This window comes from Pongo abelii, chromosome 5, assembly GCF_028885655.2.
Source record: "Pongo abelii isolate AG06213 chromosome 5, NHGRI_mPonAbe1-v2.0_pri, whole genome shotgun sequence".
NCBI classification, from domain to species: Eukaryota; Metazoa; Chordata; class Mammalia; order Primates; family Hominidae; genus Pongo; species Pongo abelii.
In genome coordinates, this window is record NC_071990.2 from 10,780,182 (window position 1) to 11,068,539 (window position 288,358).

At 41.2% G+C, this 288,358-nt stretch overlaps 5 protein-coding genes, 1 long non-coding RNA gene and 1 other non-coding gene across 9 annotated transcripts; 4 read left to right on the plus strand and 3 right to left on the minus strand.

Moving 5' to 3' along the window:
- Nucleotides 1–29,209: 29,209 nt before the first annotated feature.
- On the minus strand, nucleotides 29,210–37,994 carry GCM2 (glial cells missing transcription factor 2). The gene is made up of 5 exons (XM_002816420.4): nucleotides 37,655–37,994; nucleotides 33,118–33,370; nucleotides 32,421–32,533; nucleotides 31,867–31,992; nucleotides 29,210–30,908 (listed from the first exon to the last, which is right to left on the minus strand). Exons 1-5 carry the CDS (start codon nucleotides 37,991–37,993, stop codon nucleotides 29,970–29,972), a joined length of 1,770 nt encoding a protein of 589 aa, XP_002816466.4. The 5' UTR covers nucleotide 37,994; the 3' UTR covers nucleotides 29,210–29,969.
- Nucleotides 37,995–42,711: 4,717 nt separating this feature from the next.
- SYCP2L (synaptonemal complex protein 2 like) lies at nucleotides 42,712–124,279 on the plus strand. The gene is made up of 30 exons (XM_024248059.3): nucleotides 42,712–42,994; nucleotides 47,706–47,774; nucleotides 50,047–50,184; nucleotides 50,265–50,388; nucleotides 54,173–54,273; nucleotides 54,983–55,007; nucleotides 58,838–58,923; nucleotides 59,036–59,124; nucleotides 62,121–62,155; nucleotides 63,660–63,802; nucleotides 66,299–66,351; nucleotides 66,975–67,020; nucleotides 68,833–68,925; nucleotides 69,027–69,087; nucleotides 73,981–74,126; nucleotides 75,831–75,924; nucleotides 76,744–76,871; nucleotides 77,862–77,909; nucleotides 79,834–79,984; nucleotides 80,904–80,953; nucleotides 84,532–84,661; nucleotides 91,971–92,041; nucleotides 92,189–92,258; nucleotides 104,590–104,691; nucleotides 105,614–105,720; nucleotides 108,272–108,363; nucleotides 110,737–110,836; nucleotides 110,932–110,990; nucleotides 113,191–113,252; nucleotides 123,302–124,279. Exons 1-29 carry the CDS (start codon nucleotides 42,986–42,988, stop codon nucleotides 113,213–113,215), a joined length of 2,445 nt encoding a protein of 814 aa, XP_024103827.3. The 5' UTR covers nucleotides 42,712–42,985; the 3' UTR covers nucleotides 113,216–113,252; nucleotides 123,302–124,279.
- Nucleotides 124,280–130,076: 5,797 nt separating this feature from the next.
- ELOVL2 (ELOVL fatty acid elongase 2) lies at nucleotides 130,077–189,354 on the minus strand. 2 transcript variants are annotated; one of them, XM_002816422.5, is made up of 8 exons: nucleotides 189,155–189,354; nucleotides 156,725–156,788; nucleotides 151,240–151,427; nucleotides 145,919–145,996; nucleotides 140,854–141,025; nucleotides 136,456–136,580; nucleotides 135,833–135,967; nucleotides 130,077–133,231 (listed from the first exon to the last, which is right to left on the minus strand). In XM_002816422.5, the coding sequence occupies exons 1-8, from the start codon at nucleotides 189,155–189,157 to the stop codon at nucleotides 133,106–133,108; spliced, it is 891 nt and encodes a 296-aa protein (XP_002816468.3). In that variant the 5' UTR covers nucleotides 189,158–189,354; the 3' UTR covers nucleotides 130,077–133,105. The 2 variants fall into 2 exon arrangements, with proteins under 2 accessions (XP_002816468.3, XP_054413168.2); XM_054557193.2 differs by lacking the exon at nucleotides 156,725–156,788 and having other exon boundaries at nucleotides 189,155–189,295.
- LOC103890813 (uncharacterized) lies at nucleotides 188,414–224,104 on the plus strand. 2 transcript variants are annotated; one of them, XR_008525988.2, is made up of 4 exons: nucleotides 188,414–188,766; nucleotides 192,823–192,913; nucleotides 194,029–194,139; nucleotides 222,646–224,104. It is a non-coding gene; the product is annotated as an uncharacterized LOC103890813 (long non-coding RNA). The 2 variants fall into 2 exon arrangements; XR_008525987.2 differs by lacking the exon at nucleotides 188,414–188,766 and adding an exon at nucleotides 189,364–189,683.
- On the plus strand, nucleotides 223,967–224,065 carry LOC112134081 (small nucleolar RNA U13). The gene has a single exon (XR_002915664.1). It is a non-coding gene; the product is annotated as a small nucleolar RNA U13 (small nucleolar RNA).
- A 15,320-nt stretch (nucleotides 224,105–239,424) lies between the features above and the next one.
- On the plus strand, nucleotides 239,425–283,585 carry SMIM13 (small integral membrane protein 13). Its single transcript, XM_003776746.5, has 2 exons — nucleotides 239,425–239,554; nucleotides 279,291–283,585. The coding sequence occupies exons 1-2, from the start codon at nucleotides 239,479–239,481 to the stop codon at nucleotides 279,488–279,490; spliced, it is 276 nt and encodes a 91-aa protein (XP_003776794.2). The 5' UTR covers nucleotides 239,425–239,478; the 3' UTR covers nucleotides 279,491–283,585.
- ERVFRD-1 (endogenous retrovirus group FRD member 1, envelope) lies at nucleotides 247,678–257,017 on the minus strand. The gene is given in 2 exon segments (NM_001305074.2): nucleotides 247,678–250,826; nucleotides 256,855–257,017. A coding segment is annotated over 1 exon segment (1,617 nt). The 5' UTR covers nucleotides 250,507–250,826; nucleotides 256,855–257,017; the 3' UTR covers nucleotides 247,678–248,889.
- Nucleotides 283,586–288,358: the final 4,773 nt, after the last annotated feature.

Consider the following 288,358-nt stretch of genomic DNA (forward strand, 5'->3'; position numbering starts at 1 on the left):
TGATCCGTCCTCCTCGGCCTCCCAAAGTGCTGGGATTTAGAGGCATGAGCCACTGCACCTGGCTTTGTTTTTATTTTTAAAAAATCTCTATTTGTCCTTGCTCTTGCAACTTGGTTTTCTTAGGTACAATTCTAGTAGTTTGAGGGTTATAACTTCTCAGTACCATGAGGGGAAATTTTCGTTTGAACAGAAATGTTCATTTCATCTTCCAGTATCCATTTTTACTGTTGAGAAGTCTGCTGTCGGTTTAATTGCCACTCCTTTGTAGGTCATCTCTCTTTTCTCTCTGGTACTTTTAAGTTTGTTTTGTTTTGGCACTCTACAGTTTTACTACTTTGTGTCTAGATGTGAATATCTTCTTACTTGTCCTGCTTGGTATTATCTGTGCTTCTTAGAACTGTGGATTTATGTCTTTAACCAGTTGTAGAAAATAGCCATGATTTTGCAAAAATTGTCTCTCCTTTATTCTTTCTACTGCTTAGAATTTATTTAGACCTATGTTAGGCTTTCTCATTTTATCCCAAATTCAAGATTTCTTTTCAGTTTAATTTGTCCTTAGATTATATGCCACTGAGGGTGTACTGTCAGAATATTGTTTTCAGGCCAGGCGCGGTGGCTCATGACTGTAATCCCAGCACTTTGGGAGGCCGAGATGGGTGGATCACCTGAAGTCAGGAGTTTGAGACCAGCCTGGCCAACATGGTGAAACCCTGTCTCTACTAAAAACACAAAAATTAGCTGGGCATGGTGGTGGGTGCCTATAATCCCAGCTACTTGGGAGGCTGAGGCAGGAGAATCTCTTGAACCTGGGAGGCAGAGATTGCAGTGAGCCGAGATCGTACCATTGTACTCCAGCTTAGGGGACAAGAGCAAAACTCCATCTCTGGGAAAAAAAAAAAAAAAAAAAAAATATTGTTTTCTAACGCTACTTCAAATTTTGCACTTGGAAAAATACAAACTATTTGACAAATGACATAATGAGTAACCATATGAAAAAAATTAAAATTTGACCTTTTTTCCTTTCTAAGTTTAAAGATGTATCTACTAGCTCAATTTGAAATAATCTGAATGTGAAAAAGAATAATGATGGTAATAAACTATACTACATTTAAATTTTTTAAATTTTTTTTCAAAAAATGAAAAATAGAAAAAATAAAATATAAAAAGTAAAAAAACAAAAAATTATTTTTTAAAATTGATAAGTAAAAATTGTATATATTTGTGTTATACCATATAATATTTTGATACATGTATACATTGTGTAATGCTTAATCAAGTTATTTAACATAAGCATTACCTCACATACTTACCACCTTTGTGTATATGCTGAGAACACAAAATCTACTGTTTCAGTACTTTTCAGGTATACAGTATACTGTTAGCAATTTTAGTCACCATGATGAACAATAAATCTCTTCAATTTATTCTCTTATCTAACTGAAATTTTGTATCCTTTGACCAACATCTCCCCAGTCATCGCATCCCCCAGCCTCTGGTAACCACCATTTTACTATCTATTTCTATGAGTTTAACTTTTTCACACTCCACATATAAATGAGATAATGTGGTGATTGTCTTTTTTTTTTTTTGAGATGGAACCTCACTTTGTTGCTCAGGCTGGAGTGCAGTGGCGCGATCTTGGCTCACTGCAAACTCCAACTCCACCTCCCAGGTTCAAGTGATTCTCAAACCTCAGCCTTCTGAGTAGCTGGGATTACAGGTGCTCATCACCACACTCTGATGATTTTTGTATTTTTAGTAGAGATGGGGTTTCACCATATTGGCTAGGTTGGTCTTGAACTCCTGACCTCAAGTGATCCGCCTCCCTGGGCCTCTCAAAGTGCTGGAATTACAGGTCTGAGCCACTACGCCTGGCCTGATATTTGTCTTTCTATATCTGGTTTATTATCACTTAACATAATGCCCTCCAGGTTCATCCATGTTGCGAATGACAAGATATATATAATACATAATGGAAGACTATTCAGCCTTAAATGATACCACATTGAACAAAAAATTGTAGCACTCAACATATAGCTCAATTCTTCACTTCCTTTTGGTCTTTATTCAAAACATCACTTTCTCAGTGAAGTCTTCTCTAGCCATCCTCTACTACTCCACTGCTGACACTTCATGCATACCCCTTGGCTTAATTTTCTTCTTAATATATACTATATTTTACCAATTTATATTTATTTTCTGCTTCCCCCACTGGAATGTAAGCTCCCTGAAGGCAGAGATTTATGTCTGTCTTGGTTGCCTATATATCTATCCCTGAAACAGTGCCCGGCATATACCAGGTGCACAATAAATATTTATTGAATGAATAAATGACTGTTTCCTCTGCCTGCTCCCTGGAGAATGAATTGTAGAGAGGCAAGTGGGAGGCAGGCAGTGAGACAAGTTAGGGGGCATGTTCAGTGGCACAGTTAAGCTGTGATGGTGAATTGGAGAAGTGGACAGCAGTGGAGACAGAGGGAAGCATTGTGGTGTCCAACCACAAATCAATCCTTAGATTCCATCGGCAGTTTGAATTCTTAGGAACTTTATAAGTGCAAGTATTTGCTTGGAACCTCTTGTGACAGAACTCACTACCTCCTCCAATCCCAGCTTGAGATGGGTCTGATTGTTTAAATTGCCCTCCTTCTATTGAATGGTAATATGTCACTTTGCAGTTCCTGAGTTTTACCCATTGTGATCTGTAGTGGACCTCTTATTTTTGCCCTTCCAGCATCTACCTGCCCTGTCAGGTATCCCCCAGTTTTTTATTTGTTTGTTTTTGAGATGGAGTCTCACTCTGTCACTCAAGCTGGAGTGCAGTGGCACGATATCGGCCCACTGCAGCCACCGTCTCCCTGGTTCAAATGATTCTTCTGCCTCAGCCTCCCAAGCAGCTGGGATCACAGGCACACACAACTATGCCCGGCTAATTTTTGTGTTTTTAGTAGAGATGGGGTCTCACCATATTGGCCAGACTGGTCTCAAACTCCTGATCTCAAATGATCTGCCTGCCTCTCGGCCTCCCATAGTGCTGGGATTACAAGCATGAGCCACCGTGCCTGGCCCTTCCCCCAGTTTTCTTTGGGCAGACACCCCTGACCCACTTGGCTATGTGGCTCAGTTTCAGAGATGGGCGTGTGAGCCACTCAGAGTCTCAGCCTGGCTTACACAAATGGCAACATGATTCCAAGCTACTGGGAAAGACAAACTCCCCTTCTGCTAGGGACACTTAGCAGTACCATGAAGGCCCAGAGTGGCTGGGGGCCAGCTTTGCTGCACAAGGACAGCCTTCCTGAGAAGGAACAAGGAAGAACACAGAGCTGGGAGGGACTGACATCGTTTCCAGATGTCAGCATTGGAGCATCTGGACAGAACCACGCAGGTATCTATTCCCAGTCTCTTCAATGACAAGGGTCAGAAAATTCCTCTTTTTGCTTAGTCCTTTGATTTTCATTTCCACTTGCAATTGAAAGGGATTCTGGTCAGGCGTGGTGGCTCATGCCTGTAATCCTAGCACTTTGGGAGGCTGAGGCGGGCAGATCACCTGAGGTCAGGAGTTCGAGACCAGCCCTGGCCAACATGGTGAAACCCCGTCTCCACTAAAAATACAATAATTAGCTGGGTGTAGTGGCGCATGCCTATAATCCCAGCTACTCAGGAGGCTGAGGCAGGAGAATTGCTTGAGCCCGGGAGATGGAGATTGCAGTGAGCCTAGATTGTGCCACTGTACTCCAGCCTGGCTGACAGAGTGAGACTCTGTCTCAAAAAAAAAAAAATAAATAAAAGTGTTTCTGACTTGTATAGGGCCATAGAGAAGATTTACTTTTTCCTCCCACATGTTAACCCTTCCAGTATTTGAAGTTAGCTGTCCCATCTCTCCACTTAAGGACTGATTTGTGATTGGACACCATCCCAGAATTTCAGGGTAAAGGGTCTTTCCTTAGTCAGTCCAGCCTTCCATCTCATGCTTGAATTCCTCCCCGAGCCTCAATGCCAAGTGTGTGGACCTGACACTCAGTCGGTGACTGAAGGACCAGAACATTCACGGTTCAATTCATTTTTTAGTATGCTGTACTCTCTTGCTTTTTCCTCAGCTCCCAACTCTGATCCAACTACCATCAGATGACGTGTTTGTGGGTTAAATTATTTTCTAAAGAAACGTATCAACTATTATATAAGCTCATGTTCAAACTTTACTCCTAAATTCAAAACACGTTTCATATGGTTATAATTCTAAGAATAAACCTCCACGTACTCATATAACAGTTTACCTTGGTGAGAATTCTCATCGCCTTTGCAGTCAGTTCTGTAGAGTAGCCAGTTACTGGTGTTTTTTATTTTTTTAAATTGATGTTGGTTCAGGCTAAATATATTTGTCACAATTATTACTTAGAAGATATCTGTATAAGAAAAATCTTTTAGAAAAAGTAAAAAAAAAAAAAAAAAAGAATCTGAGCATGATTTATCTGCTATACCATGAATCATCACAAGGTAGCAGTGTTCTATGATACTGCAATTCTGAAAACAATTTACAATAGCCTGTCTTATTAAGAAAATCAGTGTTTTGACAATTTATGGTTTCCGTGATTAGGAAATTAGGAATTTGAATTCCACTTGACCGTTTTTTTTTGTTTTGTTTTGTTTTGTTGTTGTTGTTGTTGTTTTTGAGCCAGAGTCTCACTTTTTTGCCCAAGCTGGAGTGCAGTGGCAGGATCTCGGCTCACTGCAACCTCTACCTCCTAGGTTCAAGCAATTCTCCTGCCTCAGCCTCCTGAGTAGCTGGGATCACAGGAAACCACCACCACGCCCGACTAATTTTTGTATTTTTAGTAGAAACGAAGTTTCACCACATTAGCCAGGCTGGTCTTGAACTCCTGACCTCAGGTGATCAGCCCGCCTCGGCCTCCCAAAGTGCTAGGATTACAGGCGTGAGACACTGCGCCTGGTCTTTATTATTTTTTTTCTTGAGGCAGAGTCTCGCTCTGTCGCCCAGGCTGGAGTGCAGTGGCACCATCTCGGCTCATTGCAACCTCCACCTCCCAGGTTCAAGCAATTCTCCTGCCTCAGCCTCCTGAGTAGCTGGGATTACAGGCACCTGCCACCACGCCTGGCTAATTTTTAGTTGTAATTTTAGTTGTGACGAGGTTTCACCATGTTGACCAGGCTGGTCTCGAACTCCTGACCTCAAGTGATCCACCCACCACCTAGATTACAGGCATCAGTGATCACACCCAGCCATTGAGCTCTTATTAATACCTAATGACTTGTGAGCAATTTTAACAATGAACAGCTAAGTAAATACTAAAGAAAATATTAAAGCATATCAGGTAATTTTTTCTTTACTGATCTACTTTATTATTTCACTTTATAAGTAATACATAACAACATAATATTAGAAGACATAATAAAAATCACATATCTCACCACTGCTAACATTTTGGTGTATGCCATTTAAAAGTTTGAAATAAACTTGTTAATTTTAGAATAGTTTTAGATTTACAGAAAAATTCCAAAGATAGTACAGAGAATTGCCCTATATCCTGCAGCCAGTTTCCCCTTTGTCAAGCATCTTACATTCCTATGCTACATTTGTCACAACAAATGAAGCAATATCAATACATTATCATTAACTAAAGTCCATACTTTATTCAGATTTCCTTAGTATTTGCCTAATGTCCAATTTCTGTTCCAGTAGCTCACCTAGAATATTACCTTATGTTTAGTTGTCTTTATGGAGGTTTCTCAAAAAAAAATTACACTGGGCACGGTGGCTCACACCTGTAATCCCAGCACTTTGGGAAGCCGAGGCAGGTGGATCACCTGAGGTCAGGAGTTCAAAACCAGCCTGGCCAACATGGTGAAACCTTGTCACAACTAAAAATACAACTAAAAATTAGCCAGGCGTGGTGGCAGTTGCCTGTAATCCCAGCTACTCAGGAGGCTGAAGCAGGAGAATCGCTTGAACCCAGAAGGCGGAGCTTGCAGTGAGCCGAGATCGTGCCATTGCACTCCAGCCTGGGCCACAGAGTGAGACTCCATCTCAAAAAAAAAAATTAAAAACAGAACTACTATATGATCTAGCAATCCCACTTCTGGGCACGTATCCAAAATAATTGAAATCAGGATGTTGAAGCGATACCTGCACTCCCATGCTCACTGCATCCTTATTCACAATAGCCAAGATATAGAAACAACCTAAATGTCCATCAATGGATACATGAAGAAAATGTGGTATATACGTAAATGGAATCAGTCATAAAAAGAAGGAAATCCTGCCATGTACCACATAGGGATGAACCTGGAGTACATTACGCTGACTGAAATAAGCCAGTCACAGTAGGACAAATACTGCATGATTCCATTTAGATGAGGTAACTACAATACGGGCTGGCTGAGGGTGGCTCACATCTGTTATCCCAGCACTTTGAGAGGCCAATGGGGGAGGATCACTTGAGCCCAGGAGTTCAAGACCAGCCTAGGCAACATAGTGAGACCCCCATCTCTACAAAAAATAAAAAAATTAGCCTGGTGTGGTTGTGCATGCCTACAGTCCCAGTCACTCAGGAGGCTGAGGCTGGAGGATCACTTGAGCCCAGGAGATTGAGGCTGCAGTGAACCTCGATTGTGCCACTGCACTCCAGCCTAGGTGACAAGAGTGAGACCTTGTCTCTAAAAAGAAAAAATAGTCGAACTCATCGAAGCAGAGAGTAGAATGGTGGTTGTCAGGGATTTTGGGGGAGGATAAGTGGGGAGTTGTTACTCAGTGGGTATAAAGTTTCAAAAACAATATGCAGAGCTTTTCCAAACAGCCCACTCTAAACAAAAGAAACTGCTTCCTATCACCCTGCCAATAGCTTTTCAACTAAAGCAAGAATACGTGTGGATATGTTGGTTTTCACCTGTGTTTACAGCTTGTTGCTTTTTTTTTTTTTTTTTGAGACAGAGTTTGGCTCTTGTTGCCCAGGCTGGAGTGCAATGGCATGATCTCAGCTCACAGCAACCTCCAGCTCCCGGGTTCAAGTGATTCTCCTGCCTCAGCCTCCCAAGTAGCTGGGATTACAGGCATGTGCCTCCACGCCCAGATAATTTTCTATTTTTAGTAGAGACGGGGTTTCTCCATGTTGGTCAGGCTAGTCTTGAACTCCCAACCTCAGGTGATCTGCCCACCTCGGCCTCCCAAAGTGCTGGGATTATAGGCATGAGCCACCACGCCAGACCAGTTTGTTGCTTTTTACAAGAATGAGGAGGTTGATGCCATTCAATGATACAACAGCATCTTGGCTAAGTGGCATTGCAGTACTGGGACCTTCTGCATCTAACCCATTGAGGTCCCAGAGGTATAGGCAGACGTTAGGGAGGGCCTGTATCTAGGGGATCAAAAGACAGTGAACCCAAAACACTGCATTGGAACTTCAAGCACAAACATCCTTATGGATGACTGTAACAGTTTTGGAGGGCCACGGGGCAGGGCTGGGAACCTGAGACCCGGGTTGTCTGTCAGTAAGCAGTTTCTTCACCGTGTCGTGCTTAAACAGGCTGCCTAGCTCACTTCGTTCCTTTCACCAACACGTCGTCAAGTTGTCCTGCTTAGGAGGAAGTAATAAATTATATCCCCTCAAGTATGTTTGCTTCTGTCAAAATGACTTTGTGGAACTGATCTTTATCAATATGTTTCTACTAGCTCCAGCAACTTTGTTTATGTGTTTTATTCACTGACTTGGAAGATTTTATGGTAACATGATATCTTATCAAGTTCCTGCCCAAAATAAAGTTCAAGAACTCTGAAACAAAATTTTAAAAATATTAGAGGGTCAAAATGAAGACAATGAAATTCCGATTTTTATTCCAATTTTTAAAAATACATTATAATGCATAATTTTTCATTTTGGTCACAGTGGGACATCTGGGGGAGGTTGTGTTAAAAAACTCAGGAAATCCATGCATTTATTTTCAGCACAGAAAGTAAATATAAGCTTCACATTTTTAAAATGCTACACAAGCCTTTGGTAAATGTAGATTTTAAACAGTTTCATACTGAGATTTGGAGGTATTTATTATTATATCTATTTTTATTTAAATGTCAAGATTTATAATTTTTCTAATACAGGAAAATTTGCTCTGTTAAGATTACCAGTTATACATATTAAAAATTAGACTCAGTTCAATCCACTACATTTTTTTGTTTTGTTTTTTTTAGACAGAGTCTCGCTCTGTCGCCAGGCTGGACAGGCTGGAGTGCAGTGGTGTGATCTTGGTTCACTATAACCTCTGCTTCCCGGGTTCAAGTGATTCTCCTGTCTCAGCCTCGCAAGTAGCTGGGATTACAGGTGCACGTCACCACGCCCAGCTAATTTTTGTATTTTTAGTAGAGACGGGGTTTCACCATGTCGGCGAGGATGGTCTTGATCTCTTGACCTCATGATCAGCCCGCCGCAGCCTTCCAGAGTGCTGGGATTACAGGCATGAGCCACCGCGCCCAGCCCAGATTGGATAATTTCTGAAAAATTGTTTGTAAGTGCATGGACACTTTCTTCTATCATCTCCAATCTGCTGGTAAGCCTATCCCATGGTGTTTTATTTTATTTTAAAGACTTCGATTTTCAGTTCTAGACTTTTAAACTTGGATCATTTAAATAGTTTCCATATTCTGTTGAAATTCTCTATATCTTTATTTATGATGACAATACTTTCCTTAGGTCTTTGAATATTTATAATAGCTGTTTTAAAGTTCTTGTCAGCGATTTCCAACATCTGAGCCATCTCACATCTTTTTCTATTGATTGCTTCTCCTCTTAACCTCATGTTACTAGTCTTATTTACTTAAATAGCTACTATTTTGTTTGTATATTGTACATTATGAATAATATGTTGAAGAGCTTTTGGATTTTATCTTTCTTAACTGCGTGTTGCTTTCTGTTTTAAGTAATCAATTGCTTTTTCAACGAATCACCTTAAATTTGTGGATGCTTAGTATTACACTTTCTAAAGATGTGTTTATTTTGGCTTTGGCACTAGTTTTAGGGTGAATTCCTTAGATGTAGAACATACAATTTACTCTTAGGGCATGGCCTTAGTGATACTCAAACTCCAAATTCCATCTCCCTTGCAGTGCACAGCCAATGAGATGGTTGCTCTGTTTTTGACACTTTCCAGCTGTTGCTTTACGTTGACTCTTTAGAGACTCGTCTCGTTAAGCCCTGTTCAGGTGTCAGCCAAGAATTTAAAGTGAGTTTAAACACAAATTTTGGAGTTTCCTCTTTGTGGCTCCCTCTTTTCCAAGGTCCCTCCCCTCGATTTCCAGGTCCTTTGGCAGCCCCAGACTCCATCCTCTGACAAGTCAAAAGCACTGCGATTTCTGCTCAGTCCTAGCCATTCCACGCCTTGTGCACTGGGGAGTGCCCACAGGGAGCAGCTGTATAAACATGAATCTCATTCAGTGTGGGTGATTTTCTTATTTCAAGTGTCAAATGCCCTCCACTTTCTTTTTTTTTGAAACGAACTCTTGCTCTGCTGCCTAGGCTGGAGTGCAGTGGCCTCTGGGTTCATGCAGTTCTCCTTCCTCAGCCTCCCGAGTAGCTGGGATTATAGGTATGTGCCAGTACACCCAGCTAATTTTTTGTATTTTTAGTAGAGACAGGGTTTCACCATGTTGGCCAGGCTGGTCTCGAACTCCTGACCTCAGGTGATCTGCCCGCCTCAGCCTCCCAAAGCATTGGGATTATAGGTGTGAGCCACTGTGCCCAGCCTCCCCTCCACTTTCTACCAAACTTTGGTGATTTTTTTTTCCAGGGCCTTCAAATAATTAAATTTTATATTTGTCTAGAGTTTTATAATAATTACCTGAAGATGAGTTTGTCCAATACAAACCACTCCACCATTTCCAGAACCAGAAATTCAAGAATTTATTTTTAAGTACTGATACCCCAATATTTCCAAAGATTGCATTTTATGACCCCAAATATTTCTATTTGTGTATTTATGACTTGACATGTAGATATGGAACAGCAAAACAGATATTCTGATCTTTGCCGTAACTTCAAGATTTTCAGTAGCTTTATATTAATTGTTGCAGGAAGTCAGGGAACCCAAATGGAGGGACTGGCTGGAGCCGTGGCAGAGGAACATTAATTGTGAAGATTTCATGGACATTTCCCAAATAACACTTTTTTAATTTCTTATGCCTGTCTTTAATCTCTTAATCCTGTTATCTTCATAAGCTGAGGATGTACGTCACGTCAGGACCACTGTGATAATTGTGTTAACTGTACAAATGGATTGTAAAACGTGTGTTTGAACAGTATGAAATCAGTGCACCTTGAAAAAGAACAGAATAACAGCGACTTTTAGGGAGCAAGGGAGGACAACCATAAGGTCTGACTGCCTGCGGGATTGGGCAAAAAGAGCCATATTTTTCTTTTTGCAGAGAGCCTATAAACGGATGTGCAAGTAGGGAAGATATCACTGAATTCTTTTCCCAGCAAGGAATATTAATATTAATACCCTGGGGAAGGAATGCATTCCTGGGGGAGGTCTATAAACGGCCACTCTGGGAGTGTCTGTCTTATGCGGTTGAGATAAGGACTGAGATACACCCTGGTCTCCTGCAGTACCCTCAGGCTTACTAGGGTGGGGAAAAAACGCCCTGGTAAATTTGTGGTCAGACCAGTTCTCTGCTCTTGAACCCTGTTTTCTGTTGTTTAAGATGTTTACCAAGACAATACGTGCACCGCTGAACATAGACCCTTATCGGTAGTTCTGCTTTTACCCTTTCTCTTGTGATCTTTGTTGGACCCTTATCAGTAGTTCTGCTTTTGCCTTTTGTCCTGTTCCCTCAGAAGCATGTGATCTTTGTTCTGCTTTTTTCCCTTTCAAGCATGTGATCTTTGTACCTACTCTCTGTTCTTACACCCCTCACCTTTTGAAACCCTTAATAAAAAACTTGCTGGTTTGAAGTTCAGGTGGGCATCACAGTCCTACCGATATGTGATGTCACCCCTGGCAGGTCAGCTGTAAAATTCCTCTCTTTGTACTCTTTCTCTTTATTTCTCAGCTGGCCAACACTTATGGAAAATAGAACCTACGTTGATATATTGGGGGTGGGTTCCCCCAATAGTTAATCTTGGGATTTCCTCCCTATGCCTTCATCTTTTGTTTTTCATTAATTGTTTCATCCTCAGATAATCAGTTTTTCAGCAGTTCAATCTTACTGGCGATTTCTTCCAACTCTCCTTCCAAGGTGGAGTGTTTGTGTGTATATTTTAAGACTACCAGCATGTTTCTTGTCAAAGATTGGCAGAATATCCTTTGATAAATGATTATTATCAGTACAGGGCTGACCTAGCAGCTGCATGCTTCTTTAAGACAGTGCATTTCACATTTGAGCTTTTCAATTTCTGGGAAGATAAGCATTCTCAGAGAATATATAATTACATGGCCTTCCTAGAATTTCCAATTGATAGTATTTCATAAGCCTATAATAAATTAATAATTTCAGAACTTTGTTATATTTAAAATCAGCAATAAAATAGTTTAAGAAGTACAACAGGAAAAACGTAAGACTTGCATATGCCACGCTTTTCTGAAAAACAAAAAAAGTGTTCTCCTAAAAGTATCTTTCAAAAAGGATCTTTAGTGTTCTAATCAGAGAATTTAAGTGGGCCAATGTTTGCTGTTGTGTTATATTCATGAGCAACTGCTAGGTGATGAAGCTTTGTATTTGAACAGCATTTGACAATCTACAAATGCCAAGTGTTATTATGTGTTAATGAGTCTCGACTTTGCATCTCCAAGTCTGTGCCTCTGTCTTGAACTCTAAACTTACATATCCAACTGCCTACTCAACACTTCATGTAGAAATCTTATAGTTTGAACTTATCCTGTTCAAAACCGAGCTCCCAATATTTTTTCTTCTTCCTTCATTTCCCCAAGCTGCTCCTTTCTCAGCCTTCCCCATCTTAGTTAATGGCAACTTCTGAGTTGCGGTAGGAGCTGCCGGATGCTGCAGCTGCCCGAACCACAGCTGCAGACACAGGCCTCCTGCTCTAGGGAGCAGGAAGGAGCCCCAACCTCCTGGGCTGGCCTACGGCCTCCCAAACTGCAGTTGTGGATCACAGCCTCCCTATGCTCTTGGGGGAGGGCTGGGAGCAGGCAGTATCTGCCTTCCCAGTGCAGCTAAAGCTGCCCTCCTAGGCATAGGACCCAGGAGTATCTGCAGCCTGCACCCTCAGGGGCCCAGGAAAGATTTCCCCCACCACCCAACCCTACCCTCAACCTCCCTCCCACCCCCCACCCCACCCTCAACCTCCCTCCCACCCTCATCCCCACCCTGAACCTCCCTCCCATTCCCTCACACTCAACCTCCCTCCCACACCCCCACCTCCGCTACCCAGGAAAGACTCCCCCACCCACTCCCCCACCCCACTGTAGAGCAGTGGGACACCATGGAAATGTCTCCGAATCCAGAATCATAAATCTTGCACTTGATTATTGTCTTTGAAATTGACTATGTGTGGCCGGGCGTGGTGGCTCACACCTGTAATCCCGGCACTGTGAGAGGTTGAGGTGAGCGGATCACATGAGGTTAGGAGTTCGAGATCAGCCTGGCCAACATGGCAAAACCCTGTCTCTACTAAAAATACAAAAATTGGCCCAGCACAGTGGCTCACACCTGTAATCGCAGCACTTTGGGAGGCTGAGGCAGGTGGATCACGAGGTCAGGAGTTCAAGACCAACCTGGCCAAGATGGTGAAACCCCGTCTCTACTAAAAATACAAAAGTTAGCCAGGTGTGGTAGTGAGTGCCTGTAATCCCAGCTACTAGGGAGACTGAGGCAGAGAATTGCTTGAACCTGGGAGGCGGAGGTTGCAGTGAGCTGAGATCACATTACAGCACTCCAGCCTGGGTGACAGAGTGAGACTCAGTCTCAAAAAAAAAAAAAATTAGCTGGGCATGGTGGTGGGTGCCTGTAATCCCAGCTACTTGGGAGGCTGAGGCAGGAGGATTGCTTGAACCTGGGAGGCAGAGGTTGCCATGAGCCGAGATCATGCCACTGCACTCCAGCCTGACTAGTGAGACCTTGTCTCAACAAACAAACAAAAATAAAAAACTAATAGAATTTTATTGTTCAGGCCTTGGAAGTGGTAGGCTGGCTTCTTGCATTGGTGACAACACACCCCAGATTTTGTGTTTCCCTCTGGCAGGCTCACTTTGAGAGAGAGATTTTTCAACTGGTTACAAACAAGGTAGGGTAGATCTTGGAAACCATAATATACAGGAATTGAAGGCGCTTGGCTATGAGAAGAAAGGAGTCATTGCAGGCAAGAGTACTGCGTTCCAATGTTTAGGGATATATAGAATGAAGAACAGAATTATCTCGTGTGGTCCAGAAGACAAATCTAGGACAAATAGTTGGCTTTTCGTATAGGGATGATTTCAGCTTAGCATAAGGTAAAACACTGTCTTCAATTTCTCATCATTTGAGCTAGTTAGCAATAGAATGAGGCACCTGCCTCATTGGGCTTATGAATTAATTCTGCAAATATGTATTGAATGCCTACTATATGTGAAGCCCTGTTCTGGACATGAGCAAGTGATCAATGAGATAGTCATGGATTTGCCATAATAGAATTTACATTCTAGTGGGGCAGATAACCAACAAGCAAAAAAAAAATTAATTTCCATGAAGAAAATGAAATTGTCATGAAGAAAACAAAGCAGGGCACATGATAGAGAGAACGGGGTGGGAAGGGAGCTGAGCAAGAGATGGCATGGTCAGGGAAAGCCCTGTGAAGACAGCGTTTGAGCCCAGACATAAGTATTTAACCGAAAGAATCAGCTCTGCAAATATCTCAGGGAAAGGCAATCCAGGCAGGAGGTACATGAGTAGGGGGCTGTCAGCCGATGACCCTGTGATGGCTAAAATTATATGTCCACTTGGCTAGGCTATGGCACCCACTTGTTTGGTCAGACACTAATCTATATGCTGCTGTGAAGGGGTTTTATAGATATGATTAACATTTACAATCAGTTGACTTAAGTATGTTACCCTCCATAATGCAGGTGGGCCACATCCAATCAGTGGAAGGTCTTAAGAGCAAAAACTGAGGTTCCTCAGAAAAGAAGGAAATGTTTTAAGACTTCAGCATCAAATCCTGCCAGAGTTTCTAGCCTGCTGGCCTGCTCTACAAATTTCAAGCTTGCTAGCCCTCACAATCACATGAATAAATTCCTTAAAATAAATCTCGTGTGTGTGTACGTGTGTGTATGTATGTATGTGTATATTGCTAACTAGCTCAAATGATGAGAAATTGAAGACAATGGTTTTCCTTATGCTAAGCTGAAATCATCCCTATATGAAAAGCCAACTATCTGTACACACACACACATACACACACACACATATATCCTATTGGTTCTATGTCTCTGAAGAATCCTGACTATTTTGGACCCCTCCCTGAGGGGCTTTCACACTCCCTGGCATGCAATGTCTATGATTCCACAGCTAACTAAGTGGGTGTGGAGAATAGATTTTAACGGGTTAGGATGCTAGAATTATTTAGATAAAAATGCTGAGAATGAGGTTTTCAGAAGGCATTTCTACTTCACAAATATTTCTGCTGATTACTGATTCCTAGAGTGTAGCGGGGTTTCCTAACCAGTGTGACTGTCCAATCCAAAATGGAAAATGCAGCCGGGCGCCGTGGCTCACGCCTGTGATCCCAGCAATTTGGGAGGCCGAGATGGGCAGATCATGAGGTCAGGAGATCAAGACCATTCTGGCCAACATGGTGAAACCCCATCTCCACTAAAAATACAAAAATTAGCTGGGCTTGGCGGCACGTGCCTGTAATTCCAGCTACTCAGGAGGCTGAGGCAGGAGAATCGCTTGAACCTGGGAGGCAGAGGTTGCAGTGAGCCAAGATCGTGCCACTGCACTCCAGCCTGGTGAAAGAGCTAGACTCCATCTCAAAAAAAAAAAAAAAGAAAAAGAAAAAGAAAAAGAAAAATGGAAAATTCGGCTGGGCGCGGTGGCTCACGCCTGTAAATCCCAGCACTTTGGGCAGCTGAGGCGGGCAGATCACCTGAGGTCGGGAGTTCCAGACCAGCCTGACCAACACGGAGAAACCCCATCTCTACTAAAAATACAAAATTAGCTGGGCGTCGTGGCGCATGCCTGTAATCCCTACTCGGGAGGCTGAGCCAGGAGAATCGCTTGAATCTGGGAGGTGGAGGTTGTGGTGAGCCGAGATCATGCCATTGCACTACAGCCTGTGCGACAATAACGAAACTCCTTCTCAAAAATAAAAAATAAATAAAAAATGGGGAAAATTCATCCTTGACTCCATTTCTACATTTTAGAATGGGTTTCTTACTAAATTTAGAATTTCTCTTGGATAACATTTAAAAAGTAAGAAGTAACTGTGGGAATTCAAAATTTTTTTTGTCCAGTCTTTGCTGGATTATTTAAAATAGACATATTTATATTTTTGAGAAAAACTTTTAACTTATATTTATAATCCAAGGAATATTCTAGATATTCAAGTTGGAGTGAAAGGTGTTATCAGTGAGCAACCATTTTTGATTTATGATCTATTACAAATACCTGAGAAATCACCTTGAAATGATTTTCCTGGCATTTGCACAACTGATACAGGTCAGTGATAATATTTATTATTCTGTCACTGCTTACTGCTCTCTTCAAGTTCAGCAAATGCCTGGTATAACATTTCACAGACTCAGGGCAAGTTGACCTCATCAGAGAATTGAATCTCCAGGGTCTTAGGGCCACAGCTGACAATCATGGGCATTTTCCATCAGTGGTACAGAGTGTAGAAAAATGTTGTCAGCCACTGAATAACTGGTGATAGAATAAGAGTTACAGATTACTCTGGTCAATTTATCCTATTGAGGAGTAGATATAAAGTCTTACATATATTGGCCTTGGGTACTATTAGTCTTCTTTCTTCTCCATATAGAATGTGTTTAGCTTTTTATATACATAAACTTGTCTAATCTTAAATTATGCTATTTAAATTGTGTTGATTCTCAGTAAAGCAAATATCCTCCATAACTTGGATGGGGATTGTCCCACCCACTCAGTTGAAGACTGTAAGTATCAAGACTGAGGTTTCCCAGAGAAGGAGGAATTCTCAGTCAGCAACATAGATACCTTGCCCGTGTTTCCAGCCTACTGCCCTCCAAAATTTGGACCCAAGACTGAAACCATGACTGGCTGGAATTTCCAGCTTGCTGGCCTGCGCTGCATATTTCTGACTTGCCAGTTCCAAGAACTGTGTAAACCAATTCCTTAAACTAAATATCTCTCTAGATCTACATCTACGTTGCTATCAAATACTAGATCTATTCATTCCATATCACTATATTTTTGTACCCATTATCCATCCCCACTTCACCCCTGCCTATTTGCTTTGATTTCCAACCTCTGGTAACCATCATTCTATCCTCTATCTCCATGAGTCCGATTGTTTTAATTTTTAGCTCCCACACATAAGTGAGAGTACAAGAAATGTGTCTTTCTGTGTCTGGCTTATTTTGCTTCATATAAAGTCCTTCTCTTCCACCTATGTTGTCGCAAATGACAGAATTTCCTTCTTTTTTTTTATCACTAAATAGTATTATTTAAATGTTTTGTTCATTTATTTGTTTATGAGCTGCAGTTTCGCTCTTGTTGACCAGGCTGGAGTTCAGCGGCACGGTCTTGGCTCACTGCAACCTCCACCTTCCAGGTTCAAGCGATTCTCCTGTCTCAGCCTCCCGAGTAGCTGGGATTACAGGTGCCTACCACCACGCCCAGCTAATTTTTTGTATTTTTAGTAGAGACGGGGTTTAACCATGTTGGCCAAGCTGGTCGCAAACTCCTGACCTCAGGAGATCCATCCCCCTCAGCCTCCCAAAGTGCTGGGATTATAAGCATGAGCCACTGTGCCCGACCTAAATGTTATTTTTTAGAACAGTTTTAGATTTACAAAAAATTAGGATGACAATACAGAGTTCACAAAAGCCTAGCACCCAGTTTCCTTTATTATTAACTGTATTAGGCCATTCTTGCATTGTTATTTACACCTGAGGCTGGGTAATTTATGAAGAAAACAGGTTTAATTGGCTCACAGTTCTGCAGGTTTTACAAAGAAGCTTGGTGCTGGCATCTGCTCAGCTTCTGGGGGAGGCCTGAGGAAGGTTACAGTGATGGTGGAAGGTGAAGTGGAAGCAGGAGTCTCATATGGCCAGAGCGGGAACAAGAGAGAGAGTTGGGGGGAGGTGCCACACACTTTTAAACCACCAGATCTCATGAGAACTCACTCACTATCATGAGGACGGCACCAAGGCATGAGGGATCTGTCCCCATGACCAAATCGCCTCTCAGCAGGCCCCATCTCCAACACTGGGGATTACATTTCACCATGAGATGTGGTGGGCACACAGATCCGAACCATATCATTAACATATTACCTTAGCATGGTACATTTGTTACAGCTAATATACCAATATTGATGCCTCGTTATTAACCAAAGTCCCTACTTTATTCAGATGTCCTTAGTTTTTACCTAATTTCCTTTTCTTCTCCAGAATCCCATCCAGGATGTATAACATTTAATCATCATGTCTCTTTAGATTCCCCTAGACTGTGAGTTTCTCAGACTTTCCTTGTTTTGACAACTCTGACAATTTTGAGGTGTACTGCTCAGGCATTTTGTACAATGCCCCTCAATTATGATTCGTCTGATGTTTTTCTCATGATTAGACTGGGATTCTGAATTTTTTGGGAGGACGATCACAGAGGTGAAGTGCCATTTTCATCACATCATATCAAGGGCACATGCTAGCAGCATGACATCACTGTTGATGTTGACCTTGGTCACCTGGTCATCTGGTAGTGTTTATCTAGTTTCCCCACTGGGAAGTTCCTCCCTCCACTCCCCACTTTCCACACTGTGCTCTTTAGAAGGAAGTCACCATACATAGGCCATACTTAAGAAGTGAGGAGTTACGCTTCTTGAGGGTAGAGTAGCAACATAGATTAGTTAGAATTATTCTGCACAGGAGATTTTTCTATACTCCCCCATGATTGATATTTATTCAATTATGTACTTATATTGGGATGGACTCTTGCGTTTTTTAAATACTTTGGGTTGTAATTGAATACTGGGTTATTATTTTTTAAAATACTTCCAGCTTTGGCCATAGGAGCTCTTTCCGTTAGATCGCATGTCCTTTTGCCGTGACTCTGAGGTAGGAGGCCGGACTCAATTCCAGAGGCAGGGCTTGGACACCGGACCGAATTGAGGACTAGCTAAAACAGAGATGGGGCAGAAGCACCTTTCTATAAGACACACGCGCCAGTGTTCCATGGCAACATAAGGAAGTTACTACGCCTTTCTATGGCAACAACTTGACAACCTGGAAGTTACCACCCTTTTTAAAGAATGGTCTGCATAATCTGCCCCTTAATTTGCATATAATTAAAAGTAGGCATAGATATGACAGCAGAGCTGCCTCTGAGCTGCTACTCCGGGCACACTCGCTATGGGGTAGCCCTGCTCCACAAAGAGCAGTACCTTTGCTGCTGCTTATACACTTCTGCGTCAATAAAAGTTGCTGTCTAGGCTAGGCGCGGTGGCTCACACCTGTAATCCCAACACATTGGGAGGCCAAAGTGGGCGGATCATTTGAGGTCAGGAGTTCGAGACCAGCTTGGCCAACGTAGTGAAACTCCATCTCTGCTAAATACAAAAATTAGTCAGGCATGGTGGTGATGCCTGCAATCCCAGCTACTCGGGAGGCTGAGGCAGGAGAATCACTTGAACCCAGGAGGTGGAAGTTGCAGTGAGCCAAGATCGCACCATTGCTCTCCAGCCTAAGTGACAGAGCAACACACCCTCTAAAAAAAAAAAAAGTTGCTGTCTAACACCACTGGTTTCCCCTTGAATTCTTTCCTGAGCAGAGCCAAGAACTCTCCCAGGCTAATTCTCAATTTTGAGGCTCACCTGCCCTGCATCAGCTCCACTACTGTTTTTGTTGTTGTTGCTTGAAGCCCTTACTTTCTTCCACAAGGCGCTCCAGTCTCTCCTTGTTCACCTGGAAGTGGTAATAGAGGAGAGCCACTTACTAAAACTGTGTAAGACATTGGCGCACAAGCGGCCCTGCTGAGATCCCTCCCAGGCGAGTGTAACACAAGCTGGTAGAGGGCCCTCCTCTACTTCCACATTTGGCCCTGGCAGTCTTTAGTGTTCTGTCACTCTTTACTCCCCTTCTCTTTTTTTGCACCATAAAGTCTCAAATATCTCAGCTGACTTGTGGTACCCACTGGATGTCAGTGCCTGAGAGCAGAATTGTGGAGAACAAATTTTTTATGAAGGATATTCATTGGAAGCCATTTCCCAAGCCAGGTCTCCAGATTTTTTTATAAAAACAATTTATAAAGTTTACAGCAATTGCTATTAGCTGGGATGGGATGATGGGTATGGGTTTTTTTTTCTTTTTTTTTTAAGTTTTGAGGATTTCTGCAAAACTTTTATAGGCCAGTTTTCATTTTATATTCATAATAGCATCTCAAGGAATATTTGATTAACCTCCGCCTTGAATTTCTGCTACTGTGATACAGTCAGTTGGGCAGAAAGAAGAATTTTGCAGGGGGAAAGACGGGGAATATTGAGTGGCAGAGACAGAAGGCATGTGAGTACATTCTTCACTAATTCTCTTAGTTATAGGAATATACACAACACTTTTCCCTTTATTGAAAACATATTCTGGGCCAGGCGCCATGGCTCACACCTGTAATCCCAGCACTTTGGGAGGCCAAGGCAGGCGAATCACCTGAGGTCAGGAGTTCAAGACCAGCCTGGCCAACATGGCGAAACCCTGTATCTACTAAAAATACAAAAATTAGCCAGGTGTGGTAGAGGGCGCCTGTAATCCCAGCTACTCAGGAGGCTGAGGCATGAGAAGAATCACTTGAACCTGGGAGGTGGAGGTTGCAGTGAGCTGAGATCGCGCCACTGCACTCCAGCCTAGGGGACAGAGCGAGACTCTGTCTCAAAAAAAAAAAAAAAAAACAAACTGTATTCCTCACAAAGAATGTAAGCCCCGTGAGGGCAAGAACCATGCCTACATTGTCCATCCCTTTATTGTCAGGTTTTAGAACATCGTAGGTGTTCAGAAAATTTGCTTGAATGTGGGATCATCAATATGTTTATTATGTGCATGAAAATATTCAACACCTATTGCTTCAAAAATAGATTCTTTACAAATAGAAACAGTGCTCTATTCATTCAAGTATATTATTGTTACAAATGTATTAAAATATTCATAATCAAGAAGAATATATTCATAAAGATAGTTGTTGAATATTCATAAGGATGTTTCATAAAGAATATTTTATGAACAAATGTCATGAAGATTTTATGAACAAATTACAAAGTAATTTGAGGAATGTGTACATGAAAAGTTTTTGAAGAATATCTGGAGAAGAAAATACTAATAAGGAAAATATTTTAATAAGAAAAGCTTCAAGATGAAGAAAATATTCACGAAGAGTGTTCCTCACCTTCCCCTCTGCCTCTGCAGCTGGGCTGTTTTGCCTTCCCCGTTTCATTCTTTCCTTGGAGAAGTTTCCTCTGCCCAGCTCTTCCAGCTGCAGAGACAAGTTCAGCCTTCACAATTTTAATGTTTCCAACAACCATAAAATTAGTAAGTAAAAATTCTTGAAATATCATTATATTTTCCTGTGTATAAAAATATAATGCATGCAATCATGTACTGCCTTGCCCTGCTATTTAACCTGTTATTTGGCATGTCTTATTTCTCTTGTTTACCACCAATTTCTTTTGAACTATTTTTTAGAGGCTGGGTACCGCTATGTCTCCCAGGCTGGAGGGCAGTGACTATTCACAGGCACGATCACAGTGCATACTCACGACCACACTGCGGCCTCAAGCCATCTTCCTGCCTCAGCCTCCTGAGTAGCTAGGACTATGGATGTGCATCACTGTCCCCAGCCTATTTGTTTTATCCTACTACAAATTTCTTGAAAGCAGAGACCTCATTTTATGCTTCTCTGTAATTCTCATAGTGAGCATTTAGCATCTAACAGGTGAATGCATATATTCTGTTGATAATGTCATTAGTTTTTTTCAAATCATCTTTGCAGATATATTTTTTGAGGTCAACTTAATTTTTTAAAAAAAATCACAAAACCAGATCATAAAGTTGTACCTTTATACTGAAAGCTCTTTTTAGCATTCCATGAGGACAGTGGCATCCTTGCAGAGGACAGTAGCACCCACAGCAGAAATGGATGGGCATCTGTTTGGAAGTCCACAGGACACTCAGTCCTGATAACAGAAGACTGGGATAGATAACATCCATTCTGGTGTCACAATTCTGGGCACGTTTGAATTAAAGGGTTTTATCGCTACATCTTGGCAATAGCCGGAAAGGATCTTTGAAAGCATAGTGCTTAAAGTGGTTAAGAGAAGGAATTCAGGTGGTTTATGGAAACCCAGATCAGTACTGCAGCCTAATACATAGGCCCTCTTGAAGCAGAAGGCTTTTTCAACTGGGGTATTTAAAACCTCGCGCTTAAGAAGCATTGGAAAAGAGAATGTTTATTTTCCGCAGGCGGAGGCCTCCAAAGGCAGGTGGCTGGCATTTTTACCCAGTAGTGCCCTTCCGCTGCATCTGTCTGAGGAGCCACAGGTGGCTGCAGTTAGAGAGGGCTTCTCCTTCTTCCTCTTCTCCCCCACGCCCACAACCCTGACATGCCTCATGCTTGTCATTCAAATTTATCATTCAAACCGTAACACAATCCTATGTGGGTAGCTCAGCTGTCTGAGAGAGGATCAGAAAACCCAACTCTAATGGGCTGATGAGTGGAAAATACATTACTGATGTAACATTCAAAGGACACTCTTGCTTTATTTCACCCAAGTGGAATGGAAATAGGAGTAAATAGGTTGACGATCAGCTGATAGTGTCGTTTGTAAATGAAAACGTCAAAGGGTGATTTTTTGCTTTTTAAAATCTTGTGCTGTTTATCTTTGATGTGTATACTTTAAATGATAATAAAATATTTTTTCTCCCACTGGAGTACACAGTTAAAATAAATATTATTTTTTCATAAGTGTTCAGTACCTGAATTGTTTTTATATAAATGCACTTTTAGTTTTTTGGTTTATTCAAATGTCATTTAGTACATTTTGGACAAGAATGAAATTAAATTATAATATTCACATTAAGTAGAGTACCAGATAAAATACAGGACACCTAACTTTGAATTTAAGAAAAATGATGAATAATTTTTGTTATGTCCATGCACTATTTGGGATATAAACTCAGGCACTACATAATGACATTTCAGTCAACTATGAACTGTGTATATGATGGCAGTCCCATAAGATTATAATAGAGCTGAAAAATTCCTATTGCCTAGTGACATCATAGCCGTCATAATGTCATAGCGAAATGCATTCCTTATGTGTTTATGATGATGCTGGTGTAAATCAACCTACTGCATTGCAGTCGTATAAAAGTCTAGCATATACAGTTATGTACAATATATAATACTTGATAATGATAATAAACAACTGTGTTACTGGTTTATGTATTTACTATACTTTTTATTATGATTTTACAGTGTGCTCCTTCTATTTATAAATAAAAGTTGGCTGTAAAATAGCCTCAGGTGGGTCCTCTGGGAGGGATTCCAGAAGAAGGCATTGGTACCACAGGAGATTACAGTTCTGTGCGTGTTATTGCTCCTGCAGACCTTCCAGAGAGACAAGATGTGGAGGTGGAAGACGGTGATATTGATGATTCCGACCCCATGTAGGCCTAGGCTACTGTGCGTGTTTGTGTCTTAGTTCTTAACAACAAAAAAGTTTAAAAAGCAAAAAATAAAATAAAAAATTCAGAATAGAAGAAAACTTATAGAAGGAAAGAAATATAAATAAGAAAAGAAAATATTTTTGTACAACTGTACAATGTGTGTTTTAAGCTGTTATTGCAAGAGTCAAAAAAGTTTTTAAAAATTCATTCTACTATAAAGACACTACACACGTTTATTGCGGCACTATCCACAATATTAAAGACTTGGAACCAACCCAAATGCCCATCAATGATGGACTGGATAAAGAAAATGTGGCACATATACACCATGGAATACTATGCAGCCATAAAAAAGAATGAGATCGTGTCCTTTGCGGGAACATGGATGAAGCTGGAAGCCATCATTCTCAGCAAACTAACGTGGGGACAGAAAACCAAACACTGCAAGTGGGAGTTGAACAATGAGAACACATGGACACAGGGAGGAGGGAGGGGAACAACACACTGGGGGCTGTCCAGAGGTGGGGGGCAAGGGGAGGGAGGGCATTAGGACAAATACCTAATGCATGTGAGGCTTAAAACCTAGATGAATGGTTGATAGGTGCAGCAAACCACCATGGCACATGTATACCTATATAACAAACCTGTACATTCTGTGTATGTATCCCTGAACTTAAAGTAAAATTTATATATATATATAAAATATTTTTTAAATTAAAAAGTTTTATAAAGTAAAAATGTTATAGTAAGCTAAGGTTAATTTATTATTAAAGAAAGAAATTTTTAATAAATTTAGTGTATCCTAAGTATGCAGTGTTTATGAAGTCTGTACTAGTATACAGTAAGGTCCTAGGCCTTCACATTCACTCAGGACTCACTCACTGACTCAACCAGAGCAACTTCCAGTCCTGCAAGCTCTGTTCATGGTAAGTGTCCCACACAGCTGTACCATTTTTTATCTTGTGTTTTTTTTTGTTTTTTTTTTTTTGAGTCGGAGTTTCACTCTTGTTGCCCAGGCTGGAGTGCAACGGCACGATCTCGGCTCACCGCAACCTCTGCCTCCCAGGTTCAAGCTATTCTCCTGTCTTAGCCTTCTGAGTAACTGGGATTACAGGTGCATGCCACCATGCCTGGCTAACTTTTGTACTTTTAGAAGAGACAGGGTTTCATCATATTGGTCAGGCTGGTCTCAAACTCCTGACCTCAGGTGATCCACCCACCTCGACCTCCCAAAGTGCTGGGATTACAGGCATGAGCCACAGCACCTGGCCCATTTTTTATCTTTTATACTATATTCTCACTGTACCTTTTCTATGTTTAGATACACAAATACTTATTAAGTTATAATTGCCTACAATATTCAGTACAGTACTATGATGTCCAGGTTTGTGGCCTAGGAGCCATAGGTTCTACCGTATTAGCCTAAGTGTATAGTGGGCTCTATCATCTAGGTTTGTGCAAATACAATCTGGTTTCTCCACAAGGACAAAGTCGCCTAAGGACACATTTCTTAGAATATATTCCCATTGCTAAGTGATGAATGATTGGGCTTATATTCAAAAATTACTCACTGTTTATCCAAAATTCAAATTTAACTGGGTGGCCTGTATTTTCGTTTGCTAACTGTGGCAACCCTATCACCAAGGCAAATGTCACTGGAAGAAATTTGAAGCTCTCAATACAGTTTTTAATCAAGCACATAGACTTTTATTCACACTTGAAAATCAACCTTACATCATCCAGAGAGTACATATGCTGTCTCCAGCTCCTTGTTTCCCATTGGCCCTCAGCCCATTCCAATCTACCTCACAGAGCCCCATCACCCCATGGAAACAGGGGTCTTCATGGTCACCAGCACGTTCCTTGTTGCCACACCCAATGGACGCTCATGTTAACATCTCAGCCACATTCTGCAATGTTGACCTCCTTCTCTCTTTTGAAAGAGTTCGGCTCTGGCTTCTGTGACCCCCTTCTCTGTCCTGGTTTTCTACTTATCTGGCCACTAATTCTCATCTCCTCTATCAGATCCTTCTCCTCTTAACTCCAAATTGGGAACTCCTCATGGCTTCATGCAAGGTTCCCCCTTCCTCCTCTATACCAACACTGTCCAATAGAACTCCCTGTGATGATGGACATATCCTCTTTCTGCACCATCCAATGTAGTAGCCACTAGCTATATATGGTGGCTAGGCACTTGAAATGTGGCTAGTGTGACTGAGGGATGGAATTTTAAATTTTATTTATTTAATTTTTTTATTGAGAGTTTTGCTCTGCCACCCAGGCTGGAGTGCAGTGACACAGTCTTGGCTCACTGCAACCTCTGCCTCCTTCAAGTGATCCTCCTGCCTCAGCCTTCGGAGTAGCTGGGATTATAAGTGTGCACCATCATGCCTGGCTAATTTTTGTATTTTTTATAGAGACGGGGTTTCACCATGTTGGCCAGGCAGGTCTTGAACTCCTGACCTCAAGTGGTCTGCCCATCTTGGCTTCCCAAAGTGCCAGGATTACAGACATGAGCCACTGTGCCCGGCTAACTTTTATTTAATTTTGATTAATTTATATTACCACATATGGCCAGTAGCTACCATATTGGACAGTACAGCTCTAGATTATCTTACTAGGTGAGCTACTATTGGCTTTAAAAAGCAGCTTTATGCTTATGATTTCCTGATATTTATCCATATCTCTGACCCTCCACAGAGGCCCAGGGTTATATCCATCTGATAGCTTCGATGACTCACAAGCATTAAGGGACCATAACTGTTCTTTTCTCAGCTGTCAATACTTCAGGAATGGTACCACCATTTACTCAGTTTGTTGAAGCCAGAAACTGAGAGTAGTTCTTTATTTTTCCTTATTCCTTACTATCCACACTTAAATCATAATTTCGTTCCACTGATGCTACCTCCAACTTACTTTTTTTTTTTAATGGGCACCCTATTTACTTTTATTACCTGGCAGGATTTGTGGGATAATTGCCCAGAACTGGCATATTGATCCAGATTCTTACATTACCCATCCCTTTTTGTTTCTTCCAAGCTGCAGGAGATCACTACTTGATTCAGGGGAATAAGCAGGGTTAGTCACAGGTTAGGAAATCTGCATGAGGACTGTGTAGACGAGGTAGGAGGCCAGTCACCCCCAAGGGGCTTTTATTGGCTCTGCAAGTCAAGCTCCATTCCTTAAAGGGAAGCACAGTTCCAGTCAAAGCTTTGGTAAAACAATCAGTTTCTCCAATTGTGTCTTCAGACTTCTATTGGTGTAGTGCATGCAGTTATTCCTGTTTGGCATTCATGAACATTTCAGCTCTTCATGAGTCCTGCACGTTTTTCCTCTATTCCAATGTTGCGATCTTCAAAGCTATTAGAAACCTTTCAAAGGTATTAGAAACGATCCCAGATGGGGCCCTAAAATGAAGCAGCGTCGTTCGCTGGCGTAAATATCTGAGGTTCATCGTCTCACACCAAGGAAATTGAAGACGTGGACACACAAAAAGTGAGTTTAAGAGCGCAGGTTTATAGGCGAAAGAAAGAGAAAGGAGAATTGTTCTCTCTCCTGCAGAGAGAGAGGGGCTCCCGAGTGGGTCTTCCCCAAAGTACATTTTGAATCCGTCTACTTCCTTCCATCTCCACCGATACCATCTAGTCCAAGCCACCATCATTTCTTGCCTGGACTACTTGCAGTCATCTTCCTGCTTCCTAAACCCAGCTTTAATCCAGTATCCACACAGCATCGGGATGATTCCTCTCAAAATATAAATTGGATCATGCCACTTTGTTCCTTAAAATTCTTCAGTGGTGGCCGGGCGCGGTGGCTCATGCCTGTAATCCCAGCACTTTGGGAGGCCGAGGCGGGTGGATCACAAGGTCAGGAGTTTGAGACCAGACTGGCGAAGTCAGTGAAACCCAATCTACTAAAAATATAAAACTTAGCCGGGCGTGGTGGCATGTGCCTGTAATCCTAGCTACTCAGGAGGCTGAGGTAGGAGAACCACTTGAACCTAGGAGGCGGAGGTTGCAGTGAGCCGAGATTGTGCCATTGCACTCCAGCCTGGACCACAAGAGCGAAACTCCATCTTAAAAAAAAAAAAAAATTCTTCAGCGGTTTGCCATGGCTCTTGGAATAAAATCTAGATGCCCTGTATTGGACTTCAAGGCTCTGAGCCCTGCTTTCCATTTCAACCCAATTCATGCCATACTTCTCCTATTTACACTGTGTTTACACAGTGATAAGTTGATCCCTTGTTAACTTGGCACCCATATGCATCCCTTAAACCATACTTAATCTCCAAATAAAGACATGGTAGCTCTGCCTAACATGATGCAACTAACATAATGTAACTATCCTGCATACAACTGAACATGCACTAACCGCTTTTCCAGAATTCAGCTTCCAGGATCTCAACATTTGGGATTTTAATCTTTTGGGATTGTGATTTTTGAGATTTTAGACATTAGGGATTTTGGTCTTTCTGGATTTCAACATTTGGGATTATGGCATTCAGGATTGTGTCTTTTGGGATTATGATGGGCACCACCTAAAATCATAGGTTTGATGTGTTATTTATATCTTTTTCTATTATACATTAAAATAAGTCAGTAACTATTAAAATATTTGTGGACTGTCTAGACTCACTCTGTACCCCATGGGATCCTTGTACCATACGTTGGGAAATGATTGTCTCAGGGCCTCCAGCATGTCTGCTCATTCCCATCCCTGGCCCTTCCTCCCCAGCCTGCCAGGATTCCTCAAGTCCCACACTGGAACACCAACACTTAGAGGTAACAAAGCTCACTCTGTGCCACGAGCAACGCGAAAGTATAAATGCAATTTTATTGATAAAAGAGTACAATCAAAGCCAATATAATGTATTGGCTAAGAACAGGGAGATGACCTGGATTCAAATCTTGGTCTCCCACTTGCTCTATAAGTCATTTCACCTCCTCAGGTAGCTCAGGGGACAGCTGTGAGGATTAAATCAATTAATGTATGTTCAAGGCTTGCAATGTCTGACACACGGTAAATACTGATATATATATATATATTTAATTTTTTCTTTTTTCTTTTTTTTTAAAAAAAAGTTCTTTATTTTTTGAGACAGGGTCTAGCTCTGTTGCCCAGGCTGGAGTGCAGTGGTGCTATCTCAGCTCACTGCAACCTCTACCTCCTTGGCTCAAGCCACCCTCCCACCTCAATCTTCTAAGTAGCTGGGACTACAGGTGTGTGCAATCACACCCGGCTAATTTTTGTATTTTTTTTTTTTTTTTGGTAGAGATGGGGTTTTGCCATGTTGCCCAAGCTGGTCTCTAATTCCTGGGCTCAAGCGATCCACCTGCCTCAGCCTCCCAAAGTGCTAGGATTACAGGTGTGAGCCACCGTGTTTGGCCAGTAAGTGCTATATAAATGTTAGATATTATTATAGCTTGTGAGTTTTGGCAATGGAAGTTCAAAGGAAAAAGTAACCAACAAGTGTACTAAGCATCTTTCCCTTTGAAAAAAATTGGTTGGTTAGAAACTCATAGGAGTGTATTCATACCTACTTAATCTTTTGTTAAGTACTGCATGCATTTATGATGTTGGAGTATTAGGCTTTTATGAATTAGTTGGATGATATAGAATGCTCAATGATTTAAAATGGCATCTGACTGACTACAATTTAGCTATACAAATTGATTGTTATAAGCAAATTTGAGGGTGATACTTCTAGGCACCCCCCCAAAATATATTGCTCGTGTAGTTTATCTTTATTTGAAAACAGAATATTTTCACTAAAGTGTGTGTGTGAGCACTCCAAATGTTTTGAAAAGGCTTTCTGTTATGACAGAGTACAACAACAGGTATTTTGCAAATAAACTACAAAACAGTCAAACTATTTAATACTTGTTTTTGTTTTTGTTTTTGTTTTTTGAGACAGGGTCTTGCTCTGTTGCCCAAGCTGGAGTGCAGTAGCACAAAGATGGCTGACTGCAGCCTTGACCTCGCGGGTTCAAATGATCCTCCCACCTCAGCTTCCCAAGTAGCTAGGACTACAGGCACACTGCCATGCCCCGGGGTCTCTCTCTGTTGCCCAGAGATGAGGCCTCTCTCTGTTGCCCAGGCTGGCCTCAAACTCCTGGGCTCAAGCAATCCTCCTGCCTTGGTCTCCCAAAGTGTTGGGATTACAGACGTGAGCCACCTCGCTCAGCCTATTTAATAAGTGTTAATGTTTCATAACAACTGTTTCCCAGGTCATAATATGAACAATTTTTTTCCTATTTCTGTTTTGAAGTAAGGCAAGAATTAGCTTCATTACTTTAAAATGTCCTTATTACATTTAATTGAACATTATCAGTTACCTTTATGAAGAATAACAGAGGAACCGTAAAGCTGTATTTCAGCAAAACATTTTAATTCTAATTCTGAAACCTAATCAGAAAAAAAATGTATTTAGTACAATGATAATCCATTAAATACAACTCATCATTGTTAGGCTGTCTCTGTTATGGAAACTATCATGTTATGAAAAGGCTATGAAACTATCATGTTATGAAAAGCTTTATTGAATCTTTTAAAAACAAATGAACTTTACCATTGCTGGAGATTTTTTGAAAAGCTGTAGATACATACGTTGGAGATAAAACAATCAAAATTACTTCCTGAAGCTAGTTTAACAGGTTCTAAATACTAAACAAAAATTTTATGAAATGACTCAGGCGTTAAGATTGTAAAAATTTCTTTCTGAAGCTATTTTGGCAGCCTCTAGGGATGTGAAATTCCCTACGGTGCTCTAATGGGAAAAGCCCTAGAATAAAACCAGAATCCTTGGCTTCTACTCCTGCTAACAAACTAAGTAAACTTAGGTCAGTATTTAACCTCCTCCAGTTTGCTTATTTGTTCATTTGAGACTCACACTTTCCTCATTACTTCTATGTATTGTAGCCAGTTTCAAAATGCTGTGTGAAATTTCCCATATTATCTAAACATTTCCAGCTGATTATTTTCTCAGCTACTCAGCATTTTTACTACTATCTGTATTTCTTTGCATACAAGGTGAATCTCCCAACTCAATAAGAGATCATTGCCATTTCACATTTCCCTGCCTCCTGCTTGCATGCACACTGCTATTATGTTGCCCCCTGGATTGTCCTTCAAAAATCCTCACTGTTATAGGTAAAGAAGGGACCCACTCTATCTGAGTAACTGATTGCAGAGCCCAGCCCAGACAGATACACATCCCAAGTCTCTGCTTCATCTGTCCTAGAGGAAACTGGCTCATGGGGAATAGCCACAGTGGGTCTGATGGCCCGGCAATCTCCCGCAATTTTCATAGGAAGTGGCCCTGAAGGAGAGGCTGCCCTGGTGACTGTCACTGGAGGACCCCAGGCTTCTGGATAGACAGACATCCCAGTATCTTCAGGAGCATAGTTACAGCTCGAAAGGCTCTTCAACTCTCGCACACTGTCACTATATTTCATAGCAGGGGGCTGGTAGGCCTGGTAGGACACTTTAGTGGTGGTGGTGATCACTGTTTGCAGGGCAGGGGCACCTGGTGGCGGAGTCGTGAGGTACCTGCAGGGAAGCTCTGGGTTATAATAAGGGCGAGTGGCCATGGCCTGAAACTGCCCACGGTTAGTCCTCTCCACAAGGCTGGGTTTTCCAAGAGCTGGTTTCCAGCCATGCTGTTTGTTGGTGAAATCAAAGCTTCTCTCATAGCTGCTGTATGAATTAACATTATATTGTAGTGTGTTCAGATGAACCCAGTCTGTGTCATTAGGGATACTGGTGGAATCCTTATAAAGGGTGGGATATGGGCTTGAATTTGTATAACCAGGGTTTGCCAATTCATAGCTGCAAGGTGGCCTAGGCAAATAGATTCTTTGGCTTGAGTATTTCTGAAAGGGTTGCATTTTGTCTCCTTGAAAGGTGGCTAGGTCACAGGTAGCTTTGTAAGCATCAGAGTTTGGGAAGGAAGGGCAAGGCTGCCCTGGAATAGGGAAGCTGGTTTCAGTAACTATATCAAAGTCTTCTGGATTTTCCAAGGGAGGTATGTTGCTGAAATGACCACTGCTGTCTTGATTTTCTTCTGCCTAGAAAAATGATACAAACATAGACACATGCTATGTAAATCGTGTGGACACCTTCACCTGTAACAATAGCCAAGAAGTAAGTAAAAACAGACATCCATGTGCTGGGCTCTGTGTTGTGAACATGGCACTGCTCAGGTACGTGATTTAAGCACGTGGTCCAGGGGTTGCTAAGCTTGGGCTCGCTCAGACATAAATACCAACAACTGAATGACAAAAGTCCATGGTAGCCAGGTAGGATGCTTCTGAGTGGCAGATGGTCCTGTTCTCACCTATACTGTGTTCCTAATAGTGGAGACTTAGGAGCCACACCTGCCTGGGTTCAATTCCTGACTCTGCCCCCTCACGAATTGTACAAGCCACCTAACTTCTCTGAGTCTCAGATTCTTCATCTTAAAAATGGAACTTAATAATAGTAACCTCATTATAGGGTTTCTGCAACCATTAAATGTGTGAAACTCTTAGAGCGGTGCCTGGCACATAGGAAGTGCTGGAAAATGTCAGTTTCTGTTATCCTTACACTAACACTCTGCCTGCTTGGCATGCTTTGGTTGAAAAGCCAAACTGAATTAAATTGCTCAGAGAAATTTTATCCATTCTTGTGGATGAAATAATGGAAAGGACCCTCTCAAGGGTGCACTGTTAACTTCCTGTTGGTAGGCACATATTTCTATCTTTATTACTGTTACATAATTGCCCTTATATTAGGATGTCAGCTCAGCACACTGACATATCAGGACTGTATCATTGCCTGTAGAGATTGTTGCTTTTTGTTTTAAGGAGAAGGATTTAGAAACCCTATCCAAAGGTTGATTTAATGATATTTTGTTACAGACATATAATTTTCACATGAAATCAAAACTTTGTAATTAATGTATGACCTTCATATTTTGCATAACGATCAGCATATCTTGGGATGAAAATGAGCTGAGACCACTGTGCACTATTAGCTCTCTGTTACCTCGGATTCTTGAATTCTCTTTTTCTGGGGTTGGTAAAAAGAGGCCATTTGTCTCTTGATGGCGCTTCTTCTAGCTTCCGTCTCTGATTTGCTCTCTGGTCTTGGATGATCATGAACTCCCTTGGCCTGCGATAAGGAGAAAATGAATCATACATTTGTGCCTCTAAAGGAAGCTGACAATGTTGCCCAAAAATTGATCATGCCTTTCCCAACATCTCAACTGTTTAGTTTTGTTTCTTTCAAAATGACAGAAAGAAAAATTCTTGAACAAATAAAACAGGCTCAAGAATTGACATCTGCAAATATCACCTGCAATCCCTTCACTCTATTAAAAGAACTATAACTTGGTTTACCATCTGTGGACCTTAAAGAGCACAAAGTAGTGAGCGAATTTCTAGGCTCCTGCTAGGTCCCTGGGGAGCTTCAGCACCTATTTCTGGCCACTGGGGCTGTATTTTGTTTGGCTCAGGATTCCCAAGGCACACGACAGGTGGTTTGGCCTTTGTGGTCTGATGAAAAGTATCCATCACAAATTGTGTTCTCACCTGACCTACCTGAAAAAAGATCGCGTTGCCATCAAGCCGCCAAAAGTTGGTTACCGGGTATCCGCTGTGCCCTCGACAAGGAATCAACTCCAAAGCAGAATGACAGTTAGGGCATGCCTTCTCTGCAAAGCCCAGAAGGGAGAAATATTAACCCTGACCCCAGACCCTTCTGAAGGAAGAAGGGGAAAATTAGTTGGGAACAAAAAACTCATGCTCGGGCACGGTGGCTCACGCCTGTAATTCCAGCACTTTGGGAGGCCGAGGCGGGTGGATCACTTGAGGTCAGGAGTTCAAGACCAGCCTGACCAACATGGAGAAACCCTGTCTCTACTAAAAATACAAAATTAGCCGGGTGCGGTGGCTCACGCCTCTAATCCCAGCACTTTGGGAGGCCGAGACAGGCAGATCACCTGATGTTGGGAGTTCAAGACCAGCCTGACCAACATGGAGAAACCCTGTCTCTACTAAAAATGCAAAATTAGCCGGGCGTGGTGGCACATGCCTGTAATCCCAGCTACTTGGGAGGCTGAGGCAGGAGGATTGCTTGAACCCAGGAGGCGGGGGTTGCAGTGAGCTGAGATCACACCATTGCAATTGCAGTCCAGCCTGAGTGACAGAGTGAGACTCCATCTCAAACAAACAAAAACAACAACAACAAAAAACTCATGACTCCAAGGTCACCCTCTCCCTGGCCCCATGTCCTCACTCTGCTGTTTCAGCCGTGCCTTGTCACAGATGGCCGGCCTCAGCTGCAGGCGGGAACCGTCGGGCAGGGTGCAGGCCTGTGCACACACCACCACACCCAGGCACGACTTCTTGAGGATGTGGCCATTGTGGTTGTTGGTGTTGCGCATGGCCCAGCCGCTCAGGTGACGCTGTGCCTTCTTCTCATCGCTGCTGTAGATGAAGCGCACGTAGCCGTCAGGCCACTCTCGGAATTGGTCGAAGAGGACCAGCTCCTGGAAGAGTGCAGAAGGAAGGGAGGTCAGTTTATCCAGTCCAAACTGCACACATCGTGCTCTAAAATTTCTCCAAGCACATTAGGATATAAACAGGTTCTTTTTAAATCCAGTAATGTCAAATTCCAAAATGCCACTCTTTCTGTATAAGATTTCCTGACAACCAGGTAATAATTAGTGTTTATATAGTGCTTATCTGTTAAATGCTATACATGTATTAATTCATCTAGACTTCAAATTATAGGTAAACAATTATTTCCAATTTGCCGACGAGGACATGGAGGTCAGAGAGGTTAATCGACTTGCCCAAGGTCACATCACACAGCTAGCAAGATCTGGCTCTAGGATTTGCACCCTGGCAGTCCCATTCCAGAGATTGTACTTCTTACCACTATGTTATATCACTTCTTGGCATGTTTAAATGTTGAAAACATTTTTAAGTTAAGTATGAAAGTACCAGGGGAAAAAGTGATTGGAATGTTCTATCACTGAAATGCAATTTAACTGGTAAATATCTTTAAGTCAGTGCATTTTCTTCAAAAGCACTTGGCTCTCTATGCCAAACCCATCAGTGACATTAGCAGTGGCACCGAGAGTAATTTCAGAGAGGAAAGAACAGCTTCCCTCCCTACTCTCAGCTTGGCTCTCCAAGTTTAAAAGGGTACCGCAATGAAGGATTTAAGCCATGAGCTTTAGGGTGTGGGTGAGCTTGCCTGGTACTGGACTGCTCCCCAGAGCAATATGGGACTGTCATTCTCCTCAACAAAGAGCCACATGGCTGAAATAATAAGTTATATCTAAAATACTGAGCATTGCCTTAGTATTCATATTTGGTAGTCTTTGTCAATTTAATGCATTATTTACACTGCAATAAATGTCACTTTTGCATATAAGTTTCGTTGAAAAATCACCCTTTACTGAGCACTTTCTTTTTTCTTTTTTTTTTGAGATGGAATCTCACTCTGTCACCCAGGCTAGAGTGTAGTAGCATGATCTCAGCCCACTGCAACCTCCGCCTCCCAGGTTCAAGTGATTCTCCTGCCTCAGCCTCCTGAATACCTGGGACTACAGGTGCATGCCACCATGCCTGGCTATTGTTTGTATTTTTAGCAGAGATGGGGTTTCACCATGTTGGCCAGGATGGTCTTGATCTTTCTGACCTCATGATCCACCCACCTTGGCCTCCCAAAGTGCTGGGATTACAGGCATAAGCCACCATGCCCGGCCACTGAGCACTTTCTTTTATGTAATGTTTAGGGCTGCTTTCACACTACAGTGCAGAATTGAATATTTGGAACAGAAACAGTATGACCTGCAAAGTCATATTATGCAATATATATAATTCTCACAACATCTTTGCAAGATGGACATCTTTACTCTTGTTTACTAAATAAGGAAGTGGAGGTTCAATAGTTAACCTTTCACAGTGGCATAGCTGGAATATAAACAGAAGATAGGCAGCAGCCAGACCCAGTAGCTTTGCTGGTGTAATAAAGGCTCAGAAGAGTGTATCATAGTAGTAAGCCATTTGCATCTCCTCCCCACTCTTGCCACTCAGGAAAATTAGATCAAACATTTGCAAAGCTGAAGTATTCACAGTTGGAAAATTCAGACTTGTATACATCATTAATACTGCACATTCTAACAGTAATAAGGTAAATGGGTGATTTTGTTTCCAAAATTACAAAGATATTGTTGAAATCATTATTACTACCATAGGTATTATTTATCTTTTCTCTGAAATATTACAACTGACATAAATTAATACATCAATGTAAGGTAAGTCACAAATGAAATATATATGATGTACTATCAACTCCAAGCTTATATTAAATGCTAATATCTTTGTTTTAAAAGTGAATATTTTAACTTAAGGATCTTAGTAACGAATTGACAATTTTCCAGAAAACAGCATTTCTTTAGCTCTCCCTTAAGGATGTAGACTAGGCCCCCATGCCTCACACGAGCTACTGAGGTAGTGACCCTGGCAATGAAGCCACAGAGACTGTGTTTTTAAAATCAGTATAAGAATAGAGGATGTCAAGGATTGGGTTACATTTGTTCTAAAGTGTTGGCATTTGTGTGTGTGTGTACACACACACACATAGACACTGAACCTGATCGTAGACCTGGAGGAGAGTTTGAGATGGTTATCTCACTCTACCACTTGACGACAAGTGAGTAAGTAGCCCGAGACAAAGGCAAATTCGAGGACCCTCTCAAGGTCATACAGGTAGTTTAACTCGCTCACTCGGTTAGCCAGAGCAGGGCGATGCTAAGTTTCTTCACTTCTCCATGTCCCAGTGTGCCTGGCCCTTTTGAGATATTACACACATGCTTCCTGCTTAACAACCAGTCTCCTAAAAAAAAGTTCATATTTACATGGGAAGTCTAGCAAATGCTTGAGAGATGAACCATAATTACATGATTTGGATGTGACTTTTCTAAAATGCAAGATATGATTGTTTCCTGTGAAGATGTACATGGACAGAAACAGAATGAGATGCACTTGCTGTACTGTGGTCCACTTTCATGAAAATGGTACCATGTGACTCTAAAGTAGGCAGACTTTAAAACAAAGGAGTGGGCCAGGCACGGTGGCTCACGCCTGTAATCCCAGCACTTTGGGAGGCTGAGGCGGGTGGATCAGCTGAGGTCAGGAGTTCAAGACCAGCCTGAGCAACATGGAGAAACCCAATCTCTACTAAAAATACAAAATTAGCCGGGCGTGGTGGCGCATGCCTGTAGTCCCAGCTACTCGGGAAGCTGAGGCAAGAGAATCACTTGAACCTGGGGGATGGAGGTTGCAGTGAGCCGAGATCGTGCGATTGCACCCCAGCCTAGGCAACAAGAGCTAAACTCCGCCTCAAAAACCAAACAAACAACAACAGAAAACCCCAACAAACAAACAAACAAAAACAAAGGAGTAAAACACACCTAACCTACTACAAACATATGGATCCAAAAAAGTGCTGACATCTTTGAGAGGCGACACAATGTTGCAATGAATTGCTATTCATCTGAACACCTATCAGACACATTTTAGTTGCTGACAAAATGACACATCTCTTTTATCCCTGTGCCACAACATTGCTGGAAGCCCACATTTGCAAATGGTTGGGAAGCAACTCTCATTCTACACCCCCCATCCCCTACAGCCAGGACTTCAACGTCACTCAATTTTGGCCCAAACCAGTGTGACCAATCATAATTGGTCATTCTCTGGAACTGGCTTCAAATCTCCCACTTCATTCACCACTTCATCCATCCCAGTCATTCTTTGGACTTGGCTCCAAACCATTTTTGCTTTATTGAAATAAAGCAAAATACAACAAATTCACCCTAAAAGAATGATGATTTGCTTGTCATTAGAGAAGAAGTAAGTTTTGGGTACAGATGGCCTCTTTGGCACGGCTATGGGGCCTCCTTCCTCCCAGCAGTTAGGAAGTTCTGAACAAATTGCTCAAGTCGGGCTATTTGTTTTAAATTTAGGTCATTAGATTCACTTTGCAGTTGTACCTCAGTTTTGCTGCATGAGAAGCAGTGGTATTTACATCTGTTTAGATTTTCTCCGTAGCTTCCTCATGGATTGAAAGTAAATGAATAAGGAAGAGGCACCTGATTTCTACCTTGGTTAAAGGGAAGTGAAAGGACAGGCGTCCCGCTCTCCCCAAGACTGGGAATGTGGAGCCTGATCAACATTTCCTGCTGCTTTCCGTGTGATTTCAGGCAAGCACAAGGAAATTGCTGGGAGAAGACACATTTCTTCTTCTTCTTTTTTTTTGAGACGGAGTTTTGCTCTTGTTGCCCAGGCTGGAGTTCAATGGCGCGATCTTGGCTCACCGCAACCTCCACCTCCCGGATTCAAGCGATTCTCCTGCCTCAGCCTCCCGAGTAGCTGGGACTATAGGCATGCGCCATCACGCTCGGCTGATTTTGTATTTTTGGTAGAGACGGGGTTTCTCCATGTTGGTCAGGCTGGTCTTGAACTCCCGACCTCAGGTGATCCGCCCACCTCAGCCTCCTAAAGTGCTGGGATTACAGGCGTGAGCCACCGCACCCGGCCAAGAAGACACATTTCTAAACCCAACTCAGCCTTTTGTAGAGTCCAGTTCTCTTTCTACACTTGAGGGGGCCTTAGAAACCCAGAAATTTTGCGTGTGTGTGTGTGTGCGTGTGTGTGTGTGTATGGTCCGTCCGCAGGCTCTTCAAGAACTCGAATGCCATTCTCCCTCCTTCGGATGGACAGCGCCCCGCGTGCCCGCACACACCCGGTTCACTTACCTGAGGCATCTGCGGATCGTTGATGTCCCAGCTGAGCTGCATCCCATAGGAGCACACGTCGACCGCTTCCTGCACCGCGGCCGCCAGCATCTGCCCAACTCGCTCGCGCTTTCCGCCCAGGGTTATGAAAAATAGAAGAAAAAAGGACAGGTGCGCCAGGTGGATTTTTTTCCTTCTCTTTAAAGAAGAAAGTGGGGCGTGTGAAGGCGAGGGGCAGAGAGAGAGAGAAAGAGAGAGAGGTTGTTTAGAAATCTGGAAGCTGGGGACAATGGTTAGGGACCCGGGCGGGGACCTGTCCTCGACCGTGGTGCTGAACGGTCTCCACCCGAACGGCAGCATCGACCTCTGGCAGCTGCCTCCTCCTTTATAAAGATATACCTCCGGGGGGCTCCGCCCTGTCTCGCCTACCTCGCTAGCGCCCACGCTCCAGGGGCCGGTCGCCCCCTCCACCACTGTCCCAGGAACGGAGGTGGAGGTTAAATTCAGCCCTGGAAGCAAAGGGCAACTGCAGCCAGAGGGTGGGGGTGGGGAGGGTAAGTAGGAATGTATCCTTTAAGTTTAAAACCTTATTATTTTCTTCTTTTCTTTTCTTCTTTTTTGTCTCACTCTGTTGCCCAGGCTAGAGTGCAGTGGTGCCATCTCAGCTCACTGCAACCTCTGCCTCCCAGGTTCAAGCGATTCTCCTGCCTCAACCTCCCGAGAAGATGGGAGTACAGGTCCGTGCCACCACCCCTGGCTAATTTTTGTATTTTTAGTAGAGACAGGTTTTAGCCATGCGAAACCGTGACCAAGCTGGTCTTGAACTCTTGACCTCAGGTGATCCGCCCGCCTGAGCCTCCCAAAGTGCTGGGATTATAGGCGTGAGCAACCGCGACCGGCCTATTATTATTATTTTTTTTTCTAAACGCCTCCAGCTTCCCTGATTTCGGAAAGAGGCTTAGATGGAGGCTTTGGAAGCAGAGGCTTTCCAGCAAAGTCCCCTGAGAGCCAACACTCAATTCCAGGAGAGCGTGGGAACCGTGCGTGGGCCCCTCTGCCGTCAGCGCGCGCCCTAGCCTGAATAACCGCGCCCACGCCTCCTAGTTAGGGGTCAGTCCATTTTGGGCCTTCACTGCCGGCTCTTCCCCTAACTATTGTGAGTGTCTCGGAGTCTTCGCTCTGCCCTTTGGGATGTGCGAGGGTGCGCCAAGCCTCCGCGTATGCTCGCGAGCCCAGGCGCCTTCACGCTCCCGGGGACTTCGGAGGGACCTGGCCCTGCAGGAACGGAGTCCTACAAAGTGAACCCGGACGAGGTGCGGGGGGTGGGGGAAATGAGCCCGGGGTAGGTGGGAGCCTGGGGAAGGAGGGAAAGGGGAGAGGGGAAAAGTCCCAAAGAAGTGGCTTTCTCCACTGCTTTGGCTCCCTCTGGGTCTCAGCTTCCTTATCTGTTTATCTGTTAAATAAGAGGTTGTGGTTCGGCGAGCTCTCAGTTGCCACCTACCCGAACACAATTTTTTTTTTCTTTTTTTTTGAGACGGAGTCTCACTCTGTTGCCCCGGCTGGAGTGCAGTGGTGCAATCTCGGCTCACTGCAACCTCCGCCTCCCAGGTTCAAACGATTCTCCTGCCTCAGCCTCCCGAGTAGCTGGGACTGCAGGCGCGCGCCATCGCGACCAGCTAATTTTGTATTTTTAGTAGAGACAGGGTTTCACCAAGTTGGCCAGGATGGTCTCGATCTTTTGACTTCGTGATCCGCCTGTCTCGGCCTCTCAAAGTGCTGGGATTAAAGGGTGAGCCACCGCGCCCGGCCCACAACTCTTAAAAAAAAAACTTTACTGATATAGTCTTGGCAATATCACAACGAAATTGAATTTACTCCATTACAGTCTTGGGAGGCTTTGGGGGACTAGAGAATCGCGGTGGTGCGGGGTTGCGCAGGACAATGTGGGTTCTCCGGGGCTGGGAGGAAACCTTCTTCATCTGAGCAGCCGACTCGCCCAGGGCTACTCCGGCACATGGAGACCCTCAGTATAAACAAACAAACAAACAAAAACCGATTGAAGTGACTAAAGTCACTCTTTGACTACCCCAAGGCCGGATTCTTGGCGGCCAGGGAAAAGGGCTTCTGGAATTTATTCCCCGCGCCCTTGTTTTGCAGCTGCACGCTTCCATTCCCAGCCCTAGCCAGAGAAGAGGAGCCAACTCCTCACGGCGGATCCCTTGATAGAGGAGGATGAACCGAATCCATGACCCTCCAGACCCGGGAAGCGACGCGCCCTAGACCTTGGCACCGCAAAGCCCGTGCTGAGCACACGGATGGGTGCTGCGCGGGACTCGGCCGGGAGGCGCCCATGCCAACGCCTCTTGCAGGATTAGTGCCTTCAGTTGGCAAAAGGCGGATAAAGGAAGGGCGAAACCACCTCAGGAAGCTAAGGGTGGTCCACGCTCCTTGTCCTTTTACTTCCCCAGCCAAAGGCACAGTGAGGCTTGCTTAGAAAAGTCCATCCCGCGATTGGGCGCAGTGGCTCATGCCTGTAATCCCAGCACTTTGGGAGGCCAAGACGCGAGGATCGCTTGAGCCCAGGAGTGCAAGACCAGCCTGGGCAACATGGCGAAACCCTGTCTCTTCGGAAAAAAAAAAAAAAAAAAAAAAAAAAAAAAAAGCCGGGCATGGTGGCGTGTGCCTGTAGTCCCATCTACTTGGGAGGCTGAGGCGGGAGGATCGCTTGAATCCAGGAGGCAGTGGTTGTAGTAACCTGAGATAGCGCTGATGCACTCCAGCCTGGGCGACAGAACGAGACCCTGTCTCAAAAAAAAAAAAAAAAAAAAAAAAAAAGAAAAAAAAAAGAAGGAAAGAAAGAAAGAGAGAGAGAGGCAGCGGACAAGCGAACTCTGTTGGGGAGAAAGGCCAACTTTGAGCAGTTCCTCGCAATTTTTTCTTCCTTTATCTTCTAGCTGAGGTCCTCCTCCCAATCAAAGCCGAAGGGTCCTAGCAGAAGAAAGTGATTTGTTCATTCCCAGCCTCCTTTCTCCCGAAGTTCTCCCCTCCTAAAAGGTCCTGTCAGTCAGGGTTTCTGATTAAAATCACTCTCAAATGGTCGCCACTAAGGTCTAGTTGGGAACGAAGAGATGTGTCTACTCTTCACCCACGAGTTTCATTCACAGATTTTTCATCTTATTAACTGACTGCCGAAGGTCCCTGAGACTCCTGTTGATTCAGTTGCTTTTCGTGTTGTTTTGTCTTCCGAAATTGAATGAAAATTTATTGATTATCCATTTTAATTATAGTATTTCATTAAATGTTGTAGTTTAAGATAACTTATCCTTTCAAATGTTCTAAAAATAACTTTAAAATGGTGATTTAAAGTTACCTCTGAAAATGCATAGAAATTAATTTTTGGTCTTATTGCAGTGCTAGAATAGTTCTTGTCTCTGTGCTTTTGGAATGTTCCTAGAGAGACCTGACCCGTCAAAAACATAAATAAATAAAACTTTTTTATGTTAAGGGCAAATCAATTAATTTCTAAAGGGATTCTGGTATCCAAAGAAATGTCATAGAGCTTCTACTATATTTAGTTTGAGAAGAATTATAATATGCATTTCAAGTTGCCATAAATTATATTTGGACAAAACATGTTAGTAAAAGAAGCTAATCAAAGTAAAAAAATAGATAAAAGGTATTTTGCCTATTCTTTTTTAATTTCTCTTAAAGATTTGAATGCATTGCACCATAGACTTTGGAAGGATATGTTTTTCCCCAAAAGCCTGAAAATAATAGATGATTAAGTTTTCTATCTAGTATTATGAAAACTCTAATTTTTTAATATTCTCTTAAAATTCATTTAAACTGTAGTATTTTGTTTATTGCTTATTATTCTTTCTTTCTTGCCCTGGTATTATGTATTGACTCACAATAGCTTATACTCACAGCTGTTCCTGTCTTGATTACTAGTTTAATATTACAAAAATCCATTCATTGAAAAGGAAAAAAACCTGCGTTTGAATTTCCTTGGTTTAGATTAAAATAGGTAAATTAATGTAAGAATGTTTACATTATATTTGCCAGAAAATGGATATGACAGGCTTTGACATAAACATTGTTTTGAACGGACTAGAAGTGTGTGCAAGTCCTGGGCTAACAGGAGTTCTGGTTATGTCTTGCTTTGGTGTAGACAAATATCTTCTGTACATATTATGACATGAAATACAGGTCTAGTTATAATACAAGTTGATTTTTACACAAAGAATGTTTGGATTGGAGGGGTCTTTGTTTTTTTGTGGAAAACTCCAGTCCAATTTAATTTTGCCACCGTGTTCACACAACTGGCCACCTACCCGAATCAGCCTAGCCATTGGTACGCATACTTGTCAGGTTAAAGGAAATAGGCAAACAAACAAAGAAAACAAAGAAAAACAAAGAAAAAAACAAAAACAAAAATAAAAAAAACTATTTGCTTTGATTAAAACAAAAAATTCCCCTTCTTCCCCACCACGGTACTTAAAAAACAACACCAAACACACTTTTTGTGTGTGTGAAATCAGGAATGTATTAATGATATCGGGTACAAGTCTGGTTACCGTACGAAAGGGTTCGGCTTTTGTCTACACACAATGGACCCAAAACTGCTCCTCTGGCTTTTTTTTGAGACGGAGTCTCGCTCTGGCCCCCAGGCTGGAGTGCAGTGGCGCGATCTCGGCTCACTGCAACCTCCGCCTCCCCGCAACCTCCGCCTCCCGGGTTCAAGTGATTCTCCTGCCTCAGCCTCCCCAGCAGCTAGGATTACAGGCACATGCCACCGCGCCCGGCTAATTTTTTGTATTTTTAGTAGAGACAAGGTTTCACCATGTTGACCAGACTGGTCTTGAACTCCTGACCTCAAGTGATCCACCCGCCTCGGCCACCCAAAGTGCTGGGATTACAGGCGTGGGCCACCGCGCCCGGCCGCTCCTCTGGCTTTTTAAGGCGGGGCGAAAACTTGGAACAGCTACCGCAAAGCGAACGCCTATCTGTTTGCAATTTCGCAAATAAGGAACGTTTAAACGACATAGTTCACATCCTGTGAGTGCTGGCTTTCTCTTAAAGGGTGTGTGCGTGCGCCCAGGTGGTTTGGCCTGTGTGCGCTAGTTACTTGCACGCGCTTCTTGAGTCTCAAAACACAGAGTTCTGGTAAACTTCAGGGGCGGATTCGTCAATTACAGTTGCGGAAGGAGACTCGACTCGAAGAGCGGGCCGCCACGAGGGCTCTTGCCGCAGCGCCCCCAGCGGGCGGGGGTCTTGGGCGGGGAAGCGGCAGAGGGCCGACAGAGCGCAGCAAAGTTGAGCGGCGAGCCGCTTCGGGAACGAAGCCTCGTTATGCAAGCGGTGAGTGACCCCCGGAGGGCCCGGACCTTCTGTCCACAGTCCGAGGGCGCGCGAGGGCGCGGGGTCCCTGGGGCTCAGGCTCTGCCGCCCTGAGGTGTTCGCTCAGAGACCTGGCGCTGGGCACATTCCCCCGCCACCTTCTTGGGTTTGCTCGGAGTGTATTGGCAGCTTGCAGCGAGATGAGGCAGAATAGAAACCTCGGATCCCTAGCTAAATAGTGCTCAGGGAAAGGGGAACCGGAGAATTCGTGTTCGGAAAGCAATGAGATAGTTCTTTTCTAGTTGCTTTGCGTATTTTCCTAGCCGGTTTTCCAGCCCTCTTTCCACCTTGCTGCGTAGAAATTGCAGTAGCGTTAAGCAACCCCAAGTGCTGGGACTTCATTTAACCGAACGACAAAGGATAGCCCCTAAGATAAAGCTACAATTATTGCTTATCGATAAATAATAAAAAATAAAAACATGAAGTTTGAGCCCACCCAGGGACGCCAAAAACAAACAAACAAAAACTTGGGGCGTGTTTCTAACATTCTTCTGCCTGGGCTCCTGGTGGTAGAAATTCTGATTTAATTGGTCTACGGTGGGCCGGTAGTTTGTTAGTTTGTTAATGAGGACCCCAGGTGATTCTGATAGCCAGGGGTAACTGCTTGCCTAGATCCAGGAACTCACTCTTGTTCTCCATAAAATCCATCTGTCATCTGGCGCCATCTTCCCAGCCATGGGGAAACAGATTTGGGACACAAACCTTTCTAACATGAAGCTACGCTTAAATTCAGAGCACTTAAGCATAACCTCCTCACCATCCCTCTTACATTGAAAGCTGCCATTCACTGAGCTATTTTTATGTGCCAGGCACTATGCTAAGAACATTACAAACATTCTCTCAGTCAGTCCTCACTCCAATCCTTCCATATAGGTGTTATCATCTTGTTTTTTTTTGTTTGTTTGTTTTTTGAGACGGAGTCTCATTCCGTCGCCCAGGCTGGAGTGCAGTGGCGTGATCTTGGCTCACTGCAACCTCCGCCTCCCGGGTTCAAACGATTCTCCTACCTCAGCCTCCCGAGTAGCTGAGACTACAGGCGCGCGCCACCACGCCGGGGTAATTTTTGTATTTTTAGTAGAGATGGGGTTTCACCATGTTGGCCAGGATGGTCTCTGTCTCTTGACCTCATGATCTGCCCGCTTCGGCCTCCCAAAGTGCTGGGATTACAGGTGTCAGCCACAGCGCCCGGCTATCATCATGTTTTTTTTTTTTTTTTTTTCTTTTTTTTTCTTTTATTGTAATTATTATTATTATTATTATTATTATACTTTAGGTTTTATGGTACATGTGCCCAATGTGCAGGTAAGTTACATATGTATACATGTGCCATGCTGGTGCACTGCACCCACCAACTCGTCATCTAGCATTAGGTATATCTCCCAATGTTATCCCTCCCCCCTCCCCCCAACCCACAACAGTCCCTGAAGTGTGATGTTCCCCTTCCTGTGTCCATGTGTTCTCATTGTTCAATTCCCACCTATGAGTGAGAATATGCGGTGTTTGGTTTTTTGTTCTTGCGATAGTTTACTGAGAATGATGATTTCCAATTTCATCCATGTCCCTACAAAGGACATGAAATCATCATGTTTTTTAAATGAGGAGACTGAAGCTCAGAGAATCTAACGATCTTTTCTGCCTAAACCATCCCACTTTCTGATTTTCCTGTCAAGTTCCTACCCACAAAAGCTGCCACATGATCTTCGCAGAAGGGGGATACCTTTCTGTGCACTAGAATGGCTCCAGAAATTCCAGAAACAGGAAGCATTTCTTTGGAATTTGCAGAGTACTGACCACCAAGGCCAGAGAAGGTTGAAAGGAGGTAGAAATAAAAATACACAGAGCATCTCTGCATACGAATTGAACTGAAGGAGAGAGAGGGCCGTGTCTATAGAGAAAAGAGGTAAAGAAGCTTAACATAAAGGCTCCTGGGAATATTTTCTTTGGGATGGGAAGTATTTCCCACTAATTCAGAATTTGTTGACAAAACTTAGAAATTATAGATACGTAGCATAGTGTTTATTTGATGTCAGTTTGTGCTATGAATTAACACCTTTTTTTTTTTTGATATGGAGTCTCACTCTGTCACCCAGGCTGGAGCACGGTGGCTCGATCTCAGCTCACTGCAACCTCCACCTCCCGGGTTCAAGTGGTTCTCCTTCCTCAGCCTTACGAGTAGCTGGGACTACAGTCACGTGCCACCGTGCCCAGCTAATTTTTGTATTTTTTAGTAGAGACGGGTTTCACCATATTGGACAGGCTGGTCTCGAACTCTTGACCTCGTGATACGCCCACCTCGGCCTCCCAAAGTGCTGGGATTACAGGCGGGAGCCACTGCGCCTGGCCTAACACCCAATTTTAATTGTAGCTTTAGCTGTTCCTCCTATCTCACTTTTGCCTCTACTCAATTATCTACTAACACAATGGTTCTTTTTCTTTGCCTTTATCATTTATTTTTAATTGACACGTATTGACACATGCACGTGTTAATAGGGTGTAGTGTGATATTTCCATATGTGTATACAATGTGTAATGATCAAATCAGGGTAATTATGCATATCAATCACCTCAAATATTTATTTCTTTGTGTTGGGAATGTTCAAAATCTACTCGTCTAGCTATTTGAAAATATACAATAAGTTGCTCATTATAGTCACCCTGCAGTACTGTCTTACTCTAGAGCTTACTCCTTCCAGCTAGCTGTAATTTTGTGTCCATTAACTAACCTCTGCCTATCTCACTTCCCCTTTTCTAGTGACCACTATTCTCTCTACTTCTATGAGATCAGCATTTTTTTTTTTTTTTGAGATGGAGTTTCGCTCTTGCTTCCCCAGCTGGAGTACAGTGGTGCGACCTTAGCTCATTGCAACCTCCGCCTCCTGGGTTCAAGCAATTCTCTTGCCTCAGCCTCCCCAGTAGCTGGGATTACAGGCATGCACCACCATGCCCGGATAATTTTGTATTTTTAGTAGAGACAGGGTTCTGTCATGTTGGCCAGGCTGGTCTCCAACTCCTGACCTCAGGTGATCTACCCACCTCGGCCACCCAAAGTGCTGGGATTACAGGCATGAGCCACCGCACCCGGCCGAGATCAGCTTTTTTAGCCTCTACATGTGATCAAGAACATGCAGTGTGTCTGTCTGTGCCCCACTTATTTCACTTAGCATAATGTCCTCCAGGCTCGTGCATGTTACCATGAATGACAGGATTTTGTTCTTTTTTCTGGCTGAAAAGTATTCCACTGGGTGAATATACCACATTTTCTTTATCCATTCATCCACTGATGGACACTTAAGTTGATTCCATATCTTGGCTATTGTGAATAGCGCTGCAGTAAACATGGGAGTGCAGATATGCCTTTGACACACTGATTTCTTTTCTTTTGGATATATCTCCAGGAGTGGGATTGCTGGATTTATGACAGTTTTTTGAGGAACCTCCATACTGTTTTCCATATTGTCTATACTAATTTACATTCCTACCAACAGTGTACAAGAGTTCCTCTTTTTCCATATCCTTGCCAGCATTTGTTGTTTTTTGTCTTGATAATGGCTAGTCTAACTGGGGTAAGATAATATCTCATTTTGGTTTTGATTTGCATTTTCCAATGATTAGTGATGTTGAGTATTTTTTCATATACCTGTTAGTCATTCGTATGTCTTCTTTGGAGAGATGTCTATTTAGCTTATTTACCCATTTTTAATTGGATTGGTTATGTTGCTGTTGAGGTGTTTTGAGTTCCCTGTATATTCTGGATATTAATGGCTTGTTGGATGCATAGTTTGCAGATATATTCTCCCATTCTGCTGGTTGTCTCTTCAGTCTATTATTTCCCTTTCTGTAAGAAGCTTTTTGGTCTGTATAATTTCATTTGTCTATTTTTGCTTTCATTGCCTGAGATTTTGAGGTCTTCTCCATAAAATCTTTGCCCAGACCGATGTCCTAAAGTGTTTCTCCTATATTTTCTTCTAGTAGTTTGGGATCTTAAGTGTAAGTTTTTAGTTTATTTTGAGTTGTTTTTTTATATGGTGAGACATGGGATCTGGTTTCATTCTTCCACATATAAATATCCAGTTTTCCCAGCACCAGTTATTGAAGAGATTGTCTTTTCCCCATGAATGTTCTTGACAACTTTGTCAAAAATCAGTTGGCTATAAAGAAGTAGATTTATTTTGGGTTTATCTATTCTGTTCCATTGGTCTATGTATGTGTCTGTTTTTATGCCAGTACCATGCTGTTTTGTTCCTATAACTTTGTAGTATATTTTGAAGTCAGGTACTATGATGCCTTAAAGACACTTTTATTTAACTTTATTTTACAAGCTCTCATTCTGAAAATGGTTTATTAGTTCAAAGCCTTTTACTTCTACTTTATAATCATCATTATAGAGTTTGTTTATTTTGTACAATTATTTATTCAAGTGATGTTTGCTTTGCTTCTTCTGATAGTTTGTATTGTATTTATCTTAGACCATGCTAAAGAAGGTTGGATAAAGTTTTTTTTTTTTTTTTTCTAAGTACTATTTTACTTAGACCTATAATATGAGCAAACAAAAATTTCTGTTCAGGAAAACAATACAAACCTTTAAATTTTTTTTTTTGCTTTATATTTAAAACTTGAAATGCATTTCTTTGAGATAAAAATTGTTTTAAAAACATATTTTTATTCCACGCAGAAAAACAAAGATCCTTTGCAGCCTATTAAGGAAGATAGGACTGGGAAGGCCCAGGATGATGCTTTCTGGGTAAAGATCAAGTTTCTTTTATAATCTGTGTGTGTGTGTGTGTATGTGTGTATGAGTGTATGTATTCTTTCTAGTTCTGTGTTCCCTGGGTCATTAGCAAACTTGTTCCTCCAGTTGCTCAAATCGGAAGCAGAGAAATCTTTATTTCTTCTCCTTCCCTAATCTCTCATGTCCAATTTATTACTATATCTAGTCAATTTACCATTAGCTATCTTACCAATATTCTAGTCTAAACTATCTTGTGCCCTGTGCTATTCTAAATGTAGATAGATAATGTTGAAGAAACTAGAAACAACTTCTACCTTTATGGAGCTTATAGACTGGCAGAGAGCCAAAGAAAGCGGGAAGAAAAAGAACAGGGTAATGAGATGGGGAATAATTGGGAGTGTTGAGGAGGCACCTGGTCTACTTAAGATGAGGTGGTCCTGGAAGATCTACCTGAAAAAGTGATGCTTAAGCTGTGATCTGAGTGGAGCCAGCCATGTGGAAAGTGGTGGGGTGAGGTAGCCCAGGCCTAGAACAGCCAGTTCAAAGGCTCCGAGGCAAGGAAGAGCTTGACTTATCCTAGGACTCATTAGCAGGGACGTCAGACTGTCAGAGATCAGATCATGACGCGTTCTGTGGACTAAAGCAAAGGACTAGGATTTTTTCTCAATGCAGAGGAAGCCATGGCAAAGTTTTGTTTTGTTTTGTTTCAACGGGATCTCACTCTGTCACCCCAGCTGGAGTGCAGTGGTACAATCATGGCTCACTGCAGCCTTGATCTCCTGGGCTCAAGTGATCCTCCTGCCTCAGCCTTCTGAGTAGCTGTGACTACAGGCATGAACCACCACACCTGGCTAGTTTTTCATTTTTTGTAGAGACTGGGTCTGAAAATATTGCCCAGGCTGATGTCAAACTTCTGGGCTTAAGTGATCCTCTTGCCTTGGCCTGCTAAAGTGCTGGGATTACAGGCATGAGCCCTGCGCCTGGCAGCGGCAGAGTTTTAAGCAGGTAAAAGGGAGTGAATTTCAGCTGAGCGATCTCACATAAGTTTGTAACCTTTCCTATCCTTGCTACTTCTATCCTGAGATAAAGAACCTAATCTCTCAGGACCGTGGTGAGGATTAAATAATAACATCTGCAGAACACTTAACACACTTGGCACAAAAAAGCTCACTGTGTGTTAACTTAAAAAAGAAAACATTCTGTTTAAATGGAATAATTTTAAATGCCATTTTCCCTTTTAATTCAGTACTAAGAATAAGTGGAATTTTGGGCTGTATATAATCAGTTGCTTCCTTATGAAAATAGTATTGTATATTATAATTTAACCTGTAGGATTTTTTTAAAGATAAAAAAATCTTATCTTTTATGGTTTAAATGTTTAAGGAAATGTCTGTTATTCAAGTATATGTATATATATATATATATATATTTTTTTTTTTTTGAGACGGAGTTTTGCTCTTGTTGCACAGGCTGGAGTGCAATAACGCAATCGCGACTCACCGCAACCTCTGTCCCAGGTTCAAGCGATTCGCCTGCCTCAGCCTCCCAAGTAGCTGGGATTACAGGCATGCACCACCACGTCTGGCTAATTTTGTATTTTTAGTAGAGATGGGGTTGCTCCATGTTGGTCAGGCTGGTCTCGAACTCCTGACCTCAGGTGATTCGCCTGCCTTGGCCTCCCAAAGTGCTGGGATTACAGACATGGGCCACTGCGCCCGGCCCTTCAAGTATATGTACGTAGAAGCATGTCTTAGCTAATGTGCAGGCAGAAAAGATGAATTTCATTCATTATGGTCAATGTGCATACTTATCTATAATTATTAGTATTATTTTTCTTCCTTCTATTATGATCATTTATGTCACTTAGTGAGTGATCATAGGTTTGAAATTTTCAGTGTTTTAGAATTCCCAACATTGCTGAGGATCTTCACCTAATGATATCTGAAACTGAAGTGTTGTTTTCCTTGGGTCAGTGGTTCCCAGACTTCAGCATGCACGAGAATCACGTGAAAGGCTCTGCCCTGAGTCTGAGTGCTAAGAAGTCCCCGGGTGATGCCAACGCTGCTGGTGGTCTAGGAACCACATTTTGGGAACTCTTGTCTTAAGCCAACGGAAACATCAATCATTTGTGAAATGATTGTTTACTATTCAAGATAGAGATCTCCATTCTATATTTACCCTATATTATTTCACACTGAATTCTTATTGATAATGAGATCAGTTAGAAATATTACTATAAAATGTTCTTGGGGAAAAAGTAATTTGCAAACTATCATCTTTCCAGCTTCAATCACTTATTACAGATGCATTCCATGATAAAGGATTTCAGAAAATAAAAGAATACTTTCAACAGAAAGAGAGCCACTTTCCTCAAAAATATAATCGTCTTCTATTATACCGTCTTGACAGATCAATAAATAAGGCAAGTTGGTTTGCTTTGTGACCAAAATATGAATGTATAATTATTTATAAGTGTTTTAACTTAGTGTGGTTTATACCTAGGAACTAGATAAAAATGAATTTCAGTCTGTGTCACTGTTGCTGAAATGTATTCAGCGATTCTTCATAGATGGCCTGAAAGAAGATGAACCTTTGCTAATTCGGCAGGGACTGATCCCAAAGATAAGTGTCCTATTTTAATTTTATATGGCTTTGGGTAACTTAGAGAACTTAGGTGGATTTAGTTGTCTAGTTAAGGTTGGTATTTTCTGTTCCTTTGAAATCCAATTTGAAAAGAAATTGATATCCATTCTTATTGCTTATATCTAACCAAAAATTAAATTCAACATACATTTCCTGGTGTACCTGCTATGCAAGGCGCTTTGGGAGTGCACAGGATCGAGTCAGACACAACCACTCCCCTTGATGAGCCTATGCAGTAATTATTATTTTAAATTATTTTAGTGAATTTGGGGGAAAATGAGTAGGAGTAGGCTCTAGAACTATTTTAATAGACTTTATTAACAAGATTAGACCTAGAAAAATGATCATCAAAAACTTTTCTTTGCCCTTGTAACACCTCACTTTTCCCATTTTCTAAACCTTGGATGAATCTGAAAAATAGCAAAAACATTTTTGCTTATTCAAAGTTACCCAAAATATCAACTTTTATTCTTTTAAAAATAATAACCAAGAGATAACACGGTGAGTGCCTTTATAACGGCATCTGGAAGTAAAGCAGAATCTGCAACATCTCTTGCTGCAGTTCCCCTCTTTTAATGGTGAGGTTTTTGCAGCCCAGAGACAAGTTTGTTTATTAGTGAGGAGATGTGGGGAAGAAGTAGGGTGGAAGGATCATCTGGCTGCTTATAATGTCTTTGATTTACCCCTTGAGCTCTAGTACCAGAAGTTTATTGAGGCCAGATTGGGCCAAGATCTGTCTTTGCCCTTTGTTACTCTCAAATGCATCTAATTATGAAGCTACCCCCTCAGGAGAGAAGGCAAACTCCAGGCTTTCCCAGACTCCTCTCAGGGACTTTAAAAGTGTTTGCAGGGGGAATTAAAGACTGTGCTTATGGAAACCGTATATATTTCATTTTGCATGTAACCTCACTTGACCTGCTGATACACTGACTTACGCAGATAACAGGAAGCAGGGGAAAGGAGATAAAAATCTCAAAGGAAATGAGGCAGAGATGTCCTAAGTGTACCTTGGAACCCTAAGCTGACCTTTTGGGGGTATGAATAGGAATTCTTCTGCACAGAGGGGTGCCTCCTTGGCCAGTTGCCATGAGAGCACACCTGAACAAAGGGGCACGAGGGCCTTTATTCCTACTCAAGTCCTGCCCCTGTACCCTTTCCCCACTGGCCGGGGTCGGGTCGTACAATCTAAACTAATTACGGTTGGCTAAACATTTGCTTTTTTTCTTTTCAAATAGGGTGGGCACGTAAAAGAAAGTGGAGAGGAAGGGGAAGGGCTGTCTGTAATGAGCTAGAAAGTTAGTCTTCTTTTCAAATAAGGAAAGGAATGTGAGCTGGTACTGATAATGCTTGGTACTGTGGTGTGCCTGGGCATCTAACAAAGGCAAAAAGGAGAAAGAAGGAGAAGAAAAAGGGGGGGGGTACTATGAATTAGAGAATAAAAGATTGATCAGATTATTTGAAGAGAAACCTCATCATATTCCACATCTTGAACTCCCAACCTCAGATGATTCACCTGCCTCGGCCTCCCAAAGTGCTGGGATTACAGGCGTGAGCTACTGCGCCCAGCCAACTCTGTAGTTCCAAAGACAATTGTGTTTGCAGACTGAACACAAAGTGTGCTTGGAAGTTCTTCTACTACATAGAATAAGAATTCCTGGCACGGTGGCTCACGCCTGTAATCCCAGCACTTTGGGAAGTTGAGGTGGGCAGATCACCTGAGGTCAGGGGTTCAAGACCAGCCTTGCCAACATGGTGTAGCCCTGTCTTTATAAAAAATACAAAAATTAGCTGGGCAGTGGTGGCACATGCCTGTAATCCCAGCTACTTGGGAAACTGAGGCAGGAGAATTGCTTAAGCTGGAGGTTGTGGTGAGCCAAGATGGTGTCACTGCACTCCAGTCTGGGTGACAGAGTGAGACCCTGTCTCCAAAACAAAACAAGCGCTACAGAAAGGAGCATCTTTAGTCCTGTACTGTAAACTCCAGGAGGATTAAGCAATGTGTCTGATACCATATTCCTAATAAGTCATGACTGTTGTGTCTGGCTTCTGTGGGGAGAAGCTGGGATGTCTGTTAGACAATGTGTGACCAGGGCACATAAATGGGTTCAGTGAGAACTTCTTGTTCCCAAGTATTGATCAGATAGTGCAGCCTTTCTGCCACTTCCATATCTCCTCAACCAGTATATTTGGGAGGGTGCTGGGAGTGCGATAGGCTTTGGAGGGATAGATGGAGTGGTGACAAAAATGTATTTAAAAAGCATAGAATTTTGAGTATGAACATAGGGAGGGAGAATATATAGCCTTAGCAGGGAGTTTTGCTGTGTAGAAGGACATTTCTTCTCTTGTGCTATTGGAGCAAAGCTTTCTTCAGCAGGTGGATGATTCAATCTAGTACAAGTATTTGTCTGATTTGAGACAAAAGAAACCTTACTTGGAAGATAGTAATGGCTTTCAAACCTTGCTGTACGTTACAGTCACCTGGAGAGCTCTCACAAACATTCTTAAACCTAAAATAGAAAACTCAGGTGGGGGTGTATCACCAGTGATTCTGATTATTGGGTCTGGGATAGGTCCCAGGCTTCGGGGGTGGGGGATGTTTCCTGACTCCCCAGGTTTTCCTAATGTACAGCCAAGGTTGAAAACTGGTTTGTTTATCTTCAGCTGGGGTGTCTCAGGTTCTTGGCCCAAAGTGTACAGAGTTTTGAAGGCCTGACTCCGGCAAGAGTTGTTTGTCAGAAACTCATGTGACCGATGTCATGTTCAACTGATGATTTCTAACTACGCCTGCGGGGTTTTTCTTATTTTTTTTTTTTCTAAGAGTGACCAATCTCAGCAAAAATCATGGGAAAAATAAGATGGCTTTTGCTTTATTGAGGAAATACTGTATATTCTGGGGTGGGGGAGGAAAGGTTGCAGAAGTTTATTTTAAATCATGCCAATCCCAGCAGTTTAATATGAAATTAGATATATATTCCTATAGGAAAAAATTCTCTAATTAGCTGTAAGCTTTTTAACAAAGAAAGATACCTAGGCCTGAGGCATATTTAATATAACCAAGAATACTTCTGAGAACTTTCCAAATTCTATATCTTCTTTGATAGTTTGTTTTCAGCAGATTCTCAGATTGCAAGATTTTTTTTCCCCCTGTGCTGGGGAGGTTCACTTATCTCTTTTTTTTTTTGGAGGCAGGGTCTCACTCTGTTGCCCAGGCTGGAGTGTAGTGGTGTGATCACAGCACTTGCTAAAGTGTTGACCTTCTGGGGTCAAGTGATCCTCATACCTCAGCCTCCCAAGTAGCTGGGACTAGAGTGTGCACCACCATACCCAGCTAATTTTTATATTTTTTGTAGAGACGAAGTTCAGCCACCTTTCCCAGGCTGGTCTTGAACTCCTGGCCTCAAGTGATCCACCCGCCTCAACCTCCCAAAGTGCTGGGATTACAGGCATGAGCCACTGGGCCTGGCCTCATTTATCTCTTAAATGTTCCTCACTAGTCCCTTTATATGAATTTCTGACATGGATCCTGGCAGGGACTCTATTTTGTGCTGATCTCTGAGAGCTTACTTATGACAGCTCTGTAGTAGTATGGCATCATCCTGAAGTGTTCTGGTGGGAGGCCTCAGAGCCAGGCCTCATTGAAATGGAATGGAATGGGAAAAGATCTTTAAGATTATTTTGTTGTAATGAGAAAATTGTCTTGTGAAATTTTATTGAATAGGCAACATTTAGTCTTAAGTAGTTACATTAGTGTCCTCCTGTGTACCTAGTTTCCTGGTTTGAAAGAACAACAGGAATTCTGACCTCGGAAGGCCTAGCCTCAGACACATCACTGATTTGTGTTATAGAAGATTTCTTTGACACTGCATTGGTAAGGATGGGATGGATGCTTCACTGAGCAGATGCCATTGGTAATTGGTAGGAATCATCAAGTTATTTATAAAACATGGTTTTCTATAATATGTAAGTTTTGTTAAAAGACTCACATGGCTGGGCGCGATGGCTCACGCCTGTAATCCCAGCACTTTGGGAGGCTGAGGTGAGTGGATCAACTGAGGTCAGGAGTTCGAGACCAGCCTGGCCAACATGGTGAAACCCATCTCTACTAAAATACAGAAATTTGCTGGGTGTGGTGGTGGGCACCTGTAATTTCAGCTACTTGGGAGGCTGAGGCAGGAGAATCTCTTGAACCTGGGAGGCGGAGCTTATAGTGAGCCGAGACCGCGCGATTGTACTTCAGCCTGGGAAACAAGAGAGAAACTCTGCCTCAAAACAAAAGACTCTCATGTTTTATTATTAGAATATTATTAATATGTGACATAGTAAGAAACAATACATATAACCAATGTTAAAAATGAGAGGTGATTTATTATCATACAAATATATTAGTCACCTGATTGAGAGTGATATGCACATTTTAAGGAAGTGATTAAGGCCCAAATAGGCTTTCTCTAAAATGCTTTTCTTCTGTAAAGTCAATGCCTGCCTGTTAGAGAAAGTTAACACTAATACATTCATGTTATGGTTTATCATGCTGTTTTAAAATAATATGAGGTTTACTTTTTCTTTCTTTTTGTTAGATTATTTCCAGGAGTAGTAGTGAAGGTAAGTATATTATTGGCTACTAATTGGCTATTAATTTTTCATTAATAGAATATTCTGGTACAGAGAAAAGAAAAATGATATGTAAAAGTAAAGTGAGTTTAAACATTTTATTTGGATTTATTGACCACCTTATGGTCATCATAGTGTCATTTGGAAATGCATTTCATTGTAGAAAAAAGTCTTGTATTTGTCTGAGAAACATTTTTATTTCTCTGCTCCTGACATATGGCTAGCTCTGTTCAGGTAATGGAAAGTCACTTTTGTCATTCAAATATGCAAAAATTTAGCTACTACTGATTTAACTTGGAGCTGATTCAGATGCCTTTCTCTGTCTTTCAAGAGTGTAAAAGGTAAAATTTTAGAAACTTTGGAGGATAGATTGATTGTGTTCCATTTAGCTCAAGTTAAAGGTAATTATGCTGGGTGTGGTGGCTCACGCCTGTATTCCCAGCACTTTCAGAGGCTGAGGAGGGAGAACTGATTGCATCCAGAAGTTCGACACTAGCCTGGGCAACATAGTGAGACCCCCATCTCTACAAGAAATAAAAAATTATTGGGGTGTGGTGGCATGCACCTGTAGTCCCAGCTACTTGGGAGGGTGAGGTGGGAGGATCACTTGAGCCCCAGAGTTTGAGGCTGCAGTGAGTCATGATCGTGCCACTCCACTCTAGCCTGGGTGACAGCGAGATCCTGGCTCAAAAAAATGTAATTTGACATTTGAATTATGATACCATGGATTCAAAGATGCACTTAAATATTTAAACATTTTGGAAATTGGAGCCATCTTGATATGTCATTTTCCTATGTTACATGTTTTTAGTTTTGTTCTGAAAGGCTGTCATTAATTGACACTACATTCTGCAATGGATGGTATCTGGTAGTTGAGGAAATTCAGTACCAGAAGCTTAAGCATGCCCTGTGCTTGGTTGACTTTAAAACTTGGTTGACTTTGTTGGTCCTCATAATTCAAGGCAGTGGTTCCAAACATTTTCAAGTCAAAGTTTTATGATCATCACAATGACAGTTACTCTCTTTAAAACTGGTTGATAAAATGCACACTGGTAAACTACTTTGATTTTTGTAACATTTTAAAATAAGCTTGCTTTGTATTAATCCCAACAATATGTATATACTGCATATTTGAAAAACAATGCAGATATGAGCTATATATTCACTCTGTGGTCATTGCTTGGTGCATTTATGGGTTCACATAATGCTATAATGACTTTCATTGCCCCCGGTAGAGGAAACACTGTTCTAGATGACTGTGTTAGTCCAGTTAGGCTGCCATGACAAAATGCCATCAATTGGGAGGCTAAGCCAACAGACATTTATCTCTGGAGGCTGGGAGTAAGAGATTAGGGTACCAGCATAGTTGGATTCTGGTGATGGCCTCTTTCTGGCTTCTTGCTGTGTGCCTACATGGTGGGCAGAGACCTGGCTTCTTGCTGTGTGCTTACAAAGTGGACAGAGAGCCAGAGCCAGAGCTCTTTCTTTTTCTTTTCTTTTTTTTTTTTTTTTTTTTGTTGAGACAGTCTCACACTGTTGGCTCAGACTGGAGTGCAGTGGCACGTTCTCAGCCCACTGCAACCTCTACCTCCCGGGTTCAAGCAATTCTCCTGCCTCAGCCTCCTGAGTAGCTAGCATTACAAGTGTGTGCCACCACGCCTGGCTAATTTTTGTATTTTTAGTAGAGATGGGGTTTCACTATTTTGGCCAGGCTGGTCTTGAACTCCTGACCCCAGGTGATCCACCCACCTCAGCCTCCCAAAGTGCTGGGATTACAGGCATGAGCCATCACACCTGGACTGAGCCAGAGCTCTTATAAGCACACTCATCCCATATTGAGGATCCCACACTCGTGACCTCATCTGAACTTCCCTTACCAAAGGCTGCATCTCAAATACCATCACACTGAGGGTTAAGGCTCCAACATATGAATTTCGGGGGGACACAGTCCCATCTATAGCAACGACAATTTGTGCTTGGAGCCCACTCTGGTCACCTTAGCGGGGCTGGCCTCTTTGCAAGTGACAGGTTTTCACATGTGGCCTTTGACAGTTGTCTTGTGCGAGCTTTATGCCCAGGCTCTGCAGAGCTACTGTCTAATCCCTCTCTCCGAAGTAAAAAGATGTTTTCACTGAATTTCTTCTCACCTCCTTCTGCAATTGATACAATTAATCACTCCTTCCTTTTTGTTCTGAAACTTATGTCTTCTTATTTATTTTTATGATTCTTTTGTTTGTGTTCTGCTATATGGATTATGACTTTCTTTCACAGTTTATCCCTCTCTAGTGATTTGAATGGCTTATGTCCTACTTTTATTTTACTGGTAGTTACCCTTAATTTAATTACTAACATCAAAAATTGATGGTACCTTATTTCTTCTTCTTTGTATATGACAACAAGTTTAATGTGTTAAAGAAATGTAAGAGTATTAGGCTGTGGGAGGGACAGGGTCAGAGCTTTTCATCGTTTGAAGATGTCTTTCTGGCTTTTATACAATATTACTCTCACTTTGCAGGCTGTGCCCGTTACAATCCTGTTGCATTATCTTCTGATATTAAGGGTTGAAAGCACGTTTATTTTACATGGTTCTTGGTGACTTATTTTGAATCCAAATCTTACTTTAGCTCAGGAAAATTTGTTCTTTGATACTTTTATTACAGCAGAGTTACTCAATTTTTGCAATATAGATATTTTGAACTGGGTAATTCTTTGTCGTGGGTGCTATCCTGTGCATCAGAGGGTGTTTGGCGGCATCCTTGGCCTCTACCCTCTAGATGCCAACAGCATCCATCCCCACGTCATGACAACCAAAAACATCTCCAGACATTGCTAAGTGTCCCCCATGGGGCAAAATCATCTTTAGTCAACAACTACTGAGGTAGAGTGCTTTGGGTGTATTTAACAGAATATCTAGTTCAAATAGGCTTAAATGATAAAGACAACTTACTGGCTCAAGGGACTGAAAAGTCCAGAGGCGGGCAGTTTGGAAATAGAGTGGCTCTGCTCCATTTCTCTGCAGCCCTTTCAGTTCTGCCTTTCTCAGAGTCTAGTCTTTGCTTTCAAGGTGGTTTCCCTTGTTGGTTGCAACCAGAACTTTGTGCTTCCTGGTTCACATCTCGGGGAGAAAGTTTCACTTTCCTCAACCAGCAAACGAAAGCCCTAGCTTTGCTCTGATTGGATGCCCTGCCCTCCAGATGAACCAGTCACTATGAAAAGATAATGGGCCACCTCTGCCTAGTTTAAGCCAGTCCGGATTTACCCCTGGAACTGATCGATCTCACTCAAATAGCACAACTGCTCCATAACAGAGGAGTGGGGAAGGATGGTGGGCAGGCCACCAAAAAGTCCATTACAGTTACTTTCTGTTCCCTCTTTGTAAGATTATCTGTCGCATCTTTGTTTTTATCTGCATATGCATCTTTTCCTCACTCATTTTTTCCCCTGCATTTTGACAGCAGTTCTCAAGTTCTTAGAAGAAGAATTAATTACCCGGCTTGAAATACCAATATTGCCAAACTTGAGAAAGTCTGCTGTAATAAAAGTATCAAAGAATTAATTTTCCTGAGCTAAAGTAAGATTTGGTTTCAAAATAAGTCACCAAGAACCATGTAAAATAAACGTGTGTATGCATGTGTGCACATGCTCACAACCCTTAATACCAGAAGACAATGCAACAGGATTGTAAGGGGCACAGCCTGCAAAGTGAATTATATTGTAGAAAAGCCAGAAAGACATCCTCAGTGAAAAGCTCTGACCATGTGTAGGAGTCATTTTCTTACTCTTTCAAACATAAATTTGATTCTTTGAAATTATACTTTCAGGGAAAATTCAGATGTTGGATTCCTTCCTACTTAGCTTAGGATTCCTGGTGACAGAAAAGACTGTAAATCATTTGCTTCAACAGGAGGTGAGTTGCAAGTAACAAAACAAATAACAGCAGCTCCAGAAACCTTAGAGAAGATCATACATAGGTCTCTGTTTTGTTTCTTCTCCATGAATGTCTTCTCAATTCCAAAAAGGGCTTGAAGACTTTTAACTGCATTTTGCACGCTGTCCCTCGGGAAGAGAGAAAAAAATTCCCTTTGTCAGAAGGCATGTGTCATCTTATGTAAGTGACTTTGTATAAGTTACGTGCTATAGTAAGGGTAAAATCTCTCGTGATTGTATGACTTCAGTCTGTGTTCTACTTAGACCTGATTATGTCCTTTCTCTCTTTGGTAAATGCTTTGTGCACCTATTATGTGTCAGGCATTATGCTTGGTGATAAAGAGGGGCTGAGAAAAAGAAGACATTGCGGCCAGGCACGGTGGATCACAGCCTGTAATCCCAGCACTTTGGGAGGCCGAGGTGGGTGGATCATGAGGTCAGGAGATTGAGACCATCCTGGCTAACACGGTGAAACCCCATCTCGGCCGGGCGCGGTGGCTCACGCCTGTAATCCCAGCATTTTGGGAGGCCGAGGCGGGCGGATCATGAGGTCAGGAGTTCAAGACCATCGTAGCTAACACAGTGAAACCCCATCTCCACTAAAAATACAAAAAATTAGCCGGGTGTGGTGGCGGGCGCCTGTAGTCCCAGCTACTCGGGAGGCTGAGGCAGAATGGCGTGAACCTGGGAGGCGGAGCTTGCAGTGAGCTGAGATCGTGCCACTGCGCTCCAGCCTGAGGGCAACAGAGCAAGACTCTGTCTCAAAATAATAATAATAAAAAAAACCCATCTCTACTAAAAATACAAAAAATTAGCTGGGCGTGGTGGCACACACCTATAGTCCCAGCTATTCAGGAGGCTGAGGCAGGAGAATTGCTTGAACCCGGGAGGTGGAGGTTGCAATGAGCTGAGATTGCACCACTGCACTCCAGCCTGGGTGACAGAGCGAGACTCTGTCTCAAAAATAAATAAATTAATTAAAAAAAAAGACATTGCTAGATTTTTCCTTTTTAATAATTATGAAGTATTTTTTTTTTCTTTTTGCATCAACGTTGTGAGGCAAAATGCTTTTTCAGGCTATATTTTTTCATTGTGAATGTGAACTAAATTAGTGACTCATGGGAGAATGTTAAGAGTATAGACCGTAGAACCTGCGTGGCTTCAAATCCTAGTTTTGCCACTTTTGCCAGTTGTCTATGAGCACAGCTCTAACTTCATCTTACCTCAGTTTGTTTGCCTGTAAAATGGAGTCAAAGTAATACCTACTTGATAGAGTTATTGTAAAGGTTAAATCAAGCAATCCATGTAAAGTGATGAGCACAGTATCTGCTAAAGAGGAAGTGCCCCAAGGTTTCCAGTAGCTACACTAATGGGGCATGGAATTTTGATTGCTTTTCAAGTGATAGATTTTTTGTTTTTTGGTGACCCAAAGTCACTGTTGCATAGTTCCTGGGACATGAGATTTGGAGGTAAGGTTGTAATATGTGACCATAGAAACAACAAAACCAGCACTGTGTTTTGAAGTTGGAACCTGAACCTGTGACTGCGCTAACAACCAGCCAGCATGGAGGACATCATTGTGGCACATCGTTTACGGGCCTGAAATGGGTGATTTGTGAGCATGAAACTCACTGCCATCGTGTTTGTCCATTTAGTCTTTGCAGGATATAGTTTTTACACAGAATTTTTCCTAAACAAATTTTTATTTAATACGTTAGTGAAATCACTACTCTTAGTGGTGTATTTAGATTTGGAGAGCAGCTGATCTCATGTTTTCGCCTAAGTTTTCAAACTAATCTTTGAACACACTACCTTGTTGTCTGTGTGTTCTAGAAAGTCTGGAATGTTCTGGACTTCAAAGGTAAAACCTGCAAGTATAAAATTAAGCAGAATTAATTTTGCTCAGCGGTACTGTTTCCTGGTTTCTATTTAATAGTAACAAGTTGAGCTGCTTCTTACAAGAGACTGAACTCTATTACAAGGTTTCTCAACAAATCTGTTCTTTAAAATGGGAGTTATTTCAGGCGTTAAAAGATCGACTCGGCCAGGCATGGTGGCTCACACCTGTAATCCCAGCACTTTGGAAGGCTGAGGTGGGTGGATCACTTGAGGTCAGGAGTTCGAGACCAGCCTGACCAACATGGTGAAGCCCTGTCTCTATTAAAAATACAAAACATTAGCTGGGTGTGGCGGGCACCTGTAATCCCAGCTACTTGGGAGGCTGAGGCAGGAGAATTGCTTGACCCTGGGAGGCAGAGTGCATTGCAGTGAGTCGAGATCGTGCCACTGCACTCCAGCCTGGGTGACAGAACCAGACTTGGTCTCAAAATAGAAAAAGAAGAAGATCGACTCACACTTGTTAGCATTTATTTGAAATTCTGAGTGAATATACAATTCAAGAGTGCATTAGTTACAATAATGTAATAACTTAATTCTATTACATCTCTAAATTATTATTACCATTTTTTTTTTTGAGTCGGAGTTTCACTCTTATTGCCCAGGCTGGAGTGCAATGGCACGCTCTCGGCTCACTGCAACCTCCGCCTCCCGGGTTCAAGAAATTCTCCTGCCTCAGCCTTCCGAGTAGCTGGGAATACAGGCATGTGCTGCCATACCCGGCTAATTTTGTGTTTTTAGTAGAGATGGGGTTTCTCCATGTTGGTCAGGCTGGTCTCCAACTCCCAACCTCAGGTGATCTGCCCGTCTCGGCCTCCCAAACAGCTGGGATTACAGGCATGAGCCACTGCGCCCAGCCTAGATTAGTTTTTAAAATCAGATCAAGCAGCTCATAGGAAAGAATCACTGTCGTATCATTTCCTGCAGGTATCAAACTGTGTAAAAGGACATACGCCCTCACAGGTTGGTGCGGTGATTATAAAACTCCAGAATTAATTTGATGAACCCTTAGGAATCATCAAGTTGAATTCACTTTACAAGAGGGAAAACAGAACCTCAGAGTGTGTATAGTGTTCTAGCATCTTAAAAAATAACATCTAGATCATTAATATATAAACTTGAGAAGGTTTTTCCATAAATATGTGTTGGCATTAAGGAAATTTTGATGCTGAATTTGAAATAGTTTCAGAAACATATATTTTGGTTTTAAAGTTTAATGCCAGTAAAGTTTTACCTCTTGATGTTCACTTCAGTTAAATGTGATTTATCTAAATGTTTCAGGAAAGACCTTGCAAGGACACTCTTGACTGTGGGTGGTAAGAAATTTTAGAATTTTCAGTATTAGAATATTAAATATTGGACACTGGGGGTTTTATGAGCATCTTGGGACTGTCGGGAATAAATTATGGTTAAATTGAAGATAGGAATTAGGTTTTATTTTAAATTTATTTTGAGAGATTTTAGCATGCTGAAAACTGTAAAGTATAATTCGTGAATACTCATTTATTCACCAGCCAGCTTTGTCAAAATTTAGCATTTTACCACATTAGCTTCAAGTATATTTTTAAAGAAAAAAAAAACAGTGTCATGGATAAAGTCCCCTGTGTCCATGTTCCTCATCCCATTTCCCTCTCCTTGACTCAGATTTGTTTTTCGTTCCCAAGCATATTTTTCTGCTTTTACTCTGTAGATCCCTAAACAACATGCATTATCATTTTGCAGATTTTAAAAGCATTCTATAAATGCCATTCCTTGGGCTGCAACTCCCTTTTTTTACCCTTAGAATTCTTTGAAATTTAAACATGTTGCTACATGTAGTTTTAGTTTATTTGCTGTGAAATACTACAAGTTATTTTGGGATTTTATTTTGTAGTAGAAACTTTTTTTTTTTTTTGATGGAGTTTTGCTCTTGTTGGCCAGGCTGGAGTGCGATGGCACGATCTCGGCTCACTGCAACCTCCGCCTCCCGTGTTCAAGCGATTCTCCTGCCTCAGCCTCCCAAGTAGCTGGGATTACAGGCATGCAACGCCATGCCTGGCTAATTTTTGTATTTTTAGTAGAGATGGGGTTTTACCACGTTGGCCAGGCTGGTCTCGAACTCCTGACCTCAGGTGATCCGCCTGCCTTGGCCTCCCAAAGTGCTGGGATTATAGGCATGAGCCACCACGCCTGGCCAGTAGAAACATTTTTAAGGCTGTTTGATGATTTGCTTTGGATGAGTATTTTAATGTATCTAAAATATAACACCCATAAATATTATTTATTTAAAAATTGTTATATGCCAACCTCTTGTTTAGATTTTTATTGTATTTCTTAAATACTGAATTTAAATGATTTTGGCTAGGCTTGATGGCTCATGCCTACAATTCCAGCACTTTGGGAGGCTGAGGTGGGCAGATTGCTTGAACCCAGAAGTTCAAGACCAGCCTGGCCAACATGGCAAAACCTTATCTCTACTAAAAACATAAAGATTAGCCAGGCATGATGACACATGCCTGTAATCCCAGCTTCTTGGAGGCTGAGGCAGGAGAATCACTTGAACCCAGGAGGCGAAGGTTGCAGTGAGTTGAGATTGGGCCACTGCACTCCAGCCACCACTGCACTCCAGGGCGACAGAGTGAGACTATCTCAAAAAAAAAAAAAAAAAGAATTTAAATGATTCTAATTACTCCAGGATGCGTCTTGCTGTGGTAACTTTTTAAGACACAATGCTAGGCTTCTCAGATGGAGTTTCTTAGAGCAAGTGCTAACTCTGGAACTCATTTTTTCTTTTGCTTTGTGCCCAGAGTTATCTGTGTCTACCATGTTTTTAATCTCTAGATTATGACCAGCAGGTTGCTATTTCTGAAGCACTGTGTAGACTGACGATTAAAAAATCAAGGGATGAACTTGTCCATAAATGGTTTGATGATGAAGTCATTGCTGAAGCTTTCAAAGAAATTAAGGATCGAGAATTTGAGACGGTGAGATTCCTGGCCATGCGAATTTCTTATTAGCCAATATTTATTAAGCATCCTCTGAGAACTTTGCACTGGGCTTACGGGAGGATTTTTTTGCTTAAGTGTGATTACACTGCTATTCTTAAACTTGTTTCTCACTTAGGAGAAACAATTTGAAGGCAATATGAACAGAATATTTGTGAGCTAGATATAGGGATACAGATAGGTTTTTTTTTTTTTTTTTTTTTTTTTTTTTTTTTTTTTAAGACAGAGTCTTACTTTGTTACCCAGGCTGGAGTATAGTGGCGCAATCTCAGCTCACTGCAACCTCTGCCTCCTGGGTTCAAGTGATTCTCCTGCCTCAGCCTCCCAAGTAGCTGGGATTACAGGCGCCTGCCACCACGTCTGGCTAATTTTTTATTTTTAGTAGAGACCAGGTTTAGCCATGTTGGCCAGTCTTATCTCGAACTCCTGACCTCAGGTGATCTGCCCACCTTGGCCTCCCAAAGTGCTGGAATTATAGGTGTGAGCCACCATGTCCGTCCAGGACTTCTTTATAGGAGACAGAACTAGGTGAATTTGATGGCTCCAGTTAAAAAAAAAATGTCTTGGAAGGGTGAGCAATTTCCAATGAACCTTGAATGGTAGGAAGAATTGAAGAAGAAATCAGAGCATTTTTGCCTGGCAGAAGGCAGCTGCTGTGATGGCAGGAGGCTGAAATGGATATGGCCTGGCAGAGAAGTATTATGGGGTGGTTGTCTTCTGAGCCATCCGGCCTGTACAATTTGGAGAAACAATACTTTTTAGTGTCTTCTCTGCAACTGGGCTTCCTGTGATTGTGTCCTCAAGCCGCACAAAAATAGCTTATGGCTTTGTTGTGTATTCACCTTCATCTTAAAATAGCTAAAACATTTTCCCTCTTCTTTTAAAAAGTTCTTAAAATGAGGGTTAGACTCTTGTAGGAAAAGGTAAAATTCTTAATAACAGTACTCATGTTGACAAAACCTTTCTGGTCAAAACTCCCATGTGATCAAGATTTTTATTAAATATGGACTTTTATATTTCCTCAGACTCTGAGCCTACTGTCATATACTGCATAAAGTAATTATTTAGCCAGGATTCAGTATAATCTCAGTGGAAAGACCATGAGCTTTGGGGCTATCCCAAACTGGGTTGAACCTAGAGTTTGAGCCCCACCTCTCCAATTTATGGGATGTATGCATTTTGGCAAGGTAGTTGACTTGTGAAGCCTGAGTGACCTCACCTGTAAAATGGGACTAAAGCCCACCTCAAAGTCTTGAGAACTCAATGAGAGAAACTGAAAGGTCTAGAGCTGTTGTAGGCACTCACGTGTTAATTTCCTTTCTGCTCTTTGTCATTTCTCATTTGCAGGAAAATTTGATGAAAATAGAGAAAAGTAATTATCTTGTTTCCAAAATCATTTCCTTCCCCAGAGCTATCAACTTCTCAATTGAATTTTTTTTTGTTTTTGTTTTTCTTTTTTTTTTTTTGAGACAGAGTTTCGCTCTCGTCGCCCAGGCTGGAGTGCAGTGGCGCGAACTCGGCTCACCGTAACCCCCGCCTCCTGGGTTCAAGCAGTTCTCCTGCCTTATCCTCCCAAGTAGCTGGGATTACAGGCATGTGCCACCACTCCCGGCTAATTTTGTATTTTTAGTAGAGACGGAGCATCTCCATGTTGGTCAGGCTGGTCTCCAACTCCCAACCTCAGGTGATCTGCCTGCCTCAGCCTCCCAAAGTGCTAGGATTACAGGCGAGAGCCACCGCACCCAGCCGGAATTGCTTTTTTACATGAAAGGCTTACACTGCTGATGTCCGTTTACTCCTGAATGGCAGATCAGGAGCATAAGGAGTGTTGACTAAAACAGTCAATCCTTGCTAACAAAAGGGAACAAAAACTTGGATCTGTGTCTCTTTGTTTTTAGAATGTTGGGGGGCAACAAATTTCTTCCTGAGAGCTATTGGTTAGGAGAACTCTAATAATAGTCTTTGTTCTTAGAACATATGCTAGGAGAAGGCAGTGAGATAGAGAACTCCCAAAAAGGAAAGTTGGCAGTAGATAATACACCCAGATCAACCCAAAGTTGATAAATTGTATAGGTTTGTGGTTGGTTTGTGCTGTGCAGGTGTTAACGGAGGTGGATGCCCCATGGGTTGGTCAAATATTGTAACCTAGGTCATCAGTAAGATGTATTTATCTTGATTATGCTTCTGACCCAGTGAAACATAACCAGGCATTTAACTTTTGGAGACCTAAGTATTCCCTAGCTGAAAATCTAATGGCTGCAGGGAGCAAAGGTTCCTTCTAGAAACATGATCCTGGAGCCTCCTCTTTGTGGCATGAAGTATTGTTAACATATAATAACAAATCCTTGTAAAGCCTCATTGATGTTACTGCATCCTGGTCATTTAGAAGCAAACACTGGCCTCTGTATGCTAAGGTAGTATTAACTAAGACATCCTGATTTTTTAATAAAAGAGTTTATATCATTTGCTTTGAAGGACAGTAGACGTTTTCTCAATCACCTAAACAACAGACTCGGTGACCAAAGAAGGTAAGTTGTGTCTCTGAGCATTATTGACTAGTTGTATTCTGAAAATGTCTAATATTTTAAAAGAACAGTTTAGGGTCTGTTTCATTTTAGGAGAGAATATCGGGTACATCATTTACGGAGTATACTGAGTTGTCCATTGAGTAGAAACCTGAGAAGATCAGACCCTTTCTGCCTAGTGGCTTGTTGGACTGTGTTTAAAAATTACTTCTATCAGTTTTATTATATTTGTGACTTGGGGTATTTTAAAATAATACATTCTTTAAAGAGTTCATAGACCTTATGAAGAACAATTTCCTGACTTGAGGTTGCTGGAGGTAGTTGTATCATGAACAGTTAAGTCCTTGGTCAGACAATATTTGCTAAATTCACTCCTTTTGTTTGGGAATCTGGCTGAGTAACTGGGTTGAGATATAGTACTAGTAAACCTGGCTTACTGGCTACCAGATGGAGATTTGAAATCTACCCATAGTAGGTCTCCATTTGCAGGCTTGAAACCCTCTATCATACTCTGTACGAGGAGACTTAATGGCATACTCTAGTTATAAGTGCTTGTTGTGGAACGTCTATAGATGTGTTTAAGGTTCATTCATATTTTATTTTTTTAATTGTGAGGTATTTTGCAGGGTGTATTCATTTCCGTGTATTGCTGCTTTTGCTGATGAGCGTGAGGTATGTTCATCTCTCTTGGAGGTCCTGAGGGTGGTGTGCAGTGAAACCAGGAATTAGATTTATATGGTTAGATCAAATTTTTGCTCTCATAACTCAAAAGGGCTTTTTAAAAAAAGATGTCAACGTCTTCTAATGACCTCAGTTCGCAAACCAGTCATACCATACCCTAACCAGAATCCATTACCAGTAAGTTTAAGGGCTCTACTATTACTACTGGAAAAAGGAATTTTAGGGTCTGTACTGTGTACATGCGGACAGTTACAGGAAGCTTGCCTCATTTTACCCTATTCATGGGTAACATAATTCATGCGTAGACTGGGGTAAAAAGGATGATTTCCTTGCTTCTTTCCTTCCAGTTTATGCACTGTCCTCTTATTCTCAACAATTGGGGCCACTGTCCTTTCTCTCTCTCTCTCATTGTACCTTGCACTTTATAGTCCAAGGTTGACCAGTTTCTTCCCCACCCCCCATTTGGTTTCTAGAGGAACAAGGTCCTTCATATAAAAGGGCCCCAACCTACAGCATCTCAGTTTCAGGCTAAAATATTTAGAGGTCTTGGAAGCTTGACTTTGTTTGAGTGTCCTGGACCCTGTCTTCAGAATGTCCTCATTCATCATTTATTTGTTTTGGGTTCAGAGTCCCCTTCTTGGCCTCTCAGAGCTAAACTTTCAACTCATGGCTACACTACACATTCCTTCTTTCTAGAACTGAGTCTGGTAGGCTGATTCCTGTGTCTCAATTCTGTGTATTTTCCCTCTGGTTGTCTGAAGATTCTGCTCTCTGTTTGGTTTTTCTTCTTTCTGTGACATCTAGATTTCCATTCACTTCCATCAGGGCCCTTACCCTGACCCTTACATTGGCTTCCAGGAACATGTATTGTGGGTGAAAGCCCTCATTCACCTCTGTAGCTATTAAAAGGTAGACATGTGTGATACAAAGGAAAGATGTCCAAGAAATACAACTTATTGGAAAATTGGATTGTAGGATAGTAAGTCTAGTGTTTTATCTGTTGTTGGGGGAATAAAAGCTTTCTATATACTTTTTTTTTTTTTTTTTGAGACGGAGTCTCGCTCTGTTGCCCAGGCTGGAGTGCCATCACGTGATCTCGGATCACTGCAAGCTCCGCCTCCCGGGTTCACGCCATTCTCCTGCCTCAGCCTCCCGAGTATACTTTTGATATATGTCTAGAAAACATCTGGGAGGAAACAAAGGCATTGTTAATGGTGCCTATGGAAAGGTACTTATGAAAAGCTGAGGGGCAGCGAAGATGTTTACTGTTTCTATAAACACCATACTGTTAGAATCTTTCTTCCCCTGTTTTAACTATGAGCATCTATTTATTTTAGAATAATTAAAATGAAGGAAATTCAAAGTCTTCAAGTCTTAGCTCTACTCTAATGGTTGGAAGATAGATGGCAAATCACTCATGTTTGGTTACAGTATCTCCTTCTCTAGAAGTTTCCATCCATATGCAGTGTGGCTTGTTACTGATTCAACATAGAACTGTTTTCTCCTTGATTTTCATTAGAAAAAAAATTGTGCGGATAGAATCATGTGACACATTTAAATATCTATTAAATATGCTAAGGATAGTGGGATTTTTGGAGGGTTGAGGAAGAAATGGCTGAGTTCTATAAAATTGAGATCCTTCTGTTTTGCACAAAAGAGTCAGTCAATAAAGAGAGGCCCTATAATGCTAGGATAATGCTGTTCCAGGAAAAGCACAAATTCTGTTTTCAAGGGATTAATGTTTATCTGAGCCTATAGCATGATTTTTATGTGTATAATTCATGCTGAAATGATCTCTTACAGATGAGAAAACCAGCGGATGAAAAATTAGAGAAATTTTGGATCGACTTCAACCTAGGAAGTCAGAGTGTCACTTTTTATATAGACAATGCTGAGGTAATGATGTTCGATTCTTGGTTAGAACTAAGCCTTTAGAGATCATTTTTATGTAAGTATGTGTTTTGCACTCATGAATTTCACTTATTTATTTTCCCAAGAATACTCTATGGGACTCAGTGACACTTCCGAAGGAAGCAGTGATGAATTTCAGCATAATAGGTAAAACGATACAATTAAACAACCCACGTCCAGTTCCAAATATTATTTCTGTTGTATTTGCAGTGTGTATTTATTTAATTCTAGGGCATATTTTGACCATGCCTTGAGGTGGGAAGGCTGTATGGTATTATAGAAGGTGTGCTGTCACAGGTTTGTGACTTCTATGCTTTGTGACTTTGGGATTAAATTATTTGTCTAGTTTTTTCATTTTAAAAATGTTTATAGATCCTCAAAAAATTGAAAGTAGAACTACCATATGATCCAGCAATCAATTAACAATGCTTTTCCCCAAAGTGCTGCTTTGGTTTGAAAGAGTCTGATGGGGAGAGGAGAACATGTCATCTTAGGTTCCTCTGTTGATAAACCTAGAAAATCAGGTAGTAAATTGTGGTAAGGAAGACATCTAGCAAGAAGGGACATGGCTGTCAGGAAATGAAGGTGCCTGCCCCCTCTATGGAGATGGATTGCCAGGCTCTCTTGTAGTGGTTAGGATCAAGGGCTTTGCAGATCAGAGATTTTGATTTGCATTCCCCTGATCATTAGTGATGTTGAGCATCTTTTCATGTTTTCTGGCCATTTGTATATCTTCTTTTGAGAATTGTCTATTCATGTCCTTAGCCCACTTTTGGATGGAATTTTTTTTTTCTTGCTGAATTGTTTGAGTTCGTTGTAAATTCTGGATGTTAGTCCTTTGTCAGATGTATAGATTGTGAAGGTTTTCTCCCACTCTGTGGGTTGTCTCTTTACTCTGCTGACTGTTCCTTTTGCCATGCAAAAGATCTTTAGTTTAATTAAGTCCCAGCTATTTATCTTTGTTTTTATTGCATTCGCTTTTGGCTTTTTGGTCATGAAATCCTTGCCTAAGCCAATGTCTAGAAGGGTTTTTCCAATGTTATCTTCTAGAATTTTTTTTTTTTTGAAGTGGAGTTTTGCTGTTGTTGCCCAGGCTGGAGTGCAATGGCGCGATCTTGGCTAACCACAAACTCTGCCTCCCGGGTTCAAGCGATTCTTCTGCTTTGGCTTCCTGAGTTGCTGGGATTACAGGCATGCGCCACCATGCCTGGCTAATTTTTTATATTTTTAATAGAGATGGGGTTTCTCCCTGTTGGTCAGGCTGGTCTCGAACTCCTGATCTCAGGTGATCCGTCCACCTTGGCCTCCCAAAGTGCTGGGATTACAGGCGTGAGACACCGTGCCTGGCCTCCTTAGAATTTCTAAGCAAACACATAGTTAGATGAGCTTGCAGCACAGAGAGTGCCTCATGGAAAGAAAGTAAATGTTATAATTGCATTCCTTTTTTTTTTTCTTCAACTTTTATTTTAAGTTCATGGGTACATGTGCAGGATGTACAGGTTTGTTACACAGGTAAGTGTGTGCCATAGTGGTTTGCTGCACAGATCATCCCATCACCTAAGTGTTAAGCCCAGCATCCATTAGTTGTTCTTCCTGATGTTCTCCCCCAGCATACCCAGGCCCCAGTATGTGTTGTTCCCCGCAATGTGTCCATGTGTTGTCATCATTCAGCTCCCACTTATAAGTGAGAACATGCAGTGTTTGGTTTTCTGTTCCTGTTTTAGTTTGCTGTGGATGATGGCTTTGAGCTTCATCCATGTCCCTGCAAAGGACATGATCTTATTTTTTTTATGACTGCATAGTATTCCAAGGTGTGTATATACCACATTTTCTTTATCCAGTCTATCATTGATGGGCATTTAGATTGATTCCATGTCTTTGCTGTTGTGAATAGTGCTGCAATGAACATAGATGTACTGTATTTTTATAATAGAATGATTTATTTTCCTTTGGGCATATATCCAGTAATGGGATTGCTGGGTCAAATGGTATTTCTTTCTCTAGGTCTTTGAGGAATCACCACACTGCCTTCCACAATGGTTGAACTAATTTACACTCCCACCAATAGTGTAAAGCGTTCCTTTTTCTGCACAACCTTGCCAGCATCTGTTGTTTGACTTTTCATAATAGCCATTCTGACTGGCATGAGATGATATCTCATTGTGGTTTTGATTTGCATTTCTCTGATGATCAGTGATGTTGAGTTTTTTTTCATATGTTTGTTGGCTGCATGAATATCTTCTTTTGAGATATGTCTGTTTATGTCCTTTGACCCCCCCCTTCTTTTTTTTTTTTTTTTTTTTTGAGACGGAGTCTTGCTCTGTCACCCGGGCTGAAGTGCAGTGGTGTGATTTCGGCTCACTGCAAGCTCTACCTCCCGGGTTCACGCCATTCTCCTGCCTCAGCCTCCCGAGTAGCTGGGACTACAGGCGCCCACCACCATGCCTGGCTAATTTTTTGTATTGTTTAGTAGAGACGGGGTTTCACCATGTTAGCCAGTGTGGCCTCGATCTCCTGACCTTGTGATCCACCCGCCTCGGCCTCCCAAAGTGCTGGGATTACAGGCATGAGCCACCATGCCTGGCCGAGCATTTTTTAATGTATGTGTGTTTTTTTGTTTTTTTTTTTCTTCCATAATTGCGTTCCTAAAGAGCTAAGTAAGAGGCTGGGGAAAAGGAAAAAGGTAAAAATAGTTCATTATTTTCTTTAAGAAGGTGGGTACTCAGTTACAGCTTTCAGGAGTCAACTTGCTGAAGTTAATATTTTGTAACTTCATGAATAGATCACATTTCTGTGGTTCATGGTTTTTAATTTCAAAGTGCCTCACAATTTCTACAGGAAGTAGGTATTACTCTTTCCATTCTTATAGCCAAAGAAACTGATGATTGTCTAGTAAACTCTGTAAGTAAGACTTGTTCTGTATCATAGCGCTTCTGGCTATGGAGTTGGCAGTGTAGTATGTTGGAAGCTTGATGTAGCCCTCATGGTATTTCTTCTGGCCCTTATATGTGTTTGCATTGATCCCCATGGCCCAATTAGCTAGTTACTTTTTTTTTTGTTTTGTTTTTTGAGATGAAGTCTCACTCTGTCACCCAGGCTGGAGTGCAGTGGTGCGATCTCAGCTCACTGCAAGCTCCGCCTCCCGGGTTCACGCCATTCTCCTGCCCCAGCCTCCTGAGTAGCTGGGACTACAGGCGCCCACCACCATGCCGGGCTAACAGTTAGCTAGTTACTTTTTAAGATATTTAAGATTACTTTTGTTGCATGGTTTTATAGACTTTCCCTGGAGTGATGAGTGAAATGTCTGGTAAGATTAGTATTTTGGGGAGATCATGGAGGCTTACTCTAGACCAGCACTGTCCTATAGAAATATAAGGTGAGCCAGATACTTAATTTAAAATTTTCTAGTAGTCACATTAAAGAAAAAAGTAGATTAATTTGAGCAAATTAAAAAAGTAGATTAAGTAGATTAATTTTATTAATATATTTTATTTAACCCAGAATATTATATCCTGGAATAATAATATCCAGAATATTATTTTAACATGTAATCAATATTTTAAAATTATTAATGTGTACTGAGTCTTCATAATCCGACGTGTATTTTATGCTTACAGAGCATCTCAGTTGGTACTGGGCATGCTTTAAGTACTCTGATGAGTTGGACCTCACAGATTTAGACTCACGTATGTTTCACTCTTTTTTTTCCCTTCTTTCCCTTCTCATTAATTTGTGGCCATTAGCTTTGCCTGTTCTTTCCTGGACTTTGCTGCTTTTTCTATTCTACTTCTTCCAACTTATCTTGTACTTAACATGGTGTATTCTTGGACTCTTTGTGAATTTGGTCTAAGCTATTTTCTCTTCTAAGCCCGATTACAATTTGTCAGGAAAGGGCCGGTGACCTGGGAGGAGCCTGCAAGGAGGCTATTGTTTGAAACACACACTTTTTTTTTTTTTTTTTTGAGATGGAGGCTCGCTCTGTCACCCAGGCTGGAGTGCAGTGGCATGATCTCAGCTCATTGCAACCTCCACTTAGCGGGTTCAAGTGATTCTCCTGCCTCAGCCTCCTGAGTAGCTGGGATTACAGGGGTGCACCACCACACCCAGCTAACTTTTGTATTTTTAGTAGAGATAGGGTTTCAGTGTGTTGGTCAGGCTGGTTTCAAACTCTTGACTTCGTGATGCACCCGCCTCGGCCTCCCAAAGTGCTGGGAGATGCAGACTTCTTTTTTTTTCTTTTTGTTTTTGAGATGGAGTCTTGCTCTGTCCCCCAGGCTGGAGTACAGTGGCATGATCTCGGCTCACTGCAAGCTCCGCCTCCTGGGTTCACGCCATTCTTCTGCCTCAGCCTCCCGAATAGCTGGGACTAGAAGTGCCCACCACCATGCCCGGCTAATTTTTTGTATTTTTAGCAGAGATAGGGTTTCACCGTGTTAGCCAGGGTGGTCTCCATTTCCTGACCTCGTGATCCGCCCGCCTTAGCCTCCCAAAGTGCTGGGATTACAGGCATGAGCCACCGCGCCCGGCCTACAGAATTTTTTCTAAGGTGTTTCTGTCTCTTCTTCAAGTGGAGTCCATTGAAATGGTGGTAGATTATTCCATTTTGCACATTGGGGACAGTAAGTTTTATTTTCAATTTTAGGAATAAGTAGAATTTCAGAGAGAGAGAGTGAATATTGTGCTTAGTATATTTGGGAATAAAATACCTGTTGCAGATGATAGCCTTGTATAAACAAAATGCTCTTAAAAAAACTGAATTGCAGAAGACAAAACTATCTTCATTTCTTTGCTGCTAAGGTAAGTTACTTCCAATGTTTGCAAGATCAACCACTTAATTGTGTAGTATGTGTATATGTGTAAATACACATGTGTGTCTAAAGGACAATTTCAAAGTAATGTTATTTAGTATGATTTCTTTTCAACTTCTTACCACAGAAAAATCTGGACAAATACCCTAGTGTAGTTATTTAAAATGATAAAATTTTAAAATAAAACATTGAAGTATGTTGATATGCATTGATATTCCATATTTTCTGTTAGAAACTGAGAAGATAAAGATATTTATCATTTACCTGAAGAAGCCCATGATTATCAGCTACAAAGAAGTCATGAAAATAGAAATCCATTTTGATTTGCAGTTCAACATATCACAAACTTCCATTCAAGCTTTAGGAGAAGACAAACAGGTGGCAGGTTTCATTCTTTTGGATTATTTAAAAATGTTTTAGTATGTTTCATGTCTATTAAATGTCCTTGTTGGGTTTTGATGTGAATATTTGATCAAGCAGAAAACCTGGTCTTTCGAATGCCATGTAAAAAAGAGTTGAGAGTTCTGGATTTAAATCCCAGTTTTCCCTTTTGGTGGGTCATTGTCTTGAGGTAGGATAGAAAGCCTCTTTGTTCCTTGAAATGCTTTATTCTACTTACTGTGAACAGCTGAAAGGTTTTCTAGGATAATATCACCCTGTTACCACCTTCTTCCTGGAGTCCCGAGGACACTGGCATTTCTGTCTCTCTCAGCTCCCCCAGACCTAGGGGGAGTGTATTAGTCTGTTCTCACGCTGCTAATAAAGACATACCAGAGACTGGGTAATTTATAAAGGAAAGAGGTTTAATGGACTCACAGTTCAACATGGCTGGAGAGGCTTCACAATCATAGTAGAAGGCAAAGGAGGAGCAAAGTCACATCTTACATGGCGGCAGGCAAGAGAGCTTGTGTAGGGGAACTCCCCTTTATAAAACCATCAGATCTTGTGAGACTTACTGTCAGGAGAACAGCATGGGAAAGACCCATCCCCATGATTCAATTACCTCCCATGGGGTCCCTCCCATGACATGTGGGAGTTATAGATGAGATTTGGGTGGGGACACAGCCAGACCATGTCAGGGAGTCATTAGGAATAAAGTTTCTGAGAGACTTTTTCAGCAGTTCTACCTGTTGGTCTTATCTTGTGGAAATGGTCTGTACTTCTCTAGATTGCTGTGGTCTCCAACTCTCTGACTATAATGTTTCCTATTTATTGACAGGAACAAGAAACCTTTCTGTATCACAGACAGTAGACAGGGCAAAGAAATTTGTGACAAAAGGCAAAAAATACTGTGGTAATGGCCCATAGAAAGTTGAATTAAGAGCTCAGAGACCAGATAAGGAAGTCTTGGGACAGCTTCCTTTTGGTTTGAGTTGTATATGAAGGTGTTTATATGTAGCAAAGTGCTCTGAAAATAGTTTCCAAATACTCACCTTATTTTAATGACATGGTCTTTTTACAAAAACACCATTTCATGGTTGAGGATGAGGATGAGAAATAAAGGGGAAATCAGTCACTTGATAAAAAACACCTCCTCCATCAAATTACATATGTTCTGAAGACAAGTTTGCCTTAACTCACAAAAACATCAAAATCATATGTCTTTCCACATTTTACAAAATGAATAATATGTTTTGAGGGGAGAATGAGGATTTTCCTGTGATAAAGCTGTAGTTCCCTAGAATAGGAGGCCCCTATTCTAGGGAAAGGGGTTGGACTGAGGACCCTACAGTTGGGAACTCACTGCAGACTCATCCTGAGAGAGACTCAGTGCCTGAGAGATGCAGGGGTTAGATGTTACCCAACGGGGTGAGACCTGGGCCAGAGACAGGAGAGGCTGGGAAGACACCAGGAAAGAGTGCTTAGAGCAGGGGCATGGCTAGCCCGAGCTGGTCCTGGAGGGAGATGGGGCCTGGAGAAGCCGGAAACAGTGGAATGATCCTTCAGGAGAGGACAAACTGGTAAACTTGACTAACTTCTGATTTATCAGTGTGTTTTGTTCTAAGCTTTAGGTTTTCCTTAAATTTTTTTTTTTTTTATAGATGACTATATTTCAAAGTTGACTTTTGTCTTGCATTTCAGATGTTGCCTGACCAGATGAAAATCTCCTCAGAACTTCTTAGTAAGTCTGATAAAGAAGACAGGGAGAGTCCCAGTGGCCTTGAAAGAGAAACAGGTATATTGGGAAATAACAAAATTCTGACCCTGAGTTTACTGTAAAAGCGATGAAACCTTAGTTGGAAGAGGTCACTAGAAACCTGTGGTCATATGAGTGATGCATGTCTGATAGCACTTCTGGAGGAAGAAGAGTTGCTGATAGCCTTGAATTGTTTTCTACACCTGATAAGGTGTCTCTTGTGGGTCAACTGGAAATGACAAAGGAGAAGAAATGATAGGGTTTAGGGGAGGCAGGACATGGGGGTAGGGAAGGTCTTGTCTACCCACAAAGTCGGCCCTGCACTAGACCATGTTTCTCTTTTGATTTACGCCCCAAGGCTGTTTTGCCAAGTGCCCATAGATTTCTTTTCTTTTTTTTTTTTTTTTTTTCTGAGACCTTAGTCTTGCTCTGTTGCCCAGGCTGGAGTGCAGTGGCACGATCTCGGCTCACTGCAACCTCTGCCTCCTAGGTTTAAGTGACTCTTCTGCCTCAGCCTCCCAAGTAGCTGGTAATACAGGTGTGTGCCACCACGCCCAGCTAATTTTTTGTGTTTTCAGTGGAGACAGGATTTTGCCATGTTGGCCAGGCTGGTCTCAAACTCCTGGCCTCAAGTGATCCGCCCACTTTGGCCTCCCAAAGTCCTGGGATTACAGATGTGAGCCAACACGCCAGCCTGTACCCATAGCTTTCTGATTGGAGGTTTGAGGCAGGACCTAATTACCAGGCCTTACCAAAGGATGGAGAGGTACCAGAGGGGACATCCCATGAAGACCACTGGTGAGTATGTCAGCATGTGCACGGTTATTATATTAAATGTTTTTTTCTTAATTTGTATAGAGCAGGCAGAAGAATCTACCAACATGGTGGAGTTTATGAGTGCTGAAGATGACCGTTGCCTAATAACTCTCCGCTTAAATGACCAATCTGAGCCACCCGTTATCGGGGAACCTGCCCCCGATAGTCACGTAGGTTCTTTTCTATTTTCCCTAAGCGTCGGCTGGGTTGAGAAATAAAGGGACAGAGTACAAAAGAGAGAAATTTTAAAGTTGGGCGTCCGGGGGAGACATCACATGTTGGTAGGTTCTGTGATGCCCCCCTGAGCTGTAAAACCAGCAAGTTTTTATTAGGGATTTTCAAAAGGGGAGGGAGTGTACGAATAGGTGTGGGTGACAGACATCACGTGCTTCACAAGGTAATAGAATATCACAAGGCAAAGGAGGCAGGGCAAAATCACAGGACCACAGGACTGGGGCAAAATTAAAATTGCCGATGAAGTTTCGGGCACCATTGTCATTGATAACATCTTATCAGGAGACAGGGTTTGAGAGCAACCGGTCTGACCAAAATTTATTAGGCGGGAATTTCCTCGTCCTTATAAGCCTGGGAGCGCTATGGGAGACTGGGGCTTATTTTATCCCTACAGTCTCGACCATAGAAGACGGCCACACCCAAGGGGGCCATTTTAGAGGTCCACCCTCAGGCGCACATTCTCTTTCTCAGGGATGTTCCTTGCTGAGAAAAAGAATTCATCAATATTTCTCCCATTTGCTTTTGAAAGAAGAGAAATATTGCTCTGTTCCACCCTTCTCACCGGCGGTCAGAGTTTAAGGTTATCTCTCTTATTCCCTGAACATTGCTGTTATCCTGTTCTTTTTTCAAGGTGCCCAGATTTCATATCGTTCAAACACACATGCTCTACAATTTGTGCAGTTAACACAATCATCACAGGGTCCTGAGGTGACATACATCCTCCTCAGCTGACAGGATTAAGAGATTAAAGACAGGCATAGGAAATCACAAGGGTATTGACTGGGGAAGTGATAAGTGTCCATGAAATCTTCACAATTTATGTTCAGAGGTTGAGTAAAGACAGGCATAAGAAATTATAAAAGTATTAATTTGGGGAACTAATAAATGTCCATGAAATCTTCACAATCCATGTTCTTCTGCCATAGCTTCAGCCGGTCCCTCCGATCGGGGTCCCTGACTTGCCGCAACAACCTGTGAGTACAGGGAGTGGGGCTCAAGTTTCTTATCTGTCTCCACTGGGACAGTGACAGGTGGAAGCCACCTTTCCTGGTTCATGGACCATTTTCTCCTGGCCAACCATCTGTCAGTTTAAAAAAATTTTTTTAAGACAAGGACTTGTTCTGTCATCATAGCTCACTGCGGCCTCAGCCTCCGCCTCCCAGGCTCATGTGATCCTCCTGCTTCAGCTTGTTGAGTAGCAAGAACTACAGGTGGTGCCACCAAGCCTGGCTCATTTTTAAATTTTTTATAGAGATGGAGTCTTGCTCCATTGCCCAGGCTGGTCTCAAACTCCTGGCCTTAAGAGATTCTCCCATCTTGGCTTCCTAAATCTCTGGGATGACAGGCAAGAGCCACCATGCCCCATCAGCCATCTGTCAATTTTTTTTACCATCCCCTCCTTGAGATTGTTTTTGCCTCCATGTTTGTGTATTCTCCTTTCTTTACTTTTTTTTTTTTTCTAAGACAGTTTCGCTAATGGCACGATCTTGGCTCACTGCTACCTCTACCTTCTGGGTTCAAGCGATTCTCCTGCTTCAGCCTCCCGAATCGCTAGGATTACAGGGACATGCCACCATGCCTGGCTAATTTTTGTATCTTTAGTAGAGACTGATTTCACCATGTTGGCCAGACTGGTCTCAAACTCCTGACCTCAGGTGATCACCAGCCTTGGCCTCCCAAAGTGCTGGGATTACAGGCATGAGCAACTGCACCTGGCCACACCCGGCTGTGTATTCTCTTTTCATTCAACTCGGCTTTTCCTTGGAATACATGACTTGTTTGGCTTCTGCCTCATTTCTTCATTTGGGATCTAGAGACTGAAGGAGCCTAATGTTTGGGAGTGAGGCTTAGCTCCTCCCTGGCCTGAAATGAGAATGAGTTATTAGCAGCTGAATGCTGCAGCCCCTTGAGAGGCAGGAGGGCTTGAGGACTGGACCCTGAAGATACCCAACAAACAGAACTCAAAAAAGCAAGCTCCATATTAAAATCAAGCACAAACATGTATTCATCAAAGCATTTATGAAAATTAATGTAAAAACAAAAATTTTAAAAATATGAATATCAAAGTACAGTTGAATAATCCACCAGAAAGATTAAACTTGCCCTAAATCTCTAATCTTTTATAATCCAGGCTTAATTTCAAAATGCTTTACGTTTTAAACAGAAATTACCCTCCTGGGCTGGGTGCGGTGGCTCACACCCGTAATCCCAGCACTTTGGGAGGCCAAGGTGGGCGGATCATCTGAGGTCAGGAGTTTGAGACTAGCCTGGCCAACATAGTGAAACTCCGTCTCTAGTAAAAATACAAAAAAAAAAAAAAAAAAAAAAAATTAGCTGGGTGGTGGCATGCGCCTGTAATCCCAGCTACTCTGGAGGCTGAGGCAGGATAATATTGCTTGAACACAGGAGGCAGAGGTTGCAGTGAGCCAAGATTGCGCCACTGCACTCCAGCTGGGTGATAGGGTGAGACTCCATCTCAAAAAAGAAAAAGAAATAACTCTCCTCTTTGGTTTTGGTTCTTCTAAAATGTAGAGAGGCTTGTCTTTGCAAAAAATATTCCCATACTTTCTTTTGCCATTTGACTTAGTATTTTGAAGTAGTATTAGGCACAATATTGAGATTGGTCTGCTTTTGAACAGTCATCCACCATCTCTTCTCTTGCAAACGTTTTATTAGAAAGGATTTTGTCATCCTATACAACAGCAACTTGGTTGAAAATTGACTGATGGAATAATCCTTTTCTTCCTCTCCATACTTCTTTGCCTTTATATTATATAAGAGAGCCCAGTCTTCCAGAAGGGTACTTCTCTTATCTCTAGCTTTGTAGAATATGTTTAGTTATACATAAGAGGCACTAACACCCGTCTAAAAATTCTCATTTATGATCTGTGCTTGTAGAGGTCTCATTACAGAAAACATCTCTTCTCTGAGAGTAATCAAGATTCAAGTGCCAGTGAACTGTCTTGGACCAGTAATCAAAACCAAAAAAGGAAATCCCTAAAATCATATTCTGGTAGAAAGAAGACAAGAACCAGAAGTAATTTGCGAAGTAAGTCTGGCATGTCTTCTTTTGAATCACTTTTCAAATAGTGATTTTCAAATCAGATATTTATTTTTCAGTATATAATGGGAGTGGGTCCAAAGAAATATATGATCATGGGGCCAGCTTTCCCTGCTACAGTTACACTAGAAAGGCAAAACGTACTGTGTACATGAAACAGAAGAACATGAAATTAAGCAACAATTGTTACAGATGAGTTTTGTATAAATGGAGTAGAAATTCAGATAAGAGGAATCTGTCATGAGCTGGAATCATCAGGAAAATCTTCAAGGAAGAGGTGGGTGGGACTTGAATTAACCCTTGGAAAAAAGAATAGGATGTGAAGAGGAGAGAGGGAAGCATTCTTAGGTAGGTAAAACTACAAGGGCATGCATGGTGGCTCACGCCTCTAATCCCAGCACTTTGGGAGGCCAAGGTGGGAGGGTTGTTTGAGCCCAGGAGTTTGAGACCAGCCTGGGCAATGTGGTGAGACCACACCTCTAGAAAATTAAAACATTAGCTGGGCATGGTGGCGTGCGCCTGTGGTCCCAGCTACTCAGAAGGCTGAGGCAGGAGGATTGCTTGAGCCCAGGAGGTCAAGGCTGCAGTGAGCAGTGATCGTGCCACTGCACTGCAGCTCAGACGACAGTGAGACCCTGTCTCAAACAAAACTACAAGGACACAACAAGGATGTGAGGGTGACATTCAGGGACAAAGTCTAGAGCAGAGAATTCATGCTGAGTGGTGAGGAACTGAGTGGTGAGGAACAAGGTTGAATAATCAGGAAAGGATCTTAAGAGTTGACATTTCAGGAAGCTGTAGGAAGTGGGAATTGCTTTTAGCCTTAGCATATTGGGAGAGGGAGTAGAGAATTTTTATGCCTCATGAGTTAATGTATATGTTGTGCACTTGTTTTCTTTCAATTTAGTCTTGCCAGTTTTCCCTCCCAGTAGTGGCAGTGGCCATGAGAAAGAGCAAGTAAGTACATTGTATCTGGGTTGCTGTGTGCCCTGAGTTAAACTGCATTTATTTCTCCAAAAACAACTTTCAGAAATATAAAAATAACAAAGTGTTGGTTTACTGATATGTGAATCACTGCCAATAGAAATTGCAAGGTCTTCTAAACATTTAATATGACTCTTGGGTAAGTATTTAGGGTCTTTTAATGTGGGCGTGGTGGCTCACATCTGTAATCCCAGCACTTTGGGAGGCCAAGGCAGGTGGATCACTTGAGTTTGGGAGTTCGAGACCAGCCTGGGCAACATGGTGAAACCCCGTCTCTACAAAAAATACAAAAATTAGCCAGGCGTGGTAGCACATGCTTATAGTCCCAGCTACGCAGGAGGCTGAGGTGGGAGGATGGCTTGAGCCTGGGAGGTGGGGTTTGCAGTGAGCCAAGATTGCACCACTGCGCTGCAGCCTGGGTGACAGAATGAGACCCTGTCTCAAAAAAAAAAAAAAAAAAGAAAAGAAAAAAAGATTTAGGGTCTTTTTTTTTTTTTTTTACTGTTCCCAAATGTTGCTGGAGGATGTTTATTATGAGTGATGCTAAAATTCTGGACTATTCCAATTTCCTGTAAATTTACTCTTTTGAATTTATGTTTTGATGTAAACTTGTTGGTTTAGTTCTTCCCTTAGTTTTTTAAAGGTTTTAATAGTTTAATTATTTAGACATTTATTTTGCAAGTGCTTAGGATACCTTCGGGCTTATATAAATATTGAATAAACCCTCAAAGTTTCTTCATTTCCCTTCACTTATCCTTGTTTTATATCAAAGTAGTCAAGAATAGAGACAGCAGTGTCTGCATCAATTCAAAGCCAATTTTTGCCTTTTATTCACTGAATTACCTCTCTCAGCAGTTGCTTTTTGTTTTGTGTCATATGAGCTATGTATACAGTACAGAGGATATCAGCAAGTTCAGAGCGTTTTATAAGGAGCAGCTGCTGGGATTCTGAGAGTATCGACAGTGCCTCACTTGCTCATGCAGAAATAGTTTGGTTAGGGTTTTAATCACATCTTCATCTTCTTTCTTCCATCAGCCTGGGATGTGTTGCCCTCTGTCCACCTGAAGGGCTCTCATGCTCCGTAAGGAGAGGGGTGGGTTAAACCTATGAGCCAGAGTAAGTATTTATTCATTGAATAGTTCAACCTGAAATAATGAGTTATCAGTTAGAAATGGACCCAAAGAACAGTTTCTAGTAAATACAGCTTTTATTTTAAATAAACACCAAAGAAATACCACAGCTTCAAAAATCTTTTTATTTTTTTTGAGACAGAGTCTCGCTGTGTCGCCCAGGCTGAAGTGCAGTAGTGCAATCTCAGCTCACTGCAACCACCACCTCTCAGGTTCAAGTGATTCTCCTGCCTCAGCCTCCTGAGTAGCTGGGATTACAGGCGTCTGCCACCACGCCCAGCTAATGTTTGTATTTTCAGTAGAGACAGAGTTTTGCCATGTTGGCCAGGCTGGTTTCGAACTCCTGACCTCAAGTGATCCACCTGCCTTGGCCTCCCAAAGTGCTGGGATTACAGGCGTGAGCCACCGCGCCTTGCAACAGCTTAAAAAATCTATAAATTTAAGCTGTGCCTCTGGCAAGAAATCTATGTTGATTTTCAGTGAGGGCATTGCTGACTTTCTACAAATACTGGTGTTCAAAACTATACTTCTCTCTGTATAAGAGAATAATCTACAGCAGAGGTCAGCAAATTTTTTCTATAAAGGGCCAGATAGTAAATACTTTTGGCTTTCTGAGCCATGCAATCTCTTTGGCAACTAGTCACCTCTGCCTTTGTAGCCAGAAAACAGCCAGAGACAGAATGGAAACACGTGGGTATGCTGTGTTCTAATAAAACTTTGCTTTCAAGAACAGCAACAGATTAGAGTCTGCCAACCCCGATACACAGCAGTGGTTCTCAAACTCTAGTGGCCATCACAGTGACCAGGATGGCTTGCTAAAACATAGATTGCTGGGTCCTGTCCCTAGAGTTTTGAATTGAATAGATGGGACTTGAGAATTTGCATTTCCATCAAGTTCCCAGATACTGCTCATGTGCCAATCTAGACCACACTTCGAGACCACACTTAGAGTTATCTACTGAAATATGACTTAGTGTTCTTCCAATTCAGGGATCTTCTGATCTTAGCATTTTTTTTTTTGTGGCTACTGTTTATTAGATGTGTCTTTGAAAAATTAAAAAGAGAAGCTCAATAGCATTTATACCAAACTTTGAATGAAAGCACAAGGAGAAATTTCCTATTCAGTAAAAATGCAGTCAGAATTTTATTTACTGCAGTAAAATCTCAATGAACTCCATTAATCCTCAAGAAGGAAGGATTTAGTTAATATAATTTTCCTGCTAATTAAAATTTAAATCTAGTGTCCCCTTACACTAATTCTAATTGTTAGATATTTTATTTTCTTAGCTTAGTAAGCTGAGTAAAGGACATATAATTGAATCATTGATCATTTAGGATTTTCACTGGGATCATTAGGCAGATCAGTGCTCATGCTGTAATAGAATAGAGGCAGGTAGAGCATGAATGTTTAAATGAGTAGTCACTTTGCTTTGACCCTAGGACTTTAGACAGGCACATTCCCTCTGTCTCTGTCTCGTGCACTCTGTCTCTCTCTTAACTAAATCTCTGAAATAAGCTTGCTTTATTCTCCCTCCCCTTTGGTTTTTATTAATGTATTTAAGAAAAGTACTATTATTTGAAAATGTCTTTAAGGTAATTTTAAATTAATAAAAATAGTAATGTTGTAGTTCCTAAGGAAAACATTTCTGTCTCAATATATACATTAAAAATAATTCAAAGAGTCAAGGTTTGAATCTATTGTCCATTTGAGGGGAGCAGTACTTTAACGCAGAGCACTTAGAACACAACTGGAAATTGGCTGGGTGCGGTGGCACATGCCTGTAATCCCAGCGTTTTGGGAGGCCAAGGCGGGCAGATCACCTGAGGTCAGGAGTTTGAGGCCAGTCTGGCCAACATGGTGAAACCCCATCTCTAATAAAATACAAAAAAATTAGCTGGGTGTGGTGGCATGTGCCTATAATTCCAGCTACTCATGAGGCTGAGGCACGAGAATTGCTTGAACTCAGTAGGTAGAGGTTGTAGTGAGTTGAGATCACACTACTGCACTCCAGCCTGGGTGACAGAGTGACTCCATCTTAAAAAAGATAACTGGAAATTGGAAATTCAAGAATCTGTAAGATCCTTTCCGACTGTAAAAACCAGAGTCTAGGATCAGGTGCCAGCCTTTCTCTTTTTACCTAACAGAATTTATGATTTCCAAGGATTCATGAGATTTTCATTTCTGTATCTCGAGAAAGAATAAATGACCTAGTTCAGATTCAGTACCATGGCATTAAGCTAATATCCACCCCTCAGCTAAAAACACACAGAAATTCTGAATAGAATTAGCATTTATTTTCAAATGGAGTAAATCTAATACTTAAGCTTCTTAAAGTAATATTGAAAATGTCTTAGAATATTTTGATAACTTGTTCTGAATTGTTAAGAATGCTAACATTTAAAAAAGATACTATATTTTAGGCTAAGCTTCTATCACCATCACAGAAAGACAAACCCAAGCAAAATAACACCACATCTCCAAAGACTTCTGAAGAAAAATTCCAAGATAGTTTTGCTTTTTTGACTGCTGAAGATTCTGCCCAGAAAACAGGTACATGATTTTCTGTTGACTTACATAGGAAAAAATTTGTATTTGGGAAAGGTAGTTTGAAGTAAACAAAACATTTTTATTTTAATATCTATTAAAGAAAATATGAAGATAACATTGTTCTTTACCTTAATGTCTCTTATTAGCAAATTAACAGAGGATATGATGTTTTAATTTTGCTGAGCTATTTGAGATCATCTTGTGCCCAAGAATTGCTCGTCTCTTCTTTTTTTAAAGAAGCAATACATCTCAAATGATGACCTGTAGCAGGGGTTGGTAAACATTTTTTGTAAGGTTCCAATAGTAAATATTTTTTGCTTTTTGATCCATATGGTTTCTTTTTCTTTTCTTTTCTTTTTTTTTTTTTTTTGACACCGAGTCTTGCTCTGTCACCCAGGCTGGAGTGCAATGGTGTGATCCTGGCTCACTGCAACCTCTGCCTCCCAGGTTCAAGCGATTCTCCTGCCTCAGCCTCCCATGCCCGGTTAATTTTTGTATTTTTAGTTGAGACGAAGTTTCGCCATGTTGGCCAGTCCAGTCTAGAACTCCTGACCTCAAGTGATCCGCCCACCTTGCCCTCCCAAAGTGCTGGGATTACAGGCGTGAGCCACCACGGCCAGCCTTGATCCATATTGTTTCTGTCGTAACTATTCAACTCTGCAGTTGTTGCACAAAATTGGCCATGGATAAGATGTAAGCCAATGGGGTGGCTGTCTTTCCATAAAACTTTATTTATAAAATCAGGTAGCAGACTGGATTTGGCTTGGGGGCCAGAGTTTGCCAACCCTTAACCTATAGGCTTTTTCTTAACCCTCACTGTATTTTATTTTGACTGTCTGTGTTTTTAAGTTTGTTAATAATATGATTTTATTATTATTAATAACAATATTAATATTGTTCATTATTCTGCAGTTCAGCACATTGCCAGGCATACAATGATATTTAGTAAGCACTTCAATAACAATCTGTTAGTGTAGCTGCCACTGGAAGAAAATAAGTAGGGAAAATAAAAAAGTAGAGAGGAAAATGTAACATTAAAGAATAAAAGGGGTCAGGTGCAGTGGCTCACGCCTGTAATCCGAGCACTTTGGGAGGCTGAGGCAGGCAGATCACCTGAGGTCAGGAGTTCGAGACCAGCCTGACCGATATGGTGAAACCTCATCTCTACTAAAAATACAAAAATTAGCCAGGCATGGTGGCAGGCGCCTGTAGTCCCAGCTACTCGGGAGGCTGAGACAGGAGAATTGCTTGAACTGGGAGGCGGAGGTTGCGGTGAGCCAAGATCGTGCCACTGCACTCCAGCCTGGGTGACAGAGTGAGACTCTATCTCACAAGGAAAAAAAAAAAAAGAATAAAAGGAAGGAAGAGAGCAAGATAGGGAAGAAAGGAACAAAGTTACTACAAAAGAGTAACAATCAACAAAATGGCAATACTAAGTTTTTACCTATCAATAATTACTTTAAATGGATTAAATTCTCCAATCGAAAGACACAGAGTGGTTGAATGGATAGAAAAAAGTGAGATTCAGCAATATGCTACTTACAGGGGACTCACTTTACCTTAAGGACAGACATAAACTGAAAGTGAAGGATTGGAAAAAGATATTCCATGCAAATGGCAATCAAAAGAGAGCAGGGATGTGGCTATACCTACATCAGGCAAAATAGACTTTCTGTCAAAATTTTTCATAAGAGACAAAGACTAGATGATGATAAAAGTGTTAATTCATCAACAGGAAATAGCAATTGTAAATATATATATGCACCCAACATTACAGGACCTAAATGTATAAAGCAAATATTAACAGAACTGAAGAGAGAAATAGCAATACAATAACAGAGTTCTTTAATTACCCCACCTTCAACAGTCGATAGATTATCCAGATAGAAAATCAATAAGGAAACATTGGACTTGAATAATACTGCAGACCGGATGAATCTAACTAACATATACAGAACATTCCATCTAACAGCAGTGGAACACATATTCTCCAGTGCACAGTGCACATGGGACATTCTCCAGAATTGATCATATGTTGGGCCACAAAATACATCTTAACAAATCTGAAAAGACTGAGATAATCTCAGAGGTCTTTTCTGATCACAGCAGTATGGAACTAGAAATAATAGCAGGAGGAAGATTGGAAAATTCACAAATACATGGAAATTAAACACCACTCTCCTGAATAACCAATGGATCAAAGAAATTATAAGGGAAATTTAAAAATCTTGCGATAAATGAAAATGGAAACATACCAAAATTTAAAGGGTGCAGCAAGAGCAGTGTTAAAAGGGGAGTTTATTAGCAATAAATACCTACATTAAGAAAAAAGGAAAATTCCAAGTAACTTCACCCCTCAAGAAACTGAAAAAAGAAGAAACTAAACCTAAAGTCAGCTTAACGAAGAAAATAACAAATATTAAGGCATAAATAAATGAAGTAGGTACTAGAAAGACAGTAGAAATGGTCAATGAAACTAAGAGTTTGTGTTTAGAAAGAATGAAATTGACAGACCTTTAGCTAGACTAACCAAGAGAAAGAGAGGACTCAAAAAAATTATTAATGAAAAAGGAGACACTACAACTGATACCGCAGAACTACAAAGGATCATAAGCAATTAAAACAAACAAATTATACGTCAACAAGTTGGATAACCTAGAAGAAATGGATGAGTTTCTAGAAACATGCGACCTACCAAGACTGAATATGAAGAAATAGAAAAGCTGAACAGACCCATAATGAGTAAGGAGATCAAATCAGTAATCAAACCTCCCAACAGAGAGTAGCCCAGGGCCAGACGGTTTCATTGGTGAACTCTACCAAGTATTTAAAGAAAAATTAATGCCAATCCTTTTCAAACTCTTCCAAAAAACTGACGTGGAGGGAACACTTCCGAACCCAGTTTATGAGGCCAGCATTACCCTCCTGTCAAAGCCAGATAAGAATGCTACAAGAAAAGAAAATTACAGGCCAATGTCCCTGATGAACATATATGTAAAAACCCTCAGGAATGCTAACAAAACTTACTAAATAGCACATTAAAAGGACTATACACCATGATAAAGTAGGATTTATCCCTGAGATTCAAGGAAGGTTCCATATATGGAAATCAATAAATGTGATACACCACATTAACAGAATGAAGGTTAAATTCATAGAATCATTTCAGTAGATGCAAAAAAAGCATCTGACAAAATTTAACATCCTTTCATAATAACTCTCAACAAATTAGGTACATGTAGAATGTACCTCAATATTAAAAAGACCATATATGACAAGCCCACAGCTAGCATTCCACTCAATGGTGAAAAGCTGAAAGCTTTTCCTCTAAGATCAGGAATACGACAAAGGTGCCTACTCTTGCCACTTCTGTTTAACATAGTACTGGAAGTCCTGCCCAGTTCTATCCAGGCAAGAAAAAGAAATAAAAGACATCCAAATAGGAAGATGTTAAATTGTTTTTGTTTAAAGATGACATGATTTTACATATACCAAACTGTAAAGGCTTCACCAAAAAACTGTTAGAACTAATAAATGAATTCAGTAAAGTTGCAGGATACAAAATCAACATACAAAAATCAGTTGTGGGGTTTGCCTTCGTGTTTCAACAAAACAACAAAACAAAAATCAGTTGCATTTCTAGACACTAACAGTAAACTGTCTAAGAAAGAAATCAAGAATATCTCGGCCAGGCATGGTGGCTCACGCCTGTAATCCCAGCACTTTGGGGTGCCGAGGCAGGTGGATTATGAGGTCAGGAGATCGAGACCATCCGAGCTAACACAGTGAAACCCCATCTCTACTAAAAATACAAAAAATTAGCCAGGCGTGGTGGCACACTCCTGTAGTCCCAGATACTCAGGAGGCTGAGGCGGGAGAATTGCTTGAATCCAGGAGGTGCAGGCTGCAGTGAGCTGAGATCACGCCACTGCACTTCAGCCTGGGCAACACAACAAGACTCCATCTCAAAAAAAAAAGAGAATTTCATTTATAATAGCTTACAAAAAACACATAAAAATAACCAAGGAGGTGAAAGTCATAATCTGAAAATTATAAGTCATTGATGAAATTAATTGAAGACACAAATAAATGGAAGAATATCCTATGTACATGGATTGGAAGAATTAATATTGTTAAAATGTCCTCATTATCCAAAGCAATATACAGGTTCAATTCAACTGCTATCAAATTTCTACTGGCGTTTTTCACAGAAATAGAAAAAACTATCCTAAAATTTATATGGAACCACAAAACACCCTAAATAGCCAAAGCAATCTTGAGAAAGAGGAATAAAGCTGGAGGCATCACACTTTGTGATTTCAAAGTGTATTTAAAAACTATAGTAATCAAAACAGTATAGTACTGCCATAGAGACAGGCACATAGGGCAAGATAACATTATGGGCCCAGACAGAAGCCTACACATATATATGGCCACTTAATCTTTGAAAAGGGCACCAAGAATACACAATGTGGAAAGGAAAGCGTCTTCAATAAATCTTTTGGGAAAACTTGTTATCCACATACTAAACAATGAAATTGGACCTTTGTCTTATACCATATACAAAAATCAACTCAAAATAGGTTAAGACTTTAAGATCTAAAACTGTACAACTACTAGACAAAAATAGGGAAACAGCTCTTTGACACTGGTCTTAGCAATGATTTTTTGCAGACAGCCCTGATAGCACAATAAACTTTTGGGACTATGTCATACTAAAAATCTTGTGCACAGCAAAGAAAGCAATCAATCAAATGGAAAGACAACCTAAAGAATGGGAGAAAATATTTGCAAATCATATATCTGATAATAGGTTAGGGGTTAATATTCAAAATAACTTCCACAACTCAAAAGCAAGACAACACATAACCTAATTAAAAATGGGTAAAGAAGCTGAATAGACATTTTTCCAAAAAAGATGCACAAATGGCTAATGGGTATATGTACTCAACATCACTGATCATTAGAGAAATGCAAATCAAAACCATAATGTGATATCTCACACCTGTCCAGATTAGCTATTATCAAAAAGACAAGAGATAACAAGTGTTGTCAAGGGTATGGAGAGAAGGGAACAATTGTACACTGTTGGTGAGAATGTAAATTGATGCAGCTGTTGTGGAAAACAGTACGGAGTTTTCTCAAAAAAATTAGAATTGTATAGAATCCATCAATCCCACTTGCATGTATATATCCAAAGGAGATAAAATCAGCATATTGAAGAGAGATCTGCACTCCCATGTTTATTGCAGCATTATTTACAATAGCCAGGATATGGAATCAGCCTAAGTATTGGTCAGTGGATGAATGAATATAGAAAATGTGGTATATATAAATAATGGAATACTATTCAGCCTTAAAAAAGAAGGAAATCAGGCTATATGCAACAACATGGATAAACCTGGAGGACATTATAGTAAGTGAAATAAGCTAGTCACTAAAGAACAAATACTAAATAATCTCACATGTATACGGAATGTAAAAAAATCAAACTCATAGAAACAGAATGGAACAGTGGTTGCCAGGTGCTAGGAGGTAGAGGGAAAGAGGAGATGGTTCTCGAAGGATATAAACTTTCAGGCATAACATGAACGAGTTCTGGGGATGTAATATACAGCACAGGTAGTGATGGATGTGTTCATCGATTTGAAAGTGATAATCATTACACCATATATATCTATATCAAATCATCAGAAAAGAGTAAGAGGCAATAAGGGAGGGGTTTCTAAGGGAGAGAAGAATCACAAGATTGAGGTGGAAGAATCCCTGCCCATGTTATTTGAGGCCAGATGGGCAGCTCCTTAAGGTGCCGATCTAGTTGAAGTAACTGGCTGTTAATCTTACCTACAGATGTACAAACCTAATAGGAATTCATCTTTGACACACCTGACAAAAACAAGCAATGGGGAAAGGATTCCCTATTTAATAAATGGTGCTGGGAAAACTGGCTAGCCATATGTAGAAAGCTGAAACTGGATCCCTTCCTTACACCTTATACAAAAATTAATTCAAGATGGATTAAAGACTTAAATGTTAGACCTAAAACCATAAAAACCCTAGAAAAAAACCTAAGCAATACCATTCAGGACATAGGCATGGGCAAGGACTTTGTGTCTAAAACACCAAAAGCAATGGCAACAAAAGCCAAAACTGACAAATGGGATCTAATTAAACTAAAGAGCTTCTGCACAGCAAAAGAAACTACCATCAGAGTGAGCAGGCAACCTACAGAATGGGAGAAAATTTTTGCCATCTACTCATCTGACAAAGGGCTAATATCCAGAATCTCCAATGATCTCAAACAAATTTACAAGAAAAAACCCCATCAAAAAGTGGGCGAAGGATATGAACAGACACTTTTCAAAAGAAGACATTTATGCAGCCAAAAGACACGTGAAAAAATGCTCATCATCACTGGCCATCAGAGAAATGCAAATCAAAACCACAATGAGATACCATCTCACACCAGTTAGAATGGCGATCATTAAAAAGTCAGGAAACAACAGATGCTGGAGAGGATGTGGAGAAATAGGAACACTTTTACACTGTTGGTGAGACTGTAAACTAGTTAAACCATTGTGGAAGTCAGTGTGGCGATTCCTCAGGGATCTAGAACTAGAAATACCATTTGACCCAGCCATCCCATTACTGGGTATATACCCAAAGGATTATAAAACATGCTGCTATAAAGACACATGCACACATATATTTATTGTGGCACTATTCACAATAGCAAAGACTTGGAACCAACCCAAATGTCCAACAATGATAGACTGGATTAAGAAAATGTGGCACATATACACCATGGAATACTATGCAGCCATAAAAATGATAAGTTCACGTCCTTTGTAGGGACATGGATGAAGCTGGAAACCATCATTCTCAGCAAACTATCACAAGGACAAAAAACCAAACACCACATGTTCTCACTCATAGGTGGGAATTGAACAATGAGAACACATGGACACAGGAAGGGGAACATCACACACTGGGGCCTGTTGTGGGGTGGGGGGAGTGGGGAGGGATAGCATTAGGAGATATACCTAATGTTAAATGACGAGTTAATGGGTGCAGCACACTGACATGGCACATGTATACATACGTAACCTGCACTTTGTGCACATATACCCTAAAACTTAAAAGTATAATAAAAAAGAATTCATGTCCCGAAAGACACAGTCAGTAGATTTTTGTTTCACTTAGAACTGTGTCCCTTTTTTTGATGATGAGATTTAATATCTAGAATGATAGTGAATTCTTATTGCTTTGTTACTTGGTGTGTATTCACTTGAAACTTCTCTCTAATGCTCAGAGCTTCAAGATTCTCACTCACTGAGTGAGCTCTCTTCCTTGAAGCACTCAGAAGATGAAGAAAAACCTAAGGTACCATTTAATTGTTGGTTATTCATCTGATTTTCCAGAATTAATATCATATTTGTATAACACATTGGCTATTCCTTTTGATGAGTACACCACTTGTTTCTTGCTTTGCCATAAAGGACGTAATTTGTGGTCTGTTTTGTTTTTAAGATTGTGAACCAAGAATCACTAACAGAAAGTACTAGCTTGAAACATAAGCTGAGAAACTTGGAAGACAGAGGTGAGAGAATAGTACTTTTTTTTTTTTTTTTTTTTTGCAGAATAAAATGAAATTAATCTGATTTTGGCAGACTGGGCTGTTACTCAGATTGCAGATCAAGTCACTTTGCACAGTGACTATTGCCAGGCCGTGGAGGGAGCAGTGTGAGCTGCTTACTAGTTCTAAATGTTCATGAAGGTTAGGAGGAAAAATGGGGGCTCCATTCAGGAACCAGGACCTCTTGTGCCAAGGAAGGTATAGCCTGGGACCTGAATCCCACCAGCCAGTCACCTCTCCAGCCTCAGAGGAGGGCACAGTGGCGATACTTTCCTAAGGATCTCATCCAGAGCTTATTTCATTCTCAAGCGTGTAGGTCACTTGTGGTTTATAAGAAATGTTCTGACACATTGTGTTGTCAAATTATTAAAACTTTTGAGTTCATTTACTCATGTTAACAGTGGGATGAAGATTTCCAGTCTGGTTCACAGTGTTGTATCTAATATAATGTAATGAGTTAATATAATACTTTTCTACTGTTTATGATGTTTCTTGACTGCATTTTTTTCTCTACTTTTAAAATTACATATTGAAAGGATTCAACTAGTTATAAATATGTGTAGGATATTTAGAATATTAATGCAACAAATATCTGCAAACCATCATCCAGTTTTAGGAATATAACATTGCTGTTGCTTTCAAAATCCTGGTATGCTTTACCTGAAACCCATCCCACCCCCTCCCCTTAATTTTATGTCTGAGTCTCTGCTTTTTTGTTCATTTGTGTGTTGTGAGAAATACCATACATTCAGAAGAGACAGATGTGTACAGTTTAAAGAATGACTATAAAGTGAACATCTGTGTAACCACAGCTCAAACTGGGAACTAGAAAATTGCCATTGGCTTAGAATCCTTCCATACCAGATTATTACTTATTAATTTCTTTCATCTCTCATAGGGGTAATGACTTATGACTTTTGTAAAAATCCTTCAGTTACTTCTCTTTATAATTTTGCTTTCTCTGTATGTATCCCTAAATAATGTACAGTTTAGTTTTATCTGATTTTAAATGTAAACAAATGACATTATACTGTATACATTATATGTGGCTTCTTTTGCTCAATCATTTGTGAGATCCATTCATGCTAATGTGTGTAAGTGAGGTATATTTCTTTACTACTTAGCATTCAGTTGCATGAAAATACCATATTTAAAAATCCATTCCAGTGCTGTGGGATATTTGGATTTTTGCAGTTTGGGTTGTTAGAAATAATGCCACTTTGAAGAATCATGAACATCTCTCCTGATACACATGTTAAAAATCTTGTCTAGGCACATTTTTAGGAGTATAATTGCTGGGTTATAGAATATGTATACCTTTAACAATTTTACATATGCCAAACTTTCTCAAAGTGACTGTATCTTTTACTTTCCCACCAGCCGTATATGAGAGTCCTGTTGCTTTACATCCTCACCAACACTTGGTATTTTAAATTTCTGATGTATGTGTGTGTAGACACTGAAGTTTTAATTCAAATGTCCCTGATTGAAATTTAGCATAATTTTATGTGTTTATTAGCCATTTGAATTTCCTCTTGTGTAGTGTCTAACACGTCTTGCCTAGTTGTCTATAGAATTATCTTCTTATATTGATTCCTAGGAATTCTTCGTAATACATTCTGGACACTCGTCCTTGATTATGTGGCTTGTAAATATCTTCTTCCACTGTGTGGTCTGTACTTCTCTCTCTGTATAATGTGTTTAAGATTGCTTTTTTAGATAAATCAAAGCTTTTAATTTTAATAAATTCTATTTCATCTTTTCTCTGCGATTAGTCATATGAAATTCTTACCTGCCAAAAAGATATTATATATTATTTCCTATATTACTACATTTAAGTGCTATTCATTTCTCTCTAAGTACTGCTTTAGGTGAATCCCACACATTATAATATATAATATCTGTCATCATTTGCTTTAAAATATTATTTTTTATTTTTTTGTTTTTTTATTTTGAGACGGAGACTCACTCTGTCACCCAGGCTGGAGTGCAGTGGTGTGATCTTGGCTCACTGCAACCTCCATCTTGCAGGTTCAAGTGATTCTTCTGCCTCAGCCTCCCAAGTAGCTGGGATTACAGGCGTGTGCCACCATGTCCGGCTAATTTTGCATTTTTAGTAGAGACGGGGTTTCGCCATGTTGGCCAGGCTGGTCTTGAACTCCTGACCTCAGGTGATCTGCTTGCCTCGGCCTCCCAAAGTGCTGGGATTACAGGCATGAGCCACCGTGCCCGGCCTAAAATATTATTTTTTATTTCGATTTCTTCATTGATCCAAATGTTGGTTAGAAGTATATTTGTTAATTCTCAGTGGTATAGGAGCTTTTAGCTATCTTTTTGTTATTGTTTTCTACTTTGATTGCATTGTGACTAGAGAACATAGTCTGTATGATTATACCTTTTGAAATTTTGAGATGTACGTTATGGCTTAGTATATGCCAATTTTTAAAAATATTTGTGGTTAAAAGAGTATATTTCACAATCATTGGGTGCAGTGTCTCTATATATGTATATTCATTAGGTTACTTTTCTTAACTATGTTCTTCAAATACTACATTCTTACTGTTTTTTAATCAGTCTACTTATTCTATCAAGTGCTGAGAGAAGTGTATTAAAACCTTTCGTTATGATGGTGGATTTGCCAGTTTTTTCTTCTGGTTCTGTTCAATTTTTGCTTCCTATAAATCTTTTTTCTAAAGAATAAGTCTTTAGGCCGGGCTTGGTGGCTCACACCTGTAATCCCAGCACTTTGGGAGGCCAAGGTGGGTGGATCACCTGAGGTCAGGAGTTCAAGACCAGCCTGACCAACATGGTGAAACACTGTCTCTACTAAAAATACAAAAATTAACCAGGTGTGATGGCGCATGCCTGTAATCCCAGCTACTTGGGAGGCTGAGGCAAGAGAATCACTTGAACCCAGGAGGCAGAGGTTGCAGTGAGCCAAGATCGTGCCATGGCACTCCAGCCTGGGTGACAGAGTGAGACTCCATCTCAAAAAAAAAAATAAAATAAAATAAGTCTTTAGATAAAAGTAAAATGGTTACCTTATTGTATATTTGCCTTATGGCATATTAAAACTCTTATCATTATGAAGTGATGACCCCTATATCTAGTCCTGTTTTTGTCTTGAAGTCTGTTTATTTTGTTTAGAATTTGCATGGTATAATTTCTAAAAGTCTTTTCATGACTGACATATGTGTATGTGTTTCATAATGTTATATATATAACTTGAAAACAGCCTGTAGTTGGACTTCCTTGCCCCTCATTTCATAGTATGTCTTTTAACTGGAGTATTTAGTCCATTTACATTTCATGTACTTTCCCCCATATTTGGATTATATCTACCAATTTGTTTTGTACTTTCTGTGTCCCCCAACCATTCTGTTTTCTTTCTCTCATTCTTTTCATTTTGCATAAGTATTTTTATTGTATTTTTTACCTCTACTCATTTGTAGTTATATACTCTATTTCTTTTTTCATTTACTGATTAACTTAGAAATCATAATGTGTTATTTCTAAGCCTAAATTTAATCTAATGTTACTTTTCCATAACGTGTTAATTTCTAAGCCTAAGTTTAATTTAGTGTTAATCTAGTGTTACTTTTACATAATGTGTAAATTTCTAAGCCTAAATTTAATTTAGTGTTACTTTTCCTCCAGATTATATAGACCTAAGATCTTTGAATTCCATTGGCCTACCCCAACCACATAATGTGTTGGTGTTCTTTAATTTTATTTTAAAACTTGAGGTTGAATTTTTGCTTTATGAAAATGCCCATTCAACCTTTATTTTTGAATTAACTTTTACTGGGTGAAGAATACCACCATAGTGGCAGATTTTTTCTATCATACATCAAAGAAATTATTCAATTGCTTTTTGTTTTCTATTCTTCCTGATGAAAATTTAGCTGTCAATCTACCAGTCATTCTTCGAAGGTAATATGTCCTTTTTTTTCCTCCTTCTGAATGTATGTAAGATTTTTTCCATTTATCCTTGGTAATGTTCCACTTATTAAAATTTGTCTAAGTAAGTCTAAATACGTCTAAGATAAACCTTTTTGTTTATCTTCCTTGGCATTTGTAGGGAATCTGGAATATGTGACATGTCTTTCATCAGTTCTGGAAAATTCTCAGCCATTATCTCCTCAAATATTGCTTTTGGCTCATTCTTCTTTCTCCTGCTTGAACTCCAACTAGATTCCACATCCTTACCCACTCCTACATATTTTCTATTCCTTCACTTTATTTGCATGCTAGATAATTTCATCTGTTTTTCACAACTACCTGTTCACCAGTATCTAATACTGGACCTATCGTTGAATGTTTATTTTATTGTTTATTTCTAGAAGTTGTTTGCTTCTTTCTAGAGCTGCTAGGTCCTTTTGTGTAGTTCCTATTCCCCGAAGATATTTTTGAGCTTGTTTTTCTTTGCTTAAATAGAGTAGCTTATCTTCTTTCCTCTTTTTCAAAGTTGACTTTAGTTGTTCAAGGGACTTTTTATTTTTTCATATAAATTTAGACCAAGTTGATCAAGTTACTTAAGTTCACTGGAATTTTGATAGAAATTGCGTTAAATATATAAGTTAACTTGAAGAGAAGTGACATCTTTAAAATATTAAACCATCGCATACAGGAGTATGAAATGTCTCTCTATTGATCTGTGTCATTGTCTGTGTCCTTATTGAGTTTTAAAGTTTTCTTTATGAAGGGCTTATGTATTTTTGGGTAATTCCTAGGCATTTATGATTTTGTTACTATTGTTTTAAAATTTGTTATTGCTAAAGTAGAGTAATACTGTTAATTTTTATAAAATAACCCTGTTATCTGGCAACCTTGCTGAACTCTTATTAGGTCAAATAATTTATCTGTTGATGCTCTTAGTTGTCCTAAGTAGATGATTCTATTACTTGCAAAAAATGATAGATTCTTTCTCCCCTTCTGATACTTACATCTCTTATTTTTCGTTCTTCATAGCATTGGCCAGTATCTTTAGTATGTCTTAAACATAGCAGTGAAAATCTGCATCCTTGTCTTTTTTCTAATCTTATAGCAAATGCATCTAAAGTTTCTCTGTTAAGTAAAATGTTTGCAGTAGATTTTTGGTATTGAATTTTTACCAGGTTAAAGCAGTTCCTTTCTACTCATAATTTGCTCTGAGTTTTTAAAAAATCATATGTAGGTATTGAACTTATGAAATACATTTTTCTGCATCAACTAAGATAAATGAATTTTCTCCTTTGGTTTCTTTTTTTCCCTCCAGCTTTATTGAGGAATAATTGGCAAATGAAAATTGTAAGATTTAAGGTATCTAATATGATATTTTGTTATGCATATGCATTGTGAAATGATTACCATAATCAAGCTAATTTACATATCCCCTCACATAGTTATCTTTGTGTGTGTGTAAGCGTGTGTTAATAATAAAGATCTACTCTCTCAGCCAATTTCAAGTACATATACATTATTATTAGCTATAGTCACCATTCTATATCTCAGGTCTCTAGAACTTTTTCATTTAATAACTGAAAGTTTATGCCCTTTGACCAACGTCTCCCCATTTTCCCAACCCCTTGATTCCTAGTAACCACCCTTCTATGCTAAGTGAAAGAAGCCAAACACAGACCAATGCTGCATAGTTTTACTTATATGTGGAATTTTTAAAAGTACAACTCATAGAAACAGAGAATAGAAGGGTATGGTGGTCCTTTTGCTTACTAATATGACAAATTATATCAATAGGTATTATGTTGTTCAGCCATACTTGTGTTCCTGGGATAAACCTCATTTGATCGTGGTACATTTAAAAAAAATACATTGTTGGGCTTATTTAGTGAATACCTTATTAATGAGCTTTACATCTACGCTCATGAGTGGAACAAACCTGTACTTTTCTCCTACTGCTATTATCTGGCATTGGAATCAGTGTCACACTAGCCTGTAGATGGAAGCTGGGCAGCTCTCTCTCTTGCTGGAAAAGTTTATATGTGATAAAAACTATTTTTTAAAAGTTTGTAAAACCACCTGGGAATTTGGGGAATTTGGGGGAAAACGTTATTATTTCAATTTCCTTAATAGCCACTGATATACTCAAGTTCTCTATTTCTTCTTGGGTCAGTTTTGGAATTATGTTTTTTTCTAGGAATGCCTCTCAGCATCATATTTTTTAGTGTGCTTCTTAATGTTTAATTTTAATCATTGTAGTTGTTTCCTTTTTATTGTTTCCTTGCTTATTTGTATCTTTTACTCTTGATAAGTTTTACTAGAGGTCCACCTAACTCATCTTTTAAAGAATTGGTATTTTGGTTTGTTACTCTTCTCTGTTTTTATTTCTATTGTTTTCTGTTGTTATCTGCTCTCTTCTATTTTTACTTCTTATATCTTTACATTTATTCTGATGCTCTTTTTCCAGATTTTGAGTTAAATACTCATTTGTTTTTAACCTTTCTGTTTTCTCGATAAATGCATTTAAGTTTTCTTAGAAATGCTTTGGCTATATCACATTTTGATATTAGTGCTTTTGTTACCATCAATGCTTAGTAGTTCTTCCTTTTTATGTATTTTTAAAAATCCAGTTATTTAGTAAAATTTAATGTAGTTTCCAAGCATATGGGATACTTTTGTTACTTATTGCTAACTTTTTGCAACATAGTCAGAGAAACACATTCTGTACAATATCTTTCCTTTAGATTTACTGGGGCTTACATTAAGGCCTAACTGGACTTGCCTTATGGCTGAAAACAGTATCCAAATTTCATGAGTGTTCTGTATGTACTTATCTATATCCCTTTGTTCTATTTTATATGTTTTGAGGCAGTGCTACTAGGTGCATCAGGAAGTGACTCTTCATCTCTAGTAATTCTTCTTACTTAGTTAATATCAATAAAGCAACACTAGTTTTCTTTTGGCTAATATTTACCTGATACTTTTTTTTTTTTTGCCATTCTTTTACTTTCAATCTTTTTTTTCATCCTTGTGAATTGCTGAGTATCACATAAAGAGCTTATACCGGGATTTAAAAAAATCTGATCTGACAATCTCTTAATAGAAGCAATTAATCCATTGTGCTTCCATTGATATATTTGGATTGAGTTTTCTTGTCTTTGTCCCACATTCTCATTCTTTTATTCTTTCTGTCCTTGCCTTCATTTAGATTTATCATTTTTAATCATTTTCCCCCTTTTCATAGTTAGGAAGTTTTCGTCCCCTATTTCTAAAGTTAACCCTAGAAATTTTAACACACACACTTTTAAAAGCTTCAAGTAAATATTTTCACCATATCCCAAACAGCAGAAGGACCTTTGAGCACTAATTTCAATCACATTTCTGAACATTTAGTTTCCAAACATATGGGTTATTTTAAAGCTGTCCTTTCATTACCTTTTGCTAACTTTTTGCAACATGGTCAGAGAAACAGTGTATGTACAATGTTGTTTGTTTAGAATTTATTGGGGCTTATATTAAGGCCCAGCTGGACTTGCCTTATGGTTGAAAACTGTATTCAAATTTCATGAGCGTTCTGTGCTGTACTTATTCTTCTGACCCTTTGGCTGCTTCTCTAGTTTTGTTAATTCGTAAAATGTTTTCTGTTGATATTACTTTACTCAGTGTTTTATTAGATTTACACTCAGATTTAATCATTTTGCTCACAATTCCTCTTTGCATCTTTCCTCCTGGTATCACTGTCCTTTTGTTCTTTTTGCCTGAATTACTTTAAAAAATATTTTTAGCATTTTCATTAGAGGATTTATGTTTCTTTTAGAAAATACAGTCTAAGGTCCAATTGGTCTTTTCTTTTTGTAGTATGATCAGCAGGAGCCCTTCCCTTAACTAGAGCCTCTCCTCCAGCACTCCGACAGAAGCTAGGAGAGAAGAAGAGACTTGTGTCAGAGGGACCCTCAGATAGACTGGAGTACAGTGGTACAATTTCGGGTCACCGCAGCCTTCAATCTCCCAGGCTTAAACAATCCTCCCACCTCAGCCTCCCAAGTAGGTAGGACTACAGGTGCATGCCACCACGCCCAGCGAATTTTTGTAATTTTCGTAGAGACAGGGATTTGACATGTTGGCTAGGCTGGTCTTGAACTCTTGGACTCAAGCAATCTGTCACCTCAGCCTCCCAAAGTGCTGGGATTATAGGCATGAGCCACATGCCCAGCCAGAGGATAATTTTTTTAAAAGATTTCGAATTTTGCCTTCATCTGCTTTCTTGGAGAGGTCTCCAGAATCAGGAAGGAGTCAGGAGGATAGCTCCTTCCTCGCTCAGTGCCTGGCATATAGACACACTCCATAAGTGTTTGTCAAGGGAATGGAGTAAGAAACTTAGAAAACCCAACATTTAAGGCTGGGCGTGGTGGCTTATGCCTGTAATCCCAGAACTTTGGGAGGCCAAGGCAGGAAGATTGCTTGAGCCCAGGAGTTCAAGACCAGCCTGGGCAACACAGTGAGAGCCTGTCTGTACAAAAATTACAAAAACGTTAGCTAGGCATGGTGGCGTGTCCCTGTGTTCCCAGCTACTCTGGAGGCTGACATGGGGGCGGTTGAGCTTGGCAGGATGAGGCTGCAGTGAGCTGTGATCGTGCCACTGCATTCCAGCCTGGGTGACAAAGCAAGACCCTGTCTCAAAAGAAACAAATAAAAAGAATATCCAACATTTAATGATGAAACTCTGCTTGATTCGATATTTAAGCATTTATATGTAGTCACAAATAAATATTTATTATCAAATGAGTTATCCATTCTTAATTGCATTAATCTATACAAAAGATATTTAGTAGTCCCCATCAAACTAAGTCATTCAACAGTAAAGATAGTCTTTAAATTGTCATACTCTTAGCACTTAATAAACATCGGTAAACAAAGTACTTGCCTTGGGAAAGTGCTGTAAAAACCACAGAGGATCTTTTGGTAGATTCTGTTCTTGCTCAGTAGACTGTTGGCCTTTATCATTGTTTACCACAGGGTGTCACTTCAGAGCAAGGTTTCAAAAAATGCCTTAACTTAGGGGAACTTGGCTGTTAACCATAGGATTGGTTCTGGTCTGGCATTAAACATTGTTTTTAACAGAAGTTTTGTAAGTTGAAAAATACAACACAGATGCCAAACATACGTTCACTGAAACTTGTGCCCAGTTGGCTACCCAAGATAAGTTCAGAAGCTCCTCAGATTGTACCTGTCTTCACTTTTCTTGGAAATGAAGAAAGCCGGGTTCTTGTGAGAGCAGGAGCACACCCCCTCTGCAGCCACCAACACATACACATGGATTTCACATTCTTTTAAGATGACTTGACTATGTTTGTGTTTATTTTTGAGGTGTTCTGTGTATGTAGTTTTAACTCTGTTATGAAAATGTTGAAACATGCTAGTGAAAAGTGGCATACAGTTACTGTGGAAACAAAACTGAGCCAAGGACATCACTTAGTACCTGCAGCCTCTCCTGATGAAGTGCTGGTTCTTGTGCAGGAGCCTGTGCTCTCTGGAGAGCCATGCCTTTGGTACAGGTAAAGAACTTCACCAGCACTGCCACTTTGAAGAAGGTTTCTAAAAGTCTAGCGATTTCCATGTCCCTGAAGCCATCTATCTGGATGATCCCTTGTTAGTAGGTTCACAAATTCTGCATAATTCATTCAAACGGTGACCAGGTTATTTACACGATGTTCCTGGATTTCTCTCTTTGGTGGATATAACTAGTGTCTGTGCTGACAGATGCCTTGCTTTGCCCCAGGTATGCATGGGGGTGGAACATTGAAATTCAAGGACAAGCTTTGGGCTATTGCTACAAATTTGCCACCAAGAAAAAAAAAAAAGTTCCAGAAGGGGCAGAACAGGTAGTAAGGAAAAGAAACGTGGTGATTGTTGATCAGTGCCTAATTGAGGCTAGGTGGAATCCTTTTTAAGTGGTTTCTTTTGGCCCTGACTGGGGTATAGACACCACGGAAGATGCAAGCATGAATGTTGTTTGCCTTGAGGCTGAAAGAAAAGGTTAGAGTTGTAACTGGGTTCTTTTTTTTTTTTATTTCTAAAAATCTTTGCCCTTGAAATGATGGGATCCCCCCAGAAAATATCCATCCAAACCTTTCAAACAAATGGACACACCTAAGTCTAAGTGCAATGGGAAGAAAAGAGGTACTGGCTCGTATAAGATGCCTCTCACAGATAAGAGTATTTCTTAATGTGTTTCTTTTATTTTTTTATTACAGAGAGGCCAGATACTGGCTGTTTCTTTTCTAAGTTTTGCAGAATGGGAATGTGATCTCTAATGAATTTTTCAGTTTATGAAAGTACTATTATAGAATACTAATTAGGGTATCCCATGAGGTCTGTCCTTAATAGTTATTACTAGTTACTATTATTACTAGTTTAATCCTTTTTGCTTTTAGATCATCCTTTTTCTCTCTCAATTGGTATTTCTTACCTCTCGTTTATAATTTTCTTTTTTTCCAAATTCATATATTTATAGATTCCTCCAAAAGGTAGTTTTATCAGATCTTAAAGTGTTAAAGGTATTAATTGCTATTTGTCTATTAATACAGGCAGTTTCTTTTCCTTACTGCCTGTTCTGCCCCTTCTGGAACTTTTTTTTTTTCTTAGTGGCAAATTTGTAGCAATAGCCCAAAGCATGGCCACTATAGCAAATATGTAGTGGCTATTTAGGTCTCTAAAGCTTGTGATGTTTCTCTACCTCTACCCTCACCACTAGGAGATTTGGAGTAACAGAATTGAAATAAACTCTTATCTGTTGTATTGAGATCTCCATTGGGCATATCAGGTGTTTTATTTGTAGGAGCTTGGGTATTCTGCAGCATTCATCTATACATTTATTGAACAAATGTTTATTGAGTGTCTACTATGTGCCAGACACTTCTGTAGGTGTCAGGGATATGGTAGTGAAGAAAACAAAATGCCTGCCCTCATTGGGCTTTACCCTCTAGTGTCGGAGACAGATGATGGACAAGTAAAACATGTAGTATGTTGTATGTGATAAAGGCTGAGAAGAAAATTAAGCTGGGAAGAGAGTGTGAAGAGTTGGGAGGCTACATTGAAATTTAAGGTTAGATGGATGGAGAAATCCTTGGTGCAGATCTATGGGGAAGTGCTCTGGTCAGAGGAGTCTCAAGTGCAAAGGCCTTGAGGTAAGACTGTGCCTGGGATGTCCAAGGAACTACAAGGAGACCAGGATATCAGGAGCAGAGTGGAGGAAGGGTCACTTCCTCTTTACCTCTCACTATCTGCCAGCCGCATCGCCCTGCCTCTCGCACATAGTAACGTCCACATATTCATGGAATGAATTAGTGAAATTGAATTCCAGAACTTTCAGAGAGAAAAACCAACAGCAACTAGACAGGCATGTGACAAAAGAGAAGTCAGATGATGTCACAACTAAAGGTATGGTGAGGGGGAGAGAGTGGTTTAGGTGGGGAGGGATAGACTCGAGTGGGGTTTGAAATAAAGATGTCAAATACTTGGAGACATAAGTTGGCCGCTTGAGAGAGCTCAGGCAAGAGAGAGATTTGGAAGTGACAATTGAAGGTGAAGGATTTAGGATTTCCTCCAGGGAGATGGCCTTGGGCAGGAACTCAGAGAGGGAGGGATTAATTCCATAGGCAGAACCTTGAGGATGGAGGAGAAGCGGGCAGCAAAGAAAAGGAGGAGTTGAGCATAAAGCCAGGGCTCTGTGAACCATGGTGGTGCCATTGATAAGACTGGAAGGACCCAGATGAGGACCAGACATGTCTGGGATAAAAGTGAACATCAGAATAGAAAATATTTAGTGTTATGCTGAATTGAAACGGGAATCTGTGTTGGAGTCTCTCAAAATCACTTGAGCTGTGAGGAGGCAAGATGGCCTCGTTTATGACGTAGCCTTCAGCATAGCGCCGATGTGCCAGTGTCACCAGAAGATGGCGCGCTCCGGGGTGTGAGCTGAAGCACTTCCAAAGGCCCATCTGCCTGGAAACCTTGCTGTCTTGCTGTTTAGCTCAGAGCTCTGGAAGCGTTGCTTTTGATGTCTACCATTACTGCTTAACTTAGGAACGCTCTGCTTAGTGAGGGATCTGTGCTAAGCAGAGTGTTCCTAAACGTAACTGAGGTCATCAAAGGGATGCCTGTTCCCATGTTCAGGTATCAGTAGACATCGTGCTTTGATACTTGGTTTGTGCCTAGTCAGTGCACCGAATGATAACTCATTAGCAACAGGCAGGGGACAAGTTTCAGATGGTACTCGTCACAGTTAGACATTTACTGCCAAAAAATGAACAAGATAATTTCGGGTCAAAAGGAAATGTGCTCTGTTTGCCTTTAGACATACCAGAAGGTAGTTTTGCTAAGTCAAAACAATCAAGATTGGAAGAAGAGGTTGCTCCAGGATCCCCTTTCTCAATAACAGAAGAAAGAGAGTTGCCAGGTAACATCATGCACCCAGCCAATGGTTCAAGTAGGAGTGGGATAAATGGGTCAGCACAGGATGTAATAACATGAATTACAAGGGAGGTATAGTTTTAAGATCATAGTAGCTACAAAATTCTAAAAACTAAGCTTTTTGTGCTTTTGGAGACAAGTAAATTGTTGCACAAATTTTAGATAAAAGCAAGTGCCGTTATCCCCTAGCATTTTTATTTCTTCCTCTTAACTCTTCCTTCTGGCAATTTTCAGGGCCCAAGGGTTCCTAAAGTTATAGGTCTCTGATATAGTTGATAGTTATTAACCAAATTTTTGTGTGAGAAATATCTATATCGATTAAGAAGAATGATCTGGAATGTCTGCATGTTTGAGGCTGGCCTTCTGGACAAATGGTACCACACATTTTGAAACAAAGGGCTCCAACGCAACAGATTTGAAAGCATTGATTCCAGACAGCCTGGATTTGAATCCAGGAGCTGCTGGTATGAGTATGCAAGACTTATGCGAGCTCTGTTAAATGGGAATCCTGACAGTACCTACTTCACACAATTTTTGTGAGACTTAATTGATGCTTGAAAATCCCTCAGAACAGCACCAGACCCCTTGGAAGCCCTCTGAAGACTGGCACCCAGAAGCAGTTACACCAGAGAAATACCCTAGCTATATGTCCTCCTTAGAACCTCTTACAACACCTTGGCCTGCTTCTTAGACAAAATGTCAGTTGTCCCGATTTAAAGTGCTGGGAAGGTTTGGAAGAAATGAGCACTTGCCAGAGAGTGAGGTCATGTCCAGGCAGTCAGCGGGGCTTCCATGGTTCGCATCTGTGCTTCCAAATAACTCATCCTCTGGGCAACTGATGAATTGAGCAAGTCTACTTTGAACACTTTGTTAGTTTTATTCAATGTTTTTTTTTTGTTGTTTTCCAGAAGGAATTTCCACTTCATCCCTAGAAGTTGTGCCAGAGAACTTGAAAGGTTCTGCCATTCTCCCAACCTTTGAAAACTTCACTAAAAAACTGAGAAGAAAATATGAGGTAGTAGTCCACAAAACTTAAAAAACTAGAGCGTTATGAATCTGGAGGACATTATGCTAAGTGAAATAAGCCAGACAGTACCGCATGGTCTCACTTATATTGAAATCTAAAAAAAGTTGAACTCAGAAACTGGGAGTAGAAGGGTGGTTACCAGGGGTCGGGGTAGAGGAAATGGGAGATGTTGGATGGAACATACAAACTTTCAGTTACAAGTTAGTAAGTTCTAGAGACCTAACATTCAGCATGGTGACTATAGTTAGTAATAATGTACTGTGTACTTGAAATTTGCTAAGAGAGTATATCTTAAGTATTCCTACCACCCCCCAAAGAAGGTAACTATGTGAAGTAATGAATATGTTAATTTGCTTGATCGTGGTAATCATTAAAAAAAATTTTTTTTAAGTAGAGATGAGGTCTCACTATGTTGCCTAGGCTGGTCTCAAACACCTGGGCTCAAGTGATCCACCTGCCTCGGCCTCCCAAAGTGCTGAGATTACAGGTGTAAGCCACCAAGCTTGGCCTGTGGTAATCATTTCACAGTTTATATGTATATCAATCATGTGTATACCTTGAATCCATAGCACTTTTGTTTTTAGTTTTTTAGAGCTAGGATCTTGCTCTGTTGCCAAGGCTGGAGTGCAGCAGTGAAATCATAGTTCACTCTAACCTTGAACTCTTGGGCTCAGGTGATCCTCCCACCTAAGCCTCCTGTGTAGCTGGGACTACAGGTGCATGCCACCACACCTGGCTAATTTTTTAAAATTTTTTGTAGAGATAGGATCTTTCTGTGTTGCACATTATGGTCTTACACTTCTGGCCTAAGGTGATCATCCTGCTTCAGCCTCCCAAACTGCCGAGATTACAGGTGTGAGCCACCATACCTGGCCTGATTTTTATTTGTCAATTATACTTCAACAAAGCTGAAAAAGAAGAAAGAAGGAGAAGGTAGTTCATTATGAATTTAAAGTAACAAGTTCATATTACTTATCAATGCTGTTATTAACCTTCATATGTGAAAGTGCTTCTAAGTGTTTGGGGAGGGGTGTTTGTCTTAGCTGTGGTCACTGATTTCAGTCTTTGTGAATTGTGGTTTGTATTTATAAGACAGCTATTCCATGTCCATTTGCCCCAGTGGGACCAAGTGGACCTATGTGTAAATCAGACTGATAGTTTGGTTTCATTGGTAGCATTTTCAGACAACTGAACTACCAGAAAGCAATGATTTGGTCACAGTGATAGACGAGGAGGAGGAGAAGGAGGGAACCAAGTGGGCTAGAGGGGAGTCTGGGGCCGGGCACGGTGATTCATGCCTGTGGATCCCAGCACTTTGGGAGGCCAAGGGGGGAGAATCGCTTGAGGCCAGGAGTTCAAGATCAGCCCGTGCAACATAGTGAGACCCTGTCTCTACAAAAAATGTTTTTAAAAATTAGCCAGGTATGGTGACATACATGTGTAGTCCCAGCTACTCAGGAAGCTGAGGTAAGAGAATCCCTTGAGTACAGCAGTTCAAAGTTACAATGAGCTATGATCATGCCGCTGTGTTCCAGTCTAGGCAACAGAGCAAGACCCTGTCTATTTTTTTAAAAAAGAGCAATCTGAGTCAAAGACGGAGGTGGACTGTGGGTTGGTGGTCGGCTGAGTGGTGGCAGACCTTTGAGACACTGTGCATACAGCCCATCCCAAAATCTTGTCTACAAGATGAATATTGGAACCATTTCAGTCTTTTCCTTTTTTGTCCTGTTACTTATAATCCCAAATGACTTATTTATTAGTACATTTGAGAAGAGTATATTACTCTAACCAATATTCATTTAATTAACTTAGATCTCCAGAGTCTTATTTTCTGTGATACCAATGTAAGCCAATTAGTAATAGAAATTTATTCATAGTATCCATTGTGTGTATTGGTAGTATATTAGGCCATTCTTGAATTGCTATAAATAAATACCTGAGACTGGATAATTTATTTTTTTTTTAAAAAAGAGGTTTAATTAGCTCAAGGTTCTGCGGGCCATACAGGAAGCATGGCACTGGCATCTGCTTGGCTTCTGGGGAGGCCTCAGGGAGTTTTACTCATGGTGGAAGGCCAAGGGGGAGCAGGCGTGTCACATAGGGAGAGCAGGAGCAAGGGGCGGGGAGGTGCCACACATTTTCAAACAACCAGGTGTCATGACTCGCTGTTGTGAGGATGGCACCAAGCCATGAGGAATCCGCCCCCGTGACCCGAAAGCCTGCCACCAGGCCTCACTCCCCAATCCAGGATTGGGGATTACATTTCAACATGAGATTTGGGTGGGGGCAAATATGCAAACTGTATCAGGTAGCATGAGTGTAAATGTTTCTATTTCAGCTTGTTCTGTATTGGTCCTGAACCTGGGGTAATACCTGACAGGTGTATAGGATGATGCCTGATCACACTTGTTTAGCACTCACATTTGCTATGAATGTTATTACATGCTGGCAGCATCTTTTTAACACAAAGCATGCATTCAACTTATACAATTATATTAAACTCAAATGTGATCATTTTGTTATTGTTGTTATGATTTAGCTTAGGTACAGAAAGCGTCCACTGAATTCAGAAAATGCAAAGAAAGCACCGGATTGCCTAATAAAACTTTTAAACCAGATACAACTGTTCAGGTAAGTTTTAGGTTTCAAAACAAGGTCATGGATGTATGATCACTCAGCAACAACGTTTATCTCGTGACCGCTGTGCTAGGGCCCAGAGGAGTTGGGGCCTGAGCAGATGTGAGGATTGATACATCATTTAACCCTTCTGGGTTTCTGGTTCTTCATTCATACGAAAAGGGTTTGAACTAAATGTCCATCTTAAGCCTCCTCATGGTCTACCATGATACTAAAATGCTGTTCTTAAAAAAATTATTATCCAGTTATGAAGACAAGACAAGCATGGAAATATATGTTAAAAATACTGGCTAAATGAAATATGCTATATCCATACAATGGTCTGTTATTCAGCCTTAAAAAAGAATTAAATTCTGACACATGCTATACCATGGATGAACCCTGAAATCATTATGCTGAAGGAAAGAAGCCAGATAACAAGGGACAAATGTTATATGACTCCACTTATATGAGGTGTACCCAGAATAGTCAAATTCGTAGAGGCAGAGAGTGCAACAGAGGTTGCCAAAGGTTGGGGAAAGGAGGAGCTGTTGTTTAATGGTACAGAGTTTCTGTTTGGGATGATGGAAGAGTTCTGGAAATGGATAGTGATGGTGGTTACAAAACACTGTGAATGTACTTAATGCCATTGAATTTTATACTTAAAAATGGTTAAAAGGGTAAATATTATGTGTATTTTACCACAGTAAGAAAACACCAGCCAGGCGCGGTGGCTCACGCCTGTAATCCCAGTACTTTGGGAGGCCGAGGTGGGTGGATCACCTGAGGTCAGGAGTTCGAGACCAGCCTGACCAACATGGAGAAACCCCATCTCTACTAAAAATACAAAATTAGCCAGGCGTGGTGGCGCATGCCTGTAATCCCACCTATTTGGGAGGCTGAGGCGGGAGAATCACTTGAACCCGGGAGGCGGAGGTTGTGGTGAGCTGAGATCATGCCATTGCACTCCAGCCTGGGCAACAAGAGCAAAACTCTGTCTCAAAAAAAAAAAAAAAAACACCATACACACACAATACACACATTTGCACATGCACGCGCACACACACACACCCTTATGACCATGTAACAGGAAATACAAAGGTGCCAGGATTTTAGAGGGATGAGGAAGGGTAGTGGAGGGATGAGTTTCTGTAGTGATTTGAGTTAATTCAGAGTGATTACAATGGAAGTGCTTCCTGAGAGAGGTTTTAGAAACAAAGATTTGAATGGCACAGGGAAGGTTAGAGTAGAAATTGTTCCTTGTTGGAGAGAATGGCCTGTAAATGAAGAAAGGGAAGAAAGGAATGGCAAGTTGATTTGCTTAACTGAGACAGAAATTTTCTTAGGATGGAACACATTATTTGAATAGAAATTTTTACTATTTTTCAAAGTCTGGTGTGCAATGTCCTTTGAATGTCAAAGCAAGCCCACGAAGGACTTTGGATCTGTGGAATTCCCATGCTCTTTCAGGGGCACACAGTTATCTGTGTCACTCAGCAAATGCACACTGAGCAATGTCGGATACCAGGCCCTATGCTTGGTATGAGAGTGAGGTGAGGATGAGTTTTAGGTGCTTTTCATTGAAACATTTGACCTAATAGAGAAGACAAACTATAAGCAAGCAAATAAAATTAACAAATAAGCAAATATGACCATTAGACAAAGAATAGTGACTCTTAGAAATGTTAGAACTAAAATGTAGGTATGGGAAAAAAGTGTATTAGCTCATTCCTGACCATAGCTTTCAGGGCCAGCTTAGTGCAAGAGAAAGGGGAGCAAGTGGAAGGTAGGAATGGGGAGCCTCAGTCTCATCTTCCCAGGAGTCATCTGTCCTGTTGTTCTCTACTAAAAAAAAATCAGCTTCCTCTGTGTTGCTGTTGAAAGATGACCTGAGGCCAGGCATGGTGGCTCACGCCTGTAATCCCAGCATTTTGGGAGGCTGAGGCAGGTGGATCACCTGAGGTCAGGAGCTCGAGATCAGCCTGGTCAACATGGTGAAACCCTGTCTCTACTAAAAATACAAAAAAATGAGCTGGGCGTGGTGGCACACGCCTGTAGTCCCAGCTAGTCTGGAGGCTGAGGCAGGAGAATCACTTGTTGCAATGAGCTGAGATCGTGCCATTGCACTGCAGCCTGGGCAACAAGAGCAAAACTCCATCTCAAAAAAAGAAAAAAAAAGATGACCTGAGAGTTTGCATAGTGAGGTTTCCAGGTTGAGGATGAGCAGGCAGGGAGGGGAGGGAAGAAAAGTGAGACACCACATGTTCCCATGACAAGAAATGTCTGGAGATGAGTCTGAAGTATCTTTGTAATCAGATGACTTATTAAGAAAGTCTGCTGTCACATCCAAGCCGTCCCAATGATAGTTACTGCTTTTTTGTTTATTAGACTCAATAAACTAGAGCGCTTTCAAAATTTGGTTCTTCAAGAGTTGAGCAGTCTTAAGAAGGATATTCAGGCCCTGGAACACCTTGAGAAGGAGGTTCTGGTAAGTTCTTTTTGTCTGGAACATTTTCTGGCTTCGGATCTTTCCCAGGGAAAAATAACGCTAACCACTTAAACAAAACTTTTGTTCAATCTTAGGAATTCTGGGGGAAACAGTCTGCTGATCTGCAATCCTTCCGTGATCTGCAAGTGCTGAGGTACTTTGAAAGGTGTTCTTTCTAGAATAATCTTGGTTGAAGTATGAGGTAATGCTTTAGCTAGAGAATGGGCAGTTGGTGACAGTAAAACTCCCATAACTAATGAAATAGCTGCATCTTTTGAACCGGCCACTTCTGTGGCACCTCCCTGAGGATAGAGTGCGGCTAATGATACCATTCGAGAAGCGTAAATCTTGAAAAGCCTGATGTCCAAGTTTCTGTGTTTTTTTAAAATCCTGGTTTATTTTTAAGCAGCATTTTTAAAAATTAAAATGATTAGATTTTGAGAAAAATGTTTAGGTTTCTAAGTAAACAGTTTTCAGTTTTATACAAATGTTCAGTTATATACAAAATTGTGCTTTTGATAGACTATATTCTATTTTACTCATTTACACATTTTTTAAAACAACAAATGGGTTGATCCTGCTACGGCTCCCTGCACTGTAATTCATCAATGCGTCCTCTGGGGCTGCTCTTTCTATTCATTTGGGATATTGTCCCATCTTCCGGAGCCCAAAGAAGGGGAGAGTTGAGTCTGGACTCCTCTACTTCTGCCCTGCGGGAAAATTCTAGTGTTCCTTTCCCACTCGAATAATCAAAAGAAATCCCCGTATAAATTTATAACAGTTAAAGCTTTATCTTCCAATTGAGAATCAGCTGCTTTCACAGAAATTTAAGGCACATGGTTTTAGGAAGGATATTCTGGTCATGCATATATTTCAAAGCAAAAAAAAAAAAATGTTTTAAAATTCGAGTTATCCATCCTGTGTTTTACTCCAGTTAACACAGTTAATGATGATGACTTTATGAACCACTCCCACAACCCCTCACACACCGTCTCCCTCCGTGTATAGTTAAAGGTGATGACACCTTTTAAACCATCTTCACTTAATACCCATGGTTGGTAGTGAGTGGTTCTCCAAGGTCTTGGAATCAAGACCTCTTTACATGTTTAACATTTATTGAGGATCCCCAAAGAGCTTTTGCTTATGTGGGTTCTATCTGTGAATATTTTTCATATTAAAAATTGAGACAGATTTTTAAAAATACATTTATTTTAAAATAACAATAAACCTTTTTGTGTTAATATAAATAACAGATTTTTATGAAAAATAACTAGACTTTTCAGAACAAGAAGCATGTGGGAAGAATAACATTGCTTCATGTTTTTGCAAATCTCTTTAATGTCTGGCTTAACAGAAGCCGGCTGGATTCTCGTATCTATTTCTGAGTTTAATCTGTTGTGAGTCATGTAGCCTTTGGGAAATTCCCCTAGACGTTTTTGAGGGAGTAAGAATTTTAAAAGCACATAATGTCTTAATGTTATTATTATTACCAAAATAATTTTGACTTCACAGAACCTTTGGTTTCTTAGGGGTTCCCCAGACACACTTTGAGAACAGCTGATAAAAAGCCACACTGTGTTAAGCACTAGAGAAGACTATATCCCCTAGTCTTCTGAAACCTGGGGGATTCGTTTATTTTGACTAAATCTGCAATGTTAGGCAACTTTCTCTTCAAACATTGTAAGATATTAATTACTATTTTCATTCATCTCCCTTTGATAACAGGTCCCTATGTGAATTTAAATACCTTAAAAACAACCATCTGCTAAATATTACCGCTCTTGGGGTTTTGGTTTGTTCTTTTCTCTTCCAAACACCTAAGAAAACTTTCCTCTTGCTTGCCAGTGAGGGATGATGGTGATTCTCTTAGCTCATGCTGAGTGCTTATGGGTGCCTGGCCCTGGGCTGAGTGCTTGATGTGCAAGGGCCTTAGAAGAGGTTAGTAAGCCTCATTCAAGGTCAAACAGGTATCCCCTGTCTGTCCTTATCTTATGTTTTCATGTCAGTGATGGCCTATGTGTTTTGTTAAAGAAATGAAAAGAATATCCCTCAGACTGGATTATTTCGGCCCCTAGCTTAGAACTACAAGGAGTTAGGGTTTCAGTGCTTTGATGGTGCCCATGAAATACCTCTGCATATGTTGTGGGCCAGTGGTACTGACAGAGAGAACACATAAAATGGAATCAAATGAACATGTTAACCTCTTATGTTAATATCCTGGGTTGTTGGTGTCTATAATTAAGTAACATAATGGTCTGTGAAATAACTCTGATATGCAGATGTATCTAGATATATGTTCTTGTTTTTAAATTGCCTAATGTGAATATAATAAGAGATGGACCAATTTCTTCCAGGTTCAATTCAACTCAGACTTCATAAGAAAGCCAAAACCTGGTTTTATGATTGCAGTCCTCAGGTAGGTGCAAAGATTTGCATTCTTCAGTGGATGTGAATTGGGGTCAGGGCAGGGGGCAAGCTCTAAAAGATACTGTAACGCTTTGTTCATATGACATTTCTGCAGTGGAGCTTCTCCTTTTTTTTTCTTTTTGAGATAGAATCTCACTCTGTCGCCCAGGCTGGAGTGCAGTGGCATGATCTCGGCTCACTGCAAGCTCCGCCTCCCTCGTTCACGCCATTCTCCTGCCTCAGCCTCCTGAGTAGCTGGGACTACAGGCACCCACCACCACACCCAGCTAATTTTTTGTATTTTTAGTAGAGATGGGGTTTCACCATGTTAGTGAGGATGTTCTCGATCTCCTGACCTTGTGATCCGCCTGTCCCAGCCTCCCAAAGTGCTGGGATTACAGGCGTGAGCCACTGTGCCTGGCAGAGCTTCTCCTTTATAGCAATTTCTCCCATTTTAGAAATTATCCTTTTGGGTCTGGGTCATTCCTTCAGTAAGTGTTTATAACTGAATGCTTACCCTGCATCAATCACTATGATGGACATAGAGATACAGGTTGAGTATCCCTCATCCAAAATGCATGAGACCAGAAGTGTTTCAGATTTCAGATGTTTTTGGATTCTGGAATATTTGCAGAATATGCACTGGTTGAGCATCCTTAATCCAAAAATCTGAAATTCACAATGCTCCAGTGAACATTTCTTTGACATTGACATTTTAAAAATTTTGGATTATGGAGCATTTTGGATATCAGATTTTCAGATTAGGTATGTTCAACCTGTTCAGTGGTTAATATACAAACGTGTTTAATGGAGGCAACCCATTAAAAGATACATTTTTTGAAGGAAGATAGAAAAATGGCAAGTAAACAAAACAATGACAACAAGTGCTTTGAGGGATATTAACAAGGTGCTTTGGCAGAGAGAAGTGGTGTGAAGTGTCAGCTTAAGACACTTCAAGGTCTCTCTGAGGAAATGACATTTAAGATGAGGTTTCAAGAATAAGTAGAAACTAGACTTGTGGTTTAAAGTAACAGGGTCAGGTGGGGTCATCTTTGAGAAACAGTGAGTAAGGGAGGCAGTTATTTGAAGTGAATTGGGAGGATGGTAGACTCTCAACGAGGTAAGGCTTCATTGTCCATGTTGAGGAGTTGGAATTTTATACTAAGGGTTAGAGAAAATATACGTGGTTTTTGGTGAAGGCATTGATTATCCTAATCTAGGAATAGGTTAGGATAATATAATCTAATTTATATTTTAAGAAAATTACTCTAGATGCTATGTTAAGAATTGATGGGAGGAATGAAGACTGGAAGAGGAGAGTCCAACCAGAAGGCTTTTTGTGTCCAAGATGGTGGTTCTAAGCAGGAGGATAGCAGTGGAGGTGGTGAGAAATAGAGAGATTTCAGATATATTTTGGAGCTAGAGTTAATAAATGGAAGCAGTAGGTAAAGGAAGAAGAATGAAGTCAGTCTTCTAGGTTTTTGTCTTTTGCAATGAGATGGATGGTGTTGCCAGTTAGATAAGGAAGACTCAGGGTGGGAAGAATATGTGGGTCAAACAGGAACTACAGTTTATTTAACATTTTAACTTGCAGTTGTCTGTGCACATCCAAGTCTTGATGAGAACCTGGAGTAACTGGGCAATTTTCCAGGAAAATACAGTTTAACAAAATGGACTTCTAAATAGATGGGAAACCTTAGCAGACAAATCTTCATAGAAGAGAGAGACAAAGTTGTCAGAGAAGTACCCTACAAATATGTGTATGATCCAGATTACATTACAGAGGAATTCTACTAGTTTTTTAAAAGAAGGATGTTAGTGCTGCTCAAACCATTCTAGCACATATAAGATTAAAAATTTCCTAATTTTAACATAAATCTTGCATTACAATGTCAAAATGCAACAAAAATTGCAAAGAGAGGTACAGACCAATCTCACTTAAAATAACCACTCTAGGCTGGGTGTGGTGGCTCATGCCTATAATCCCAGCAATTTGGGAGGCCAAGGCGGGTGAATCACCTAAGATCAGGAGTTTGACACCAGCCTGGCCAACGTGGTAAAACCTCATCACTACTAAAAATACAAAAATTAGCCGGGTATGGTGACGGGCATCTGTTATCCCAGCTACTTGGGAGGCTGAGGCAGGAGAATTTCTTGAACCCAGAAGGCAGAGGTTGCAGTGGGCTGAAGTCATGCCACTGCACTCCAGCCTGGGCAACAGAGCAATACTCCGTCTCAATAATAATAATAACAACAACAACCACACCAAAATTCTCAATAAAGTGTTGTCAAACAGAATTTAGCAGCATATTGTCATGACCAAGTGAGATTTATTCCAGGAATACAAAGATGGTTCAATATTAGGGATTCTACTAATACATTAATTACCAATAGATCTAGGGAGAAAAATCAGTATAATTATCTTTATTTCCAAAAGCATTTGAAAATTCTACGTCTGTTTTTGAATTTGCATAAAACCTAATAAAATAGTAGTGACTAGTTTCTCTGTAGTATCATAAATCTCAGTCCAAAAGCCAGTATTCTGCTTAATCATGAAATTCTAAATGCATTATCACTAAAATCAGGACCAATGGATGGGAGATGGAATAACATAAAGGTGTCCATTCTGCCTAAATTAGTAAAGGAATTTTTATTCCCCAAAGCCCCAGCAGGGTTATTTTTTGAAACTTGACCAGCTGATTCTAATGTATAAGGACAAGGAGAGGGGAAAAAGTAGATAGAACATGATTGAAAAACAAATTAGAAAAAAGAGTACTGGTACAAGTCCAAAGCAATTAGAAGGGAGTTAATAATGAGTTTCAAATCTGAAATAAACAAAATGGAAACCATAGGCGGAGGAGGAGTAAAACCAAACCTGGTTCTTTAGAAACACTAGATGCAATAAACGAACTTCCACTTCAGACTGATCAAGAAAATAAAATGATAGAGAAGGCACAATTGAAATTTTGAATGAAATGTAGAAATAACCAATTCATAGAGGCCTTAAAAAGCATAAGAATATGTTAGAAACAGCAATATGTCAATAAATGTGAAAACTTAGATGAAATGAACAATTTTCTAGATGAATATGATTGAAATGTAGAAATAACCAATGTAGAAATAACCAATTCATAGAGGCCTTAAAAAGCATAAGAATATATTAGAAACAGCAATATGTCAATAAATTTGAAAACTTAGATGAAATGAACAATTTCCTAGATGAATGTGTATTACCTAGAATCATAATTAAAGAAATTAAATTGGTAGTATAAAAAGCCCCTCCTTAATTTATAAAAAATACATCAGGTCCTGATATTTTTAATATAAGTTTTATCAAATTTATAAGGAATAAGTAATCCATAAACAAATGATTCCAAGGAAGAAGGGAAAAAAAGAAAGCTTCCTGGTTTATTTTAGGAAGTTTCTATAACTTTGATACTGAAACAGGACAAGGACAATCATGAGAAGAAAATTATAGATCAGTCTCAAATGAACATAAATACAAAAATGCTAACAATTTAGCAAACATACTCCACCAGTATTAGTTATGTGTATGGGTAGAGGTTGTGTGTGTGTGTGTGTGTGTGTGTGTGTATGTGTGTGTGTATGTGTGTATTGAGGAGAAAAAAAAACCATTAGAAGTAGATGGATATCATACATGCAAGGATGGTTTAACATTTAAGAATCTATTAATTTATTTTTACCTGATCATTAGAATAACCACATACTTATTCTAGTAAATTCAGGAAGTACATTTGATAAAAATGCAGCACCCATTCATGAGTAAAATCCAACCAATAAACAATAAGACTCTTAGAAAACTGGGATAGAATGTCTGCAGCAACACTGAACTTAATGGCAAAACATTTAAAATCATTAACAATAATTTCTTTTCTTTCTTCCTACTTAGCGTAGTGCTGATTCTAGTAACTTCTGGTTGGCCTTAAGTGCCCTTTTGAGGTTTGTAATGAGCTTTCTTGCATGATTTTTCTCCAGCAAAATTCTGCTCAGATCCAGGTGTAGAGAAAGTAGAGAGAAGGCTTCATCTAGGGGAGTGGTTTTGCCAGAATCCAGAGGCAATCTCAGTCCAAGAAATTGGGGGTGTTTGCTCAGGAGTTGTTAGAGTGACGCACTTTAAGCCTGACTGAGAAAGAGAAATTGAAGCCAGTTCCTTTGATGGACCGCTATAAAGTAATGGTTCAATGGATGGGCATTTCCAGTGGATAAAATTGTCCAGGTAAGCAAGGAGAACAAGTGATGGCAAAAGGCCAGGAAGATGTGGTCAGAATGTGGGATGTTGAGAATCAAGACATCTGTGATGCTAACAGGTAGTGATGCACATAGCTGTGGTGGCACTGAAGAAACTGCTAGAGGAGGGAAGGAGTTGAAGAACCAAGAAGCCAGAGCTTGAAAACGGATGCTGACAGTGTTGTAATTACTGCTAAGCTGATAGGAACCAGGGCCCAGGGGACAAAGGGGCCAGGAGGTTGATAATAGAATGCAGATGGATGCCATAAATGCCAGCAGGGAAGTTTCTGTGAGAGTCGGAGTCATGCCTGCATGTGGCAGTGGGGAGCAAGGAGAATGCTACCCCACTGCCTGGCCGGGAAGTCATGGGATATCAGAGGAAAAAAAGCTTTTAGTTGAGTCAGGGTGTCAGGGGAGGTGGTACCTTCAGAAACCAGCCATGTTTTAGTTAAAGAGGAAAGGAAATATTTTCTTCCAGAAGAGGCTAAGGATATTTGTTTGCTGCTGACAGATTGAATTGTAGGGGCAGGAGAGGAAGACCTCAGGGAGTGGGGAAGGCAGGGAAGAGCAGTAGATAGACTGGGGTCTAGGAGGAGATGTACACACAGCATCAGGTGAGGGTGTGGGGGATGATGACTGTCTTTCAGCAGCTACTAAAGCAAGGGGATTTGAGACCAATGGAACTGACTCTGAGCTTTTCGAAGGAGGGAGCTTATAGTTATCGCTGAGAGCCCTGTGTTTTGCTGAATGGTCCATCAGCTGATGGTGTTACCACTTTGTGAGTTTTCTGGCAGAGTCATAGAGGATCACAGAGTAAATAAGTATGGAATGTGTGAGACAGCCACCAACTATTCTGTTCTTGGATGCAGTCTCTTTAAGGACAGCAACCCTCCCACCCAGTTGGATTCTTTGAATATTATTTTGTTCATTCTCACAGCATTTAATAATAGGGCTTTTTATACAGATATCCACTTGGGGATTTTCTTCAATTTAGAGGTCTAAAGTAGATTTTGTAAGCAGACCATATCCAAGTATATTTTTATAAGGATGTAATTCTATTTACCTTGAAGAGTATAGTAATTATTTTTGCAAAACATGTATTTAGTTTAATTTTAACTTGAGAGTAAATGGAGTAGGTGATTTTTTAAAAAACTGCTTTCATGTCCAAGACTGTGCTTTGTTATTTTTGACCTGATAAATTCCCCTTCTAGGAAATTATCTTTTTTTTTTTTTTTTTTTTTTTTTTTTTTTTTGAGATGGAGTCTAGCTCTGTCACCCAGGCTGGAGCGCAGTGGCATGATCTCGGCTCACTGCAAGCTCTGCCTCCTGGGTTCACACCATTCTCCTGCCTCAGCCTCCTGAGTAGCTGGGACTACAGGCGCCCGCCACCACGCCCAGCTAATTTTTTTAAAAATATTTTTAGTAGAGATGGGGTTTCGCCGTGTTAACCAGGATGATCTCGATCTCCTGACCTCGTGATCTGCCTGCCGTGGCCTCCCAAAGTGCTGGGATTACAGGCGTGAGCCACCGCGCCCGGCCGGAAATTATCTTAAAGATGAAATTGCACATGTGCAAAGATACGTGCGATAATATATATTACAAACTTGATCATAATAGGGAGATAATGGAAAGTGCCTAGATGCCCAGCTAAATACAGTCATATGATATGCCATGTAGCCACTACAAAGAAAGATTTAGATGATATTAATTGACTTGAGAAGATGTTTAACAGTAAGTGAAAAGTCACAAAGTAGCATATATAACATGATCCCACTTGTATGAAATGTTATATGAGTATGTGCCTGCTCATTACTCAATAAACAGCTAAGTCTTTTAGGTGCCAGGGACTGTCTTAGATGCTGGGGTAGAACGATACCCCCAGGATCCCTGACCTCATGGTGTACATTCTATAGGACTGAGTGTGGTAATAAAGGAAACAGATGAGGATTCATGCCAGTGCTAAGAAGGAAAACACTGTAGATAAGAGAGAGACTCACAGCGTGGAAGGAGGAAAGGCCAAATGAAACCTCTCTAAGGATGTGACATTTGAGCTGAAATCTGAAGGCTGAGATGGAGCCAGCAGTAGGGAGGACTGAGGAAGTCCATTGCAGAGGGAATGGCCCAGGCAGATGCTCTGAGATTAAGTATATTAATATATTAAGAATTTAGGGAAGGCCCCAATAGAAGGAGCAGGGGCAGAGTACATAAGATGACGTCAGGTAGGGTGTGGGTGGGGATGGTGGGGGTGACCCAGGACCTTACAGCCCATGGTAAGGAGTCTAGATTTTACTCCAATTGCAATGAATGGGTAATAGTCAAAGGACTATTTTCGAAGGCATGTACGTTTCGGGGTGGGGAATTGGATGATATGGGCAGTAGAGAATGACCTGGAAGGATTGCTGATGGCTTGGATGTGACAGGTGGGAAAAGGCAGGATTAAGGGCAACTTCTAGGTTTGGGGCTTAAGCAGCTGGGTGGAAAGTGGTGTCACTTAAGGAGGTGGAGGAGATTGGGAAAGGTCCAGCTGATTGGCCGGGGGACGATGAGGATGGATATGAAAGGTGAGATTCAGGACATGCATTCCATATGTGATTTCAGCATCTGAATGGCATTGTCATGTGGGTAACTGGATATCTGAGACTGAAGCTCATGGCTGGGGGCTGGACGTAGACTGGATGAGTTGACCTAGAGACTCAGTATAGAGAGGCAGCCCAGGACAACATTCTTGGGCTACTCCAATGTGTTGAAGTCAGGTAGGGGAGATGAAGCCAGCAAGAGGATGAGGAGTGACTAATGAGATAATCAGGCTATCGCCCCCAGGCCTTTTGGCTAAGATCAAGTGTGGAGATAACCAGGCTGGGGGAGGGCGGTTACGGAGGATGAGAGTTTGCATGTATTTATGTACTTGCCTGCGAAGTAAGAGGTCTAGATTCTAAATGGATGTTCTAGAAATGTCAGCTGGGTTTATTTCTGTGTGGTGATATTTAAAGTAAATTTAATTTCTATCTTAGGCCATTCTGTGCTTTTACAACTTATTGAAAGATAGGAGGTCGGGCTTGGTGGCTCACACCTGTAATCCCAGCACTTTGGGAGGCCGAGGCGGGCAGATTGTGAGGTCAGGAGATCGAGACCATCCTGGCTAACACGGTGAAACCCCGCCTCTACTAAAAATACAAAAAATTAGCCAGGTGTGGTGGCACGAGGCTGTAGTCCAAACTACTTGGGAGGCTGAGGCAGGAGAATCGCTTGAACCCAGGAGGCAGAGGTTGCAGTGAGCCAAAATCACACCACTGCATTCCAGCCTGGGCAACAGAGCGAGACGCTGTCTCAAGAAAAAAAAAAAAAAAAAAAAAGGAAGGAATTACTTTTGTGTAATAAACAACATAGAAGTTTATAACAAGTTAAATTTTTTTCCTCTCCCCAGCCTTTCCTCTTATTCATGATCCAGAGATAACTACCTCTTGATAGTTGGGAGTATATTCTTCCAAAGATTTATTCTGATGCTTACACAAGAATATATACAAATATTTACACATGTATACGTATATATGTTTTTGTTTTTTTGAGGTGGAGTTTCACTGTTGTTGCCCAGGCTGGAGTGCAGTGGCATGATCTCAACTCACTGCACCTCCTCCTCTGAGGTTCAAGTGATTCTCCTGCCTCAGTCTCCCGAGTGGCTGGGATTACAGGTGCCTCCCACTACACACGGCTAATTATTTATATTTTTAGTAGAGACAGTGTTTCGCCATGTTGCAGGCTGGTCTCAAACTCCTGACCTCAGGTGATCCACCCACCTTGGCCTCCCAAAGTGCTGGGAATACAGTCATGAGCCACTGCGCCCAGCCTATAAATATGTTTTAATGATATACTAAATATATATTATTAGTTCACTCAGCAATAAAAATAGGACTAGCCTCTTAGGCAGCAATATAGGATCTTATTTTTTAATAACTGCAAAATAGTTTATAAACATGCTATAACTTATATATTTTTTCCCTATAATGGACATCCAGGTTATTTTTAATTATTATTCAAAAATTTTTAGTGAATATCTTTGTACACATATCTTGAATTACTTACATTATTGAGGAAAAAATTACTGTTTTCTTTTGAGGAAATAGCAATAACAACAAATCTCCAAATCAAAATAGGACTAAAAGAGGATATTAAAAAAGGACTAATCTGGGCTAAGAATATTGGAATAATTCCCAGCTCCAATAAAGAATTGGATTAAATGTGAACTAAATTTGCATGTTACATTTGGTCACAAGTAACAGAAATTGGACTCTGGCGCCTAAACCAAATAGGGCTTTTACTTTTTTCCCTGTGAAGAGCAGCAATGAAGTCCAGGGCTGCTGGTACAGCAGCTTTAAGTAGTCATTAGGGACCTGGGTTCTTTGAACTTTTTGCTTTGCCATTCTTTATGTGACTTGGGAATTTTATAATCACAGCATGGCTGTTGTACCTCTAGGTATCTTTTCTACACCCCAGGCAGGAAGAAGGAGTTGAGTAAAACTAAAAGGTAAAAGATGTGTGCCAACACCCTCCCGTCTTTCGTTTTTTATTTATTTAGTCTATTTTGAGATGAGGCCTTGCTATGTTGCCCAGCTGGTCTTGAACTCCTGGGCTCAACTTATCCTCCTGTCTCAGCCTCCCAAAATGCTGAGATTATGGGCATCTGCCACTGTGCCCAGCTTCCTACCCACTTTTTAAAATCAGGGAAACAGTTTTCCTGGAAGCCCAAGCTGATGGATTTTGTCTGCATCATAGTGCCCAGAACTAGGTCACATGGCTCATCCTAGTTGCAAGGGAATCTGGAGAGGTGAAAATTTGACTGAGTGTGTCACAGCACTCCCCAAAAGTGGGGGCTTCTGTTAATAAGGAAACGGGGGAGAATAGGTGTTAGATAGGTAACTAGTCATGTCTGTCATGCCTGAATTAAATTACACATGCTGCACACAGAAAAAAATGGAGAAATAACTTATATCGCACAGGTGATTCTGCCATTCTTCTCAATAGGCATGTGCCCTGGAGTTTGGGTGGGATGGGAGAATCTGTTCCCTTAGTTGATATCAGCTCCTACCAACCTCTTATTTATGAGCATCTAATTGGGCTGATAGGTGGGGCATGGTGGTTCACGCCTGTAGTCCCAGCACTTTGGGAAGCCGAGGTGGGTGGATCACCTGAGGTGAGGAGTTTGAGACCAGCCTGGCTAATGTGGTGAAACCCCGTCTCTACTAAAAATACAAAAATTATTTTGGCATGATGGTGCATGCCTGTAATTCCAGCTACACAGGAGACTGAGGCAGGAGAATCGCTTGAACCAGGAGGCAGAGGTTGCAGTAAGCCAAGATTGTGCCACCGCACTCCAGCCTTGCGACAGAGCGAGACTCCATCTCAAAATAATAATAGGGCTGATTGCCAATCTGGTTATTAACAACATGTAGTTTTCCTAGTGTGGCCCCTAAAGCCAGGCCACCCACTTCATCTGATGCTATAACAAAGAAAGAGCTGTCTTATCTCCAACATCCAACAAAATCACCTGTTAGGATAAACTATCGAGAGATGGCAGGTACATCCTCAGAGTGGCATGTGTTGAAGAGATTTCTGAGGATAACGAGGCAGTTTCCGCCGAGGACACTGACATGAGCTTTTGACAACCATGTAAGATGCGTCACTGAATACCTGAGTTAGTGAGATGTAGCGGACAAAAAGGAGTGATGCTCATGTTGGCTTACCGGGTTCTTAGGGTCTAAGAGGAGAACAGTTCGGCCTTGACTAATTACTGCTCTCCTTTTCCTTTTCTGCCAGCCTGGGCTGCCTGAAGACGAAGATAAAGAGCAAGGTTATTGCTGGCTCAGGTCACATTAGCCAGACTTCTGTGCTCTGTACGCATTCAATTTCCTCCCCTCCAAACATCATCCCTGGGAACTGCTGAGTTCAGATAGAATATGTGTTGGTAGTTTGCAATTGGGTTATTATCCATTTGTTCGTAAAAATTAACCTTTTGTATTAAAATTTGGTCAGATAGTATTAATAGAAAGTTCAGGATGTTAAACAACTTGGAGTGGTGTTGCTTTTTTTTTTTTATAAAAGTAAAATGGACTTTTGTTGTTTGAGAAATGTCTTCAAGTTTTGTGTGAATAAAACACTTTAGCAGTATCTGTATAAATACAATTTAATGTATCTCTTGGAAGGAGAAATTTGAGTTGAAGATGATGAAGATAGCTCAGGTAAAAATGGTGGCTTTACTTTTTTTAATTGATTAATTAAGTTTTTTGACACAAAGTCTCACTGTGTTACCCAGGCTGGAGTGCAGTGGCGCAATCTCAGCTCACTGCAACGTCTGCCTCCCAGATTCAAGCGATTCTTTGCCTCAGCCTCCCAAGTAGCTGAGATTACAGGCGTGTGCCACCACGCCCAGCTGATTTTTGTATTTTTAGTAGAGAAGGGGTTTCACCATTTTGGCCAGGCCGATCTTGAACTCCGGGCCTCGTGATCCACCCACCTTGGCCTGCTGAAGTGCTGGGATTACTGGCATGAGCCACCATGCCCAGCATGTGATATGTTTTGAAAATAAACTTATTAGAAGGTCTCATTTGATCTGCAAATATTCTCATTTCTCCAGCACTTCAACAAAAATGTCACCTTTAGCAGGGGAGAAATATTCATCGTGTTGTTATTAATTACTAAATGCTCTAGTGAAGTTTGAGTGGATGAAGTTGCACATACAGGTAAGCATTTGAATTTATTTTGGAAAAATGAAGCCTACATAATTTAAGGCCATCTACAAAGTAACTTTGTTCATGACTGGATAAGTGAAGTGAAAGACTGCAGACCTAATACTTTATTCATTATATAATAAAACTTAGTTACATTATGTAGGTTATTAATTTATAGTTTAATTTGTTTAAAACAATGTTTATAATTCCAGTTTTGCCATCTTTTCTTCTATATAACTTTTTTTTTTTTTTTGAGACGGAGTCTCGCTCATGTTGTCTAGTCTGGAGTACAATGGCCCGATCTCGGCTCACTGCAACCTCCCCCTCCCAGGTTCAAGTGATTCTTCTGCCTCAGCCTCCCGGGTAGCTGGGATTACAGGCGCCTGCCACCACACCTGGCTAATTTTTGTATTTTTAGTAGAGACGGGGCTTCACCATCTTGGCCAGGCTGGTCTCAAACTCCTGACCTCAGGTGATCCGCCTGTCTTGGCCTCCCAAAGTGCTGGATTACAGGCATGAGCCACCACGCCCAGCCAGGAGCACTTATTTTTTAAGTCCAAACAACATGAATGAGGTTAACTAACTTCATTTCATTTAGGTATATCCAGTTCAGGGCTCACAGTTTCTCATGACCTGAGAGTGTATGGATTTCAGTGCCATTACATGGACTGTTGTCATTGAAGTACATCTGAAGAATTTATATGACTTCCAGTACCTAGTGAGCATATATTTGAGCACTGTTCTCTACAAACCCTTGAGTAAGCTGACGTGGCAGATATTAGGATGGATACGACGCTATCTTAGCTGCAAAGAACTTAGTCTAGAGAGGACAGTAAGACACCCAGGTCACTGTAAATCAAGGCTCTATGTGACAAGTGCCAAAATGAAGTGTAAACTGATCACCTTCAGGATTATGAGGAGGTAGAAGTCATTTTTGTTGGGGTGGCAGGATGGCTTCCTGGAGGAGAGGTATCACTTGAAATAGATCTTGAAGGATGAAGGAGTTTTTTTCTAGGATTAGGAAAGAGATGCTTTCATGAATATAAGAACAGAGAAGAAAAATGCAGAATTTGTTTGAGGCCATAATACTATGGAGTATTAGTGGGAACTAAATTTGGCTAGGCCCAAACTAAAGTGTCTTTACCAGCTTGATTAGAAGGACTTTATTCTGTAGGTGAGAAGAAGCCACTGAAGACGTCAGGAGCACAGTGGTTTCAGAAGATTAATCTGGTAGCAGTATGAAGGCTGCATTCAATACACTGGGGGAGGTTACTGTTACAATAAAGGCCTCAACTAAAATAGGACTGGGAATGAAAAAGAGGGGACAGAGATGAGAGGCTATGGTAGGTGTAAGATTTAGAGAGCTAATTTTGAGGATGGATTGATGGAAGTTGCAAAAACCATGAGCTTGAGATATTGGGGACATCTCTTTGAAAATACTAGAGAGGCTCTTCTCCACATTGTCTTCTTCAGCGAATCCTTCTAGCACTTTCTGTGTGTCATGTGCTGTGCTAGGTGCCAAGGATTCAATGTGATTTTGCCCCTGCCTGCAAGGAGTGGCAGTCTAATGGGGAGACAGACATCAGTCCAACACTTACACAGAGAAACAGGAAAACAGCCTGGGGAGTGCTGCGCCAGGTGGTGTGTGAGCTCCCTTGGTCTGGAAAGGCAGGGCGGGGTGGCAGGATGCAGGAATCGATGCGCTTTTCCAGGCAACACAGAGAGAAGGCTGGACCGGGAGGCATCCTGGAGATGCTGACATCCAGCCCTCGGGGAAGAAGAGCAGCGTCAGCTTCCTCACCCTGACCCTGGGGACTGAGCCAGCCTTTGGGCCCATTCCCAGCCCTGCACTCAGTCTCCCTTCCTTTCTGACTCATTCGTAGCCGGGAACAGCCCAGTAGCTACCCCAGCAGACTCTGTTGCTATCTGTGGCCTCAGCCTCATTTGTCATTGTAGGTGTTCCTCTGTGCGCTGACCTTCCATCCTCCGAGCAGCTCCCCTGAGATTTTGCTTTGCCCTCAGGCAGCAGATGAACTCCTGGCTTTTGCACTTGGAACTTCAGCCAACCAGGCCTGCGTGAACCACCCTCCCCTCTCGACTCCTTCCCCAACCTTCTTCCTGTGACAAAGACCGAGGCCAATTTTTTGCAGGGTTCAGGGCTCTAGTAGACTGCTTTCAAGGGGATTTGCTAGAGGCCATAGATGACTATAGGGAAGTGTCTTCTTTCCTGTATCGTATTAAGTTTTTATGGAACTCTATGGTTTTAAGAACTTTTTAAATTTTAGATTCGGGGGTATATGTGTAGGTTAAAGGGTATATTGTGTGATGCTGAGGTTTAGGCTTCTGTTGACGCTGTCACCCAGAAAGTGAGCTTAGTACCCAATAGGAAGGTTTTCAATTCCCCCACCCCTGCCTTTTGGAGTCCCCAGTGTCAATTGTTCCCATTTTATGTCCATGTGCACTCAAGATTTAGCTCCCACATATAAGTGAGAACATGCGGTATTTGGTTTTCTGCCCCTGCATTAATTTGCTTAGGATAATGGCCTCCAGCTGCTTCCATGTCACTGCAAAGGACATGATTTCATTCTTTTTTATGGCTGTGTAGTATTCCATGGTGTATATATACCACATTTTCTTTATCCAATCCACTGTTGATGGGCACCTGGGTTGATTCCTTGTCTTTGCTATTGTGGATAGTGCTGGATAAACATGCGAATGCAGGTATCTTTTTGGTAGAACAATTTATTTTCCTTTGGGTAGATGATACCCAGTAGTGGGATTGCTGGGTTGAATGGTAATTCAGGTTTTCGTTTTTTGAGAAATCTCCAAACTGTGTTCCACAGGGGCTGAACTAATTTACATTCCCACCAACAGGGTATAAGCATTCCCTTTTCTCTGCAGTCTTGCCAGCATGTTGTTGTGGGCATTTTTCCCTGTGGTGACAAAGGCACCTGAAGCATCCTCTGCCCCTGCCCCATGAGCTGAGCAAGGGGCCAGCTTCTTTCTTACTGCTTCCTCCTCCCCCATCTCAGCTGCAGTCACTCAGATGCTCCTGAAAGTATTCAACACATACACCCCTTAGCTCTTCCTCCCTTCAGCAACTACTGTAACTGTTCCTTCACATCCTTAGTTCTTAGGAAGGATTTTCATGTGGCTTGCTTGATCATTGTTTTTCTTTGACTTCCCATTCATTCTAAAGCCCCCTGTAATTTGCCAACTGCCTCCCAAGGACCAAATTCAGTGCCTTTTCTTCCCCCTTCACTAGTTGCTCACCTTGCTGCCTTGCAGCGTTTTTCTCTGTTTAAATATTCTCTTTTTTCCTTGGCTTCTGGGATACCACTTTCTTTGAAGTCTATTTGAACTCTTCACCCATCAAAACTAACCTCAGGTATTACTTCGTTTAGGAATGTTTCTCTGGCAACTTTTTTTTTTTTTTTTTTTTTTGAGAGGGAGTCTCACTCTGTTGCCCAGGCTGGAGTGCAGTGGCGTGATCTCGGCTCACTGCAACCTCTGCCTCCCAGGTTCAAGTGATTCTCCTGCCTCAGCCTGCCGAGTAACTGGGATTACAGGCATGGCCACCACACCTGGCTAATTTTTGTAGTTTTGGTAGAGACGAGAGTTCACCATGTTGGCCGGGCTGGTCTCGAACTCCTGACCTCAGGTGATCTGCCCATCTTGGTCTCCCATAGTACTGGGATTACAGGCGTGCGGCACTGTGCCTGGCCTCAATACTTATAACTAAATGTTTATCTACTTTATTAGACTATGAACTCTGAGGACAGATATTTCATCTAGATCATTGTGTATCCCTAACAATACGTAGTGCTGGACAAGATTTGATGAATTTTTCAACTGAATATAACTATTTCCAGAGTTTATCAAACTCCATAGGTCTAAACTAGCTTGAAAAGAATAGAAGCTGGTTCTACATGAACTGTCTTACATACAGTGCTTCAGTCTTTCAGAGAAATCTGCAACATCTATCATTTGTTTCTAGGGCCACTGCCGGTAAGTCTGTGTTCATCTCCCTTTAAGTATATCATATGGGCCCAGGCGAAACTGTATAGACTTTCTCCTTTTGTTGTTCAATGTATAGGCATCACAAATTCAAATGCCTTCAGGAGCCAGCCAGGTTAATAGGCTGAATAAAAAGGATGAGTGGGCTGGGTGCCGTGGCTCACGCCTGTAATCCTAGCACTTTGGGAGGCTGAGGTGGGCAGATCACCTGAGGTCAGGAGTTTGAGACCAGCCTGGCCAACATGGCAAAACCCTGTCTTTACTGAAAAAAAAAAAAAAAAAAAACACAAAAATTAGCCGGGAGTGGTGGCACATGCCTGTAATCCCAGCTACTCGGGAGGCTGAGGCAGAGGTTGCAGTGAGCTGAGATCACACCATTGCATTCCAGCCTGGGCAACAGAGTGAGACTCTGTCTCAAAAAAAAAAAAAAAGAAAAAGGATGAGTGATGGTGATTGTGGCAACTACAAGAGAAAATGCCCATCTCAAGGCATCCAGGTAGCTATAGACCATGGCACATGCAACATCAAGGGATGTGTGACAAGCTTCGCCTTCCTCAGCCTACCAAATGTGGTCACAGACCTTTCAGAACAGGCTCCCGGTGGGTTGCTCGTTAGATCCACAATGACCGCATTTACCAGTTGCTCAATGAGGGTACGGATTACAGATTTCCTTGTCCTCTCAGTGTTATTCCAGTGTTGTGCAGTGCAATTTAAGATGGAAAAATGACCTACAAATCAATAGCTTTCAGTCTTTTTCCCGCTACGACTGAAAGTCATGTTTTACTGAAGGTCAGGGAATCCTGAGGTGACTAGTTAGTCTCCTAGGAGTGATTATTTCCTTGCATACTCTGGAGAGAAACTCTTCCTTAAATATGGGAATGTAACTTGTCTTGGAAGAGAGCCTGCTGTAACAAAAACACATGCTGAATTTTTTCTTTGCATAAAGGAATTAAGAGGCTTATTGATGTGAACGCTTGTTGAATAAGCAGCTCTTTAAGTTTATGACAACAGTTATTAGGCTTGCCATAGAGACATAGGATTTATCTTTTAAACACAAAGTTTTATTAAGTTCCACCCACCATTTAAAATAACAAAGGGAAGGCTCCTCTAAAATGTTAACCTCCCACCCCAAACTCTAGCCCCCATTCAGATAGCTAAAATAAGGTTTTCTCCTAGTCCCTCTTCCCCTCCTGCCCTTCCTTAAAATCTATCCTGTCCCACCTGTCACTATCCAGGAATTTAAGCAATTTTTAAATCAGATTTTGAGCACATCGTTTGTAGTTTTCTTTAGGATCTGTGTCTCATTATACTTAATATCACATTCAAAACTCTACTCTCTACACTGACAAAACGCCAACCTGTGGTCCTGCCCCTCGCCTCAACTCTCCCAGGCATCCTCACAGTCAGGCCTCACTCACCTACATCTCCTTCCGAGCTGAGCTGACCACCTCTCTCCCCGTGCAGGCGCTCTGTGAAGGGTATCCTGGGTTTCAGGGCACTGCACGATGTTGTTCCTGCCTAAAAGTTTCTCCTCAAACAAATCTAGTGTTCCTCCCCAGGTGGTTTTATATAGCAATTTATTTATTATCATCTTTATATCCTCTGCTAATCTTAAATTTTTCTAGTGAATGGCCATTTTTGAAATAGCTTAACTTGGTATATGAATACAATGTAAAGGTAATGATATAATCCATTGCTCACTGAAACAAGAGAAGAATTAAATGTCTAAAATTCATGGCTAAAATAATGCCTTATTGTAAAAATAACTCCCAAGTGACAGGTCATTTGGAATTCCATGCAGGCATACATTTTAACTGCTTTGAACCAAATAAAACTTGCAACATGCATTTAATGTAAAAATCAATTTATTATACAACAGTCATAGATAATGCTTTTTATCTACAAAGAAAAATGGCTTCTGCAGCCTCCCTGTCTACTCCATTCATGATACTATGTTCTTAAGATATAATTACTTTCAAAGGAAAACAAAGTGATATCCATATTTTCCAAATAAGAAAGCCCCCAAAAACATTCACAGAACGATATGGAAATATTGGAAAGAACTAAAATGGACTCTTAGATACAAAATGCTGTTCTGCCCATCACAGTAAATACTGTTTTGCCTTAAAATAAAAATAAATAAATATTTCTCAAATGCAGGGGTGAGGACTTTACCCCGTAACATGCCTAAGTGGTTCAATATATAATTTTGATGGCTTGACAATTGCTATGTTTAATTCCATTCAGTTAACATTCCATTTTGTTAGTTTAAAAAATTGGGGGAATTATTAATAGATATGCTTTACAGTATTTAAGTATTTTCATTCCCATGGGTCAGAGGAAATTTGAGAGAAAACATTCTCTATTTTTTTTCTTTAATAGATTATAGAAATATTTTTTCAATAGTTTTAGAAAAATCACATTAAAATAAGCATTTTGGTTTTTTGAAGTTACAACACTTAACAACGGGTTAAAATGTTTACCTGATTTATTTTTTGTGGCTAAGATTTCATAACTCTCTATTTTTTTAATTAGCCCTTGAATGGTTTAAGGCTATAAGTGTTTTATGAAGCATCTCTTGAATTAAAGACCAAATTGGAAATACACATCATGAATGAAACCTCTCTCTAGTCTCTGACATTAGTTTGAAAATATAAACTACCCACATTTTTCACTTTCATCAGAGAGGTTTCAAGCTGCCTTGTACTTAAAGCTGCTTGACTTTGTCTGCTGAAGGACAGCTCCCTCCTTGCCGTACAGATATGAAGCCCAGGAAAACATCCAAAGTGGCAGGTATGCTGTGCACTGAGACCTTAGGGCCTCACTGGCAAGTAAGAATAAGCTGAATGTGATGACCAGTGAGCATATTAGACCGGTCTGTCTTCTAAGTCTCATTTTCACCTGGAATGCACTTTGGTAAGAGATTTTAGCCTATATTCGAGATCTAAACTGAACTAGGGTCCAGTTTCTTCAAAGGGCTTTCTCCTTGGTCCAACTTGTGTGTTGTCACAGAGGAGCCGTAACAGTCATGCTTGAAGCTAGCCCTTGTTTTGAAATGAATTGCTGGGAGAGAACAAGACAGTACAGTTATAAGGTGATGCAAGATGGAAGCGGTGATGAAGTACCCTAGAGCAAGTCAGCTTCAGAAAATGATTTAGAAAGATAAATGGAAGAGTCAGGGGCATCACACAGGAGACATCTGTTCAACAGAAATGGGTCGGCCACACTGAGGGGAAGGAAGCAGGTGTAGTGCATCACCCTCGAGACTATCCTAATCATTAGGCACCGTCCAAAAAATATGCCCAAATCCTCAGAGGGGTAGTTTACATGAAATAAAAGTACAATTTTTTTAACAGGAAAAAGTTTAAAACTAGAGCTCGAGGGGCGGGGGGAAAGCCAAGAGAGAAAGGCACTCTGGACGGTAATGAGTGGGGACGGTGGTGGAAATGCCTTTCTGGTGAGCGTGTATTTGATGTCAGTGTCAGGACCTAAAAACTTATTTAAAAAAATAAGGAAGGAGAGAAGATGAAGTGACTTCATCGAAGTTGACAAGTTTTATTTTATAGGGTATAAATTAATCTTCAAAAAAATCTTCAGAAAATATTGTTTCCATTTTTGATAGAGTTTAGTAGTAAGTAACAGTCCTGCACTTATGGAGAAAGGAAATACTCATTAATACTTTCGTCTGCTTTTGTGCTTGCTTCTCAGTAGAGATCGCATATACCTGAGCAGGGAACCGGGAGTGCTGAGTTTGCCAAACTGGCATTTTTTATCGTGGCTCATTACCGGCCCACGGCTCAGTGCTGGAATCTTTCCAAGCTACTCCATCTTTTTCCTCCCAGCTTCAAAAACTTAAATAACCTGCGAAGAGTGACAACAGGTATCTGAGGTAATATTCACAAGTAGGCTCACAAAAAAAGAGTTGACAAATTCAGTGCTTATTTTGCTCCCATCACTCTGCTAGTTCTGCTAGTTCTGATTTATACATATTACAGCAGCATGCATGTTCAAAGAAAGAGGTCAGAGTGGACTCCAGTGATTGCTCAGAAAGGAAACGGGCAGCCAGATTTGTACACTGCTCGTGCTGTGGAGCATGGCATCTTTATAACCTAGGCTGACTGGCACAAGAGGGAGACATGAACAGATGAATGATTAGGGAAACAGAGGAACAATCCTATCCAAAGCCCCTGAATTATGAAAATCTTGCAGAAGCATTTTTTTTCTCCTTAGAAAAACTAATATTTAAAATAAAAGAAATACCAATTTCATTACCATATCACTAAATTTAGAATCAGGAGTGGTTGGGGGAATTTGATAGACAAGACTCTGGCTTACAGAAAGAGAAGTTTTGCTAGATTTTTCTATCTTCTGTGTATGATCCCATTTTAATATTTTCTGGGGTTGATTGCTAAAGGAACAAATGGAATGATTATGCACTGGCAATTATTGCTTAATATAGATTAGAACATACCCTGTATTTAGAATATAATTAACATTTTGTTGTAAACATTTTAATCTGAACAAAACTCTTTTTATTTGGAGATTTTCTGTAAGAAACAATGCTCCACATTTCCTGGCTGTGTATGCATATAAGGCGTTAGAAGGACAGCTTCTGGCGAACGGTTCAGTCTGTGGGAGGGAGGGAGAGAGAAGCTGCACCAGTTCTGAGGTCCTCAGAGGTCAGCATCACCTCAATGCTGATCAAAGCATTAACAGATTAACCTAATAGCAATATATTAATACATTCTGGGTACAAATGATTTATGAACTCAAAAGAAATTAGTTTATCCTAAAACATGTAACTTTGAATTCAGTCTTTGCTTTAAAACAAGCGAATCTGTTAGGCTAGTATGTGTGCTTTTTCTGTTACTCATTTTTATTGTGCTTTCTTGTTCATCACTCCATTTGCTGCAGTGAAGTAGGCTTTGGAAAAACCATTCTTCACTTCTTTCCCTGCAGGTGGCTCTTGCATATCTTTCTTCATTGGCTTTTTTCGGTATGTCTGTTGGATTGTGTATATTTTGAAGAGAAAAATAAAAAGAAAGATTATTTAATAAGACCTTGTCTTTGACATTGCATATAGTTAAAACAGTATGTGATTTTGTTGGGCGCTGGATTTTCTGTTTTTGTTTTTTTGAGACAGAGTTTCGATCTGTCACCCAGGCTGGAGTGCAGTGGCGCGATGTCCGTTCACTGCAACCTCCACCTCCCGGGTTTAAGTGATTCTCCCGTCTCAGCCTCCCAAGTAGCTGGGACTACAGGCGCACACCACCATGCCCGGCTAATTTTTGTATTTTTAGTAGAGATGAGGTTTCACCATGTTGCCCAGGCTTGTCTTGAACTCCTGACCTCAGATGATCCACCCTCCTCGGCCTCCCAAAGTACTAAGATTACAGGCGTGAGCCACTGCACCCAGTTGGGCACTGGATTTTCTAATAAGATTTCATGTTTGTAATATCATTTTTAAACTTCTGGTTAAAGATTAAAAATAAAGACCAAAACAGATGCATGTATTTCAATGAATATTAGAGGTCAGGATTTGTATATTCTGGGGTTAGCATTCAAAGTATTCTGCATTAGTTGCTCACTTGGAAAGATAAAACTTATAAAAATAATTCAAGTGGAAAAAGTGCTGTTATTTTAAAAGTACCAATACCTGGGATTCTGGCTTGATCTAGTTTTTGGCATATCCTTCCTATTCTGACAAAATACCTGATCTCGCATCTCATTTTTACTTTTTTTTTTTTTTTTTAAAAAAAGCAATAGTATTAACAAGGGTCCAAACTTAAATTATATGCTTGACTTCAGAACTAAGATTCAGTTTGAACCAGCATGTAGGGCTAAGGCTTTGAATGCCATTACCTACTCTTGCTGGGCTATACGCTTCTCTTCAGTCTTCAACACGATGTACCAAAATCACTCCCTTAACTTCCCTTTAACACTCAGCATTTTTTGGGAAGGTGGGGGCAGGGGTTTGCGCAGCTGCGCATAGCTTTGTTTGGTCTCATCATTGATTATTTCTTTGGAAATCTTCAAAGGAAAACTTTATCTTTTATACAAGACAAAGCCTAGTCTGATTTCAGAAATACAAGACCTGAAAAGCTGTCAAAATTCAGTTCCCACTGTTCCACACTGTATAAAACCACTATGGGGACATGTGTGGTGGCTCACACCTGTAATCCCAGCACTCTGGGAGGGGAAGGTGGGCGGATCACCTGAGGTCAGGAGTTCAAGACCAGCCTGACCAACATGGAGAAACCCCGTCTCTACTAAAAATACAAACATTAGCCGGGCGTGGTGGCGCACGCCTGTAATCCCAGCTACTTGGGAGGCTGAGGCAGGAGAATCACTTGAACCCAGGAAGCGGAGGTTGTGTTGAACCGAGATCGCGCCATTGCACTCCAGCCTGGGCAACAAGAGCAAAACTCCGTTTCAAAAAAATAAATAAAACTAAAAACCACTATGGGTTAACTTTCAGCAAGTGCAAACTAAAAAATAAAGCACTTCTTATTAGTCTGAAAAATAAATACAGTTGAATACAATTTCAAAAGTACAGTTTTGAATATAAATGTACTTTTTTTTTTAAAACTAAGCTTTCCATTTCCCCAGCCTACAAAAGAGAGGAATTTAAAATCTACATCCACCTGAGGCCTCTGCTCTGTTATAGCTTTCATCCGTTCTTGTACAACAGAGTGGCTTTGAAATTGCATTTCGAAGCTGTCTGTCTTCCATTTAAGTTGTTAATTAAAAAGAAAATGACACTTGATAAAGAAGTCAGTGTGACCTTTCCATCCTGGTTTGCCTTAAAGGAATTTTTTTCCAAATAAATAGTCTGCAACATCAGGGTAGCTGATAAGGAACCAATTTTTAAACATGAAATTCAATAAATTAAAAACATTGAAGAAGCCCTTGCTTTGCTCCATTCACATTTCCTGGATCTGTCTTACTATGCACGTTTTTAACTTTCAGATGTCAGACTTTGGTAGCACGGTACAAATACATACTGCAAATTGAGAACTGTATATATAATCCAATGATATTTTTGATAAAACCTTATGTGCATGCATTGAAAAATGTTTTTAAAAATGCCCACTAGATTATTAACTGTGGTTACCTTTGAGGAGGAGGGTGTGGAAAGAGGAGTGAGTTAGGAGTGCAAATTTCACTTTACGTATCTGCTACCTGAATTTATCAACAAGCATGTGCTACTATAATATTTAATCAATAAAATTAAACAAATACATAATGTAAAAGTGCATGATCTAGGCTGGCCATAGTGGCTCACGCCTATAATCCCAGCACTTTGGGAAGCCAAGGCAGGCGGATCACCTGAGGTCAGGAGTTCAAGACCAGCCTGGCCAACATGGCGAAACCCCATCTGTACTAAAAATACAAAAATTAGCCGGGCCTCTAATCCCAACTACTCGGGAGGCTGAGGAAGGAGAATCGCTTGAACCTGGAAGGTGGAGGTTGCAGTGAGCTGAGATCACGCCACTGCACTCCAGCCTGGGCAATAAGAGCAAAACTCTGTCTCCAAAAAAAAAAAAAAAAAAAAAGTGCCAATCTATTACATTTTACTGCTGAATATTTACATTCCACGTACCTGAACGTAAAAATTTAAGAAGAGGATGACTAACGTCAGCATATAAGATGACTGGAAGATGAGACAACCGAAGGGGAAGCCACACGGTTTCACGACGGCGCTCATGGTGTGCGTGATGGTGAGCACAAACTGCACCTGGGGACGGCAGAGAGGGCATCTCTGTGAGCGAGCCAGGCTGTGCCACACAGACACTGCGGCCAAGCTTGATCAATTCAGAAATCAACTCAACTCCTAGGACTCTCAGAATTATGTAGGAACAAAACAAAGCTGCTGAAGCAGCCCCCTCATCCAGAAATCTTATTTGAAATTAGTATGTGAAATTGCCCATGATTTCCTCATGGAAAAGTCGCAGTTAAAATTATTTAGACAAAAAGGATTTAACTTACACATTAATTTGAAAAGTATTCATCTACATTTCAAAGCAAGGAACTTTCCATTATAAGCTAATTGCATGCACAAAGGGCATTTTAACACAAAAAGCTTAATTCTTAAAAGGCCAATTTTGGAAAAAAATAGGCAGCCTCATCACACATAAAAAGCCCTTTGACTTCTAAGACAGATTTCTATTTCCTTTCCCCATCCATGAGCCACATGGAGAAAAGCTAAAAGAAGGGACAACATACCAGCTGAGCCTGTGTGAGATATTTCTTCCACCAAAGATACTTGTGCATAGATGGAAACACAGAAAGTCCATAGTAGGAGTACATAAGAATGTGGATAAAACTGTTCAGTGTTGGTCCAAAGAAACCTATAAAAGTACAGTATAAAAATCATTATTCTTCCAGAAAGGACTGTTCATTCTTCTTTGTCAAGTGAGATTCTCTCTCTGCATGGTAATTGAAAATGAATAGCACATATGACATGATCATGTAACAAAATCCACACTAATAAATTCCCCAATTACTGTGCCAGTTCTAGGATTCAGCAAAAAACTCCACGATAGAAGGACTATCCTGGGATGGTTTTTCAGAATGCCCCCCACACAGGGAATGCCTTATCTACGAGGTTTTACGGTCTCTTTAACTGTCACTACTATCAGCTACTGAGGGAGGAAAAGAAATACTAGCTTAAAGCTGTTGGCAGAATCCCTCCGAAATAGAATTGTCTTTGCTTTAGCTAAACCTTTGATAAGACATATTGACGTAGAAAGAGCCTTTTGTATATGGCTGAACAGGGTGCTAGAGAGACAAAATATATTGCTTTCATAATTAAGTAAATAAATTCTGCCTGAAAGACACTTAGGGACCAGGAGGTGCTGGAGAAAGAATAAGGGAGACAGAGAAGGCTGGAGTGGAGGAGAAACGGGCCAGCGAGACCTTCCCAGTGACTGGCCATTGCAGAGACTTTTAGGATGAGGGATATCTCAAATCCAGGCCCCTGCCATCAACCTCATGAAATGTCTCTGTAACTGCCTCCCATGGTGAATAAGCCTTCAGGAAAGCATGGAGAAAGGGGCATGTTCCATGTTGGGTCTGCTAAGCATCAAAAGGATTCAGCTGCAAGAGGTGAGATGCCACAGATGCATCACTTGTTGGAAATAAGGAAACTCAGTGTTGTGAGGATTTCGTCAGTACATGAAAGTGCTTAGAACAATGCTTGGCACAAAGTGAATGCTCTTCAGCTGTCAGCCTGGGATCCAGATGGCTGTTCTGTGAGCTATCCTGTGGTGGAGAGATTGTGGCATTAGAGGGCCATTTATTGGCTATGTCCCCTTGGAGATATTGATTTGACTGTAAATTTTTATTTTCTTACCTGGAAAATAGGTATAATAATAATAACTAGCTCTTAAGGTTGGGATGAAATTAACTGAGATAATATATGAATTAAAAAGCACCGCACATATGCTGGCTAATATATCAATTTAAATTCTCTAGCCTGGTTCTTTAATCCTAGATTAGTGATCTGGATAGCTAAATGCAAATAAATAAATAAGAAACAAAAGGTACAATAGCATGCATAGAGTAAATTCTCAACCAATACTGGCTGAAATAAACTGTTACAGCACTTGAATTTATATGAAAACACAAACAGAGTTTCAGACTACCAAGCAGCATAGTATTAGTGGTATTTCTTTACCTACATGACTTTTCATTTCCATCTATTAATGAACCATGAGTAGTTGTTGTTGCTTATAGTGTTTGACTCCTGTGGAAATACAGCACCTTCCACAGTCACCACTTCACTGTGATACAGATTAAGGCATTTCAAAAAAATTGAAAGTCTGTTCTGGTAGGTCACACAAAGTATCATTTTTCTAATATTCTTAAGCAGAAATTGTCACCGTATTCACAGGATTATGTCTATACACAGTGATGATTTGGGTTTTAGATGCTTAGTGATTTGTAATGAAACTTGACAATCATAAAAATACTTAACCTTGGTAATTCTCCTCTAATATTGATTATAGTTGTCCTTCCTTAATAACTAAACTCAAGAAATGGATGTCTACCCGTCTAGAAGGACAGAAATCAATTCTTTCTTTCCTCCCCCTGCACTCCCAGCAATTTCCTCCCTCACACTCTAGTTTTCATTTGTACCTTCACAGTCACTGATACTCCAAATATCCCTGGGCACTTTTTTCCATAATATCTCTACAAGATTCCAAATCCTGGAAAAAAGTCATTTTGACTGAAGTTTTACATGTTCTGATTTTTCATATAGTATTTCTAAATTCTTGAGAACAAGACAGTATCCAATAGAAAGTACTGTTCCCTATAGCTCGGTGCATCTCAAACTGTAGGTCATAACTGACCCATTAGTGAATGGTGAAGTCAATGCAGTGAGAATTGTCACCAACTCTTTGTAAAACAGGATTAAAAAAATATATATAGTATATCATATAGAGCCAGGGCAAATACTGTTTCCTAAAATATCATATAAAACATAGAAATATGAATGAGGGCCAGGCATAGTAGCTCACACCTGTAATCCTAGCACTTTGGGAGGCTGAAGGGGGAGGATTGCTTAAGCCCAGGAGTTCAAGACCAGTCTGGGCAACACAGAGAGACCCTGTGTCTACACTTTTTTTAAAAAATTAAAGTGTGCTTTATTATAAAGAAAATTTAAATATAACCAACAATACTGAAAATAATGTAAATGGCATTTATAGCCTTGGTCAAAATTCTTTAGTAAACAGGCATTTGTTTGCTGTTCCATGAATAGTTAACAATTAGTTTATGCAACAAAATAGGTAACTTGAAAAAGTGAGTAAGAATACAGAATTATGAACCAGGAATTGGGTTCTTTTGTGTTTTTTCTTATTTAACAGACACGGCTTTTAAAATAAAATCTGAAATATAAAGCAAGTCATCTTCATGTAGAGAGCTCTCTTTTCCTACAAGAAGGTTTTGCAGAAATGTTAAACAGTGTTCTAAAATGTGGCTGAAGTTATACTTTACATACTTTATTTAACTTCTTATACATACATTATCCAATTAACATAACCACATTTTCATATACAAGTGGAACCATAAACGTTAATAAGACAACACTACAACACTAGCACAGAGTAATTTTACCCATGTATATATTTTCATTTGAAACCTGTTTCCCAAAATGAAATCACTCATTTTTAAAAGCAAACAACTGGCTGGAATTAATGTCTCTAGACATTGGGTCATGGGGCCTAGAAATCATGTAAAAGTATATTGCTTTGGTTGAATATAATTAAATTCATCTTATGTCTACACTTTTTTTTTTTTTTTTTGAGACAGAATCTGGCTGTCTCCCAGGCTGGAGTGCAGTGGCACGATCTCAGCTCACTGCAACGTCTGCCTCCTGGGCTCAAGCCATCCTCCCGCCTCAGCCTCCCGAGGAGCTGGTGGTATTACAAGTGCATGTCACCACGCCCAGCTAATTTTTTTTTTTTTTTTGGTAGAGATGGGATTTTGCCATGTTGCCCAGGCAGGTCTTTAACTCCTGAGCTCAAGCGATTTGCCCGCCTTGGCCTCCTAAAGTGCTAGGATTGCAGGCGTGAGCCACTATGCCCAGCCCTACCAAAAAAAAAAAAAAAAAAAAAAAAAAAAATTAGCTGGGCATGGTGGTATATGCATGCATGTAGTCAGCTAACTAGGAAGATGGCTTGAGCCCAGGAGGTTGATGCTGCAGTAAACTATGACTACACCACTGCATTCTGGCCTGGGCAGAAGAATGAGACTCTGTCTCTCTTAAAAAAATAAAAAAAGAAGAAGGGCCAGGTGCGGTGGCCCACGCCTGTAATCCCACCACTTTAGGAGGCTGAGGCGGGTGGACTGCCTGAGGTCAGAAGTTCGAGACCAGCCTGGCCAACATAGTGAAACCCTGTCTCTACTAAAAATACAAAAAATTCGCTGGGCGCGGTGGTGGACGCCTGTAATCCCAGCTACTCAGGAGGATGAGGCAGGAAAATCGCTTGAACCCAGGAGGTGGAGGTTGCAGTGAGCTGAGATCACGCCACTGCACTCCAGCCTGGGCAACAAGAGTGAAATTCCATCTCAAAAAAAAAAAAAAAAAAAGAAGAAAAGGAACAAATATGAATGAGTGCACTGGGTTGTGATATAAAATGTGTTTCTTATTGTAATTCTCAGTTTTTAAAAAGTGGAAAATCTGGTAGGTCATTCAGAGATGTAACCTTAATTTTTCAGAATGTGAAAACAAGAAACCCTAAAAGCTGAAATGCCTCGATCTGTTTCACAGGGAAGTGGTCACTGTGGAGGGTGATGTATTTCCACAGGAGTCAAACAGTGCCCGGGATTGCAGTGAAGCAGCTCCTGCTGGGGTATGTGCCTCTGACCATGGGACATATGATGTGTGGAAAAGAAAACAGTTTTAAATTTAAGGTTTGGCCCAGATTTTGCCTGTATCAGAGACCTGACACTAGAATACATGGACCCTGGCAGACACGGGTATCCTGCTGCGGCAAGGCCGGCGCTCTAGGCCTCCCTTCACGCTCTCCTGATCTGCATGCGATGCTCAATACAAGACAGCACCAGTGGTCTCTAAGAGCCATTCCTCAAAACGGAAAAATTAACAAAATAACTTACTTTGTCCACAAGGTATCCAGTTCAAGACACACCACCAGATGTTAAACATAGAAGCATGATGATATACATGAAGAAAAGTAATCTGACTCGTTTTTTTCCGCAAAACGAAGAAAATTGTGTCCAGGAACTCTACTGATTTGGAGAAGTAGTACCACCAAAGCACCTTGGCTACCTATAGAAATTTGTGAAGGGGAGAAAAGGGTGAGAAATGGCAGTGTTTCTGGTGCTGCCCCACTGCTCGGCCTTCTGCCTGCTGCCTGTGCTTTCCTGCTGTTTCTTTCTCACTGCTGAAAAGGCAGCTCACCTGGTGTCCTTGTCTCCAGTTTCTCCTTATTTCAAGCAATCCACCCAACTCTAGTGAGAGATGAGTTATTTTTCCAGAACACATGTGTGATCACGTTCCTCCTCTGCATCTGCAGGATCAAGTCCATGACTCCTGGCTTGAACCCAGGATCTCCCATGGGCTTGGGTGGCTGCTGTTCCCACCAGCCTCCTGCAAGCTCCCCACCACAGTGTCCTGTGTGCTGGACGGTGGCCTGCTTACTCCTCCTCCAGCAATGAAAACTCTTCTCTCTGCTCCCAGCACTCCTTTCCTAATTCAGGTCTGGCATATTCTTTAATATTCCTCTTAAATGCCACCTTTTCTCTGGAACTTCACCCAGCCCTTTCCTTTCTCAGGCTGAACTGCTGCTTCATTTATATTCAAATTACTTTAACTGTGGCTCCATAATCAATAGCCATAATAGAGTGTAGCTAGTGTTACGAATCTATCAATAGATTGCAAATCACTCAAAGGCAGAAACTGTCACATTTGCTCAGTGCCTAGCACTCAACAGGAGGTCATTATTGTTTGTTACATTAAATTATAACTTTCCTCTGCTCTTCTAAAGTATATATGTTTTTTGTCTCTTAGACTGTCCAAGGGCAGTCTATGGCTACATCTTTTGTGTCTTTTCCTCAGAGGACTAGATTAAAAATCAAGATGTTATTCATCCTTGCTAACGGTGGGAGGTCATGATAACACATCCTTTCCCTCCGAAGGCCCTCAAGTCAGTCTCATCTATAGGGAGACATTTCTTTAGTTAAAGGCACTGTGTTTTTACCACTAACATTAAACATAAGATATTTTTAAAGACATTACATAATAGGAATCTTGAAATTAAAATATCATGTTCTACTGTCTACTTCCCAAGAAGACCATCATAAGGTGCGGCTGCAACCATCTTAATGTCTGATGGGATAATTAACCTTTAGAAATATTAAACTACAAATAAATATAAAACAACCTTTAGAGAACTGTATGGTATCCCAAAATGCACTGGTTTGTGGTAATGCATTAGAAATAAAATGGGTGCAGAGAAATCAGTATATCTTACTTTATTTGTATTGCAGTTTTGAAGACGTTTTTAAAATGTCCCACTTTGGGAGGCTGAGGCGGGTGGATCACGAGGTCAGGAGATAGAGACCATCCTGGCTAACAAGGTGAAACCTCGTCTCCACTAAAAATACAAAAAAATTAGCTGGGTATGGTGGCGGGCACCTGTAGTCCCAGCTACTCAGGAGGCTGAGGCAGGAGAATGGTGTGAACCCAGGAGGCGGAGCTTGCAGTGAGCCGAGATCATGCCACTGCACTCCAGCCTGGGGGACAGAGTAAGACTCTGTCTCAAAAAAAAAAAAAAAAAAAAATCCATCTTGACTGGGCGTGGAGGCTCACACCTGTAATCCCAGCACTTTGGGAGGCCAAGGCAGGTGCATCACCTGAGGTCAGAAGTTTGAGACCAGCCTGGCTAACTTGGTGAAACCCCATCTCTATTAAAAATACAAAAATTAGCCGGGTGTGGTGGCAGTGCCTGTAATCCTAGCTAATTGGGAGGCTGAGGCAGGAGAATTGCTTGAACCCAGGAGGCAGAGGTTGCAGTGAGCCGAGATGGCACCATTGCACTCCAGCCTGGGCAACAAGAGTGAAACTCTGTCTCAAAAAAAAAGGTCCATCTTGATATGAAAGATTTTAGTTAAATGGTTTCTACTGTCTGTCTTAATAATATGTCATGTTTAGTTATAGAAAATTTCAAACATTCACTAATGCAGGGAGAATAAGTCAAATGAACACTCAGCATCCAATGCCGAACTTCAGAATTTTCAATATGATTCCAATCTAGTTTTTATCAATTCCACTTCCCACCATTTTGGGGAGCAGGGGAGTGGGAAGTACAGAATATTATAAGCAAATCTAAGGTATCATTTTATTTATAAATCCTTCTGGATAGGGAGACTTTTTAACATAACCATGAAGTCGTTATGTTGTCTAACAACATTAACAATTCTTTAGTATCTTCTAATGGCCCAATCCATGTTCAAATTTCTCGGTCTCAAAAATGTCGTTTTTTTCCTAGCCTGCAGAATGCCTTTTTATAATTAGTTTAAATCACGATCCAAACAAGGTCCATCTTCCACTGGTTTGAAATGGTTTTTAAGTCTCTTCTAACCAATAACAGTTCTCTCTCTTTGCTCTTCCCATTCTTTCATGTCTTTTATTTCTTAGAAAAACTAGATCCTTTATAAAGAATTTCTAATATTATAGGTTTGTATGATTGTTTTGTAATATCATTTAACTTCTTTCTCTACACATGCGTTTTCTGTTACTGGCAATTAGATTTACAGGCTCGATTAGACTCAGGTGTAATGTTTTTGGTAAGAATACTTCAGAGGGTTCTGTCGACTTCCTACTGCCTCACATCAGGAGGTACATAATTTCTGGCTGTTCCACTGATATTCAGACTGAACAGTGAGTTCAGGTATCGAGTCCAGTCATTATGAAGTTTCTATTCAATTTTCACCGAATAGTTTTACCATCCACAGGTGACTGCTGTCAGATCCATGATATAGTTTAGATGTTTGTCCCCTCCAAATCTCATGTTGAAATGTCATCCCCAATGTCGGAGGTGGGGCCTTGGTGGGAGGTGTTTGTTTGGGTCACGGTGGCAGATCCCTCATGAATGGCTTGGTGCCCCTCCTGTGGTGACTTACTGTAAGATCTGATTGTTTGAAAGAGTCTGGGACCTGCTTGTGCCTTGCTCCCTCTCTTGCCATGTGACATGCCTGCTCCCCCTTCACCTTCCACCATGATTATAGGCTTCTTGAGGGCCTCATCAGAAGTAGATACCAGCACCATGCTTTCTGTACAGCCTGCAGTACCATGAGCCAAAATGAAACTCTATAAATTACCCAGCCTCAGGTATTCCTTTATAGCAATGCAAAACAAACTAATACGATCCATTATTTCACTAGGAGTTGCAAAATGGTGATCTTTCTAATTGTTACCTAAGCATTTTTCTTTTCTATAGAGAGGAACTTTCCCTTTTCATCTATTTGGAAATTCACATATGAAAGGCAAGATAAATGTTTAATTCTTTCCCTCTGATTTTTTTTTTCCTAAAATGAATTGGTACTCTAACAACCTTCAAAAGGTAACAATAAGAGTTTTAAAAATGAGTATCATTTTAAACTCATGGTTTTTTACATATTTAATGCTTCAGTTCATTCCAGTCAGTATTCTTTTTGATGTTCAACCTGCCCCATTTTTAGGCAGTGGGGTCCCTTCCAGGCAACTCCTCTTTTTGTGATGATCCTCGTAGTCCTGGATAGCTGCTTTGCTTTCTCTCATAGATATCCTGGGTTCATCTTATAAACATTTCCTGCCCCAAACCAGGAAGAGGCCCATTATCTAAGAAACCTAATCTTTTCTGGAGAAAATTCTATTTAGAGAGCACAATCTGGGTAATCACTGCTCGTTGTACTCGGTTGTCATAGACTAGGCCTTTTCTGTAGACAGAGCTGAAAATTAAAATTTTTAAAAACGAATAAAGTTAATTCTGATATTTCCAATTTGAATCTATCATTAATGAGTTTTAGTTTAACTTTTTTATTGGTATCTCTTTTTTTCCATGTTTCAAATCGAAGTGCCTACTGATATTAACATTATTATACACTTAATTTACCCCATAGTGTACTATCACAGTGTCAAAAAAGCAATACCAATGTTATTAACAATAACAAAAAAATTACTGAATACTGTTAAGATATATCTCACTAGGGGCGTTCAGTCAAAAAACTGTTTTAAAGTGACTTGAAATAGTTCCTTGGGTGATTATGTCACCAACTTAATATATAGGTATATTCATTTATTTAAGTTTGTTTCCAAATTTTAGGGGGCAGCTGCCTTGCTTTCTTTTTAAATTTAATTTTGTTTTATGATTATGTAAAGCACTTAGTGGTTCCAAAATCAAATATAGCACAAGGCACATTCAGAGAATTCTGGCTTCCCCTGTATGCCTTCTGCCCTGTTGCCTCCCCTCAAAGGAAACACTTTTTTTTTTTTTTAGATGGAGTCTTGCTGTGTTGCCCAGGCTGGAGTGCAGTGACACAATCTCGGCTCACCACAACCTCCGCCTCCTGGGTTCAAGAGATTCTCCTGGCTCAGCCTCCTGAGTAGCTGGGACTACAGGTGCCCGCCACCATGCCCGGCTAATTTTTGTATTTTTAGTAGAGACGGGGTTTCACTATGTTGGCCAGGCTGGTCTCGAACTCCTGACCTCATGATCCACCCACCTCGGCCTCCCAAAGTGCTGGGATTACAGGCGTGAGCCACCATGCCCGGCAGAAACACTTTTTTATTAGCTTTTAGTTTATTCTCTTATTGTTTCTTTTTAAAAATACACATACGCATTCATATCATTTATTGCACAAAGGATGCTATCCTATAAACACGGTCTGCAAGTTGCTTTTGTTCATGTAACTATATCCTAGAGATAATTCTGTAGCGGTATAGAGCTCTTCCTCACTCCACTTTGTAGAGGCATCTGCTACGTGGATGTGCTGTGGTTTATTTAGTTGGTCCCCTATAGAGGGATAGTTGGAAATCATCTTTGTTACCAAGCATTCCTATTAGAACAGGAACCCCTTTCTTATCTAATTTAGCCTCAGTCCTCTATCTGGAAGGAGAAAACCTCCTCTCCTTGTCAATGAGAACTGGTTATAGTTGGTTGATTTGCTTCTAGTGGCTCACCCGGATGTCAGCTTCCCCTGCGCTGGTAAGATCTTGACACTGTAAGTTGTAGCCTCCTTCCCAAGTGGAGAGAATGAGCTGCCAAAGAACCAAGAAAGAAAGAAAAACAAACATCAGCACAAGAATTTGGATACAAACTGAATTTCCCATTCATGTCTCTGGCATCTATTCAAGGTTTGAGTAGGAATTTCCCAGAATTTGAGTTCGTCTCAAGCCTATCCTCAAACACCTATTATCAGGGAACTTATTTCCTGCTGTTGAACTGAAATCAATGGCTATTTCCTTAATTAATATATGTTACCTCTAACTACATTGGCCAAAATAACAGATTTTAACTATCATTTGAGTCACAAAATTTTATGTAAGGAATTATCTAGTCATGTTTCTACAAGTGAAATGTAGAATTAGTTGAAAACAACTGTAAGAAAACTACAGTAAAAATTTAATATTTTGTATTGGTTTAAATATATTTAATCATCTCAATAATTAAAAAAATACATATATTGCCATTTTACAGATATCAAAAACAGGGTTCAGTAAGGTTCTTAAACCATTTTCTTCATTGTATTTATGCTACTTGGTAATCAAACAATTTGGTGGTTAATTGATTAATGTCTGTCTTCCCCATTACTCTCAAAAACCAAAAAGCTCCAAAAAATGTATGCATCTGTTTTTGCTCATCTTTGTATCTACAGTTCCTTGCCCAGTACCCGCTACATGGTAAGTGTTCAGTAAACATTGGATGAGTATACGATTTGCTCAAGACTACATGACTAGAAAGTGGTAGAAGGGTGATTAGAACTCAGACTTCCTAATTCATTGTTTGGTGTACTTTCCACCTCATGAGAAAATGAGCTTTTTTATTCTTTGTTGAAAATGCTATGAAAGAAGTTTTCTCCCTGTAAAAAGTTAAAATTCTAGAATATAAGGCATTTGGGATTGATTTGGATCAGGTAGTACAGGCGAAAGGCCTACGATTTAATATTTTCTGCTGCCTTAGAGATGTATAAAATTCATATACAATATCCATTAAAATACATATACACAGCTGAGAGGGTTTGGATGTTAATTAATTAAATGTTAGAGAGAGAGATTATTAAATAACATTTAGAATGTTTTAGAACCTTTGTGAGACTTCTTCACTGTCCTGATATACCTCTCTTTCCTTCTAACAAAAACCCTTTCTGTTAACATCATGCTAATTGAAGATTATCAATATAAATAAGTCCAGTGAAAGAAGAAAACCTTGGGTTTTCCTGAATGGGATCTACTACAAATCAGGTCATTTCCCAACATCTCCCAGGGGATTTATGCTCTTAGTTCTCAACTGGGAATCAGCGACTGGCTAGAGGGGACCCAGAAAGACCTTAAACTACATATAAATTTTGGTGTCTTCATGCATTTTTCAAACTAAGAAAGCTGTTTAACTTTGTGTACAAGGATTAATTAAAAACTGCTATGGTCAGGTTGTAGTTCTGTAGTAAGGGGCTCTAAACTCTACTCCGCACATTAACAATACAGTTATAGAGTAACTCCTGACTGTGGAGAGGACAGGGCATATTCTGTTTCCCCATGATGTTTCCTGCTTTAGTCAGATTTATCCGGGCTGTCCCCATTCCTGTGGCATCTGTGCAGAACTACCTGAAAATTATGAATAGGCAGCCAAGCTAGAGAGGCTGTCTCTCTCCCTGGACCATTCTTAATCCCCTTACTGGTGTAGGAGTCATCCAACCTATGTGTTGAAGAAAAGGAAGCAAGGCTGTCAAATAGGGTTAGGTGTAAGGTGGTGTGGACTAAATTACTTCAAAATATACTTAGAATCCACCAGCTTCTTCCCATCTTCATCACCTTAATCCAAGATGTTAGCATCTGTTGCCTGTAGTACTGCAATGATCTCCTAACTGGACTCTTTGCTAACATTCTTGCCAACTCACCCTCATGGTCCATTTTCTATGTAGGAGCTAGAGTGATCTATTTTGAAAGGGAGATAATAGCACTCCCGTCATTAAAATCCTCCAACAGCTTTCCATTACACTTAGAGTGCAAGCTAAATTCCTTCCAAGGGCCCAATGTCATCTGCCATCTCTCCACCTCATCTTGAACCACTGATCCTCTGCCCACTGTGTCATTCAGTCTGAACTCCAATGTCACCTTTTCAGAGGCTGCCCCATCACCAGCCTCTCACCCTTTCCCACAGGGCAAAGGTTGTGTTCTAGAATCTATAGTCGAATCTGACAGTGTGGGAACTCAATAAATATTTGTTGAAAGACTGTTAATAATTATTGTGGTGACTTTCTGGCTTAAGCAAACATCTGCTGACCCCTAACAAGTTAGCAAGGTTAAATCAGTCTGTCACCTGACTAGTGTCTATTAAACATACCCCCAGAGTGTCAAAGACGACCTTTTGCCTGCTCTGAAAGAGGTCACAATCAAAGAGAGGAGACTGGGTGGCAATCAATGGTAGTGATTTTGAACTGAAATAAGTGATTTTACACCTATACAAAGTGTAAGAGAAAGAGTGGGTAAGCAGTAGATAAAATCAGTGGTAGGCAATGGGCTCAGTGCAGATACGTTCTTCCTAGAAAGAAGACATTTACCTCATTGTTCAACAACTAAACGGTTGTTCTTGCTCCTGTTGATGGTGACTACTGTTCAACTAGCACTTTACAATTCACAAAGCATTTTCACATTTACCAACTCCTACCCTGTACTAGTCCATAGGCTCTTCAAGTGTAGAAGCTGTGTCTTATCCATCTTATACCTTCAGGGCTTCCTATTCAGTGCCTAGGAAAAGCTCACTACATGCTGATTGAACAGAAGTCATCAATCCTTACAAGTCACTCAAGAGTTATGTAGGAGAAATATTGTATCTCTGCCTTATAGATAAGTTGCCTAAGGTTTGGAAAGCCTAAGTAACTGCTCTAAAATTACACAGAAAGTGACGGAGCTAAAACAAACTTGTGTCTTCTGACTCCATTATACCAAAGCTGGTACTAGAACTGCTGGTGTGGTTGGACATGCAGGCTGGCCCTTCCGCTGCTGCTGTCACTTCTTTTTTATTTTATTTTATTTTACTTTAAATTCTGGGATACATGTGCAGAATGTGCAGGTTTGTTACATAGGTATACATGTGCCATGTTGGTTTGCTGCACCTATTAATCCGTCATCTAGGTTTTAAGCCCCACATGCATTAGGTATTTGTTCCAATGCTCTCCCTACCCTTGCTCCCCACCCCCCCGACAGGCCTGGGTGTGTGATGTTCCCCTCCCTGTGTCCACGTGTTCTCATTGTTCAACTCCCACTTATGAGTGAGAACATGTGGTGTTTGGTTTTCTGTTCCTGTGTTAGTTTGCTGAGAATGATGGCTTCCAGTTTCATCTATGTCCCTGCAAAGGACATGATCTCATTCTTTTTTATGGCTGCATAGTATTCCATGGTGTATATGTGCCACATTTTCTTTATCCAGTCTATCATTGATGGGCGTTTGGGTTGGTTCCAAATCTTTGCTATTGTAAATAGCGTGCAGCTGTCACTTATGGAAAACAATCCAAGAGTATCTTTCCTTCTGCTATATAGAGAAACTAATCCCATAAATTACTATCTTGCTAACTCATCTAGGGAGCTAAAATTCAGCTAGTAGAGAACCTAAAATAAAAATGGTCCTTTCAGTGTCAAGTAGATTCGTAAGCACCTATGGGATATAATTTTAAGAGTTGTTGGCTGGGGGTGGTGGCTCACTCCTGTAATCCCAGCACTCTGGGAGGCCGAGGCAGGTGGGTCACCTGAGGTCAGGAGTTCGAGACCAGCCTAACCAACATGGTGAATCCCCATCTCTACTTAAAAAAAAAAAAAGAAAAAGAAAAATTAGTTGTGGGTGCCTGTAATCCCAGCTACTCGTGAGGCTGAGGCAGGAGAATTTCTTGAACCCAGGAGGTAGAGGTTGCAGTGAGCTGAGACTGCACCATTGCACTCCAGCCTGGGCGACACAGCAAGACTCTGCCTCAAAAAAAAAAAAAAAAAGAGTTGTCAACATGGCTTTTTTGACCCCAAAATTCCATCTCCTATACTGACTGATGCCTAAAATTCCATTATGAGAGCTTCATTCCAGTCATTTATGGTAATATTAATAGTTATTAAGAATGGTACATATTAGAATAATGCATAGAATAAACTCTCAAGAGAACCTTCATTTTAAGGCAAGGATTTGTTTTCTTTTAGAATTCAAGATCACCAGAAAGGCAGCTATATTTGTGCCATTATCCACTGCTTATAGCTTCTATGAATGATTTTATACAAAGCTATAAAATCACTAAAAATTTTTGTTTTTGTTCTCGTCCCTTTTTTTTTTTTGCTACAGCAAGTTATTTAACACTTTTAGATTTCCCCTTCTATTACATTAAAATAACTTTGGTTATACAGACGGGGCAATCATCCTTGTTCCTTCTCCTGTAAAATGACCTTGGTTTGGTGCTTCACAGAGGAATTTGGAGCACAAGATGTAACAAAGGGCTACTAGAGCTGAGCTAAAACGTCAGTGTTCCAAAGACATACAGAGTATTCTTTAAGGGAATATATATATTGGCATTTCAGTAAAACTAACTGCATATGATGTTTAAGTTAATTTTAAAAATACTCTGTTAATCACTGTCTATTCTCAGGCAAATTATGAAACTTTTCTAAGCCTCAGTATCCTAATCTGTAAAAGGAGAAAATTGTAACATGATCTTGAAAGGCCCATTTGATCTATGTTGTGAATCTAAATTATAATTAGACTAGAGACTAAAGAAATAGGTCTAGGCCAGGCGCGGTGGCTCACACCTGTAATCCCAGCACTTTGGGAGGCCGAGACAGGAGGATCACCTGAGATCAGGAGTTCAAGACCAGCCTGGGCAACACAGTGAAACCCCATCTGTACTAAAATTACAAAAAGTAGCCGGGCATGGTGAGGAGTACCTGTAATCCCAGCTATTCAGGAGGCTGAGGCACGAGAGGCTGAGGCACGAGAATCGCTTGAACCTGGGAGGCGGAGGTTGCAGTGAGCTGAGATTGTGCCATTGCCCTCCAGGCTGGATGACAGAGCAAGACTCCGTCTCAAAAAAAAAAAAAAAAAAAAGAAATAGGTCTAAATTGGGATAAGAAAGATTCAAGTTATAAACAAGGACTTCCAGGATTTTCAGAAAGAAGAATATCAAATGCTGGAATAAGTTCTTTAGGTCTTAAAGAAAGTAACCTTGCATAGTTCTGCCAGGCTAGATGTGATTGTTTCTGTAAATAAAAACTGCTAGTTACTGGACTTCAGCTTTGGTTACATAAACACTTACCTCTGCCAGCATGTATGCGGAGAGAAGTGTGATTCCGAGATTATACAAGGTGAGGATACCCCTGAGAGAAAGAGCAGGTCTGTTCTTCATATACTTGTTACCCAGCCATATTGAGAGCAGATACATGACAGTAAGAAAAAACGTAGGAAGGTAAGAGTCCAACATGAACCACCCTCTGACTCGAGAATCTGAAAAGAAACAAATACAGTGAGGATCTTGAGGAATGATGCTACTGTTCAGTCATCAGTATTGTCACATACATTGCATTTGTACACACCAGCACAACAGGGAGCAACTCCATACAGCATTAGGTAGGCTGGCCTGGGGTTAGAGTTCAGGGGAAGAGGAAGCCTGTGGGGGCTGAATCGGTAAAGATTTCATGGAGCAAACAGGGCTTAGGCTGAACACTGAATGAAAGGGACAAGAAGTAAAGGTGTGAAGTGACAGTTCTTGAATGCCTATTTTGGAACAGTTACTGCATTTATTTACTCTAAATTAATATGAAGTAAGTACTATTATGCAATTTTATGGATGGAAAAAAGCTCAGAAAGCTTTAGTAACTTTCAAAAGGCTACATCATAGTCAGCAGTAGAGTCAGGATTTGAACCAGTCACATCTGCCTCCCAGCCCCGTGATACCTTGCAGCTGTCCTCCCATGGAGAAGATCGAAGCAGTCAGAGGAAAGAAGGCATATCAATACTGTATCCTAATTCCTAAAGCCCACACAGCTCCGAATTTGCCTAGGATCAGTAATGGAAGGGGTTTAGAGTTCAGCTGGTTCAGAGAAAGCAATAGGATGACAGTGCAGCAAGCCTGGAGGCTGCAGACAGCAGAGGCAAAGCCTGGGAGCTGCGATTCAGAACTGAGGACCCAGATCTGGCCATGGGACTGGACGTTTACACAGCAGGGAGGCAAGCAGTTGAATACATCAGGGCCCCTTACACTGGAGCGTGAATATTTAAAAGCCTAGACGAAACCCACATGATAGAGCTACAATATAATTAGTAACACCTGAAAATCATTGTAGACACAAAATGATTTGTGTTCTCTATTCTGCTCTTTTTGTTTGTTTAAATAAAGAAAATGATTTGGCCCAGAATTATAAAAATTGCATGCTGCTTTTAACCTCCACAAATGGAGTTGTAATGAGCTGGTTTCACCAACAGGCAATGGCCTTTTCTTGAATTTTTTGTTTTCTATGTCCCTCTTTCTGGTATGTCCTACCCTGTATACCTCAGCCTCTTGTTAAACCACCCGCCCTACAGAGAGAGTACCATTTCTACAAGGCAAGTGCCTTCTCAAGCTCTGACTGTCCCATCACTTATTTTATAAATATCTCCCATTGGTGATAGAGATAAAAAGGTTAGAAAGCTCTTCTCAGCATTCATGTGACTAACAGATACCACCTTTCATACAGCAGGCTTGCAATCACCTGTCATAAGTCTGTGCTGTGCGTCACTTCCTAATATCCATCTCCATATCTGAACCCTACTCATCTTTTAATGCCCAGATAAAGGTCCTGACTTCTGAAGGGAGACATTTCCTACTGTGTTTTCGTATTTACAGCTCCTCATATGCATAGCAAGACAATTATCATTTTCTAATTCACATATTATTATGGCTATGATACTGTTACTATAGCATTTACTGAGCACTTATTCTGTGCCAGGCACATTCTGAAGCCTTTTACATGTATTATTTGATTCTCAAAGCAATCCCATTATATAGGTGATAATATCATCCCAGTTTACCCTTAAGAAAAATTGAGCTGTAGAGGCCTAGAAAAGTGAAATGACTTGCACTAAACTGCTACACTCCTTCTTGTTATGGTGTTGGACTGAATTGTGTCCCCCACAAAGATGCCTTCAAGTCCTAACTCCTGGTATCTGTGAATGTGACATTATTTGAAAATAGAGTCTTTGCAGATATAATCTAGCTAAGATGAGGTTATACCAGATTAGGGTGGGCCCTAAGCCAATGACTAGTGTCCTTATAAGAAGGAGAGGTCTGGATACAAGGACAAAAGAGAAGAAGGCCATGTGAAAATGGAGGCAGAGATTGGAGTGATGCATCTAAAAGCTAAGGAACACCAGAGGTTGCCACCAACCACCAGAAACTAGGGGGAGTCATGGTACAGATTCTTCCCTAGAACCTCAGAGGGAACAAGGCTCTGCTGACACCTTGATTTCAGACTGTTGGCCTCCAGAACTGTGAAAGAATACATTTCTGCTATTTAAGCTACCCAGTTTGTGGCACTTTTTATGGCAGCCTAGGAAACAAAACACACATGGTTTAGTATTTAATTGATTTCCAGTAGTTTCAGATGTGCTGGCTTTACTTCCCCAACTATAGTATATGCTCCAGGAGACAGCCACTAAGTCTTATATCTCTACTCTGTCTGACTCATACCCACGTAGTGCTGAGTTAAGAGGAAACATTCATTAAATGCATATCCATTGGCACATTGAGTCAAGCACATACTGCAAACTAATATAGCCCCTGATGTTTTTGTTTTCTTTTGTCACAGTGCTGTAAATGTTAGCTACAGTTGTTAAGGATAATCATAGTTGTTTTAGCCAAAAGATGGGAACAAACGCTTGTAATAAACTTTCTTATCTTTGGGACTTGAGAAGTGTTAGCTCTTCCTCTGATCGGTATTTGCGCAGAACAATACCCCTTGATGGTACTAACATGGTGTGGGCAAAATCAAAATCAGGAGACACCGGGAGGTTTATTCGGTGATGTGCCAGTCAGCATCAGCGTGTGAGACTTTTAGGAAGAAAAAAGGATTCTTGATGGCTTACATGCTAGGCACCTTGTCACTGTGGAGCTCATCTGATTCCACTGTCAATTGTCAATTTTACAATCTCCTTGCTACAAAGGAAAATTCCATAAAATGACCAATGCAGAGTAAACAACTGTAATCCTTTCCTCAATTGATCCCACATCCACTTAATTCCAGATCACGCCAATCTTACTGGCAGCAAAGCTCAGTGAACTTGGCGCAGACAGGTTGTTGTTTAACTGTCTAGTCGAAGTGTCAAACAGAAAACCACTGTCACCACCAACAAATCATAGTTCCTCCTGGATCTTGCATGCCTAAGCGAGAGTGCCCCCGGGTCCTGCATGCCTAAGGGAGGGGGCCCCGGGTCCTGCACGCCTAAGGGAGGGGGCCCCGGGTCCTGCACGCCTAAGGGAGGGCGCCCGGGTCCTGCATACCTAAGGGAGGAGCCCCGGGTCCTGCATGCCTAAGGGAGGTGGCCCTGGGTCCTGCATGCCTAAGGGAGGGGGCCCCGGGTCCTGCATGCCTAAGGGAGGGGCACTGGGTCCTGTATGCCTAAGGGAGGGGCACCGGGTCCTGCATGCCCAAGGGAGAGGGTCATGCCCTCTACACTGAGCTGTTCTCCACTAGAACTGTAAGGGAGAGAACATAGTAAAAGTAGGTTAGAAGATAAAGATATTCTGCCCTGCCTACCCCACAGAGCCATCAGGAGGTTAAATGGAAAAAGCAAAAAAAACTATGTGAAAGGATTTTTTCAAAGCTGTATAGAATCAGTATCGTTATATTAAAACTATATAGTCATGCATTTAGAACAGTTAATAGAGCCCATGGAAAAAATGGAGAATGGCCTAAATACTCAAGTGATTGTTTAAAGATCTTGAGAAACAGGAAAACCTCCTCATTCCTTGCTCTCTCACTTCTCCAATAGGGCCGAGGAAATAACTTGTAGAGAACTAAGGACTTTCTACAGTTCTGTGAGCCAGTAAGGCTCAAGTAAAATGAAACCTTCTGTCTAGAATTCATTCATTTCGAAAATATACAGTGCTGAATATGTTCCCAGAACAGTAATAAACCCTGGAGATAAATGGTGAGTAAAACAGCCAGGGTTCCTGCCCTCCTGGGAGAAATCGCTGTTGGTAACAATGAAGTATCTGAAGGAAGTAAACAAGGGTTGAAACAGAATGATGAGGGACCACAGCAGACCCCTCTGGATGCCTGAGACTGCAGATACTACCAAACCCTGTATGTACCATGCTTTTTCCTGTACATATATACTATGGAAAAGTTTATAAATTAGGCATAGTAAGAGATTATAACAATATACTATAATAAAAGTTATGTGGATGTGGTCATCTCTCTATCTGAAAATATCTTACTGTATTGTGCTCCCCTATTTTTGGACCATGGTTGAACATGGGTAACTGGAACTGCAGGAAGCGAAACTGCTGCTAAGGGGGGTACTGCTGTACCTTAGAGAGGCAAAGCCCAACTGAAAAGGCAACGTTTAAGCTGACACCTCAAGTGTGACAGGAACTGACTCATCTGGAGGGAGGGGTAGGAGATCCTAGGGAGGAATTCCAGGCTCCAGGAATAGCACGTAAAAGAATTTTACATATTTGCAGAATTAAAAGATGGCTTGAGCAGCTGTATGAAAGCCAGTGAGGACGACGGATACTGACTGAGTTGGAGAGGTTGCTGGGGTTAGACAGCCCAAGGGTGCGCAGTCCATGATAAGAAGTTTGGTTTTTACCTGAGAGCAGTGGGATGACATTGATGAGTTTTAAGCTACAGTACCATGCGATATGACTTAGGTCTTTAGAATATCATTCCAGCTGACATTGAATAAATGACTGGAAGGCGGCAAGAGTGGAAGAGGGGAGACCTGTTAGGAGGCCACTGCAGTACAGTAAGCGACTGGTGATGAAGGAAGGATGGAGAGATGTCTAAGCTCATCCTACCTATGGGCCCCAGGCAGAGAAAGCGCACACGTCTTTTTTTTGAGACAGAGTCTCACTCTGTTGCCCAAGCTGGAGTGTAGTGGCACGATCTTGGCTCACTGCAAACTCTGCCTCCCAGGTTCAAGCGATTCTCCTGCCTCAGCCTCCTGAGTAGCTAGGATTACAGGCGCAAGCCACTACGCCCAGCTAATTTTTGTATTTTTAGTAGAGACGGGGGTTTCATCATGTTGGTCAGGCTGGTCTTGAACTCCTGACCTCATGATCTGCCCGCCTCAGCCTCCCAAAGTGTTGGGATTACAGGCGTGAGCCTCCATGCCCAGCCAGCGCACACATCTTTAAAGGAATTTATCAAGGCATCTAAGGGCAGAACTGTCACATATAACTAGCATGTGAGAAAGGTGGAAGATGAATGGGCAGTGGAGAGGAAACAAGAAAGCAGCATAGTTTAGAAGGAAAGTTACAACCCGGCTTTGTAGCCAGACAGACACTGGAGGAAAGCATTGCATTTCATTCTATCTCTGCTTCCTGCTCCCAGAACTTCTTTAATCCCAGGAGAGGTTGAGCAGGAGGAGAAATGGGATCTTCTGGACATTCTGGAAGGATATCAAAGTTGAGGAAGTTAAATTTCTAAATATTAAGTACCTTACTATTTCCAAGACCCCAGAAATAACATAATCCCTTTCTATAAGTAAATGGTGTTCTTCCTGTGTTCCTTCCACATTAAGTTCTCAAGTAATTCACTGACCTCGCGGTCCAAACATATTGTCCAAAAAAGCATTGATTTCATCATCAAAGGCCTTTAGATGCTCCTAAAAAGAGAAAGAAAAAATGATTTAAGTGGTTTTTTTCTTCTTCTGAAACTATCAAAACAAGCCACTACTAACAACATGTAATTGACAGACTCTCCAAGGGTCCCAGCTTCAAGGACTTTTGACTGCAAAGACTTAAGGAAAGAGAACAGTAAATGCATCCTCACCTTTCACAAGCCTGTAAAGATTTGGAAGGAAACAATTCCTCTTATTTCCTTAGGCAAGAGGAGTCCTAGAGAACAGGCTTGGTGCATTTAAACATTGAAGGGTTGGCCGGGCGCCGTGGCTCACACCTGTAATCCCAGCACTTTGGGAGGCTGAGGCAGGCGGATCACGAGGTCAGGAGACCGAGATCATCCTGGCTGACACGGCGAAACCCCGTCTCTATTAAAAATACAAAAAAAATTAGCCAGGCGTGGTGGCGGGCGCCTGTAGTCCCAGCTACTCGGGAGGCTGAGGCAGGAGAATGGCGTGAACCTGGGAGGCGGAGCTTGCAGCGAGCTGAGATCATGCCACCTCACACCAGCCTGGGCGACAGAGCGAGACTCTGCCTCAAAAAAAAAAGAGAAAAACAAAACAAAACAAAAAAAAACATTGAAGGGTTATTGACCTAAATTCCATTTACCTCTAAAATGCTTATAGGCAAAGCTGTTCCATAAGCAACTTCCCTTGTTACAACAGTTGTGGGTAGGCAATAGAGAACGTCTGTTTCCACAAAATATATTAATAAATCTAGTTTTTAAATGAAAATTCAGGCTGAACTGCATTTCGTAAAACTGAATCTAAAACTAAGTAGGACTTGTTTTTCAAGTAAGGAGCATTACAGCTATTTTTTCTATTTATGTTTTGTTTGCTTTCAAACTATTTCTTACACATTAACATCTACTTTATATTACTGTAAATAGTGCCACTTGGGTACACCCAATTAATTATTGTCACTTTCACTGGATTCAGGTGGGAGCCGGAATACTGCCAGCTTGGTCTGCTCTCATGCTGCTCAAAATACCCGTTCAGGTGTTTCCCAGCCCCACCACAGAGGTCTACAGCACCTCCTCAAGCAACCAGAGGAGAAGTCAGAACATTACCAGTATTTCCAGGAAAGGGATCTCTGCTGGTGATTTGGGGCCAGCAGGTTGGTCCCTGACCGTGTGTGAGCTGAGCATGACAGCCTCGGGAAGTTGATATGGAGCACGGATTAGATTCAGCTCACTCTCAAAAAAAAAGTTGTAAGTGCCAAAACAGATGATTAATTTGCTGGCATCTGAAAAAGAGGAGCGGCATGTTTGCTGCCTGGCACATATCACTTGGACCTATTCCTTATTTGTGACTCTGATCCTGAGAGAAATTTCAAGGAAATGTATGTCTTCGGCAACTTTAGAAAGCTTGGGAAAGAGGATGAAGATGATGACTAACATTTACTGGCACCTACTATTGCTGGCCAGTATATAAGGAACTTTATTTTCATTATTTCATAATATCTTTATAAAAAATATCTGGGCTAAACCAAGCCTGAAAATTTTTAAACAGTATGTTCATCTTTGTTTCCGCGTAGGGCATCTCAGGAGGCCCCCAGATGTGAGAAAGGTCAGTTATCTGAGATCTCAGTGTGACAGAATATGATCTGTGTTGCTTTAGAATGGGGGCAGATCAGACCAGAGGCCTCTCAGTCTTGAGCAAAGAATGTTAACCTCACAAATGTACTCATCATCATAACAAATGCCAATGAAGTCTTTCTTCCATTGCTGCACCCACAAACAAATGTTTAAAGTGTTTCAGCTTGTTTGCTAAGGTTCAAAATCCATTTTCCAACATTTGTAGAGCTGAGAAAACGCTAAAGGTCACAAAGCCCATATTATTTCTATATTGCAAAAATTCAGTCACAGTGGAGGAAGGGCAGTAACAAAAGTAAAACAAGGGAAGACATGGAGAACAGAAAAGGAAAGAGATGAATAAAAAGAGGCATTCCATTCCTTTCTTCATTAATTTGATTCATTAACCAATTATTTGAGGATTTTATATACTAGCACTGTTATGTGCTGAAAAATAAAGTCAAATGAGATGTGGTCCTTATCTTCACAGAGTTTTCAGTCGAGAGAAATATACAAATAAATAAAAAATTACAGTACCAGTGTCTTAAATATTATAAGAGATGTGCTATAAAGGATAGAGAAACATACTTTAATTTAGATCTCTTAAAAAGTAAAGGCTTCTTGGAAGAGAGAATGCTGTGGCTGAATTTTGAAAGACTGGAGACATTTTCCAGATGGAGAAGGAAAGAAAGAACACATCAGAAAGAAAGATTAACATAGATAAAACACATTGAGGCATGACTCCCTTGGGAAATGTTTTTATGGCCAGGGTCTCTAGTGACCTATCTGACAGGCAGAACCACAGCCAATGCTGGGAAATCAGAAACCTGATAAAAATTCTCTTTATTTCTGGGTTACTTAATATAGTTAGTAAGGAAGTAGTCTAAAAAGGCAATGATGAGATGAGGTGATGTCAGGGGAACAAACCGAGGTTTACACTGGAATAGTAAAACATAGCGTGAGCACAGAGAGGTTTGCAGTGTTAGTGAACTGGGGTGAGATTAGGAAGGCTAACCGGGCAGAGCTTGGGCCAGGAAGTCCTAGCTGCACTCTAGATTCTGTATGTAAATGTCAAGTGTGCTGGACAATGTCTGAAGATTAACACCAACTTAGGAGCAGAGAAAAAGCAGCAAACGCCATGCATTTCACTGACACATTTTTGAACAGCATTCGTGTACGTAACACTTTGTCATACATATGAAGGAAAAGGAGACAGAGTAGTTGACTGAAAAGTTTATGCACAAATTGGGAAAGTGAGACATAGAAAGTCAAACAGCAAACAACGGAGAGGAGGAGGACACACAGAACTGCCACATGACAGAAGATACAGGCTCGTGAGGACGCAGGATGGGTTTTTCAAGATGGTTAGAATTGGGTGGATTAGAAGACAGGAACAGTACAGCCCTTAGACCTGAGCGAGAGGCACTGGCCTGAGCTCCACACTTTCAAGGCCCCTTTCTGGTCATCCTTTGGCCACGTCCCTCCACAAAGCAAAAAAAAAAAAAAAAAAAAAATCCTTTGAGCCAAGGGATCATGCCTCCCTATGGCCACAACTTCCCCTCTCCAGATGACATTTCAAGTTCCCCAGACCACAGAATTCTCTGCCAAATAACCCTGGATCCACTTCCAGAACAACTCCTTGCCCTTACAAGAAAGTCTGTGTTCAATGACTTGGAATTCAATTTGTGGCTGTGTACAGCAAATATGAGAAGAATGGAAAGATTGGTAGCAAGGAGAGCCTTATTTAACTGTGGACCCCGATTACTTACCACAGTTGGTAGGAATGTAAAATGGTACAACCACTTTGCAAAACAGTTTGGTAGTTTGGTAAAAACATAAACATACACTACCATATGATCCAGTTTCCCACCCCCAGGTATTCATCCAAGAGAAAAGAAAGCATATTCCCATGCAAAGACTTGAATACAAATATTCATAGCAATTTTATTTGTAATTGCTAAAAAGCAGAAACTCCCAAATGTCCATCAATAGGTGACAAATTTTGTATAGCCATACAGTAAATACTACTCAGCAATATAAAGGAATGAACAATTGATGTACACACAACATGGATGTATCTCAAAATTATTCTGCATGATAAAAGCTACACAAAAATTACATACTGTATGTTTCCATTTATATGAAATTCCAGAAAATATAATTTATAGTGACAGAGAGCAGATCAGTGGTTGCCTGGGGACTGCAGAAGAAGAGACCAGAATAGCCTTCAAAAATGAGGGCTAAATAAGGACATATTCATATGTGCCTAAGTGAGAGAATCTGTAACCAGCAGAACTGCACTACATAGTATGCTAAAGATGCTCTTCATGCCAAAGGGAAATGACTCCATATGGAAAGTAGAATTTGCAGAAAAGACTCAAGAGCACCAAAAATGGATCTACGTAATTGAAGAGCCATATTCTGAGCACCCCAGAGCAAGCTGGCCTCCCCTACCTCATCACACCACTGTTACAGCCAGCAGCACCAGCACCACCTCTAATGCCACATCCATCGCCACCACCAGGAATCAGTGTGGCCTAATACCCAGGGATGCTCTGGACCTGTCCCTTCTATTGGCAATAAATACACCACTTGGAGGTAGTAGGGATCCATGTAAGGCAGTCTCACTGGACTGACGTCTTATAGAAATCTGAGAGGGTCTTCTTGGCCGTGGAATGTGCAGCTCCTAGTGCTGGTAGACTGGCTCACCATACACGCCTGCCTTCTGTGGGTAGGTGGGAAACAGGAGAGCCAAGAAGGGCACACTTCTTGGGCACACGTTTTTGCCACCCTGATGCTGACTGGGACTTCCACCATCCCTATCAGTTGGAGGTCAGCAAAAACCAGGGCATCTCAAATGGGAGGGCATTTCCTAGTTGGCTCTTGAAGGTTTACATCTGTGATCACTGCTTTATCCTCAAAACCCTGATGGCTAGATTTTCTTCAGCAAAGGCTGCCTTGCAATCAGAATCACTGCCACCATGATTAAGGGCCATTCTACAGAAGCTGAGGCAGGAAGCAAGGCAGAAATGAACCCCACCATAAAATTCTACCTGCACTTTCTCTGGTCTCTAAAGGATAGGACTCTCGATTCCATTTTATTCTTTCCTTTCTTCTCTTCCTTTAATTTCCTTTTCCCCTCTTTTTCCTTCTTCCCCTTCCCCCTTCCTTTTTTACTCATTCTTTCTTCTTTACCTTCCTTTTTAAAATTTATGTTTTAGGCATTTTCTGGTTTTTGGTATTTGTCTACCATGGGCGTTGTGTTGTATAAAAATCCAGTGATTCAAGATCTTGATGTTTGCCCTGTTTTGTTGATACAGTTTTATAGAACATTTAAGAGACACATTCAATGAGAAAAGCTATTTTCTACCACCAACTCACTGCTTTTTAAAATTAGCAAAAACCATTAAGATCACAAAACACACTGTTTGAAACATAGCATCCAAAAAGACTGTCTTTTCTTTTTTTAATGTACATTTCAGAGTAAACTAAATGTGAAGTATCCAATGACAAGAAGTCAGGAAATGGGATCTGATCAGCTGAGGAATGAACAGATTTTGTACTAACCTGACACAATTCTAACAACTTCCCAGAAACCTCAAGGTCAAGGCTGAGCTGTACAGAACTGAGAGAAAAGGAGGTGTTACCTCCTCTCAGGGGCAAGGGAGACAGACTAGAGTCACACAGTGAGTCCTCTCCATTGTTCCCATGGCTCAGGGTGGCCTTCAAATGTTGAAACCTCTTTTGGCAACTCCTGGGGGGATTATTCCCAGCCAGTCTCTCATGAACACTAAACGTGTTCACCTTTGTGAATGAAACTAGGTTTAGAGGATGGATAAGAGTGGATATATAAAAATGCATAAAATTATTTGGCTGTCATGCAGCTGACTTCACACAATATGTATCCGTGCACATTTTACACTGACACTAAACTGCCTTTTTGGGGCCTATCCACTCATCATCCCTACCTCCCTCCCGACTACTATTCTCTGGGGGGAGTAATGAGCTAAGTTGGAGGGTGAGGGTAGGCAATAGGTAGAACAATCTTTTACGTATGGGAACTCTAAATTGTTATTATGTATCTTAGTAATATCATAAGGCTGAAACTGTCTACTTTAAAGAATCTGAGGATCATTTCTAACATCTTAGAAATGAGATGTTAATAAGCTAACCCTCATGGGGAGTAATACCGGCTACTGTTTATTAAACACTTAGTATGTGTCAGGCACCTGATACATACTCTCTATGGTTGTCACAATAACCTTGCAAGTTGGGTATCTTTCCCAATTTACAGATGTGGAAATTGAGACTGCAGACTCAAGAGTGGTGCTGTCAGGTGAGACTTGAACTACAATGAATCAGTGTTTTTCAACCTTCAGACTGAAGGGTTTCAGAGCTTGGATAGCAGAGAATGATCTCTGCGGATCTCAAGCCCCTTTCTTGTGCTGTGGTATCTCAGGATACCACAAAGCCAATAGTGGGTGATTTTATTTGCATCCTAGGTAGCCCTGAGGCTACAGGACAGTCCCATTCAATTAAGGTGATAAAAGGACTTTAAGAACAGAACTATTGCTGCAGTTTGGTTATGCTCCACTTCCCGCACATCGCTCTGTGTTTTATTCAGAGTCTGGCCAAATGGTAACTCCTTACATATCTCCCCATCATCTCAAGGGCCTAGTTACCAAAGAAGAGGGAAACATCTGCTTGTGGCATCCTGGCCTGTGGTGCAGTCATTCACCATCCCCTGACCTGCCCTATTTTTTCTTTACAGGACGTATTACCCAGACTTCCACTGGCCTGTTAATTTGTGTATTGGCTGGGTCCTCCACTAAAATCTAAGCTCCAGTTAGCCCCAATTCCAAGAACAATGCCTGGCACATAATGGGCACTTAACATTTATTGAAGGAATTAATCAAATACTCATTCTTCTGAACCTTTACAATACTCACATGATATCCATTTCATATACTTCGCATTCCTAGTTATATTTTCATACACATGATCTGGTTTTCAGTGTGTTTTGAAACAGCCTTAACATTCTTAACTCCCAGTTAATTCTCAGGGTCAACTGGATCCAGTTTTATTTTTTAAATTTCTTTTTGGAAGTTTTCTTCCAAAGAACACAGAAAAAAATTGCCTATATATTTTAAAAATAGAATCAAATTTATTCTCTCTTGCAATTAACATGAATGGAATGAACCTTTTTATAAGTCTATGATACATTATGGGATCTAGTGATCTTATTTTTTTCTATAACTTAAAACATTTTTCTATTTAGTCATCCTAGGAATTATCACCACTTATCAATAATTCCAACCTATACTAAAAAATGTGAAAAGGTAAGAATAATGGTATTGCCTAGGACAATGCAAGAGTCAAATAAGCCACCACGATTGCCTCATCTTTTACTTTTCTCGTTTCTTTACCAAACTATTGCATCATGCTTCAAGAAGATACACAAGAAGTCTGGAGACACCATCTTTATGGACTTTTTAAAGGTTTCATTGAACACAGTTGAGAGTTCAGAATTTTTCAGGTTCTTAAACTTTAATGTTCATAAGTCACCTGGGGATCTTGTTAACGTACAGGTTCTCATTCAATTGGTCTAGATGGGCTTTGAGTTTGCATTTCTAACAAGCTGCCAGGTGATACTGAAGCTGCTGGGCTAAAGGTCACATTTTGAGAAGCAACAATTAGACCATGCACAGGCTCCTGAAATTGGTTTAGATTATAATTAAAGGATTGATTTTTTTTATGTGTTTCTATCAAAAAAATACCAAGTCCTTGCTTACTTTCTACAAATCAACCAAGTATTTCATTATTATCTATTCAATGAAATTCAAACTTGTTTATACTTATTATATAACCATTAATTTCAAAGCATTTAGTAATTAGTGGGCTATACAAACCCACTTAGATAGTATCCATATTGCTCCAAACAGAAATAAAATCTCTGGGCTACTTGTATTTTACCTTATATTTGCTGTACCTGAATACAGTATTCTGAAAGTGGCCTGCTTAGGGAAGGGTACAAAGAGGCTTGTGCCTTCTTGATCGGGATATTATACTTCTGTTACAGTTATCATAAGATTGCATTCAGACACTGCATCAGCTTGTCCTTGCCAACAAACATCACCAGGTTATTTTCATGTTAACTACTGCTGAAATCAAGTCTTACATCCCAAACTTCTATAACACATTTTTAAAATAAGTTAAATGAACTAGGTAAAAGAAAAAAAGCCTCAAAGAATTCCTATAGTTCTATAAGCCTTAAAGAATGCTTTCCTGTAAGAAAGAAAATCAGAGTGGAATCAGATAACATAAAGCACAAGCTTCGCTTTCTGGGATTTGATTTAGAGAAATAAATTGTTTACAAACCCCAATCTACTTGCCTATGCATGTATGTAAAAGTACGTATAGTATACACATAAGACAAATGTCAAAGAGCACACATCAAACTGTTAACAGTGACTGCTGCTGGGGAGGCAAGGAGAATGGTGGGCATGGGGAGAAGGAAAAGGGAGGGACTAACTCTTTACTCTGTATATGTCTCTATCGCTTTAGTTTTTTTTTTTTTTTCCAGACAGAGTCTTGCTTCTTTGCCCAGGCTGGAGTGCAATGGTGCGATCTCAGCTCACTGCAACCTCCGCCTCCTGGGTTCAAGCGATTCTCCTGCCTCAGCCTTCTGAGTAGCTGAGAATACAGCTGTGCACCACCACGCCCAGCTAATTTTTGTATATTTTGTAGAGACGAGGTTTCACCATGTTGGCCAAGCTGGTTTCAAACTCTTGACCTCAGGTGATCCACCTGCCTTGGCCTCCCAAAGTGCTGGGATTACAGGCATAAGCCACCATGCCCGGCTTGTATCATTTTACTTTTTAACAACAAATCATTATCAATACATTAACTGTATAATTAAAATACTACAACTAAAAACTAAGGAAAAAACTGTTAGCAAAATGACTTATAGAGGAAAGTTGTACAAGTTCCTCGAGTCTTAAAAAAAAAATCAGTTTCCAATGGGTTGGTTTCTTCCTATACACTTGAAATAAAAGGTGAGAGAAATGAGATGATACATGACATAAAATGACTAAAAAGTATGACCCTATTTGAGAAATTCTTGACTAAGTGAAAAGTAACTTAAATTTTCATCAAATATGTATTATTTTATATTGATACAAACAGATTAGTGATAATAGTAATCAACCCAACTTTCTATAGTAATTGGCAATAAGTGTTTGGATAAATCTTGAAGTTCACATTACATATGCTAAGCTACCAGAATCCAACAATCTTCAAAACATCATTAAAGCCAGCCACTGTCTAATATTTCCATATGGGTCTTTCCCAGATGCTCAGGGAAGGGGTACAAGAGGGTCCTTTAGCTCTTTAGTGACTCCATTCTGTTTTATCTGCTAACATACCTCAGAGGAATAAAATGACTCCAACCCCACAGCAAGAGAAGGATCTTATTCAACCCAAACAAACCCATGAGGGGCTTCCCTCAGTGGTTGTGCAGTAGTCTGTCCTGAGTGTTGGTCAGATTGCCATGTGTTAACAGTAAAACAGCATTTTCCCCCAGTAGGCTAAATTTATACAAAAATCAAAGCTCTAAAGCAAGCATGGTCTAGTGACAAACATTATTTTTATCATTACAAGTGTGGTTACTGTCACTATTGTCAATGTTTAAATATGATGGAACTAATACAGTACAGAGCTCAGTGGAAGCAAAAGTCCATCTCAGTGAACTGTGCTATAGTAGTTTGGATGTATACACTATGCATCTTAACCTCAATTCCTTGGTATCCAGCTGTATGTTACAAGAGGAACTAGCATTCTTATCTGACATAAAATCTGAAGAACTTTTAAAAATTAAACAATTGCTATTAACTCCTTTGGCAGACTAGGCCAGAATGTGATGACCTCCACCCACTTTGCTAAGTCTCTGCTCCTTCCAAATCCTCAGATGTCCTCTTTGTTCCAGGCATATCTAATTACTTGGAGTTCCTCCAACACATCCTGTTCTCTCCGCATGTGCCACTGCATGTGTTCTTCCCTCTGCCTGGATATGCCTCCTAACTATGTTGGTTTTCCCTGGCCCCTCTTGTTCTCCCAAACTAGTCAAGATCTTTGCCTGGCACACATTTGAGCTCTCAATAAGCATTTGTGAAAAGTGTCTTTTATTGAACAAGTAACAGAATCACACCAGGAATGGGGCTAGAAAACCTCAAGGGTCCACTTTTGACCTCTTTTTCCTTTGACAACACTCTTCTTCAGGTTCAGAGGGGTGTCAAAATTGTATGTGTATTAATATATATTTGGCAAGTAAAGAGTGTAGGAGAGTAGGAAGGGAGACCAGAGACAAGGAGAAAGCTTTGGGAAAGTATCACTATTTTAAAGCAGAGAGATATTGAGGCAGCAATACTAAAAATACACACACCATGACTCAGGAGAAACCAACTAGTAAAACCCAAAACCTTTTTATTTTAGACTTTTAAGAGGTAAATACCAAGGTTTAAAAAATTATTAATATCATTAATATCTTTTAAACAGCAGTTTTCTAGTGTGTTATAGGGCTTGTGTGCATTCGTTCATCTGGTTCATCTGCACATGGTGGGTGGTGCTGCTGGCTCACCTTTTGGCTTCAGAATCCTCTGTAAATTGGCAGGACAGTCCCCTTTGCACGAGAACCTGAGCTACGCTTGAGAGGGAGCTCATCCTAAGGAAGTGCGTTGGTGGAGTGTCAGATGCTGACAGGGCTGTCTCAGTAACAAAGCACTAACTGAACGTGAGAGGAGTAATGTTAAGTGTAATAGGGAGTCTGTCGCTTGGGATTCTTCATGGCTCCATTCCCCAGGGGTCCCGGGGAGAGAGAGGCCGTGATGAAAAAGAATAGTGTGTACTCACATAAGACACTGGGGGTGCCCTTGGAGTGCTTGTGATCTCTCTACCAGAACAGAAAAGAGGAGAAAGGTATTCTCCTCAACTTTTCCACAGAATGCTGCGTGGAGTGTGTTACCTGCAAGCCTCCTGCGTCAGAAGTTTTGTCCAGCTAGACAAGAATCGGTATCCAGCAGAGTCTGGGACACCTAGTATGAACAGCAGTGAGCACTGCCAAGTACTGCGCTCAGCAGGCAGCCGGCACTCCACACATGCAGGGCTGGGTGGTCAGTGGATATGGGAGTCTTACCCAGCAGAGAGGGGCCTGAGCAAGAGAAGAGGACTACCCCACAGATGGCATGAAATAGACAGATCAGAATCACTTACAATCAATCCCAGGAGAACTCTTGAAAAAACTCTCTGGGTATGGGTATGTGTGTACGTCAACGGTGAAGAACAGGTGCAGGGAGTTTCTGAGGAGCTGGGGAAAGAACTGGTGAAACATAAATTACATACACACAAAAAATTTTGAGTTTGCCACTCAGCTGTGTATCACTGGTGCACAGAATGGTGCTTGGTTATCAGATATAACTATATCTTATTGGTTAAGCTTCTGAAATAGATTTTAAACATTTAAAATATATTCACGAAGCTTAAATGACTTGTGAATTAATTCACTGGTTACACAGAAATGTACCAAGTTTAAGGAAACTCACTTTACTAAATAATGACTATAATAAATAGTCTCTTCTTAATAATGACTATAATAGTTTCTTTCCAGTCATTTTTCAAGTTATGGCCTTCTCTCCAAGAGTATGGAAATAAAATCCAAACACATACTTGTAACATTCTGATCTCATTAGAATATATAAAATAACTTGCTTTAATTTCAAGTGAATAAAATGAAAGCTGCCAAAGCTTCAATTTCATAATTAGAAATAAAATTATTCAGTGATTCAATGCTGAATATGTCTGAAACAGAAAAGAAAACAATGCTGCTAAGTTTGTAGTTCAAGATATTTGTAATGATTATTACAACTTCTTCTTCCACAGGAAGTGGTGAGTGAATATAAAACTCCTTGGAGATTTCATCCAAAGCCAGATATCTGTATTCAGGACACCTTGGAACTGTACCAGTTTCTGGATTTGGGAACATGGGGAAGAATAAAACTCTTTCACAATTAAGAGCAGCAATGAAAGGAGATTCTGTCTGTGTGTGCTCTGGTTATCAAGTACTGACCAGAGGGGAAGCAGGTTGGCTATTCTGCATGTACAAGTGGTATCCTTTTGAATATGAAAACAAAGGAAAGCTTTTAATGATTTCTTGGAAAAAATATGGGCCAAATTTTATTTCTAATTTTTTAGGCAACAATCACATCTAAATTATTTCTATATATTCTGAAAATAGCTACAGTATTTTGATATATTTATGGTAATCAAAAGGATTATTCTTTTACTGTTAATACTGAGCAAGAGACAACCTGTGAGTCATCTGGACAGACTATTTTATATTTTCCTTCTTTTAAGCTATAAAACCAACCAATATGGGGATTTATTGAGCAATTCCGATTCCATGCCTGCTGAATGAAATCTTCAGCACGCGCTTTTTTGTTTGGCAGGACATTACCATCAAAGTGACGGTGATCGCCTTCACTGCATCCTCTTTTCTAGGAGGTAAAGGAAAATTCATACCTCTCCCTTCGCATTTACATCTGAATAATGTCAAATCAAATTGAGTACCATTAGGAGGAAATCACTAAAAAGAAAAATGCAGCCTGAGCTATGTGAGCAAAAAAATTGGTAAAACACTATACTTGGCTTCTATGATGGTTAGAGTATTACAAACTAATTTTAGATAACTGAATTTCATGTTAGTTTAAGCATCTTCTAGGATATCCTTGTAATTCACCTTAATTAATTCATCACTGTTCAATTATCAGCCCAACATTGTCTCCAAATATAGAGCTGATGAATAAAGACAGACAACTCTATGGAGGGAGGGAAGAAAGAGGTGAAGAGTATTATCTATTTTACAGATGATGAGAGGCAAAAGACAAAGTTATTTATTACAAGCTATACACCATGTGTGGCTAAGCCAATGCCTTTGCCAAAATGTTGAGTCAAAATAAATAAAATTATGTAAATGTAAGCCTCTGGCTCCCATTTTAAAATTGGCATTGTGTCACACACAATCTTCTCTCCAGGTTCTTCTTGGATATTGTTTTGAATCCTGCTAAATGAACACTTTTATGAAATACTACTATCCTTTTTCTTATTGATAAATCATTTATATCCAATGGCCAATAGTACCTTATAATATGAAATACTCCTTAAGTAAATATAATCATTTTAATATTCCTATTATTAGGTCTCTAGACACCACTGTTTTTTGTATTACAGGACAAAAATATGTAGATATATTCTCTAAGTACTTAGTATTACTGAATAAAATCATCTCCAAGGCCCCTTCTAGCTCTCAGGTTTAAACAGACAATGATAAATGAGTCTCTTTATTCTCCCATCATTCCTATTCTTTCCTCTCCTGCTTTCTTCTACATTCTTGAAGCCGGTAGGCAGAGTACCAGATTCATACAAAAATAACTGGCTCTACAGTATTGTTGACCAAATATCAGCAATCAGCAAACATGTAATTATTACGGATTCTGAAACAAAAAGTACAGATTTCTCAAAAGTAACCTTAACCTAAATTGGCTTTTTTGGAAAGCAGGTTGATTAATTGGAGGAAAGGTATGGTGAGTTTGTTCCTAACCTCAACGGACAAATTTGTTTGGATTTCCCATGTATACATTTGAGAGAAACTGTTTCTTTCTGAAACTTTCTTCTGTATCTGTATTTCAGGAAACTCAGAGAGAAGGGACAGATTACCGCCCAACACTCAACCTTGGAAACTGCAGATTTCAGTGGCCTTGTTAAACTTAGCAGAATTCGCAGTGTGCAATGGTAGCACAAAGCAATGTTTTTGTAGGGGCAACGGTGTAATCTCATAAATTCTAGCAGCCACTGGATCTCTAACACCATTCCTTGCAGAGAAAAATCATATTTCCTCAGTTTTCTTTAAAGTGCTAAGTAATAGCAGATTCAAGCCCTCCCCTCGGGTTCCCACTCTTCATCCCCGCTGCCAACCCTCACAGCCAGCCCATTCTTTGCCTATACAAGAATTTTGAAACCACTACTAAAAATAAGAATATAAAACAAAATAAGTATGCTAATTTTTTTAGCTTCATATATGGCGCCAATGTCTAAAGTATGTAAAACTGATACGTAATTTGGAAATGAACTGGGCAGACAGAACTGAAATCAGTAAAATTGAAATCTGCAGTCTTTTAATACTGAGTGATTTCTGTTTGGTAAGTTGAGTTACTTCAGGCATTTCACTCATTCAACAATTTCTTCGTTCAAAAGTCTTCTTTTGAATGCTTTTCTTCAGTGTAACTTCTAGTAGTTTTAAAATGAACACATGCCTATTTGAAACAATTATAAGTGTATCATAAAAATTAAAACAAAGTTAGAAAAGCACACACATTCAAAGCCATACAAATACTGTAAGAGATTACCAAATTTTCTTTAAAAAGTTTATGGATCAATCTCTTCCCTTGTCTATTAGAAACTACTTGATTTCTATAAAATGAACACAAAAGTAGAGTAGTTGTTATTTTTCATGGTTATATGATTTTAAAAATATTTCCTCTGCACAAGTCTTCACTCAGTTTTAGCCTCTCAGCTCTCAAAAATAATTTTTCTTTTTAGATAATGCTTTTTAGAACTGTATCATTATAGAGAATGTTAACTGCTATAATGAATGCAGCTGTAAAAGATTTATAGTCTTTTTACTTCCAACCTATAAAAGAAAAAGGGTCAGTTCAGTAACTCTAATGGGTAGGGGCTCTGGGTAGTGAAGTGGGGTGGTGAGAGACATTCCTGAGTTTTCTAAGCAGATAAGTCATCAAGTTTTCAGGACGGTGAAGTGGAAGTAGCGACTGCAAGAGCCGGTGATGACAGCGTGGCTTCCCCTTTGCTAGTGCTAGCAGCCTGATGAGTGGTTCTAACTGTTCCTCAAAAGGCAGCCAAAATTAATCTCCAGAGAAGACTTAAAAGTATCCTGGTCTGATTCCATAAAAATAAGTGTGTATTGGGTTTAGATGTATTAGAAAAGTTAAAGAAGGAGATGTTAGACTATGAATTTTTTTCATTGTCTTTAAAAGGAGAAAGTCCCGCCAACTCATTTGCATGGCCTTAAAACAGCCACTTGAAAATGCAAATGGCTTCTGTAACCAGCAAGTAGTAGTGCCGTTTGGGTCGGGCTGTGCTAGGCTGCCAAGATACAGGTGGGCAGCATGTGGCAGGAAATCCTTTTGTGATCCTTCTGGGCTGCAACAGGAGAGACAAGCAGACTCTTGCACGTTAATCCTGGACATGGGGGTGAAGTGTTGTACTACAGACATCCAGGACAGCCACCAAGAAACTGATTCTTAGAGAGCCTCCTTTGTTTCACTCGACTAGGAGTTGTAGGGAAACTGAAGCTGTTTATTAGCACTTTTGTCATTTGTCTTTTTCCATTTGTCTTTGTCCACACTCTTACCTCATACTAAAAGGCCTCTAGCTTTATATGTACACAGCATATGGAATAGAATAACAGATTTTATTGCCGTCTGTGGATCATAGCCTGATTTCTTCATATAAACCTTACATAGCTATATGGAGTATTATTTATATCTAATAGATTAACTATCCTTACACAGAGATTTCTTTTAAAATATTTGACAAAAATTGTATATATTTGTGGTGCACATGATGTGAAATATGCATACAGTGTGGAATGGTGACATCAAGCTAATTAACACATCCATTACCTCACATCCTTATTATTTTTTGTAGTGAGAACACTTAACTACAATCACCATGTTGTTCGATATATCTCTTGAACTTATTCTTCCTGTCTAATGGAAATTTTGTATCCTTTGACCAACAAAAGATTTATATCTTTAGATAAAATAATATTTTAAAAGTTTTGGTGTAAATGCTTCTCACTTCTTAAGCTTACCATCTATGTTTTATGAAAAATAACTTTAAAAGCATAGTATAAATCAACATCGATTTTTACTATAGAAATTCACTTCCCATCACACAGCGTTGTAAAGGCTCAAGAATGAGCTCTGCATGGTCCAGAGTCTTTGTTAGGAACAGAAATGAGCTCAGAAACAAGTGACTTTTTTTAAACCTCAGATGAGTAGGAGCAGCTTATTGGCTCTCGTCATATGGGAGAGTCATGGACTTTTTAACTTTCCACCCAAAGCTGAAAATAACTGGTTTCTACAATAATTCTGATAGAAATTTACCCACCTTACTGGAAAGACTTCTTACTACTCTGTAAGGTAGCACATTCCATTTTAAAAATGTTTCTTGTTTTTAGACAGTCCTACTTTATTTTTGTGCTAAAAATCTTTCCCCATTCAACGGTTACCCATAAATCCTAATTCTTTCCTCTGGAGTTACACAAAACTAGTATTATTTTTCTTCCACATGAGAGCCCTTCAGATATTTGATTAGAGGTATTAATTCACCCCCTGCTTTCACCTTTCCTAGGCAAGCAGCCTCAGGAAATTCAACTTATCCCATTCTCCTCTCCCTCCCTCCCTGCCTTTCTCTGCTTTACTATGTGGACTGACCTTTCCTACTTTCCACAAGCACTAACTGAGTATCTACTAGGTATTAGGCATTAGACACATGCCCCTATAAATGACATGAGCTCCAGACTCTCACCTTCTTCAGCATTCTTTCTAAATTGATTCCAGTTTGTCAACATTTCTCTTTCAATAGAGCCTTCAGAAGTGAACATTTTCAGAATGTGGTAGAACTATTATCTTTCTTACTCTGAATATCGTATTTCTCTTGATATACCCAATTCCTTTTGCCTGAGCCTTGCTATTTGCCCCAGTGCTGTTCCTCCAAATGGGTCTAATTTGGACTTTTTGGGGGAAAAAAAAATCTACACACACGGGTTTCTCTTCTTTTCCCTCAAGCAACTGATGACAATAGCTTCCTCTATAACTATGTATAAGTTCCTTTGGTTATAGGATGTCTTTTCCTCTTTGGAGATTTGGTTTCTAGCTTAAGATCTGGATATAGCATTTTAATGCCATAATAGATTAAGTCATCCTAGAACACTGTATGCCTCATTTGCTGTGGGAAGGTAAGCCATTGCTTGACTTACATCCTGTTAATCTGACTCTTTAGTTTGGCCACTTTATAGAGATTCAGCCGTTGACTAGATGCAGGTGTGGACAAACAGGCTGCTCTGTGGTTGCATGGCTTCCGCCCAGAGAAACTGTCTCCATCAGAAGAGGATATTGCCTCCACATTGGAAGAATGGTTATGGGCTTTCTTTTTTACCTATTGATTGGTTTATAAAGAAAAAAATTAAATTATCCACATTGGCTACCCCACAGCAGCCATGAAAGCTTGCTTTTTATGGTTTCTTTTTTCATTTTTAAATAATGTATCAAGAAGTTCCTATTTGCCAGTTCAGAGTTGCCCCCTCTATCACTGATTTCATTATAGAAACTACAGATGATAGTAATAATAGTATTTATTATAAATAGCTAGAATGTGTTTATTAGATACCAGCCATTGTACTGGGCACATTATATCCTATTATCTATTACTTCATTTAGTTCTCGCAACTACTCTATAAGGCAGGTATGTTCATCCTCCCCTTGACAGACCAGGAAAATGAGACTTAGAGAGGTAAAGCAACTTGCCTGATTTCATAGAGCTAGTAAATGAGACTGTAGCACCTTCTTGTCACTCATTCATGGATTATTTTTAATCAGTCCTGAGTATGGTTCAGGGTGGGGCATCACTTAAGGCTATGGTTAAAAGAGGTAGCATAAGCCTGGGCAACATGGCAAAACTTCATCTCTACAAAAAAAAAAAAAAATAGCTGGGAATGTTAGCACACGCCTGTAGTCCTAGCTACCCAGGAGGCTGAGGCACAAGAATTACTTGAACCCGGGAGGCAGAAGCTGTAGGGAGACAAGATCACGCCACTGCACTTCAGCCTGGGCGACAGAGGGAAATCTCAAAAAAAAAAAAAAAAAAAAAAAGAGGTAGCCTGGCATTCAGTGTGGTTCACTGCAAAGAACAGGAGTTTACGCAGGTTCTAGTCTTGGCTCTGACACTAAGTAGCTGCGTAACTTTGGCCCAAAGGTTATCTTTGAACAATATCTTCATTCTCTATAAAATGAGAATAATTATCCTAACTTCACAGTGTGGTTGTGAAGACTCAATGATTTCATACTTGTAAAAGCATCTATGACAGGCCTGTACATAGAGTAGAAGTTGAATAGATAGTCACTGATTCAGTGTTCTGCATTTTCAAATCCCAATACAGGGGCATACTGTCATAGCCTCACAACTCCCACTGTATCAGGCTTGGATAATCTAAGGGGAGTGACATCGTATAGAAAAAACGCCCCTTCATTAATCAGTGACTGTCTCAAGAGTGATGGCTTTCTAAAGAAAAATCAGAAGAGAAAGTGCAGTGGTATAAAAGGGAGAATAACAAAATTCCAGTTTGGGGTTTACCATTGTTGACTGGTTGATAGTCAACATAACTATTCTCAAAGGTCAATTAGTTTTTGTGGGAAAAGAGAAATACTGAGAGGACACTGCATGCAGTGGGTTCGAACCCTTTCACAACTGACTTACAAGGAGGAAAAATATTTATGATGTGCAATTTGAGTAAAAATGCTCTCCTTATTCCTTTATGCTTACTGCCCAGCTTGCCTCAGTTTCCCTATTTGAAAAGAGGGAATGGCAGTACCAACTCCCAGGGTTGCTGTGGGGATGTGGAAATGCAGTAAATGTTCTTATGACAATACTGGGACATAGTAAGAATTTAATAAATGTAATTGGTTGCAGCTATTGATGGTATTTGGCTATTCTCTCTCTTCCCACACATGAGAAAATATGCTTATCCCTTTCACTGATGGTAACAATGACAAACACAAATTTCTATTAATACAACTCGTCCTTTAGTTCTCTAAAACTGCATGGATGTGGAGTCTGACCTGGTAAGGCCTTTTAGATGCCAATTCAGTAGCCAAGAAGGAAGGATTAGGGTCTAAGAAAACAATAGAAGGCCCTCCTGCCCTGCAGCTCATCTGTCCTAGATGTGCTATTCTTAACAGACCTCTGATCTGGGACTCTAATGCAGATCCCAGATCCTTATTTTTAACCTGGGGAAAAAGTGTAAAGGTGTGAAAAAGTAGAGAATAATAAAATAGACATATCACTTATGAATGTTAAAATTGTATCATATTTCCTTCAAATCTTTTTGTTTTTTTTTTTGTTGTTGAGACGGAGTCTCACTCTGACACCCAGGCTGGAGTGCAGTGGCTTGATCTCGGCTCACTGCAAGCTCCGCCTCCTGGGTTCACGCCATTCTCCTGCCTCAGCCTCCCGAGTAGCTGGGAATACAGGCGCGCCACCACGCCCAGCTAATTTTTTTGTATTTTTAGTAGAGACGGGGTTTCACTGTGTTAGCCAGGATGGTCTCGATCTCCTGACCTCATGATCTGCCCGTCTCAGCCTCCCAAAGTGCTGGGATTACAGGCGTGAGCCACCGTGCCCGGCCATTCAAATCTTTTTAAACTACTTAAATAAACATGTACTGGGCACTGAGAAATGAAACACAACTGATAAAGTTCTCACTCCCTTTGTACATCTCCCCAATCCTGTGTCCCCTGTTCATTTATCAGATATAACTGCTGTAATCAACTGGATGTCAAGCCTTCCAGTCCATGGTTTTATATATTTACATGCAGATATTCACAAGCAAAAATAGTTTTGTAAGTTTTAAGGATTTATATGCACCATAACGTAGCACACTTGTCTTTCTGCAGCTTGTTATGTCATTCAACATTTTTTTTTGAGATCTATTCATGTTGACACGGCAGCTCTGGTTCATTCACTGTAACTGTTGTATAGTATTCCATCTTATGAATATTCCATATTGTCATTTATCCACTTCCTTACTAATGGATATATTCGGTTATTTCCAATTTTTCTGCTATTACAAAAAATGCTGCTTTATACAAATCTCCTTATATTTATTAATGAGAATTTCTTTGGGAATAAATCTCTGTGGAATTGCTACATTGGGGAATACATTTTTATTTGAAAACTACCACAAAGCTCTAAAAATGTATGGAACTTGCTACTGACAGAATTGTTATATTTTGCCAAGTTCATGATCTGACATGGTTTTAATTTGCAATTCCTTATTACTACTGAAGTTGCGTATGTCTTTAAATATTTATTGGCTATGCAGGTTTCCCCTTCAGTGAGCTGCCATTAAATAACCTTTACCCATGTCTCTAATGGATGGCTTGTCTTCTGTTTATTGATTTATAAGGGTCATTTGCACATTCCTAGTGCTAATCTTTTGTTATATACACTGCAAATAACTTCTCCTTTAAAAAGAAAAAATCTGTATGGTGTCTTCTGTCATCTCAAAATTTTCAAACTTTGATGTGGTCAAATGTCACTTTTTATGGTTTGTGTTTAATCTTGCTTAAGAAATTATTCCTGCTGTAACCTCTATTTTCTAAGTTTCAAAGCTTAATTTTTCTTTAGGTTTTTAAATGATCTGAATTTATTTTTGCATATTGTTATCAGGTAGAGATCTAATTTTATTCTGTCCCATATGAAAGGCCATTTGTCCCAACATCATTCCTCAAACAGTCCTTTCCACACTCATTTGTAGTGTTACTCCTCTCTTATAGCAAGTTCCCATATCTGCACCAGACTTTCTCCTTTGGCCTCACTAATCTGGTTGTCTATTCCAAACTTTCTGCATCACTATAGCAAACCACAGATGTTTTCCTCTTGTACATATCAATGAACTAAAAGTCAAAGACTTGGGCTCAGGTTTCTAGTCTGCTACAGACATGTAGAGAAGTTACTTTTTCTGTGCTTCAGTTTTGTCATCCATATCACGTAGAGTTTATTCTGTTTTTCCACCGGGCTCTTGCACAAGGTTAAGGTCTTACCTACGGAAGAACTTCAAGGCCATAAGAAAAGTTGTTCCATCATATTATTAAATAGCAGAACATATTCTCCTAATGGCTGCCAAAATTAATTCTCACATCTTTTTACACAATTTGGATAAATCGTTTCCTATACACACACACACAAAAGTAGAGGAGACTAGGATAGGGCCTCTATAGGGTCACATAAATTTAGGTTTAATCCTTAGCTTTTTCTACTGTATGTACTAAACCATGGACAAATCCTGGAAATTTAGTTGCACATGTCACATATTTTCCAATGGAAAAAGGATAATCAAATATTCCTCAAACAATTACAGAACACAGTCACCCTCTGTATGCATGAATTCTGCATCCATGGATTCAGCCAATCACTTACTAGTTTATGACTCTGAATGAAACAATCTCTCTCAGTCTCAGTTTCTTCAAACATGGGAAAGTGACTTAACACTCCTGTTCATTTATCAGACAAGTATTATTTGAGCATCTACTGTCTGCAGGTACCTTTCTAGTGCTGAAGTTACAGCAATAAAGAAGTTCTTGCCCTTACAGAGTTTATGTTGCAGTAAGGGAGACAGATAATACACAAGTAAACAAAGATAAACAAGTAACTAATAACATGCGACTGAGATGACGCCCTGAAAGTGTTCTATAAATGGAAACATACAAACATATGGTATTCTAACTTACTATCATCATTAGGAATGTGGTAGAAAGTTCCTCTGAAGTTGATCACAAATTAGAGGTGTAATTATTTTATTTGAAATAAGCTGGTAGGGAATCAAGCCATACCAGAGACCCAGAAACTTCATTCCATTTGGTTCCAAGTACTCCTCTAGCCTTTTCTTCGACCAGTCCCTTACTCAGTAAACTTCACTCCAGCCAGGCTGGTCTATTTACTGCCCCCAAATGTCTACCTATCTTAGCCTCTTCTAACATTCTCCCCTACCAGATGATACAAAGTCTATTCTCCACTTATTTAGTTTTTTACTCCTATTTAAGTGTATTAAGTCTAGGCAATTTTCACTATTTCCAAACTGACCGAGAAAAAGTTAAAAAAGAAGTTATGTGCATATATGCATTCTTTTCCTCATTATTTCCAACACAATACACGAATCCAATGTACTTAGGATTTTCTGATGTATTTAGGATTTTCATAACTGAAATAAAGAGAATCCAATGTGTACGACAGTGGATGAAAGATATATTTTCTTGAGGCTAAACTTTTAGGGGTTAAGGCTTTAGGTTAAACACTGTTAAGGAGCTCAAGACAGGCAACTTGATGTAGGTGGTTGGGCAAATAGCTAAGGTTTAATCTGATTATGTAGAGCTCTTAAGATTTTCTAAAGTTGTGTTTCAAATCAATGAAACAATTTTCAAAAAACATTCAGTTTTATGAGTGCATAAGTGAGAACTATTAAATAAGAAAAATTGTTTTGAAACAAGCATATAGTTAAGATTTTCAATTTTCACTGATTACTCTAATAAAACTCATGTAACCCAAAGAGGAAGAAACAAAAATCAGAGAATAAAACCTTTATCACTTTTTTTTATCCTCCCCAGAAGAAAAATCCTTAATATCAAAACTAAAATCCATCATGACAGGAATATGAGAATTTTTAAAAATGTAAATACATGTGGATTAATCAAGATTGTTTTATAAAAATCTCTATTCCAGGCACAGGGAAAAAAGTTAGGATTGTAAAGATAAACATGATTAAGTTTCTGTGGGTAGCAGCCACCAGTTTTGAGTGTTTACTATCAGGGAATCTTCACTATGTGTGAGTATACATATTTTATCGATGAGAACACTGATATTCAAATGACTAAACAATTAGTAAGAAGTGGAGTAGGGAACTGAATCCAGGAGTGTGTGGTTAAAGAGAGAATTTTTCAGAAGCTGGCAATATGAAAATAAGTGGAAAGAAGTGACATATTAGTTCAGCCCCTTTATAACCTCCCTATCCAGTCTCTCCCAGCCCTGTATATTATGAAAATAAGATTAATCTTCCTAAATGATATTTTCATCATTTGACTCCCCATTTCAAAAGCCTAATTGTTCTCTATTACCTACAAAATCTAGAAGAAACTTCTTAGCCTCAAATTCAAGACTCTTTAAAATTTGACTTCTCTCTCCTAGCATAAATCCCATCATCCTGTTGGTCCACAAACTTCACACATTTAAAAAACACTTACTGCTGGGTGTGGTGGCTCATGCCTGTAATTCCAGCACTTTGGGAGGCCGAGGTGGGTGGATCACTTGAGGTCTGGAGTTCGACACCAGCCTGGCCAACATGGTGAAACCCCATCTCTACTAAAAATACAAAAATTAGCCCAGCATGGTGGCACACACCTGTAGTCCCAGCTACTATGGAGGCTGAGGCAGGAGAATCACTCGAACTCAGGGGGCAGAGGTTGCAGTGAGCTGAGATTGCGCCACTGCACTCCAGCCTGGGTGACAGAGTGAGAGACTGTCTCAATAAATAAATAAATAAATAAATAAATAAAAAGCAAAAAGCACTTATTAGGGCTAAACGTGGTGGCTCAGGCCTGTAATCCCAGCACTTTGGGAGGCTGAGGCGGGTGGATCACCTGAGGTCCGGAGTTCGAAACCAACCTGGCCAACATGGCGAAACCCAGTCTCTACCAAAAATACAAAAATTAGCCAAGCATGGTGGCATGCGCCTATAATCCCAGCTGCTCTGGAGGCTGAGGCAGGAGAATCGTTTGAATCCAGGAAGTGGAGGTTGCAGTGAGCTGAAATCACACCACTGCACTGTAGCCTGGGTGACAAAGCAAGACTCTGTCTCTAAATAAATAAATAAATAAAATAATAATTAAAAACACTTATTGAGCACCTAATCTGTGCTAGGCTCTGTGAAAACAGCCTTGTCCATAAATTGCTCAGAGGATAGAGTTCTATAAATATATTTGTGTTACTACTTTCTGGGGCCTTCGCCCAGTTATTTCTCCTAAATAGACTGTTCAGTTCTATCCTATATTCCTTCCTTCCCCACATACCAAAATCCAACACCTTCATGAAGCATACACAAAACGATTTTGCTAGAAGTTGTTCCCATTCATTTGGACCCCTAGAGCACTTGATTGTTGGTATACAGAGCCCCAGGCCCCTCCTCAGAGATTCTCATTCTGTAGGTCCAACTTCACCTAGGCTAGGAATGTGCATTTAAATATATCTGTCAGATTCCTAGGTCCATGCTCCTTCTATCCATCCTTTCACACAATCAGTTTCATCATTTTCTTCTCTCACTGAATTGACTGCTGAGTACTGTGGTGTCACACAGACACAGTCTTGATCTCAGCTTTATTAATCCCGGTGATGTTGGCTCTTTAGTTACCAGCCACCACTTGGTCCTGAACACATTCTTGCCATGATAAAGAATAAAAGTTACCTATGCTGTAGGGTCTAGATTTTTTTGTCATAATATTACTAGTTGCATTATTAGACTAAGTCTTTCTACTGGATGGAATGGCACATGGACATGGAGGCACATTTACTGGACTGAGTGGTCCAAACACTGCTGACTTGTGAAGTATGCTTGCACTGGAAGAGACAAAGGAATCTCTTTTTGTACTACAGATTTCGTGAAGCAGGGGCTGTCTTTTATATTTAAATTGACAGTGCTTACACACTGCCTCTAAATGAGCGGTACTGAGCACGTGCTGAATGAATGAACAATGAGTGTATCTAATAAAAAAATGACTGAGGCAATGTATTTGCATGTCTCCTTGAGAGCAATTTTAAAGAATATGTATTCAACATAGAGAGCATATTTCTTTCCTTCAAAAGGAGAACAAAGGCAAAATATTAATTTCAAAGTTTACACTAAGGACTTAAGACTATTACAGACATATGTTCTGTCTTACACAAAGCAAGTACTGATGGATTAGTGTTACGAAATGTATTAAAATAGGGTGTTTCTGCTTACTTTTAAAATTGTAAACAGAAAGTGATTTATGAGGTAGTAAATCTAATTTACAAAAGGAACATGATAGCATTTTAGTAGCAGTGGCAGGACTTTAAAGGGTTTGATGTCATAACCCTGCTATTTTTTAACAGAGAAACATGGCTTCCAAAATATAGTGAAGCCAGTGTGGTTGCTTTGTATTTATGAGTTTGATGCAGACTTCAGGCAGTAAATCTGAAAATGACTTGTGATGTATGCCATTTTTTTTTTAGGAGTCTGAACACAGAAAAGGCCAAAGGAAAGGGGGCATTCTCTTCCTTACAAAGGAATACCAATTCCCCGGCCTCTGGAGACTGAGATGTGAAATAGCCCACATGTACCATTTCGACTGTGTTACCCCAGAGGAAAGCACAGCCAACTGAGTATTTTTCTGACATCCCAAAGCACCCTCTTCAGCATAAATTCACCACTGACATTAGAACAGTCATGAAATCTGCATTTCCAAAAGTCAAGGAAGCTACAGATCCAAGAGAATGTCTTCCCTGTAACAATTTCGGGAAAGCTTCTAGAATGGGAGCAGAAAGGATCAAGGTATTAGCTTCCTCTTTGTCCCAGCATGCCTTGGAGAACACTCTGCATAGACCTTCCAGAGACAAAACAGAACATCAGTTGTTCAGAACTGAATTTTCAGGAAAATTGAAAATAGCCTGATTTTACTTTTGCCTTATGGACATATTCTCTTTTCTTCTTTCAAGGCATGAGTTATTATTTTTTTTTTTGAGGAGGGAGAGAGATGGAGAGAAGGAGAGAAGGAGAGGGGAAGAGAGATGGGGAGAGAGAGACAAGAGGAGGCAGAGAGAGAGAGACGGAGAGAGAGAGAGGAAGAGAGGCAGAGAGGGAAAGAGACAGAGGCAGAGAGGGAAAGACACAGAGAGGCAGAGAGGGAAACAGGCAGAGAAGGAGAGAAGCAGAGAGGGAGAGAAGGAGAGAGACAGAGGAGGCAGAGAGGGAGAGAGAGACGGCATGAGTTAACTTTTAATCTAACTCCTCAGTGTAATGGTCAATAAGCTCTTTGACCCTGCCAAAGAAAAACAAGGCTCCTCCACATTGTCATAATGTCTGTTAAACTCCAAGATCTCATTAACCAAATTCTGCTTAGCCACGTGGAAAATTCAACAGATTTAAATCTTTAAAGTATTGGAAATAAAACCAAATAGTAAATATATATGATATCAAAATTTTTGTGTAAAGCTACTGCTGTTCTGATTAATGTTTGAATACTACACTCGTTCTACTAAAAAAAAAAAAAAAAAGTGATGGCCTTCTCTTGAAAATTACTACTATAAGGGAGCACTGTACCAGCCACATGTTCAGTACTGCTTATTTATAGGCAGTGAGCCCTCAAGTCACTCAGGCCACTCAATGTTCTTCCATGTCTGCGTGCCATTTTATCCAAAAGAAAGCTTTGTTCCCCTTACATCAGTCAGTGGATTCAGTTTGATAAGTACATATGGATGTTGTTCACAATTACCTCCATTTCAAATAATACTTTCCTTTGCATGTTCCATTTTCTGTATATATGAAATGAAACTTAAGACTTTATATATTTAATATGTTTAAGTGTATATATGCAATATATGTATATATCCATATCTATCTATCTATCCATCCCTGTAATTTATGGGAAAGAAACTACATGGGGAAGTCACTCGGATTTTTCCATTTTCATCTATAATAATGGGGAAAAGTACTACTGCCTTTCTCAAAGGCTAAGGCTATATGGAATAGCAGAAGAGGTGGTTATTTTGGAATGAGAAGATTTAGAGCTGGTTTTGCTACCTCTAGTATGTGACCTTGAGCAAATCATTTATCTTCTTTGAAACTGTAAAGTAGGTATATTGCTACAGGACTTGCCTCTCACAAAAGTTTTTTTGTGAGGCTTCAGAAAGAGTTAATGTGGATTAAAATGCATTGAAAAACATTCAACTGATTAATAAATGTAAAACAGTATTATTATACAGTACTTGAAGCATATTTAAGTTATGCTAACTAAAGGCCACACATATACGTAAAGTAAAAATAATTATTCGGCATGGTGTGCGCCTGTAGTCCCAGCTACTCGGGAGGCTGAGGCAGGAGAATTGCTTGAACCCTGGAGGCAGAGGTTGCAGTGAGCCAAGATCGCGCCACTGCACTCCAGCCTGGCGATGGGGCAAGACTCCAGCTAAAAAAAAAATAAATAAATAAATAAATAAAAATAAAAATAAAATAATTAAGCAAATCCATATATCATAGTTTTGTTTATATTTTAAGATAATCATTTTTAATTTCAGCAAGAACTTAATGCTATAATTATAGATTTATGTAAAAATAAGAACATAATCTATAAATTATATTATAAAATATAATTATAGAAATACATATGCATTTTAATTTCATTAAAAACCTATGATGAAATATGGATTATTTAAAAATGACATAACCTGGCCCTTTCCACAAATATGACTATGAAGTATAAATATGCTGTAGGAATACATATTATCATTTACTAAAAGGTTACACAGGCAGATGTGTATTGATGAAGCAGCTATATTACCGAAACATGCCCAAACTGAATTGTGATAATCAAATAATTTTAAATTTATCAAGAGATTAATGATTAAATGGTTCCAAGTGCTATGTAAATTAGCAAACTACTAGGTTTAAGTGCTGTGGAAAAAAAAAAGCAGTGTAAGAGGATCAGGTGTGGTACATATCCAACTGTGTGTGTGAATATGGTGTGTGATATATGGTAAGGCAGGTTCCAGTTTTAGTAGAGTGGTTAGGGTAGGTCTAATCATGAAAGTATTAAGCAGACAGGCATAAAGCTCTCTGGGGGAAAGATGTACACAGCCAAAGGGCAGCCAATGTAAAGATGCTGAGGCCCCATTTGATTCTAACAAAACAATCTTGTGACAGAGATAATACACCATTTAGCAGGTGAGTAAACAGTGTCTGAAAGCAACTTAAGCAAGGGAATGGAGCTAGTAAATAATAAAGCTAGGGCTAGAACCCAGGTTTCTTGACTCCTGGTCCAGTGCCTTTCTTTTGTTTTCTCCTTCTGTTCACCAGGCACAGAGGAAGGTGCCCTGTTTCTTAGAAAGCACTGCATAAACATCAAGTTTCATTGCTATTGTGGTGGTGGGGTGACTATGATTATTAATCAGTTCCATGATATTTCTTTGTTAGTATTTTTTAATTTATGCATCATAGTTGTACATATTCCCAGGGTACATGTGATGTTTTGGTACATGTATACAATGTAATGATCAAGTTAGGGTAACTGGAATATCCATCACTTCAAACATTTTTCTTATGTTAGAAATATTACAATTCTCATCTAGCTATTTTGAAACATAAAATAAATTGTCATATAATTTCTCTACTGTTCTACAGACTACTAGAATCTATTCCCTCTGATATTTCCTGAAAGGAAAATAAAACTGAAAGAATGATTTCATCTTCCCTTCCCCTAGCTTATTTTTCTCCTTTATCTGTGCTTCTTTTCTTGAATGGATCATTGTACTATCAGACTATCTGTGAAAGTAATTATACTTCTCTGGATATTTGACAAAGGAAAGGTATTAAGGGTAGGAATAACCTATAAAATAGAAACCATTTCTGACCACATGAGAAAGGGCTGAGGAAGGAATGCAGAGAATGTGGAGCCCAGTGATTCAGTGAGAGATACACATTTTCCAAGAGACAGGAAGTAAAAAAGTTAAAACAAAGAGTCTACAAAAGAGGGGATCTGTAGGAAAGGCAAAAATGGTGGAAAGGGGGCTCAAGGGGTGGAGGAAAGAGATTTTGAAATATTTTCAAATAAAAATATGAGAATATTAGACAACAAACAATATAAAATAAAAAAGAGAATAAGAATCAGATTTCAGACACAGTAGACTGAAGAGCTGGTGGAATTACTAACAGCAAAAGGGAACAGAGAAGAGAGTCTGAAAGATGAGTAGCTTTCTTTCTGTAATGCTGGGTTTAAGGTGGCAGTGAGGTTCTCACTAGTGGAAAAGGTGTAAGAGCTTTAAGAGGTAAACTTGGAAGTTGTGTACAATCTAGAGCTCTTTGTCCAATACGGTAGCCTCTAACCACAGGTGACCACTGAGCAACTGAAATATGGCTAGCCTGAACTGAGATGTGCTCTAAGCATAAAATACACACTAGATTTTGAAGATTTTCTATGAAAAAAAATGTAAAAATCTTTTTCTGCATTGATTACATGTTGAAATATTTGCATGGATTGGGTTAAATAACATTATTAAAACTAATTTCACTTGTCTCTGTACTTTTTAAATGTGATTAGTAGAAAATTGAAAATTACATATGCGGTTTATGTTATATTTCTATTGGACAGCAATATTAGTTATATATTAAGACCACAAAAGGGACAGAGACATCATTCTGAAGTGTCTCAACTAAACACAGATATGGGAGAAAAAAGAACATACATCATTATAATAGTTAATATTTACTAAGCACTCCAAGCATTATGCTAGACACATAAAGGGCACCATCTTATTTGTTTCTCCCGAAAACCTTATGAAATATTATCATCTTTTACAGGATAAAATACTGAAGCCCAAGGTCACACAGTTAAATGCTGGTGTCAGGATTCAAGCCCATGAATGACCTTAGATCTCAGGTTCTAAACTGTCACATAAATTTCAGAACAAGTTATGCTCTCCAATTATTAAATGGTTAGATTTTAAATGTCATATTTAAATTATTTATTAGAATTCTTCATTGTCAAAGTCAGTTATGTCCCGATTCAATTAAGAAGAAAAGCTACAAATGCGTGAATCTGTAACTGTAGAATTACGATCAGCTACTGATGCTGGCGTATTTTCACCACACTGGGCCATTAAAGAAGTTTCTGGTGCAACTTCTTTCCCCTTATCAATGTCTACTCCCAGAAATGCAAACCTGTCAAGTTAGATGGTACATATCCAACTGTCCAACCCAGACGATCATCCACCTAACCCTGAATAGCAGGGCCCTGTTTTCTGAACATAACTAGATACATAATATCTACTTGACACATTTTCAACATTCTCTTTCAGAACATGAAAGCACCTGAACCTCCCAAACTGACTAAAACGTTTTGAAGGAAACTAGATTAAATGGAACCCTTGTTGAAGAACCAAAAATTAGGCTTACCCAACTGGATACTTTAAAAATTGATTTTTTACTCCTTGAAAATGCTATACGTTTGAAGAATCGAAACAGAAAAAGTCTGGATACTTTGGAATCCTAGAAATCCTAACAGTAAAATATCCTACAAATATAAACTTAAGTCAATAAGGTATCTTTCATTTATCTTTGGTTGGTTCATTGGTTTCAATTTCAAAGACAAACTTATCTTTCTTTCCTTTTTACCTTTAATTTCTACTACCTACCTGGGAAAGATGGTAACCACAGAACTGCTGAACTTACATAGTCATAGCTATAATTACATAATTTTCAAAAACTTACTCATGTAAATTTTATTAAACAATTTGTTTCCAATTAATACATTTCTCCAGGCTAATTTTTAAAAAACCACTGCCATAAATCCACATTATAGAAATAGAAAAACAAAAGGAAATTTGAAAGAAAAATATTTGTTTTGGAATAATAAGACTAGCAATCTTACAAGACAGTTCATATTGGACATGTATTCAAAAGGGTGTCTCTCTGAACTGACCCACTAAGTTATTTATAAATTCAACCCCCTAACTTTCCTACTTCCTGCCCATTTTTTTTTTTAAGTAATACGATTTCAGCTGGGCATGGTGGCTCATGCCTTGTAATTCCAGCACTTTGGGAAGCCGAGGTGGGTGTTACAACATGGTGAAACTCTGTCTACCAAAAATACACAGATTGGCCTGGTGTGGTGACGTGCGCCTGTAATCCCAGCTACTCAGGAGGCTGAGGCACGAGAATCACTTGAGCCCAGGAGGTGGAGGTTGCAGTGAGCCAAGATTGCATCACCGCATGCCAGCCTGGGTGACAGAGTGAGACCCTGCCACAAAAAAAGAAAGAAGAAAAAAGTAATACAATTTGGATTTGGGTATTTAAAAAAAACTCCTCTGAAGACCCAAAGTTTCTGAGAAATGCTTATCTAAACAGGAAGCATCACACTTGGGCAGGATAAAGCTTTCAAGAGCTTGCCCTTGATTTTAGCTCTTTTAGGTTAACATTCCCATGACTCTTCTATTCAGCTAAAGAGATTTCCTTGGACTTATTCCCTTACTCACTACAATTCCTACCTGTACTTTAGGACAAAGCTTCGGAGCCCAAAAGGAGAGCCAGTTGGCCCTAAAAATGCTTTGTCCGCTCTGATGCCAAGGTGCAAAGAGCACGAAGCGACAGACCAGGCATAAGAGATAGCCGCCTAGACTCGTCATTGAAGGCTGCCAAAATCGGGTCCCTCCTGTCGGGAGTATCTCCCTCCTCCCAAACTTCACTTGAGACTCTCATCATTACAAATGTCAACTGCATAATCTTTGCAGTTACTCCCCACCTGTGCATTAGCATAAAGCAGCTTGCTTTATTGGGTTAATTCAAAAGAGTTATCAAGTACCTACTGTGCGCCAGGCACTGCTGTAGGTACTAAAAATCTAGCAAGCAATGAACGAAATGACAAAAATCTGTGTCTTCCTGAAACCTATATTCTGGTAGAGGAGACGTTCAGGAAACAAGCTAAAGAAACAAAATATGTAGTACGCTAACTAATACATGCTCAAGAGAAGACAAATGAAGCAGGCAAGGGGAATACACACTGTGATGGGCGGGGTAGGAAAGGTTGGAATTTTAAGATTAAGTGGTCACACATAATCAGGCAGATGGTACGTGCCTAAAAGGGTAGCCAGAGCAAAGTCAGATGGAGTGGGGAAGAGAAAGGAAGTAAGCTTATTTTAACAAGCCCTGAAGTGGAGAGAAAACCCTACGGGAAGGGGGAGAGGCAAAGACTGAATATGGACCACTGAAGACAAACGCGGATTTCACATTTTGCCTAAAGACCAGTCCTTTGAGGATGGCACAACAGATGTTCTCCCTTTGTAACCAAAGAACCAGGCTCTGCTGCTAAAACAGGCAGTTCATTGGACACGGGTGAACACACACACACACACACACACACACAGAGCTTACTGCCGGGGAGAAAGAAGCGTTACCAATCCAGAGTGGAGGACTGGCCTGGGAAACCGGGCAGAGAGAGGAGTTGTAGGAAAGAACACACCAGAAGCCCCTCCGAGTCCAGACACTGATAGAAACCCAGCCCCTTCCCAAGCCAATCTGCAAACCCAGGAGGCACCGACGAGCGCACAGACACACCCCCGGGGTGCAGGCGCAGTGAAGGGAGGAGAGGGGCAGGAGCTTGACCGTTAGGGCCCGAACCCCAGAACTCCCGAGGCAGGGTGTGTGCCGCGCGCGGGAAACGCCGTTCTCCGCTCCAGGCGCCGGCGGACGGTGGCGAGAGCAGGTTCGGGGGGCCGGAGGGTGGGCTGCGCGCGCGAATGGCCGCCGCGAAGGAGGGGCGGCTTCCTCGGGCATCCCGGGCGCCCGGCCCCGTGCATGCAACAGGGGACTAGGCGCGAGCGGACGCCTCGAGGTGCCGGGGCGGGACCGGCGAGCGGGGACCGAGACAAAGTTCCCGAGACCCGCGGGCCTCGGGCCGACCCGCGCGCCCCCGGCCCAAACGCTCGGCGCCCGCTCCCCAGGCCCGCGCGGACCCGGCCCCTCCGAGGGTAGCGGGTTCCAGCAGCGAACCCGCAGCGCCCGCGCCGCCGCCCGCTCGGCCCTTTCCCGCCCGGTGCGTGGGTCCAGGAGAGAAAGAAAGCGCGGCGGTGGCTGCGCGCGGCCCCACTCACCATGATCCGCAGCGGCTGCGGCGCGGAGACCCGGGCGGGCGGCGATGCGCTGTCCAGGGTAGCCAGGTCCCTCTGCCCGGCGCTATCTCGGCGCCCGCGCCGGTTACCCCCACCCACACCCACGCCCGGCGCGCGCACGCCCGCCCGCGCCTCCCCGCCCCCAAGGGCTCGCGCCGCCGCCGCTCGGAGCTCCCAGCCTCGGGGCAGTTTCGTCCCCGCCCCCTCTCCCACAGGGGCCTCGCCGGCCGCCGCGCCACGAGGGCGCGCGGGGGAGGGGCGCAAGACAAGCGAGGTGGCGCCCCCCTCCCCTGTGGCCTCGCGCGCTCCCTTCCTGGGCTACCGACCTCGCCCTCGCGTCCGCGGCGTCCCCTGCCGGCCGGGCGGCGATTTGCAGGTCCAGCCGGCGCCGGTTTCGCGCGGCGGCTCAACGTTCACGGAGCCCCACGAGTACCCACCCGCTGCCCAGATCGGCAGCCGCTGCGGCGGGGAGAAGCAGTATCGTGCAGGGCGGGCTTCCAGTTGGGCTTCGGTGGGTTTGAAGCACACGTTAGGGGGAAATGGCTCTGTTCGTGCAGGTTTGCGGAGTCTGAGTTTCTTAGGTTTAGTGGGTGGGGTGGGTTTCTCTGGGGGTGTGGTGGGAAGCTGATCAGTTCGGATAACGGCCCTGAGCAGGGGTCTCTGTCCCCCTCCCGGCCTGACGCGGGGCTTCCAGCGGACACCACCGACGGTGAGCGCACCCTCTTCACTGTGAACAGAACGGTGGCCTCCTAGAGCCTGCGCTTCTAGTTACTTTATTTTTGTGTGTGGCCCAAGTGAAAGACGTCGAAAAAATTGGACTTGCCTGAGTATTACATGAACTTTCTTCCATTTCTCCCTTAAGCATGGGAAGTTGGCGGGCGTGGTGGCTCCCTCCTGTAATCCCAGCACTTTGGGAGGCAGAGGCAGGCGGATCACTTGAGGTCAGGGGTTCGGGACCAGCCTGGGCAACATGGCGAAACCCCGTCTCTTAAATAAAAAATACAAAAATTAGCTGGGTGTGGTGGCCTGCGCCTGTGATCCCAGCCATTCGGGAGGCTGAGGTGGAGGATGGCTTGAGCCCTGGAGGTCGAGGCTTCAGTGAGCCGAGATCATGCCACTGCACTCCAGCCTGGGCGACAGAATGAGACCCTGTCTCAAAAAAAAAAAAAAAAAAAAAAAAAGTTTACCACATGTGAGGCTCATGTGGTAAACATGTTTATTGGGGTTGAGAGCAGCCCGTGTGGCTGTGCACGGAGGTACCTGCACCATACACTTAGCATCCCACACCTGGGGTGGTGCGGGAACCCTTGCAGAGTTTTGTGCAGTAGCAGAGTGAGTAACTGTAGGTACCAGGGCTAAATCTTAACTGTCATACAATCACCTAATATATAGTTTCCTAATAGAGAGTTGTTCTTCCTAATATAGAATTTCTGTAGCTGAAGTGGTAAATATTAGGCATATATTTGTTTATAAAAGGCGGATGATTTTATGACCATAAACAGGTTAACCTAGTCTGATAAAAATCTCAGGAGTCAGCTGTGCCACATACTGGGTGTGTAGTATTGGGTTGGTTACCCAAACTGTCTATGCTCCAGTTTCCTGATTTACGAATTTGGGATAAAATAGCACTTAACATTACATGTAGCTGTTAGGGTTAAATTAATATGGGCAAAACTCTAGAAAAATATCTGGTACAAAAGTACTAGTTACTGATTTGTTATCAGTTTGGTGCATTTGAGAATCAGAAAGTGATATTCTATTTAATGCTGGGATATTTTTATAAAAAGTGTGGCCCAAATCAAAGATACAATTTGATTTCAGCTTCACTTACATTGTTCACTCAGCAAAGATTTCAGTGCCTACTATGTGCTAGGCATTTTGCTAACAGCTAGGGTTACAGTGATGAAGAAAAACACAGTCCCTGCTGTTAGGAGTTTTTAGAACCTGTGATGATCTATATTACGATATTGAGAGACTTGAAGGAAATTCACACGAATAGTCCCCAAATATTGTTTTTCCTTGGAATGATTTTCTTCTGTTTTACATGTGTTCTTTCTTCTATTTTATACGTGTTATATTTGAAAGCTATAAAAGTAGCTTCCACGTCTTTTGGATATTGAATGATAAAAACTCTGGACCTGAATTTCACTGTATCACTAATCTGACGCAGTATAATGTGAATTCTTAATCTAGATAGTGATTTTTTGACATTATTGTGTATAAGCAGCACCAGAGAGTTTAATACAATACAGGGATACTTGAGATCCATCAAGATGACTTCAGGTACAGACCAAGAATATGAATTTTTTTTGGTTTTGCTTTGGGTTTAGTATTTGCTATCAGTTTCACATTGCGGGAGTATCTACTTCATTCTAGAGGCATCTCTGACCCTGCATAAAGTATAATGGAGTCTCTATGGGTCTTGAAGTGGTGAAACCTCCATTTCTAAGGAATATGAATTTTGAACAAGCACCACAAATGATACTGGTGCAGCCAGGCAGTCCATGGACGATATTTTGAGAAACTAAATTCCATTATCCATTCAGGGAAAGCTTTAGTCTATTTTTCTAACAACATGAAGGGAAAAAAAAATTTTAAGTGACAACCGACCTCCGAGAACCCTGCTGCTGTTGCTTGCAAAAATTGTATCATTGATGTCATCTAAACCTTGCAAAGCACACCAGGTAAACGTGGGGAAGGAATTCTTAAACTTTGAATTATTCCTATACTTCCACATTACCATTTAGCCTGATAATCATTATTTTACCTTTATTCTCTAAAAACACACGTCAACCCATAAGGCCAGAAGACGATCTAAAAAGTCATCTTTATCTTATCTGTTCCTTAAAATATTATTTGATGGTTTTCCCTATCACTACAACAAAGGAACAAATGAGACAGCAAATGCCAGAGGGTCTTTTTCCCCACCATTATTTTATTAAATAGAAAAAGGAAGTGGTGGCCAGGCGCGGTGGCTCATGCCTGTAATCCCAGCACTTTGGGAGGCCGAGGCAGGTGGATCACAAGGTCAGGAGTTTGACACCAGCCTGGCCAACGTGGTGAAACCTCGTCTCTACTAAAAATACAAAAATTAGCTGGGCGTGGTAGGCACCTGTAATCCCAGCTACTTGGGAGGCTGAGGCAAGAGAATTGTTTGAACCTAGGAGGCGGAGCTTGCAGTGAGCCGAGATAGCGCCATTGCACTCCAGCCTGGGTGACAGGGCAAGACTCCGTCTCAAAAATAAATAAATAAATTAATTTTTTTAAAAAAGGAAGTGGTTCTACCTGTATAAACACAGGACTGGAAACATATCTTAACCAGATATAACTGGGAAAGGGTCTTAACTGGGTATAACATGAATTCCCACTTATTTATCAATGGAAAATTTAACATGCCATCACTTACATGATTTTATAATATCTACTTTCGTTGTTCTCTTGTATGGATTACACAAAAGCTGGAATCTGTTTCTTTGCTGTACGGCAAGCCCATATTGAGCATGTGTACAATAACATAGACTAATTGTGTGTTAGGTACTTACATGGATGTGGTGCTATATAAAGAGATGATTAGCATAATCTAAGAATCTTAAACCTAAAAATAGAGATCTGACTGATACTCTTTCTCTCCCTCTGTCACATATCTTAAGATTTTATAGGTTCAGAAAGTGTGTCTCAGAGGAGTTAGAGAAGACCAATTAATAGATGACAGTGCTGAAGCCTGGATCTCCTGAATCCTGGGTGAGTATTCTCATTGTCTCTACTGCCTCTGCAGTGCTAGTCTGCCAGCCCTTATCAAAATTATGAAGTAGGCAAGCTTTGTTTTGGGGGGAGTTTAATCTCCTTTTAGTGTGGTTCTCTTCTGAAGCATCCATTCTTTTGATATACCTAGCATCTTTGTGTTTTATCTTCAGAAAAATACCCACTTACAATGTATTGTGACTTTAAATCAGTTTACTACATTTCTTCAAAGTATTTGTACTTTTAGGGTAGTAGTAGAAACAGACTCTGGAAATCACGTCCTTTCCTTGGCCATGGGCTCTGCTTTGTGTAAAGAAAGCTCTGCACCTATATGAGTTTAGAAATGAAAAATAATAAGATAAAGAGTAAAGATTAAGCCCAAGTGAAGGCACATTGAAAAAACTGAGTTCCCTCCATCAAATTTAGTGCAGCTTTCACTTGATATGTTAGGACTAAGGATTTATGACAAAGCAATATATGTAGTATATATTGGTCATTTGATTGGATGTAGTAACAAGGAGACAATCATGACCTTGTATCAATCCACGTTTAAAATAAAGTTTATGTTAATTCATTTGAAAATATTATGCTGAATACTATATTCTAGTATAACATTCTGGAGCAGAGGTTAGCAAACTACAGCTGCAGGACAAATCCAGCCAGTTGCCAGCTTTTGTAAATAAAGTTTGTACTAGAATACCACCATGTCCTTATGTTATGTATTGTCTGTGGGTGCTCTCATGTTAGGACAGCAGAGCTGTGACACAACTGTATGGTCTGCAAGTCCCCACATATATACTATTTGGCCCTTTGCAAAAAAAAAGTGCCGATTTCTGTAGAACTTGGATGATATTAATATGGCATGGAACAATATAGATAATTTTCCTTGTTTTATGAAGCTCATATTTCAACGAGAGGAAGAAGACAATAAACAAGTCTAGATAGAGAAGTGTCTTGAAGAAACAGTATGATGATAGAGTGACTTGGGGGTAGCACTTTATTTTTCTAAGTTTTTGCTTTTTAAGTTTTTTATGTATTTTAATTTTTATATATTTAATGCATACAAGTACAGATTTCTTTTTTAAATTATTATTTTTTTTTAATTTTACTTTAAGTTCTGGGATACATGTGCAGAATGTGCAGATTTGTTAATAGGCATACGTATGCCATGGTGGTTTGCTGCCCCTTCAACCTGTCATCTGGGTTTTAAGCCCCGCATGCATTAGGTAGGTATTTGTTCTAATGTTCTCCCTCCCATCACCCCCCAACCCCGACAGATTTTGGTGTGTGATTTCTTATATGCATATATTGCATATTGGTGAAGTCTGGGCTTTTAGTGTACCCATCACTAAATAGTGAGTATACTACCCGATAGGTAATTTTTCAACCCTCCTACCCCTCCCACCCTCCCACCCTCTGACCTGTTAAAGTCTCTAGTGCCATCCACGTTGCTGCAAATCACATGATTTCATTCTCTATGACTGACTGGTATTCCAGGGTGTGTATATGTATGTATGGGTATGTGTACACATTTTCTTAATCTAGTCCTCCATTGATGGACACTTAGGTTGATCCCGTATGTTTGCTATTATGAATAGTGCTATGATGAACATACAAGTGCAGGTATCTTTTTGATATAATTATTTCTTTCCCTTTGGGTATATACCCAGTAGTGTGATTGAGGGATCAAATAGTAGTTCTATTTTTAGTTCTTTGAGAAATCTCCATACTGTTTTCCATAAAGGCTGTACTAATTTACATTCCCGCCAACAATGTATAAGCATTTCCTTTTCTCTACATCTTTGCCAATCTGTTGTTTTTTGACTTTTCAATAATGGCCATTCCCAGTGGTATAAGATGATGTCTCATTGTAGTTTTAAAATGCATTTCTCTGATGGTTAGTGATATTGGGCATTTTTCATGTTTGGTGGCCACGCGTATGTCTTCTTTTGAAAAATGTTGGCTGGGCGCAGTGGCTCATGCCTGTGATCCCAGCACTTTGGGAGGCCGAGGCGGGCAGATCACGAGGTCAGGAGTTTGAGACCAGTCTGGCCAACATAGTGAAACCCTGTCTCTGCTAAAAATACAAAAAATTAGCCAGGTGTGGTGGTGTGCACCTGTAATCCCAGCTACTTGGGAGGCTGAGGCAAGAAAATTGTGTGAACCTGGAAGGCAGAGGTTGCAGTGAGCTGAGATCGCACCATTGCACTCCAGCCCGGGTGACAGTGCGAGACTCCGTCTCAAAAAAAAGAAAAAAGTCTGTTCATATTTTCTGTCCATTTTTAAATGGGATTATTTGGTTTTTTCTTTTTGAGCTGTTAGAGTTCCTTGTAGATTCTATATATTTGCCCTTTGTCAGATGCATAGTTTGCAAATTGTTTTTCTATTTTGTAGGTTGTCTGTTTATTCTGTTGGTTATTTCTTTTGCAGTGCAGAAGCCTTTTAGTTTAATTAAGTCCCATTTGTCTATTTTTTGTTTTTGTTGTGTTTGCTTTTGAGGACTTGGTCATAAATTATTTGCCTAGGCCAGTGTCTTTTAAAAGAGTTTTTTTCCCAGGTTTTCTTCTAGGATTTTTGTAGTTTCAGGTCTTACACTTAGGTCTTTAATCCATCTTGAGTTAATTTTTGTACATGGTGAGAGATAGGAGTCCAGTTTCATTCTCTGACATATGGTTATCCAGTTTCTCCTGCACCATTTATTGAAGTAGGTGTCCTTTCCTTGGGGAGAACACTCTAAATAGGATGGTCAGGAAAGGCCCCTCTAAGCACATAATATCTACATTGAGATACCAATGATGAAAACAAGCCAGCCATGAAGCCATGAGAAGATCTGGGGGAAATCATTCCAGGAGAAGATAGCAAATGGAAACACTCTGAGACGGAAAAATCAGGCTTCTTTGAGGAGCAGGAAGGCAGCCAGTGTGTCTGGAAAGTGTGAATCATCGGGGATTATAGTGAGGATGCAGACCAAATCCTGTAGATAGAGATCCATGTGTTTGCCGACACCATGGCCACTGGCCCCTGCTCTGTTGCTATGCCTTTGAGGACCTCAGTCCTAAGGAATCCGGGTCCTGGCAGAACATTTTTACATGATGTTTACTGGTCAGCTGCAGTTATCCTAGTTTAAAAAATCTAATGGGGGCCATTACTTTGTACCTTGTAGCCATTTGACTTTATCTTTCATCTTTTTGTTATGCTCACTTAACTGATCTTATTTAGGCATTCTTGCACTTTACCATTTTGTCTTTCATAGATGCTGTTTTACTTAAATTGTCTTTGTTAATTTCTTTTTAAATTTTTTTTAAATGTATTCATGGCAAGTAGCACGGGCATAAAGTGGGATAGTGTACTTCACAAGGAAGGCAGTCCCTAAGCATGACCTGCGATAGCCATCCCAATCCATACCACAGAGTGGCTGTTCCTTTCCCAGGTGTACCCCTCCAAGATTAACCCCACACAGTAGTCCTCCAGCCTATTTTTGTTGCAAACTTGCTCTACAGCAAACTTGAAGCCTAGAATTCAACTGAGGAAGGAGAGAAAATGCTGATAAAAATCCAACCATTTAGGTCTCAAGGAGGGCACACTGCATGGACTCCCCCTTTCCATTCCCCATTGTGTGATTGTATGAGTGTGAGTGTGGGGGTGTGTGGCAGTGTGAAGCCACACATCCTCTTCTGCTAGAATTAGAGTAATGTAAATAAGAGACTAGACTAGTAACTCATAATTAATCATTTTGAAGTCTATGATTTTTTGGCCTATAGTTGGGCTGATCTGCAACAAATGATTTTTACAACATTATTGTAAAGTTGGTTTTTTTTTTAGAGATGGGATCTCCTTTTTTTTTTTTTTTTTTTCTGATTCGGAGTCTTGCTGTGTCGCTCAGGCTGGAGTGCAGTGGTGCGATCTCAGCTCACTGCAACCTCTCCCTCCTGGGTTCAAGTGATTCTCCTGCCTCAGCCTCCCAAATACTAGGATTACAGGCGCATGCCACCATGCCTGGCTAATTTTTGTATTTTAGTAGAGATGGGGTTTCACCATGTTGGCCAGGCTGGTCTCAAGCTCCCAACCTCAAGGGATCTGCCTGCCTTGGCCTCCTAAAGTGCTGGGATTACAGGTGTGAGCCACCACACCTGGCCAAGATGGGATCTCCTTATATTGCCCAGATGGGGTCCTGAACTCCTGGGGTCAAGGGATCCTCCTGCCTTAGCCTCCTGAGGAGCCAGGATTACAAGTTCGTGCTACCACAAATTATTTTCATTATTGTAAATTATTGAAGATGTTATTGTGAATGTAGATTGTGATAAAATTTACATGGATGCACAAAATTTAATAGACTCTTCCCTTGACTTTGCTTCACCTTAGACTGATTGGTCCTGCATTTTCTTTCTATTGTCATCAAGAACAAAAGCCTTCAATATGAAAACCCTATATGCCAACAAATAATCTACTCAAACATTTTGTCAACTTCACCCTAAAGCAAGGAATTTAAATGTATTAAGAAGTCATCAGGTGGCCGGGCGCTGTAGCTCACGCCTGTAATCCCAGCACTTTGGGAGGCTGAGGCGGGTGGATCACCCGAGATCAGGAGTTTGAGACCAGCCTGGCCAACATGGTGAAACACCTTCTCTACTAAAAATACAAAAAAATTAGCTGGATGTGGTGGTGGGCACCTGTAATCCCAGCTACTTGGGAGGCTGAGGCACGAGAATTGCTTGAACCCAGGAGGTGGAGGTTGCAGTGAGCTGAGATCGCACCATTGTGCTCCAGTCTGGGCGACAAGAGCGAAATTCCATCTCAAAAAAAAAAAAGAAGTCATCAGGCTAATAAAAATAGCTAGAAAATATAGTCTTATTTAAACATAGCTAATGCGTTATTATATTTGTCCTAATTGGTATTAAATGAGGATACAAAATAAGAACAGTCTCAATGTAGTTAACATTTTATCTTTCCAGTAAATTGGTTGATTAACCTTGTAGAAGAAATATAGATGAGGAGTCTCAGTGATACTCAAGAGTACAGGTCTCAATTATGTGCATTGTTACAACCTGAGCAAGTTCTTCAGTGTGTAGGAAACAGAGACTAAAGCAGGGTGTCCAATCTTTTGACTTCCCTGGGCCACATTGGTCTTGGGCCATACATAAAATATACTAACGCTAATGATAGGTGATGAGCTAAAAAAAAAAAAAAAAAAAAAAAATCACAAAATAATCCCATAATGTTTTAGGAAAGTTTACATTCAAAACCATCCTGGGCTGCATGTGGCCCATGGGCCATGGGTTGAACAAGCTTTGACTAAAGGCATCCTATAATTAGTGCAGAAGTCATAGCAGGCAGCCTCAGCTTATAACTTCATCATTCTGTAAGTTCAAAGTGATATTTACAGGTAGCTATTGGGTATCCAATAGAAGCCCAGAATTATGCTAGGTAACTTGCAACAGTAACTCATTTAATCCTCACAATGGTCCTGTGACTAGCCCCGTTGTAGAGGTGAGGGACCTCAGGCTCAGAGACGTTCAGTAATGTACACAGGGTCACATGGTTAGGCAGTTGGAAAGTAGGAGAGCCAAGATTCAACCTGAGGCCTGTTGGACTCTTTCCAGGGCACCATGCTGTTTTGAATAATCCTATCTTTAAGAATCTTTATAGAATTGTCAGAGAAATTCACTTTCTTCAGGTCATTTATTCACTTATTGAGGGTCAGTCACTTATATGACATGGGTCCACCGTGACTCTAGGAGAGCCTCACAGCATTGGTAGAAGAGTAGGGTTGAAGCAAAATGTTATGCTCATTAAGGTTGTCATAGTGGCTTAAAGACAGCCTTCAGAGATCTGTAGGTTAATTTTCCAGTTACAGTGAAAGGGAAATTCTTCTGCATTGTTTGCCAAAGAAGTGAAAATACAAGTGTATGTCACTGGTCTTCCTTCAGCTATTAGTATTAAAGTCTAAAGAGCAGATAAGGTGTGAGCCTTCCAGTGATTTTATTTATTTTTCTCAAGTATAGAACATTTCAAACATATACAAAAGAAGACAGAATAATAATGAATCCCGATGCATTCATCATCTATCTTAAAATTATCAACTCATGACTCATCTTGCTTTATATATATCCTACCTATTTTCCCTCCATCTATTACTTTGAAGCAAACCTCAGATATAATAATTTATCTGTAAATAATTTAGTATCTCTAAAGACAAGGATTTTTTTAAAAAACACAATCACAATACCATTATAATACCTTAAAAATCAGATTTCTTAATGTCTTTAGAGACAATAAGTGTAGGCTAGGTGCGGTGGCTCACACCAATAATCCTAGCACTTTGGGAGGCCGAGTCGGGCGGATCACCTGAGGTCAGGAGTTTGAGACCAGCCTGTCTAACATGGGGAAACCCCGTCTCTACTAAAACTACAAAAATTAAACGGGCGTGATAGCGGGCACCTGTAATCCCAGCTACTCGGGAGGCTGAGACAGGAGAATTGCTTGAACCTGGGAGGCAGAGGTTGCAGTGAGCCAAGATGGCATCACTGCACTCCAGCCTGGGTGACAGAGCAAGACTCCATCTCAAAACAAAAATAAAATAAAATAAGTATACAACTCTCCACTTGGGTTTATGTCTTTCTTTTTAACATTGCAGTTGCTTGATGTGTCTTTTAAGTCTCCTTTAATATCTACATCTGTTCATCTCTTTTTCTCATAATTTGTTTGTACCGTAGAATTTCCAATAGTCTGGATTTTGTTGATGGCATCCCTGCAATGGGAATGCCATAGCTTAACAAGTGCTCTGCATTCTGTATGTTTGTAATTCAGTAACTGGCTCTAGAGGTTTGATCAGATTCAGGTGAGAATTTTTTTGGCAAAAATACTTCATACATGTGTGGTGTGCTTTTCTATCAGGAAGCACAAAATGTCTGATTGTCCACTCTTTCTGTGATGTTTAGGCATGCTCGGGACTACATCCAGTGATTCATTAGGGGCTGAAAAACTGTGGTATTCTAGCTCTACATTCCTTTTTCATTTATTAGCTAGAATACTTTAAAGAAAAATATCCCCCATATACTCTTTGGTTACGTAAGGGGTATAGTTTGTATAGGAAAGACAGGATAAATGCCAATTGTAAAATAAAGAGCTGGTTCATTAAACAATATGAAAATGCAGAGAACAAGTTTAAAATTTAGATATGAGATAGGCAAAGAATGAACAGCATTTAGAAATACTCATGCTAACTGCCAAGATCAATAATGCCACGTTAACTGTTGTTGCCCAACTTGTTTTTTTATATCATTTATGTTCTACCTGAAAATAGAGTGGCTCTTTCAAAGAATTCGTTTTATTTATATAAACTCTGAAAAGGAAAAAATTGACAGAAGGCTTTAACATGATTGGTCCTTTTCAAGGGGATAGGTCAGAGTTCAGGAGAGTGAGTCATGAAGAATTTGTCTAAAATCTTGTTTGGTGACCTCATTGAACTAATTGGATGGAAAAGTACATGTAACAGTAATCTTGGGACAAAATATAGTCTATGTCCAATCCCTAACTAATTCTGTTAGAGGTAAATTTACAATTAATTCTATCAGTACTTCAGCTTAGTTCAGTATTTTACTTATAATGTTAATTTTGACTGCCTTTTTAGTTTCTGTCACACAGTAGACATTTGGTAAATATTTGAGACAAACTGGCCTTTTGTTATTTACCCCATGCCACCTGAGGTTTCTATGACATTCTAAAGAGAATTTTATCCGATTCAAAGCTCTTTGAAAAGTAATTATTTTATTAGATAATGGAAATATAGTCCCTGATTAAATGCCAATTTAATAATATATTTATATAAACAATATTGTGAAACAAATGTGGTCATTACCCTTTTGAGACCTGCACCATTATAAGATGTTTGCAGGCTGGGCGCGGTGACTCACATCTGTAATCCCAGCACTTTGGGAGGCCAAGGCGGGCAGATCACCTGAGGTCAGGAGTTCGAGACCAGACTGGCCAACATGGTGAAACCCCGTCTCTACTAAAAATACAAAAATTAGGTAGGCGTGGTGGCAGGCACCTGTAATCCCAGCTACTCGGGAGGCTGAGGCAGGAGAATTGCTTGAACCCAGGAGGCAGAGGTTGTGGTGAGTCAAGATCTCGCCACTGTACTCAAGCCTGGGTGACAGAGTGAGACTCCATCTCAAAAAAAAAAAAAAAAAAAAAAATGTTTGCAAAAAACTTTGGACACACAGTTCTAGCTATCACAGAGATACAACACAATATATAAAACACATTTAAATAACAGAAAAATAAAAACAACGATCACATTTGTTAAGCACAGTGGCTGCTTTGGACCTTGTGTTTTGTAGGTTCTAATATTTTCTCCATGTTTCTGATAGTGACACTGAACATGGTACTAGCAGTGAAGAAACTGCTGCCTGACTAATACCCACAAGGTCTGTTGAATTCCAGTAATAGCGACAATTCAGTGAGCTGGGAATTAATATCCAGGAAACTTACATATGTTGGAGCCTAAGATAAGGTTAGCTAGTAAGGGTGGGGCCAAGTATTACCAATGAAAGAAGATTTAGCTTATTTGCATTTTTCTCTATTTTTTGTCCCTAAAAGGACACACACTTCAATTCGTATGTACCTATCCTGATCATTCTTCCTGTAGTGAAATTGAATGAAGCTTAGTGATACTTCCAGTTGAGTCTTTGCTCACCTGCTCTTTTACGTTAATATCTGCAGCTTTAAAAGGCAGTGCACCAAGCTGGATGCAGTGGCTCATGCCTGTAATCCCACCTATTCAGGAGGGTGTGAGGCAGTGGGGGACCAGGGAGTGGCTTGAGCCCAGGAGTTCGAGGCTGCTGTGAGCTGTGATTCTGCCACTGCACTCCAGCCTGGGCACTAGAACAAGGCCCTGACTCTAAAAATAAATTAATTAATTATAGTAAAATAAAAGGCAATGCACCAATAGCTAGACATCATGGTGCAACAATTTGTAGTCCATCATTTCCAGTCAGCTGAAGTCACTAAATTCCTGAATTTGGATGCATAGATGTGATTAAAGACCTCACATTTGGAGGATGGCCTCTTTTACCATACAACTTTGGACTCACCCTGCTCCCACAACTCTCATCCTGCCTCCAGCCTCTAGCAAGTATTGCATAGCTTTGGACCTTGCTAAGTGAACTTCTGCTGGTGGTTACACATAGTTTTCTCATCCAGACAAATAGACTATCAACCAGACTATATCTTGGAACTTTAGCATCCTGTCTCATAACAGTACTCAGAACATGCTTATAAATGCAAAGATCTGACGACCTCTGAATTTCTTAAACACTTTATTATTTATTTATTTATTTATTTGAGACACAGTCTTGCCCTGTCGCCCAGGCTGGAGTGCAATGGCGTGATCTCGGCTCACTGCAACCCCCATCTCCCAGGTTCAAGCAATTTTCCTGCCTCAGCCTCCCAAGTAGCTGGAATTACAGGCGCCCCCCCCCCCCCCATCACACCCAGCTAATTTTTAGTATTTTTATTTATTTATTTATTTATTTAATTAATTTATTTTTTGAGACAGAGTCTTGCTCTGTCACCTGGGCTGGAGTGCAGTGGCGAGATCTCTGCTCACTGCAAGCTCCACCTCCTGGGTTCACATCATTCTCCTGCCTCAGCCTCCCGAGTAGCTGGGACTACAGGCACCCGCCACCATGTCCAGCTGATTTTTTTGTATTTTTAGTAGAGACGGGGTTTCACCGTGTTAGCCAGGATGGTCTCAATCTCCTGACCTCGTGATCCACCCGCCTCGGCCTCCCAAAGTGCTGGGATTACAGGCATGAGCCACCGCGCCCGGCCTTTTAGTATTGTTAGTAGAGATGGGGTTTCGCCATGTTGACCAGGATGTTCTTGAACTCCTGACCTCAGGTGATCCACCCGCCTCGACCTCCCAAAGTTCTGGGATTACAGGTGAGAGTCACTGTGCCCAGCCAACAAACACTTTAAAGCAAACCGATAGCCTTTGGAACTGGCTGGGGAACAGGTCAATACCCTTTATTCCACTTTAGGAAAAAGAAAAAATAAATAAATGGAAAGAAAACCCAATCCATGTTTCAATGAGACTATTCAAGATTCTTACTCTGCCAGAAGATAGGCTGAAAATTAAAATTTAAAATACAACACAATGGAGACCAAGTACATAATCTCAAAGGGCTCTAAATATCATCAATCTTCAAGAAAAATAAATGTAAGAGCAACTTTTTTAAATTTTTTTTTGAGACGGAGTCTTGCTCTGTCGCCTGGGCTGGAGTGCAGTGGCGCGATCTCGGCTCACTGCAAGCTCCGCCTCCCAGGTTCACGCCATTCTCCTGCCTCAGTCTCCCGAGTGGCTGGGACCACAGGCACCCGCCACCACGCCCAGCTAATTTTTTGTAGAGATGGGGTTTCACCATGTTAGCCAGGATGGTATCGATCTCCTGACCTTGTGATCCACTCACCTCGGCCTCCCAAAGTACTGGGATTACAAGCGTGAGCCACTGCGCCCAGCCAAGAGCAACTTTTAGTACTTTGTACAAATTCAGTACTACCTCCTCAGTAGCTGGAATTATGGGCATGAGCCACTGCACCCAATTTAGTGTTGACAAAGAGAACCAAGGAAATTAACTCTTAGCATTGAAACAAAGCACAAACTCATTCTGTAGCCAAGTTGTGGTATTTGAGTAATAATCTCAGACACATTTCCTTATTAGAGTCATTAATAGATATCCATCTATACTCTGAATATTTGTCTGTTAGAATTATCTTGAACTCATTGATACTGAATATCCACCAAGTCTGTTTGAGAGAGGAATTTTTTTGTAATCTTATCTACATAGGCTAAATCCATCCCTGCATTAAGCCAGGTCTTCAGAAAGCTTAGGACAGGGACCAAATCAAATTGACCGTTACTAAATTGTTTGACTCCATTGAACTTTGCACTATACTATCATTTTATATTAAGAAATACCATAAGAGGCTGGGCACAGTGGCTCATGCCTGTAATCCCAGCACTTTGGGAGGCCAAGGAGGGCGGATCACAAGGTCAGGAGATCGAGACCATCCTGGACAACATGGTGAAACCCTATTTCTACTAAAAATACAAAAATTAGCCTGGCGTGGTGGCGCGCCTATAGTCCCCACTACTCGGGAGGCTGAGGCGGGAGACTCGCTTGAACCTGGGAGGTGGAGGTTGCAGTGAGCCGAGATCACGCCACTGCACTCCAGCCTGGGCAACAGAGCAAGACTTTGTCTCAAAAAGAAAAAGAAAAAAGAAATACCGTAAGAAGTCCTGTGGCATATTTTCTTGTGTTTATCTTTTTTTTTTTTTTTTTTTGAGACGGAGTCTCGCTCTGTCGCCCAAGCTGGAGTGCAGTGGCGGGATCTGGGCTCACTGCAAGCTCCGCCTCCCGGGTTCACGCCATTCTCCTGCCTCAGCCTCCTGAGTAGCTGGGACTACAGGCGCCCGCCACCACGCCTGGCTAATTTTTGTATTTTTAGTAGAGACTGGGTTTCACCGTGTTAGCCAGGATGGTCTCCACCTCCTGACCTCGTGATCTGCCCGCCTCGGCCTCCCAAAGTGCTGGGATTACAGGTGTGAGCCACCGCCTTCTTGTGTTTATCTTAATACAGATAACTTAAAAAAAATCACTTGCCCTTGGGCCGGGCCCGGTGGCTCATGTCTGTAATCCCGGCACTTTGGGAGGCCGAGGCAGGCAGATCACGAGGTCAGGAGATCAAGACCATCGTGGCCAACATGGTGAAACCCCGTCTTTACTAAAAATACAAAAAAATTAGCCAGGCGTGGTGGCGGGCCCCTGTGGTCCCAGCTACTCGGGAGGCTGAAGCAGGAGAATGACGTGAACAAGGGAGGCGGAGCTTGCAGTGAGCCGAGATCGTGCCACTGCACTCCAGCCTGGGCGACAGCGCGAGACTCTATCTCAAAAAAAAAAAAAAAAATTACTTGCCCTACTAGAAGGAACATAAGATAGAAGTCCATGTAACTTATCTTTTATCTGACTTTACTATGTATGTTTGTAATGGAATAATTTTCACTTGCTCTAATTACTAGAGTAATCATCAAAATGAATTCTAAAGAGTTAATCAAGTAGTGGGGTACCTTTGGCAAGACCAAAACTCGTTCATTAATTCATTTATTCAACAGGTGTTTTTGAGCTCGTTTCATGTGTGTAGTATTTGCCACTAGTATGTGTCTTCTTCAGCAAAGAATCTCTTCAAATTTTTGGCCCATTTGTTATTATTTTTTTTTCTTATTGAGGTTTGAGAGTTCTTCACATATTCTGCATACAAGTCCTTTATCAGATATGCATGTTACAAATATTTTCTTCTAGTCTATGACCTGTTTTTTCTTTCTCTTAACAAAGCCTTTCAAAGAAAAGTTCTTAGTTTTGATATAGTTCAAGCTGTTTTTTTAAAAATGAATTGTGCTTTCTGTGTTGTATACAAGAAATATTTGCTTCCCAAGGTCACAAAGATTTTCTTCCTGTATTTTCTTCTAGAAATTTTTTAGCATTAGGTATTACATTTACATCTATATGATTCATTTTCGGTTAATTTTTGTATATGGTGTAAGGGATGGGTCAAAGTTCTTTTTCTTTCTTTCTTTTGTATACAAGTGTTCAATTGTTATAGTACCATTTGTTGAAAAAACTAATTTTTTTTCTTTGAGACAGAATCTTGCTATGTTGCTCAGGATGGAGTGCAATGGCGCAATCTCGGCTCACTGCAACGTCTGCCTCCTGGGTTCAAGTGATTCTCCTGCCTCAGCCTCCCGAGTAGCTGGGATTACAGGCATGCACCACCATGCCGGGCTAATTTTTGTATTTTCAGTAGAGACAGGGTTTTGCCATTTTGGCCAGGCTGATCTTGAACACCTGACCTCAGGTGACCCACCTGCCTCAGCAAGTCTATTATTTTTTAATTGCCTTTGTATCTTTGTCAAAAATTAGTTGACCATATATGTATGGGTCTATCTCTAGACTTTCTATTCTGTTCCATTGATCTATGTGTCTACCTTTCCACCAATACCACACTGTCTTGATTACTGTTTCTTTATAGTAAGTCTTAAAATCAAGTTTTGTAAATTTTCCACTTTTTCAAAACAAAACAGTTTTGGGTATTCCAACTTCTTTGATTTCCCATATAAATTTTAGAATCAACTTGTCAACATTCCACAAAAAATCCTAGAGAAAGTGTGGCTGAGATTGTGTTAAATCTGTAGGACAACTTAGGAAGAAGTGACATCTTCACAATATTGAGTTTTCCAATCTACATACTGGTGTATTTATCCATTGTTTAAATCTTCTTAGACTTCTTTCAGCACTGTTTTGTAATTCTAGGCATATCTTCCATAGATTTCGTTAAATTTCTACCTAAGTATTTCATGTTTTTTGATGCTATTGTAAATGACATTTTTAAAATTTCAATGTGTGGTTGTTGCTAGTATATAGAATTACAATGAATTTTTATATATTGACATTCTACCTTGTGATATTGCTAAACTTACTTATTCATTCCAGAAGCTTTTTGGTAGATACTTGGAGATTTTCTACATAAACAATCAGGTCATCTGTGAATAGAGACGGTTGTTTTTCCTTTCCCATATGTATGCCTTTTTTTCCTTTTCCTAACTCATTCAGCTGACTTGGGCCTCCAATATGATGTTGAATAGGAATAGTGAGAGCAGACATCCAATGGTTGTTCCTCATCTTAGGCAGAAAGCTTTGCCTTTCACCAGTCATTATGATGATGGTTTTAGGGTTGTGTTTGTTTTGTAGACGTCCTTTAGCAGGTCAAAGAAGTTTCCTCCTTTGGCCAGGCATGGTGGCTCACACCTGTAATCCCAGCACTTTGGGAGCCTGAGGTGGGTGGATCACCTGAGGTCAGGAGTTTGAGACCAGCTTGGCCAACATGATGAAACCTCATCTCTACTAAAAATACAAAAAAATTAGCTGGGTGTGGTGGTGGGCGCCTGTAATCTCAGCTACTTGGGAGGCTGAGGCAGGAGAGTCGTTTTGAACCCAGGAGGTGGAGGTTGCGGTGAGCTGAGATCACACCATTGCACCCCAGCCTGGGTAAAAAAAGCGAAACTCCATCTCAGAAAAAAAAAAAAAAAAAAAAAGAAAAAAAAAAGAAATTCTCTTCTTTTTCTAGTTTGCCGATAATTTTTTTTTATTGTTATAAATGGATGTTAAATTTGGTCAAATGCCTTTACTGTGGTCTAGTAAGGTAATCATATACTTTTTTCTTATTTAGTTTGTGGATTTGGTAAATTTCATTGATTAAATTTTCCTCTAAGCATTGTTTTAGCTACATTTCACACATTTTGACATGTTTTTATTTCGTTTTTACTCAATTCAAGATATTTTCTATTTTCTCTGATTTCCTCTTTGACCCATGTGTTACTTAGAAGTGTGTCTTTTCATTTCTAAAGATTTGGGGGTTTCCCGGATATCTCTTTGTGCAATAAAATATAGTGTGTCTGTATTAAAAATGAAAGAAAGGACATTACTTGAGATGCTACAGACACTTAAAGGACAATAAGGGAATAGGATAAACAAATTTATGCCAACAAATTTGACAATAAAATTGACAAACTATTTGAAAGACATAAATTACCAAAGCTCACTCAAAAAGAAATAAATGACTTGAATGGTTCTATGTCTATTAAAGAAGTTGAATTCATATTTTACATTTTTCTAAGAAAGAAACTTCTGGCTCATATGATTTCAAATATATGTACTGCTAAATTTTTTTAAAGAAGAAATAACATGAATTCTACATAAACTCCTCCAGAAAATAGAAGAGGAGGGAGGACTATCCAACTCATTACTGAGGCCAGCTTTATCTCAATACTGAAATCAGACAAAGAGATTATCAGAAAACAACAGAACAATGTTCTGTGTGTGCTTGAAAAGAATGTGTATTCTGCTGTTGTTGGGTGGAATGTTGGTTTCACCCAGTGTCAGCTAAGTCACGCTTGTTTGTGATATTTGGTCTTCTATATACTTAAGTTGCCTTCATCTTTAATCTCAGTCTACCTTCAAATAGTGTTATATGGCTTCTCATATGGCATAAGAAATTTACCACAGTATATTCCCAATTCTCCAGTTCTACCTTTTGTGCTATTGTTGGCATGCATTTTACTTTTTATGTGCCATAATACTATATAATTCATTACTCTTATTTTTGCTTCAGATAATCAATTATTTTAAGAACAACTTAAGGCAATTTTTTTTTAAGATTTTACTTTCAGCTTAGCCATTTCTAGAGATCTGCATTTCTTTGCATAGATCCAACTCTCTGCCTAGCATCATATTCCTCTGTAGAATTTCCTTAACTATTTTTTGTAGTACAGGTCTCAGGTAATGAATTCTCTCAGTTTTTGTTTGTCTCATGTTTACATGAGATTTCAAATATTTTACTTGAGATAAATAAATCTCTAGAGATGAATGCCATTAATTCCCTTTCTCCCTGCAAGCACATCAAGAGGTAAAATCTACTTTCATTCCCCTTAAACTTGGGCTGATCTTGTGACTTACTGTGACCATTGATTGTGGTAGAAGTAACTACATGCAAGTTAAGTTCTGAGTCTAGCCTTTAAGAGTCCTGGCAGCTTCTGCTTTTTCTTGAGGAGGCCAGCCACCTTAATGTAAAGAAGCTCAAGCATAGTACTGAGTTGTAAGATACACTATGAAGAGAGAAACGCTACATGAAGGAACACCAGATGAGAGATGTGAGGGAAACCTTGGACCTTCCATCCCAGTCCAGCTACCCACGAAATTCAGTTGCAGGAACTACCTTAGCTGATATCACACAAAGCAGAAGAACCACTCAGCTGATCGCTGCCCAGATTCCTGATCCTATTAACACAGTGGCAAGAAAAGCCAGACAAATGTTTAGTGCAGTTAAAAAATATTGCTTATATTCTTTATGAACAAGGAGCCCCCTTGGCCTGCACCCAGGTTGAACTGCTCCCCCATCTTTCGATATGCCTTTGGGTAAGAGTGAAAGACTTGGAATGACTTGGGGCTAGCTCTTGTACTCACTGGTAAATCAAGATTCTTAGGTCTCTGGCCAGGCGTGGTGGCTCACACCTATAATCCCAACACTTTGGGAGGCCAAGGCAGGCCAATCACTTGAGGTCAGGAGTTTGAAACCAGCCTGGCCAACATAGTGAAACAGCATCTCTACTAAACATACAAAAAGTAGCCAGGTATGGTGGTGTGTGCCTGTAATCCCAGCTACTTGGGAGGCTGAGGCAGGAGAATTGCTTAAACCCAGGAGGAAGAGATTGTAGTGAGCCAAGACTGCACCATTGCACTCTAGCCTGGGCAACAGCGCAGAGACCCTGGCCAAAAAAAAAAAAAAAAAAAAAGGAGTGGGGGTTGGGCGTGATGGCTCATGCCTATAATCCCAGCACTTTGGGAGGCCGAGGTGGGTGGATTACCTGAGGTCAGGAGTTCAAGACCAACCTGGCCAACATGGTGAAACCCTCTACTAAAAATACAAAAATTAGCTGGCCATGGTGGCCTGTGCCTATAATCCCAGTTACTTGGGAGGCTAGGCAGGAGAATTGCTTGAACCTGAGAGATGGAGGTTGCAGTGAGCCGAGATTGCACTGTTGCACTCCAGCCTGGGCAACAGAGTGAGATTCTGTCTCAAAAAAAAGAGATTCATAAGTCTCCACTAGCTGATGGTATGGACTAGCAACAATAATTTTTCTATGTACATTCAACTAGCAGAGTTTCATGAACTACAGCTTACAACTTCTGTTCAGGTAATCTCACCAAGACTTCAGATATTCAGGATCTAGTAGCATTTTTATTCAGTGAAAACAAAATCTTTCCTTCTTCCTTTTTTTTTTTAATATTTGTTCTTCATTCAAATTTCAAACTGTATTGTATATTGTGGCAAAAGAGAGTAAATGCTGCTTCATCCTCAGTGGAAACTAAATCACTACTCTTTGGCTGCAAGCCTTTAGCTAGTGATGCACACAGATGGCCCCGGCATTGTTTCTGGGATTAGCAAGAAGGACTCCCTTGTGAAATAGAATCAGAAGCCTGCCAGTCAGCCTTAGGAGAAAACAAAACTGGCTGAGATAATGTGTTCATTAAGGTGGCTATCCAGGAATTTTCAATGTTTTTATTTACTTCCTCTAGCTTTTTCTCAAAGAAGATTTCAAGAGAAAGCTATTTATCAACCTAAGGAAGCATGTGCATCCGTGGCTCAGTCACTTGCACTTGTTTTATAGAATGATGTTTTCCCTCAAGCTAGTAACTGAGACAGAGTAATGAAAAGAAAGATGACTGCCTGAAATACATACAAAAATAAAATATCTGCTATCAGGCAATCTTTATTAAGGATATTTAAAATGTAATGATTGTACTTCAGGTTGAATAAGTAAAGTCTTGTGCTACTAATATTCATCATTATTCAGCTAATTATTTTGCCAGTTGCAGCAGTCTTGACTTCAGATAGCTAAGTGTGTTTCTGGACTTGTCCTAGGCCAAAGGAGAGTCTTGCTGCCTTGTTGGAAGTTACACCACCTCTTTTGTCCTGGTTATGCTCTTATCTGGTGACTGGTCATGTGGGGATAGAAAGGCCCAGCTCCCTATGCCACTTCTGGAGCACCCCATAGGACGGAATGAGTCCCGCCCCCACTGGCCAGTCCTGCTTCCTCACTCCCTCATAGACATTGATCCCAACAGCACTCCCCAGTAAATGTTCTCCATTTCAGAGACTGCTTCCCATAGGCAAACGGACCCACAACAATATATTCAGGAAGGTATTCCCCCACAATTCATGTGCTGAAATTCTAACTGCCATGGTGATGGTATTAGGAGGGTGGAGCCTTTGGGAGGTGATTAGATAATAAGGGCTCTGCCCTCATGATTGGGATTCATGTCCTTATAAAGAGACCCAACAGAGCTAAGCTCACTCCTTTTGCCATGTGAGAACTCAGCTAAAAGGTGCCATCTGTGAACTCAGAAATGGGCTCTCCCCAGACACAGAAGCTGAAGATGCTTGATCTTGGACTTCCCAGTCTCCAGGACTATGAGAAGTAAATTTCTGTTTTTTGTAACCTACTCAATTTGTGGTATTTTGTTATAGCAGCCTGAACTAAGACACCAACTCAACAACTAACTTAGATTTATCTAAACCCCCCAGTTATTTCCTGTATTATTTAAAAATAGGAAATACTGTATTTCCTATATTATTCCAAAGCAAATACCATATGCCATATTTTTATCTGTAAACATGTCAGGATGTGCTGTATCTTTCAAAAGTAAGGGCTCTTGCTTTTAAAAGCCGTAACTGCAATACCATTATTACACCTTTAAAAGTTAACAGTAATTCCCAATAACATCGAATAAAGTCAGTGTTTACTTAGTTTGAAACAGGATCTATATAAGGGCCTATAATTGTAATTGATTGATATGTCTCTTAATTTTCTTTTGATCTTTAGCTTCTTTTTCTCTCATCAGATAGTTTGTAATCCGTATAATTTTCAACTTTTGTGATTACTGTGCTTGGATATACGGTCCCTATTTGTATGGACCGTAAGCTCAGTCTCAAGAGTTTGTGGTAATACATGTAATACTAATAGTAGCTGCCTTTTGAGGCCTTTTTGTGAACCAGGCACTCATAGTGCTTTGCATATATTATCTCAGTTAATCTGTGTAACAACCCTCAGCCCCATTTTACAGATAGAAAAACTCTCCCATTTGAGACTTCCAGAGGTGAAGTAATAAGAAACAGAGCTGAACCACGTCATTCTGACTCCAGAGTTCATGTTCTCAACCTCTAGGCTTTGCTGCCTGAGTAAACATATTAGAAGTTAATGCCATGCTGAGTGAGTGCTATGTTATTCTCAGTACTTTTATGGGTGTTTGAAATTTCTCCTAGGTTAACAAAAAAAAAAAAATTGAATGCTGTCATAAAATGGCCATGTAGTCAATCTAAATCAACAAACTTTCTGTGTACATGGAACGGGGTAGGAGCTGAGCAAAATCCATAGATAAATGATATTTGATCTCTGCCTTCCAGATGCTCACAGGCCAAAGGTTGGTGGCGGGAGACAGACAGATACAAAAGCAGATTGAATAAAAAGTGGGCTGTCGGGAGTCTATAGTAGAGCTGTAGACAGAAAGTGATGGAGGCAGAAAGGTCATTCTAATTTGGGGGTTTAGGGAAGGCATTTTGGAGAATGTGGGAGCTGCAAGGCCCTTGAATGATGAGAAGGATATTAGCAAACTGTAGGTGGATGAGGATTGAAGATGATGAGTATTAAAGTGTGATACTACATTCTAACGAAGTTCCTTTGGGGCTTCTCTTTCTCCCAGTTGACTACGTGGAAATGCACAAAGCATTCATTGAAGCTTTCTCCCCAACTCAGCAACTTGCGACACGGGCAGATAGGAACTAAACTCTGACCCTGCCTTCACTGCCTTTCCAGGCAGGATCCAGGTTGGAGTGCTGATGTTAAGGTCATGTTGTCCACCTGTACTAACTGCCATTATCTGTTTAGGTCAGGCAGCTTGCCAGGTCTACCTTGGCAGGAAAGCCTCAGTTCCCAAGATAAGCTGTTTTGTGCCTCTCCGATTACAACCTGACTGCACCCCTGCATTGTTCTTGGTGAGCAGTGAGCAGCTATCACTGCACGAGGTGACCAAACTCTGTGCTTAGTGGCAGATCCATCTGAGATTCCTTTTGGGTGTGCTAAGAAACAAAGCTCTCCTTTCTAGTACTTGGAGGGACTACTTACTTCATTTTACATCTTTATTAGAGAAACCTGCTTCTCTGGCTTCATGAGGCTAAGCAAAAAGGGTGTGCTAAGCAGCAAGGTTTTCATTTCTGTTTTGTCACCTGTCAGCAGCAGAAGCTCAGGCTGCCTGACCTTTTCCCAAGCCTAGTGTCTCCTACCTGCCTCCTCGCACATCTTGCAGTTATGTTCTCAGGAAAGTGAAGTAGGTTTAACATTAATCAAAGACGAACCTAAGTAGAGGAGTAAATCGACTACCCACTCCTCCCCTCCAAACAGTATGTAGTAATGAATTCAAAAGCAAAGTATTTTCATTATCCATGCTAGCAACTCTTGTCACTAAGGATGAAAGTTGAGTTAAAAATAAGCCTACAGGCCCTCACTTCGAAGATATAAGGATAACGTATAAATCAATGTTGCTATATTATTTCCAATGAAATATTTTTTAATTTTTACACTTATATGTTTTATTTTCTTCTTATCACATTTATAACGTAATAGTTCTTAGTGCTGTCCATTAAATATTTCTGGTTTTCCTCCAAGATTCACAATAGTAGTATATTTCCTGAACTCTAGAAGTTAGATGTGGGCATGTGATTTGCTGTATAGTTAAGAGAGTGTGAGTGAAGGAAGTGGATGCCACCTCCAGACAAACTTTGGGAGCCAATGCATGATTGCCTGTGCTTTGCTGTCCCTTTGCCACAGTAACTGGTGACTTTCAGGGTGACGGCTGCTCCTTCGGTCTGATTCACCTGGTAGATCCCCCAGCCAACTCTGTGATAGATATGCAGCACGAGGTGGACATCAACCCTGGATGTTTTAAGTGACTGCAACTTTGAGGTGGAATGTTACTGCAGCATTACCTAGCCTCATTTGACTGAAATATAGGGTTTTTAAAAAGGCTTCTGAGGATTAAAATGAGCCTCTATAACTTGAGAAAGGATTTTGTCTTGATGAGTATGATAAAACACTCAGCCTCTACAAATTGGAGGGACTAATGATAATTTTGCCCATCCTTCTAAAAAGGCTTATTTTCCAGTCCTTTGATGACTTACATTATATATCATAATATATAAATATTATGTATATAACACATAATGTAGCCCCTTGTAACAAGTTTTTTTCCCACAAAACGTTAACTAAAAGTTTTACAAAGTATTATAGCAAGCTAACTTGGAGGAAATTGCCCTTGTATTTAAGATTTAATACTAAAAATTTCACATTTGTAAAACTTTGGTTCTAAGACCTCCCATGCTCATAATCTACAAGACTGGCCCTTTTTGATTAGATTTGCTGCAAGAACCTGACAGTAAAGACTGAGCTGACAAATCTATTGAATAAATTTATGCTAAGCTTCACTGTGTCAAATTTATATTTTAGCACCCTCTGCTGGAGAAACTATATACACTTCTGATAAATGCAGGTGATTTATGCCAATGTGATCATTCTGACTTGTGTCTTAAATATAGGATTTGGAGAATGTTATTTAAAATCTGTACTAAAAGAAGCCTCTCCTTTAAGCAAATGGCCTTCTGACAAACTATCCATGCACCAGTGGTATTTGTCTCCTGCAGATCCCCTAGAAAGACACATACATGCACAGTCATTAATGTGTGTATAATTTACACATGGAAAAAGTAGAAATGGGCTTAATGAAAATGAGAAATTTGTAGGCCAGACGCAGTGGCTCACGCCTGTAATCCCAGCACTTTGGGAGGCTAAGGCAGGCGGATCACGAGGTCAAGAGATCGAGACCATCCTGGCTAACACAGTGAAACCCTTTCTCTACTAAAAATACAAAAATTAGCCGGGCATGGTGGCAGGCACCTGTAATCCCAGCTACTTGGGAGGCTGAGGCAGGAGAATGGCGTGAACTTGGGAGGCGGAGCTTGCAGTGAGCCAAGATCTCGCCACTGCACTCCAGCCTGAGGGCGACAGAAAGAGACTCCGTCTCTAAAAAAAAAAAAGAAATAAGAAATTTGTAATAACTATGCCTTTCTTCAACGCAGCCTCCCCACCATATATTCTTGTGAGCAAGCACACTTACAGCCTCCAGTCTCTTCTGATTCATCTGCCAAATCTCAGTCTTGGTATGTCATTCCTACTCATTCATTCAGCAGACCATGTGACAGATGAAGTGTTAAGTGGTGGGAATCCCATTTTAAGCTGAACACATTATCTCTTATCTTAGTCTGTTTTATGCTCCTATAACTGAATACCACAGTTTCAGGTCATTGATAAGGAAAAGAAATTTATTTTTTATGGTTCTGGAGGCTAGGGAGTTAAGGTCGAGGGGCTGATCATCTGATAAGCGCTTTCTTGCTGTGTCACCCACAGTGGAAGCCAGAAGGGTAAGAGACCATGAGAGAGCAGAGGAAAGGGGGTCAAACTCATTTTATCTGGAACTCACGCCTAACCCACTCCCAAGGGAATGGCATTAATCTATTTATGAGGGCAGAGCCTCTATCACCTCTTAAAGGTCCCACCTCTTAATACTGTTACAGTGGCAATTAAATTTCAGTGTGACTTTTGGAGGAGACATCCAAACCATAAAATATCTCTGTCTTTAGGGAGTTTATGGTCTTATTGGAGAACAGACTTTCACCAAATGAAGAGGTTAGTAAGTATTTAATTATGAACTGTAGGCCGGGCAGGGTGTCTCACGCCCTATAATCCCAGCACTTTGGGAGGCTGGGAGGCAGGTGTGGATCACTTGAGGTCAGGAGTTTGAGACCAACCTGACCAACATGGTGAAACCCGTCTCTTCTAAAAATACAAAAATTAGCTGAGTGTGATGGCATGTGCCTGTAATTCCAGCTACTCCGGAGGCTGAGGGACAAGAATTGCTTGAACCTGGGAGGCGGAGGTTGCAGTGAGCCGAGATTACGCTACTGCACTCCAGCTTGGGCAACAGAGGGAGACCCTGTCACAAAAAATAAAAATAAAAATAAAATAATTATGAACTGTGATATGTGTTTTGAAAGGGTACTCTATGTGACCATCTTAATTATATGAATATGTTAACCTAATTTAGCCAGCTAAGTTAGAAAGCAATATTTGGGCTGAGATAACCTGAACTCAGTGGACAGTGCTAACCAGCTGAAGAGAGGGGTAGGCTGGTGGAGGAGGAGCATTGTACACACAGAAAGCAGCAGGTGCACCACTCTGCATCCAGAAAGGATAAGTGAAAGACAAACAAGATTCCATAGTAAGGAGATCAGGGGGAGTGTTGCTATTTTACTTTAGAATAGTGGGAGCTGGTAAAAAAGAGGCCGATGGAAGGCAGGGTAGATGGGATAGGTAGTACACTCTCAGCTCTGCATTTCAAAACAAAATTGCTCTTGCTGTGTTTGGGAGAAGAAATAACTGGTTGGATATAATAAGACTGGATACCCTTTACTCTGCAATTGAACCTAGTGCCTAAGCATGACATGTAAGTTTCTCTAAGTGGGCTCTGTCTGTTTTTTCAATTTTATCCTCACATGCTCTGTGATACTGATTTTTCCCTGATAACGCGTATCATGCTCACTTGAAATGCCTTTTCTATTTCTCACTTCTCCTTTCTCCATCTATGGAAATGCCATTTCTTTATTTAATTAATTTATTTTTTTTGATACAGAGTCTCACTCTGTTGCCCAGACTGGAGTGCAGTGGCACGGTCTCAGTTCACTGCAACCTCCACCTCCCAGGCTCAAGCGATTCTCCTGCCTCAGCCTCCCGAGTAGCTGGGATTACAGGCACCCGCCACCATGCCCGGCTGATTTTTGTATTTTTATGAGAGACAGGGTTTCAACATGTTGGCCAGGCTGGTCTCGAACTCCTGACCTCAGGTGATCCGCCAGCCTTGGCCTCCCAAAGTGCTGGGATTACAGGTGTGAGGCACTGTACCCAGCTGGAAATGCCATTTATTCTTAAAATACCAATGCAAGACCACATCCTTTGGGAAGCTTTCTCTTTTTTCGTCCCCACTCAACATGAACTCTGCTTCTACTTCCCCTACACTTCCATAACATAGAATCTGCATTTCTCCATAAGACATCTCATACTTCTCTGCACCATGAGATTGTAAAAAGTATAAAAGGGATAATATCTTCTTTCCTCCCTCCGGCCTCCCCCCATCCCCAGTATTTCCTAGATCATTGCTTTGAACTCAGTAATGCACTTTGAAGTGAAATTCATCATTACATTTCATTATACTATAAATTTCATTAGATCTCTCATAGATCCAAATTAATAAGGATACATTGGCACACGCAAATACATGTAGAGGCACACTTCTAAGAGCAGAATGGGCAAGAAGTTAATGCTTTGCTTGGGTTGAGAGAGAACACACTAGAAAGTACACAGAGAAAGTGAAGGGAGGTGGGAAGGAATAGGGAGGTGAGTTGGAGTGGGTAGGCAAATAGGTGAAAAGTGTGAGTAGTAAGTGAGGTGACCAGAGGATGACCATATAAATAACCATGCTGACATGATTTGGCTGTGTTCCCACCCAAATCTTATCTTGAATTGTAGCTCCCGCAATTTCCACGTGTTGTGGGAAGGACCTGGTGGGAGGTAATTGAATCATGGGGGTGGGTCTTTCCCTTACTATTCTTATGATAGTGAATAAGGCTCACAAGATCTGATGGTTTTTTTTTTTTTCTTTTTTTTGAGACGGAGCTTGGCTTTTGTTCCCCAACTGGAGTGCAGTGGTGCAATCTCGGCTCACTGCAACCTCCGCCTCCTGGGTTCAAGCAATTCTCCTGCCTCAGCCTCCTGAGTAGCTGTGATTACAGGCACACGCCACCGTGCGTGGCTAATTTTTTGTATTTTTAGTAGAAATAGGGTTTCACCATGTTAGCCAGGCTGGTCTCGAACTCCTGACCTCAGATGATCCTCCCGCCTCAGCTTCCCAAAGTGCTGGGATTACAGGCATGAGCCACCATGCCTGGCCAAGATCTGATGGTTTTATAAAGGGGAGTTTTCTTGCACAAGCCCTCTTCCTTGTCTGCCACCATGTGGGATGCACCTTTCACCTTCCACCATGATTGTGAGGCCTCCTCAGCCAAGTGGAACTGTGAGTCCCTTAAACCTCTTTCTTTTGTAAATTGCCCAGTCTCAGGTATGTCTTTATCAGCTGCATGAAAAGGAACTAATAGGCTGGGCGCAGTGGCTCACGCCTGTAATCCCAGCACTTTGGGAGGCCGAGGCGGGGGTATCACAAGGTCAGGAGACCGAGACTAGCTGAGACCATCCTGGCTAACACGGCAAAACCCTGTCTCTACTAAAAATACAAAAACAAAATTAGCCGGGCGTGGTGGCGGGCGCCTGTAGTCCCAGCTACTTAGGAGGCTGAGGCGGGAGAATGGCGTGAACCCAGGAGGCGGAGCTTGCAGTGAGCCGAGATCACGCCACTGCACTCCAGCCTGGGCGACAGAGCGAGACTCCAAAAAAAAAAAAAAGAAAATGAACTAATACACGTGTTGATCTAAAGCTGAAGGCTTGCTTCAGACAACTTCTGTGTTTCTCACACATTTACACTAAGGACTGGAAAAACAGATATGAAATAGGCATGAACAGATAAACTAGGTGTGTGTGTGTATACATATGTGTATATCTACATAGAGAGATAGATACACACATATGAATATCTCTCAAAATGTAAGACAAGATATAATGTGTACTCACTATTCTCTTTTGCCATTTTGTAGTTTGGGGGAAGTTCTATTAAATCTAAGTTGATGAACATTATTCCGCCCGCTAATACCAAAAGTCCTGACTTATAAGGAGGACAAAGCTGAGGTCAGTGCATAGGTATGAGCTGGGGATCTTGTGAAAACACAGATTCTGATTGAGTAGGCGTGGAGTGCAACCTGAGTTTCTGCTTCAAGTGGTGCTGATTCTGCTAGTCTGTGGCCCACACTTTGAATAGCAAGGGACTGGATGATTTCTGGTAATCCTTTCTAATTATGTTGCAGTTGTTTTGCTTGAAAAACTTTCTACCTTTTGGAAGTATTCACCCATAAATCACTTATAGTTTAAACTATATAGTTTCAGGTGATAACAAAATAGGACATTTCAAGGCAATGAATTAAAAAGGTAAGTAACAGTATTAAACATAACCCAGAATTTTATATTAAATATAACCCAGAATTTTCTCTAAGGCAATAAAAACTTTCAAAGTAAGTGATAAGTGTGAGGATTGAATTTTTACAGATGCGCTTAAAATCCAGTGGACAAGCCATTGTTGAGTGAAGATTCAGTCCTCATCTCTCTTATTGGAAGGTGAATGTGGGCTAGATCAGTAGATATCAAAGTTTTTGTTTGTGACCCACAGTGAGAAACATATTTTAGGTTATGATCTTGCACATAAATAAAAATTTCACAAATAAAACACTATCAATATGTACTCTGATAACATTCATTCTATGGCAATCTTTTTTTTTTTTTTTTTTTTTTTTCAAGCCGGAATTTCACTCTTACTGCCCAGGCTGGAGTGCAACAGTGCAATCTTGGCTCACTGCAACCTCCGCCTCCCAGGTTCAAGCAGTTCTCCTGCCTCAGCCTTCCGAGTAGCTGGGATTACAGGCATGTGCCACCACACCTGGCTTACTTTGTATTTTTAGTAGAGATGGGGTTTCTTCATGTTAGTCAGGCTGGTCTTGAACTCCTGATCTCAGGTGATCTGCCCGCCTCGGCCTCCCAAAGTGCTGGGATTACACGTGTGAGTCACTGCACCTAGCCTGCAATCTATTTTTTAAAATGCTTTTCACAAGTGCATGGTGGCCTGCAGTTTGCAAAATTGGAACTAGATGACCTTTTCAGCTTTCATCTTTTTTAAAAAAAATCACTATTCATTGGCAAAATGTCATAAGACTGTATTGCATTTAGGTTCCTAAAGCATTCGTTTGTCTTTTTTTTTTTTTTTTCAGAGATGGAATCTTGCTCTGTTGCCCAGGCTGGAGTGCAGTGGCACAATCTCGGCTCACTGCAATCTCCACCTCCTGGGTTCAACCAATTCTCCTGCCTCAGCCTCCCAAGTAGCTGGGACTACAGGCTCATGATGCCACGCCAGGCTAATTTTTTGTATTTTAGTAGACACGGGGTTTCACATGTTGCCCAGGCTAGTCTCAAACTCCTGAGCTCAGGGAAACCGCCCACGTTGGCCTCTCAAAGTGCTAGGATTACAGGCATTTTTATTGTGTGGAATGGAATATTGGAAAGTGGGATTCAGGTTAGGCTGGATGGCAGAAAAGACCTGCTTGCTATGTCTTCAAGGAGCACTTTTTATTATAGATGCCACTTATTTTCCCCCTAATCTACAATATAACTACATGTTTGATTTCTGGAATTTTATAAAGGCAAGCTGGAGTATTTTTTTCCCTCAAAACTACTTAACTCTCACCTAAGCAGGCAGTAGAGCAGCGTGGTTAAGAGCATGGACTGATGGCAGGCTGTCCGGTCAGCATCCTGGCCATCCCACATACTAGCTATATAATTTTGGTCTACTTACTTAACCTTACATGCTTCACTTTCTTCATCTATAAAATGGGAATAATAATACTAGTTGAGTATCCCTTTTCCAAAATGCTTGGGAGCAGAAGTATTTAGAATTTCAGATTTTTTTTAATTTTGGAATATTTGCATATACATAATGAGATATCTTGGGGATGGTACCCAGGTCTAAACATAAAATTATGTTTCATATATACCTCATACACATAGCTTGAAGGTAATTTTATACAACATTTTAAATAATTTTGTACATTAAACAAAGTTTGTGTACACAAGGTCAAGTGTGAAATTTTCTACTTGTGGTGTTATTATCAGTGCTCAAAACTTTTGGAATTTTGAATTAGGGATGGTCAGCCTATAGTTCCTACCTAATAGAATTGAGGTGAAGATTGAACGAGTTAACATCGTAGACAAGTACAACAGGAACGTTATTAGCTACTGTTAGCTAGACTTAAATTACAATGTAAAGTTTGAGCCTAACTCCAATTTCATGACAAAGTAGAAGAGTAGTATTATATTAATAAGTACTTCCAAACCAGTGTCTTGATATTGAGCTACAATAAATATTAAGTCCAATAAAGGTGTTTTTGTTAATCCGAAATGCAATTTCCCCTCAGTCCTGATTCAAGCAGGCCTGCAATAACTTAGTTATCCAACTGATTAACATTCTAAAACTATACTGAGAGAAAAAACATTCTACCAGAAATTTACATTTTGTACTAGAAAATGAAGATCCAGTAAGATGTCACATTTCTGTGGGAATGTAACAATCAGGGCTTTTGTTGTTTAAATGGAAGGATGCAGGCTCCATTCTGTGTAACACCAAAGAAATATGACATGTTTGAGAAATTTGTATTTTTTTGCATGGTGGCTTTCCTTTCTTGTTGTTACTCATTTTTGGGGTTGGGGGAGGTCGGTGGAAAGTGCTTATAGAAGTTTAGAAAAAGATAGATTCCACTGCTAAAGGAAGGAAATACGGTATCCATTTTTTCAAATGTTCTACCTATTAAATTGTGAAAATAATAGTATAGATACCCTTTCAAAGTTCTAAATTGGTTAACTTTCCCCCAAAAAACTAACAAGTGAACCTAAACAGCTACAATATAAACTTTTATAAACATGGTCTAGAACCAAATATTCTACCTGTCATAGGAATGACTACACCACAGAAGGAAATGAGAATCAGTCATACTTGCCTTCTTGTTTATGACATGTCATTGCTGTCTGTGTAGGTAAAAATCTATTACTATAGTTAGTCGTCTAAATTGCCATAGGAAACTGGTGTGTGTTCAGTGCCTAACTGCAGCTTAACCACTTCTAAAACTTGAACCATAAATGCTTCATATGTATGTGGATTTTCATAATGTCAGAATGGGAGTAAGGCACAGAGTATTTAAAATAAAGGTATTTTTCCAAATAAGGTGTAAAAGGAAAACATGAACTCCCTCCTCTCCCTGGCTCCCTACTGCTGTTAGTCGTAAAGCTTGCCCAAACACATCCTCTCCTTCCCACCCTTCCACCCTCCCTGTGCCCTTGCCCAGGACTTCATTAGCCCACATTTGCATCTCTACAGCCTCCTATAGGCTGCCTTGAGACCTGAGGCCTTTCCAGCATATCCTCAATACTACTGCTAGGCCTCATCTGTTAAAAACATTACTTTGGGCTTGTCATCTTCTCTCTTTATACTCTCATAACTTCCTTGCTTTAACTTGCAGATGGCCACTTGAGTCCTGGCAGCTCTCCTGATTGCCCCTCGTGCATACATACACTGGAACCTTCCCACTGAACTCCTGTATCCAGATGTTCCACCATCATGCTCCAAATCCTGCCTGGCAAATGCCACCTTGCTCCTCTCCCCAAGTCAAAGATTTCAGGGCACTGACTTTCATTCAGTCACTCGAGCTAGCAATCTAGAAGTTATCGTTGGCTCTTCCCATGTCCTCAGCAGCACAGACAGCTCATAAGTCCTGGCCCCACTGGGTTGTGCCCATCTGCCTTCCTTACATTCACTTCTTGTGGCTTTTTGCCTAGATGAGTAGACTTTGCAATATAATGCTGTATATTGAGGACATAGAAAGAAAATATGAGAAAGTATATGTATTTATGTTAAAAGGCAAGAAATTAAGCTTTCTTAATATTTGCTACAAAGATAGACACTGGGTCCTCAATTTGTCTCTTATGTTCCATGTTCACATGTCAAATACAATAATAGGAAGTATCCTGAGGGCATGGTAGGAGTTCCACTGTCAGTGTGTCACTCTGTTTTGCTGTTTCCTTGCTATGAGTTGTTTTCAATGGTCCTAATTTTGTAAAAGCAAGATTTTAAAATAACAGGCCATCACTAAAATGGCCAGGCAAACCGTTTCTTACCACCAGGATTTTCCGGCTTTTTTCTTGGCAAAGTATTTAAAGATAAGTTACACATATTTTTTATTTCTTTTAGATGAAAGTGTCGTAAGTTAGATTCCTGGGAAGAAATTTCTGAGACACATTCTGCAGGATGATTATTAGGGCTCATCCTTGGTTTCAACACCTATAGAAGGAAGGCGGAAGAAGACATTGAACAGAGAGACAGAAGTCAAGATGCATTTCAGGCTAGGACTCTTGGCTGAACCCACAGGAGCTCTGGAGCTAGAATGGCCCTTCAGAGTTGTCCTGAGTTGGTCTGAGATGGCTAGTTCTTTATATTCCTGCATGGGATAGTCACTGGATGTCCACCCCAGGAAGGGGTGTGGCCAAGACAGTCCCTGAAATGCCCGCCAGCACTCCCTACACCTGGAGCGACAAGACCAACATCACAGGGGGAATGCACTGGGTGATGGATCACAGCGTTCATCCCAGAAGATGAGGATACAGAATTGGCTGACAGCTACGTTCTAAATGTCAATGTTCTCCAAAATTCATATGTTGAAACTTAATTCCCCAATGTGATGGCATTAGGAAGTGGGGCTTTTGGGGGAGGGACTATAGGTCATGAGGGTGTAACCCTCATCAATGGGATTAGTGTCCAGAGAGCTGCCTTGCCCTTCCACCATGTGAGGACATAGTGAGAAGGTGCCATCTATGAACTAGGAAGTGGGCTCTTACCACCAGACACCCACTCTTCTGGCAACTTGATGTTGAATTTTCCAGCCTCCAGAACTCTGAGAAATCAGTTTCTGTTAATTATAAGCTATCCAGTCTATAGCATTTCGTTAAAGCAGCTGGAACTAAACTAAGACACTGATGCTTTCTGCAGCAAAAAGAGTGAGTCTCTATAGCATACCATGTAACAGATGTTTTTGGAAAAATAACCTCATTTCATATGTTTCCTCAAGATAAAAAGAATATCATAACAACAAATGAGAAAATAGTTGCTTTAGAAATATCGCACCCTGTGGAGAGAGTATTTTGGATTTTGGTTTTTTGTTTTGTTTTTTAACTTTTGTTTTAGGTTTGGGGGTACATATGCAGGTTTGTTATATAGGTAAACTCATGTCACAGGGGTTTGTTGTACAGATAATTTCATCACCCAGGTACTAAGCCTAGTACCCAATAGTTGCTTTTTCTCCTCCTCTCTCTCCTCCCACCCTCCACCCTCAAATAGGCCCCAGTGTGTGTTGTTCCCTTCATTATGTTCATGAAGTTGAGAGTGTTTTGAAAAAGAATGTTGGAAAGCATTTCCACTGTTAGATGATTTTAAGTCAAAAAGTTACACAACAGTGTCACCTATTTGCACACAAGCATGGACACAGAACTGTTTCATATGTTTAAAACTTTTCTAGATCCTTTTGTGGTTCATAAGCTTGATGATTGAGTTTTCACGTCCACATGTGAGATGTGCCTCCCTTGAGCCTTATCATCGGCACATTACCTGCCTAATGTGAACAATAAAAATAAAAACTAAAAATTTGCTAAGCAGAGTTTCTGTGGATTTCTAACTTATTTATAAAAACAATAAAAATGTAACATATTCCATTTAGTGTTCAAGAACAACTAAGTAACAGTAAAGATGGACATTTGCTAGCTGAATTTCAAGAAAAATCTTTGTACAGTAAGTGGATGAGATTGAAAAAAATGTGTGTCACAATTCAAAAGTCAGTCAGAAGCCTGGATAACATAGTGAGCCTCTGTCTCCACAAAAATTAAAACTTAAAAAAATTAGCCTGTAGTCCTGGCTACTTGGGAGGTTGAGGTGGGAGGATCGCCTGAGCCCAGGAGTTTGGGGCCACAGCGAGCCATGATCACACCACTGCACTCCAGCCTGGGCAACAGAGCGAGACCCTGTCTAAAAAAAGAAAAGAAAGAAACAAAAGTCAGTCAGAGGGGCACCGCTTTCATTTAGAATTCTTCATCTTTTTGAGGTATTAAAGAAAAGCGATTTCTTACCACACTGCTGACACCAAATGTGGGAGTGTGTGTCCACAAGAACCAATTCTCCAATCCTCTATACAAAAACTGAGTGTCCTACAATTCATTTCCTTTTTTTTTTTTTTTTGAGATGGAGTCTCAATCTGTGGCCCAGGCTGGAGTGCAGTGGCACGATCTCAGTTCAATGCAAACTCTGCCTCTTGGGTTCAAATGATTCCCCTGCCTCAGCCTCTTGAGTAGATGGGATTACAGGCACCCACCACCATGCCCAGCTAATTTTTGTGTTTTTAGTAGAGACGGGGTTTTGCCATGTTGGCCAGGCTGGTCTTGAACTCCTGACCTCAGGTGATCCTCCTGCCTTGGCCTCCCAAAGTACAGGCGTGAGCCACTGCGCCCAGCCCTGCAATTCATTTTTGACACTAACTATCCAGAGTTAGTGCAGCCCCCACGGGTTATGGGTCCATTCCACAAGACTGTCCCCACTTCAGATTCCAGTGCCAGATCTGGGCCTCCTGTATGTCTGAACAATGAGCTATAAATCTGTACATCAGAGCTCTCCACCATCCTCTCCTTACGCTCCGTAAGTTGTTAGAACAGCTCACAGAACTCAGGGAAACATTTTACCTTCATTGACTGGTTTATTATAAAGAATATGATAGAAGATACAAATGAACAGCCAGATGAAGAGGTACATAGAGCAAGGTCCCGAGCACAGGAGCTTCTGTCCCCATGGAGTTGATATGCGCCAACCTCCCAGCACATGGTTGTACTCACCAACCCAGAAGCTTTCTGAACATGGTAGTTTAGGGATTTGGTGGAGGCTTCATCATGGAAGCATGACTGATTATTAACTCAGTCACTAGTCCCTCTCTCTTCCCCAGAGGATGTGGGGTGGAGCTGAAAATTCCAAGCTTCTAATCATGGCTTGGTCTTTCTGGTGACCAGCTCCATTCAGGAGCTTCATTCAGTCAGTTGCCTGGCTAGAACAAAAGACATTCCTATCGTCTTTTGGACATCCTAAGAATTTTCAAAGGATTTGGGACCTCTGTCTCAGGAACCAGAGTGTATTAGTCCATTCTCACATTGCTATAAAGAAATACCTGAGACTGGGTAATTTATAAAGAAAGGAGGTTTCATTGGCTCACAGTTCTGCAGACTGTCAGGAAGCATAGTGGCTTCTGCTCCTGGGGAGGCCTCAGGAAGCTTCCAGTTATGACGGAAGACAAAGGGGTAGTGAGGCATCTCACATGCCCGGAGCAGGAGCAAGACAGAGGAGAGATGCCACACACTTTTAAACAACCAGATCTTGAGAGGACTTATTATTGTAAGAACAGTACTAAGAGGATGGTGCTAAACCATTCATGAGAAATCTGCCCTCATGATCCAGTCACCCCCCACCAGGCCCCACCCCCAACACTGAGGATTACAATTTGCCATGAGATTTCGGTGGGGACACAGATCCAACCCATATCACAGAGTTGAGGACAAAATATTGGAATAAAAGATGCTCCTAGTACTCCTATTGCTCAGGAAACTACAAGAGTTTTAGGAGCTCTGTGTCAAGAACTGGAGACAGAGACCAAATATATATTCCTTATTATGTCATAGATATTTTTAAAAATTATTACAAATATTAAAATTAAGTATTAAGATGAAGTGAATATAGGTCATTGAACTGCTAAACCTCAAAGTATTAATCATTTTCAAAAGATTTTTTGAAGTAATGAAGACTATTTGGTGATTGTTATGGATTAAATTATGTCTCACAAAAAGTTAAGTTGAAATCCTTATCCTTAGTTCCTATTTGGGAATAGGGTCATTGCAGATATAATAAGTTAAATTAAGATGAGGTCATAAGGGTTTTTGTTTTTTTTTTTTGAGACAGAATTTCGCTCCTGTTTCCCAGGATGGAGTGCAATGGCACGATCTCCGCTCACTGCACCCTCTGCCTCCCTGGTTCAAGCGATTCTCCTGCCTCAGCCTCCCAAGTAGCTGGAATTACAAGCAGCCACCACCACACCTGGCTAATTTTTGTATTTTTAGTAGAGACGGGGGTTTCACCCATTGGCCAGGCTGGTCTTGAACTCCTGACCTCAGGTGATGCATCTGCCTCAGCCTCCCAAAGTGCTGGGATTACAGGCGTGAGCTACTGTGCCTGGCCGGTAGGCTCTTATATATGACTGGTGTCCCTATAACAAGAGGAGAGGGCAGATACATATAGAGGAGAGGACCAGGTAAGGAGGAGTCCAAGACTACATTTATGCTGCCACTAGCCAGGGAACACCTGGGGCTATCCAACGCTGGTAGAGGCAAGGAAGAATCCTCTCCCGGAGCCTTCGGAGGGTCCATGGCCGTCCTAGCAGCTTGATTTTGGACTTCTAGCCCCCACAACAGTGACAGAATAAACTCCTGTTGTTTTAAGCTCCTCAGTTTCTGGTTCTTTGTACTTTGTGGTTCTAGCAAACTAACACAGTGATACTAAAAATTTTCTCTACTATTAAAAATAAAGTTGTAGGCAGGGGAGATATCACCTTCACCAAATGCAGCGCATTTGTGTGTTTTTAACATTCAGAGAATTCTACCTTTTAAGGTTCTTGAGGTGACTTGCAAATTAAAGTTTTAAAGTAACCTTTTTTTTCCATTGTAAATATTTCTAAAAATACTACCCATTGGAAATGAGAAAAGTAGACTACTTTTCTGAATCCAGTCCTACTTTTATTTTACACAGTATTTCACAGGTGTGATCTCTGGAGCAAAAGCTAACAGCTGGAAAAAATAGTTTGTACGAATTTCATGAAGTATGTCTCTGGGCTTTCGTAAATAATTTTAACTCAAAACTACTTCTTGCAATACAAAAATAAAATTTAAAAAACTTAAATATTTTATTTATCTTCAGCTCATCCTCTAGCATTTCTTCTTCTGTACATTCCATAATACAAAGTAACAAGTGTGATAATTTGTAAACAAGTATGTATTAAAGGTGTGTGCTCAAAATTTTTTTGTTTTAACTTAAGAATGTCATAGAATAAGAAAAACTTGAGTATGTACTGGAAATTGTGTTTGAAAAGGTGTTTGTAGAAATCATTTGAGGCCTAGGACGATGAGCTTATTTCTTTGTTTCTGCCAGGACTTAAGGCTATACTTATCCAGGATTCCCCTAATCCAATTTCAGAAATTGAACTTTTCTGGGTCAGCCCGATCAGTCAAAGCCAACCAGGTGTATTTTCAGCTGCCCCTTTATTCCTGTGGTGAGGCCCTTTGGGGTCTGAGCCCTCTGTGCCTGGGATTCTCCAGAGCCCCAGTCCCACAACTCCAGCTTTGCCCTTGTCACCCGGAGTTGTGGAAAGCAATGCTCAGCCTCATCTTAGGACCTTTGAATGCCCTCCCTGAGTAAAAGAGCCTCCAAATGCCTGGTTCTTGTTTTAGATTTTCTATTTCTATCTTCTCCCCAATCTTGGCCCACTGATTTCTCATTGTCTCATTAGCTCTTCGACTTTTTTTTTTGAGATGGAGTTTCACTCTTGTTGCCCAGGTTGGAGTGCAATGGCCCAATCTCGGCTCACTGCAACCTCCGCCTCCTGGGTTCAAGCAATTCTCCCGCCTCAGCCTCCTGATTAGCCGGGATTACAGGCACCTGCCACCACACCTGGCTAATTTTTTGTATTTTTAGTAGGGACAGGGTTTCTCCATGTTGGCTAGGCTGGTCTCAAACTCCTGGCCTCAGGTGATCCACCTGCCTCAGCCTCCCAAAGTGCTGGGATTACAGGAGTGAGCTACCGCGCCCAGCTGATGTTTGTAAAAAGATTTTTTTTAAATTCTGACTTCTTAGTTGGATTCAGCTAGAGAATTGGTTCAATTTATTTAGTCTATGATTACCAAAGGCATAATCAAAAACATTTAGAGACTACTATCTTAGACTATGCCAGCAATCTCTTAATGAACCTGCAGTCTTTTCTTACCTCTGATCTCTCCTCCACTTTGCTGCCAGATCAATATTTTTAAAACAACGTTCCCACCAAGTTGTTCTGACTTGAGGATCATCAGTGACTCTCACTGTGTAGTGGCCCTGTACTATAACAATTTGGTGAAACTGGAATTTCCCCATATTTCCTTTATGTTTCTGGATCAGCGTTGGCCAATAAAGACATGTTGGATGATATTTGGGAGGTAGAAGTGAAGCAGCTGCCATTTTTTTTATGCTTTAGTGACTGGTGAAGGGCAGGCATATTGTCACTGCTCTGCAGCTAGCTCACCTCATAGGTATGGGAAAGCACCCCAAAACACAGTTCCCCCATGTACTGTATTGAGCAGTGTTGTCCTGTCAAAATTCACATTCACCAGTAACGTCAGAATGTGACCTTATTTGGTAATAGGGTTTTTGCAACTGTAATTAGTTGTATTAAGATTAGGTCCTAATGGATTACGGTAGGCCCTAAATCCCATGACTAGTGTCCTTATAAGAAGGCCGTGTGAAGACACAGCTACACAGACACATGCAGGGAAGAATGCTGTGTGATGGTGGAGGCAGAGATTGGAGTGATGCAGCTTGGCCAAGGAAGGCCAAGGATTGCCACAGCCACCGGAAGCTGGAAAAGACTCTCCCTTAGAGCCCTCAGAGGGAGCATGGCCCAGCCAATACCTTGCTTTTGGAGTCCTGGCCTTCTGAACTGTCAAAGACTAACTTTCTGTGGTCGCAAGCCACCCAGTTTCTCTGGTACTTTCTTATGGCAGCCCTAAGAAACGAACACACTCCAGCTCCTGCCAGATCTCCCCCATCAGTTTCTTCAACTCCTGGACTGAGTGCATGCTCAGTTCCATAGTGAAGGGCACAAGCTTCTTCTACACATTATCTATGGTATCAAGGTTGGAAGTGGGGAGAGGAGGATGTTGGTTCCAGTCAGTCTTTGCAGGGTCTAGTTGTCTTTGTTGGTCCTAGTTTGCCCTTGCAGTTTCCAGTCGCCCTTGCCTTTGTCCACATCCAACTTTCCTTCCCAACTGCTGTTTTAGCAACTGTAGGCTCAACACTAGGCATGGAAACAACAGCCTGCTTGGGCTGCCCTGTCAGCTCCCACAATTGCCTGAGACTTAACTCCTACAATAAATCCTGTATTCCATGCCCCTTGTGGTGGTTCTGGCTTTCTGATCAAATTCTGACAGGCTCTTTTCCAAATCAAGTAAAAATGAATTGAATGCAACTAATCCTGCTACCTAGTTCCTTCCCTTATATTAAAATAAATTAGGGCCAGGTGGTGTGGTGACTCACACCTCTAATCCCAGCACTTTGGGAAGCTGAGGCGGGCGGGTCACTTGAGGTCAGAAGTTTGAGACCAGCCTAACTAACATGGTGAAACCATATCTCTACGAAAACATACAAAAATTAGCTGGGTGTGGTGGCGTGCACCTGTAGTCCCGGTTACTTGGGAGTCTGAGGCAGGAGAATCTTGAATCTGGGAGGCAGAGGTTGCAGTGAGCCGAGATCGCACCACTGCACTCCAGCCTGGATGACAGAGCAAGACTCTGTCTCAAAAAAATAAAAATATATATATATTAGGTTATTAAGACATTTATTGAAGACATCCTAAGTGCAGGTGACACTGTGCCAGGTAAGCTCTTTCTATGTAGCACCTCATTACATTCTCAAAATGATTCTGTGGAGAAGGTACTACAGTTGTCCCTTGAACAACACGGGGTGGGGGTAGGGATGCTAAACCCCCCACGCAGTCAAAAACGTGTATATAACTTTTGACTTCCCAAAAACTTAACTACTAATATTGTCTACGAATGACTAGAAGCCTTACAAATAACATAAACAATCAGTTAACATGTATTTTGTATGTTATTTGTATTATATGCTATTATGTTATTTATACAAAAAATTAAGCTAGAGAAAAGAAAATGTTATTAAGAAAATCATGCTGGGTGTGGTGGCTCACGCCTGTAATCCCAGCACTTTAGGAGGCTGAGGCAGATAGATCACGAGGTTAGGAGATCGAGACCATCCTGGCCAACATGGTGAAACCCCGTCTCTACTAAAAACACAAAAATTAGCTGAGCGTGGTGGTGCGTGCTTGTAATCCCGGCTACTTGGGAGGCTGAGGCAGGAGAATCACTTGAACCCAGGAGTCAGAGGTTGCAGTGAGCCGAGATCGCACCACTGCACTCCAGCCTGGGCGATAGAGTAAGGGTCTGTCTCAAAAAAATAAAAAATAAATTAAAAAAAGAAAAGAAAACCAGAAGGACTAGAAAATATATTTACTATTCATTAAGTGGAAGTGGATCATCATAAAGGTCTTCATCCTTGCAGTCTATACATTGAATAGGCTCAGGAGGAGGAAGAGCAGGGGTTGGTTTTGCTGTCTTAGCAATAGTAGAGGTGGAAGAAAACCCTTATATAAGTGAAACTGTGCAGTTCAAACCTATGTTGTTTGAGGGTCAGCTGTATTATTAGTAGTAATAATAAATTTATTATTACTGTATTAAACATTAGTAAGAGGCTTAGAAAGATGAAGTCATTCAACTAAGTTAGTTAGAATTCAAATCCAGAGCTGAATTGCAGAGCAGGAACTTAACCACCATAGTCTCCCTCAACTCCAAATTTTTCAGAACTGAAAGGAACTGTTATCTTTTCCATGGAATCTTAGGCATCCTAACCATCACTCTCACAAATGTACTCATGACCTCAAGAATTTGCTCATGGTTTTTCCCTCAATCTTTCCTTTCCCCAGATCTTTTCCTGTCTGTGGTACAATGGAAACGAAATTTTAAGTTATACTGACCTGGGTTTGGATGTCAGTTCAATTCATTACCTACTACAAATTTTTTTAGTCACTAAGCCTCAATCACATCTGAAAAATCCTATGTTATACATGTAAAGTAATATTTAAAACAGTCGGCCAGGCGTGGTGGCTCACACCTGTAATCCTAGCTCTTTGGCAGGGCGAGGCACGTGGATCACCTGACGTCAGGAGTTCCAGACCAGCCTGGCCAACATGGCGAAACCCCGTCTCTACTAAAAATACAAAAATTAGCTGCGCGTGGTGGCACGTGCCTATAGTCCCAGCTAGTTGGGAGGCTGAGGCAGGAGAATCGCTTGAACCTGGGAGGTAGAGGTTGCAGTGAGCCGAGATCACGCCACTGCACTCCAGCCTGGATGACAGAGTGAGACTGTCTCAAAAAAAAAAAAAAAAAAGTCACATATATACACGTCTGGTTCCCTCTTGCTAGACTGGATTTTTCGTCTTTTTATAAACTATAACCCACAGTAAGAATGTATTTCGCATTGCAACTCAGTTCACACACAACACTCCACTAATACACACACCCACATACATAAATAACTGAAATAAAAGTTCCATGAATACTATTTGCCCTTACTACTTGTGATATACATTTATAGCTTCTATTCTAGTCCTTAGAGTACCAGTCATGACTCTCACTGAATTAATTTCACGATGCACATGAGAGGTGACAGCGTGCTGGCAGTCCTCACAGCCCTTGCTGGCTCTCGGCACCTCCTCTGCCTGGGCTCCCACTTTGGCGGCACTTGAGGAGCCCCTCAGCCCACCGCTGCACTGTGGGACCCCTTTCTGGGCTGGCCAAGGCCGGAGCCGGCTCCCTCAGCTTGCAGGGAGGTGTGGAGGGGGAGGCGCAAGCGGGAACCGGGGGTGGGCGTGGCGCTTGCGGGCCAGCTGGAGTGCCGGGTAGGCTTGGGCTTGGCGGGCCCCGCACTCGGAGCAGCCCGCCGGCCCTGCCGGCCCCGGGCAATGAGTGGCTTAGCACCCGGGCCAGCAGCTGCGGAGGATGTACTGGGACCCCCAGCAGTGCCAGCCCACCCGCGCTGCTCTCGATTTCTCGCCGGGCCTTAGCTGCCTTCCCGCGGGTCAGGGCTCCGGACCGGCAGCCCGCCATGCCTGAGCCTCCCACCCGCTCTGCGGGCTCCTGTGCGGCCCCAGCCTCCCCAATGAGCACCGCCCCCTGCTTCACGGTGCCCAATCCCATCGACCACCCAAGGGCTGAGGAATGCGGGCGCACGGTGCGGGACTGGCAGGCAACCCCACCTGCAGCCCAGTGCGGGATCCACTGGGTGAAGCCAGCTGGGCTCCTGAGTCTGGTGGGCACCTTGGAGAACCTTTATGTCTAGCTCAGGGATTGTAAATACACCAATCAGCACCCTGTGTCTAGCTCAGGGTTTGTGAATGCACCAATCTACACTCTGTATCTAGCTACTCTGGTGGGGCCTTGGAGAACCTTTATGTCTAGCTCAGGGATTGTAAATACACCAATTGGCACTCCGTATCTAGCTCAAGGTTTGCAAACACGCCAATCAGCACCCTGTGTCTAGCTCAGGGTTTGTGAATGCACCAATCGACACTCTATCTAGCTACTCTGGTGGGGACTTGGAGAACCTTTATGTCTAGCTCAGGGATTGTAAATACACCAATTGGCACTCCGTATCTAGCTCAAGGTTTGCAAACACGCCAATCAGTACCCTGTGTCTAGCTCAGGGTTTGTGAGTGCACCAATCAGCACTCTGTATTTAGCTACTCTGGTGGGGACTTGAAGAACCTTTGTGCCCACACTCTGTATCTAGCTAATCTAGTGGGGATGTGGAGAACCTTTGTGTCTAGCTCGGGGATTGTAAACGCACCAATCAGCACCCTGTCAAAACAGACCACGCGGCTCTACCAATCAGCAGGATGTTGGGGAGGTGGGGGGAGCCAGAGAAGAGAATAAAAGCGGCTGCCCGAGCCAGCAGCGGCAACCCGTTCGCGTCCCCTTCCACGCTGGGGAAGCTTTGTTCTTTCGCTCTTTGCAATAAGTCTTGCTACTGCTCACTCTTTGGGTCCACACAGCTTTTATGAGCTGTAACACTCCCCGTGAAGGTCTGCAGTTTCACTCCTGTAGCCAGCGAGACCACGAGTCCACCGGGAGGAACAAACAACTCCAGAGGCGCTGCCTTAAGAGCTGTAATGCTCACCGCGAAGGTCTGCAGCTTCACTTCTGAGCCGGCGAGACTTAAGAACCCACCAGGAGGAAGAAACTCCGAACACATCCAAACATCAGAAGTAACAAACTCTAGACATGCCACCTTAAGAGCTATAATACTCACTGTGAGGGTCCACGGCTTCATTCTTGAAGTCAGTGAGACCAAGAACCCACCAATTCCAGACACACACAGATGGGTCAACATTGAAAAATACTGAGCCAGGCCGGGCTATTTTACATCAGGGAGCATATTTATTTTTGTACTGCTACTAGCAAACGCTGGTGCGTGGCACGAAGTAGGTGTAGGTGTTTGGTAAATACTTGGTGTAGGACTGGATTTTCCACGAGGGCAGGAATCTTGTCTATCCACCTTACATTTAGCATATTCTTCCCATGATATTTAGTGATCAAATGGCTAAAATTTGTGAGGCTTGAGATCAAACATTTGGATCAAAATGTGACAAGCACCTACGATGTGATAACACATAAATGCTGAATCCATAGCTCCTCTCTTTTAGTACCAATCTAATGAGACATGACTCCTGTTAATTATCTTAAAAGAAGTATGGGATTGGTGAGAGAAAACAATACTGCTGCTCAACTGAGAAATTAAAACAAGAAGATATTTGGAGGCGAAAATATTACCTTTAGTAATAAGGCTACGTCAGAGAACAAAAAATAACGTATGAGCAGGTCAGGCCCGTTGATTGGACCTAAGTTGAAGCGACTAGGGTGGACCTCCTTTTGCTGCTGGCCTATGTGGATATAAGGCATAAGCAGCTCAGATTCAAGAGGAATGTGGGAAAAGTGGAGCTCTGCAAACCCAGTTTTTCCTAAAGGTACCAATTAAGTAAATCACTCCTCCCCTGACCAGGGACAGTGGGGATAAAAGCATAGACAGACCAGACATAGTTTTTTTTTTTTTTTTTTTGAGACGGAGTGTCGCTCTGTCACCCAGGCTGGAGTGCAGAGGCGCGATCTCAGCTCACTGCAGGCTCCGCCTCCCCGGGTTCACGCCATTCTCCTGCCTCAGCCTCCCGAGTAGCTGGGACTACAGGTGCCCACCACCACACCTGGCTAATTTTTTGTATTTTTATTAGAGACGGGGTTTCACCGTGTTAGCCAGGATGGTCTCGATCTCCTGACCTCATGATCCGCCCGCCTCTGCCTCCCAAAGTGCTGGGATGACAGACGTGAGCCACCGTGCCCGGCCCCAGACATAGTATTATTACACCACCTGAGCTGCCTCCCTCATGGAAGGAAATAGCGGAGGAGGAAAGTTAAGTGTTCCCCCACTAAGAATCAGATATGGGAAAGAAGACATATGTACATATTTGTATTTACATGTGTGTATTTATACTGCTATGGTTTGAATGTTGGTGTCCCCCCAAAATTCTTATGTTGGAACCCAATGCCCAATGCGATACTATTAAGAAGTGGGGCTTGTGGGAAATGATTAGGTCATGAGGACTCCACCCTCTTGAATGAGATTAGTACCCTTGTAAAAGAAGCTCAAGGGCTGGGTGTGGTGGCTCATGCCTATAATCCTAACACTTTGGGAGGGTGAAGCCAGCGGACCACTTGAGCCTGGGAGTTTGAGACCAGCCTAGGCAACATGGTGGAACCCCATCTCTACAAAAAATACAAAAATTTAGCCAGGAGTGGTGGCGCATGCCTATAGACCCAGCTACTCTAAAGGCTGAGGTGGAAAGATCAGCTGAGCCCAGGGTTGTCGAGGCTGCAGTGAGCCATGATCGTGCCACTGCACTCTAGCCTGGGTGGCAGAGTGATACCTTGTCTCAGAAAAAAACAAAAACAAAAAAACAAACTCGAAAAGCTTGAGTGAACTCCCTTGCCTCTTCCACCTTGTAAAGACACAGCAAGAGGTGCCATCTATGAAGCAGCGAGCCCTCACCAGACATTGAATCTGCTGGCACTTTGATCTTGGACTTCTTAGCCTCCAGAACTGTATGCAATAAATTTCTGTTGTTTACAAACTACCCAATTTAAGGTATTTTGTTATAGCAGCCTGAAGTAAGACATATATGAACATATATATATATATAATATGAAGTGCTAAATATAAAACAATCCAAGGGCTATCACAAGGTGGGCACACAATTGCTAAATGTAATTTACACTAGTGTTTCTCAAGTCTGTTCATCAAAACATGGAGAACATTAAAAAAATTACAGGTCCTCTATACCTCCTTCCCTGCCTTCAGTATTTCTGATATGAAAGTTATGAATTTTTTTTTTTTTTTTTTAAACAGAGTCTTGCTTTGTCTCCCAGGCTGGAGTGCAGTGATGTGATCTTGGCTCACTGCGACCTCCATCTCCCGGGTTCCACAAATTCTCCCTCCTCAGCCTCCCAAGTAGCTGGGATTACAGGCACGTGCCACCATGCCTGGCTAAATTTTTTTGCAGTTTTAGTAGAGATGAGGTTTCACCTTGAGGTCCAGGCTGGTCTTGAACTCCTGACCTCAAGTGATCCTCCTGCCTCGGCCTCCCAAAGTGCTGGGATTACAGGCGTGAGCCACTGCGCCCAGCCTGAAATCTAGGAATGTTATTAAAGCTCCCTGGATAATTCCAATGTATAAACAAGACTGATAACTAGGTGTAGTGGCTCACGCCTGTAATTCCATCACTTTGGGAGGCCAATGCAGGCAGATTACTTGAGCGCAGGAGTTTGAGACCAGCCTAGGTAATATGACGAAAACCTATCTCTACAAAGAATAAAATTAGCAGGGCATGGTGATGCATGCCTGTGGTCCCAGCTACTCAGGAGGCTGAGGTGGGAGGATCACTTGAGCCCGAGAAGTCGAGGCTGCAGTAAGCCATTGGCTTAGGGGAGCTAGACAGACAAGTGAACAGGAGTCAGGGAGGTCTTATTGAGGAGGAATGTGGACAGACATTGCAGAAGTAGGAGTGAGGCTGTCAGAAAGGAGGGAGCAGAGCATTTTATATAGGGATGAGAATAGTAAAAGGACTCTGGAAACAGCTGTGGCTTATTTTTTAATTTTTATTAAAATGGAGTCTCACTCTGTCACCCAGGCTGGAGTGCAGTGGTGTGATCTTGGCTCACTGCAACCTCTGCCTCCTGGGCTCAAGCGATTCTCCTGCCTCAGCCTCCTGAGTAGCTGGGATTACAGGCATCTGCCACCACGCCCGGCTAATTTTTGTATTTTTAGTAGAGACGGGGTTTCACCATGTTGCCACGCTGGTCTCGAAATCCTGACCTCAGGTGATCTGCCCACCTCAGCCCCGCAAAGTGCTGGGATTACAGGTGTGAGCCACTGCACCCGGCCAGCTGTGGCAGACAGAGTGAGACTGTCTCAAAAACAAAAATAAAAAACAACATGCTCAGGCCCTACTCGCAGAGATTCTGTTCATTTGGTATGGGGATGAGGTCTAGCCATTTGTAATTTATAAATCTCCCTAGGTGATTTGAAACGTGCATCCGGTTGAGAAACATTGACAAGGCTTAGAACAATGGCCAAGTTTATTTGCACTAGCTGTTCCCTTTACTTGGTATGTTCTTCTCTAGGTCTTTCCATGAATCCTTCTTGTCATTCAGGACTCAGATTAAATGTTACTTCCTCTGGAAGACCTTCCCTGATCCCCCCAACAAGCTAAAATAACACACCTACATTTATCACACTGTCTTGCTTATTTTCATGACTGAATTATTAATAGCAGTTCCTGAGATTTCTCTATTTATGCATATTGTCTGTTTTTTTTTCCAACTGTTATATAAGCATCTTGAGTAAAGGCACTTTGCCTTATTCACTGCTGTATCCCCAGCACTTAAAACAGTGCCTGGCCACTATAGGTATTCCAATATATGTGAATCAAAGAGAAAAAGGTCCCTTAATAAAATAAATTCTTTTAGTTCTTCTAATGGCTGTTTTCTTTTCTTTTTTTTTTTTTTTGATAGTCTCTCTGTTGCCCAAGCTGGACTGCAGTGACGCGATCTCAGCACACTGCAACCTTGGCCTCCCAGGTTCAAGCGATTCTCCTGCCTCAGCCTCTCAAGTAGCTAGAATTACAGGCGCCCATCACTACCCCCAGCTAATTTTTGTATTTTTAGTAGAGACAGGGTTTCACCATATTGGCCAGGCTGGTCTCGAACTCCTGACTTCAGGTGATCTGCCCGCCTCGGCCTCCCAAAGTGCTAGGATTACAGGCGTGAGCCATCTCGCCTAGCCCTGACGCCTATTTTCAACTGGCTTTTAACAAAATGTGTTTTACATATGCAACATAATTGAACCACCCATGAAAAAAGCACAAACTGATTTTTTTGTAAATATATCTTAATTGCACTGGGTTCTTTCTCTTCACAGGAATCTATATTAAATCTGTTGCAAAGCAAGTAATTTCTTAATTATTTTTATTTAATGTATTTTTATATACGGTATTTGTTCCTAACGCTGCTTCTTAGGAAATACAGTTCACATAGTAGGGCAGCTGGGTATGGCAGGATACATTTATTAAATCAAGGGATTGCTGCTTAGAACTTTTGTGTTTGTTTTTGGAGACAGAAGACAGGGAGCTGTAATTTCTAAGAGTAAAAAGGTACCTCAGGGAGCAAAACAGTCACAGGAAAACGCGAAGGCTCTGATTCCTTCTAAAAGAGGGACACATTTACCCTCTATTCTTCTGGGGGCACCTCTTCAACAAATGCATGTAATCTGGCGGAAGTAGGGAGTTTTAGGTGGAGATAGAATAGTCGAGATTATTAAAGTGTCTTGTTTCGTAGAGGTGTAAGCCAGTGCGGCAAAACCTCCAAGCTGTGGGTCACCTGTCACTTGGTCTCAAGGAGGCAGCTGAGTCTAACTTACAACTCAGGCAGGTGATTTGAGGGCAGTGCAGCTGTCCTTAAGTCACCCGCGGGCCATTTCTGAAATGCTTTACCTACGAAAAGATAGAACATAACATCTGTTGCAGGGGAAAAATGAGGAGATTTCGTGTCCTGACCCGTGTCTTCGGCAGGGACCTGAGTGCTTCCTCCAAGTCCCAAATACTCAACCTTCGCCCCCGGCAACAGGGCTAGGTGCACGAGCAACCAGTTTTTCAGGCAGCCGCCTCCTTTTTCCTCCCTCGGCGTACTTCATCGATCACGGCTAGAAACAAAACGACTTTGTATACAGAGTAATGGTTGAAATCTCCCTGGCGCCTCAGCAGGACTGGTACCCAGATCCCCGGCTTTGGAGAAGGCCAGCCCACCGTCGTCCGACTGAGGCAACTTGAGCAAGACCAAGGGCAGAGCGGCCCGAGGATGGAAGCAGCGGAGCCCGAGTGGCGGTGCATTCTGGGAGTTGTAGTCCCTGCGAGACAACGCCCTCCCGCCTCCACCAGGCTCTGCACTCCATCTCCCAGCCGACCCCGCGCCGCGGAGGAGGCGAGCTTGGTGATGAGCTGCTGCAGCGGTAGGGCGCCTGGGGCGGAGAAACCGCTACAGCCGCGGCCGGGCGACGCTGACATCTGGCATCCCTGGGGTCTCAGAGACACTTGGGTGGACAGCGACGAGGGCCTTGTGGGCGCCGTGTGTACCCGTCTTACCCTGTGTCCTCCCTACAGGCGCGCGGCGTCCGCCATGGGAGCGCATCCGACCGCTGGGGTCTCTGGGTGCCGCGGCCTCGGCTCCCCGGGGCGATGAGGGACTAGAGGCTCCCTGAGGCCCGCCTGCCTCCCGCGCTCTGGCCACCCGGGCGGGAAAGGGATCGGGCGGGCGGGCGGGCGGGCGGTCCGTCCGTCCCACAGTGCCCGCCTTTGCGCCGCCCCACCCCCTGGGGGCGCTGCCGAGGGGGCGCCAGCCGCCCATGCCGCCTCGGCGCCCAGCCGCGCCTGGCGCCCGCCGCTGAAGCGCAGGACGCGCCGCCGCCCGCGCTCACCGCCGTCCGCGCCAGCCGCCCCGAGCCGACTGCCCTTCTGCCCCCAAGATGTGGCACAGCGTCGGGCTGACTCTGCTTGTGTTCGTGGCCACGCTGCTGATCGTCCTGCTGCTGATGGTGTGCGGTGAGTGGGGGCGGCGGCCGCGGGGCAGTTCCACAAGCCGGGTCGCTGATCTGCTGTTTTTTTTTTTTGAAAAAAAACAAAAGGGCGTGGACGGACAAGTGTCTTAAAATCAACTGTTGTCCCTTAGCCTCTAGGGCTGAGCGCAGAGGTGGGCCCTTTACTCATGGCCGGCCCTCGGGCATCCTGGGGAGGGAAAGGACAGGCTCCAGGGCTTCCTGCCTCTGAGTGAAACTCAGTCTTGCTTCACCGGCAGTGTCTGCTCTTTCATTCTCACCACAGGCTGCCCAGATTGTAACCTTGGCCTGCATTCGAAGGTGAAGTGATTGGTTGGTCCTTTTTCATGTGCACAGATTCTGACCTTAATAATGAGAGGTGTCACCTTCGTTTCATCAGCGAGTGGGCTAGGGTTGGGTTTTCAACACGCGTGAAATTGTTTACTTAAGAGTTCAGCCTTAAACTCAATTCCAAGCAGAGATGTGGAGACCAGGCAGAGCTTAAAAACACCGGGTATATAAAACTTGCAGGGTCAGGTAACCTAACTCTCAGTTCTATAATAATGGTGCTATTTTGAATGCTGTGCGTATTTTCCTTCTTGAAATGAGAGGACGTTCAAATTTTTTCTTAAGATAATGGTAGCCCAATTTTAGATCTTTTTGATTTCTTTGTACATATATAGTAGCTGATAACCACAGGTCTCTTAGCAAAGTGGCTAAGCAATTGTTAAAATCTAAAAAGTATGTAGAACACGTGTCAGTCAGTTTACACATATTTATAAGACTGAAGTATGGGTTCAGGTTGATGTAATAATGGGTCAGAATTCATGCAGATACTATAGGGCTTGTTCATTACACGATAAATGTACAAATTAATACTTAGTGACGCTGTGGAATATATGTGTGCACTCGTGCATATGCATGTATATGTATTTATAAACTTGTGTATTTATTTTATTTTTTGAGATGGACTCTCGCTCTTGTTGCCCAGGCAGGAGTGCAATGCAATGGCCTGATCTTGGCCCACTGAAACCTCTGCCTTCTGGGTTTAAGTGATTCTCCTGCCTCAGACTCTCGAGTAGCTGTAGCCGGGATTACAGGCGCCCGCCACCATGCCCAGCTAATTTTTGTATTCTTAGTAGAGATGGGGTTTAACCGTGTTGGTCAGGCTGGTCTTGAACTCCTGACCTCACGTGATCCACCCGCCTTGGTCTCCCAAAGTGCTGGGGTTACAGGCGTGAGTCACTGCGTCCGGCCTTGTATGTATGTTTAAAATTTGTTGTGCTTTACTGTAACACCAGATTAAAGCTTCTAATTTACAGCCTTTCTTTTCTGATGAGATAAAGCAATTGAATAACCTTTCTTAATTTTCTGCTTGTGATATCAACAAGCAGAAGACTATTAGAATATTTAACTAATTGTAGATGTTTAAGGTTCTTGAAGTAAGGAAAACAAAATCCTTGTGATATGTTTGGATGTGGGGAAGCAGGGAAAGCATTTATTACCCTTTCTAGTTTGAAAATACAAGCTACCTGGACATGGGAATGAATGTGACACGTAGACCCTACCATACCTTGGCTAAGATATTTGCCAAATTTACCTTTGTAGCTTCAGAATTCCAAATTGCTCTCTCATCTCTAAACAGCTATTTGATGGTTTAATTATACACATTTTTCTAAAAGTGCTTTTAGTTTCAGAAACATTCAGGAATAAGAGAGATGAGGTGTGCTAGGACAGCAGTCCCCAACCTTTTTGGCACCAGGGACTTGTTTTGTGGAGAACAATTTTTCCACAGACGGAGCAGGGATGGTTTTGGGATAAAATTATTCCACTTCAGATCATCAGGCATTAGTTAGATTCTCATAAGGAACGAGCAACCTAGATCCCTCCTATGCGCAGTTCACAATAGGGTTTGTGCTCCTATGAGAATCTGATATGCCGCTGATCAGACAGGAGGCGGAGCTCAGATGGTAATGCTTGCCTCCTGCAGGGACGAGGGATCTGTGTGCTAGGGTTGGGATCTGTGTGCTAGGGTTGGGGACCCCTGTGCTAGGACACCTTAGTTTTTGGAATAGTCAGGAACTGAAAGCTCTATGATGAAGTAATCAATACTTTTGTTGTTGTTGTTGGGAGAACTGATGATGGAGTAGCCTCATCTTTTGACTAGAATGGGTCGGGAACTTGGGGAGAGGAGGCAAGGATCAGACCAGACTTGAGAGAGAAGTTAGAGTGCGATATTAGTTTGCCAGGGCTGCCATGATAAAATACCAGAGACTGGTGGGTGGCTTAACAACTCATTTCTTTTCTTTCTTTTTTTTTTTTTCCTTTTTTTTTTTTTTTTTTTTTTTTTTGAGACGGAGTTTCACTCTTGTTGCCCAGGCTGGAGTGCAATGGCGTGATCTCGACTCACTGCAACCTCTGCCACCCGGGTTCAAACAATTCTGCCTCAGCCTCCCAAGTAGCTGGGATCACAGGCATGCGCCACCATGCCTGGCTAATTTTCTGTTTTTAATAGAGATGGGGTTTCTCCATGTTGGCCAGGTTGGTCTCAAACTCCCAACCTCAGGTGATCCACCCACCTCGGCTTCCCAAAGTGCTGGGATTACAGGCATGAGCCACTGTGCCCAGCCCCAGTGCCTGGCTAATTTTGTATTTTTAGTAGAGATGCGGTTTCTCCATGTTGGTCAGACTGGTCTCGAGCTCCCGACCTCAGGTGATCTGCCCACCTCGACCTCCCAAAGTGCTGGGATTACAGGCATGAGCCACCCATGCCCAGCCAAACGCATTTATTTTTTTACAGCCCTGGAAGCTAAAAGTCAGAGATCAGCAGGGTTGATTTTCTCCTGAGGCTTCTCCCCTTGGCTTGTAGATGGTGGTCTTCTCCTTGTGTCTTCACATAGTCTCTCCTTTGTGTGTTCTAATCTCTTTATAAGGACATCAGTCACTGGATTATGGCCCCTCACCCTATGACTTTATTTAAGCTTAATTACCTCTTTAAAAACCTTTATCTCCAGGCCGGGCATGGCGGCTCACGCCTGTAATCCCAGCCCTTTGGAAGGCAGAGGCAGGCAGATCACCTGAGGTCAGGAGTTCAAGACCAGCCTGGCCAACATGGCGAATCCCCGTCTCTGCTAAAAAAAAAAAAAAAAGAATACCAAAAATTTGCCGGGCATGATGGCGCATGCTTGTAATCCCAGCTGCTCAGGAGGCTGAAGCAGAACTGCTTGAACCCAGTAGGCGGAGGTTGCTGTGAGCCGACATCGCACCATAGCACTCCAGCCTGGACGACAAGAGTGAAACTCCATTTCAAAAAAAAAACCTTATCTCCAAATACAGTACAGTCACATTAGGCGTTAGGATTTCAACATATGAATTTGGATGGCGCACAGTTCACTCTATAACAAGCAGCATGTCTTTAGCACTGGCTGAAAGCTAAGGAGTAGCTGTATGCCCATAAAACAATTGTTTTTAACCCTTCTAGCGGTCACAAGCCCTTTTGAGAGTCTGGTAAATGCTGTGAACCTTTCTTTTTTTTAAAAAAAGGAAAATTCACCCACATAACTTATCTGCTCCCTGCTCGCTGCCCCCTGACCCAATTTCTGAGATTTCATGGACTCCTCTTCCTTGAATATAAACATGGAGTTCAGATTAAGAGGCTCTGCTCTTTGGGCTGGGTCTCCTGTTTTCTATTTCATTCAGTTCAACAAACTGAATATTGAGTGTCTACCAGGAACTGGGAACACAAAATCCATGACAGAGATCTGTCCCCAGGAATTTATGTAGTTTTCTCTAGAGCTCTGGCAGACTCCTTCACCTAGTGAATTCTTATGTCCAAAGTTCAGATTCCTAGGGAGGTTTCCCCTCCGTCTACATTGGTTGTCTCTGCTTTCTCACCTCTCATTCATTCCCAGGTGTTTTCTGCCCCCACTATTCAGTGACGCTGCCGTTGTCAAAGTCAGTAACGGATGGCCTCCGTATTACCCAGCCTGTGGTGGTTGCTTCTCTGTCCTAATTGAGCTTCAATTGTCGTATTCATTCCTTACAGTTAAGCAGTGTCTGCTAGAAACATTTAACATTTCTTTTATTTACTTTTTTTGAGACACAGTTTTGCTCTTGTTGCCCAGGCTGGAGTACAGTGGTGCAGTCTTGGCTTACTGCAACTTCTGCTCCTGGATTTCAGTGATTCTCCTGCCTCAGCCTCCTGAGTAGCTGAGATCACAGGTGTCAGCCACCATGCCCAGCTAATTTTTTGTATTTTTAGTAGAGACGGGGTTTCATCATGTTGGCCAGGCTTGTCTTGAACTCCTGACTTCAGGTGATCCACCTGCCCCGGGCTCCCAGGGTGCTGGGACTACAGGCATGAGCCACCATGCCCGGTCCATTCAACATTTCTTTGGCTTTTATATACTGTATTTCCATGATGTTCTTCCTACCACAGCGGCTATTATTTTTTCTTAGCTTCTTCTCATCCCCTAGAATTTTCTTTTTTTTGACCACAACCTACAATAGAAAATAGATTATTCCTAATATGTTCATAAGTATACAGATTACATGTGTTAGTCCATTAATACATCTATTTACTTTTCATCGATTTCTGAAATAAAATGTTTATGGACTAGTACTTGCCCTTACTCTTTGAGAGGATTCTATTTTTTTCTATTATGTTTTATAATATACTGCAAATATATTTCTCTTTTCTTTTACTCCCCAAGGTCTCCTATCCAGTCCTAGAGATTTAAATGTCTGCTGTAGCTAATGACTCAAAAATTTGTTTCTCTAACTCTTATGTCTCTCCTGAGCCCCAGGCTCAATGCATCAGACTTTTTTTTTTGAGATGGAGTCTAGCTCTGTCGCCAGGCTGGAGTACAGTGGCGCGATCTCGGCTCACTGCAACCTCCGCCTCCTGGGTTCAAGAGATTTTTCTGCCTCAGCCTCCCAAGTAGCTGGGATAATAGGCGCCCGCCACCACACCCCACTAATTTTTCTATTTTTAGTAGCGATGGGGTTTCACCATGTTGGCCAGCATGGTCTCAATCTCCTGACCTCGTGATCCACCCACCTCGGCCTCCCAAAGTGCTGGGATTACAGGCGTGAGCCACCGCTCCTGGCCCATATTACATGTTTTACTCATCCATCATCTGTCTCCCACACTAGAGGGTAAGGCCCAATGAGGGCAGGCATTTTGTTTTCTTCACTACCATATCCCTGACACCTAAAGAAGTGTCTGGAACATCGTAGACACTCAATAAACATTTGTTCAATAAATGAATAGATGAATGCTGCAGAATACCCAAGCTCCTACAAATAAAATATCTGATATGCCCAATGGAGATCTCAATACAACAGATAAGAGTTTATTTCAATTCTGTTACTCCAATTCTTCTAGTGGTGAGGGTAGAGGTAGAGAAGCATCATAAGCTTTAGAGACCTAAATAGCCACTATATATTTTTAGACATTATTAACCATGGTAGATGCTCCATCCATTTCTTTCTCTGCTTGCCATTGATGATACATTTAGCTGACTTAATAGTGTGGATTTATATTTTGACTCTGTAAACATTATTCTCTGCTGGTTAAATAGTGTAATATGACCACACTTTCATTTTTACATGGTTCTTCATTTTTTTGAAGTTAATACATAATTGTCTTTTTAGCTTACCTAGTATTACTTTGGTACATTGTTTTTTTGTTTTTGTTTTTGTTTTTTTTTTGAGAGGAAGTCTCACTCTGTTGCCCAGGCCGGAGTCCAGTGGCGCGATCTTGGCTCACTGCAACTTCCACCTCCTGGGTTCAAGTGATTCTCCTGCCTCAGCCTCCCGAGTAGCTGGGACTACAGGTGCCTGCCGCCATGCCCGGCTAACTTTTTGTATTTTTAGTGGAGACGAGGTTTCACCATGTTAGCCAGGATGGTCTCGATCTCCTGACCTCATGATCCACCCGCCTCGGCCTCCCAAAGTACTGGGATTACAGGCATGAGCCATGGTGCCTGGCCTACTTTGGTACATTGTTATGTGCCCCCTACCAGATGTTCAACAATCTCTTACACTCATCAGTAGTATTTCCCACATGTTCAAATGGATTGCTTTTCCCCTCCTTCCCCCACCCAGATCCAGAACCTTCCTTCTTTCTCAACAGCTGTCATTCTGCAGAAAGTTGTACTTTCTCTATTATCCTGTTCTGTACCCTGTTTTCTGGATCTCATGTCATTATCTTTTTCAGTTTCCATTCTTTTTTTGTTGGAGCACATTTTCTAGTAGCTTTCTAGGAAAGGATGCATGAAAAATAATTTTTTGAGCTAATGCATACCTGAAAATGTCTCTATTTATTTATATTCTACCTTTATACTTGATTGATAATTTGAATAGATTTTGGGGTTACAGATGATTTTCACCCAAAATTTAAAAGTGGTTACCCCATTGATTTCTTGCTTCTAGGTCTGGTATTGAAAAATTTAATGCCTTCCGTTTCCTTGTCATTATACATGACTTGGTTTCTCTTTCAAGATGCTTTTTGGATAGCCTTTTTGTCATTGTATACTGAAATGTCATAATGATGTACCTTTGTGTGTTTCTCTTTCATTTTTCTAGGTCCCTTCAGTTCAGATTTTTTCCTCATTTGTGGAGAAATTTTCTGCTAGATTTGTGATCAATTTCCTCCTCTCCATTTTCTTTTTTTTTTTTTTTTTTCTGTTCCCTCTGAAACTTCTGGTAGTTGTATGCTGGACCTCTTGGGTTGATTCTTTAATTTTGTCTTTTTATCTCCTAATTCCTTCCTCCCCCTTTCTTCTGGAGGATGTTTGGGGCTTTATCTTCTGTCTCTTAAATTGAATTTTTAATTTTAGCTGTCCAGTTTTTAATTTCAGAACTTGGTGGTTCTGTGATCAGCATTGGACCTGGGCTGATCTGTGACTGTGTGATCAAGTCACACAGCTAGCATTGCCGCTTACTAGCTGTGTGGCTTGAGCAGTGCACTCAACCTCTCTTATTTCAGCAAGTAGATAAATTCACAAATAATTCAGGAATACTGAGGTTCGACTTTGTTTCTGCTTATTTATCTTACATTGAAGTACTATAACTGTAATAGAGCTGTTTCTCGCAATACCAGGTTGCAGTGAAGAGGTTTTATGGTAGGGCTTCCGAAGGAGGAGATAGAAGGAAACCCCAAATCCATCTTGGAGGGGTTTGGGTCTAGGGTTTAAGGGTTTTGGAGGGGGCCGATTGATTGGTCGAAGAGTACAGGGGTGAAACCATGGGACAGGGAGATGAAGACACTATTCTCATGCTGATTTGATTCCTCTGTAGGGTGTCTTTAAACTGGTCTTAAACTGGTGACGGCTGTTTTACTGTAATTCCAGAACCTGAAAAACATCTTAAAGCAATTCTTTTTTTTTTTTTTTTTTTGAGACAGAGTCTCATCTGTCGCCCAGGCTGGAGTGGAGTGGCACAACCGCCGCTCACTGCAACCTCCCCCTCCTAGGTTCAAGTGATTCTCCTGCCTCAGCCACCCAAGTAGCTGTATTACAGGCATGCGCCACCACACCCTGCTAATTTTTTGTATTTTTAGTAGAGATGGGGTTTCACTATGTTGGCCAGGCTGGTCTTAAACTCCTGATCTGGTGGTCCGCCCACCTCGGCCTCCCAAAGTGCTGGGGTTACAGGCGTGAGCCACCGCGCCTGGCCTCATCTTTAGCAATTCTTAAAAAACCTTATGATTCTAACTCAAAAATCTTATTTTTAGGAACCATGGAGATGTAAATGGACAGTATCTAGTGTATTGTGACTTTTGTTTACAAGAAAATGGGTCAAAATGCAGCTTGATTAATGCTTAATTATAACTATGTTTCTGTCCAGAATTCTCATTAACCCTGTGAGGATGGGTTCAGTACAGGTGGATATATATGAATTAACTGACTTTTGAAAAATCAATTTTTAAAGATTAAATTTGGTTTTAGAAATTTAAACTATCCTTAGATTAATACAGTTTTACTTGGGATAATGTACACATTTCAAAGATAGTAGACTGAGGTAAAATGTGTTGATTACAGAAAAGTGAACAAATTTTGTAGGTTGTCTAGTTCATTGGTTTTCCTGCAATCTGCAAAGATGTGTTAAGAAATCAACTTAGGCACATTAGCATTTTAGAGAGTTTATTTGAGCAAGGGTGATTTATGAACAGGCAGGGCCAAACTGCAAGCAACTGGGTCTCTACTACAGAAGTACAAGGGGGAAAATTTTATAAGGTGCCCACAGAAGCAAGACAAAGAAAATGCTTGGTTAAAGTTGAAAGGACCTAGTTAGAGGTTAGATGGTGGTTTCTAATTGGGTAAGCTTAAGTTTTGTTTGGCTGTTTACACTGAGTTGGGTGTTAGTTTGCTTGGTGCTGGAACCTAAATGGTGGAACTGTTACCAGCAACAAATCCGATGGGTCTGCAGCAAACTCCATCCTTGCGCCCTGGAGGAGAGGAGAGAATTTGGCCGGGGAGGCTTAAGGTAGCATGACAGTCCGAGGCAAGTTTTAGAGCAGGAGTAAAAGTTTTAGAGCAAGAACAAAAGGAAGCAAAGTGCACTTGAAGAGAGCCAAGTGGGCGACTTGAGAGATCCAATTGCCTTGCTAGGCCCTTGACTTGGGGTTTTATACATTGGCATGGTTCCGGGGTTTCCATTTCTCCTCCTCTGATTTTTCTTTGGGGCGGGCTGTCTGCATGCACAGTGGCCTGCCAGCACTTGGGAGAGGATGCATGTGCAGTGTTTTTACTGAAGTTGTGCATGTGTTCACTGGAGGAGTTTTTCCCTTACCAGTCAAGCCTTCCTAAAGGAAGGTCATATATGAGTTAAATGCCACTATTTTGCCTCTTAGGGTGCATGCTTGAGCCTGTGTGCCCAACTCCTGAGATCTTATTAGGAAGCGGCTGATCACCAGCTTCAGGTGTTTCCTGTCTATTGGGAGGCCATCTTTCCCTGGCGCTAGCTGCCACCCATTATTATGTTAGAGACGCAGCTTAACAACTGCCTGACCATCACCTGATGGTCGCCTGACATTCCTGGTGAGGGGGCCCTCCCCTGCCCTGCTCATGTCTGACTAGCTACCTGCTCCAACATTTCCCCCCCTCAAGAGTCCAAGACCCAATTATTTGGGAAAATGGACGAAGGTCAGTCTTCTTTAACTGCTTCCTGCTGACAGAGGGGCTGTAGTGGTTGTTCTGTGGGTCTTGGCCTCTTGCTAGCTGTCAGGGCAGGATGGCTCTGTGGATTGGCAAAAGCCATATCCAGCCAGGTCCACGGGAGACGGGGCAGGATTTCGCCTCTGTCGTGTCCAACTAGCGAGCAGTCTAGGGGTCCTCCTTAGAAGGGTGACTCTTGAATATTGTGAGGACGGCATCCTGCACTGAGATTCGTCTGGAGCTTTATGGCCTGAAGGCGAGAGAGGACAAATTGGGTTATTAGATTTAGGAGACATGGACCAAAAAGGAGCAAAAGTAGGAGACTAACAAGTGGGCCTGTAAAGGGAAGAACCCAAGAGAACCATTTCCAAGTTCCTTCCCAATTTAACCAACCCTGAGTGGCTCGTTCCCGTAAACTGGAGGCTTGATTTAGGAGTTGTCTGATGTTGTCTTGTACTTTTCCTGATTGATTTACCCAAAAGCAACATTTTTCATCTAAGGCCAAACAAATTCCTCCCTGTGCTGCCGTTAACATGTCTAGTCCTCGACGATTCTGAAGGACTACGGCTGCTAAAGAGTCGATTTGTTCTTGCACGGTCGTTAAGGCTTTAGCCATGGTGTCGATGTTTTTGGCTATTTCCTTTGAGAGCTGGCTATAGGTGAGGGAAGCTTTTGTTATTCCAGCAATTCCGGTTCCCGTACCGGCTATAATGCCGAGTCCTGCGAGAAGGGGAATGAAATGGATTGCCCTCCTCACCCTGGGCAACTGAGAATTCCCATAGATTGGTATTGGAAGAGAGATATTGCCAGGGGCTATGAAGATGTCTGGGGTTACATAGCCTATGGTACAAGTTCCAGTCCAGTTACTGGGGAGGCATTGGTGAATCGACTGGCCACAAATATAAAAGGCTCCTTGAGTTTTAAGGCATGTAGAGATATGGAAATGAAATAAGGGGGTGAGGGAGGTTCCAAAAAATTCTGAGACTGCTGATATGCCCAGGTAGCTGGTGGCTATAGTCATGCCTGCTAAGACTTGGACGCAGGGTGTTTGGCTCTGGTTAGCTCCCTTGGTTTTATTTTCCCAAAAAAGAGAATTTCGAGTTTGGTCCAATAGAACCCATTCCGCTGTAGAGCTGAGGTTGGAAATTTGCAGACATTGGTTATAATCAGCAGGCCGGAACCAGAAATTTCGAGTACTGCATGAACTTGGGCGTCCCTGGCAAAACCGGGTGGATTTATCTAGCAAAGTTCCCTGAGGAAAAGTAATATTTGGAGGTTTGGGGAATCTTGGTTGATGGAGAAATTGTTTGTGGGTGTATGTTTGATAAGTCTGTTGGTTAGGATCTACAGTGAAAGTAACATTACAGACTGTACTTGGAAGAGTGCCTACATTTGTTCCATTTTTCCTTTTGGCCGTAACACAAATAGGGGCTATTCCCATTAAGTTGATATTAGTAAAGATGGGTCCGAAAATAGGAGGTTTCTGGCGGATATCAGGGAAATCTTGCTTTACCGTTGAAAGAAGGCTATTTGCAGGCCTCATCAATCCTTTCAGATTAGGGTCCCAATGATAGGAAATATGTAATTCCGCCTCTATGCTTGTCCATTCTCTGGGCGAGGCTGGATAAGCTGTCCCTGGTGTTTCAGTGGAAGAGCTAGTACATAACCAGCAGTTGGTAGAGTAAGGGGATCCTGTACTTTGGAGCAGTTGCTGAGCTTTTTCCAATAACGGGAAATCAGGATGGCGGTGGGCTGCTAGTAAAGGCGTGAGAATGAGAACCAGCAGGAGCAGGCCCATGGTGACCTAACAGAAACTGGTCACAAAACGAGCTGCCAATAGAACTCCTGGTGGTGTGCAAGTTAGGGTTAAAATAGTGATAACAATCAGAGCAATTGCCAATAAAATTTCTAGTATTGGGATCACCTTAGTTTGGGGTGAAAGGATGTTGGCGGGGCATTACTTATCTTTTTGTTTAAAGAGGAATTTTAGATCTTCCAGTGCCTTGCAAGTGTATTTCGGAGCTGAGGTTGCTGGTTCTGGCTCTGGTGTTTAAGGGCTTTTCCACAGCTTCACTTGGGTGTGATGGATCTAGCTGGCAGTCTCCAGTACTGTAATGGCTGTAGGGGTAGATAATAGAATGGTGAAGGGGCCCTTTCAAATAGGAGTTTGTTGGGAATTTGGGGTTCCATCCTTCCAGGTGTTAATGAGAAGTTGTGAGCCTACAGGGTATAGAGGTGGGGATTTTTCCCCTTCAGATTTCGGGTTTGCTTGTAAACCATATTCCCAGAGAGCCTGTTAGAAGCCTGTTAAAGAAGAAACATAGTGGGTGATTTTGGCAGTTTCTTCATCTAGTAATGACAGAATATAGGAATGGCCTACCGTATAAAGCCTTGAAGGAGCTTAATTGCAAGGGAGCCTTAGGGGCAACAAATCAGAAGGACGGCTAAAGCTAAGAGGTACACCCATGGCTGTTCTGTTTCCTGGCAGAGTTTGTTGGGGATGTGTTTGAGGGTTTGGTTATTTCTTTCCACTTTTCCTGAAGATTACAGTCTCCTGGCAGAGTGAAAGTTTATGTCCAGGGCACTACTAACCTGTTGAGTTAATTGGGAAATGAAGGATGGACCATTGTCATTCTGCAATGACCTGGGTTGCCTGAACTGAGGAATGAGTACCTTTAGGAGGAATTTAGCTACCTCCTGTGCCTTTTCAGTCCTTGTGAGGCAGGCTTCTACCCATCCTGTGAAGGTGTCTGCACAGACCAAGAGGTACTTAAACCTGTGGTATGCAGGGAGCTGAGTGAAGTCCATCTGCCAGTCCTCTGCAGGGTATGTACCTCTCCTTTGGATTGGACTTACTGATGGAGAGGGCTTCCCCATCTGGGGATTATTTATAGTGCACAAAGTGCAGACTTGACAAACCTGTTGAATAGTTTTATTTATTCCTTCCCCCACTGAACACCGGTTTACAAATTTGCCCTAGACTGTCTTTTCTAAAGTGGCGAGAGTCCTGTAAACTCTTGATGATTTCCATTGGGAGGCTTTAGGTAGAGAGAGAAGTTCTCCCAACCTATATCATCCATTGGTTTCTTTTCAATACCCATGTTGGGTGGCCCAATCTGTTTCTTCCTTAGTGTATTGGAGAGATGAGCAAGGCCCCCATGAAGGTATCTTTTGAGATGCCTGTCTCTTTAGCTGTTCAGTCAGCTAACCTATTTCCCCATGCAGTTTCATCGGAGCCCCTTTGGTGTCCTTTACTGTGCACTATTGCCACTTCCTGGGGCAAATGAACAGCCTCTAATGGCTCTAAGATTTGAGGCCCATACTTAATTTGAGTATCTGGAGGTGTTAGGTACACCCTCTCCTTCCAGATAGCCGTGTGAGTGTGAAGCACCAGAAACGTGTATTTGGAATTTGTATATACTCTTTTTCTTTCCCCTAGTTTAGGGCTTTGGTCAGCGCAGTGAGTTTGGCTAGTTGCACACAGGTCCCCGGGGACAGAGCTTTAGCCTCTATAATTTGTTGAGGGGACATTATAGCATACTCTGCATATCTAGTTCTATCCCTGACAAAGCTATTCCCACTTGAAAACCGTATGTCATGTGGATTATCTAGGAGCTGATCTTTTAAGTCTTCCTGGCTGGCATAAATTTGGTTAAGTATCTCACAACACAAATGTGGTGTTATGGTCTCCTGGTAGTGGCAGTAAGGAAACTGGGTTAAGGGTGGAACACTGCTCAGCTGTTACCGATGGGTTTTCTAACAACAAGACTTGGTACTTTAGGAGTCTGTTTTCAGACACGTTGTATTCTCTGTTTGCAAGGCAGTTTAGTGTTTGGACTAGATGTTGGATTCACAGTTCTCTTGTTGGGGAGCAGATGAACAGGTCATCCATGTATTGTAAGAGACACTCTCTCCTCTCAAGACTTAGGTCCTGCAAATCTCTAGCCAGGGCTTGCCTAGACCAATGGGGACTGTCTCTGAAACCCTGTGGAAGCACTGTGCAGGTGAGCTGTTGACTCCTTCCTTTTCATTCTCCCACTCAAATGCAAATAGAAATTGGGAGGATGGGTCGAGGGGGAGATACAAAAGAAAGAGTCTTTAAGGTCTAAGACTGGAAACCACTGAGCATCTGGAGGATGGGAAGAATTACGTATGAGTTGGGGATCATTGAGTGTATTGGGACTACTGCCTCATTTATGATTCGCAGGTCCTGGACTAGCCTGTATTTTTCATTGCTCTTTTTAACAGGTAAGATGGGGTGTTACAGGGTATTAATAATCCATGTTTTTGAAATTTTTCAGTCAGGAGCTGAAATCCCTCTTTGGCCTCCAGCTGAAGAGGAAACTGCCTTCTACAAGGATAGCTAGAAGGATTCTTGGGCTGAATTACTATAGGCATTGCCATTATGGCCTTTCCTGTTACTCCTGAGACCCAGACCTCTGGATAAATGGGAAGGTCTGTGAACAGTTCATCCTTGTGTATGGTTTCCTTGAGGCATAAGATTGCATTTGAAAAAGGGGGTGTTGGCCCTGGAGGAAAGGTTAACTGAGCCCCTAGTCTGAACAAAATATCTCTACCCAAAAGGTATGTAGGGTATTCTGGCGTCACTAAAAATGAGTGAGAAAAGACGGTTTTCCCCCACAGGCAGCACAGAGGAGGAGTAAACCTCCAGGTTATGGGCACTTCATATCCTCCCAGGAGGATAATTGCCTGGGAAAAGAGGTAAGCATTGAGCAGGCAGCCCTCGTGTCCGAAAGAAAACTTACAGTCCTACTGGGCACATCCAAGGCAGCCCTTGGCTCTGTCCCTTCAATAGCGTTATTTGCTCCAGGAGCCAAGTGGAGCGTAGGGCCCCTTCAGCTCAAGGAGCTGAAGGCCATCCATTTGGGATGTCCTGAGGGCCTTTCAGCTTTCAGGGTAGTCCTGTTTCCGAGTGGCCAAGCTTGTGGCAGTTGGAGCATGGAGAGCTGGGGGTGGGGGTCCCCATTGGTTTGGGCACTGCTTTCTTGTGTGGCCTGGCTCCCCACAGAAGTAGCATTTGGGTGAAGGGATCTGCCTGGGGCCTGCCAGAGGTAGCTGGCGGGTTTGCAGGGCAGTCAGTAGTTGGAGCTGTTGCTTTTCCTTTTGCCTCTCCTTTTCGTGAGCCCTTTCCTACTTCTCCTGGTTCTGGTTGTAAAAGACCAAGGAACCTGCTTTGCAGATGTCAGGCATAGGGGTACTGGGATCCAGTGCTAGTTTCTGGTGTTTCCTCCTAATATCTGGGGTTGTTTGAATTAGGGAAATGATCCTTTATGAACAGTTGTCCTTCTAGTGGGTCTGGGTCTAGGTTAGTATGTTTCATTAGGGCCTCTTCTAGCCTGTCTAAGAAAATGGTGAGGTTTTCGTAAGGCCCTTGATCTGTCAAGACCAATTTATTACAGTTCACAGGCTTTGCTCTGCTAGCTTTCATTCCTTCTATCAGACAGAGGAACATGTGGTTCCTTGCTCATATACTCCGCTGGATACCGTAATCCCAACTGGGGTCAACCTGGGGAACTATGGTGGCCCCCACAGGGTAGCCACCAGTGTCAGTCATGTGCATTGTGTTTGCAGATTGTCGGACTGCCACCATAATGGAGTCACATTCTCCCTTAGGCAGAGTTTGCCCTAGTATGACTGAGGTCCCTCCTGGTGAGTTCAGATGTTAAGCCCAGTTTATAAAACACTTTGATATATTTGTCAGGGTCCTCCATAAACTTCCCTAGTTCCATTTTAATTTGGCTCAGGTCTTGCATAGTGAATGGAGTCTGGACTCTAGTGGGTCCACTGGGACCACTAAACCTCCTGAATGGGGCATAACTTAAGGAGGTGGTGTCCAGAGGATGGCCCTGGGTAGGGAGGAGAAGGCTTCTGGGAGACTTCAATATAATTGGGTAGAAGGGGCAGTGGGGCTTGAGCTCTGGGTAAACCTGATGAGGGGCCTCCTGAACCAATGGAAAGGGGCTGCATGACTATGGCTATGGATCTATTTTACAAGCCCAACAAAGGTGAGGGTTGTTTCTTAGGGCCATGAAGGCCAGTACATAGGGGATTTCTGTCCGTTTTCCCTGGTGGTAGCAAAACAAATCTAGTTGATGGATCATATTTAAATTTGTGCTTCTGTTTTCTGGCCAAAATTCCTGGTCCTAGAGCTTTTATTCAACCCAGGCTGTATTACAGAAAAATATTAGCCTTTTCCTTTTTAGGGTTTGGGAGTCAAACTTTTCCCAGTTCTTGAGGTTGTATCCGAGTAGTGTGTCCTGTGGTATGGAGACTCGATTACCCGTCCACAGAGAGAACAGAGGAGAGAAGGGAAAAAGAAGGCAACCCCTCCAATTTCCCTACTGTCTTTTTCCTGAACTTACAGCAGACCAGAGTGGGTAGGGCATTACCCCATTCATCCGTTTTTCCTTTGCGTATGGCAGTGTCCCCCATTCATTCTAGGGGTTCCAGAATGAACCAGTGCTTACCAGGTACCCCTAACCTTGGTCCCATCTTGTTTTATGGAGGCACAATTACCTGTTTGTAAAGAAAGAACAGAGGCGAGAAGAGGGCATCTCCCCTTGTTCTCTTAATCCTGTGCCTATGGCAGACCACAGTGAACAGGGTGCCCTCCCACTCATCCAAGGGGTTCTGGAATGAACCAGTGTTTACTGGGTACCCCTACCCCGATCCCATCCCATTTCTGGACCAGCCTTCATCTGTGTTGCAGTGGTAATCTGTTTTGTGTTTGTAGCCTGGAGCTAGACTTCATCTCTGTTCTATGGGTACTTTGGTCTCCGGCATCTGCCTCCTTGGGCCGTCCTATATCCTTGTCTCCATGACCTTATAGTGACCCTTGTTCAGAGCATTCTAGCAACAAAATGATTATCTCTTCTCAGATTCCCATTTCCCATGTTCTTTAAGAAGACGAGAAACCTGTTTTTCTGCCAATTGCTGCAAGGGGGCTGGACTTCTCTCCCTTCAAATATAACTTTGAGGGTCCTGATACATATTGAGAAGGGAATGGAGGTGATTAGAGGAATGGAGGAAAATTTGTATTTGGGATTCTTCATCCTCCCAGGGTAACATGCAGAACACATGCTTAAACAGGTAGAACAATCCCTCTGCTACAGGAGGAAGCGGGAGGAAGGAAGCAAGAGGAATACTCATGGAAAGCCTTCATATGTTCGCAGAAACAGCAGCCCTTGGATGTGAGAGGGCAACGTTTATTTGCCCTCTTGATATAAAGGAGGAACCTCTGGAGGACTTGGTGTTTGGGATAAGGGCCTGCAAATGGCAGAGAATTTTCCTTCCCCACAAAGGGGTGCTAACTCAGAAAAAAAAGTGAGTGGGTGGGGTCCTTAAGGGCTACAGAGTGAGGTCCTATGCAAGCAAGCAAACCACTCAAAAGCCAGGGAGAAACATGGCCCTGGAGCATAACAGGGATGAAAAGCATATGGTAAGTCATAAGGAGCTGACAGAGCTGAGGTTCTGATTAGTGTCTGTCCCGGCAGTGAGCCAACAGACAGGGAAAGGGTTGGAGGTCATCTGAGCTGGTAGGGTAACAAGTATAAATATCAAGGGACATCCGTAAGGGAGTCCATCTCTTGGTTGCCAGGCTAACACAGCAAGAGCTGCGGGTGCATGAATGACAAATAGGGAGTGTGTGTTTAAGGCAGAGAAGAAAGTTGCAGGGCGTGCAAAGTAAGAACAGAGAAAAGACAGACTTACCCCCAAGGCAGTTGGTCCAATGGGTGTGCAAGGTCATTTTGGAATACATACAGAGAAAGGAGAATAGGTGGTGGTGGGTTTTTGGGAAAGAGCTGATTTTAGTTGAAAAAGCAGAGGAAACCCCAGATACTACATGGTTGTAGGTTTTAGCCCTACCACTCTCATCAGCCTCCTGTCCAGGGAGGGTCATTAGTGTCTCAGGTCTACTCAGTGCAGACTCCAAGGTCCTTCCCACCCCTGCAAGCCATCCTTCAGGGTGAGCAGAGAGAGCAGGTAGGGGGAGCAGAGCCACTGTGGCTGAGAGGAATCGTTCTGGGGGTAGGTTCGTAAGCAGGAGAGTGAAAGAGGAGAAGGAAACCAGGTACGAGGGTTGAACGCCTCCAGCCGAAGAAGGCAAGGCGTAGAGGTGTCTTACCACTAGGGAAGGTATCCGAGTCACTGCACCATTTGAGAGATCCAAGTGCCCTGTTCAGCCCTTGACTTGGGGTTTTATACATCGGCATGGTTCCGGGGTTTCCATTTCTCCTCCTTGGATTTTTTTCCTTGGGATGGGCTGTCTGCATGTGCAGTGGCCTGTCAGCACTTGGGAGGAGCCACATGTGCATTTGTTTACTGAAGTTGTGTGCTTGCTTTCTTGAGACATTTTTCCCTTATCAGTCAGGTGTTCCTAGAGGAAGGTCACATATTGGTTAAACTGTCATTTTGCTTCTCAGTGCACATGCTTGAGCCCACTTGCCCAGCTTTGGAGATCTTATCAGAAAGTTGCTTCTGGTGTTTCCTGTCTTTTGGGAGACTGTCTTTCCCTGGTACTGGCTGCGACCCATTATTATTATTTTAGAGGAACAGTGTAACAACCACCTGATCATCACCTGATGGTCGCCTGACATTCCTGAGGTGGGGGCCCTCTCCTGCCCTGCTCATGTCTGCCTGACTACCTGCTCTAACAGAACCAGCTTAACGTAATGGCCTCCTGATGGAACTGCTTTCTTTCTTTTTTTTTTTTGGAGACAGTCTTGCTCTGTCTCCCAGGCTGGAGTGCAGTGATGCAATCGTGGCTCACTGCAACCTCCACCTCCTGGGTTCAAGTGATTCTTGTGCCTCAGACTCCTGAATAGCTGGAATTACAGGTGTGCACCACCATGCCCAGCTAATTTTTGTATTTTTAGTAGAGACAAGATTTCACCATGGTGGCCAGGCTGATCTTGAACTCCTGACCTCAAGTGATCTGCTGTCCTTGGCCTCCCAAAATGCTGGGATTACAGGCATGAGCCACCGCACCTGGCCCAAACTGCTTTCCATAAACATAAATTTACCTTTCTAATGTAAATCAAATCATACAACATGCTTTTTGTGTTTGACTTCTTTCTCCTAGCATAATGCTTTTGAAATCTATTTGTGTTGTGTATATCAGTAATACATTCTTTTGTATTGCTGAAAGAGTATTCCATTGTATAGATATACCACAATTTGTTTATCCGTTTACTCATTGATGGACGTGAGAGTGGTTTCCAGCTTTTGGCTGTTAGTATTATTATTGTTTTATTTATTTATTTTTTTGAGATGGGGTCTTGTTCTGTCGCCCAAGCTGGAGTGCAGTGGTATGATCTTGGCTCACTGCAACCTTCGCCTTTTGGGTTCAAGCAATTCTCCTGCCTCAGCCTTCCAAGTAGCTGGGATTATAGGCGCCTGCCACCATGCCTGGCTAATTTATTTTATTTTATTATCTTTTTGTATTTTTAGTAGAGACAGGATTTCACCATGTTGGCCAGGCTGGTCTCGAACTCCTGACCTCAAGTAATCTACCCGCCTGGGCCTCCCAAAGTGCTGGGATTACAGGCGTGAGCCTGTAGTAATATTATTAGTAGTTAGTAGTATTATTAACATTCAGTTGCAAATCTTGGTGTAGACATATGTTTTCATTTCTCTTGAGTAGCTTTATAAGAAACTGCCAAACATTTGCATTGCCAACAGTCATGTTTAAGAATTTGTTACTCCGCATCCATCACCAGCATTTGATGGTATTGTCTGTTTTTAATTTAGCCATTCTAGAGGATGGGTATTATGCTTTTGATTTTTGTTTCCTTAATGACTCATTATTTTGAGCATCTTTTATGTGTTATTTGCCATTCTTTCTACCTTCTGTGTAAATCATCTGTACAAGTTTTTTCTACTCATTAAAAAAATTGTTACTTGTCTTTTATCAAGTTGTAAACAATTCTTTTTACTGGATACAAGTTTTTTTTGTTTATTTGTTTTTGTCAGATGTGTTTTGCAAGTATTTTCTTCTATTCTGTAGCTTGCCTTTTTATTTTTATTTTTTTGAGACGGAGTCTTGCTTTGTTGCCCAGGCTGGAGCGCAGTGGCATAATCTTGGCTCACTGCAGCCCCCGCCTCCTGGGTTCAAACGGTTGCCCTGTTTCAGTCTCCCCAGTAGCGGGGAGTTACAGGCATGTGCCACCATACCTAGCTAATTTCTGTATTTTTAGTAGAGGCAGGGTTTCACCATGTTGGCCAGGTTGGTCTCAAACTCCTGATCTCAGGTGGTCCACCCACCTTGGCCTCCCAAAGTGCTGGGATTACAGGCATGAGCCACCGTACCCGGCTGCCTTTTTATTTTTAAATGTCATTTGTTTTGTGTTGTTATTGTTTGATAAGTCCTGCTTATCAAGTTTTTAAGGTATGACATATAAAGTTATTCTTTTTTTTTTTTTTTTTTTTTTTTTAATTTTTTTGAGACAGAATCTCACTCTGTTGCCCAGGCTGGAGTGCAATGGCACGATCTTGGCTCACTGCAACCTCTGCCCCCCAGATTCAAGCGATTCTCCTGCCTCAGCCTCCTGAGTAGCTGGGATTACAGGTGCGTGCCACCACGCCTGGCTAATTTTTGTATTTTTAGTAGAGATGGGATTTCACCATGTTGGCCAGGCTTGTCTCGATCTCCTGATCTCAAGTGATCTACCTGCCTCGGCCTCCCAAAGTGTTGGGATTACAGGCAGTTGAAGGTAGTTTTACCTTTTCTTCCCAATGTGTACATTTGTCTTTTAGCTTTTGCCTCATTGCACTGGCTAGGGCCTTACAATGTTGCAAGAAAGGAGTGAGAGCAGACCTTCCTCCCTGATCTTTTGGAGTAAAATATTTAGCCTTTTACCATTAAATAAATTATTAGCTGTAGGATTTTAATAGATATTCTTTATCAAGTGTAGGAAGAAAACTTCCCCTCTGTTTATACTTTGTGGGGATTTTTCTTTTTTTTTAAAATCAGGAGTGGATATTGGATTTTTTTTTTTTCAAACGATTTTTCTGTATTGAGATGGTCATGTACTTTTTCTCTTTTCCTTTTTTTTTTTGAGATGGAGTCTCACTCTCTCGCCCAGGCTGGAATGTGGTGGTATGATCTCGGTTCACTGCAACCTCCTCCTCCCAGGCTCAAGCCTCTCATGCCTCAGCCTCCTAAGTAGCTGGGATTACAGGCGTGTACCACCACACCCAGCTAATTTTTGTATTTTTAGTAGAGACGGGGTTTCACCATGTTGATCAGGCTGGTCTTGAACTCTTGACCTCAAGTGATCCACCCACCTTGGCTTCCCAAAGTGTTGGCATTACAGGCAGGAGGAGCCACCACGCCCGACTGTATTTTTTCTCTTTTAAGTCTGTTAATGTGGTGGATTATGTTGCATTTCGAATGTGAAAGTAGCCTATTCCTCAGATAAACCTGTTTTGGTCATGACATGTTATCCATTTTCTATACTGTAGCAATTAATTTAGTAAACATTTAAGATTTTTCTGTTTATATTCATGAGAAATACTTGTGGTTTTCTTAAACACCCTTGTCTGGTTTTGTCATCGTGTTAATGCAGACCTTATTAAATGAGTTGGGTACTGTTCCTGTCTCTTTGGATTTTTGGAAGCGTTTACATACAATTGCTATATTGGTTTTCTATTGCTGCATAACAAATTCCCACAAATTTAGCAGCTTAAGACAACGCACAGTTATTAGATATCAGTTTCTGTGGGTCAGGAGTCTCCACCTGGCTTAGCTGGCTCCTCTGCTCCTAAAGCTGCAGTCAGGGTGTTGGCCGGGCTGCATTCCTTTCTGGAGCTTGGGTTCCTCCTTCAAGCTTATGTGGTTGTTGGCAGGATTCAGTTCCTTGTGACTGAGGACTCAAGGTGGCTCACCTCTTCATGCCAGTTGAATCTCTGACACCAGGGAGGGTCCCAATCCCTCTTTTAAGGTTTTTACCTAATTGAGTCAGGCCCACCCAAGGTAATTTCACTTTTGAATAACTAAAAATCAACTGATTGAGACCTTAATTGTAGTTTCAAAATCCCTTCATCTTTACCAAATAACATAACCTAATAAAGGGAGTAACTATCCCATTACCTTTGTCATGTTCTTTCTTCTTTCTTTTTTCTTTTCTTCTTTTTTTTTTTTTTGAGACAGAGTTTTGCTTTTGTTGCCCGGGCTGGGGTGCAATGGCTCAATCTCAGCTCACTGCAACCTCTGCCTCCTGGGTTCAAGTGATTCTCGTGCCTCAGCCTCGCAAGTAGCTGGGATTACAAGCATGGGCCACCATGCTCGGCTAATTTTTTTGTATTTTTAGTACGGACGGGGTTTCTCCATGTTGGTCAGGCTGGTCTTGAACTCCCGACCTCAGGTGATCTGCCTGCTTCGGCCTCCCAAAGTGCTGGGATTACAGGCGTGAGCCACCGTGCCCTGCTGGCCGGCCTTCCTTCCTTCCTTCCTCTTTTTTTTTTTTTTGTTTTTGACAGAGTCTCACTCTGTCACTCAGGCTGGAGTACAGTGGTGTGATCTCTGCCCACTGCAACCTCTGCCTCCCAGGTTCAAGCGATTCTTGTGCTTCAGCCTCCCAAGTAGCTGGGACTACAGGCGTGCACTACCATGCCCAGCTAATTTTTGTATTTTTTGCTAGAGATGGGGTTTTGCCATATTGGCCAGGCTGGTCTCAAACTCTGGGCCTCAGGTGATCCGCCCACCTCAGCTTCCCAAAGTGCCGGGATTATAAGCATGAGCCACTGCTCCTGGCCAGCTTTGCCATGTTCTGTTGGTTAGAAGCAGATCAGTTTCTACCCACATTCAAGAGGAGGAGTCATATAAAGATTACACAAAGGATTGACTCATTGGGATTACTAGAGTGTGTCTGTCACATTTGACATAATTTCTTTGTAAATGTTTGGTAGAATTCATCTGGGCTGGGACTTTTCTTTTTGGAAAGATTTTCAACTACAAATTCAGTTTATTAGATATTGGACTATTCCACTTACCTGTTTCTTCTTGAATGAGCTTTCATAGTTTGTGTTTTTCAGGCACTGTGTCTGTTTACTCTGAATTGTATAATTTACAGGGATAAAGTTTATAATATTTCTTAATTAGCCTTTTAACACCTGTAGGATCTGATATTGGTTATTTGTGTCCTTTCTTGTTTGTTTGTAATTGGCCTGACTAGAGGTTTATAAATTTTATTGATCTTTTCCAAGAACCACCTTTGGTTTAATTGTTTTCTCCCTATTGCTTGTCCATATTCTGTTTCGTTGGTTTATGCATATATCTATATATCTTTCCTTCTGCTTATTTTGAGTTTAATTTGTACTTCTTTTTCAGGTTTCTTATGGGAAAGCTTGGGTTATTGATTTTAGACTTTTCTTATTTTTAAGAAAATAGACATTTAATGATAATTGTTTCTTTTTCTTTTTCTTTTTTTTTTTTTGAGACATAGTCTCGCTCTGTCGCCAGGCTGGAGTGCAGTGGTGCAATCTCAGCTCACTGCAACCTCTACCTCCCGGGTTCAAGCAATTCTCCTGCTTCAGCCTCCTGACTAGCTGGGACTGCAGGTGCCTGCCACCACGCCCGGCTAATTTTTGTATTTTTAGTAGAGACGGGGTTTCACCATGTGGCCAGGGTGGTCTCGATCTCTTGACCTCATGATCTGCCTGTCTTGGCCTCCCAAGGTGTTGAAATTACAGGCGTGAGCCACCATGCCTGGCCGATGTTTAATAATTGTTTCTAAGTATTGATTTTGACTTTTAAATTTTTATTCAATTCAAGATATTTTCTAATTTCACTTGTGATTTCTCCCTTGAACCATGGATTATTTAGAAGTATGTTGCTAAATTTTGAATATTTGTTCTTTTCCAGATATTTTGTTATCAGTTTCTAATTTGACTTTTTTATGGTCACACAATGTATTTTGTATGATAAAATTTAGGAGGGTTTACTCTTACATTTAATGGGACTTATGATACAGAATATGGTCTATCTTTTTTTTTTTTTCTTTTTAAGACAGGGTCTCTCTCCGTCACCCAGGCTGGAGTGCAGTGGCAAGATCTCCGCTCACTGTGACCTCCGCCTCCTGGGTTCAAGCGATTCTTGTGCCTCAGCCTTGCAAGTAGCTGGGATTGCACGCCCGGCAAATTTTTGTGTTTTCAATAGAGATGGAGTTTCACCATGTTGGCCAGGCTGGTCTCGAACTCCTGACCTCCCAAAGTGCTGGGATTACAGGTGCATGCCACCATTCCCGGCCAATTTTTGTATTTTTAGTAGAGATAGGGTTTTGCCATGTTGGCCAGGCTGGTCTCAAACTCCTGACCTCAGGTCATCTGCCCACCTCGGCGTTCTGAAGTGCTGGGATTACAGGCGTGAACCACCACCCGTGGCCAGTATACAGTTTGCCTTTGTGAATGTCGCATATATAATCGAAAATAATGTTTTTTTCTGCTATTGATTGTAATGTTCTGTACATCTCAGGTCAGTTTGGTTGAGGGTTGTTTGGTACTTTTGTGAAAGGGCACCAGCAGCTTTTGCTATACAGTAGCTACTATGTTATATAGTAGGACTCTTCAGAGCAAACATTTGAGCTCTGTAATGAATCAATTGGTCAAATTAATTAAATCTTGGTAGTTTTGGGGGTAGGGTTGGGACAGGGAGAATAATAGTTGATTTGTTTTGAGTATCTACTTTGTGCCAGGTGCTGTTTTAAGGCATAGTGAACACATTGGAAAACTGATTAAACCATATGTTTCCTTTCCTTAAGAAACTTGTGTCTCATAGGGAAGGTGGTCAGTACTCTGGAGGATGGAAGTGAGCATGAGGTGCTAAAGCAATTACCCAAAATAGGTCATATTGAAGTAATAGTATTGTAGAACGATCTAAAAGTTATATATTAATAATGCTTAAAATTCTTGGTTACAGTGGTAGTCTCATATCTGTATTGTTTGCCTTAGAGGAGAGGAGGTTGGAGCCTATGAGATGGTAGCAGTGCTAATATTTGATGAGTACTCACTATGTTTTAGGCATTCATTTTAGCTTGTTACATGTATTAACTTTTAAATACCACATACCCTTTGAGAATGGGTACTGTTATTCACATTTTATAGAACAGGAAACTGAAGCACATAGAGGTTAACTTGCCGAAGTCGGAAATAAGTTACTGAGTTAGGATTCATGGAAGAACATCGAGGTCTAACATGCCTCTGAGATATGAGAAATTATGGTGGCAATCCAGTTGATAGATACAAGGATGTGATCTAGGATAGAGAATGACACTAGGAATGTAGAGAAGGAAACAGATGTGAGAGAGTTTATTAAAATAGAATCTGTAGCACTGGGATAAGATAAAGTGGGAACAAAATGCTGAAGAAGAACTCTTTTCTGCCATAGAGATGGGGAGAGAATATAGTTCTCCCAAAGAGCTGTTGGTGGAGACAGACAGCAGACACATGCGCGTGCACTCTCTCCTCTCTCTCTTTCTCTCTCTCTCACTCACTCACTGTTTTTGAGATGTCTTCAAACTAGCCAGGTAGAAATTCCCTCTTGAGGTTCAGGAAAGGTGGAAAGTATGGATGAAAATTTGGTCCTCGGGCCGGGCGTGGTGGCTCACGCCTGTAATCCCAGCACTTTGGGAGGCCGAGACAGGTGGATCATGAGGTCAGGAGATCGAGACCATCCTGGCTAACACGGTGAAACTCCGTCTCTACTAAAAACACAAAAAATTAGCTGGGCGTGGTGGCGGGCGCCTGTAGTCCCAGCTACTTGGGAGGCTGAGACAGGAGAATGGCGTGAACCCGGGAGGCACAGCTTTCAGTGAGCCGAGATCGTGCCACTGCACTCCAGCCTGGGCAACAGAGCGAGACTCTATCTCAAAAAAAAAAAAAAAAAAAGAAAGAAAATTTGGTCCTCATCATCTATAATAACGATGATATTTGGATCCATGGCAGTGTTGTGATCACCAGAAGAAGAAGAAGAGAACAGAAAGAGGAGAGAAGAGATTTTAAAAGGTAACTTGAAATATCTTATGATTATTGGATAGAAAAGCTTTGGATTTGGAGGTACTATGGTTCAAATTTGTGTTGATTTGATAGTGGTAACTCCAGGGGTTTAATAACTTCTGGCATTGCCTAGTGTGTCGTTGAGAAAGGGGTGTGTACAATAGAGGGAGAATTTTAAGAATTAGAAGAGCTTGGCTTACTTGGTTTAGTCTATGTTTAGCACTTGGACATATTGTCTCATAGATGAACCTTTGCTGCCTTCAGAGTAAAATGGGAATAAGGTAATAAGATTGAAAATGGAAAAGAGCTTTTTATAAATGTGAAATTGGTATTGAGCCAGTCAACTAGCTACTTAGATACTATCATGAAGGTGAGATTATATAACTCCATTGGAATGATTCCACAATTTACAAAGATAAGAATTTGTGGTTATACTGCACCTGGGCTTTTGGACTGAAAATACCTTGGGTAGTGTGTCTTAATCTGTTTGGGCTGCTGTAACAGAAATACCACAGACTGGGTGGCTTATAAACAACGGAAGTTTATTTCTCATGGTTCTAGAGGGCTGGGAAATCCAAGATCAGGGTACTGGCAGATTTAATGTCTGGTGAGGGCCTGCTTCCTGGTTCATAGATGTCTGTCTTCTCACTGTGTCCAAACATGGCAGAAGGGGAAGGAGTGAGGGAGCTCTCTGGGGTGTTATTTTAATCAATGCATTAATCCCATTCATGAGGACTCCACCCTATGACCTAATCACCTCCCAGAGGCTCCACCTGCAAATACTGTCACATTGGGGATTAAATTTCAATATATGAATTTTGGGAGCACACAAACATTCAGACTACAGCAAGTAGCAAAATCATATTCTCATTCTCTAGATAGTGCTTTGTGTTTCAGTCATACTGTCACCATGAAAATCTGAGAAATTTGATACGCTGTTAAGATTCATTGCTCTGTCTTACGTAGCTGGCTGTCTTCCAATGTCATGAGTCACTGTGTGCCTTTATTTTCTTATTTAGAAAATGGGAATAATGATTGCTGGTCTCATTCAGATGGATTGTGTAAAAGCACAGTGATTGAATGTAAAAGCACTTTGTGAACTGATAACTGTGTAATTGAAGGTGAAATTACACTTCTTCCCCGGGTTTGTGGTGTGTTGATAGTGATGGTTCATCACTCAAGTTCATCTATCACAACCCTTCTGCTGCCAGGATGTTTATCTTACATAGAAAACCATTTACAGTGTGTTTCATGAAATTCATCATTTGAACAAATGCTTAGTTATTGGCACACAGAAGTGAGTGCTCTTTTGCCTATCTCAGAATACACACCCTCTATTGCTGACTAGTTATTCTGGCATACAGTGCGAGACTGAAGCAAGACATAAACTTCCTTTTAAGCTGAAAAACTACAAAACCCATTTTAACAATCAGTGTATTGTGGACTGTCCTTTGCCCCTCACCTCTCCTTTCTTTTTTCACTCTCTACTGTTTCTGTCTTACTAAATCCCAGGACATGGTTCCAGACCCATGCCCATAGAATAAGAGTTAAGAAGTTTCTCATATGTGCCTGTTGGGCCCGGGAATTTTATAAGCTCTACTTCTGTAAGAAGTCCGCTGTAGGCATGCAGGGTGCAATGGGTAAGTCTTTTTCAGAAAAAGGCTGCCTGGGTTTTAGTGGTTTTACTTCCTTCATTCCCCTCTCCCCCAGAATACATATGCTCACCTGGGAGAAGTTAGTCACTAGGGCCCAGAGTCCGGATTAGGTTGGTCTATATTTATGGTTATACAGGTGCCTCTCCCCCTCCCAACACACACACCTGCATACACACCCCTCTGTTGTTATTTGGTGCTCTCTTACCAATGTCATGTAAAGGGTGATGCTTTATTTTCTATTACGTAACTTTGCATTTGTCTTCTCTTCCACTCATTGTATAAAAGAGAATGAGTTCTGAATGCATAAGTGCTATATTAAACATTCTATTAACCAGACATAATACAATTCTACTTGGAGCAAGATACAATCATTCTTTATGTCCACTTCTGACTATCCATTATGTCGGTCATCATATCCATGGTCCTCCTGCAGCATTGCTCCACTCATCATCAATGTCTGGCCAGTTTCTTTGTTGCTCCCCTTACATACATACCTACACCATCTCACTAGTAAATACTGATTTTGCATTAAGCTGCCTTTTCTCAAGTGGAGTCTTCTCAGGTTCTCTGGTCAACTGTTGTTCTGTCTATCCCCCATGGGCACCCCACTGCTAATCTTTTCTTCTTTTCCTTGGCCAGTCTCCACAATTGATTGGCAGCAGCACTCATGCTTCTTTTTCACTTCTTTTTGTCTTTTCCAAGGCTGCATGTCCGTCGGAATCATCTAGGGAGCTTAAAAAAATGAATAAGCACAATCCCTGGAGATTGATTTTGGGATATCTGGGATGAGCTCTTGGCAATCTGTATTTTCTAAAAACTCCTCAGCAGATTTCGAAGTTTGAATGATCCGTCTTGTGAAGGGTGCAGTGTGGTAATCACATACCTTTAACTAGAATCGTTCCACTGGATAATAATTTTGAACTTGCCTTACTTTTACAGGTGTTCTTTTCCCTAAAAGGGAAAATATGAATCCTATCCTCTTGTGACCCCACCTTGCTCCGACTCTGAGTAGTTCCTCTGTCCTAGAGGTGGAGGACTTTTTGCAGTGTGGACCAAAAGTCAGGCCTGTGACCTTTTTGCAGTGTGGACCAAAAGTCAGGCCTGTGACCTTTTTGCAGTGTGGACCAAAAGTCAGGCCTGTGACCTTTTTGCAGTATGGACCAAAGATCAGGCCTGTGACCTTTTTGCAGTATGGACCAAAGGTCAGGCCTATCCTCTTGTGACCCTACCTTGCCCTGACTAAGTAGTTCCTCTGCTCTAGAGGTGGAGGACTTTTTTGCAGTGTGGACCTTTATCGAAGGTCAGGCCTGTGTTTTAAAGGAATTGAGGCAGATTCCAACAAGATTAAAAGTTTTGGTTAGACATTATCTAACAAAATAATTGCCTGCCTGGGTTTTTTTTTTTTTTTTTTTGGGGTGGCTCCTGTGATAGAGGCTGTCCTCCAAGAGCCTATTGTCTAATAAAGGTAGAGGAGATATCATTACTGGGGATCTTTTTCCGGGCTGTTCCCTCTACTCCCCTTAAATCTCAAAAAACGCCTATGTCAGCTGGGAATGGCAGCTCACACCTGTAATCCCAGCACCTTGAGAGGCCAAGGCGGGAGAATCACTTGAACCAGGAGTTTGAGACCAGTCTGGGCAACAAAGCAAGACCCTATCTCTACAATAAATAAATAAAAACACCCGGGTCCTCTCAGGGATAGGCCCTATATCCATGTTCACTGTACCTGCTCCTGGGGCTGACACTTGAACTCAGTTTAGGGCAGAGATTCTACATTGTGTTTTTTTCTAGGTTTGTGTTTTAGAAAGCTGGGGGGAGGAGGAGCAATCTACAGAGAGAAGCATAGAGAAAAATGGAGCCACTGTGCAGAGAGAAACAGATAATGCTGAGCAAATGACCTCAGTTCACGAGAACCTTCTCCTAGTTCTCGTCCCTTGTAAGGGCGCTTCCTCCCATGCTCTCTGAGACACCTCTGTAGCTTTTAGTAAATTCCCCTTTTTTTGTTTAAGCTAAGTCTTTGAAATTCTCTAACTTGAACTAAAAGCTGCTTTATTAAAATAATGAGATGAACTATGTGTGTAACTTTCTATTTCATGTTATATTTGTCATAAGATGATTACAAATACCATAGATGAATAGATTTTGAGCCTTATTAGCAGCAAGGAGTGTGGCATACCAGAAGTGTATGACAGAACAGTTTAGTTAAACTGAATAACAATTTGGCCATTAGATGATATGTGCAAAGCATTTTCTTACAGTTCTTATCCCAGAGTTTTAAAAGTTAGCTGTTATTATTTTTATTGTTACATAATAATCATACATATTTACGGAGTATATATGATATTTCAATACGTACATATAATTTACCATGATCAAAGCAGGGTATTTAGCATATCCATCACCTCAAACATTTATCATTTCTTTGTGTTGGAAACATTTCAAATCTTCTAGCTATTTTGAAATATACATTATTGTATGTATTTTTTATTTTTGTGGGTACGTAGTAGGTATATATATGGGGTACATGAGATATTTTGATACGGGCATGCAATGCATAATAATCACATCAGGATAAATGGGGTATTCACTACCTCAAGCATTTATCCTTTGTGTTATAATTGTTTTATTTTCTTTTAATTATTTTTATAAATGTACAGTAAGTTATTGTTGACTGTAATCACGCTGATGTGCTGTCAAATACTAGATCTTATTCATTCTATCTAAATATGTTTTTGTACCCATTAACCATTCCCACTCCCTGCCCCTTCAGTACCCTTCCCAGCCTCTGGGAGCTATCATTCTACTTTCTATAAGTTCAGTTGTTTTAATTCTTAGCTCCTACAAATAAGTGAGAACATGCAAAGTTTGTCTTTCTGTGCTTGGCTTATTTCATTTAACGTCCTCCAGTTTCATCCGTGTTATTGCAAGTGACAGGATCTCATTCTTTTCTTTGGCTGAATAGGATTTCATTGTGTATATGTACCACATTTTAAAAATCCATTTGTCTGTTGATGGACACCTAGGTTGCTTCCAAATCTTGCCTGTTGTGAATAGTACTGCAGTAAACATGGGAATGTAGGTATCTCTTCAGTATATTGATTTCCTTTTTTTAGGGGGGTAGGTGGGGAAATACCTAGCAGTGGGATTGCTGGATCGTATGATGGTTTTATTTTTAGATTTTTAAAGGAACCTCCAAATTGTTCTCCATAGTGGTGTTACCAACTTATGTACACAGTGTTTCCACCAGCACTGTACAAGGGTTCCTTTTTTCTCCACATTCTCACCAGCACTCGTTATTGTCTATCTTTTGGATAAAAGCCATTTTAACTGGGTGAGATGACATCTCATTGTGGTTTTGTTTTGCATTTCTCTGATGATCAGTGATGTTGAGCACCTCTTTATATACCTTCAGGTGGTTTCTTATCAGTAATGTCCTTTTCTTTCAGGTTGAAGAACTCCCTTTAGCACTTCTTGTAGGACAGGTTTGGTGTTGACTAAATCCCCTAGCGGGAAAGTCTTGATTTCTCTTTCATGTTTGAAGGATATTTTTGCTTGATATACCCTAGGATAATTTTTTTTCCTTCAGCATTTTAAATATGCCATGCTATGGCCGGGTGTGGTAGCTCACGCCTGTAATCCCAGCATTTTGGGAGGCTGAGGCCGGTGGATCACCTGAGGTCAGGAGTTTGAGACCAGCCTGGCCAACATGGCGAAACCCCGTCTCTACTAAAAATACAAAAATCAGCTGGGCATGGTGGCATGCACCTGTAATGCCAGCTACCTGGGAGGCTGAGGCAGGAGAATCACTTGAACCTGAGAGGTGGAGGTTGCAGGGAGGCAGAGGTTGCAGTGAGCTGAGATGACGCTACTGCACTCCAGTCTGGGCAACAGAGTGAGACTCCATCTTAAAAAAAAAAAAAAAGACCTGGTGTGGTGGCTCATGCCTGTAATCCCAGCACTTTGGGAGGCCAAGGCGGGTGGATCCCTTGAAATCCGGAGTTTGAGACCAGCCTGGCCAGCATGGTGAAACCCCGTCTCTACTAAAAATACAAAAATTAGCTGGGCATGGTAGTGCAACCTGTAATCTCAGCTACTCGGGAGTCTGAGGCAGGAGAATTGCTTGAACCTGGGAAGTAGAGGTTGCAGTGAGCCGAGATCGTGCCATTGCACTCCAGACTCCAGCCTGGGTGACAGAGCGAGACCCTGTCTCAAAACAAAAAACAAAACAACAACAACAACAACAACAAAATGCCATGCCACTCTCTCCTGACCTATAAGTTTCCACTGAGAGATTGATTGCCAGACACGTTCAAGCTTTTGAGTATCTTATTTGTTTCTTTTCTCTTGCTGCTTTTAGGATCCTTTCTTTGTCCCTTACCTTTGGGAGTTTGATTATTAAATGCCTTGAGGTAATCTTCTTTGGGTTAAATCTGCTTGGTGTTCTGTAACTTTCTTGTACATGAGTATTGATACCTTTCTCTAGGTTTGAGAAATTCTCTGTTATCTCTTTAAATAAACTTTGTACCCTAATCTCTCTCTCTACCTCCTCTTTAAGGCCTGTAATTCTTAGATTAGCCCTTCTGAGGCTATTCTCTAGATCTTATAGATGTACTTTATTCTTTTTTCTTTTGTCTCCTCTGACTGCATATTTTATTTATTTATTTTGAGATGGAGTCTTGCTCTGTTGTCCAGGCTGGAGTGCAGTGGCGCGATCTTGGCTCACCACAACCTCCGCCTCCCGGGTTCAAGTGATTCTCCTGCCTCAGCCTCCGGAGTAGCTGGGACTACAGGTGTGTGCCACCACGCCCAGCTAATTTTTGTATTTTTAGTAGAGGCGGGGTTTCACTATATTGGCCAGGCTGGTCTCGAACTCCTGACCTCGTGATACGCCTGCCTCGGCTTCCCAAAGTGCTGGAATTATAGGCGTGAGCCGTGGCGCCCAGCCCTGGCTGTGTATTTCCAAATAGCCTGTCTTCAAGGTCACTAATTTTCTTTTGCTTGATCAGTTCTGCTGTTGAGAGACTCTGATGCATTCCTCAGTATGTCAGTTGAAATTTTCAGCTCCAGAATTTCTGCTTGATTTAAAAAAACTATTTCAATCTATTTGTTAAATTTATCTGATAGGATTCAAATTCATTCTCTTATCTTTAATTTTGTTGAGCCTCCTCAAAACAGCTATTTTGAATTCCTCTCTCTGAAAGGTCACATATCTCTGGGAGTGGTCTCTGATGCCTTATGTAGTTCATTTGGTGAGGTCGTGTTTTCCTGGATGGTCTTGATACTTCTGGATGTTTAGGTGTTTATTGTGGTCTTCACAATCTGGGCTTGTTTGTACCTATCCTTTTTGGGAATGCTTTCCAAGTTTTGGAAGGGACTTGGGCATTGTGACCTAAGTCTTTGTTCACTGTAGCCATGTTTGCATTGGGAAGCATCCCAAGCCCAGTTATGCCGTGGCTCTTGCAGACTTGTAGAGTCACCACCTTGGTTGTCTTGGGTAAGATCCAGAAGAATTCTCTGGGTTAGCAAGCAGAAACTCTTGTTCTCTTCCCTTACTTCCCCCAAACAAATGGAGTCTCTCTGTGCTGAGCTGCCTGGAGCAGGGGAAGGGATAACATAGTCACCCCTGTGGCCACCACTGCTGGGACTGTGCTGAGCCAGACTCGAAGCCAGCATAACAATGGGTCTTGATTGAAGCTGATGGTGACCACTGCCTGGCTACCACTTATGTTTGCTCAAGGCCCAAGGGCTCTACAATCAGCAGGTGGTGAATCCAGTCACGCTTGCGTCCTTCCCATTAGGGTGGGGTGAGTGCCCCCCTAGCTGTCTGGGAGCCAGAGCCAGGAGTTGGGAAACTTACAAATTTACCTGGTACTCTCTATTCTACTGCAGCTAAGCTGGCACCGAAGCTGTAAGACAGAATTCCTCCCAGTCTTCCCTTTCCTCAAACAGAGAACTGTTTCCTTGTGGCCACAGCTGCCCTAGGCCCACAGGGACTACTGTCTTCCAGCCACCAGTGTTCACTCAAGGCTCAGTGTATTAGTTCACTTTCATGCTGCTGATAAAGACATACCTGAGACTGGGCAATTTACAAAAGAAAGAGGTTTAATTGGATTTACAGTTCTACGTGGCTGGGGAAGCCTCACAATTATGGTGGAAGGCAAGAAGGAGCAAGTCCTGTCTTACACGGATGGCAGCAGGCAAAGAGAGAATGAGGAAGACGCAAAAGTGGAAACCTCTGATAAAACCATCAGATCTCGTGAGACTTATTCACTACCAGGAGAACAGTAGGGGGGAAGCTGCTCCCCATGATTCAATTATCTCCCACTGGGTCCCTCCCACAACACGTGGGAATTATAGGAGTACTTGTGTGGGGACACAGCCAAACCATATCTAACTCAGTTAGCTTGTGGTGAGATTTGGTTGGGAACACAGCCAAACCATATCACTCAGTTAGCTTGTGGTGAATGCTGTCAGGACTTAGTCTCTCCTTCAGGACAATGGGCTTCCCTCTGGCCCAGAGCAGGTCCAGAAATGCCATCTAGGAGCCAAGGCCTGGAATGGGGGACATCAGGAGGCTGCTTGGTATTCTATCCCACTGTAGCTGAGCTGGTACCCAAGCTGCAAGACAAAGTTCTTTTTACTCTTTTCTCTCCTTTCCTTGAGTAAGAGTTTCTCCCCGTAGCCACCACAGCTCAGAATGTGCTGGGTCACATCTGAGGCCAACACGGCTCTGAGTCTCACTCAAGGCCCTCAGTAAGTACTGTTTGGCTACCACCGTTGACTATTTAGGGCCCAAGGGCTATCTTCTAAGCAGGCAATGCGTCCTGCTAGGACTGGGTCCTTCCATTCAAGGCAGCAGGTTCCTATCTGGCCCAGGGTGTATCTGGAAATGTCAGCTGGGAGCTAGGGCCTGGAATGGCAACCTCATGACTCTGCTTGGTGCCCTATTCTAGTATGGCTAAGCTGATACCCAAGTTGCAAGACGAAGTCCTCTTTACTCTCTACTCTCCTCAAACAGAGGGAAGAAGCGTCTCCCAGACCTGTGAGCTGTACTGCTTGTAGTTGAGGAGGGGTAACGCAAGCATTCCTTTGGTTGCCCCAGGTGGTGTTTCACTAGGTTGTGTGCCCTGTAAGTCCACTGGCTCCAAGCCCATCCCAGCACAGCACCAGGACTTGTCCAGGAATTTTAGTCCTTGTGGCTTAGATTCCCTTTCAAGTTTATTGAGGTCCCCAGAGCACTTTAGCCCATGGTGGTAGGGCTTGCTGGAACTCAGGTTCCAGTTGCTGGGGTGGGCAATTTCCCTATGGTTAGGGCTGGTCTAACTGCCCCCTCTGTGGGTACAGACTGAGTTCTGTCCTGTCTTGCTTTCTTCTGTGACAGGACAGCACTGAGTTTCAGTGCAGAGTCCCATAATCACTGTGCTGTCCCTTCCCCAGGCGTACAGATTCTCTTTCCATGGCATGTGACTGCTGCTGGCAGGGGAGGGGGGTAGCGTAGGCATTTCAAGACTATCTTTCCTACCCTCTTCAGTGCCTCTTTTATTAATATGATGTTAAAACCAGGTACTGTGATCGTTCACCTGATTTTTGATTTTTATGAAGGTGCTTTTTTGTGTGGATAGTTGTTCACTTTGGCATTGCTACAGGGGGGATGATCACTGGAGGCTTCTGTTTGGCCATCTTGCTCTGCCTCCCTCCTCTCTAATTGTATTTTTGTACCCACTAATCAACCTCTCTTCATCCGCTCCCCACCTCAACACTTCTTGGACTCCGATAACCATCATTCTACTCTATCTCTGTGACATCAACTTTTTTAGCTGCCACAGATGAGTGAGATGATATGATATTTGTCTTTCTGTATCTGACTTGTTTCACTTAACATAATAACCTCCAGCTCCATCCATGTTGCTGCAAATGACAGGATTTTATTCTTTATGGCGGAATAGTATTCTATTATGTATCTATGCCACATTTTCTTTATCCATTCATCCATTGCTGGCACTTAGGTTGATTTCATATTTTGCTATTGTGAATAGTTCTGCAATAAACATGAGCATGTATGCAGATATCTCTTGAATATACTGATTTCCTTTCTTTTGGATGTATAAACCAACAGTAGAATTGCTGGATCATATGGTAAATCTGTTTTTAGTTTTTTGAGGAACTTAAATGTTCTTGGTGGCTGTGTCCAAAATCAGTTGGCTGTTAATATATGGATTTATTTCTGGATTCCCTGTTGTGTTCCGTTTGTCTATGTGTCTGTTTTTATATTAGTGCCATGCTGTGTTGGTTACTCTAGCTTTTTGGTATATTTTTAAGTCAGGTAGTGTGATGCCTCCTAGTTGTTATTATTGTCATATCTAACATAGCAGTTGAATAGCTTATTGGCAGTTGTATCTGGCACAGTAATACCTTTCTTAGTTTATTCTTTGCTCAGTCATACTTTTCCTGGTATGTATTCATTCGGGCTTTAATAATTTTTTTTTTCCTCAGAACAGATGTGTCATTTGTCGTTTTCCCATACAGACTACCTGGCATTTTTAGTCTCATCCTTTGTTCAGACTATGAACACTCTTTGATAAACAGCCTGTGGTAGAAGCATCAGATCTTACTAGTCCTAAGTATTATGATATGGAAACACCCCGTCTTCCTGTCCCCCTCCTGTCTCTCCCCAAAATTACACCTCTGTAAGAACTTAGTCATTTTACTTGGAGGACAACTTGTTGAACTTTCCTCAATTCAGTGAATTTACTGCAATTCTTATCTAAACTACAACTTATCTCTTTCCTTTGTACTCCCAACCTATCATTACAGTAGTCATTGTAAAAAAAAAAAAAACAAAACAACTGGGTGTTTGTTCTTTTTGGCTGCCCAGTAGATGAGCCTCCCTAGTTATATTGGGGGAATTCCATATCTCACAGTGTTTTGTGAGAAACAGTGTCACTACTGCATGTTTTCCCCCAGCCCTCACACAGCCTATACCCAGACAGAATTGGGAGAAAAACACATACTGTTCAAGCTTACCTCTCTCCAGATTTGAGGATAAAAATTACAGCAGTATGGAATTGGAGTGGTTCAGCTGGCCAGGGTGGGGAGGGGAGTGGTGATAGTAGCCATAACTTGCCTCTCCAAACTCTAGAGTTTTTCTCATGGATACCACATTCTGGTTCTGAATTTTGACTTGAGATTGAATCCCTTACATTGGTTGCTGGCAGTGATTACCAAAAATATTTTTTTGATTCCTCTTACTAAAATTGGGGAAGAGAGAGTCTGTGATCTAGCTGAATGCTCTTGTATCCCAAGCCTCTGAAAGCTACAGCTATCCTTAGTTCCTTACCTTGTAGATTTCTGTGCTGAGAGACTTACTCTTTCTTAACCATCCCAAGAGCACTATAGTACTTTATTGTGGGAACCCCAGTGGTGAGGCCCTTTATCATAGCCTTTTCAGTCAAAAGACTTCCTCACTCTTCTTTATGGTCATTTTATACATTGTAGCCACTGTTGGAATCTTGGGTTTTAATGAAATCAAGACTATCAGTTTTTAGAAAGATTATAATTCTCTGATAGTAAATTTACCACTGTAATATCTGTTTAGCACAATACGCTGATCAAGTGAGTTCTTTTAAGTTACATTTTCGAGTCTAACCTAAGAGTTAAGAGAAGTTTTCCTTAGTATTTGTTGAAGTCAACTGACCTTGTTAATTTAGGCCAATTAATGGCGTTGAGGTATTTACAAAATATAAGTCTACAGACTATTCATGATTTATCTTACCAGTTTCTTTCTTATTTATCCCAATTACCAAAGCCATGTTTTGTTCATTGTGGAAAAATTTGGTAAGTACAGAGAAATATATTTTTTAGAAAAAAACAAGGTGGGTCTCCAAATTGATCTACAGATTAAATGCAGTCCCTGTCAAAATTCTTGATGCCATTTTTTTTTTTTTTAACTGAAATCGACAAGATGATTGTAAAATTCCCATGGAAATGACTCGGAATAGTCAAAACAATCTTGAAAAAGAACATTGATGGACTCACATTTCCTGATTTTTAAACTTAGTGTAAAGCTACTGTAACCAACATGGTATGCGACTAGAATAATGATAGGCATATACAGGTTAATGGGATGGAATTGAGAGTCCAGAAATAAACTGTAACATTTATGGCCAATTGCTTTTTGACAAAGGTGCCAAGATAATGTAATAGTGGGGGAAAATAATCTTTTCAACAAATGATCCTGGAACAGCTTGATTTCCTCATGCAAAAGGATGAATTTGGACCCCTCTCTTATACCAAAATTAACAAAAGTGGATTAAAGACTTACATCTAAGAGCAAAACTATGAACTCTTAGAAGAACTACATAGATGTAAATCTTCATGACATAGGATTGGTCAGTGGTTTCCTAGATATGCCATCCAAAGTACAAGCAAACAAAGGAAAAAATGATGCATTAGGCGTCCTTAAAATTAAAAACTTAGGTGCTTCAAAGGACTTTTTCAAGACAGTGAAAAGCCGGCCCACAGAATGGGAGAAAATATTTGCAAATCATATACCTGATAAGCATCTAATATCTAGAATATACTAAGAACTCTTACAACTCAATAATAAAAAGACAAGCAACTAAATTTAAAAAATGAGCAAAAGAAATGAATAGATATTTCTCCAAAGAAGATAACAGATGGCTAATAAGAACATGCAAAGATGTTTAACATCATTAGTCATGAGGGAAATGCAAATCAAAGCTTCATGATATACCATCATGCCTGCTAGGAGTCCTGTAATAAAAAAGATGGACAATAAAAAGTGTTGGCAAGGATGTAGAGAAATTGGAACCTCATACATTGCAGGTGGGAATGTAAAGTGTTGAAGCTGCTTTGCAGTTTCACAATTGTTTAAACACAGAGTTACCATATGACCCAGCAATTCCCTTCTAGATAGATACACCCAAGATAAATGAAAACATATGTCCATGGAGAAACTTGTACACAAATATTCATTGCAGTCAAAAAGTGGCAGCTTTGTTTCTTATAATAGCCAAAAGTAGAAACTTCTAAATGTCTATCAATTGATGAATCCTTAAGCAGAATGTAATATATACATAAAATTGAATATTATTCAACCATAGAAAGAAATGAAGTACTGATGCTTACAACACAATGGACACACCTTGGAAACATGGGCTGAGTTTGAAAAACCAGACACAGAGGCCACGTATTGTATGATTCCATTAAAATGACATGTTCAGAATAGGCAAATCCAGAGAGACAGAAAGTAGAGTAGTGGTTGCCAGGGGCAAGTGGGAGCAGGGATGGGGAGTGACTGTTAATGGGTATGAGGTTTCTTTTTGGGGTTGATGAAAATGTTTTGGACTTCAGTAGTGGTGATGGTTGTGCAATCTTGTGGATATACTAAAAAACACCGAATTGTATACTTTAAAAGGATGAATTTTATGGTATGTGAATTACATCTCAATTTAAAAACTCAACAGAAGTTACCTCAGATCCCACTGCCTAAGGACAACCACAACTGACATCAATTGAGCATTTTAGAAAATGCCTAATGCCAGGCACCTAAGCCCTTTTGATACCTTCTCATTCATTCCTCACTATAGCTTTGTGAATATTCTGTCAGAACTGGAACTCCTGACTTCTTCCTTGGTGTTCTTTCCACTAATTTGCTCTGCCTGTTTTACACAGAATTTTGGGTAAAGAGAGAAGATGCTAATTTGGAATATCATTAAAATAATATTTTACAAAGTTGGGTGCTTTACTCAAACACACAGTTGACCAAAAAATATTTGTGATTTGGTTCAGGTAACACTCAGCACTCAAGCTTAAAGCAAAAACTTGAGAAATGGATTAAATCTCTGAAGTTTGTCTTTAGTGTCAAGGGGTTTATAGTAATTTTTTTCCAGAGATAGTAAGAAAAAAAACAAGTAAAATTAGAAACTCCCCTTACGTATCTGTTTATCTTGGCCTGGATTAACACTGGGCAAGAAAAGCTGGTTGTATTTTGTTTTCACAAAATACGCTGTGTTTCATTTCTAGTCTATGCAACCAGAGTCTTTAAAGTAGACAGCATCAAGAAAACGCGTCAGCATGAAAAACCTTGTTAGGGTGGTTAATTTAGTTTATTTTATGCTCTTAACATTTTAGAGCAACCAAGTATAGGTTCAGAGGTTTTCTCCTGTGTGTTCCTTTATTGGTTAATGTTTGTTCCTTATTAGTGAACATTTAAAATACTCCTTGCAAAAACAAAACTTGGGTTTTTTTTTGTTAAAAGAGAATTAGTCATACTTTTTAATGACATTGATGTGAAAATATCGTATTTTAAAAATCTGTGTTTTAAACATCTTGAATCTAAGATATTGGTGCCATGGCTTTAGTCTTTCATCATATAATTTAAGAAAATATATTTTCTTTGAAAATTATTTCCAGAAACTTATGAATAGCTTGGTCCTGACTGAGTAGTTTTCATCATAGTGCAGTTAAGTCCTGCTATTTAAGGCCTTATGGATTCTGATTGAAACAAACTTGCTTTTAGTAAATAAATAGCACTGAGATATGAAAGTCTAAGTAAATGGCAAAGTGAATTCTTTCCCAGAAAAATGCTCTCAAAAATTTGATTTTAGTATAAGTAACACTTTTACTTAGATATCATAAACTCATTATGATTTTACTGTAGATGGACTCAACCCGAATTCTAAATTCTATGAGGGTAGAGACTGTTTTTGCCGTTACTGTAATCCCAGAGTTTATCCTCATTCCTTGTACAAAAAATATTTGTTATATCATTATATATTTGTAATTATGTATATTTTTATATAGTATTTTGTAATATACCACCCCATTAACTGTAACGTTCTGAATTGATAACATTGTATGTAATAACTTTTCTTAATGTTTTTCTCTATAGGTTGGTATTTTGTATGGCATCTTTTTTTATCAAAATTCAAGTTTCTCCGGGAACTGGTGGGAGACACAGGATCCCAAGAGGGAGATCATGAGCCTTCAGGGTCTGAAACTGAAGAAGACACTTCCTCCTCTCCACACAGAATCAGATCCGCTCGCCAAAGGAGGGCACCTGCTGATGAAGGCCACAGACCCCTGACATAGTCCTGTACTTGTGAAGGATGAAAAGGCAGTTGCCAGCTTCTGTCTTTAAGTGACTTGGCTTTGAAATTTACTAATGACTGAAGAACATTTGTATTGGATTTTAAGTCCAATTTTAAAAAAGATTTACATGTAAGCCATATAAAAATAAAGGGAACTAAAACCAAATTGGACTATTATAAATTTCATCTTAAAGATAATCTTTGTTTCACTAGCTTTCTACTTATACACTTATTCCTTGGCTTTTGGGCTTATTTTCTTGCACTGGTGCAGATCTGGTAAACATTAAAGGCTTGAAAAACCATATTTTGTTAGCCCTAAAATGTACATTTTTCTTCCCATTTTAACTTGTCTGAAATTGGGATGCATCTCATTACTGTCAACTAGGTGATAGTCATGTAACGCTCCTACTGTGTGCATGTGCGAATTTACAGCTTGTCATCGTGTCATCCCTTTAACCAACTATGTTTTGTTGGTATCAAATGTGTCAGGTTTAATTGACATTTTAAAATGTCTTCAAAAAGATTACACTATGATTCAGCATTGAAACGAAAAGTTATTGTGTATGCAGAAAAGCATGGAAACAGAGCAGCAGGGCGTACATTTGATATTAGTGAAGCAAATATTCGTCGCTGGAGAAATGATCGCAATTCCATATTTTCCTGCAAAGCAACAACAAAATGTTTTACGGGACCTAAGAAAGGTAGGTACCCACAAGTAGACGAAGCTGTACTACATTTCGTCAGTGAGACACGTGCAAAAGGATTGCCTATCACACGCCAAGCAATGCAATTGAAGGCAGGAGAAATTGCCAAAACCCTAGGAATTGATGAAACAAAATTCAAAGCCACGAGAGGCTGGTGTGACCGATTCATGCGCCGAGCAGGACTATCATTAAGGCATCAAATATCGTTTTGTCCCAGGCTCCCCACTGCCATTAAACAGAAGACAGTGTTGGAGCACTCTTTCAAGAAGAGCTGCATAACCAGTACTCTTGACAACACCGGGAGAGACGTTCTGTGGAAAAATGCAGACATCAATGACTCTGGTTTGAAAAGTGATTCAGAAGAGTTGGATTCAGAATATGAAGTTATAATTATAACTTAACCAAATTTATTTCACACATTTTCTTTACATATGCACAAGATTGATGTGATAAAAATCTGTTTAACTCAAAGCGCTGTTTCAATAAATATAAAATAAACGTTTTCTGTGATACGAAAGCATTGTGTCATAGTTTAATGGGCAGTGTTTTTTCTTGGTGATACATATGGTGCATCTTAACAATTGGTAGTATCTTAGGTTAAATTAAAAATGGTAGCTTGTAAATTTATTTTTCTTTTTAAGATAGCAGTTATTTATTGGGGAATTTGATTCTGACTCTTACAATGTTAAACTTGTTATCCTGTGTGAAACACATGTTTTTAGGGGGGAGGGGGTAACCAAGATTTTAGGGTAGTAACTTAGGAATCTAAGAACTATCTTCTACTTTAGGAAGAGTGGGATTAGTTACTCCCTTTGTATAGGAGGACTTTATGCTCAAGGAATGTGTTGTGGAGAAAAACACTTCTTCACAAACAACAATTCAGTGACAAGACCTCAAAGGTAATGCGTACTGAGGAAAACAGTAGTGGGTGAAAATTCCCGCTTAGCTGTAAAATGACTCTCTTGCCAGGTTTCCATGTTTGTCTTAACTGAACTCTGGGCTGAGTGTTTACCAGGGAGGAGAGATGTGAATTAAACAACCTTCCTGTTTAGTGTTACCTGCTTTGTACAAGAATGAAATGCAAAGCCAACTTATTTTGTTAATCCAAGTTCTTTTTATGTTTTTCTTAACCTTTATTAAGGACTAGTCATCACAAAATATCTATTTAACCTCTATTTTATGATGGTGTGTTATTAGGTTTGATACCTCATATTTCTTGCTTAGAGTTTTGTTTAACAGTTCACTGGCTCTGTCCCAATGTTTGTGATGAACACCTTTTTGCTATATTGTAGCTCTTGGAGATACTAAAAGGGAATTCACAGAACATAACTTTAGTTTTGTGTGTTTGCTAGGGGAAGATTTCCTAGCAGCTGAGAGCGAGGCACAGTCTTTGTCTTCATTTCTTTATTAGATACTATTTTCTATTTTTATGTGACTCTAGGGCATAACAAAACAGTGACGGTTTCAAGCATTAATTTTAATGCTTCCTACTAGCTAAATATCTTAAAATGATTATCAGAAAAAAAAATGCCCCCAAAAGTTTTTGGGGGCATTATTTGGTACTGGGAGGATATTTAAATTAGATTTTTCATAGTCTAATGTTTTGAACTATGGGTTCTGTTTTATGGTGGATACCTAAGGTTTAGATAATAGTTGCTGGAAAACTTAAAAGAGCTGGTGAGCTTCCTGTTATGTCACTACTAAAGAATGATGGCTGATGTAACTCTCCCCCCCAAATTAATACAGGTTAACCTTTGTAGAGGTATATATGTTGGCATTGTTTACTGACATTTATGCTTCAAGCATGTCTTATGTAATTTTAAGAAATACTCTATTTAACTTGTGAAATATACCTAAAAGCATACTAGTTAGCTCTTAGACTCTCACTTAGGGAGGGTAAAGAAACATCACTGATGCCAATATGAAGATCTATAAACAAATCCTTTGTTTAGCACCTCACAACACGCTTACCATGGTACATATTTCTTAATGCCACTAAGAAAGGCAAGATAGTTAATGCAGAATTATTTATGTGGTATAGTGTTTCTTTTCCTGTTTTAGTGCTTTTGTAGCTAAACTTAGCAGAACTGCATCACAACTACATTTTCAGTCTCAGTGGGAGGTGGACTAGCCTGTGGTTAATTTTAGAGCTTAAAAGTTTATAAGCATTAAAAACACATACATGTATTAGAATCTTGTCTAACCCCTCACAAAGGATGATGGTGATCAGCATGCCATCTTTTGAAGATTAATTCTAAAATTGAGGACTCTGGTAGGTTGTTTTATTTCCTTCCCAACCAGCCATTCATTTCCAATTGTTTTGCCTTTGAAACTTTTTGTGAAAATTGCCTGTACCAATTGCATTGGTTGCATTGCTCTGATTTAAATGCCAAAAACACTAAATATTTGTGTAGTGCTGTTAAATGAGGTTTTTGATATTTCCATCAAAATGAATATAAAATTCACTTGATGGATTTTGTAGTGATATTTTCATAGTTGAAGCAAACATATTGCTCTGTGGTGGACAGCCACTTCACAGACATGCAGATCCATTTCTTTAGAGATGTTAGGTTTAAAACCCATTTTAATTTTATTTTGCTGAAGGCTTGGAATATATAAAGTAATGGATTCACAAAATATGATATCTTAAAACATGTTGAAAGATTTGAAAGTGGTGCATTTTTACTTTTAAGAGCAACAATCTTTGAAATTAGTCAACAATGCAGTCTTTTTTAAAAGTCAGTTTTCTCAAGTAGTATGTTGTAATGTAAGATGTAACTGGTATAACTAGATTTTGACTGGTAAACTTAAAGTGCTTTTTATATTTGAGGTTGACTTTAAAAAGCCATTGAGCAGTCCTCAGAGGTTATGGACTCTCAGGCGACTAATGGAATAGTGTTCTGTTGTGAAGTCTAGAACTAAAGCACCTTGTATTGTCTGCTTCTAAAGTGTCCTATAGTTTTTAACTTAAAATTTAAAGAGTAACATTTTATCTTATGTCAATTAAAGTTACATTTTTCATTTGTTGGTGTACATGTGCTACCTGTTTTATGGAGAATGTTTAACATGATGATCCTCCAAGTTGGTTTTATGCATAACCATTCACCAAATACTGCTGCTGTGGTTCCTTGAAGGAAATATTCTGTGCTCTGCTATGATGCATTGCCATCTTGCTGCTTGACAATAGGTTTATAAATAATTAGAATTGTGTTTTTTAATAGTACCTTTGTATATATAACAAGATGTAAAATTAAAGATGAGGAATGTGTGTAAATGATCATTCACTGTTTTTGTTTTAAAACTGGTCAGTACTATAAAGCTTCTGTGGTTTGTATGATGTTTTAACTTTCACTTTAAACTGCATAGAATAAATTAAAATGAAAACAACAAAAGTTATGTGTCTCTGGTTGATAAAGGATAATAAGTATGAAGGGTGCCTTGGACATGAAGGGATTTGAAAGCAGCCATTCTTACTAATAGTCCACACTTCACCCCATTTTTCAAACGAAAAATCTAGAAGAATTAAGAGAATAGCAATAATATTTCTTAGTGCCATGAAAGTAAATGACTTAGGACATACATATAGCATTAAAGGACACGCACACACACACATATATAGTGTTAGAGCTACATTATTACATTTACCTTATTTAACTTTTTGTTTTCTTCCCATGCTGTATTCAACACCCTCAAGGTTGTTTTGTTAACCTGTTTGCCATAAATCATGTTTCACATTTTTGTTAGTATTAACCACCAGGAAGATTGAGGAAACTCATCAAAGCCAAGTAAAAAGATGGAGGAGTTTCTTTGAGAATGCAGTTGAGAAAGCAAACCATAAATTTCATTGGCTGGGGCAAGTTGTGACTTCTCCAGGAGTGCTCAGCTGCCAAGAATGTAGGATGGGAAGAAGTGGATTGTGCTAGGGTTGGATTTTGCAAGGCAGGTGTGTCTGAAGGGCAGGGTCATTAGAGATTGCTGGAGATTGGCCCTGGAATTTGGGCTGCGTCATGAGAGAAGTTGGATCAGTAAGGCACTGGTAAACTGGATGAAAGGAAAGGGATAGGGATTGAAGATAAAATGAATGTGACATATGATAGGAAGTTTGGGATGGACATTAGGTGAAGTAGTTCTGAGCAATGACACTAAATACAGCCATAGAAAAGGGGAGTCTGAGAACAGTGACTCATTTTAAGAGTATGATGTGAACCTCAGAATGGCCACTAATATTTTCCACATGATGGCTACAGTTGGAATGGAGAAGATAACTGACTTGGGGGCCATGTCAGGGACTTGGAAGACTGATCTTAAGGTCTGTTATGTCTGGTGGCTCTTAAAAGGAGGAGGGAACTTCCTGAAAATGGAAGAGAAATGTTCTGGGGGAGCTTTGAGAATGCTCTTTCCTCATCCTGGCCCCCACCCCCTGGGCATCTCTACAAGCGCATTAGTTTATCTTGCGTAAGTACCTCAGCTGAATTGTAAGAATGATGCTGTTTACAAAGCACTTTGTGGGGGTTAGAGGAGGAAGGAGGGAAGGACAGCAAAAGCTTCACTAAGAATCTTGAAGAAAGGAGTTGGAGTTTTGCAAGTAGAGGATGAGGATTCTAGATAAAAGAATGTGCACAGGCAGTGTCATGGGAAGGTGCCTTGCTTGGAGAACTATAGATAGTTGGTCATTCCTGAAACAGAGAATGCACGTGTCAGGCGGTGGGGGTGGGGGTCCACTGTTTTGACAATAGAGATGTACAGTCTAGGTCACAAAAAGACTTCGTGTGCAGTGGCAAAGGCTTTGAAGTTCATGTCATATGGGACAGAGTACTAAAATGTTTTAAACAGCACTGATTTGCTTATTTAACATATGTTGAGTAGTCGCCTAATCTTCCAGGCATCTGCACAAGTTGCTCGTGCTAACTGCAAGGAGGAGGACTGGTTGGAGGCACAGTGGACACAGGGTGTCTCTTAACTGGTCCAAGCAAGGAAGCAAAACTAATGGCAGACTGGAAAGGAGCAATGACCATGAGAAATTTGAGGATATGAAAAATCAATAGGACTTGAGATTAGATTGTGAAGGAGAAGGAGAAATGAAGGATGATTTCAACGTTTAGCAGTTGATAACATGGAGGGATGCATACAGCAAGAGAAGTACGTTTGGGATTGGGCATAGGGAGATGGAAGATAGGAGTCCAGTTTTGGGCATACCATATTTGAATTTGAGGTGCTTATGTGATATTAAGTAGACAGAAATAACTAACCAGTTGTACAAATAGTATGAGGGACATGGATTGAAAAGAGACTCAGTGTTATCACTATATGTATGCATTTGAAGCTGTATGCAAAAATAGGATTCCCCAGGGCAGGGGGGTGGAATAAGAAGAGACCCAAGGTGACACTGCTATGGTTTGAATGTTTTTGTTCCCTTGAAAAATTCATGTGTTGGAAACTTAGTTCTTAATGCAATAGGGTTGGGAGGTGGGGCCTAATAGGAGGTGTTCAGGTCATGAGGGCCCTGACCTCATGAATGGATTAATGTCACTATAAAAAAGGCTTTCAGGCATGGGATCCCTGTTTTTTTATTTTTTGAGATGGAGTCTCACTCTGTCTCCCAGGCTGGAGAGCAGTGGCACGATCTTGGCTCACTGCAACCTCTGCCTCCCAGGTTCAAGCGATTCTCCTGCCTCGGCCTCCCGAGTAACTGGGATTACAGGCGCCCTCCACCATGCCCTGCTAATTTTTGTGTTTTTAGTAGAGACAGGGTTTTACCACGTTGGCCAGGCTGGTCTCGAACTCCTGACCTCAGGTGATCCGCAGGTGTGGGCTCTCTTTCCTTCCATGAGAACACAGTGTTCTTCCTCTCTGGAGGATATAGCAAGGAGATGCCATCTTGGAACCAGAGACCGAACCTGCCAACACCTTGATCTTGGACTTCTCAGCCTCCAGAATTGTGAGAAATAAATTTCTGTCCTTTATAAATCACCCAGTCTCAGGTATTCTGTTATAGCAGCACAAAAAGAACTAAGGCTGTTAACAGTGTGGATATTTGTCCCTGCTAAACCTCATGTTGAAATTTGATTCCCAGTGTTGGTGGTGGGGCCTAGCAGGAAGTGTTTGGATTGTAGGGGAAGATCCCTCATGAAAGGCTTGGTGCCATTCTGTCAGTAGCGAGTGAGTTCTTGCTATTAGTTCCCAAGAGAGCTGATTGTTAAATAAAGCCTGGCAGCTCCTCCCCAAACCCTGCTTCCTCTTTGCCATGCAATCCTGCACGTGCAGGCTCCCCTTCGCCTTCTGCCACGAATGGAAGCAGCCTGAGTTCCTCACCAGATGTCCAATCTTCCAGCCAGTCGAGTCAAGAGCCAAATAAACCTTTTTTTATTTGCCTGTAATCCCAGCACTTTGGGAGGCCAAGGTGGGCAGATCACGAGGTCAAGAGATGGAGACAATCCTGGCCAACATGGTGAAACCCTGTCTCCACTAAAAATATAAAAATCAGCTGGGCGTGGTGGTGCACTCCTGTAGTCCCAGCTACTTGGGAGGCTGAGGCAGGAGAATCACTTGAACCCGGGAGGTGGAGGTTGCAGTGAGCCGAGATTGTGCCACTGCTCTCTGGCCTGGCGACACAGCGAGACTCCGTCTCAAAAAAAAAAAAAAAAAAGAAAGAAATTACCCAGTCTCAGGCATTCCTTTATAGCAATGCAAAACAGACTGAGACTCAGGCCTCTAAAGAACATTGGTATTTCTCAAAGAGGTTGGTAAAAATTTCTTAAAGAGACTGGTGAAAGAAGAAGTTCATTAAGGACTCTCAGAAGGACTGGTAAGAGAACTGGAATATACATGAAGGATAGTAAGGTGCTAGAAGCAAAATAAGAAAAAACTTGAAGAGCAAGTGTTCAACTGACATATATTGTAGAATGATGTTGCTTGGATCCGACTTTCGAAGAAATTGTGCCAACAGGAGGCTATTGCAGTAGTTTATGTAAAAGATGACACGGATCTGCAAGGCTGGTTGTAGTGGGGACAAATTGAAGAGATACTGATGGGAGTCAATTTGACAGGTTTTGATAATTGGTTAGATACAGGAAGTGAAAGACAAGAATGAGTCAATGGTGAATCACTGCTGGACACTGGGGTGGAATGTATTTGAGGGGACAGTTTGGGCATAAGCCCAGGTGTGCGCAAGACCAGTGGAAATGACCAATCTAGATCTTAGGATCTCAGTCAGAAGAACTGAGATCCCATCCAAATGCTGTAACTTGACAGTTGGAAATTTATTTAACCTCCCTGTTTCCTGGTCTGCTAAATGGGAATGATAATATCTATCTCATAGGATTAATTTTTAAAATACCCATCAAGCATATTAATATATAGTAAGCAATCAGTAACTTCACTGTCCCCCTCCATTCTCCTTATTCATCTTTGTAAGCGTAGAAACCTTCTTCTTCGTCCTCTTCCTCCTCCTCCTCCTCCTCTTCTTCTTCTTCATCTTCTCCCTCTCCTTCTCCTTCTGTCTTCTTCTTCTTCTTCTTTTTTTTGAGACAGTCTCGCTCTTTTGCTCAGGCTGGAGTACAGTGGCGTAATCTCAGCTGACTGCAACCTCCGCCTCCCGGGTTCAAGCAATTCTCCTGCCTCAGCCTCCCAAATAGCTGGGACTACAGGCTGCACCACCACGCCCAGCTAATATTTGTATTTTTAGTAGAGATGGGGTTTCACCATGTTGGCCTGGCTGATCTCGAACTTCTCACATCAAGTGATCCGCCTGCCTTGGCCTCCTAAAGTGCTGGGATTACAGGCATGAGCCACCGCACGTGGCCTAGGACCGTCTTAATGACAACTTGGTCTGGGAGTTACTCATTTCGTTGAAAAATCCAACTGAATTGTGCTGCACTATTTCTAGGTAAGGCCAAGTCTTCTTTCACTGAATATAGATTCATTAGAGTTGCATCTCATTTTCTTTGCAAGTCAGACATAATTCTGTGATTTACAGTCTTGTTCTCTTAAAATGTGAACAAGAACAGAAGCTTGCAAATATTTAGCTATATTTATCCATGGTATATTTATACTATTAATATAGTATAATTTTACATGTTTTATCATGTATGCAGTCTGTATATTTTATAGTTAATAACTGTGAAGGATACGTGTATTTTACAGTTGTCTCACTTGTAACTAGATGG

Excerpts from the sequence above, each read along its gene's own strand:
- ELOVL2 (XM_002816422.5), bottom strand. Across the intron at positions 151,428-156,724 it reads CAATATGTTTGGACCGCGAG|ATTCTCGAGTCAGAGGGTGG; the intron begins GTCAGTGAATTA and ends GTTTCTTTTCAG. Across the intron at positions 135,968-136,455 it reads ATCTCACACAGGCTCAGCTG|GTGCAGTTTGTGCTCACCAT; the intron begins GTATGTTGTCCC and ends TGCCGTCCCCAG.
- SYCP2L (XM_024248059.3), top strand. Across the intron at positions 63,803-66,298 it reads AGGATCGAGAATTTGAGACG|GACAGTAGACGTTTTCTCAA; the intron begins GTGAGATTCCTG and ends TTTGCTTTGAAG. Across the intron at positions 104,692-105,613 it reads AGAAGAAAGAGAGTTGCCAG|AAGGAATTTCCACTTCATCC; the intron begins GTAACATCATGC and ends GTTGTTTTCCAG.
- SMIM13 (XM_003776746.5), top strand. The coding sequence starts at position 239,479 with ATGTGGCACAGCGTCGGGCTGACTCTGCTTGTGTTCGTGGCCACGCTG. Across the intron at positions 239,555-279,290 it reads CCTGCTGCTGATGGTGTGCG|GTTGGTATTTTGTATGGCAT; the intron begins GTGAGTGGGGGC and ends TTTTCTCTATAG.
- GCM2 (XM_002816420.4), bottom strand. The coding sequence starts at position 37,993 with ATGCTGCCGTTCGGGTGGAGACCGTTCAGCACCACGGTCGAGGACAGG. Across the intron at positions 31,993-32,420 it reads GCAACGCGATCTTTTTTCAG|GCCAAGGGAGTTCATGATCA; the intron begins GTAGGTCAGGTG and ends TCCTTATCGCAG. Across the intron at positions 30,909-31,866 it reads AGAGAATTCAAGAATCCGAG|GCAGAAGAAAATCAAGACAG; the intron begins GTAACAGAGAGC and ends TCATTTTTCTAG.